The sequence below is a fragment of the Podarcis bocagei genome, assembly GCF_964188305.1.
Source record: "Podarcis bocagei genome assembly, chromosome: 5".
Lineage (NCBI taxonomy): Eukaryota > Metazoa > Chordata > Lepidosauria > Squamata > Lacertidae > Podarcis > Podarcis bocagei.
Genome location: NC_138129.1, coordinates 8,587,376 through 8,853,887, shown reverse-complemented (window position 1 = coordinate 8,853,887; position 266,512 = coordinate 8,587,376). Strand labels below are relative to the sequence as shown.

Below are 266,512 nucleotides of genomic sequence, written 5' to 3'. Positions count from 1 at the left end.
CTTTTTAATCAGTGTGTGAGTTCAGAGTTAGCTAGTGGGGAGCAAAGGTACAGTTGCCTCTTGGAATCATTCCTCCACCTTTCAAGGGTTCCACAAATTATAATCTTGCTTTTTCCAGACACGTATCAGTCTCTTAGAAACCGACAAACAGCCTTAACTCAATCCAGCAAACCAAGACTGCCAGGGGACCGGCTAATACGTTTGTCATTTGGTTCCAGAAATATAATCTCACCAGAGCAGCAGCTTGATGACTTTGTGGTTTGTTTTTGAAACAGGAAAAAAAAATCAATCAATTGGAAAGTTTTGGGAAGAATGAGAGGGGGGCGGTCTTGGAAGTGCAACATTCTAGTAACACGGGAAACTGATTTATAGTGAGTCAGAATATCACTCCACCTAGTTTAGTACTGTCTACAATTTTGGTTTTAGTTCATTGTGGCGGTTTTTAAAAAAATTGAGTGTTTTAAATGGCTTTTTAAAAACTACTTTACTGATAATGTTATTCTTTATTTTTTAAAAAAACAACAACACAGCCCTGGCAGCTTTTGTAATTTTGCATTTTACAAGAGAAAGACATTTTGATTCAGATCAGCCTGAAAGCTTGCTTATTTGGCAGAGTCTGAGTATAGCATTCTTTGGCTGAAAGATGCCTAGCATGCTGAGGGTTTTTAAAAACAAAAACAAAACATTCACAAACCAGAACACTTACTTCCGGGTTTGCGGCGTTCGGGAGTCAAAACGTTCGAGTCACAAGGCGATCGAGAACCAAGGTATATTCTTTAATGAAAAATGAAAAGTATAAAATTACAGGTGCACAGAGTAAAATAAGACACACACACACAAAAAGAAACCAGAAATAGTACGCATGCAGAGAACAAAACAGAACAACAACAAAAGATATTGTGTACATTACAAAGGGGGGGGGGGTATTGAAGTCAACCAGACTTTAACCTAATACAGTGGTACCTCAGGTTAAGAACTTAATTTGTTCTGGAGGTCCATTCTTAACCTGAAACTGTTCTTAACCTGAGGTACCACTTTAGCTAATGGGGCCTCCCACTGCCACTGCGCGATTTCTGTTCTCATCCTGAAGCAAAGTTCTTAACCTGAGGTACTATTTCTGGGTTAGTGGAGTCTGTAACCTGAAGCGTCTGTAACCTGAAGCGTCTTTAACCCGAGGTGCCGCTGTATGGTATTTACAAAAATGAATTCCAAATATAACTTAAGCAATGTGGACTAAATCCACTTCTGGGGCCTCTACAGGATATGGGGCTCTGAACCTTAAGCTTCATTAGTTTCATAATAGCTCCACTTCTGTGTTCGAATCCTGATTGCAGGTTTCCCACAGCATTTGGTTAGCCAGTGCGAGAACAAGATGCTGGACTTGATGGGCCATTGGCCTGATGCCATTGGCTATTCTTATGCTCTTACAAGCAACCCCAGAGCTCTGTGTTCCCCAGAATACAGCATGATCCTTCCCTTTGCCTTGAATTCCTGTCTCTCCCCCTGCCTTGTATCCTGCCTGAACCCCTTCCCACCTTGCCTTAGACCCCAGTGGGGCCTTATGCTGGTCAGCACTGAGCGAGAGTCCTTTTTCTCCCCCCACACAGAGACCCTGGACAGAGGAGAGAAAGATGTGGAAAGCCCTGGACCTCACCCCGAGCAGCCTGCTGGCACCAGCTCCCTTTTGCACCAGATTAAGTTGCGTGAGCAGCCGAAGCTTAGCAGTTAAATATAGCAGCTTTGCGGTCATGTAACTAACTTAATGCACTTCCAGAAACAAAGGCAGCTGTGACGTCAGCCAGTGGTCTCCTCAGAGTTCCCACTGCAGATGTTCCAGCAGAGCTGTTTTGATGCAAGCCTCTTTACTCAAAGGGACAGTTGATGCAATGCAGCCTGTTGTGGTGCGATCTTACTTTTTGCGGTGGTGGTTGTTACTGTTATCAAAAAAGCCACCGACCTCCAGTTTTTCATTATCATTATCATTTTTATTTATATATTGCCCTTTATCCAAAGATCCCAGGGCAGCGCGCAACATTAAGAACATAATTTACAGAGCATAATAATAAAAACGTAATACGGAGCATAAGAATAGACAGCAAAATAATAAAATAATCAGAATAACAATCCACTCCCACACCTTTAACACCTGGGCAGGGGAATCTTCAGCCATGTGCAAGGTATCCTGGACAGGGCCAAACTGTTCTTGCAGTTCCTTGCTCTTTTGCTGTAATAAAGGTAAAGGGTAAAGGGACCCCTGACCATTAGGTCCAGTCATGGCTGACTCTGGGGTTGCGGCGCTCATCTCGCTTTATTGGCCGAGGGAGCCGGTGTACAGCTTCTGAGTCATGTGGCCAGCATGACTAAGCCGCTTCTGGCAAACCAGAGCAGTGCACGGAAATGCCGTTTACCTTCCCACTAGAGCGGTACCTATTTATCTACTTGCACTGGCGTGCTTTCGAACTGCTGGGTTGGCAGGAGCAGGGACCGAGCAGGGATTTGAACTGCTGACCTTTTGATCAGCAAGTCCTGGGCTCTGTGGTTTAACCCACAGCGCCACCCACATCCCTATGCTGTAATAGATAGCGCCATAACATTGACTAGATTATTTGAGTTGTACCCATACCTGTGCCGGTAGGGCTTCTACCAACCCTCCAGAGCTCATTTTGAAGGTTCATGGGGGGTGTTAGAGAGCCAGGAGAGGGAGTTCTGTTGTACACACAGATGCCCCTTCCTCCAGTGGTGCTGCAACCTTAGTTGTGGCACTCTGTCTTCAAACTGACCATTAAAAAATGGTGCTTTTCACCTTACTAGCAAGGAATGCATTGAAAGAGACCTCATTGCTCAGCCTTTTTAGTTTTCTATTTACAAGTATATTTATCAACCAGCAACTCATTAAAAAAAATAATGGGAGTGTACAATAAAATCATTAAAACGTCATATGAGATCATAACATAAGCAATATATATTTATGAGAATTCCTAGTTTATTGGAAAGGACCATGGCTGCTCTCATTTCAAAATAATGATCTTCTACATATATATTGGGGCTGTCACTCAAATAAATTTTAGGCTCCGATCCTACCCACGTATGCTTGGCCGAATGTCCTATGGAGCTCAGTAAGGCTTACTTATGAGTAGAGCAGGCTGGCACAGAATTGCACTAAATAACTGATGGGCCAGTCAATAAAATCTCTTGCAATGAGCTAAAAGCCACAAAATGGCAAAGCACAACAAAGAGCAGGATTAATAGGGAATCTTAAAAAGCAGGAGAAAAGAACATCAAGGAGCTTGGCTGATGAGGTCGCGTGTCACTGCAGAGCCTTCTGCAGTGTCCTCTCATTTTCAATGGAATGGGAGATGCCATAACTGAAGAGATCCAGTATTGGATGGTGCCCATTGGAGCTGGTGGAGTCAACAGCAGGTGGCGCCACAGCCAACAACAGGCAGAGCCAGCTCTGTCTTGTTTTGGCCCCATCCTCCTCCCTGCTGAGTTCTAGAAAGGGAACACTGAGAGTAAGGAGGAGGAAAATGATAGGCAGTGCCCACCCCCAGGGGCGGAGTGGCGCTGGGTCGGGGCTAGCCAGCCCATGGGGCGGGGCTAACCAGCCTGCAGGGCAAGTGTCCCTAGCCGCCTGCACGGAGAGCGTCCCTAGCCGCCTGCACAGAGAGCATGGGTGGGCATCACTAGGCACCCAAGTGGTGAGTGTCCGTAGCCGCCTGCTGCCCACGCAAAGAGCGTGGGGGGGGGTGCCACTAGCCACCCGCAGCAACATTGTCCCTAGTGGCCCGCCACCCATGCAGCGAGCATCCAACTCTACAGTTCTATGGTTCTATCATTCATCCTTTGTGAATGTTTCAGTTGCAACTGTGTTTTCTGATTCACATAGAGAATCAGTTCAAGCTTGTGTGCATAAGAGGTCTTCTGCTGTGTCTTGGGGTGCCACAAGGTGGTAGATGGGAAACTGTTGATGGTTCCCAGTACCCTTTGACATTCCAGGTGACGCTTTTCATCTCAGTGATCCAATGGATCTCTCTCCTCCGTGTGATTCCTTCCCCCTTCTTTTGGCAACTGTACAGAAGGAGAATCGGGCAGGTCACAGGGAGATGTGTCAACCTCACCATGCAGGGTTGTGGCTGTAGGCAATTTGTGTAAGAATTCTCTCACACACTCTCTCTCAAGCTCTGCTGTGTGGCTGTCAAAGCACACACTTTCCGTGATTTGTCATGCATGCTCCTTCTGTCTCCCTGGGGATATCCATGGAGACCATCATGATACATCAGGGACAGGCATGAGAAGGGAAAAAAGAGTCTGTCTCCTGTCATTTAGGGTGTGACAAAGTGAGGCTGTTTCACATCAAAGCCTAGAAGTCGCACTGCATCTCAGTGCTGGAGGACAGTCAAAGATGATAATTTTTCACCAGCTGCCAGGTGATATCAGGGTTCCCCGCGGCTGAAATAATGACAGTCTATGATGCCGCACAGCTCTCTGCTCATTTAGCGGAGATCTCTGTAACAAACAGAAAACATGGGAGCCAACCTCAGAGAGCACTTGAGAAGATTACATTGTCGATTTGAAAGCACACTTCGAACTTTTTGCTATTCCTACTGCATCTCAAAAATAGCACACTGTTGGCCAGAGATATAGTCCCTTCTTTTCTCCTGAATGAAGATTAGTTTTTAATTTTTTATGGCAGAGCCAAACTCCCAAGAAAACTTAAAGCGTTGAATTGGGGGTTGGAGGGATCAGGGGCAAAATTGCCCCCATGGTTCCTTTCTGCCATGACCACCACCAGTCAGTCTTGCCTCTCATCCCCATTTTGCTTCCCCTCTCAGAGGGCAGTATCCAGTGTGCTCATGCCGTTAGAACTAGTATTTATGCTTGCACAACAGAACATTTCCCTGCAACCATGTGCACTTGTGCTCTCCCCAAATCTGTTCACTGGTGGTTTGGGGGGAAACCAGAAGAGATTTAGGAGGGTGCCAGAGGAAGAGACAGGATAAAGTTCCATTGTGCAAGAGTACCGGTACATTACGCTAGGGTAAATTGCTTGCAAAAATGTGTATATAATAATAATAATAATAATAATAATAATAATAATAATAATAATAATAATTTTTTATTATTTATACCCCGCCCATCTGGCTGGCCTCCCCAGCCACTCTGGGCGGCTTCCATAAAAACCAAAAATACAGTAAAATGTCACACGTTAAAAACTTCCCTGAACAGGGCTGCCTTAAGATGTCTCCTGAATGTCAGGTAGTTGTTTATCGCTTTGACATCTGCTGGAAGGGCGTTCCACAGGGCGGGCGCCACTACCGAGAAGGCCCTCTGCCTGGTTCCCTGTAGCTTTGCTTCTCGCAGTGAGGGAACCGCCAGAAGGCCCTCGGCGCTGGACCTCAGCGTCCGGGCAGACTGATGGGGGTGGAGACGCTCCTTCAGGTATACTGGACCGAGGCCGTTTAGGGCTTTAAAGGTCAGCACCAACACTTTGAATTGTGCTCGGAAACGTACTGGGAGCCAATGCAGGTCTTTCAAGACCGGTGTTATATGGTCTCGGCGGCCGCTCCCAGTCACCAGTCTAGCTGCCGCATTCTGGATTAGTTGTAGTTTCCGCGTCACCTTCAAAGGTAGCCCCACGTAGAGCGCATTGCAGTAGTCCAAGCGGGAGATAACCAGAGCATGCACCACTCTGGCGAGACAGTCCGCAGGCAGATAGGGTCTCAGCCTACGTACCAGATGGAGCTGGTAAACAGCTGCCCTGGACACAGATTTGACCTGTGCCTCCATGGACAGCTGTGAGTCCAAAATGACTCCCAGGCTGCGCACCTGGTCCTTCAGGGGCACAGTTACCCCATTCAGGACCAGGGAATCCCCCCACACCTGCCCGCCTCCTGTCCCCCAAAAACAGTACTTCTGTCTTGTCAGGATTCAACCTCAATCTGTTAGCCGCCATCCATCCTCCAACCGCCTCCAGACACTCACACAGGACCTTCACCGCCTTCACTGGTTCTGATTTAAAAGAGAGGTAGAGCTGGGTGTCATCCGCATACTGATGAACACCCAGCCCAAACCTCCTGATGATCTCTCCCAGCGGCTTCATATAGATGTTAAAAAGCATGGGGGAGAGGACAGAACCCTGAGGCACCCCACAAGTGAGGGCCCAAGGGTCTGAACACTCATCCCCCACCACCACTTTCTGAACACGGCCCAGGAGGAAGGAGCGGAACCACTGTATAACAGTGTCCCCAGCTCCCAGCCCCTCAAGACGGTCCAGAAGGATGCTATGGTCGATGGTATCAAACGCCGCTGAGAGATCCAGCAGAACTAGGAAACAGCTCTCACCTTTGTCCCTAGCCCGCTGGAGATCATCAACCAGTGCGACCAAGGCAGTTTCCCATGATGAGGCCTGAATCCCGACTGGAAGGGATCCAAATGGTCCGCTTCTTCCAGGCGTGCCTGGAGTTGTTCAGCAACCACTCGCTCAATCACCTTGCCCAGGAATGGAAGATTTGAGACTGGGCGATAGTTGGCCATCGTGGCCGCATCTAAAGATGGTTTTTTAAGAAGTGGTTTAATAACCGCCTCTTTCAGCGGGTCTGGGAAGGCTCCCTCACGGAGGGAAGCATTCACCACCCCACGAAGCCCATCACCCAGTCCTTCCCGGCTAGCTTTTATAAGCCAGGATGGGCAAGGATCCAGGAGACAGGTGGTTGGTTTCACTCGTCCAAGCAGCCTGTCCACATCCTCGGAGGTAACAGGTTGAAATTGATCCCACTCAACTTGACTAGACAGAACTCTAGCACTCTCCCGCCCCGGCCCTGCTCCCACGGTGGAGTCTACTTCTTCCCGAATCTGGGCGATTTTATCTGCAAAAAACTTTGCAAAATCATTGCAGGAGAACATGTGGCCCGTACTGGGCCCCGATGTTGCAGGTGGTTCCGCTAAATTGTGAACCACCTGAAAAAGTCTCCTGCTGCTGTTTTCTGCAGATGCAATAGAGGCGGTGAATAAATTCTTCTTCGCCGTCGCTATCGCCACTTGGTAGGCTCGACGTTGAGCTCTGACCTGTGTCCGGTCAGATTCGGAGTGAGTTATCCGCCACCGGCGCTCTAGCCGTCTCAACGATTGTTTCATTGCCCTCAGATCCGTGGAAAACCACGGGGCTGTCCGGGCTCCATGCAATCGGAGAGGGCGCTTCGGAGCCAAACAGTCAATAGCCCTGGTTAACTCCACATTCCAGCGGGCCACCAGGGAATCGGCTGAAAGGCCATCAACATGGGATAAAGCATCCCCTACCACTCTCTGGAAACCATTTGGATCCATTAAGTGGCGGGGGCGGACCATCCGAATTGGTCCCACCTCCCTGCAGAGGGGATGGGTCGCAGAGAAGTCCAGTTGCACCAGGAAGTGATCTGACCATGGCACTTCTTTCATTTCGCTTTTACTTAGTGTCAGATCACCAACATCCATAGAGGTAAACACCAGGTCCAAGGCATGTCCACGGCTATGGGTTGGGCCAGACTTATTCAGGGACAGCCCCATGGAGGCCATGCTTTCCACGAAGTCCCGAGCGGCCCCTTGTAAGGTCGTGTCGGCATGGATGTTAAAATCCCCTAGGACGACCAGGCTAGGTGTCTCCAGGAGAACATCCGCCACGACCTGAAGCAGCTCGGGCAGGGAATCCTTGGTGCAGCGGGGAGGTCGGTACACCAAAAGGAATCCTGTACTGCCCCTATTGCCCAACTTCCAGAACATGCACTCAGAAAACTGGGTCTTCCCAATAGGACGCCTGGTGCAAACTAATGACTTCCTAAAAATCACTGCAACCCCCCCTCCCCGCCCACGTGACCTGGGTTGCTGTGTGTAAGAGAAACCTGGTGGACAAGCAGCGGCAAGGACAGGCCCATCTGCTTCATCCAACCAAGTCTCTGTTACACATGCCAGGTCAGATCCTCCATCCATGATCAAGTCATGGATGGCAGTGGTCTTACGAATCATTGACCTGGCATTGCACAGCAGCACCTTCAGGTCATGTGGGTATCCCTTGCTGATTCTAGTATCCATCCAGACAGGACCAGACCCGGAGGCAGGGATAGTCCTCAGACAACGACTAAACCTGCCTCCTCTGTAATGACATGGTCTGGTCTTAGCGTAACTCCTCCTCCTACCCGTAATCACTGAGATCGGTTGTCCCAGTGCATCCCCCCCTGTGGAACATGCCCCAGCCATTTTGTGGGCTGAGGCCCACTCCCCGGCAGCCCTGAACCCTCCCCCTAAAAACAAAATAACACCTTAAACAAACAAACAAAACCAATAAAACAATACAAACAAAAAAATGTAAAAATTACAAAAACATCAAAATAAAAAAAAAAATAATTCCCCAAGCCCAACCAAACATCCATCCCACCCCCACCCCCCACATACAAAAAATCCAAAAAAAAAAAATTAAAAATCGAATCGAATAGAGAAATGTGTGTATTGGAAGAAACTCAGATTAAAATGCTGGTAAATGTTCATAAGGACTTTTTAAAATGCAAATGGCTGCAGAAATGTGGCAAACTGAACTGAAGATTGGAAAAAATGAGGAACTGATAGAATCCCTAATCTACAGATTTATCCATCTCTATGCAACTGATAGATCCTTCTATTCATGTCCATCAATTCGTTTTTTAAAGGCGTATGGATTTTGCACAGGGAACGCCAAAAGAAGCAGAAATCTTGCAGTTGTTTCCCTTTCCAAAGTGAAATGAAGCAGAATCCTGATCTATCACCCCCACTGGGGGCTACAAAGTATGACTGTAACCTTCCAAGACATTTTGGTCATAATAATTGCGCAGGTGATCAATTGCTGGGATAATAAAACTAGCCCTTGAACAACAGAGCTGCTCTTTATCAATAATATACTTCATTGATTTTAGTCCAGCCCTGCGTAACTTCTCAGAAGTAAATCCCACTTTGTTCAATGGGGCTTACTCCCAAAGGCTGAGGTTTAAATTTATGAATTTGAGTCAGCCTGCTGTTAAAAGAAACATGCAAATTGGCCTTTGAAAGAGCAAGAAAAGTTTAATCTGACTTAATTTTCAGTACCCGCCCTATTCCCACAAGGCTGTAGTTTGTTTGAAACTGCATTCAATTTTGAATATTAAATTGCTGCAATCTGCCCTGGGACCAGGCAGTGAGAGGTGGTAAATAATTGTACAAATCAAAATAATTCCCACCTGTGGGAACAGTCTGGGTGCAACTCAGCTTGCAGAAGAGAGGTTTGTGTGGGGATAGACAGATAGAGTAAGGGACTTTCAGATTCCCAGACTATCCCTAAACCTATGTCATCTTATTGACTTCTCCATCTCTTTAATGTTTAGACTATCCTCTGAGAATAAAGGCACAAGCATGGCTGCCTTGGTCTTTTTCAAGATTAGCTAGTTAGTTTAGAATTAGAAACTTTTCGATCCAGATTATGTACTTCCTAAAATAAACTACTTGGTTGCTTTCTTACTATGTATGTGTCTCTCTGTGTGTGACCGCAAACAGGTAAATTCTGCTCTCTCTCTTTTTCATAATTTTTATTAAATTTTCTGTTTCACATTTTAGAATATTCATTTAAACAACCTTAAAATATCAGTGATTTCCCTTCTTCTCTTTCCATGGTTCCCTTTGCATACCATAAATCCCTGCATATTTTATATAAACTAAACCATTCAGTATTACATCCATCTAAACTTATTTACACTGTTGAATTTATCTTAATGCTGCCCACATTTTCAAATATACACAATTCCCCCCATGTATTCAATAAACATTTCCCAATCTTCTTTAAATGTATTTTCTCCTTGGTCTCATATTCCATATGTTACGTCCGCAAGCTGCACATATTCCATCAGTTTAAATTGCCATTCTTCTTTCATTGGGACTTCGCTCGTTTTCCATTTGGGGGCTAACAAAACATGGCTGCTCTCTAAAAAGATTCACAAGCCATACGCTGGCACACTTGGCACCCCAAAGAGCTCCAATACAGGTTCTTTCCTGGAAAGAAAAGTTTCCTGTTGCATAAGATACAGTCCAGCTCTCACTGAACTGCAGAAATCAGCTACAGAGACAGGCAGCAGTCTGTCTTTCAGGAGGCAGCTTTCCTGTGCAAGATCCATTGCATGGCAGGAAAGGGTACAGCTGAAGGAAGTTTGCAAATGAAAGGCCAAGACAACAGTTTGCATTAAGGATGAGCAGCCCTGAATGGCAAAGAACACGGCTACATCTGTCTCTGTCGGGGTGGTGTGTTCAAATGTAGACAGAGCTGCTATTTCTGGCTTGCTGTTTTGCAAAGATAAAAGGTTGGTTGCTATTTTGGGAACCAGCCCCAAAAGCTCTTTAGACTTATTCTGACTCGGGACAGCAGGGGGGGGATAATCTCAGAGATACCTTGCAAAGCCGCAAAGGCGAGCAGGAAAATCACATGAGAGAGATGGGCAAATAGGTGTTTTGGGCAAGGCCCCTTTAAAGGCTGCCTGCTTTAGGATCCAAACAGCCCATCCATGATGCCTCTTCAGGACTCCTGGCACAGAGGAGGGACCAAACCTTCAAAAGGTGTTCCCTCCCCACTGTGTAGCTTTGCCCTGTAGCTGTTTTCATTACACAGTTTTAATTGGTGCTTGTTGTTTTAATAGCTCCATGTGAGCCACTTTGCGAGGTACACCTGTAAAGCTGGATATAAATATCACAGACAAACAAGCAAACAGCTGTTTGGCAAGCTGCAGGGTGGCAGCTCACATGGGCAATTCAGTGGCAGAGGGAATTTGGCAAGGGAGAGTTACCCACCTAGGCTTAGTGGAGTGCAACAGGACAGCTCCCTGCCCCAAGGTGCTTACAGTCGAAATTCAATGAAGGGGGAAAACAGCAGAGGAAGAAGAACAAAACGGAGGCTCGGTACACGGGGAAGCCAAATGTGGTTCTTTCAGTACTTGTCTTAGACTTGGGCTTCATAAACACGACATTTTGTTCTAGCATCGATGGAGATTTGAGTACTTGTTTTTCCTACATCATCTATGCACAGTCTAGATCTAGTGCATATCTTTAATTCCCTTGAAAAGTACTTCTTAACAAACTGGTTTCATTCCAAAACTAGAACCTCGTTGCAGATTGATTCTGTGGGTGGTTCCTTGCAATGGAATTTATATCCACAGCTGCCTAATGATGTTATGAGTGGGTGTGTACCAATATCACAGTTCCCACTTCCTTCTACATCCACCTGGGCATGGATAACTTAATCAGGGGGAGGGTTTTCAAATGCATATCAAGTAACCACACCCAGCCTTATAGGTGTCGAGAACTAAAATCAATCTAGGTCCAAAGTGTTAATGATTCTGGATTGAGATAAAACAGTGTTTTTCAACCACTGTTCCGCGGCACACTAGTGTGCCGCGAGATGTTGCCTGGTGTGCCGTGGGAAAAATTGAAAAATTCGAAAGATTAAAAAAAAAATGTCAAATTTTCGCCCACTAGGCGGGCGCCAGACTGTGTCCACCCTATTTTCCATCCGTCCTGGGTGGGGATCAGATCGGATGGGATCGGATGAGAGCGGACAGGCGGTCCGCTCTCATCCGATTCCCCATAGAGAGCAGCGGGGCTCTGACATCTCCCTCTCTGCACACAGTGGTAGTGTGCCTCGTGATTTTTTTCATGAAACAAGTGTGCCTTTGCCCAAAAAAGGTTGAAAAACACTGAGATAAAACATTTTTTTTTGCACTACAAACAGGTTAATATGTGCACAGCCTTAGCTGCAGCTTGGGTTACAGGAAGGCATAGAACCTTGAGGTTGCACCAAAGGTTGCAAAGACTACTGGCCACAATGGATGCATTCTGTCTGCTTTCCATGATGTCTCTGAACGCCGGTTGCCAGAAATCACGAGCGAGGTTGTTGCACTGAGGCCCTTCTTGTAGACTTGCCACGGACATCTGCTTGGCCACTGTCAGAATGGGTCTTTGGCCTGATGTATCAGGGCTCTCTTTACATGTTCGTAATGGAAACAGGGTTAAGGGAAGTGGCATCACAAAGATATTCTGGGAGGCTGTTCCAAGCACATGCGGCAGCACAGCAGAAATGGAGGGGCTATTTGACGAAGCTAGAGACCTGCAGAATTAAGGGAAGGGACATTGATCTGTGATAGAACATCTGCTTTGCACGCAAAAGGTCACAGGGTAAATCCCCAGCCTCTCCAACTGGGCTAGGCGAGACCTCTGCCTGAAACCCTGGAGAGCTGCTACTAGCCTGTTGTCAGGAGTCAAGGTTCCCAGCTTGATAACACAGTAAAGGGACCCCTGGCCATTAGGTTTAATCGTGACTGACTCTGGGGTTGTGGCGCTCATCTCGCTTTACTGGCCGAGGGAGCCAGCATACAGCTTCCGGGTCATGTGGCCAGCATGACTAAGCCGCTTCTGGTGAACCAGAGCAGTGCACGGAAACACCGTTTACCTTCCCGCCAGAGTGGTACCTATTTATCTACTTGCACTTTGACGTGCTTTCGAACTGCTAGGTTGGCAGGAGCCGGGACCAAGCAACGGGAGCTCAGCCCGTCGCGGGGATTCGAACCGCCGACCTTCTGATCGGCAAGTCCTAGGCTCTGTGGTTTAACCCACAGCGCCACCCGCGTCACTTTGATAACACAGTAAGCATAGGTAATTTAAAAGGAGGATTGCAAAAACAAACAGATAGCTCCAGATGGCTCTAACAAAGCCTCCAGCATCATTACTCAAGATGACCTTTCTGAAGACTCCTTCCAGTATCTACAGAAAATATTGAATTTTCGCACCCTACGTCTCTTGTTTTGCTTCCGGTCTAGCAGCCCTCCCATTCGTCAACTGTGTGGACTTATTGGCTCAGCTCCCACCTCTTCCTTTACAGAGAGGCTGTCTCTGAGTTTTTCCCGTGCCATTTTGTGCTTCCGGTGAGCTTTGGCTGTGTTCTAGTCTGCTTTCAGTCCTGCCTTATAGGCTTGCCCATCAAGGTCAGGAAGAGCCGAATTCTGCAGCTGCCGGTTCTCCCCTGTCTGACTCATGTCTAAGCCTCTCTGTTCTTGGCTGCTTTCTTTGCATGGAGCTGGCTTATTCCTGACACCTGTGTGGACAATGCTGAGCTGATATAATTGCCAGCTGCTCACAGGAACTGAGGAAACTGCCTTATACATGCAGACCTTTGGTACATCTAACTCCATATTGTCTATTCTGACTACCAACAGCTCTCTGCGATTTCAGGCAGGAGTTTTTCCCAACCCTACCTGGAGATGCCATCAGGGGTTGAACCAGGGACCTTCAGATGCTCTACCACTGAGCTATGGCCACCTCCTGTCTGTTGGGATGCATCCGGGGAGATGGGGGCATTTGGAAGCCCCCCCCCCAGCTGGCTCCAGCCACCAGCCGGCAGCCGGGTGAACTCTGGTTCTCGTAAAAGCATCAATCAGTGACTCAAGCCTCAGAAGCCTTTAGAAACTGAGCGTGCTCTTATCAGCAGAGTCAATAAATCTTCACAATGGAAGTGGCAGACAGAGACATGTGTAAGCATTATTTACAGGCGTTTATTCAGCATAGTTCAGGAACAAAGGAAAAAACATGTTTGCTTCCCTTCGTGTCCAAGCAAACAGCAGTATAGCAAAAGCAATATACAAACGGAAGTTCCCAGCAAGCTGTGCTGGAATATAAACAGGCATGTGACACACAACAGCCATGCCTGTTCCTTTTAAGGTGGAACAGAACTATATCCTAACACTGTCATGGGACACGTATCTAACTGGTAATTTTTGCAAGCATCTGAGAATTTGCAACCTCCCAACTTTGCAGCTAAAGCCGCATGCCTCTCCCAACTCCCTCTGTGAAGGGCTGTTTCAAGGCAGGAAAAAACAGGAGCTGTTTTTGAGGGAAACGGGTGCTTATGGTAAAGAGCATCTTCGCACCAAATGGCGGCTTGGCAGACATGTGTCCTTTGCATGTGGCTCTGACGCAAGTCGATCCTGCTGGCAGGAGGAGGCACATGTGAGCCCCTGCCTCCGGCTCCTGGTTGTCGCTTTTCCTTTTACAAAAAAAATTAAGAGCTGCAAAATAATAATAATAATAATTCAGAGCTGTATGGGGGGCCTGGCAGTAAAGGCGAAGTAAAATTTTGGAGAAAGGATCTGATAAAAGTTAACGTAATAATAAATAAACGATGGTTGAATGAATGATGCTATCAGTAGTGCTGGGATGTCTGCCCCTAAAATCTTTGCAAGCAGCAATGGTATTGAAAATCGGATCCTGCAGGATCAGCATGATAACATCATGAATGCAGAATACAAAGAGGAATCAAAGCCCAAGAAATAAAGAAGAAGAAGCCATATGTGTTTATTAAAGCTTTCTCATTTCAGCTTCTGAAAAAAAGCACAATACAAAGGATGTCTGGAGGGAAGATGAACTTTTTATTGTGCATTCACGGTTATTTGTGCTCATGATGGTATGGGAACAGTTATACACAATCCTGCTTTAATACTGTCAGTGCCTGCAAAAATTTCAGGGCAGACTTTCAGAAGCTTTGTTTCCAAATCAGTGCATGTCCTGTAAATTCCTGCTGAAAATCCTGTAACTTTTCACACTCCAACATGTTCCAGTTTATTTAGTCCCACTTTTGTCGTGCTACGATGCAAGTATCCCTGCCCAGACAGCAGTACAGTCGTACCTCGGAAATCAAACAGAATCCATTCCAGAAGTCCATTCAACTTCTGAAACGTTCGACCTCCAAAGCGCGGCTTCTGATTGGCTGCAGGAAGCGCCTGCAGCCAGTCGGAAGCCACAGAAGCCCCGTTGGACGCTCGGGTTCCAAAAGAACATTCAAAAAGCAGAACAATCACTTCTGGTTTTTGATCGTTCGGGAGCAAGCAATAAGGTGAAAAGCTGTGTGTACAGCCCTATATAAATGTACTATTCTTGCATCAATGACATGTTGTGGAATACACCTGCCAAAAGAAAAACGGTCTGGAAGGGGCAATAGAGAGAACAGAAGCAGAGCCTGATGGATCAGAACAATGGCCCATTTACAAGAGTATTGTTAGCCCAGAAATGGAAACAAGAAGAAATACCGATGAAAGAAGAATGACAGACAAAATTAATGTACTACACAGAATTGGCTAAAATGACAGGAAGGATTCGAAACCTGCAGGACCAGAGATTTACAGAAGATTGGAAGAAATATATGAATTATTTTAAGAGCAATTATAATCAACAAATTATTCTAGTGGGGCTACAAGAGGTTTTGTAAGGAGAAATATATGAAATATTGCAATGAAGAAAAAGAAGAGAGATGGTAGTTATGAAATGTAGTAGTGAAAGTAAGAAATGTAAATTAAGTGAAAAGATTGGAAAATTTTCAGAGGTGATTGACGGAAGTCATAAAAAACTTGTATAAGATATAAAAGTATGTTTAATTGTTGTTGAAAATGATATGTTAAAAAACTAATAATAAATACTATAAAAAAGAACAATGGCCCATTTAGTCTAGCATCCTGTTCTCACAATGGCCATCTAGATACCTGTGAGAACCCTGCATGTGAAACATCAGCACACAACAGCACTTGCCCCTCCTGTGGTTTCCAGCAACTTGCATTCAGATGCATATTGCTTGTGACAGCGGAGGCAAAACATAGCCATCCTGACTTGAGTCCCATTATCGAAAAAGGCGGGGTATAAATAAATATAAAACAGAATCATAGAGTTGGAAGAGGTCCAAGGGTCATCTAATCTGATCCCCTGTGATGTAGGAATCTCAGCTAAAGCATCCAGGACAGGTGGCCATCCAAGTTCTGCTTAACAACTTGCAAGGAAGGAGAGTCCACAACCTCCTGAGGTCGTCCGTTCCACTGTCAGAAATTTTTTTCTGAAGTTTAGTTGAAATCTCCTTTCTTGTAACTTGAAGCCACTGGTTCGAGTCCTACCCTCCAGAGCAGGAGAAATCAAGCTTATTCCCTCTTCTATGTGACAGCCCTTGAGATATTTAAAGATGGCTCTCCTTTCTCCTCTCAGTCTCCTCTTTTCCAGACTCCTTCGACCGTTCCTCATAAGGCTTGGTTTCCAGACCCTTGATCATCTTGGCTGCCCTCCTCTGCACATGTTCCAGCATGTCAACATCCTTCTTAAATTGTAGTGACCACTATCTATATCTATATCTATATCTAGCTAGCTATCTACACCAGTGTAGTGTAGTGGTTAAGAGCGGTAGACTCGTAATCTGGTGAACCGGGTTCAATTCCCCGCTCCACCACATGCAGCTGCTGGGTGACCTTGGGCTAGTCACACTTCTTTGAAGTCTCTCAGCCCCACTCACCTCAAAGAGTGTTTGTTGTGGGGGAGGAAGGGAAAGGAAAATGTTAGCCGCTACTCCTTCGGGTAGTGATAAAGCGGGATATCAAATCCAAACTCTTCTTCATCTATCTATCTATCTATCTATCTATCTATCATCTATCTATCTATCTATCTATCTATCTATCTATCTATATCTATCTGTCTATCTATCTATCTATCTATCTATCTATCTATCTATCTATCTATCTATAATTGACCATTGATAGCTTTATCCTCCATGAAAACAGGAGGAGCTGTGATTTTTGTCACTGCCATTTATCTAAACTTTTTAAGAAAACTGGTACCCTTGGAAAAGCTTGGGCCAAAAGCATTAATCTGTTAGGCCGGTACTGCCCTGAGGACATCATGCTATTTTAAGTCTTTCCCTTTGTGTTTATATTTGTAATTGCTAGTATTATGCTTATCAGGCAGTAATACAATCCCGACCGACAGGCTTTTAAATTTGATTGCCGCTGATAAAAGTCTTTCCCGCCTCCCCGAGTGTATTTGTTGTAACATGATTTCTCATAAAATGCAATATGGAAGTGGCAAATGTGGAGAAAATAAACTGTGGCCGCAGGGTAATAATCTTTCATAGGAAACAAGCTGGTGATTTTAAAGCCATCTGCAAATGTAGTGCAATTCAAATATTACACATATTATGGTGTAATTTAAAATATTTGTATACTGTGAATGGAAGAGAAGTAGACATGGTAGAAGACTGTTCCCATCTTCTGCCACCAATATGTATCCTATTAAATTGCTTTAATAATATCTTCCAATGCTATCTTTCTGATCGCAGAGGACTAGGCTATCAGTGGCTATTATCCTTGATAGCTGAGCTCTGCCTCCATGGTTAGTAATAGTAATATTTCTGAACACCAGTTACTGGAAACCATAGGAGGGGATAGTGCAGGTTCTGCTATAGGATTTTCTTTTTATATATATAATTTTTATTACATTTTCTGTTTTACAATTTAGAATATTCATTTAAACCACCTTAAAATATCAGTGACTTCCCTTCTTTTCTTTCCATGGTTCCTTTTGCATAGCATAAACCCCTACATATTTTATATCAACTAAACCATTCTGTATCCCATTATTACATCCATCTAAACTTATTTACACTGTTGAATCTATCTTAATTCTGCCAACGTTTTCAAGTGTACACAATTTCCCCCCATATATTCAATAAACGTTTTCCAATCTTCTTTTAACGTATGTTCTTCTTGTTCTCTTATTCTTTAAGTTAGATCTGCAAGCTGCGCATATTCCATCGGTTTAAGTTGCCGTTCTTCTTTGATTGGGACCTCACTCGTTTTCCATTTTTGGGCTAACAAAACACAGGCCGCAGTAGTGGCATACATAAATAACCTTTCTTGACACCTGGGAATTTCCATCCGAATTATGCCCTGCTTGAGGGTTTTCTAGAAGCATCTAGTTGGCCAGAACTCTGGAACAAGATGGGTCTAGATGGGTCATTGACCTGATCCAATTTTCCTATGATCTTATGTTCCTATGTTTTCATTTTGCTGCAAGAAAAAAAGGGGGGAATATTGTGACATCTCAAAGACTATGTATCTGATGAAAACATGTCATAATAAATCTGTGAAGGAGCTACCCAAATAAAGCTCAAAGTGTGAGCAGGCAGATTGCTGTGGTTTTCTGGTGTTACTGCACTCATCACACCTTGATCAGGCCCAATGCTGCCATCACGGGAATATATTATCTGAAATCTATTTTGCCCTCTGCATTTCTCATTCACCGATATCAAATCATTGTTCAAGGGATTATTATTTTTCAGATCTGCTTGCTCTGTGATCCAAAGGTTTGCAGTTTCATCCATGTGTCATGACCCAGGAATCAAGTCTCCCATAACCAGGAAAAGAGACTGGAGGATATTAGAGTAGAAGGGAAGGCTGAATGCAGGGATCACTCCCAGAAGACACGATTTAAACCTCTGTGAGAGAAAATACTGGAAGAACTTAACATGGACCCTTTAAAACATTGATAGCTTTCCCAGAGGGAGCCAAGCTAGAAAACCTGACCTGACTACAAGCTATTTAAATCTGCAGTTGGCACCAGGCCTTTGCTGGAGCAGCATCCAATCTGCTCATCTTGGGTGCTTGAATCCAGTCTGGATTTTTATTAGCTCCGTTTGGAGCTCTCATGGGCCAGGAGCCAGCTTCACCTGTTGAACAGCGGCCTGAAGCAGGAGAAGGTGGTGTGACTCCACCTGCTGCTGATCAGCCTTCAAGGACACAGAGAAGGTGATGAGAACCAGCAGCAGTCAGATGCTAGTAACAACGTTTGTAGTTTCTGGCCCCACTTTGCTGCTTCCTGCTCGTCTTGACTATTGACCATCACATTCCCTGACCCCTGGACTGTCTGACCGTGTGGATTGCTGTTCGCTCAACCCTAGGACTGGCCCTGACTCTGAATACTGACAAGTATACTTCAGAGACTCTGCTGGTTTTGGCTGGCCTCCCACTCCTCTGAGCTCTGCATGTTGTTGCTCAGCACGACTACAACAGGAGCTATCCATGGTCCTGCTTCTTTGCTTGAACTCTTCCTCAACTTTCTTCATTCTGCATGTGAGCTCTGTCTGAAACAGGATACCAGAGCAACTCATAAAGGTGGAAAAACAACATCATTTGAGCGATAAGGAGAAGCTATGGAAAATGGGGAACCCATGGCCTGCCAGTTGCTCCTAGACTCCAGCTTCCATCAGCTCCAGCCAGCAAGGTGGGCATTAATGATGGGAGTTGCAGGCAGTCCAAAAACAAAGGGAGGCCTACAGATTCCCTCCCCATTAAGAGATCCATGGCATGCCAATTTGTGGCAGGGTTTGGAAACCTGTGGCCCTCCTGATGTTGTTGGACTACAACTTCCATCATTCCTGACCTTGGGTTGGAACATCTGGAGGGCCACAGATGGCCCATCCCTGGCATAATGATTTCAGAACATGGGTGCTTCCGTACATTGCAGAGGGGGCAAGAGGAGAATTCAACATGGGGATGCCACCTTGGGCAAGAACTCCATGTTGTTTTGCATGTATGGTTCCACCACAATGTGGGGCACACATTGGGAACTGTTGGTTCAAAGGCTATATGTAGCCCATGGGACCTCTCCATTTGGCCTGCAGTCTCCCCTACTCACCTTTCCCTGCTACCACAGGGACATCATTTTAAGCTTATTCCAGTGTGCAGGGGTTGGGTTTCTGCAAGGGGTCACAGTTGAGAAAGGAAGGGTTAACTCCAATCTTACCATTATATTTTAAAAACAGAAATGGCATCTAATAGGTTCTGCTGCTCAGGCACACCGGCCCCATTGATTGTTCTGAATATTTCCCGTCCAAAATCAAAACACAGCTTCTTTATATTGGGAGAATCGATACATAGATTTTGGAGAAGGTATCTTGAGCACATGAGTTAATTGCAGAAATACGGGCAATCTGAGATATTCTGAGCTCTGATCAGAGGCACAGATCTGAAACCCTATAATGGGGCCAATGATTTGCATTCAAACCACACACTCCAAGAGAATCACATTTCAATGTACTAAAAATGTTGCTATAATTGCTGAGGATTATATACATATATATGTGCAATTTTGTTCCATCATCGTTCTTCAACATGTCCACTTAACCTTTTAACAAGGAATAGAAACTATTTTGGAAATGTCATTTTCCTTTGGGGGTGAAATTTCAGTTTCGGAGAAAATGCCACAAGCATTTCCACCACGACCTGTGTGATGCAGAACAAAATGGTATCAGAATCCCTGGTTGGCAGCCTTTAAGGTTTTCATTGCCAACTGAAAATGAATGCCTGATTCATTAATGAACAAACTTAGAAGAAGAAGAAACCACCTTTCCAGGAAGCAGCTTTGCATTAGTGCTAGAAGCTGGGTGTGGGCTTGATTCTGTATATAATAAGAAAAGAGTTGCTGTCTTCCTTTTGTTGTGGGCTTTTGCTTTCCTTCTCCAAATATACCTCCCAATCAAAATACTTTCAGTGCCAACTTCATTAAGTGCATCTTGGCCGAACTCCTAAGGGCACAAAAGTGGTTTTCTCCCAATGGGGAAATAACCAATTTGCTTTGACAATGAGATACACTAGACAGAAACACCCATCTCTGAACTTACTAATAAAAACTCTAGTGGGAACCAGCTTTAAATTCATGTTCAGCACTTGGGAAAAGAATCTTAAGGAGATAAGAGGGTCCTACTGGATCAGGCCAATGGCCCATTTAATCCAGCGGCCACCCATTTGTCTCATCAAGAGAAATAAGTCGCCAAGGGAAAGCAATATATGGGCTCACAATCAGGTGCACTCACTTGGTAAACTGGAATATTTGTGCCTACTTCATCCTGCTTGAAAGAGTCAGGCTTTCAAAGATACTTTGTGGTGGCACAGTAGGTGGTTGTTGGCGAATACAGTAAGTGAGGACTGAGAAGTAGAAAGGGAGAGTAGGAATGAGGGAGACATTTATTAGCATTTTAGTGAGGAACTACCTAATTCACACTTCTCGAAGCAATATGTGAACCAAAGCACAACTATTCTTCAAAATTTGCACCTCCATGAATTTTGCAGTGAAATTCTCCAACCAAACAATATGCACAGTAATTCAGAGTAAAGTCTGCATAAACACACCACATGTGTTTTTCAAAAATAACATACTGGGAGAAATTGCTTGCGAAAAATGTGTTAGTCACAACTGCATACAAAAATGTGCTTATTCAGAGAAATTTGCACTAAAATGCTTAGAAATTTCCACAAAGAGTTTTTGTATAAACACACACACACACACACACACACACACACACTGCTGCAGAAATGTGGGGAACTGAATTTAAGTTTTGGAAAAATGAGAAACAGAGATTGACTGATTCACCCATCCCTTTTGGAAAGAGTGTGTGCATACCTGAGATTGCCAACCTTTTTGGGCCCATGTGCAAATTTGCAAACCAGAGAGGGAGGGGGGAGGGAAAGGGCAGCCTATTCTATTGCCTAGAACAGAAATATTTCCTTTAAGTCTAATTTCAGTTAGACGACCTTGCAGTCCTTAGGGAAAGTCTCTGCAGGCACACATGTGGAGACCCCTGGTCTATATGGTTGCTGCAGGGAAGTAACAGCATAACTCTTACTATGCTCTTATCTTTAGTCTGCTGAGTGGGAGCCTTGACATTTGTCACCAAGTCCTGCCCTGAACTGCATCGCTGCCCAGGTCCAGAGTTTGGCCTTGCTAAGGCCTGACACTCCTGGCCTTCATTTCAGTCAACACCTGAATTTTCTCTTCCACCCCTCTCCCGTTTAAGCAAAATAAACCCACACGCTCAAACAAAGGCATGTGCCTCTGAAGCAAAAGAGCAGGAGTTTCAAGTTCTTCCTACAAAAGGACGGCATTGTGACCTTTTAGAAAATAACAAAACCTTTTGAGCAATCATGTTCGTGATGATAGAATCATTGGTATTTCTTGTGTGCTTTGGAGCTGGCACTCTGCAGTCCTTGGGGATTGCGACTAAAAACAGCAATAAGGGACCAAAGTCCATCAGTAAATAGTGTGGTGACCCAAAAAGGCATTGGGGGTGGAAATAGATGTTGGGGGGGGGGGAAATCAAATGAAGCTGAAGCTGGAGTGGAACCTAATTTTAATCTGGCTCAGAATTTGGATTGAAATGTGAGGTTCTGATAAAATAAATGTCACACTGTTGAGTTACAGATAGGAGATGGGCAGAGGGCAGAGGGACTTGTAAGATGTGGACATTAAAGGTGGGAGAGTGTTGCAAACCAGCCAGAGGCCTCAACGGCAAAAAATTATGACTGTTGGTTTTCATTTTATCTGTTTCCTCTTTCCCTCCACCACATTGAAAGTGACAGAAAGGGAAAACCAACAGTACAAACTTTGGTTTTAGGGCTATATGGCTGTCTTGGGGTATCCCCCATCCCCAGCACCTGGATCCTGGGGACTGTAGAAGGAAGAAGAAGGAGAGTTCGGACTTGATATCCTGCTTTATCACTACCCGAAGGAGTCTCAAAGCGGCTAACATTCTCCTTTCCCTTCCTCCCCCACAACAAACACTGTGTGGTGAGTGAGGCTGAGAGAAGTGTGAGTAGCCCAAGGTCACCCAGCAGCTGCATGTGCAGTTCCCCGGAAATAAAAATTGCACTTAAATAAGTTTAAAGATGCAAGCGTACTTACAACTAGGACCAAGTAGCAATAGAGCGTAACAGGATATAATAACAGCCATGATGGTTCTCATACATTTACATTTAAAGGGAGGAAGGATGTAGGCTGAGACCCTACCTGCCCGTGGACTGTCTCCCCAGAGTGGGGCATGCTCTAGTTATCTCCCGCTTGGACTACTGCAATGCGCTCTACTTGGGGCTACCTTTGAAGGTGACCTGGAAACTACAACTAATCCAGAATGCGGCAACTAGACTGGTGACTGGGGGCAGCCCCCGAGACCACATAACACTGGTCCTGAGAGATCTGCATTGGCTCCCAGTACTTTTCCGAGGACAATTCAAAGTGTTGGTGCTGACCTTTAAAGCCCTAAACGGCCTCGGTCCTGTATACCTGAAGGAGCGTCTCCGCCCCCATCGTTCAGCCCGGACACTGAGGTCCAACGCCAAGGGCCTTCTGGCAGTTCCCTCTCTGCGAGAAGTGAGGTTACAGGGAACCAGGCAGAGGGCCTTCTTGGTAGTGGCGCCCACCCTGTGGAACGCCCTCCCATCAGATGTCAAGGAAATAAGCAGCTATCTTATTTTTAAAAGACATCTGAAGGCAGCCCTGTTTAGGGAAGTTTTTAATATTTAATGCTGTCGAAGCTCGGCCAGATGGACGGGGTATAAATAATAAGTTGTTGTTGTTGTTGTTGTTGTTACTATTAAACTCTAATTCGGATCAAGGCAGTAGCACTGCAGGATGGACTTAACCTTTTCTCCTCTGAGCCGATTTCCCAATCTGAATTAACCACCCCACCCCACCAGAGCTGCTATTTGCACTGCAGATTTAACCCCTCTCCTTCCCCCAGCACCAACCCCCAGTTCAGACCAAGGGACCCTGTGGTTGTATTTATCTTTTTCATACGAGACCTATCTCTAGTTGCAACCTTAAACGCACACTTCCTGCAGAATACAAGCTCTGTTGAAACCAGGGGGACTTATTTGTAAATAGATCTCCACAGAACTGTTTGGCATGTTGGTAGTGTACATCCATCTCAGGCATTCCGAAAGCTGTGAGATGATCAGCCTGTTGCTTATTTTAGGACGTGATTGCCCCTGATACTCACAAGACATTGCAGCACCCACCAGAAAGAAGACGCCGTTCTTTCTAGAAATTACAATATTTTCCTGTGATAATTTAACATCTGAGTGAGTACAGAGGTCCCTCGTTGCTTCTGCAACAATGCAAAGAGCAATGCTAACGTACAAGCCCTGAAAATAAGGTTACCAGATTTTTTTCAATGAATCCGGGGACACAATCAATCAATCAATCAATCAATACTACACGTTCAGGACGTTGATGCTGCAGCGATGGTGGTGGTAGAGGGGCAGCCACTGCCTTGACCTCAACCGCCACGTTTCCCCTTCCTCCGATGCTTCTATCTCCTTTCTCCATGAGCCTGGGCAGCCCCTGAGTTGTTGGTTCTTCAGTGGTGGTGGTGGAGAAGCGGTGTGCAGTGGTTCAGGCATGGAAGGTGGAGGAGGACCGAGAGTGGCGGCAGTGGCAAGGCTTGGGCAGCACAATGCCTCCCTTCCCATCAAAGCAGCCCCAATCCCACTCCTATTTGCATGCAAGCAGGAGGGAGCAGGGATCCCTCAGCTGGGAAGCGAGGCTTCACACTGCCTTTCGGAGCAGCCCCATCCCAACTCCTACTTGCCTGCAAGCGGGAGGGGGCAGGGATCCCTCAGCAGCGAAGGGAGGTGTCCCGTTGCCTAACAGAGAGATCACTGCCCCCTCCTACTTGCATGCAAGCTCTGATAGGCAGTGTGAAGCCTCCATTCACAGCTGAGAGATCCCTGCCCTGCTCCTGCTTGCACACAAATAGGAGATGGGAGGCTGCTCCGATAGGCAGCGTGAAGCCTCCCTTCCCAGCTGAGTTGCTGGGGTCAGGGAAGGTGGAGGCAGCCTGGAAGCTGCATCTTAAAGTCCCTGCACCACCATCATACGGGGACTTCCGAGCAGCTCCTGAAGCCAGCCAGAGCCAACTGCTCCGGGCTGCTGAGACTGCCGCTGCTGCTTTTCCCAGGGACATTAGAAGAAATCCGGGGACATTCCGGGGATGGAATTTGTCCGGGGATTTATTCACAAATCCAGGGACTGTCCCTAGGAAACGGGGACGTCTGGTGACGCTACCTTAAAAGTCTGTGGGGGGAGGGGATCACTTTGGCAGTTTGCTTTTCCTTCTTTTCTTTTCCTTTTTTAAAATGAGATGGTGCAATCCCAATAACCAAGCTGCTCTATAAAGCCCAGTGATTTGGAAACAGTCTTTTATTCCAATTACTCCCCTGACATCCACAAAGCCTGCTGCGAGTGTGGGGAAAGCAAAGTTTCCTTGCCAGCCAAGGCAGAACTGGATGTGCAGGTGTTTGGCTCTGCAATGCTGACTCAGCAAGGTAATCAGCTTCCCATGACGACGGCTGATCATTATAGCGCTCTGCTTTGCCTTGCAGAAGACTTCGGAAATCAAATCCAGCGTGCTATTGCAGCGAGCTTATTGCCAAGTCAGCTAAATCTGATTGCACCTTGGAATTGTGTACAAAATGCCACATGCAGATATGTGTGTGTGTGTGTGTGTTTATATATATATCATGTGGATGTCCAGCCCATAATGGCACCTACGAATCAAAGCCTGCAACAATAAACAATAAACAGTAACCTCGCTAAATGGAATCCACATCCCAAAACATGCTGTAGTTGCAATGCCTATTAAAATCTCACTGGAACGACAGATCCTGAAGCTGAGGCTGCAATACTTTGGCCACCTCATGAAAAGTGAAGACTCCCTGGAAAAGACCCTGATGCTGGGAAAGATGGAGGACACAAGGAGAAGGGGACGACAGAGGACGAGGTGGTTGGATAGTGTTCTCGAAGCTACCAGCATGAGTTTGAACAAACTGCGGGAGACAGTGGAAGACAGGAGTGCCTGGCATGCTCTGGTCCAGGGGGTCACAAAGAGTCGGACACGACTAAACAACTAAACAACAACATCTATTATATAATTATCCAAAATCCATGTTACTTTACAAGTGTCATTGTATTCCTGCCAATGACTTCAGCTGTTATATTAAAAAGTTGTTCCAGTCTTTTAAGAATACTTGGTCTTCCTGATTTCTGATCTTTCCTGTCAGTCTTGCCATTTCTGCATCTTCCATCAGCTTGGCCTGCCACTCGTCTCTGGTCGGTACTTCTTCTTTCCATCTCTGGGTTAAGAGCATCCTTGTCGTTGCAAACATAAACTGTCTTTTCGGTAGTTACACACCTATAATACCTAACAAAAAAGCCTCTGGGTTTTTTTAACAAAAGTTATCTTAAACATTTTTTTCAACTCATCACATATTATTCCCCAGAAAGTTTTTCCACTTGCTCTTTTCCGTCTAGCTCCAAAATGGGGAAGGGAGGTGCATCAAGGTAGCTGACAATCAAAGAAAAGTCACATCATCAGCTAATAAAACTAAGGCAAATATGACTGTCAACAGGCTGATGGAGCCAAATAAAACACAACAGGCAGGCAGACAAGGCAGATGTAGCAGGGAGGCAGACAGATTCTGAAGATTAACAAAACACAGGTAAGATAGGGTAATGGACCTGAGGGCCAGACAGAGAGGTCTGGAGAGCTGGATTCAGTCCCTGGGCATAAGGTCTCTTCACCACCTTCTCTCCATAGAATCATAGAATTGCAGAGTTGGAAGGGACCACGAGGGTCATCAAGTCCAGCCCCCTGCAATGCAGGTGTGCTCGTCCCGGGGGTAAGGTACCGTGAGTGTAGCAGAGTCCACACGAAGCGGGGCGAGGTCCGATGCAGAGAGACGGGCGGGGAACAGGAACGCTGGAACGGAAGGCTGAGCAGGTAGCAGGAACACCGGATGGTCGGGAACAGGAGGCCGTGCAGGGAACAGGAGTACTGGAGAGTCAGGAACAGGAAGCCGAGCAGGGAACAGGAGTACCGGTTAGTCAGGAACAGGAGGCCAAGCAAGGATCAGGATCACAGGAAGGCCCGAAGCCAACAACGACGTTGCTCCCGCAACCTGGGGCCGGGATGAGTGGGCTTTTATCCTCTTCTAAGGTCAGGGGCGGTCCCGACCCCCAGGAGCCCGGCCTACTCTGGCCTTAAGGCGAGCACTCCTCCTGGGGGCAACTAGTTCCCTTCGCCTCTCTGCCCTAAGCCTCTGCAGATCAGGAGAGGCCGAAGGGTTACTGGGCCCTGGAGGAGGCTCACCTGTGGCCACTGAGTCATCAGGCCCCTCTGGGGCCAGGAGGACTTCACCTGGGGCCAGCTCCTGCTGCACTGCCACAGGTGCAGGCTCTTCAGCCTCTAGGCCTTGCCCCAGTTCAGCCGGCCCTGGAGGCGGGGACTCCTGTGCAGGCTGGGATTCCTCTGTTTCATCCTCCGAATCAGAATCCCAGGCCATCACACCATCCCCCCTCCCAGGCCCCCCCCTCAACCGAGGGTCCGGACCCGGCTTGCCGGGGTACGTCGCATGGAACTCTCAGAGGCAAGCAGGTGCGTGGACGTTGGCCACTGGTTCCCAGGAACGGTCCTCCGGTCCGTACCCCTTCCAGTCAATGAGATACTGTAGCTTTCCCCTGCGGTATCGGGAGTCCAGGATGCGTTCCACCTCGTACTCAGGCTCTCCCCGAACCAACACTGGCTGCGGTTGGGGACGGTTCGGGTGGAACTCGTCGGGTGGGGCCACAGGACTCAAAAGGGACCTGTGGAAGACCGGGTGAACCTTCAGGGTTGCGGGTAACCGGAGACGGAATGCCACAGGAGAGACTTGGTCCACGATAGGGAACGGGCCGGTGAAGCGGGCGTCCAACTTCCGCGAAGGTCGAGAGGGGTGGAGATGGCGAGTGGAGAGCCAAACCAGGTCACCGACGCGAAGTTCCGGCCCCACCTGGCGGTGGCGGTCGGCCTGGGCTTTGTACGCTTCCTTGGCCTGGTGCAGTTGCTCCACCAAAAGCTGTTGCTGGGACTGGAGCTCTTGAAGCCACTCCGTCACTGCCGGGACCGCGGATGCCGGCAGCACCTCTGGAAACAGCCGTGGATGATAACCATAGTTGGCCTGGAACGGGGTCTGCTGGGTGGATGCATTCACCGCGTTGTTATAGGCGAACTCCGCCAATGCCAGGTGGTCGACCCAGTCATCCAGCTGGTAGCTGCAGTAACACCGGAGGTACTGCTCTAGCACCGCGTTCGCCCGTTCCGTCTGGCCATCGGTCTGTGGGTGGTAGGCTGACGAGAGGCAGACCTCTGTCCCGAGGGTCTGGTGTAATGCTCGCCAGAACCGGGATGTGAACTGAACGCCCCGGTCGGACACCACGCGCTCAGGTAGTCCATGCAGGCGGAAGACATGCTGAAGGTACAGCTGCGCAGTTTCCTTGGCTGTGGGTACAGATGGACAGGGAGCGCAGTGTACCATCTTGGTGAAATGGTCGGAGAAAACCAGAAGGCAGGTACAGCCACGAGACGAGGGTAATTCCACTATAAAGTCCAATGAAACCGTGTGCCAAGGGCGCGGTGGAACTGGCAACGGCTGAAGTAGGCCGGGGGGTCGCCCGGTAGGACCCTTGGCGCGACGGCAGACATCACAACCAGCAACGTAGCAAGCCACGTCAGCCTTCAGGCGGGGCCACCAAAACTCCCAACTGACCAAATGGGTGGTCCGATACCGTCCAAAGTGCCCCGCTGCTGGGGCATCATGGGCCATCCGGAGAACCTCCAGCCGTAGTGGCCCTGGCGGGACGTACAGACGACCGTGGTGCAGCAGCAGGCCCTGATGCAGGACCAGCCCCGGATATTGTGGACTGGACCCTTCAGCCAGCTCCCGGAGACGATCCTGGGCCCAAGCGTCGACCCGCTGCTGTTCCCGCACCCGAACCTGCAGTGGCTGCGCCTCCTGGGTGGCCAGGAATGCAGCCGGAGGTAGAATCGTGGTGGGTCCTGCTTGCTGTACCGTGTCTGCGTTGTCTTCAGGTTTCCGGGACAGAGCATCCGCCTTCTGATTCTGAGAGCTAGGGATGTAGCGGATCCGAAACTGGAACCGGGAAAAGAACAACGCCCACCGGATCTGTCTTTGGTTCAGCTTGCGGGTGGTCTGGAGGTACTCCAGGTTCCGGTGGTCGGTTCTCACCTCCACTGGATGTCGTGCCCCCTCAAGATGGTGGCGCCAGACCTCGAAGGCTACCTTGATGGCCAGTAGTTCCCGCTCCCACACAGTATAGTTACGCTTCGCTGGGAGGAGCTGGCGGGAATAGAAGGCGCAGGGTAAAAGTGGCGCTTCCAGTCCGTGCTGCTGAGACAAGACGGCACCGAGAGCCGTACTGGAGGCGTCAGTCTCTACCACAAAGGGTCGAGAAGGATCCGGATGCTGCAAGATTGGCGCTCTCTGGAAACAGGCCTTCAACCCTTGAAACGCCTCCTCCGCCTCCTTGTCCCAGGAAAACGGCGTCTTGGGGCGCAGTAGTCGGGTCAACGGGGTGGTGCGGTGAGCATAGTCCGCAATGAAGGTTCGGTAATAGTTGGCGAACCCCAGGAAACGCTGTAGGTCCTTGCGGTTCGAGGTGCCGCCCATTCTCGAACCACTGCCACCTTCCCAGGATCCATCTGCACCCCACCTGGTGAGAGTCGGTGACCCAGGAAGTCCACTGACCGCTGATGGAACTCGCACTTGCTGAGCTTTGCATACAGACGATGCTCGCGCAAGCGCTGCAGCACGGTCCGGACATGGCCTTCGTGGCACGCCGGGTCACGGGAGTAAACCAGAATGTCATCCAAGTACACCACCACATACTTGTCTAGCAAGTCCTGGAACACGTGGTTGATGTACCGTTGGAACACAGCAGGCGCGTTGCACAAACCAAAGGGCATAACCAGGTATTCGAACTGTCCGTACCGGGTCCCAAATGCGGTCTTCCATTCATCCCCGGCGCGGATCCGAATCAAATTGTAGGCACCCCGGAGGTCTAGCTTGGTGAACACCTGCGCCCCTTGCACCCGCTCCAGTAACTCCGAAATAAGGGGCAAAGGGTACCGGTCCGGGATGGTGATTTTGTTCAGGGCCCGGTAATCATGGCAAAGGCGGAGCTCCCCACATTTCTTTTTAACAAAGAGCACTGGCACAGCAGTGGGTGAGGTAGAAGGCCTAATGAACCCACGCTCCAGGTTCTTGCGCAAGAAGTCCTGTAAAGCCTCGCGCTCTGGCTCGGTTAACGAGTATAAGCGACTCACCGGTAGAGGCGCTCCGGGCTGGAGGTCTATGCCACAGTCAAAGGACCGATGCGGCGGCAGCTGGTCTGCCCCCCGTTCCTCAAACACGTCGTGATAGTCCCGGTATTCAGCGGGGAGCGTTGCAGCAACCTCCTCAGTGGGCGCAGCTGCTAGCATCTCAGTCTCAGCCGGAGAACTGGGGTCTGGGAAGTGTACAGTCCGTTTGACCCAGTCAATCCACACATTGTGAGCCTCCAGCCAGTCCATCCCAAGCACCAGGGGGAACCGGGGCATGGAGGCAATATCCAGAGTTCGCATCTCTCGGTGCTGCTGGAGGCACAGGACCAGGGGCTGGGTCTCCTGAGTGACGGCACCCGAACGCAGGGGCCGTCCATCGATTGCCTCCACCTGCACCGGTTCTGGCTTGTTCCGCAGTGGCACCCGATGCTGGGCAGCAAAAGCAGCGTCCATATAAGAGCGGGTTGCGCCCGAATCCACCAGCGCATGGGTAAGAATCCATGGCCCTCCTGGAGGGTATAGATGTACCGGAACCATAAGGTGTTGTAATTCAATTGGTGCGGCCCCATTCTGTGCTGTTTGGGACCCCCGGTAGCCAGGGCCATCAGCTACTGGGGTTTGGTGGTTTCCCTGCAGCTGGCGTTTCTCAGGACAGAACCTTGCATAGTGTCCGCTTCCACCACAATAGAGACAAAGATTCCCCTCCCGACGCCACGACTTCTCTGCGGGGGAGAGGCGTGGCCGCACTGCCCCAAGCTGCATAGGTTCCTCCAATGACTTAGCTGGGCCCGTGGGGCTGCTGGTCGACACTGGGGCCAAGAACTGGAGGTGCCGGCGGTCCCGAGCCTGACGCCGGTCCTCTAGCCGATCGTCAATCTGTAGACTCCATTGGATAAGGGTGTCTAGCGTGGTGGGGCGTTCCATCGTGGCCAGCTGGTCCAGTATCTCATCTGAAAGCCCCTCGAGATACTGGTCCCGGAGAGCCGAGTCGTTCCAGGTCAAGTCCTATGCCAGCAGCCGGAATTCTGTGGTGTATGCGGCCACCGTGGACTTGCCCTGTCTCAACCGCCGAATCGCCCGGTTGGCTTGACTCCCTTTCTGGGGGTTGCCGAACGCGGCCTCCAAACGATTGCAAAACCCCGTATAGTCCGCCAGCAAGGGGGAGTCTTGCCTGAGTAGCGGCAACGCCCACTTGGCCGCCTGGTCCTTTAACAAACTAATCAAAAAGTGCACCTTGGTGCGGTCGTCAGGAAAGTTCCGGGCTCGCCCCTGAATATAGAGCTTGGCCTGGGCCAGGAACATAGGAAAGCTGGCCGGAGCTCCATCAAATTTCTCAGGCAAAGCCACTGGGTACTTGCCAGGAGTCGGGGCGTCGGCCCCAGGAGCCGGTAGGGCTTCTAAGCGTTGCTGAAGTGCCACGACCGCGTCATTGAGCTGCTGCACGGTGTGAGTTAAGGCCTGGTTCTCCTGGGCCAAAGTCACCAGTGCAGCCGCCTGGTCCTCCATGGCCTCTGGCTCCTCCCGAACGCACCCCTACAAAGGGGGAGTGCGGGTGTGTCGGGAGCAAACTGTGCTGGTCCCGGGGGTAAGGTACCGTGAGTGAAGCAGAGTCCACATGAAGCGGGGTGAGGTCCGATGCAGAGAGACGGGCGGGGAACAGGAACGCTGGAACGGAAGGCTGAGCAGGTAGCAGGAACACCGGATGGTCGGGAACAGGAGGCCGTGCAGGGAACAGGAGTACTGGAGAGTCAGGAACAGGAAGCCGAGCAGGGAACAGGAGTACCGGTTAGTCAGGAACAGGAGGCCGAGCAAGGATCAGGATCACAGGAAGGCCCGAAGCCAACAACGACGTTGCTCCCGCAACCTGGGGCCAGGATGAGTGGGCTTTTATCCTCTTCTAAGGTCAGGGGCGGTCCCGACCCCCAGGAGCCCCGCCTACTCTGGCCTTAAGGCGAGCACTCCTCCTGGGGGCAACTAGTTCCCTTCGCCTCTCTGCCCTAAGCCTCTGCAGATCAGGAGAGGCCGAAGGGTTACTGGGCCCTGGAGGAGGCTCACCTGTGGCCACTGAGTCATCAGGCCCCTCTGGGGCCAGGAGGACTTCACCTGGGGCCAGCTCCTGCTGCACTGCCACAGGTGCAGGCTCTTCAGCCTCTAGGCCTTGCCCCAGTTCAGCCGGCCCTGGAGGCGGGGACTCCTGTGCAGGCTGGGATTCCTCTGTTTCATCCTCCGAATCAGAATCCCAGGCCATCACAGCAGGAATCTTTTGCCCAACATGAGACTCAAACCCACAACCCATGCGTGCTCACTCTGAGAATCTTGCAAACATTCAGAATTTTGCAGATGGTTGGAGTGGGATGGAGACATTGCTATCATTGTTGTTGTTAGTCGTTTAGTCATGTCCGACTCTTCATGACCCCATGGACCAGAGCACGCCAGGCACTCCTGTCTTCCACTGCCTCCCGCAGTTTGGTCAAACTCATGCTGGTAGCTTTGAGAACACTGTCCAACCATCTCGTCCTCTGTCGTCCCCTTCTCCTTGTGCCCTCCATCTTTCCCAGCATCAGGGTCTTTTCCAGGGAGTCTTCTCTTCTCATGAGGTGGCCAAAGTCTTGGAGCCTCAGCTTCAGGATCTGTCCTTCCAGTGAGCACTCAGGGCTGATTTCCTTCAGAATGGAGAGGTTTGATCTTCTTGCAGTCCATGGGACTCTCAAGAGTCTCCTCCAGCACCAGAATTCAAAAGCATCAATTTTTCGGCGGTCAGCCTTCTTTATGGTCCAGCTTTCACTTCTATACATCACTACTGGGAAAACCATAGCTTTTACTATACGGACCTTTGTTGGCAAGGTGATGTCTCTACTTTTTAAGATGCTGTCTAGGTTTGTCATTGCTTTTCTCCCAAGAAGCAGGCGTCTTTTAATTTCGTGGCTGCTGTCACCATCTGCAGTGATCATGGAGCCCAAGAAAGTGAAATCTCTCACTGCCTCCATTTCTTCCCCTTCTTTTTGCCAGGAGGTGATGGGCCCAGTGGCCATGATCTTCGTTTTTTTGATGTTGAGCTTCAGACCATATTTTGCACTCTCCTCTTTCACCCTCAATAAAAGGTTCTTTAATTCCTCCTCACTTTCTGCCATCAAGGTTGGGTCATCTGCATATCTGAGGTTGTTGCTCTCATTATTCTTGTGTTATTTGACCCTCTTTGCATCAAATCACAACACAGCACCCTGTATGAGTTTTTTTTAAAAAAAGGTGAAGTTGTGGAATTGCACTGACATGAACAACTTCTCAGCCCTGCCTTGTTCAGGCCACGGCTCGGCACAGCGACTGCTCGAAAGGAGCTGCGGTCAACGGAGAGAGAAAAGGATACTCTCCAAAACAGCCTCCGAAAGCTTTATTTCCCCGATGTTTTGATTAAATAAAGATACCGCTTATCAGATTTACTATGTGCCGCGACTCTATTATCCTCCAGTCACTTGAGTCAGCAGCCAAATCAAAGTGCACAAAAGGAGACTGAGTTATTGGTCTGACTGCAGGCGAGTTGCTAAAGAGGAGAAGGGAGAAGAGGCTCAGCTGCATTCTCCATCTCTCCAGCTCCTGGCAGTGGGTGCCAAGCTTGAGGGGACACTCAGGATAATGCCCCTCCCCTGATGCAGCTCTCACCGGCCCTCGCAGTTGATGGTCAGTCCCCTGCTACCAGTCAGGCCACTGCAGGCAGCAGCACTCTTCTGATGGGAACTGAGAGGCCGCCAGTAAAAAAGTTCCACAATGCAATGCTACTCTAGCCTCCTTTGAAAGATCACCGCCACCCCAGGTAAGCTTGCCCCTGGATGAATCTACTGGCAGCAGGGGGGCTCCAGGATGCCAGTACTTTGGCAATAGCTCAGCTCATCTGCTTTGAATGTAGAAGGTCTCTGGTTTAATCCCCAGTGTCTCCAGGAACGCCTCTCTGTCTGAAATCTTGGAGACCCATTGCTACCAGTCAGTGTTGTGGGATGTAACATGTAGCAGTCAAGTACAACACTTCCTGTTTGCCCAGAGTGGACATACAGGGGGATGTGACTCCAGCCAGGAGGACTTCCTGTCATACCTGTCTGGAGCATCCTCCCCATTGTGTGTGACCAGGTAGATGGCTGTGGCCCTGGCAGACCCTACAAAAGGGCCAGTCACGCAGCCATCTTCCCGACTCTCCATTTTCCTGATGTTACTTTGCTGTTTGCTGGTTCTCAGTCAGCAGCACATGGGCTCAATCCCCAATATGGGATGAACCCAGCTCTTTTTTCTGGGGGGACGCAGGGGCGCGTAATAATAATAATAATAATAATAATAATAATAATAATAATAATAATTTATACCCCGCCTATCTGGCTGGGTTTCCCCAGCCACTCTGGGCGGCTTCCAACCGAATATTAAAAACAATACAGCATCTAACATTTAAAAACTTCCCTAAACAGGGCTGCCTTCAGTTGTCTTTTAAAAGTAAAATAGTTGTTTATTGCCTTGGCATCTGCTGGGAGGGCGGTCCACAGGGCAGGTGCCACTACCGAGAAGACCCTCTGCCTGGTTCCCTGTAACCTCACTTCTCGCAGCGAGGGAGGCCCTTGGCACTGGATCTCAGTGTCCAGGCTGAACGATGGGGTTGGAGACGCTCCTTCAGGTATACAGGACCGAGGCCATTTAGGGCTTTAAAGGTCAGCACCAACACTTTGAATTGTGCTCAGAAACATACTGGCATACCCCTAAATATTTTGTGAAACTAAGTTTGGCCTCATTGAGGGGCAGTATTTCAATATGAGTAGGAAAATGAGAGTACCCCTAAACATTTTTTTAGAAAGAAAGCACTGGATGGACCCACACTCCCTTCTGTAACCACCAGCTAAAGCCGGCCTTCAGGAACATACTGTGAACTGAATGTAAGTAAACTTCTTGTTACTTTAAGAGAAGACTGTTGTGTCTTTATTCTTTTTAAAGAGGGATTAAAGAGGAATTCACCAGGATCAATCCAATCTGGAGAAGCCAGACTGGATTGCTTAACTCAAGAGATTCAAACAAATCTACCAACTAGCTTCCTGCAATCTGCAGGGGAATGTACTCTGCTACTGACTAGCGTGAGTGAGGAAGGATAATATTTAATCAATATATCCTCTCCTACTATCCACAGCACTCCCACAAGTGTAGACAATACTGAACTACACAGCCCAGTGACATGAGGCAGCTCCCTATGTTAGAAAGGGTTTTGTGTTTTTGTGGTCCAGAGGGACTACTTTGCACAGCTCTTACTGTCAGAAAGTTATTCCTGATATTTAGTCAGAATCTCCTCTCTTGTAACTTGAAGCCGCTGGTTCGAGTCCTACCCTCCGGAGCAGAAGTAAACAAGCTTGTTCCCTCTTCCATGTGACAGCCCTTGAGATATTTGAAGATGGCTCTCATCGCTCCTCTCGGTCTCCTCTTTTTCAAGCTAAACCTACCTAGCTCCTTCAACCGTTCCTCATAAGGCTTGGTTTCCAGACCCTCGATCTCTCAGCAGGGGCAAACCAGAAGCAAAAGTAGGCAGAGCAACAAATGCCCTCCCCCCCCCCCCGCCGTTCAGTTTCTGCACACACTCTCGCACGCCTCCCTAACCTCCATCCACATGTGCCAGAGGCATTCTTGGAGTTTGAGGACCTATCCCAGCCAGGCAAGAACACGCAAGATGGGTGCAAAGCTAAACCAGTGAAGGGTGTGCCCTGAAAAGAATGGGTGTGGCGAGAGTCCCAAGGACCAGATGGAGAGGTATTGAGGGCCACATTTGGCCCCTGGACCTGAGATTCTCCTCCCCAGTCTTACTGTATAGTTGTTCTGTCATGGACACTTCAGCTGAGATTCCTGTATTGGGTCCCTTACAACGCTACAATTCTACGATTTGATGAAAAAGCTGTGAACTGTGATTCTTTCTTTCTTTCTTTTCTTTCTTTCTTTCTTTCTTTCTTTCTTTCTTTCTCTTTCAGATATCAAACACTGAAACAGATCTCTCTTCAAAAACGGGCCTGATCTTTGGGAGAGTTGTGGACGCTTCTCCTCTTTCCCCGACAGTGTTTGAAATGTAACTAGGCAGACCAGCCAGGGTTCAGAAGGAAGTTTTAAGTAATACAGCGTGCCTGATAAATAAATCATGGGATAAGAGCAAAGTGGTGTTTGCCTACTTCCTTTGCCCTTGATTTGAAGCGAAAGAGGTCAGGCAGGCTCCTCCTGGAGAGGTTAAACTGGAAACAAAGGCTACATGTGAGCAAAGGAAGGGTTCCTTTGATACCATTTCTGGGTGGTGGGGAGGCTGTGGTAGGACAGAGATTTTTTTAAAAAAATCAACATTTCTCCCTTTTATCTGCCCAGATCCATGTCAGCTGGGACCCATGCTCTTCTTTTTTCATTTTTTCACCCTAGTGATAGCAAAGGAAGGTGTGCCTCTGAGGATGTGCAAAGTGCTTTTTGCAACACACACGAAAAGGGGGTTTCCCCCCCTCCTCCAGCTTGCCCAGTGGGATGGAAGGATTTGGGTGCATTGTGGGAAATTTTTATGGCAGTGAGACTCTGGGGGTGGTGCTGCTCAGAGCTGTGCTGCCAATCATTATCTCAGCCTGCCAGGGTCTGAGGCCCTTTCAAACCAGGAGCCAGCCTGGTCTTCACAATTGCATCTTGCATTCCAGGACTTTGCTACCATCTTCATGCTGCAAGGCAGGGCTGAGAGCCTTCTGATGCTGGCTGAAATTAAACTTTCTGTGGTTTATGGAAATGCATACGGAGTTAGAGGTTTAGGTGTAATCACTTGCTTATGATCTCTTCATTATCTCTGCAGCGAGGAAATTCTTGCAGAACAGGCTATAGTGGAATTCCCCTTAGCATGCCCACGCCCTGAACTGAACACACTGGCAGCAGCTAATGGGCCCATGGAATCCATCCATTCCAGGAAGAAAAAGAAGAGGGGAAGAAAACTTGCATTCAGGTCCTTCATTTGCATTCAGTCAGCATTCCTCCTTGTCTTGAGCGATGTCTTATATTTACAGTATCAGCCGGCCTGAGGGAAAATCCGAGGGGCAAGATTGCATTCATCACCGACAAGCCGCTGGCTTGATTTGGTTGCTTGCATGAGATGCAAAAAAACAAAGACGCAAATAAAAGGCACGATGGGCGCAATTTTGTTTCATCAACCGTCTCTCTCGACGCCACTGGCTCCCCCCCCCCCCCGCAAATTACGGCAGAATGTACCTGTATCCTCCTGTAGCAGAAAGAGATTCCTCTGACGAATTATATAGTCCATTTCTCGTGAATCAACTCCGCCATCTAGAGGGCATTCTTGGGCACTGGTCCCTGCCATTGGAATTTGTTTTTTGATCCTGTTTCGAGATTGGAATTGGACTAAATGGGGAGGGGCAGTGCTATTTTCATTAAAAAAATGTTTAGGGGTACTCTCATTTACCTATTCATATTGAAATACTGCCCCCTCAATGAGGCCAAACTTAGATTCACAAAATGTTTAGGGGTATGTGTAGCCCTGCGTACCCCCACACAAAAAAAACACTGGGGAGGGGGGTTTCCTACATACACAAAAGAAAACCTGTGACTCCAGTTATATAAAGAGAGTGCTGAAACAGTCTGACCAGGTTCCTTTGTTAAGTCAACTTTGTAAAGTCCATAAAATATCTCTTTGTATTTGTATGTGTTGCCACATAAATCTTTCTCCCTACTTCCCTGCCTGGAGGCAATGTCATCAAGGTGTCTGCATGGGAAAGGGAACGAAAGAGACTGGCTGTGCTGGGCCCGGGGGTAACCCGTGAAACGCAGTCCAGGACCAGTCCAGAATCCAAAGGTTCTGCTAGGAGTCAGTCTGACAGGGCCAAGGCAGGACACAAGGCAGGAAACCAGGCAAGGATAGGTACAGGATCTCAGGCAGGATCTGGCATATAGCAACATTGCTCCCGCAACCTGGGGTGGGGTCCAACAGCCTTTTATCTTTGTCAGGGTGACGGCCGGTCCTGATCCCCCGGCGACTCACCTCCCTGTTTTGCCCGAAGGCGAGCACTCCTCCTGTGAGTACTCAGGTCTCTCCTTCTCTCAGACCTTAGTCTCTGCAGCTCGGGAGACATCGGTGGGTTACTAGACCCAGGGGCCGCCTCAGCCTCCCCTGACCCAACTGGTAGTGGAGTAGCTGTAAGTGATGGCCCAGCTGAAGGCAACAAGGTCATCCACGCATCTGGAGCCAGGGCAGGCTCCGGCCCCTGACTCAGCCCAGCTGGTGCTTGTTGCAGGGGAACCTGTGCAGACTGGGACTCTTCAGGATCAGGCCCCAGGCTTGGTTCAGATGATGTCTGCAGCAAAGGATCCGGTGCAGACTGAGTCTCCTCTGGTTCCGAGTCCGAGCCCCAGGCCATCACACTGGCCATCTTGAAATTGGGTCAGAAAGAGAAACAGAGGGTTGCATAGACTCCAAGAGTCCTGATTTCCCAGGAACGGTCCCAGAATTACAAAATCCATCTTGGCTTCAGATTTGATCCTGGAATATCCCTATTTCCCCTGCCAGCGCTGCCACCACCAAGTTCGGGGAAGAGGATGAGCTGGTCCATGTCCCAGGTGGCATGTGTTTTTCAAGGAGTGGTGGAAAATGTTAAGAATGGTGCTTTTCAATAGTGTGCAATGTTGGCTCAGCCCGACTGCAAATTCACCTAGATCAGAAATACCTCCAGAATATGTTGCAAACCTCATAGGCAGTAGCAATTACCTTAAAAGAGCGGAACAGTATGATCAAGATTTCCATTTCTTTGTACACGCATTTGGAATGCAGCTTCTTAGCTGTTCTCACTCTTTAGCAGCAAATAGCAAGGGGCTCGTTTCTTCTTCAATAGGAAACCGTCTTCCTATTTTCCTGCAATGATTTATCAAGGTCAGCGGAAGAGCAAGCTGATTTTGATGACTTCTGCATATGTCAGCACTGAAGTTGCTGCGTGATCTGAGTCACTGAATCTTTCGCTCTGCTCAAGCTGATATATCTCCTCATCCTCAGTCATCACACAGTGGTTTTCTCTCACTTTTATTCTGTGTTTTCCCAGTTAGCACTGGCTTGTTAACTATGTGGTATGAGATGGGGGAACTGAAGAATAAGGCTGCATCCTGGACACTATGCACCAGATTCTTCCTATAATGGGATATTAGTTTAGGGTTTTCCCAGTAGTGATGTATGGAAGTGAGAGCTGGACCATAAAGAAGGCTGATCACTGAAGAATTGATGCTTTTGAATTATGGTGTTGGAGGAGACTCTTGAGAGTCCCATGGACTGCAAGAAGATCAAACCTCTCCATTCTGAAGGAAATCAGCCCTGAGTGCTCACTGGGAGGACAGATCCTGAAGCTGAGGCTCCAAGACTGAGGCCACCTCATGAGAAGAGAAGACTCCCTGGAAAAGACCCTGATGTGGGGAAAGATGGAGGGCACAAGGAGAAGGGGATGACAGAGGACGAAATGGTTGGACAGTGTTCTCAAAGCTACCAGCATGAGTTTGAACAAACTGCAGGAGGCAGTGGAAGACAGGAGTGCCTGGCGTGCTCTGGTCCATGGGGTCACAAAGAGTTGGACACGACTAAACGACTAAACAACAACAACAAGTTTAGGGTTGCTTTAGAGCAGTGTTTCCCAAACGTTTTTGGGCAACGGCACACCTGTTTACTGAAAAAAAATCTCGCGGCACACCACCATTAAAGCCCCGCCCCGTGACGTCAGCGCGCAGCGTCACGCCGGGAGGGACGCACAAAAGTGAAAGTTTTTCCCCTCCCCCTTGCCGGGGAACCTCCAAGCTTTGGGCAGGCAGGCAGGCAGAGCTGGGAAGGGGGTTTCCAGGGGACACGGCAGCTCCTCGAAAGGCTTCTCTCAGCTGCGCTCAATCCTCCTCGGAGAGGATTTCCCCTCCGGTCCCATGCCTTCATTTGGGGCATCGCTCCGGCTGCTCCCTCTCCCGCCGCGCAGGAGCGATGCCTCTCTCTGGCTCTCCCTCCGCGCAGGCTGAGGGAGGGAGGGAGGTGCGCGTGTGACCCGTCTCTGCTGGGAGACCAAACCCAGCGAGGCAGAGTCGCGCGGAGGCGCCCAGGCAGCGCTGCCGGCTGCGAGGAGGAGCGCCAGGCAGCAGCAGGAGGCGCGGCCTCTCCTCGCCGCCGCCGCCCCGCCTCTCGCCGCCCGACTCGCCCGCCTCCCTCCAGGCATCTCGCGGCACACCAGCCGATGTCTCACGGCACACTCGTGTGCCGCGGAACACCGGTTGGGAAACACTGCTTTAGAGGTCAGAATTTTGTCATTTCACAAATTCAGACGTCGAGATCATTGCATGTGTTGTCCTGATTAAATAATGCTGGCAATTCTGTCCCAGTTTATAACATTCCTTTTTGCATTACATTGCAGGTAGTGTGGCTTTTTGATCGATTGACCACTATGTTGCACGAGGCATTCACACCAGTGGTGTTACGCGGCAACACCAAATGTTGCCACCCCTATCCTTCATGAGCATGTGTGCCTCTATTTCCCCCATGTTCCAGCTTGCAAGCCATTTCCCCGTGTGCATTTTTGCACATTATTTTCACAATTTTATGCATAATATATGCATTTTTGCACACAATGTTTGGTTGGAGAAGTGCACATTTCAAAGGATAACACTGGGCAACAATTTTTTACTTTTTGAATGTTGTCTAGATTTCTACAACTGATTTAGGGTATTTTTGCACTGCTGAATCAGGAAATGGCATCCGTTTCTCTCCATCAGGTCAGGTTTTTGTGTTGTGTTGATTTGAAAAAAATCAGATCTTGTGACAAAATCGATTACATTTTTGTGGCATTATCAGCTGATTTTTGTCAACACATATCATCCTAAATATGTTTTTAAGAGAGAAAAAATGTTTTTCCAACAACATATATTGATTACCTGATAGAAACATTGATTACTGTAAACTGAATGGTGGGCATTGATAAAGGTAAGTACACGTAAATTGCATGTTGCTTCACCATTTTTCAAACTTCAGGGCTTGAACTTCCGTTTCTTGGAACTCCTGGAATGCTCAGCGGCAGGGAGGTCTCTCTTCAGAGTCCAACAGTAGTCAGCCATCATGACTGCATCCCAGCGACCCTGATACCTGGTCTCCATCTCTTTCATGTCCTGATGGAATCTCTCCCCCTGCTCGTCACTCATTGAACCCAGGTTCTCAGGAAACCGGTCCATATGTGAAAATAGGTAGTGCATCTTGACACTCATGTTGGAGCCCAGGTTTCTGAAAGCAGTCAGTATGTTGTTGACAGGTTCTGCGTAGTTTCTAGCCTTATTGTTGCCAAGAAAGTTCTTCACTACCAGAACAAATGCCTTCCACGCTTCCAGTTCCACTTCGTTCATTGAGTTTCCGAACTCTGGATCTCTGATGAGCTGACGGATCTGAGGACCGTCAAAGATGCCAGCTTTCAACTTCTCCATGGTCAATCCTGGAAAAGCCTGGCACAAGTAAGTGAAACAGTCACCATCCTTGTCCAGAGCCTTGGTGAATTGCTTGATTAAGCCGAGCTTGATGTGCAGCGGTGGGAAGAGTATTCTGTCTCTGTCCACCAGAGGGTCGTTGATGACGTTCCTTTCTCTGCAAGGCACCAATTCCTCCCGCACAGGCCAGTCCTTCTTTGTGTAATGCTGAGCACGGTCCCTACTATCCCACATGCACAGAAAACATGGGTACTTGGTGAAGCCAGACTGTTGTCCCAACAAAAAGTTCGCCATCTTCAGGTCAACACAAATAAACCACTTATGCTGATCATAACCAATTTTTTCCAGCACATACTTCACCGCTTCATAGTTCTCCTTCAGTGTAGTCAAGTGAGCGAGGGGTATAGAGGCAAACTGGTTGCCGTTGTGTAGCAGAACACATTTCAGTGATCGCTTGCTGCTGTCAATGAACAGTCTCCAACCTTTGGGTTCGTACTGTGGCACTCCAAGCTTGAGCAGAAGCTGCGCAATATCTGCACAGTACACCAAGTCCTTCTCTTCCGAGAAAAAACGGAGGTACTCTTGATGCCTGTTGCAGAAGAAGCTGATGCGAGCACTGTAAGAGAGGAGGTTTTTTTCCTTCAATCTGGATACCAACAGTTCAGCAGAGTCCTTTGACAAGCTGAGGTCGTGAACTAGATCATTCAACTCCTTTTGGGAAAATGGATGTGGAGCATCATCTTCAAGAACCACTTCTTCTTCTTCATGTCCTTCAACACTGGAGGCATCTTCGTCACTAATGTCAGAAAGTTCTCCGAAGATAGGCACTGGAATTTCATCACAATGAGCTGCAGGACGACGTACTGATTGAAGATCAGGATACTTGATGCTGCTCCGGTTCTTTCTGTTGTTCCCAGTCACATCAACAGCGCAGAAGTAGCAGTCAGTGACATGGTTTGTTGGCTCCCTCCAAACCATGGGAATTTCAAAGTTCAGACTCCTCTTGCCATTGGTCCACCCACGTAGAGTCTCGGTGCATGCCTTGCACACCATGTGTGGCACCCAAGCTTTATCCTGGTCACCAAGTTTAATACCAAAATAACTTTATGCTTTGCCGCACCAATTTATGGAAATTGAGAAATTGAGAAATTTTATTGCGGCCATAGGCCCATACAGATAAAAACAAGACATAAATAACAGTTTTTGCACGTGGGGAAAAACAGCCGCTAAAACACCACTATAACAATAAAATACTGTAGTATGGAATGGAAGGAAGGAATGACATGCTGCGCCTTAATTTATGGAAGATTTCGAGGTTTTATGACTTCAAACTGATCCCTTTTCGACAGAATCACCCAGAACTATCGGACCTGAATGCTTCTTGTCATTAAAATAATAATTTCCAATCAAAACAATTATTCGACATGGCATTTTACCCCCACCAACTTCTTCTAAAATGCTCCACACAAGCGTACATGTGAACAAAAATGTAAAAAAAGACATGTGGCCATAACTCAAAAACTTGACCTGATTGAGCAAAACCAATGTGATTTTTGGATTCAGCGCATCAGATTCATCCTAAATCAACTGAAAAAAACACAGACAACAAATTTGTTGTTGACCAGTGTTATTTTCCCTTAGAAGTTAAACAAGCCCCGACGGGCTTATACTTGTGTAACATTCCCAAATTAGACTGCTTTATTGCTGCCGTTTTAAATTCATGTTGGTTTTTTATGTTTTAATAATGTCTCAAGATCCGTATTTTGTTTTATGTAATATTTCTGTGCTACTTTCTGTGCTGGCTTATTGTTTAGTTGTACTGCATTTTGCTTTTTTATATTTTGTTGTAAGTGGGTCTTGGTTTTTAATGGAGATTGTAAGCTGATTTGTGGAGGGAGGCGTAATAATAAATAAAGGGTGGTTGTTTGGTCCCAGTTAAAGTTGAGCTGCAACAGAAGTTAGTCTCCTAACAATCTAGAGTAGACTTTTAGGAATGGGTTTTGCTGCCCCCTGCTGTCAGGAATTTTATCTTGCTCCTTAGCAACAAAGAGACTATCAGAATCTGAGATACTATGAAGTGCATTCCAACACGGTCTTTCTTTACATCATTGTTGTTTCTGTAATTAAATTGTCCATTTAAACAGACCGCTCTGCTGCTGTCAAGCCTATAGCCTTCTCTCCAACCTTTAGATGAGGTTTTTTTGCCTACCACATTTTATTTTTGTCTGGTTTTATAAAACAGCCTACTGCTTTTATTTGAGGTGGTTGTTGCACTTCTTTTGTATTAATGACTGTTAAGCCAATACTGAAATCCAGAAAAAGTAAGAAAAATTCCAAAAAAAAAAATGTTTGTCCACATAATAAAAAATATCAAATAATCTATCTGCGACTGGACCTAATGGTCAGGGGTCCCTTTACCTTTACCTTTAATTATTAATAAACTAATTCATTTCAACTACTTTTACTGTTGAATTACTATAATCATCCTATAATCACAGACAACTGGGAAACACTGGCCTGCGAGCGCTCCAGTTAGAGAACAGCCTTTACCAAATGTGTCATAGGCTCTGAAGACGCTCAAACTCAGGATTGAAAGGGAGAAATGTGCTAAGAGGAAGGCATGCTTGGCAAACCCTCACTGTGATCAACTCCCACCAATGTCCCCACTGTGGAAGGACTTGTGGATCCATAATTGGCCTCCACAGTCACTTACAGACTCGGCCCAGTATACCTGAAGGAGCGTCTCCACCCCCATCGTTCTGCCCGGACACTGAGGTCCAGTTCTGAGGGCCTTCTGACGGGTCCCTCACTGCAAGAAGCAAAGTTAGAGGGAACCAGGCAGAGGGCCTTCTCGGTAGTGGCGCCCGCCCTGTGGAACGCCCTCCCACCAGATGTCAAAGAGAACAACTACCAGACTTTTAGAAGACATCTGAAGGCAGCCCTGTTCAGGGAAATTTTTAATGTTTGATGTATTAGACCATTTACTATTTTTTTTGGAAGCCGCCCAGAGTGGCTGGGGAAGCCCAGCCAGATGGGCGGGGTACAAATAATAAATTATTATTATTATTAGCTGAATCCAGCCCTTCGTTGCTATAAGACAGCTGGCAGTCCAAATACAGAACCATAATATATTTGAAAATATCCACTGGGTATTTCCCCCCCCCCAAAAAAAACTGATTTATTACATTTTTTTAAAAAAAAAATTATAGCGATTACAGAATTTGAGGAATTGTCTACAGCTGAACTTGAGCTATTGTAAAAGGGGAGGTTGTAGTGTTAAATTCAGAAAAATTCAGAGTGGCTTTCTATTGGGAGTGAATTTCCCAAAGGAGGTGCTGGGATGACTGATCAACAAGCAATCATGTGATGGGAGAAGGAATTATTCTCTATTGCTCTCCAAGCAGAGGTGGGCAACCCTTTTCTATGGAAGGCAGCGTTTCCTTAGGGTTTATATATTGGAGGTCACAGTGGGTAGTGCCAGAGCCCGTGATAGGCACAGCCTATCCAGAATAAAAATGTACCTCCTGCTTCAATTTTCCCCAAGGCTAACTCTAATTAGAATTCCCTGCGAAGGTCCACTCAGACCTAACCCCATTGAGTTTGACAGTTACATTCATAGCCTGCTTATGGGCTTCCTATTAGGCATCCGGTTGGCCACGGTTGGAACAGGAGGCTAGAGCAGATGGTCCCTTTGGTCTGATCCAGTACAGCTCTTCTTACATTCCTACAGCAGTAACTGCTTGACCTACTGTTCATGAATAAGTGCGGGCCAAGACCCTTTGGGATGATCCACGTCTCTTAAAACACTTAGCTGTCCGTGGTGCTGACTGGTTTACATTCTGTGGTTATAGAGAAGAGGTGTGAGACCTGCAGTTCTGGCCTCATTTTATGTACCCCCTGATGTCTCCTTAAGCTGCCCCGTTCTTCCACCCCATCAGAGATCCTTCCTGTTTGTTTGTTTGTTTGTTTGTTTGTTTGTTTCTTCCTTCTTTTTCCTGACTTTTAAACATGATTCTCCATCTTTCTACATAGTATTAGAACAGAGAGAGAGAGAGAGAGAGAGAGAGAGAGAGAGAGAGAGAGAGAGACCCCCCCTACTGTTTCACTCTCTTCTTGATTTGGTGAAAATAATGCTTGAGGCTCCACAAAGTGTACTAGTCTATAGGGTCTATAGGGTCTATAGAGTCTAAAAGGTGACCTCCATTCCACTCACTCAGGGTGTTGCAAATATCCTGGATTATCTGTTTCAACTAGACAGACTCATATTGCCTATGTATGTTTGGAAGCCAAGCCCTCTGTTCCAACTGTCTTGAAACACTACAGACTTATTAGGCCCAGTGCTCTTGGCCTCACAAAGAGAATTCTCTAGCCTTTATTGCCATTTTCTAACACAAACCTCTGGGAACTTAGCACGTTTCTCTGGCACACTGTCAGGACACATGTGAATATGGGATGCTGGAAGCTGAAAAGGAGTGACTGTCAGAACTTTTAAGCTCCAATTGCAGCACAGGGGGCTTATCCTCATGCCTACATGTGTGCATGTGTGTATGCGTCTACATAGATGCACATAAATGTTTGCATGTGTGTGTGTGAGAGAGAGAGAGTGGGTGACCTCATCTACACTCTTTGTTGCCTCCATCCATCACTGGCATGTGGCACTCAGAGGTTTAGCGATGAGGGAATGTGGGTCTTCAGCTGAAATAGTTTGTCTACCAATACTCTTGGCCAAGGATGATGAGCCTCAGGATGGGGACCAAATGCAGCTCTCCAGGCCTCTCTGTTTGGCCTTTCCATCACTGTTGCCCTTGTGGCTTTCTGGCAGGACCGGAGTTCAACAGCCCCCACTTGGTATTCAGAAGCATTCCTGCCTCAGCAGTGAAGGAAGAACATAGCCATCATCTAGTAGCCTCTGATAACCTTCTCCTCCATGAATGAACCCAATCTTCTTTCAAAGTCATCCAAGTTGGTGGCCATCACTACTTCTTGTGGGAGAAAATTCCACGCATTGTGGGAAGAAGTCGTTTCATTGGAAATCCATGTGTTCTAGTGTTAAGAGAGAGCGAAACTTTGCTCTGTCCACTTTTTTCACACCCAAGTGTAATTTGACACACCACTCTCACGTTCCCTCTCACTTGCCTTTTCTCTAAGCTAAAAGCAATTTTAAAATGTGTGGTTTGTATTCCTTTCCCCCATCTGAAGGAGGGAACTACAGGGTACTAGTATCTTGTCGCTTGTTCCCAGTCTTTGCCCTGATTAAATGAAAATGTCCCTACCTCTGGCAGTGAAAAAACCCCACACACCATTCTGCCTTCTTATGCTTGGAGAACGGGCATAGCTTAGTGGGTAGAACATCTGTTTTGCATACAGAAGGTCCCAGATTCAATCCCCAGCATCTCCCTGGATACCTGCTACCAGTCAGTGCAGACAACACTAAGTTAGATGGGCCCATGACTACGTATAAGTTTGCTTCCTTTATCCTTTGTTGTTTGGCCCCAAGAGTTTCTTGTTTAGGTTGACCTTAACGGTCAGGGTTAAACAAGTGAAAGTTGCATTTTAATTTGATAATGTTTTATTATTTCCCCCCCACTTGTTCTTGTTCTTGTTGGTGTTTACTTGCCTTTCAACCGAAAGCCCCAACATTATTGTACTCTGACTTGAGAAAGGATGGAATAAAATGGAAGGAAATAGTCCATACTTTTTTTCTTCTTCCTTTTTTTTTCTTTTGAAATTTACAGTAAAAGTTACACATTCAACAAAGGGAAAATAATAAAGTTTCCAATTGCTATATAATACAAGATAAAGTGTGTCCCATTCGATACAATACAAAAAATGTCTTAAAATTGTACGTCAGTACCAAAGGCATTATGAAATATTCTTTGGAGCAGGAACGAATGTGCAAGAAAGCCAAGGCAACAGAGCAAACGAAAGGAAGCAGATTAGCCGTCTTCGCTGTCAAAACGACGACTCCAGATTGGATGCTTGTTTGAGTGTGTGCGGTGAACAGCGTGCAATAGAAGAGGGCCGAGGGAACCCCCTTGGTGGGCAAACCTAATAGAACAGCAATTTTACTCTGCTCGGAAATCCATCACAATCCATAAAACATAGTCATTATATTACATCAACCACTGAGCCATCTCACCCGCATTGCCTAATCACGCAGAAGTAGTTGCCAATGTGTCAAATTCCTGATGTTGCTGGACTCCAACTCCCAGCCAACTTGGCCAATGGTCAAGGATGATGAGAGTTGTAGACCAGCAATATCTGGGGGTGCACCTTGTTGGATACCCCTGGTAGTAACGGATGGATGCCACCATGAAAAATGCACTCCAACAGCAATTAGTGTGTGGTACATCCTGTGCTCCACATGCAAAGGTTTCTGATCATAAGAGACTGGTGAAGAAGCTGTAAATGATGTTGCTATTCAGATAGCATAGGACCACTTGCCCTGGTCCAGCTACACTCGTCGGCAACCATGGATGTGTTAACAACTGCCGGCAGTATGTATACATACACAGCCCCATCCAATCAACAGATCAACAGACTCAACCGGCCAGTTCAATGCATTTTAATAACAGTGTAGATGCCCCCTGCCCTACCAGTGCATATTGGCACCTCATGTGAACAGCTGCATAGGCTGCTGTCTTGCTGTAGAAGGGTAATTTTCCCTAACGGTTTTAGGAGGACTAATATTCAAATGTCACCGTCAAGTGCTGAGAGTCGCCTCCAAATTCTCTAGAAACAAGGGTGGGTTTCAAAATATGTGTGAATGTTAGCACAGGAAGGGCAAGCAAACATCTCTTCCCCAAACAAATCAGCCCTGCAAAGCTTTTGCTGAATGGAAGTCTGTCCTAGGAAATAGGATAGGCGAGATCTCCTTGCTGTGTTCCCCTTGCAAGTTTCTTGAGGGCTCTTGGGTCCCCCCCCCCCCCGCTGCAACTCAGGTTTGTGACAGGCAATGGGCTTAGGCTGAGGGGAAGGGTTGTTAATCAGTAGTAGACCACATGCATGTAGAAGATCTAGGGTCAAACCCCTGGCATTTCCAGGAAGGGCTGGGAGAGTGTCTGGCCTGAAATCTTGGAGAGCTGCTGCCAGTCTTTGTCAACAGCACTGACCTAAGTAGACCTGTGGCCTGGCTTGGTATAAGGCTGGTCCCAATGCTTGCAGAACCTGTGGGCTTGACTTCCATCGGTGGAGTAATAAATGGGTTTCTCCTCCTCTCAGAATATGAGCTTCCACCTAAAGACTGAAGTGGCACATCCCAAACCACAGGTGTTACCACCTCAGTGACAACTCTGCCCATGTGTTTCTGCTGAGGTGTATATTAAGACTTACATACAGATGGTGGTACTGTATGCATAATTTGGCAGCTAATGCTGTATTGGCTTCAGACAGAAACCGCCAGGAAGTTATATGGCACAAACCCTCTGTTAAAGCTATCCAAGTTGGGGGTCATCTCTGCACCTCTTTATAGTCAGGGCAAAAAAATAATCCAAGGCTTCTCTCTCTCTTCCATTGGGGCTCACCCTTCGGCCAGAATGTGTGGGGAGACGGGGTATTTCTCATAAGAACATTTCAAGGGGGCTTTTGTAGGAATTGTCCATGGCCCTCTCCCCACACAGAGCTGTGAGCACATTCGCAAAGTTGTGCCTAGAGATTTCCATGAGCAGGAAAGCAAGCTGCCTCTCTTCCTAGAGTCTACACTTGTGGGCAATGCCTGTTCTGATTTCTCTTATGGCTTGTGTCCCTCCCTCTTCTCTTGCAGAACACCAGAGGGGAAATGCAGACAGATTCTTTCTCATACAATAATTCACAGCCTTGATGAGAAGCAAATGGTGCGTTCACAGAGACACATTATCGACAAGCAGGCTTCTTAACAGTCACTATTCCGCTTTCCTATCTATTTTCCTATACATTTCCCCCCCTTTAAACAGTCCCATTTTTGGCTTCCTGTTAAAAATATTGTTCCATAGGTAAATATAAGCATTCAGGTGCAGCATTCCTCATAACAACAAAGGGAGATATTTCTCTTTCTGTCCAGCTATGTGGCTGAGACACGCAACTGGCAAGTTATGTTTTAATACTGTATACATTATCTGATGGTATCTATGAAATAATTTAATCGCAGGCTTATGACATGTAACGGAGCACACTGGAGAAGATGCAATCTCTTTTGGAGAAAGACAACCTCTGATTCTGTTCCTAGAATCATTAAATCAGGAGGTACCTCAAAGATTGCCAGTGCAGGCAACACACTATATAGAATAGCAAAGTTAGAATAATTCCTTTACTAATTTAAATTCTTTTATTAACCCCCAGATCAATGCCTTGTTACTCTTTGCTGATCAGATCAGATATGTCTGCCTTCATTTAAGGTGCTGAACAATGTTATTGGCAATTGGGGCAGGTTTTGCAAGAGCTCAGTAGCCAGATTTCAAGGAAACGAGCTGAATTTTTACATAAGAATGAAATAAATCTGCTGCATCAGACAATCTAGTCCACTGTTCGCAACACTGGGCACCTGGATGGTTCTGGAAAGCCAACAAGCCAAGCATGAAGACAATAGCCCCTCTCTCTGTTCTGTTCTCCCCACCCAAAAAAACTTGGTATTCAGAGATGCTAAATGGAGCTTCAATTTAGCTATCCAGGGCCAACAAAACAGAGTTTGCATAATCTGTTTTAAATTCATCACCCCATCTTGTGGCATTTCCACGAGTTAAATATGCACCGTGGAAAGAAATACTCTCTTATGTCTCTCTCCTGAATCTACTGCTTCTCAACTTTATTGCTTGACTCTGGTTATAAGAGAGGGTGAAATATTTCTAAAAATAAGTAGGGGCATTGGTCAGCATCTACAAGAGAAAGAGGCCCTAAGCACAACACACAAATGAGTCAACAGAGGTCCTTATGCTCTCTAGTCACATGTCAATGAGGTGGCAACGTGTGATTTGTGAATGTTCATTGGAATGCGGGTTCTCATTGGAATGACATCTAAAAGTGGATCACATTCAAAACAACGGGGCTGCAGTCCAGAACAGCCCATGTTGCTTGTGCAAGAGAAACCATCTTTATGGCACCTCCCAGTGCTGAATGACAACCATTAAAAAAAAAAAAACATGGAGTTGAAATAGGGATAAATCAAAGGTACCTTACAGGATTCTTGTAAGGCTAACCACGGTAATCTATGCAAAGCACTTTGACCATTCCAAAGTGCTACATGCATGCTAACTACTACTACTACCATTTAGATATTAGATGTCTCAACTTATCCAACGGAGATTTATATTTAGACATTTTCTTTCACAATAAAAAATATGATGTGCTGCCATCACAGATGGTCAGTATATCAATATCGCCTGCCAAGCCTACTGAGATGGTGGATTTGCTTGCTAGCATTTGCATGTGAATATTATGTTGTGCAATCTTCTCTTGGCAAAATTTTGGGAGCGCGGAGCTATACACAAGGCATTGTTTCCTATGTGTCTTGCTTGGCATGCCTTTGTGGGCCAAAGCTGAATGCTAGCCTGAGAAGCACACACTCATATAAAATGAGTTTTCTAGGGTATTTCAGCAGTGGGGAGAGGCTATGAGTGGCATTATTTCAGAACTAAAAATATAAGCTTGGTTAATAAGCTATCAAAAGATTGTGTTTGTCTCCCTTTAGACTTACTATAAGGCACATAATATTGTGCCTATGGAGGGTCAACAACTAGACTGCAATGAATAAATACAGCGTATTTATATTCAGTATTAACTCTGCCCAAAAAACATCCTCCCAGAAACTCAGTTATCACAACCAGAAGATTCTAGGATGAAGGAGAAGACTTCTTATTTGACCCTCCTAACATTCTCATAATGAATATGTCTCAGGTTGGATTTCAACTGGAATGCCACCAACACCATCACCTTGCACTGTGCCTTTAATGCCATTATTCCTTATGTCAAAAATCCTTGGCAGTTGTAAATTTGCTTCCTCTCTTTCTCCTTTAAGGAAAGTTAACAAACAAACATTGATATTAAAAAAAAGTGGCTCAGGGAACGGGAACACTTGGGATGTGTTTGCACAGACAGGTTTTAGGTTCAGTTCACCATTAGAGGACCGAATAAAAATCTAGGCACCTGTTCCTGCAACCTGATGCATGCCATCACTTGCTATCAGAAGCGCCCCTGTACAGTTTGCATGAGACAAACAAGACTGTCCCTGTGCAAGGCAGATCAATGAGCACAAATCTGATAGGGCAGCATAGACAAATCAGTGGAAGGGGGGCATTTCCATTTCCGTATCATACTTTCCATTACAGATCACTGTAAACAAGCAAAGGGAGTTTAATAGGCAGCTAGAATGCGAGGCTGCTGTACTGGAAGCCTGAATCACAACTCTCATAACATCTTATGGCTGATGTCAATCTACTTGAACCCCAGTTCAACCTATGGTTTCATTGTGACTGAAAGGTATTTCTTTCAGTCGGTTGACTCATGTATACTTTCAATATGTGTTTATTCTTACAGTTTCCAAAACATTTTGTTCTCTCAATCATATTAGTTGCTGGCTTGTCTGTGTATATATGTATACACATTCCATACTGGTGCAATTTTTAAATAGTGATTACATTTCAATGCCTTAAACGAATAAATATTAGGGTAATGTTTGGGTTTGTGCTGATTTTTTCTTGCTTTATCTTGTGTATGGTTTGTGTTTATGCACAGTGCTTGGAAATGCTAATCAACAAATATTTAAAAGCCCCCCCCAGCGCATCAAGGGAGGTTTTTATAAGTAGAAAAATGTCTTCTTTTAAGGAAAATTACAAATTCTTTCGCTGACAGGTTATTTCTCCTTCTGTCTCACCAAAGAGTAACTACTGCTTCTTCTGAGATGGTGATTACTCGTGCATTATTTGATAGAGTTTTTATTCTTCAGAACTTCTGTTTTTTTTATTTGCGTGCACATTTATGCAGATTAAAGCTATGATTAATTGGCTAAGATTTCTCTAACTGAATGTAATTTTGCCTCCCAAAACACATGCCACAATAAATCTATTAATCTTTAAAATGTTCTAAGAGTCTCTTGGCTTTGTTGCAGCAGATTAACATAACTCTTTATCTGGGCTGTTCTCATTTGTACATTCACTACATCACTTCCTGTTTAGGGCGATCTCATGAAAATCCGCATCATAGGAAATATTAAAAAGCAGAACAAGGGCCTGCTTTCTCCTGGCTTTTTATGTTGTGAACCTTCTGGGCTACTAAACTGACTTTACTTGCTGGGTGGCAAGATCTGAAAATGTCTATGCTGACCAAGAGAGTATCAGAGCCGTCTTCACATATCACAGTTGGAAACTGCCAAACTCATCCGTGTTGCGATTTCATACTGTCATCTGAATCATGTATATTTGAGAGTGAAGGCTAGCAAAGAAAATGGGAACTGGGGTATCCCCCCACTGTTTCCCATAAAGTGGATTTTGAAATAGCTCAGACCATGCTGAATCTCTGGAAGACAAGTCTTGGGAGAAGCCCGCAATGTGAATCTGCTGTCAGCAGAAAGACAGCGCCCTTCTCTGAACAACACCAAACATTTTGATAAGGCCCCTGGAAATTCTCCCTCCTAGCTTTGCACATCTATTCTCCCTCCTAGCCTTTCCCTATTTGAACATTTCCAACTTTTAATATAATGGGTGGGAGTGGGGGGATTGCAGGAAATTTCAAGTGGCAACGGTCAAAAATGGATCTGGGTTGGAAGCTGAAAGGAAGTCCGTCAGGCAAAATCGAGGCAAGCAGCTCTGGACTTGGGACAAGGTTAGCAAAAGAGAGACATCCATCTGCGAGTGGATAGGCTAAAGAGAAGCAGATTTCGTCACAAGAAGTGGGGTGAATGCTAAAGCTTCCCTGCTGATTGCAAAGTGCAGAAGTCACAAACTTCTTTCAGCTATGGAGCCCAGCAGCCCTAGCTCAGTTTTAACCTCCCCCATAAAGTGAAGCCCCTCTCACAACTGGAGTCTTCTTGCTTTCGCAACTCCTGTGGGACTTCTGATCTCGGGAGTTGCCGCCACACCTTCTTATGAAATTTCACAGTGCTCCTTATCTGCACTGTGTTGGAGGGGTTGCAAGGCGTTATCTTCATGTTGTCCTGAAGTCTGCTTCTGCGAGGAAGACTTGCCTCTTTCCTTTTTTGAGCTCACAAACAGAGCCACTATGTCACCTAACATGAGGAGCAGCCACGCTAAACTTGAACAAGAGACCCTAGAAATGTGGCTATGAAATGTGCATGAGCTGGTGGGCGCATCATTATGGCCCTGTTCTTGCAAACTGACCTAGGACCTTTCTCGGCTTCAAAAACCCTTTCTCTACCACAGCACACGGACTGTCCTTCCAAGGAGGTGTGACCTCTCCTGCGTTAGAAAACAGTATTCCAAAGAGTGCAAAAACATCTAAACCTCTGAGCATGCAGATCAATAACTGTTTTGATGCTATCCTGCAGATGTAATTGTTGTTGTTTTAAAAAAAGGAAAGGATGAAAGCATCTCATGTGAAAGCAGTCTCACATCCCACACAGACTGCTGTCCTTTAAGCTCAAGCACTGAAGCTGTGGTCCTCTCTCCAATCCAATACCACAAGACAATTTTGTCACTGAAAATTTGTGTTTCTGCCATTTGGACACCAATAGTTCAATGTACGGCTCTTCCCAGCTAATTTCTCTGCAATCATAATTAAACCACCTTTCGTCAATGTACATTACAGCTCTGTTTCTCCCTCCCCCCAAGGCATAATTAGTGACACATTTCTTTTGTAACACTAGCATGTTTTTTGTGTGTGACCTGATAGCTCAGTGCCATTGCCTACTCTTAGTCAAAAAAAGAAGAAATTGTCTCACCAATTGCTCAACCACTGTCTTAGTGATGCGTGTGCCCTCTTAGCTTAAAAGATTACCAAGAGTCACGGCTACCTACCCTGGAGTAAGATCACAGTTTCACCTATCTAGTTTAGAAAGATGGTATGAAAGAAATCCAGACATTTCAAGATTATTCACTACAATGCCCCCTCTCGTTTTTTGGAGAGAGCAGGCGTAGCTTCTTCTCCCACCACCCCCGGACCAAGCTGTGGCAAAACACCCACAATTTCTGGGTTGCAGAACATTAGCTCCCAGTCTCCTGAAGATGTCCGGTATGTGGACAGCATCATTGCCCCATGCTCTTGAAGTTGTGTTCAGGTGGCTTTCTTTTCCTTCACTGCCTAGGAGCTGACCAGCCCATGTCACTGAAAGGTCCCTCGCCGGTTGCTGACCTCGGCGGAGGCCCACAGGGTGTGCAGAGGTCAGAATCCGTATCTGACTCCCCTTCTGCTATGTAAGGTCTGATTTTGGCCACAGCGGTGTAGCAACCGTTGTTAAGGACGTCCAAATTTTCTTTGGACTGTGAGATACTGAACCCACTGAAGGAACGCTCCAGTTCCTCGTGGTCCACTGATGGGATAGAAATAGAGGTGTCGCTGTCCCTCAGAGCACTCTCTGGGTGCTTAGCTGTAATGTCTTCGTTCTTTGCGTACTCAGCGCTGGCCCTGTTCCCACCACCGTAGGCAGAGAAGGAGCGCTCGTGAGAAGGTGGAGGTGGGATTCTCACCAAAGAACCAGCATCGCCAACCGGGGAGGTCCCGTGGCTTTGCCGTTGATATGTCTGCCAAGAAGTGGAAGGGGGGCATGAGTTGTTTGGCACCGTTGTGGCAGGAGGTGCAGAGAAATTTTTCTGTCCCATCGAACTCGTGGAGCGAATGATCTTGATGATGCAACCGTTTTTGTCGATGTGCTCCCTGCTGTCTTCTGGGCTGTGGTAGGGCGGTGCTGGGTCAGGTTCCTTCGGCCCAAAGTAGGCTTCTGTTTCGTTTGGTGGGATCCCCATCCGTTGCATGTAGATGTTGACCAGGAAGTCCAGCTTCTTCTCCATGGACTGGACCTGGAAAATGCCACACAGGACCCAATGCATGGGCACCCACAACATTTTAGACCCAAGCAACTTTGGATTCACTCCAAACTTCATCTTTAAAATGTTATTTTGCAGGCAAGTCATCCCCTGATCCATGAAAAAAAACACACCAAATTCTCTTACAAATGTATAGCCAACTGCACCCCAAGGAGACAATAAATTCTGCAACCAAACCAATGCCAAGACCACAAATATGTATACCAGGTGGGGGGAACATTTGACCATCCAGATGTTGCTGGGCTGAAACTCTAGTCATGCTCAGCCACTGACCATGCTTGATGAGGCAGGTGGGAGTTGTAGATCAGCAACATCTTGACAGCTAAAGGTTTCCCACACTCAATGTATATGCTTCCTTATCGTGCCTCTTTGGCTTAAGCCTTCCATCTGCATCTTGGCTCATACATGGTAACAGCATTTGCTTAGATTCACCCTTGGGTAATAAGTTTTTTATCTTTTTTCTTCCTTTGATGGGCATTCATCATGACATATATACCAAAGGAAGAGGGAGGTGAGAACCAGATGGAGAAATAAGACAGAGAGGCTCCCTCTCTATTAGATCAATTGCCATTTAGCTCCTCCCTTCCCAGAGCTGCCTTCATCAGAGGCCAGTCTACTCGGCTTCTTCAGAGGGAGAGGTGACACAGTGAGGCTTGCTTGCTTGCTTGCTTCCTCCACCCCCTCCACCCTTTCTCCACAAATTCACATTAATGAATTTTTTAAATATTATTTACAAATTTTCAACATACCTGTTTTTCCACCTTTCCAAGTCTGCCCATCATACTTGGATCTTCAGGAGGCTCCCCTTCACCTGGGCCTTTGGTTCGGTCCTTATCTGTCATTGACGGACCTCTCCCAACAATCTGGTCAACTCTACCAGGAGCACAAACCCCACCCCCAGAAAAAGCCATGAAGTTAGTAAGCTACAATCAAGGATCTAGAACTCTGCTCTATTCTGACTCCTCTGTAGGGCAAAGGAAATGCATTCCCCTTAACTGATAAGTATCACACAACTGTTTGCCTAAATAGAGGGATATAAATATAAACTTGGACACAAAAACATATCTCTATTTCTGTACGTGACATATATATTGGTTCAAAACATGTGGCTCCACTTCTAATCCGGCATATTATGCATAGTAAACTTGCCCTTTGAGATGAATTTGGTGTCAAGCCTGTTAATTACCAAATAAATTAGGATGTTTTGGGGCAGTTGCTTGTGGATAGATTTTGCCTACATATTTAATCTGAACATTATTTCTGTTCTTCTCTGCCTAAAAATTTCTGAAGAGTCCTGCAGCACTTATTCATGTTAAAAGGTATCGGTTTGAAGGTTCAAATTTTACAAAATTTTACAAAGTTTACAAAATTACAGGTTTCCAAAAATTGTCACCGACATAATAAATTAAGGTTTCCAGTTTGCAAGATCTGAACTCTCCATTGCACCATAATTTGGTTCTGGATTTCATGAGACTTTTTGAGTTTCAAAATCTCTGAATCCAGATTACATTCTCAAAAGCTGATACTTGTTTCAGCTGTCCTTGAGATGTGGGCAGCTGCCTATGCCCAAATTGTAATTTTTTTGTTTGTTTGCTTGTTTCCGGATTGAGTAAATAATAATAATAATAATGATTTCCTGACCTCAGAGGTGAACTTTGCAGACAATGGACTTGTTGTCTTGGATAGTAGCCATTAACTTTCTCAAACCCAAGAGTTCTCTAACATTAATCTACAACATGGAGCTCATTTTTAATTGCCCCATATCCATATCTCTTCCTGAGCAATAGCTGTGGTGGCTGGGGCTGATGGAAGTTGTAGTCCAACAACCAAAACAACGGACCATATATTTCTAATTCTTGGCATTGATCAAATGGAAGCATGGCTTAACGCAGACAGCTCTGTTTCCTAATATATTTTAAAATACAGCAGTTCTGAGTAAAGATTGTGTCAGCCCCACCTAATATAGTAGGTCACAGACTTCATTCTACCCCAGAATATGGTCATTTACATTAAGCAGGCATTGCATTGCTTTTTATATTTAATAAAAAGCCTATCCATACATGTGGTTTTATTATGTACATTTGTGTTTTTAAAATGTGATATATATATAAGAGACATTTATTATGTCTACTGTTTTCACTCTGTTTTTCCTGCTATTTTTAAATTAGTGTCTCATGCTATTTTGCATAAACTGTTTAGAGTTTTTATTATTATCATTATCATTATTATGTGGTGTGTATATTTTGCTGAATAAATAAAGCATGAACCATTAATTAATCCTGGCCAACTTTACCCTTGCATAATATGCCAGAAGTGTGCAGGTGACAGAGAGAAGAAAACAAGAGCAGAAAAACAGGTACGTTAAATTTGTCTGGAACCAAGTTGGTTTTCAGAAAAGGAACTAAAACAAGGCTTCTTATGCAGTTCTGCAGTGTGGGCAACAGTTCCATGCACAAAGAGATGAATGAGAGTTATGAGTTCAAATGCAGACAGGGGAAGGGGAAGGGGGGGTTAAGAAGAAAAAGATAGTAAAGCACTTTGCAAAATTAAAAGGTGCTCTCTCGGTTACACGTCATGAAAACCAAGGAAAGGGGCAAAACACAAGGCCATTTTCAACCATACAGCCAACCAAGATGCTAGAGAAAGGGTTAGAGTTGTATTTGTACCTGTTTTAGGGTGTTTAGAATGTGAAGACTGGAAACCAGGAATGAGGAACCTTTGTGGCCTGGTGGGCCAGATCTCCCCACACTCCACGGGCCAACTGTGACAAGTGGATGGACTGCTTACCTGTCAATCATCTGACATCACAATGACATCAGGCGGCTGATAGGTAGGTGGCCCTGCCCACCTGTCGGCTGACCCACAGGGCTGAGGGGACAGAGATGCTTCACCAAGGAATGCACTCATGAAGCAGCCCCCAGCAGGGTTCAATCCTGCTCCCTGCAGGGGTCTGCACCACCAGGGAACACCCTGGTGAAGCAGGATTGAACCCCACCCATCGGTTAATGTCACTCAGTGTGTGATGTCAGCTGATTGAGTGGCATGTTCCCCAGAGTGGCTGGGGAAACCCAGACAGATGGGTGGGGTATAAAGAATAAATTTATTATTTATGATTATTGACAGATGGGAGCCATTTGGGGAAATGGTCTCATGGGCCCAAGTAGACCCCATGACGAGCCAAAATTGGCCCATGGGCCAAATGTTCCCCACCTGTTAGGAGTCCAGGTTCCAGGCTTGATAACACAGTAAGCGTAGGTAATTAAAAAGGAGGATTTATTGCAAAAACAGCTCCAGACAGCTCTAACAAAGCTTCTGGCATCATTACTCAAGATGACCCTTCTGAAGATTCCTTCCGGTGTCTATAGAATATATTAAACTTTCACACCTTACGTCTCTTGTTTTGCTTCCTGTCTAGCAGCCCTCCCATTCGCCGACTCCTCGGACTTATTGGATCATCTCCATCCTCCTCCTTTTCCGAGAGACTCTCTCTGTGTCTGTTTGCTCCTGTCTGAGCTCCCTGAGAGCTTTGGCTGTGTTCCTGCCTGCTCTCAACTACTGCCTTATCAGCCGGCCCATCAAGGTCAGGAAGAGCCAAAGTCTGAGGCTGCTAGCTCTCCCCTGCCTAACATCTAAGCCTCTCTGTTCCTGGCTGCTTTCTGCTGTTGGCTGCAAACCTTTGCTTGGAGCTGGCTCATTCCTGACACCACCCCTGCTGTAAATAATCACAAGGGAATTCACCAGTTTGCACAACTCACTGGGCTTCTGTGTTTTTTTCAGAGCTGTGTGCCTCCCCACCCTTCCCCATGCATATGAGTTGGGTGCTCAGTGCTGACACACAAAAGCTCTTTTCTTTTTTTGAGTGAGAGGAATGACACAAGTGGAGCCTCTGCGCAATCAACCATCAAAATGAGGAGCACAACATAGTGTAATGGGCAGGGCATCGTCTTCCACCAAAAGGAAGTTGAATGGATTTGGGCACTGAAAATTCTTCATATATACAGTGGGTGTTGCGAATTATAAAGCAACACATAAGTGAATGCTGACAAGACCAATGTAAGAGCGCGTTCCATTTTTTTTGATGTTCACCACACAGGCGTTGTGCACATTCCCTTGTAAAAGTCAATAGTTGCTACATTTTGTGGGTCAACAGGAACATATCCTTTCAAAAAAGTTCTGGTCAGCAGGTCATGAGTTATGTTCTTTTGTAAGAAACCATACATCTAGCATTCTTTCGCCGATAAAGCAGGAAAACCCAATAAATGCATCTAAGAGGTAGGAAGATGAAGATCATGAGTGTGGAGTCTAAATGGAACACCCCTATCTAATGGCATTTATTTAGATACAAACACAGCATGAACAGAACCATAAATCAATTATGAATTGTGATTTATTCGCATCAAAGCCAATGTGTGATCTTGTGCCTATATACATTGACCTTTCAGTATGTGATCAGGTATCCCCACATCAATGAAGTGGATTATTTTGGGTGGTGGGATTAAGAATGCATCTCTGTTACTCAAAGAACAGAAATGGAGAGTGACCACCTTCTCTGCTCCCCTCTGGAAGCTGCACAATTGGTTCAAAGCAAGAGCTTCAAGCTCCAGTCTAAGGGAACATTCACACATTACAGTGGTACCTTGGTTCTCAAACGCCTTGGTACTTAAACAACTTGGAACCCAAACACTGCAAACCCGGAAGTAAGTGTTCTGGTTTGTGAACTTTTTTTGGAAGCCGAACGTGCTCCAATTTTAGTGTTACGTTTCTGATTTGAGTGCCACACTTCCGTTTTGGGTGTTACTCCGAGGTCTGTCGGTTTTTGCTATTTATCTTGCGGTTTTGTTTATGCTGCTCTTTTTGTTTTGTTTTCCTGACTGTGTGGAACCCAGTTCAGCTACTGATTGATTGATTGATTGATTGATTGTGTGACTGCAGTACTTCGTTTATTGCTTTCATGTTATGGATCAATGGTCTCATTAGATAGTAAAAGTCATGTTAAATTGCTGTTTTAGGGGTTGTTTTTAAAAGTCTGGAACAAATTAATCCATTTTGCATTACTTTCTATGGGAAAGCAAGCCTTGGTTTTGGAACGCTTTGGTTTTGGAACGGACTTCCGGAACGGATTAAGTTTGAGAACCAAGGTACCATTGTATAGTACTCTTCCAACAAAAATGTCTCATGAGCACACCTAAAAACAGAATGTGTGAATGCAACGAACATATATTTGCAAACGTGTAAAGACGAGGACCCTCATCAGGGAGCCAGGATTAATGGTAAGCTCCCTGCTGAACTGCACTAGATAGAATACTGGGTTTGTCACTGTGTCTTGATGGTGAAATGTCCCTAAGAAAAGTGTAGAGCCTTGCTCCCAAGCGTGATATCAAAATGAATGGAAGGAGACGCCATCTGCACAACAGGAGTTATAAACTGCTGCTCTGTCCCAGCTTCTGCCAACCTAGCAGTTCGAAAGCACACCAGTGCAAGTAGATAAATAGGTACTGCTGCGTCAGGAAGGTAAATGGCAATTCCATGCGCTCTGGCTTCCGTCACCGTGTTCCATTGCGCCAGAAATATGCGCCACACCCCATAGTCACCTTTGACTGGACTTAACTGTCCAGGGGTCATTTTTTACCTTTATAAACTCTACCAATACTCTATGGATGTTACAATTTCTACTTGTGTATATGAGGTGAAAAGAACTCTTCTAGATCAGACTAATGGCCCATCTAACCAAGAATTCTGTCCTCCAAAGTGGCCAACCAGGTGGTTGTGGGATGATCACAAGCAAAGCATGGAAACAGCAGCCCCCTTTCCCACTGATGCTCCCAGCAGCTGGTACCCAGAGGTATATTACTTTTAAACCTGAAGTCTGAGTGATGTCCCCCTCTGAGATGGGGTGAAAAGACCAGTACAGTGGTACCTTGGGTTAAGTACCGTATTTTTCGCCCTATAGGATGCACTTTTCCCCCTCCAAAAATGAAGGGGAAATGTGTGTGCGTCCTATGGGGCGAATGCAGGCTTTTGCTGAAGCCTGGAGAGCGAGAGGGGTCAGTGCAGAGACCTGCCTGCATCCCGAAGCCTGGGGCGTGCTGTGCAGCGTGCCCCGGGCTTCGGGCAGCTCTCTGCAAGCCTGGGGAGACCGGCGAGACTTCCTGCCGGGCTCCCTAGGCTTGCGGATAGCAGCCTGTTCTGGGGGCTGGGGTCGGGGGAAGCTCGGGCTTCCCCCGCCCCTGCCCCGCGCCTGGGGGGGGGGGAATAAAAAAAATTCTTTATTCCCCCCCTAAAAAAAACACTAGGTGCGCCCTATGGGCCGGTGCGCCCTATGGGACGAAAAATACGGTACTTAATTCATTCCGGAGGTCCGTACTTAACCTGAAACTGTTCTTAACCTGAAGCACCACTTTAGCTTAATGGGGCCTCCCGCTGCGCCGCTGCTGCACGGTTTCTGTTCTTATCCTGAAGCAAAGTTCTTAACCTGAAGCACTATTTCTAGGTTAGCGGAGTGTGTAACCTGAAGCGTATGTAACCCGAGGTACCACTGTAGTTTCGGTCCAAAGAATATCAGCACCTTCAGTTGGTGCTAAACCTGCGTTCTGTTAATTAAAGTTTTTGATTTCTGCACACCTTAGCTGCACCTATCCAAATAGTGATATAGATTGAAAGATCGATCAATATGTGTTACTTCTAAAGAGCCACTTGCAACTCAGAGACAATACGGAGAAAGGTATCTCATTGCACACTGCTAACTTGGGATGGAAAAATACTTCACTCCATGTTAATCGTTTGCAACAGTGACTCTCCTTCTTTGAAACGATGCGGAATGAAATAATATATATATATGTATATATAAATTCTCGGCTCAGCCAGGGTGCAGGTTTCTCTCATGCTTCATTTTGTTCCATGCTTATGGAAACATGCAAATAGACGGGTTCGTAGGTTCATCCTCTGGCCAAAAGCAGATAGCGCAAAGGTCAAGGCTACTCAAATGAGGCACAAAAAGAGAAAGAGAGAGAGAGAAAAAGAGATGAATTTTTAGAATGAAGGTATATTTTTTTAAAAAAATTGCCTTCTGAGCACAATCCAGGCACTGGAGCCAACCCTTTTCATCCATGTCACATGACTGGCTACTTACCCTCAGACTGGTTTGAAATATTTGTTAGGTTATCCGTGGCAACATGATTGTTTGTAATGGGACAAATCCCCATGTTGCATGAAAAACCACCAGTCCGGACACACCTTAATAACTGAACTACACATTCAGAAATACCATGCATGTGGTTATGCCCGCCTGGAACGGTTACTTCTTTTCTTTTCTTTTTTTTTGCCAGAGTTGCGCATACTCTAGTTACCTCCCGCTTGGACTACTGCAATGCGCTCTACGTGGGGCTACCTTTGAAGGTGACCCGGAAGCTGCAACTAATCCAGAATGTGGCAGCTAGACTGGTGACTGGGAGTGGCCACCGAGAACATATACTGTAGCACCAGTCCTGAAAGATCTTCATTGGCTCCTAGTACGTTTCCGAGCACAATTCAAAGTGTTGGTGCTGTCCTTTAAAGCCCTAAACGGCCTCGGTCCTGTGTACCTGAAGGAGCGTCTCCACTCCCATCATCCAGCCCGGACACTGAGATCCAGTGCCAAGGGCCTCCCTCGCTGCGAGAAGTGAGGTTACAGGGAACCAGGCAGAGGGCCTTCTCAGTAGTGGCACCCGCCCTGTGGAACGCCCTCCCAACAGATGTCAAGGCAATAAACAACTATTTTACTTTTCAAAGACAACTGAAGGTGGCCCTGTTTAGGGATGTTTTTAATGTCTGATGCTGTATTGTTTTTAATATTCACTTGGAAGCTGCCCAGAGTGGCTGGGGAAACCCAGCCAGATGGGCGAGGTATAAATAATAAATTATTATAAGTATTAATTTATTATTTCAGAATGGGGGAGGCTGTGCTGATAGCCCCTCATAAAATAAAATCCCTGCATGGGGAATGCTTGCACATTACGAAGAGGGATACACTGGAACTATTCTTCATAGTCTCTGTTTATCAGCAGACTTATTCCACACAACCACAGTTTTATGCTCACAACAAATAGATGGACAAATTGAGGGAGAGTGACCGTCTCAGTGTTGCCCAGTGAGCTAGGTGGGAATTTGAACTCAGGTCTCCTCAATCCTAGTCCAGTGCTCTGCTAGCTTTCCCTGGTAAACAAATAATTAAGCACCAAATTATGTGATTCTCTTCTAAAGCCTGAAGTAGTACTGCGCCAGGAGGACTGTGCCATGTGACTTTTCTGAAAGTGAAGTTCAACTCTCCAGTTCTCTTAATCCCTCTTGGTCCAAAGACCAGCGGCATACCTTTCTGAATTTTAGTGACAATAAATGAGATCATGAAATGTGGTTCTTCCTTCTGAACCCTAGAATTAGCATGCACTGTCAAAATAAATTTGACCTGTTTCGTGATCCGTAGTAGGCAGCTCAAATATATATAGCGCCACTTTCCTTCTTCACATTTTTAAAATGATGGTTTGGTGCACATACACCTTTCTAGTTCTAAGTAAAAAATGTCCCTGTCTTCAAACAACAACCAATAGATTCTTGAGGGACGCCTTTATTACAATAGGATTTCTCCAAGTAGGAACTGGATTGTGGCCAGTATTACCACCAGATTGCAAATCTGTCTAACCTACTCACATTCTAATCCTTCAAAGGATTTATTTAGGGGCACATGACAGCTCATGTGACCCCACTAGGATCTTTGTTTTTGCTACTTAGAATGGGAGGCCTCAGACAGTCACCCATCACTTGGGTATCCAAATTCGATTTTCAGACCACCCTCCCATTTCAAAAAGAACTTGGTATGTGGCCAGGGAAAGCGAGTGCGGTGCTTGTTTTGAGAAACACAAATCCAAGCTCCCTTGGCCAAATATAACATAATTCCTTGGATGCTGGACAATGGCAGCAAGCCAGAGAGATAAACAATGGGAGTGTGTCCAACTGGGTGTGAATGAATACCTTGTAATCCATTTTCTTTTCAACAGCAGCCTACAGAGGACACAAATGAGCCTTGGAAGCCATGACTTGGCTACCAACAATTTACAAATTGACATGGAATGCAATCTCTTCTCCAAAAACCTAGCAGAGTTAAGCTAACTGTAGTCACTCAGGACTTTGGATTCACTATTTTAAACTAATCAGTTAACCAAGTGACAAACAGGTTGGCTAGTGAAAGAATCTCTTAAGGCCTGGTATACACAAACAGTATATACCACAGAGCGGATCACTCATATGCCCTAACTCACTGCATGGGCCCAGTGGATTTCATACTGCAGCACCACAAGCATACAGTGGTACCTCTAGATACGAACGGGATCCGTTCCGGAGCCCCGTTCACATCTAGAAGCAAATGTAACTAGCGATGGCACATCTGCGCACGTCGCTTTTTGTCGCTTCTGCGCATGCGTGTGACGTCATTTTGAGCGTCTGCGCATGCGCAAGTGACAAAACCCAGAAGTAGCGCGCTCCATTACTTCCGGGTTGCCGCGGAGCACAACTCGAACACGCTCAACTCGAAGCGTATTCAACCCAAGGTATGACTGTATTTTGTTGTTGGCACGCCATGGTAAACAACTGGCCGGAAACTTGTGTTCATGTATGTTGTTTTACACTGGTGGGACCTGCTTAGCCTCTGAAACGATCCTGTTTCACAATGGAGTTCTCTCACTGAGCTCAGATGCTGAGTTAACATATCATCTCAGGTAAGTGGTACCTGATAGCAAATGTCATGGGATGTGAATTCAGCTGGTGTGGGGGCCTGGATTGTATCACTCTTCAAAAATCCCATAGTACTATCTACAGTTTAGGGATGCTGAGTTTAGGAATGCTGGTATACTACTGATGGGGTCAGTGATCTGGCTCCTCCTGGCACTGTGACATTCAATCCCTAACCGTTTTGGATCTCTCTGGTACGGAGCCAAGCTAAAGCCATGGCTGTGAGATACAAGATGCTCCTTGGTATTAGAAGTCCATTCTACCATAACTCAGAGCAGGGGTTTTAGTGTGGCTGCCCATTCTATGAAGCAGCATTCGTGTGTCGACAAGCAACTGAAGACATTTTTGTTCCAAGCTGAACAGGTCTCTACAATGGGAGTCTACTCTGTATTTCAAATTCATCTGCTGCTGTTTTGGTGTGTTATTCTCAACTGTTTTTAGCGCATTCTGCACATCACCTTGAGACGTGTATGGAAGGTGATTGAACGATTAACTAATTCATAATGAAACAGCAGTCTACATTGATGTAATTACAGTTTACAAGTTCTTGGTTGCACTAGATATAATTACTGTGTTTAAGGCTCTTGAAGCCTTCTTTAAGCCGCAGTTAAATGTTATTAACTAGAAATAAGTGAGAATAAACCAGGGGGTAATTGTAGCCTCTCTCTAGTACGATGCATTTAAGATTTTTTATATATATTCAGGGAACCTTTTCCATATTGACTTGACTGCCCACATACCCCTGTGTGTCTGCCATGAGAATGTTGGGTTATGTTGCATGGGCCAGCATCATTAGAACCACTGTTATTACTCCATGCGCGATGAAACCCCATTCAACACTCCCCCTGCAATTCCAGATGAATGCATGCTGTGAGCAAGCTCTCGTTCAGGGAAGCTTCTCTGCCATTAATAACCTTTTCAGGGTAAAACCTCAGATAAGCTTCTAGAGTTTATTGGGAAAGCAATGTTCTACCATATTGTGCAGGAAGAATGTTGCAATCCAAAGAAACGTTGTGATTGGCATTATCCACAGGGCAATGCGCAACGTGGTTTCTCATCTCATCTATCGTAGAAGACACTTTGGGGCACATGGGAATTATTGAGTTTTCCCCTGTTCACCGAAGAGGATGGGTCCAATATGGAGATCTGGATCTCAGCCTGTGCATAAGACTTGAGCCACTAGTTAAAAACCTTCTACAAGTATTTTGGCATCATTGCAAGCCTATCTGGGCAATTTCTCTCCATTAGAAGTTAACGGCTCTCCTTGTTCTAAAGGAAACTGAAATTGCTGCAACACAAATGCCATGGCTTTTACCATCCCAAGCCTAAAAGCTGAGGGAGCCTCGAATGGTTCCATCAAAGGAAAATGATGGAAAATGATGATGATCAGAGAAGTGTCCTTTGGCCATTTCCGGGTTTGCACTGCTGTGAAGGCCCACCTTTGGTGTCTCTAAAAGTAAAAGTAAATTAAGCACATCCAGGAGAGCAAGCCATTCGGTGCAATATGCGTCAGCAGCACGTGACAAATGCCGTCATTTAACGTGGCAGGAAAAGGGGTTGACAGGAAGCAAATGAATCAGGAAAAAGAGGCATTTTGGCAAGTCCTAACCTAGGCGAGTATTGGGGTGATCCTTTGGTTGAATACTTCTTATGCCGGGGAGTTGAAGGGGGCGGGGGACCCACAATCATATCTATCCTGGCGAAAATAAATGAGAAGAAAAAAGACACCAGCAAAACGCATAATGAAGCAACATGTCGGAGGAAAACTTGGTTGGAAAAGTTGCAGAGACAGGAAGAACAACTTAAAAGGAAATCAAAGGGAAAGAGAAGAAAGTTGAAAAAATTATAATCTGCTCAGAACAGAAGGCAGTAATCATACAACTTGATCGTCTGGGAGCACACCAAATTCCGACATTTAATTGAAAGACTTGCAGAATTTCCAGCAACAATGGAATAGCCCTTCTTGTGTCGGAAAAGGGAAGCTGCTCCGCAATGGAAAGGCAGCACATGCTACACAAGCTTGGAACGATTATGACAATATTCCATTGGAAATGTAGACTTCTCACCTGTCACATTACATGGAACACATTCTCAGCTGGTTTGAGAAAACAAGCTTTGAAGGAGGCAAACACACACCCACGGATGGGATGGGGCGAGAGACAGAAACAAGGCGTAGGGAAAATAATAATGTTACAACTTATGGCACACACCTCACAAGAGCAACAACAAGTATCATGAGTGGTGAAGGAGGAAGTTGATAGGAGCAAAAACCCTCCCACCCCACCCCCATCCCAAAAAAAACACCCGCCAAAAAGACTGGGACAGTGCCCTTTGACAGATGAAATGTTCGTTTTAAGACAATTCTAAACACCTCAAGTTCAAATGACACTTTACATGGAGTACAGAGTTTCTCTCTATCACATATATTAAAATTCAGAATCGGGTAGGGGCAAGTTGCGAACCTGAGCCGAAGAAGCACAGAAAGAAGGTGCTGGACCCTTCCAGGAATTTTTCAGCTCAAAATTGCTTTCCATACAATGCTTTTATTTATTTATTTTTTAAAAAAAGATTAAAAAATTATTTAATAACATTTTGAAAAATGAGCAATTAGGGTTTGTTTGTTTGCTTGCTTGCTTGTTTGTTTGTTTAAAAAAAATTAAAAATCACCCATGGGGGGAAAAGATAAAGGACCCCCAGTTCTTTTCCCTGTGGGTAAAAAAGCAGGTGATGTTAAGCTTATAAAAAACAAAATGAAGAAGGGTGAAGTATTTCCTACAGCCTTTCTCCAGTCAGGATGACAACCCACCTGGGTTCATGTTGGTTTCAAAATGAAACAAAAAAACAGGCCAAACTGTAAAGTACCGTTTGACACTCTGCTAAACTTTAACCTCAGCTACATCGAGAGGAAACAGATAACCGTTTCTCCAGGGGACAACTTACCACAATTGAATATCATCCTGCCAAGATGGAAGGGGAATTTTGCCCCCTCTCCTGCTTCCCCCCGTATTTCAGAAATGTAGCAAATGTCCTCCCTGTTGACCGGGACGAAACAAACAACTGGTCTCCCAGCTTGTTTGCCTGGTAAACCATGGCGGTTCACATGGTATGTTGGGTTTGTTTAAACGCTGGTCCTCTAGCTCCTATTGGACTCCAACTCCCATCAGCCCCAGCCATCATGGTCAAGAGTCAGGGATGATAAGAGCTGTAGTTCAGGAACATAGTTGTATTTGCACAATGAACAATGCGTTTCTCTAGTTCTTTTGGGTTCGGTTTTAGAGTCAGATGAAGAGGCACAGCCAACAAAGCCAGCAGCAAGAAGTGTGAGTCCTCTTTGGAGCCATCAGTCTTCACAGACTGCTCTCCTCTGGCCCATAGATTCAAGCTATGCCACTAAGACACATCTGTAAGGGGTTCTTAGATCCATCCTGGGAAAGGAAGGCTGAAACATTTTATCCATGCACTGATGCAACCAAGAGAGCAAACCTTTCAGATCAGCAGAATCCTAACTTGTTGGGTGGAGCATCTACTGAGCTACAGTGTCCACAGAAATAGTCCTAACACGTATCAATTCAGCGAAGGAACTCTTGTTACAGTTCCGATCTGTTTGCAATAACCTTGCAAATGTCTGACGGTTAAGTTAAAACCTTTCCAAGAACAGCTTATTAGACTACTGGGAGACAATCTTTGTCTGCAAATAGGGAAAAGGATAAAGGTATGACTACACTCAGATATGCAAGATAGAAAAAGGAAGACCTGTAGAGTTGTAAAGCCTCATGCTACTGAGGACAGGTGAATCCCTATGTTGTTCCATCTCTAAGTTAACAGTGTGTTTTGAATCAGTAGCCATATATTTATATATATTTGAAAAATCCTCAATTTCCATTGGCTTTTCTTTGCTTCACTAGTCCTTTCTACAAAAATAATTTCGCAGTTGCATGGCAGAGATACATTCAAAATTTCTCTTTCCCCAGTCCCTTTGCTGCACACAGGACGTACGGACATTTTCAGATTCCTTAAATTTCAATCTGGACTTCCCAGTGAAAATAATATTTACAGTACTCTTGGGAACCTTAATGCAGACCAGATTATGCAGTCCCTACCCATTCCGGCATGGCTGCCATTCTGAAAATACTTGAGCATATTGGGATGGATCTGGGCAGGATCCATCCCTCCTTTTGCAATCTTCACAGAACTTTAGCCTAATGGTTGCCATCAATTTGATTTGAATTAATTTTATAATGAAATGATTTTAGAATGTTGTACTATTTTATTGTTGTTAGCCGCCCTGAGCCTGGCTTCGGCTGGGGAGGGCGGGATATAAATAAAATTTATTATTATTATTTATTATTAGGGACACTCACTGCTTGTCATACCCACTGAGACTCTGAAGAGCCAATCTGAGCCTCATGCTTTATACAGTGGTACCATGGTTCTCAAACTTAATCCGTTCTGGGAGTCCATTCGACTTCCGAAACTGTTCAAAAACCAAGGCGTGGCTTCCAATTGGCTGCAAGAGCTCCTGCACTCAAGCGGAAGCCGGTCAGACATTCGGCTTCCGAAAAACATTCGCAAACCGGAACACTTTGCGGCATTCGGGAGCCAATTTGTTTGGCAACTAAGCCATTCGGGAACCAAGGTTTGACTGTACTACAAATCCAGTCCCTGCAATCCAGATATAAGCAGCCCTTACTCAGACACAAAAAAAACCTGTGGCTTTTTTCCTGGAGGAAAAGAAAGAAAACGTTAGGTGGGCGACGGTCAAAAAAGTCACCCTTCCACCATGAGAACACTTGCCCAATGGAGAGCAGGAAGCAGGAGGTTGAAAGAGGGGAGGACTCTTGCCTGGACTGCAGGTTTTTGATCCTGGAAAGCATATCCAAATGTCCCGCTGAGTACTGCTCAATGACGTCCATGACATCGTAGGGCCTCAGGCTCTCCTTGAACTTCCGCTTGGAAACCAGAAATCTCATGACACTAGAAGGAAGAGAGTGACAACGGGAGGCCTGCAGCCAAGTGGGTGTCCCACCTGTTACCCTCCCTCTGTCTCCTTCCCCAGCTCCAACCCCAAAAATGCATTCGTTTCTGCCCCATGCAAATCTATACCCGCCCCACTCTCTGTGCTTGTCACACCTGGAGAGCTCTCCCATCTTCCCCTAGTGTGAAGGAAGATGCTGGGATTTCAAGGAGCTGCATGCATGCTGCAAAGACCAAGGACCAACCATGGCAGGGAATCACAGAATTGTAGAGCTGGAAGGTACCCAGCGGTCATCTAGTCCAACCGCCTGCAATGCAGGAATCTCAACTAAAGCATCCGGGACAGAGGGCCACCCAACCTCTGCTTGAAATTCTCCAATGAAAGAGTCTCCCATGAAGAAACTGTACAGGCACTATTGCTATAAACCTTGAAGAGGTCAGCATTTACTGTGGTTGGGTCTTCTTAGGTATTAATTAAGGGCACTGATTTAGTTCAGTTGGTAGAACATGAGACCCTTAATCTCTTTTTTTTCCCTCCAAATTTTTTTATAAAAGGTAAACTGGACCATTAGGTCCAGTTGTGACCGACTCTGGGGTTGCGGTGCTCATCTCGCTTTATTGGCCGAGGGAGCTGGTGTGCAGCTTCATGTGGCCAGCACGACTAAGCCGCTTCTGGCAAACCAGAGCAGCGCACGGAAACGGCGTTTACCTTCCCGCCAGAGTGGTACCTATTTATCTACTTGCACTTTGACCTGCTTTCGAACTGCTAGGTTGGCAGGAGCAGGGACCGAGCAACGGGAGCTCATCCCGTCATGGGAATTTGAACCGCCGACCTTCTGATCGGCAAGCCTTAGGCTCTGTGGTTTAACCCACAGCGCCACCTGCGTCCCATAAAATTTTTTATAGCACAACTAAATAACACAAACAGAAAAACAAACAATACAAACAAATTCTTTCTAAACATTGTTAGGTGAGCTTCCCCAAGTCCCCCTTATCTAATTTTCATTTTACCTCATGTTTAGCAGTTCACATATATCATAATTTCTAGCCATTTTTTTTAACCACACTTACCATAAAAATCTTCACATTTTATCACTTACAAATAACACTATTTTAAAAATACACAATCTTCTACTTCTAACCCTACATCCTATGAGACCCTTAATCTCAGGGCTGTGGGTTCGAGTCTCACACTGGGTAAAAGATCCCTGCATTGCAGGGGGTTGGACTAGATGACCCTGTGATTCCTTTCCAACTCTACAGTCTTATGATTCTATGACTTGGGCTCTTGGTATTCAAGAGGGGGGCTGGTCATTATGTTGTCATGGCTGGAAGGGACTATATTTCTTAGCATTAAGCCGAAACCATCATAGGACCTTGATCTACAGATATCTGTTTAACTGCTGAGTGTCGTCTCCCCGTTTTACTCCTTCCCATGCCAAACTGAAGTCTTCTCTCACCAGAAGGGGTGAGAGTTGGTGCTTTCAATTCAAAGTGTTGGTGCTGACCTTTAAAGCCCTAAACAGCCTCGGTCCAGTATACCTGAAGGAGCGTCTCCACCTCCATCGTTCAGCCCGGACACTGAGGTCCAGCACCGAGGGCCTTCTGGAGGTTCCCTCACTGCGAGAAGCCAAGTTACAGGGAACCAGGCAGAGGGCCTTCTCGGTAGTGGCGCCCTCCCTGTGGAATGCCCTCCCACCAGATGTCAAAGAGAACAACTACCAGCCTTTTAGAAGACATCTGAAGGCAGCCCTGTTGAGGGAAGCTTTTAATGTTTGATGTATCACAGTATTTTAATATTCTTTTGGAAGCCGCCCAGAGTGGCTGGGGAAACCCAGCCAGATGGGCGGGGTATAAATAATAAATTATTATTATTATTATTATTATTATTATTATTATTATTATTATTAGGGGCTCATCGGGTGGGCCACTTCCTGGCAGGTGGGTTACAGGGAGGAAGTGTGGGGTGGGGTGGTTGGCATGGTGCAAGCACACCAGCGGAGCCTTCTGGCTTTTCTGCCAGTGCATTTGCACTGCGTCGACCTCCCTAAATGCCTCTCTCTCCCAGTAAGCAACAGAGACCCAACTGCCAGGAAGCGAACATGGCAGGTCCAACTCCAGCTGCTTCTTCGTCCAGCTGTATTTTATGTGCGATGCAAAGCCATGCAGAATCCTGCCTGTAGCAACTGAGCCCCTGACATTGTTCAGCACTGCTTGGCATTCTCATGGTCACACTTCCGCCCACAAGCACACTGCCCCCTTGTTTGCATGCACATCTCCCTCCCTTACCACACTGCCCTGATGCTGACTTTAAGGCCCGGTGTCAGATCCTCGGTCACAAATTCGCAGTTGCAGCTTTTGTTGTCGGCATCAGGCATGTCTTCTCCGGGGAGGCAGGCATCTAGATTGAGGAAGGATAAATGCATAATAAGCTATTGCTGCAGAGAGTGACAGATTCCTGGCAAAACGTGCAGGGAATATACAAAAGGCAAGTGTGATTGCAGCTTATGACAACCTTTTCCCTTTCTCTTTAAGCTAGGTTTAGATAGCAGCTTTGGATAACTGAAATGTATGCTCCCCCATCAGCGGCTCCCAAAATCTGCAGGCTGTGAAAAATATCTTCATGTATGCGACAACGGCTGCAAGAGTTTTAATAGCACAAGGTTGGAAGAACGAAGAAATCCCAACTAAAGAATCATGGCAAGAGAAATTGATGGATCATGCAGAACTGACACATAAGCTACGGGACAAGGACAACTGTGATTTCAAAGATGAATGGGAACCCTTTACAAAGTACTAGATGATGCAAGAAAGTGAATTGGACTCCTTGGCAGGTTTTGAATAAACACTCACAAACTCTTTATTGACAATAATCAGTTAGACAATTTAAGGCATTATACAATTTGGTAACATGCAGATAACAGTATTCACAGAGAAACCAAAGATTGGAACTGAGGGGAGACCGGGGGGGGGGCCTTTATGGGAGGGTGGGGGGAGGGAGGAAAATGGGGAAAATTAAGGATGTGATATTTTTTGATAATACGTTTTGTTTAAGTTTCTAATAATAATTTATTTTTAAAAATCTGCAGGTTGGCTTACAACATTAAAAAAAAATACATCCCTTCCAATTAAATCACATTTCAAAACAAGTGTTGCCTCAGGAATAATTGGTCAGGGGCTGCATGCTGGCAGGAATCAGTACTCACTGCCTTGCAGGATATCTTCAGGAGAAGAAAGGGTTAAGGAGTAAACTCTACAAAAATCTGAAGAGGAGTTCCTAAAACAATTGGATAGGGCCTTGTATGCCTCCTTCCAGCATCTCCTGCAGCTAGCTGGTGCCAAACTGTTATGTACTGAAGTTCTCACCCTGGGCCAGCAGGGGGATACTGTAGATAGTTATGCAAATAAGGGATCGAAAGTGACGTTCAGTGATTGGATAGTTTTAGAAAGTTGTTACAATTATGTGTACTGGAGCTCTATATAAGCAGGCTGACTTGAACCCTTCAGCTCAGTTCTGTTCTGGCCTCTGAATAAACAAGAGCTGTTTGAAGAATCATTGTGTCGTCTGATATGTTCACCCACAGCTTAACACAAACGTCTTGCTCTGCTTTCCTTTGGAACACATCAGAGAGGCCGAGAGTGTTAGTAATTTCATTCTCTCATTGCTTTTGGATCTCGTGATCCACTGTTTACATTCCATAGTGACAGGAGTGTGAGAACGGAACTCGGACACTGTACTTCCGTTCTGTGTGCTTTTGTACTTTCTCTCTTTGTTCTCTGCTTTCGGACGGAGAGGACATGTGTGAAGCTGCTGCTCACACTCAGCCATGTTTTTGTTTTGATAGATAAAGTAACTTTCGCAATGCCAAATACCTACAGCCTCGCTTCTTGCGGATACTCTGCTAATGGTAATAGCGTGCCCACAGCTCCACTGGATATGGGTTGCTGGACACCTGCGTACGCGGAAGGGATGTACACACAGAGAGAGGGGTCTTGTTGTCTGGGCAGCCCTGAACCTCCACACACACTGCCCAGGCTTGTGCCACAGAGATGTCACCGGTCACTGCCTCTCAGCCTAACCTACCTCACAACAGGCATGCCAACTCCTAGGTCTGGGAATGTTCAGGGATGCAGGAGAAGATATATTGTTTGATTATAGCCTTTCCAACTTGCGTTAAGAAGTTCACAATTTAGCAGAGTAACATTCCCCTTTTTAAACTCACAGCAGATGCGTTTGCTCAGACTTGCTAAAGCCTCTATAATAACTGTTCTGCTAATTTCCCCTTATTCCCTCATAAAAGAAAAGACACGACACAGTCTTTTATAAAAATGTAAAAAGAGTTTACTCACTCACATTCTGTTCACAATCGGATCCCAGAAGGCAGACTTAGCTTAGAAAAGTAACATACACCTGGAAACTATCTCATAAGGAGACAGTCCCTTTGTCCTCTCTTGGCTGGAAGCATCTTTGGCTAAGCAGATGTTGCTTCTTCGATGCATGTAGTCAAAGAGAGAGAGATGGCTGCCCTGCTCTGTGCTTTTGTCATTACCTGCACAGGTGAGGCCACGCCCACCTCTAGTCACATGCAGAGGAAGTCTATCCCAGCCCAGAAGGAAACAGGAAGTTTTCTTGCTGGCTGGACAAACATCCCTCCCCCTCTGTAAACATGTTCACTCTAGGAATGTTGTACTTGACTGCTAGGGGTAGGTCTTCAGGTGCCTCAAGATCGGCTGGCACAAAGCCAGGCCCCCTCAGTGTTGAGGGGGCGGAGGAGGCCGATCACCAATCCAAGCATGGCATGGTTCAGGAGCTAGCTCCTCCTGAGCATGAGAGAAGTCGTGCCATGCTGGGCTCCATGCTCGGCCTCCTCCCAACAATGTGATGTTGCATGTGTTACGTCACATGCTGAAACCACACATCGGGGGGGCCCAATCTTGGGTACAAGATGGCACCTCTGCCGCACAGGGTTGTGGGGATTAAATGAAGTGGCAGAGAACCACTGACACTGCCTTGAGCTCCTGGGTGGGGCAGGCAGGGTAGAAGCGGAGGAGGACTCTCAGAGGAAGACTGCCTGCTGAGGGCCTGAAGGGCTCTGCACTTGCCTCTTTCCACCTGGCCTAGGGTGGGGCCGGACAGGCTTCACAAGGACGGTGGCTGCTGCTAAGCAGAGAGGGCTCCTCTTTTCGATTGTTTATCATTCTTATCTGTCGTTCTAAATAAGACCATCTTGCCTGTGAGATCTGAAAGACCTGCATCCTGCCTTGCTGGCCTTTTCCCATCTGGCCTGGGAGAGTGGAGTGTGGACTGACTCCAACTACAAAAGCTGAGTCTGTTGAACAGATTCTTGGACTGGAGCATTGTTTACGGGGGGGGGTTGAGAGAGCTTGTTGCTGTTATTGTTATTATTGTATCTTTAGTGTTAGATCTTATGATTTATGTGGAAATTGTTTGGTTGTGTACTTTTTGATGTGTTTTATTTATTGCTTAGGGACGCGAGTGGCGCTGTGGGTTAAACCACAGAACCTAGGACTTGCCAATCAGAGGGTTGGTGGTTCGAATCCCCACAACGGGGTCAGCTCCCATTGCTTGGTCCCAGTTCCTGCCAACCTAGCAGTTCGAAAGCACATCAAAGTGCAAGTAGATAAATAGGTACCACTCCAGCAGGAAGGTAAATGGCGTTTCTGTGCGCTGCTCTGGTTCGCCAGAAGAGGCTTAGTCATGCTGGCCACATGACCCGGAAGTTGTACGCTGGCTCCCTCGGCCAATAAGGTGAGATGAGCTCTGCAACCCCAGAGTCGGCCACGACTGGACCTAATGGTCAGGGGTCCCTTTACCTTTACCTTTATTTATTGCTTATGACATTTGTTATGTTTGTAATTATCTAGATCTTGTCATGTTGTAAGCCATTTTGAAGCAGGGTTTCAACTATGGAAAGGCAGCATACAAATAAAATGATGATGATGATGATGATGATGAAGCATGGCTTATAAATGCAAAGAATGAACTCATGATAAAACACAGCACCCTGAGCTGCCTCACCTTCTGAATTTTGACGGGACGCAGCTCCCTTCATGCGGAAAGCCTGCCTGGTTCGGCTCCTGTCTCCGAAGCTCCAGCTCTTCGGCACTTTGCTGGGACTGTCTTCGATGCTCTGGTCCGCACTAGGGGACCTCCGTATCCCCTGGGCCTGAGGAGAACCTTTACCTTTTGTGGCCGCACCTCGAGGGCTGGAGAAGACACGATCTTTCAAGCTGACCTTTTGACTGCGCACAGAGACAAACCAAGACAAGAGACCAAAAAAAGAAAAAAGGGGAGGGGGGGAGACAAGCAAGGGGAAGTCACTCCAAAAACACCACGGCGGCTCCCCTTCAGCCATTCAAAATCGATTTGTCTTTCAAAGCAGCGGCGGCTGAAGCGGCGGCAGTGAGATGTGGCTTTTAAAACACTAGACCGGTTCGGAAAAAGGAATTTCGGGGAAGGTTTCCATGGCGATGGATGGAGATGAAGTAGGGGGTCGTTAATCGAGGAGCGTTGATGAGGAATGGACAAGTAAACAGAAAGTGGTGTTGGGATGTGAGGGTCTGTCAGGGGCAAATGGAAAGGCGAGGGGCACAGAACGGTGGGGTACGGTAGCTGTTGTACACAGGGGAACGGGGGTAAGGTTCAACTATTCAAAATCTGGACCTTTATCCTTGTCTGAGGGGGATAGTGAAGAAAGACTCTTCCGAGATGTACCTGACAGAAACAACTTCTGCCAATATCAAAGTCTAGAGAGCCTGGATCGAACAACCGGGCTAACACAATGTGGATGCAAGACTCGAAACCTTCCTGATTTTCTCACTTGCTTTGTGAAGTGGGAAAAGAAGACCTTAGAAAGTGGGCAACTGGCCTCATTACCCATCATGCAAAGTTCTGTGTCGCGGCCAAGAAGGAGGCAGCCATCTTGCATAGCATTTTACGCATGCATTCTGTCGGATGGCTTTGCCCTACCTAGTTCAAAGGTATTTAAGGGCATTTTGTAAGCTTGATATTTTAGGATGGTTATTGTATTTTATAGATTTATATACTGCCCTTCATCGTGAGATCTCAGGGCAGCTCACAGAATAAAATACAAGATGAAAACATGAAAACAAGTGAAGCAAAACAGCAAAACGATAACCGCCACCCTTCCCACAGACACATTTAAAAGGCTGTAGAATATTAGTCAGCCAAAGGCCCAAAGAGGAACATTTTCGCCTGGTGCCTAGGATATCCAAATCTTCCTGTACGCCAACTTTTCTACTTTTTCTTCCTGTTCCCTCACCTCCACCAATGTCCGCTAGACTATTTTACGTTGAGAACATCTGCTTTCCTGCATATAAAAAGTAGGCTACCTGCTCACAATCACATCATTGAGGGTTTCTGGGTCAGATTTCCCACGTTACATTACTGAACATTGAATCCCAGAGTTATGTGCATCTGAGAATTCAGCTCTGCTTTTATTTAACCTCCCACCACCACCACATTAAGTGCTAAACAGTTCACCAGCATGAAAGCCTTTCCTGGAAAGACAAAATGAATTCACACAGGATGTTTCCTGGTGGTTACTAGCCATGATACTTAGAAGTACCGCATCTCTGCCCAGAGGCTTGAAGATGCTAGAGGTGAACAAGGGTGTACAGGTGGTGCTGTCACACTCTCTTTGTCGGGGGCCAGGCTAGAGCCAAAATTTAGAAATCGAAGCTCTCACGTTTCATCGCTGCTGCTTCATTGCTGACCGGACAAGAGACAAGGCTTTCATTATATACTGATCAGGCTCCTTCCTCGATTTCACCTAGCAAGACCCGCTTCCATAAGGCTGCTGAAGAGGAAGAGGTGAGACCACAGGAGCTCTCCATCAGCTCAGGTGATTGACCAGCAACTCCTCCTGTCCTTTGTTACGGAAATTACCGGGGGGGGGGGACACACATCTTTAAAGTTAAATATTACAAATATTATGCCTGAACGTATCCTTTCAACTTGACAGCTCAGGGAAGTTACCTAGCTTTACAAATTATATAAAATCATCTCCTTTCCCAGTTTCCTCCATTTCAAAGCTATTTTCCCCTTGAAAAAGGACTCCAGGAAGTTCCCAGAGGTGACAATTGCTGGGCTCATTGTTAGCCAAGGGAAGCCAAATCTCATCACCTGACTCACCTCAGGCTCCAGACATGCAAAGGAAGTTCTATTGTACTTTTGGGTGGTGGGTACTTAAGACATATTTGTCTATGCTAATCTTATATCTGAGTCTTGCCCTGCCATGTCTGCTTATACTAATCTTGTACCAAGGACTTGTCTGGACATGTTTGCCAAGGTTAACCCCTCCCCTTTCGTGATATGTCAGTGATGTAGCAATGATGTAGCAATGATGTTGTACGAACTGTATGCTGGGATATGGTGGGAAAGTTTTAAAAGTCTTTGTCACCTCATCCTCGGGGTTCAAATTTGCTCTTTGAACCTATTGCGCAATAAACTTTGGTCTACAGCTATTTGCTCCGGTTGGTAGCTGGACTTCTTCCTTTATCCCGCAGGGACCCGCAGGCTCTGCCCGACGAGCTGGGTGACTGAGCAGCCTCACACCTAGATTTTTCCGTAACATCTGAACTTTCTGTCAGGAAAAAGCAGCAATGCAAAAGCCAGCTGCAGGTGGCTGGAATGCAAAACAGGATGTTGTTGTCTGGAACTGTACTGTTGGGGAAAAGGGGCAGTCCATTCTCTGTACTGAGCACCGGATGTTAGCTCAGAGTTGTCATCTGACCTGTACTGGAAGTACAGGGGTGGAGTTGTGACTCTACTGCTGGAGTCTGGAGAATGCAGTAACGTTTCTCTGTACTGCTGAAATGACAGGAATAAAAGACATGTAAATAGACTCCTGTCTGTCTCTTTCCCCTCCCTGGGGAATGCAGGGAGGAGGGAGGATGGTGTGTTCTTCTCACGTCTGAGGAGGATCGCCGATTTATGACCTTGCCTGCCGGGAGACGCAGGTCGGAAGGTCAACAAGTATCTCAGTTGGTTGCCCGGGGAGGCCAGTTACCTCTGACTGCGAGCTGAGATACTGACACTTTCCTTTTCAGCTGATCGCTCCAAGAACCCTATATAGCAAAGACCTAAGCCCAGAGTTTGCTTTGTTCCTCCACCCTCCTCCTCCCCTTTTCTTTTTGTGTCGCCTGAAGGCAGGGACGGTCTTTTTTTATTGATATCTGCAAGCTGCTCTGTAAGCCTCCCCCCCCCCTTCAAGAGTGGGGGAAATAAATAAATAAATAAATAAACATTTTTTTGATAAACGCTTTTCAAAAAATAAATAAAATATTAAATAAATAAATAAAAATAAAACCAAGGTCTTTCCCGAAGCGACTGTAATGGAGGCTTTTATTTCTGCAGCTGCCCGCCTTTCCCTTCAGGAATTGTTTAGTAACCTCTCACTGTGCTTGGTTATGCTTTTAAAATAAAATCTTACATTAATTATGGGGAACTGCTAATGCACTGAAACGCAGTCCCTGAAAGCCCATTACTCATAATGAAAAGGAACTTTCCCCCACACACACACACACAAACCTCCTGGTGTAATGGAAAACAAACAAGTCTCTAAGGACAGAGGCAGGCCCACCCACCCCCCACCCCACCCCTGCTGTGTTAAGGTTTTCCTTCAACCAGGGACCTGTTTTCCAAATCAAGAGGCTGCAACATGCAGGGAAATTTCTACAGGGGAACAAGTGCAGTTCGGAACTGGAAAGGAGGTGGGGCAATGGCAGGCATTTGCAGCTGATTCAGGAGCATGGCTCCATCTATACAAAGTCACAGAATCCTAGAACTGGAAGGGACCGCAAGGGTCATCTAGTCCAACCCCCTGAATTGCAGAAATCTTTTACCCAATGTGTGGCTCAAGCCCACTATGGGTGTAGCCTGGGAGGCAGGGAGCAGCTGCCCCCCCCCCAAAAAATCAAGTCAATAAATAAAAATATCTAAAAGCAGAAATAATCAGAATATTTGAAATGCTCGCTGACGTCACTTGGGCGATGTTGTGTCTCATTCTAGCGACGCAACTGGCAATCTGGCTGAGTGACAGGCAGTGACGGATTTACGTACGAGCTAAACAAGCTATAGCTTAGGGGCCCACTCTCTTGGGGGGCCCGGAAAAAAACCTGGATGTACATCCAATATAAGATAAAAAAACAAATAAAATAAAACCTACATACAGCAACAGTGTTTTGTGTTGTGTAGGCTCCTATAATGTAAGTCATGGGCTCTGCCTGCTAGCCTGCTCCCTAAAAGATCACTGGATTGCTCCTTTCTATATATAGGGTGCCTACATTCTCCATGTGCAAATGGCTTCAGATACCTATTAGGTCCATAAATTACCATATAGCATATATTCAACACAAAAAAACAGTGACAATTTGTTGTTGACAAAAGACAGATAGACATATAAAGGGCCCCATTATCTTCAGTAGCTTAGGGCCTCATCAAACTTAATTCTGGTCCTGCATAACTCCATACCCTCCAACATTTCTCCAATGAAAATAGGGATGTCCTAAGGAAAAGTGGGACATTCTGGTATCAAATCAGAAACCAGGATGACTTCTGTAAATCCAGGAATGTCCCTGGAAAATAGGGTCACTTGGAGGGTCTGCAAAAAGGGTTTGCAGAAACTAACCTACCATGCAAAGGTTACATTTACATTGGCCCGTCCTCTTTTGCCCGTGGCCCCAACTTACTGTCATGCGGTCCTCAGAAGGTTTCATAGAAGAGTATGAAGCCCTTAAGCTGAAAAAGTCTCCCCATCCCTGACATAAGGAAAGGGAGAGGGGATCTATGCTTTAGTGTGCTTTAGTGTGTTGCTACCGGGTGGCACTGTGGGTTAATCCACAGAGCCTAGGACTTGCCAATCGGAAGGTCGGTGGTTCGAATCCCTGCAACGGGGTGAGCTCCTGTTGCTCGGTCCCTGCTCCTGCCCACCTAGCAGTTCGAAAGCATGTCGAAGTGCAAGTAGATAAATAGGGACCGCTCCGGCGGGAAGGTAAACAGCATTTCCGTGCGCTGCTCTGGTCCGCCAGAAGCAGCTTAGTCATGCTGGCCACATGACCCAGAAGCTGTACAAAGGCTCCCTTGGCCAGTAAAGCGAGATGAGCACAGCAACCCCAGAGTCGGTCACGACTGGACATAATGGTCAGGGGTCCCTTTACCTTTACCCTAAACGGTGTATTTAAAAGATGAACAATTAAGTGCAAAAGCTTCTGGCACCTTCCGGTATCCTGCTCCAGCCAATATTAGGGCGAAACAACATTTTGCCAAACAAATTTCAGGATGTTGCCATATTGCATGTTTCCTTCTACACATCACTGGCTGGCTGTCATTTAAGGGTGTGTGTGTGTGTGTGTGTGTGTGTGTGTGTGTGTGTAGGAAAACGCACAATATGACAACACCTCAAGGATTAAGTGAAGCTGAGAGAAAAGATGCAACATGGATGGCATTGCTCCTGCTAGGTTTATATATACATATATAAATCATGCCTTCGAGATCTGCTCAAAGTGCACAGCAAATGAATTTTGCTCTTGGCTCTGAGATGCTTTACATAATACAAAATGTTGGCTGCTTTTGGTTTCACTTTCTTGCAAAATCTCTCTCATAGGGCTGCATCTCTCTGCACAACATCTCTGGGAACATTTTAGTTCTCTCTCTACCATCACTCTACTAAGGATTCCCCTGAATTTTACTTGCATTTTGGAGCAGCGGAGAAACACACTATCTGACTTTTCTTTTTGCTCTTGCCAACTCCTAGTATTGTCAGTTCCCTTCAGGAGGACTAATTCCAAAGTACCAGCACATTACCGTAGTACCAGCACATTACCATCATATTGCGTGCAAAGTAACCCTAAGCATCATACAACCCAAGTTGTGAACCCAAGCTTATCTTCCTAATGCAGGTTGCAATTCAATACCTATTTACTTGGGAGTAAGTCCAATGTATTCAATACATAGGATTGTGGTGGTAGCCTCTTGCCTCTGAATGGTGGGATACTTAACAGAGCTCTGGCATCTTAGAAACGAAAGACTGATGGTTTTAGGAGCTGGATTGGATTCCAAAAACGGACAAACAGATCACATTTTGCAATTGACAAACATCAACTACATTTCGCAAGCATCCTGTGGCATTCTAAATCAGCCTTGCACTGGCCAAGTCCACACTTAAGTGCAAAAAATAAAAGATGAGTCCACTGTCCAAAGCATGCAGAGGGAAGAATTAGTAGTTTAATAGCCCTAAGAGAAGACACATGGCCGCAAAGTCTTTCAAGCTGATTTAACTGTCGCAGAGACAGACGGATAAGAGATGCTGCAGGAACTGGAATCTGGGATTCAGTCATCTGAGTTCCCACTCTCCATCAATGCCCAAATCTTGCTCAGTGGTACTTGCAGTTAGGCAGTTAGGGGTCTTGTAGCTACAATGTGTGGAAGATTAGTGGTCTGTGGCTGCATAGTAGAAGTGCTGGAAAAGCCATGTTATGTTTTTAAATGCCACTAATCCAGAGCTATGAAGGAGAAGCCCATTCACATGTATTCAGCCCAGTGGGTTTATGATACAATCAATATACGTACTTCCAAATTCAAATTATTTAATAATAAACTGGGAGACCCCAAGTTGTGAGGGATGTCGTTTTTCAGGGTTTGTTTTATTTTCCCGGGTAGTGTTTTCCCCGAATACCCGGTCTCTTTTGTCACTATTAACCTTATTAGCTTGCTAAGAAAGACTCTGACTAAGGCAAGATTACACCTTGCGGTTTCCGCACTTGGTCTCATTGGGGAAACACAGAAGCAGGCGATGTCGGCTGGCCATCAGAGGACATTCTGGAGGGCCTCCCTTTGCACCTCTATTAAGCAGATGAGTGGTCAGAACAGAAGGCAGCAGGGGAAAGAAAGAGACAGAAAAGAGAGAAGATGAGCCGTGCAGCTTTGGATTAGTTCAGTGCAAAGCGATTCCCGTGGTACCTAGAGTTTCCTGAGCAGCATCCACAAAGTGACTTTCTGGACGGATTGCTTTTACTGGAAATGAGGGGAGAGTAGAGAAATTAGACCAGAGGGCTCATGCCAAACAGGAAACTTTGATCAACTGCAGAAAGTGATGTGGAAGGGACACATTCATCGGGGATATTATGGAGCCAGGATGGGGGGGGGGGTGTTTCGTTTTCCGTCAAAAGCAAAGCGCAATAAAAGTGTGGCTTGGGGACAGCTTTGCAATAAAAAAAATAACTCTACAAACAGTCCCTTCTGCATCAGAAATGTCTTCCTTGGCCGCAGAATCTCTAATGGAACACGGAGCCCTTGAAAATGTTTCTCAAATCAATTAGAAAATTTTCATTGTGATTTCCCGCCTCCCAAATATTAATCCTGCCATTTTCCATGCTTGCTAAAAACTGGCACTTTCCACCTCCCAACGCATTGGAGGAAGAAGAAGATACTTTCCCTTTTCTTTAAATCTATATCGTCAAGATTTACTCTCAAGTTACTCTGAATTCTGCAGTTTCTCCCAGATATTAATTATCACCATTTCCCACTCCTTGCAAAGATCTACTTATTCGGCTAGCAAAACTTAACGGAGATAGCTTCCCAATGAATTCAACTGAATTATGTATTCCATCTCTGCTCTTATTTTGCTATTTTTATTTGTCCCTTCTAAGTATTACCGGTAGTTATTAGTGTTTTTTGTTGGCATTTGGCGTCTTTTCTCCAATGTTTTAAACCAAGAGAAAAGCACTAAGCCTAAAAGGTGTGAATTTCACCCACAGAAAAGAACAAGGCAGAGGTGCTCATTGCGCTATCAATCAAATGAGCAGGTGCATTTATGCATGAGCCACTATACATGACCCAGAGCTGCCACAGCTCTGCCACTATTGCCCCTTCTTTTTGTGGAAACGTGTGATTCTCTGTCTCTTACAACATCTGCTTTGGCCCAACGATCCACCTTCTTTTCTCTTCTTTTCCACCCCAAATGAGCTGTTTTAATAAGTCAAGAGGGCACACCCTGAGAGCCGGCTCAGTACCATTAGCAACCTCTCGGCCACATTTAAAATGCAGAAGGGGGTAGCCTCTTTGGCTTGCGCTGGGGAGGGGGCAGGGAGGAAGGGTGACTTGAACTTGGCAGCGCAACGCTTCCGTTCCAGTACCAGAAGGGATGCTGAGCATCGCTCCTTCTGCTCAGCAACCTCCGCTGCAAGCTCAAACGGAATCCGCCCTCTCTTTCTCGAAAACACCCGGCTCCGTTTTCCTGGCAAAGCACCATAGGTGTCTCTTCTTGAAAGAACAAGACCACTCGTCAAATACAGTAGGCTAGGGGTTTTCTGGCACAGGGCCAGACTAACAGACACAGATTCCGCGAGTCTCCTGCAGGCATCCCCAATAGGACGAGGGGTTTAAAAACAAACGGAAGGGCTGCCTCTGTCAGTTGACATTTTCATCAACAGCCCGACCACAAGTCCATCCGCAGCTCCTTCTGCCCCCAATCTCTGGAGGGAATGGTTAAAACCTTAATCTACAGCATCCCCTGCCAGGAACCCGAATTCTCTCACAACCCCACGTATTCCTATTAATTTTCCTATGCTGATGAGACTGCCATTTGAAATAATTCTAGAACTTTTTCAGCAAACCCAAACTACCTCAGATTATCACCAATTTGGCGGGGGCAGGGTCAGTTGCCCTGTGGTGTTTCATCTCCCCCACACACAATTTTTAATTATTATTAATTTAAATTGCATTTGATTTACTAGGTGGGGTTAGCTGACATAGCGTACTTCTAGAAGCTGTTGGACTACAACTCCCATCATCCCTGACTACCAACCATGCCAGCTGGGGATGATGGGAGTTGTAGTCCACTAACATCTGGACAGCACCATGTTGGCAACCCCTGCGCTGAAAGCAATCTGCCCCTATTGAAATGGATGGGGAAAAGGAAACTAACATACACTGAAGAATAGCCAGCCCGAGCCATTTAGGCACCTGAGGCAAACTGCAAAATGGCACCCCTCTCACCACCAAGGAAGAAAGGGTGAGTGAAGATCTACATCGGGAAGATGGGAGGGAAAAAAGATCTATATGGGGATCTGCTGCATCTGTGGATCCTGCCGCCTAAGGCGGCTGCCTCATCTCGCCTCACAGGAGGGCTGGCCCTGCACTGAAAGATAAGTGGAGTCCATTCTGCCCCCAGCAATTTCTCAAAATAGGGCAAGGGAAATCTTAGCATTCTGCCTATATCATGAATTCAATTTATATGTGATCATATCACTTCAGGAGCACAGAAGTAGAACTTTCTATTTGGAGTGGGTGAGTGCTAAGATTCTGTACATTCTCTACCTGTCTTGAGTTAGTCAAGTCCATTGACTTCAATGGGTCTACTCCAAGTAAACTACAATGCACTGTTTTTGGAATATGGTACTAATGTGATTAGGACGTGGGTGGCACTGTGGGTTAAACCACAGAGCCTAGGACTTGCTGATCAGAAGGTCAGCGGTTCGAATCCCCGCAACAGGGTGAGCTCCCATTGCTCAGTCCCTGCTCCTGCCAACCTAGCAGTTCGAAAGCACATCAAAGTGCAAGTAGATAAATAGGTACCACTCTGGCAGGAAGGTAGACGGCGTTTCCGTGCGCTGCTCTGGTTCGCCAGAAGCAGCTTAGTCCTGCTGGCCACATGACCCAGAAGCTGTACGCCGGCTCCCTCGGCAAATAAAGCGAGATGAGCACCGCAACCCCAGAGCCGGTCACAACTGGACCTAATGATCAGGGGTCCCTTTATCTTTACCTTTACAATAATAATAATAATAATAATAATAATAATAATAATAATAATAATAATAATAATAATAATAATTTATTATTTATATCCCGCCCATCTGGCTGAGTTTCCCCAGCCACTCTGGGCGGCTCCCAATCAGTGTTAAAAACCGTACAGCGTTACATATTAAAAACTTCCCTGAACAGGGCTGCCTTAAGATGTCTTCTGAATGTCAGGTAATTATTTATCTTTTTGACATCTGAAGGGAGGGCGTTCCACAGGGCGGGCGCCACTACCGAGAAGGCCCTCTGTCTGGTTCCCTGTAGCCTCACTTCTCGCAATGAGGGAACCGCCAGAAGGCCCTCGGCACTGGATCTCAGTGTCCGGGCTGAACGATGGGGGTGGAGACGCTCCTTCAGGTATACAGGACCGAGGCCGTTTAGGGCTTTAAAGGTCAGCACCAACACTTTGAATCGTGCTCGGAAACGTACTGGGAGCCAATGCAGATCTCTCAGAACCGGTGTTATGTGGTCCCGGCGGCCATTCCCAGTCACCAGTCTAGCTGCCGCATTCTGGATTAATTGCAGTTTCCGGGTCACCTTCAAAGGTAGCCCCACGTAGAGCGCATTGCAGTAGTCCAAGCGTGAGATAACTAGAGCATGCACCACTCTGGCGAGACAGTTCGCGGGCAGGTAGGGTCTTAGCCTGCGTACCAGGTGGAGCTGGTAGACAGCTGCCCTGGACACAGAGTTAACCTGCGCCTCCATGGACAGCTGTGAGTCCAAAATGACTCCCAGGCTGCGCACCTGGTCCTTCAGGGGCACAGTTACCCCATATCATACTAATGTGATTAAGGTCAAAGACCAATGAAGAAATGCTAACCTGAACTAAATCCATTTTCGAACATACAGTGCAATCACACCTTGTATGCATTTAACATGTGCGATTTCAACTTTATGCATTTGAAGGTCAGCCAGTTGAAATCACACAAATAAAAGGCATGGAAGGTGGAGAGCTTAAAAGCTCTTTCTTCTTCTTTTGCACAGGGTTTTCCCAGCATGGAAAGAGCTTTTAAGCTGTCAGATTTGCTTACTGGGATCTGGGAGGCTCTCGCAAGATTTCACACAGGCACCATAATGGTGGTGAGACCAGAAGAAACAACGAAGCCCGTGTGTTTCTTCAGGAAATGATAGAAAAAGGAGAGGAGAGCAGCAGTAGATGGTGCTGCTTGGGGCCAGGAGGAGCAGTGCAACTCTGCGGGGGGCGGGGAGACAGGAGCGTCACAGCAGCATCCAAGCAACTTTGGGACCACACAGAAAGAGCTTGGGGGCTGCTTAAAGCCCCCAGTCTGCGGGTTGGGACCCCTGCTGTAAACAAAAACCACCTGGGTGGACATTTTCAAGCACTCCTAGAGTGACAAGCTCCCTGTGCATGAAGTAATCAAATGGCAAGGTTAATAATAATAATAATAATAATAATAATAATAATAATAATTTATTTACACCCCATAAGTAAAAATAAACAGAGACTACAAAGAATAGCTCCAGTGCATCCCTCTTTGTAATGTGCAAGCATTCCCCATGCAGGGATTTTATTTTATGAGGGGCCATCAGTACAGCCTTCCCCAGTCTGAAATAATAATTTAATAATAATAATAATAATTTATTATTTATACCCCGCCCATCTGGCTAGGTTTCCCCAGCCACTCTGGGTGGCTTCCAACTGAATATTAAAAACAATACAGCATCAAACATTAAAAACTTCCCTAAACAGGGCCACCTTCAGTTGTCTTTTAAAAGTAAAATAGTTGTTTATTGCCTTGACATCTGCTGGGAGGGCGTTCCACAGGGCGGGTGCCACTACTGAGAAGGCCCTCTGCCTGGTTCCCTGTAACTTGGCTTCTCGCAGTGAGGGAACCACCAGAAGGCCCTCGGCGCTGGACCTCAGTGGATGGGGGTGGAGACGCTCCTTCAGGTATACAGGACTGAGGCCCTTTAGGGCTTTAAAGGTCAGCACCAACACTTTGAATTGTGCCCGGAATGAAGAAGCAAAGCCCTTTGTCACCTGTTATCATACCCATTTGGATATGAAGAAAGGCAAGGACACGCCTGTTGTTTGCTTTCTGGCTTTTAGCAGTACATCAGGGCAGTGGCATAGCGTGGGTTGTCAGCACCCGGGGCAAGGCAAGTAATTTGCGCCCCCTAACCCGGGGTAAGGCAAGTAATTTGCGCCCCCTAACCCCTAACCTGCCGCCGCTGCCAGCTTCTTCTTGCTGCTGCCTGGTCTGGTCTGGTGTGGTTCTCTCCCGCGCTCAGCGCTGCGCTGGGCGGCCGCTGCACTGTCCCTCCCCCAGATAGTCCCTCGCTCTCTCTCCGCACCGCACGCCTGGCACCCACCCCCTCCACAGTGGGCGGCGACCCAGCGGCTCGGATCGGATTCGCACAGCCAGCACTGCAGTGAGAGAGAGTGAGCCAGGTAGGGGCAGAGAGCTGCGAGTGCGAGCGCGCGCCCCCCAGATGTTGCCCCCGGTGCGGCCGGCCCCCCCCTGCACCCCCCACGCTACGCCACTGCATCAGGGGTCGGCAACCTAAGGCTCATGAGCCACAAGCGGCCCATGGGGGTTGTTTAACCAGACCATGGACCCCCACTGCCCGCTCAGTCAGCTCCCGTGTGCCGCGCTAAACTGGCACGGAGCAGAGTGGGGACCACCTTCCGCGACGCTGGCCGGCTTCCCATTGGCTGAAGGAAGCTCCTGCAGCCAATAGGAAGCAGAGCACACCTCCTCCGTGCCAGAAATAGCATTTGCGCATGTGTTTGCGCATGTGCGCGCACTCCGGCCCACCGTGGCGTCTGTGGGACCGTGAACCGGCCCAAGCCACAAAAACTTTGCCGCCCCCTGCACTATATGGTGAGCGCAGGGGGTTGAGAGTGTGTGTGTGAGCTAATGGACAGAATGCCACACGTCAGTTTGCAATTTTTTTTGGTACAGAAAGTACTGGCTTAAAATGTAGAGATCTTTCCTATTCTATTCAATTCAAGAGGGTTCTGGGAGCTTCTCTGTGTGATACAAGCTGGTGCAAGCTGGAAGTTTCTAGCTAACAACAAGCTTCTGTTCCGCCTAGAAACAAGCAGAAGGTTCCTGATGTTTTGGTTATTCCTTCAGAGAAGCTGAGTACAGCTGGTTTAAACTGGTTCTGTTATTGCTTTCACTCAAGCTTATGCTGACTATAATAATAGGAAGCAAAGATCCCCTGTGTTGTGAACAGGAAAATCTGCCAACCTTAAAGCAACACTTCACGCTAATAATTTGGTTACAACACTTTACTAAATTGTAAATTGATTACTAAATTGTATCTTCATTCAAAGTCATAGAATCATAGAATCATAGAGTTGGAAGAGACCACAAGGGCCATCGAGTCCAACCCCCTGCCAAGCAGGAAACACCATCAGAGCACTCCTGACATATGGTTGTCAAGCCTCTGCTTAAAGACCTCCAAAGTAGGAGACTCCACCACACTCCTTGGCAGCAAATTCCACTGTCAAACAGCTCTTACTGTCAGGAAGTTCTTCCTAATGTTTAGATGGAATCTTCTTTCTTGTAGTTTGGATCCATTGCTCCGTGTCCGCTTCTCTGGAGCAGCAGAAAACAACCTTTCTCCCTCCTCTATGTGACATCCTTTTATATATTTGAACATGGCTATCCTATCACCCCTTAACCTCCTCTTCTCCAGGCTAAACATGCCCAGCTCCCTTAGTCAAGTGGCATACAATTTATACAAGGTAACACCAACTAATGTAACTTAAGCAAATTTCCCATTTTTGGATGGTGTATCAAACGGAGAATAATTCAAGTTCAACATGCCTTCCAAATTAAGTATAAAGTCCCAACCACAGCACAGATGCACCTGGTTATATACATGACTTATTCACTGAATCAGTGAAAGCTGGACCATTTGCAACTTATGTACCTTCTCAGACCTCTTATTTGCTGAGGAACAAAGTTTGAAACAGTCAGTTATCCAGGAAAGAATGTGCTGCTACTGCCTCTGGAGCACCAACTTCTTTCAGCATGTTCACAGCTAAATATTTGAATAAAATACAATTTAGTAGCTATATAAAGTGTTGTAATCAAATTATTAGCCTGGCGTGTTGCTTTTAGGTTGCTAGACTATAATAATAGGCCAGAAGGAGCCTGGATTTCACTTTCTGTCTCTCTTTCCTTCTGGTGTGGGGTTCTGTACATAGTATGCTTAGTGTTAAGGTTTTAGTCTTATTGTAAGTTTAAGTTAGGAACGTGGGTGGCGCTGTGGGTTAAACCACAGAGCCTAGGACTTGCCAATCAGAAGGTCGGCGGTTCAAATCCCCGCGATGGGGTGAGCTCCCATTGCTCATTCCCTGCTCCTGCCAACCTAGCAGTTCGAAAGCACCTCAAAGTGCAAGTAGATAAATAGGTACCGCTCCGGTGGGAAGGTAAACAGCATTTCCGTGCGCTGCTCTGGTTCGCCAGAAGCGGCTTAGTCATGCTGGCCACATGACCTGGAAGCTGTACGCCGGCTCCCTCGGCCAGTAAAATGAGATGAGCACCGCAACCCCAGAGTCGGCCACAAATGGACCTAACGGTCAGGGGTCCCTTTACCTTTTTTAAGTTTAAGTTAAGTCTGTTGCAACTGGATTTCTTATGGACTCTGCCGATCCTGAAGATCTAATGGATTTGTGACCATTATGCTCATTTGCCTTTAGTAGTAGTAAATTCTGCTGGATGAAGAACTGATTGCCTCTGGTCTATTTTTTTGTTTTGTTTTGGTTTTTTGGAATCCTGCAACCTTTTTATGTTTTTAATCTGCTAACTACACATTGGGGTCTCCTTCAGATCAATATGAGCGGAATTCATGACAACACTTGGATGGAGTAAACCTGGGTACAAAAGTCTAGTGAGTCATGATGAAGCTCACTGGATGGCCCTGGGCTGGTTTAATTTCTCTTGGCTTGGCCTCTATCACAGGGTTCATGTGAGGACAACAGAGGAAAGAGGAGAGGAGAGGAGGAAGCTAGACATCTTGGAGGAAAGGTGAGATAAATCCACAGTCAATAAATAAAGCACAAAAACTACCAGACTGGAAAAAAGTAGGTCAGGGAATAGCACTACTACCCCTAGGAGCTGTTTGAAGCTCATCCACCCACATGCTCAGTCTGGCACATTGACAACAGCGGTTTTCTATGCTTAACTTCCCCCAGGTTGCTAACTCACTGGAGAATCCCACTTGTGCAAAAAAGGCGAGTGGGATGTCCACAACCCCACCACCAGGGCAGAAAGGGAGCAGTTAAGAAGCCTGAATTGGGTCCATTGTTGTCACACGAGGGCTGGATTTTCTGGATCGTGTGCTGGCGCAGTCCCTCATCCCCCAGATCAGGGTGTTTCTGTTGGCTAGTGCCAACAGGAATGTCCCTGGTGGTAGCTTCCACCCAACATTTCAGCGAGCACATTGCATGCTTCTTGTTAGAAGAGCTTCTCCACCAATGGGGGAGTTTTTCCAACAGTGGAGGCCAGCAGAGCTGGGCAAGGCTAGGGCAGAAGGACATCACCCAAGCTTCCTCCAGCACAGCAGATCCTGAACTTGGATTGTTCTGCCAATTTTGAGATGAGCAACTGAATCTTGTTAGTATAAAGGGGTTGGGGAGGAAGATGCATGAACTCCTCGGAGGAATTGCCAGATATACAGCTAATAAATGAATGAACGTGTCACCATGCTAGGCTTGTAGCTGGAACATACAGGCATCTGTTGCAAACTGTTGCTTGAAATTATTAAATCACCTGCAAATATTGAATGTCTGGGTTAGAAAGCCAAACTAGACATTAACGCAGACAGCATTTCCCTCGTAATGTCCGGGGGGGGCATGGTGTCATATTGTCAGGCTCAGTTCTCCCACCCCAAAATGAAACCAATGAATCAGAGCAGGAAAGGGAAAACCATGAACCCAGTGCAACAATACCTTGCATTTCTTTTAACTAAGCATTGCTGGAGAAACACAGGTTGATACACTCACACAACATCTAGTAAGGCCCACAGATTTTTCTGAAACTGTTCTCTCCTAACAGTTGTACAAATACCGTATTTTTCGCCCTATAGGACGCACTTTTTCCCCTCCAAAAATGAAGGGGAAATGTGTGTGCATCCTATGGGGTGAATGCAGGCTTCAGGAAGCTCTGCACAACCCTCGGGAGACCGGCTCCAAGGGTTGCGCAGAGCTGCCTGCAGTCCCAGGGTCAGTGCAGCTCTGCGCGGCCACTGGGAGCGGGGTGCAAAGTCCCGCCCAGCTCCGGATGGCCGCGCAGAGCTGCCTGCAGTCCCCGGCTCTACGCAGCTCTGCACGGCCACCGAGAGCCGGGCGCGAAGTCCCGCCCCGCTCCCAGTGGCCGCGCAGAGCTGCCTGCAGTCCCGGGATCAGCGCACTTCTCCCCATAGCCAGCCCCACAAGCTCAGGGGACAGCGTGGAGGCAGAGCGTGCCTTCCCGCTGTTCCCCGACCTGGTTCTTCCAGCCCCGCACCTGGGGGGGAAAATAAAAAAATTTTTCTTTATTTCCCCCCCCCCCAAAAAAAAATCTAGGTGCGTCCTATGGGCCGGAACGTCCTATGGGGCGCAAAATACGGTATTTAGTATTCTCAGAGATTCTAAACCCAGGTGAATAACCAACTGATTAGCTGGGTTTTGCTGCAGTTTTATCTGTGTTCCAAAATCCTACATCATAACTGAACAAAATCTCTAACCAGAGTCAGTAGCTAAGAGCGATATTTAACTAAGCTTTCCTCAAAGTAGACCCATTGAAATTAATGACTGAGTTAGGTCCATGAATTTCAGGGGGTCTAAGAAAAAATTAGTTGAATGCCACCCAAAATATTCAGGATTATAATCTGTACCAGCACCATATGAACCCAGAACTACACAGTTACTGCAAGACTAACTTTTTAGGAGCTATTGCAACATTTGCAAAGTAAAGAAATGGAGTTCAGTGCTAACATCTCATGTGGGTACAATGTTAGGTCTCAAAGCTCAACATATACCCATCAGATGAACCTACAAAATGGACTTTCCTCTTCAACATCATGCCAGCTGCTATTGTGCACCGAGCTGTCTTAAAACTAAAGCACACTTTCAGCCTGTAGATATCTGCCTGGCAGAACACTAGCTTTCTTGATTGACAATCAAATCTGAAAACATTGTAAATAAGCGACAATGTGGTTTCCAGACTGCAACTCCCATCAGCCCCTGCCAGCACAGTCACGGTTCAAGCATGATGGGAACTGAACCCCTTATGGAGGCCACCATGTTGCCTACTCTACTATCTATGGACTTTGGTGATTTGACAGATCTAACACTCACAGAACCTATAAATCACCATTGGTTGCAATCCCAGCAACTAAAGTGCCCTTCTGCAAGCCTGACAAGTAGAAAACTCCTCTACCTGACTTTGCTATGGAGACGATGGCACCACCTCTGCTTGGTCCCTAACCCAAAAGGTTACTAGCAGGTAGGCAATCCATGCTTCCTCCATCCTCCATCAGTGCTGCAGAAGCAGCAGCAGTTAAGCATCAGTTATCCTTACCAGCACAGCTGCACCAGGAGATGCTCAGGTGCCAGGTGTGAGTGAAGCCAACAGAGGAGCAGCATCATGCCTGACCCTCGGCAACGCAGTGAGCCCCAGCTTCCACAATCAGAATGTAAATGTGGAAATCCCAAGGCGTGTATTTTTAAGCGCTATGGGGAATGTACATTGTTTTTTATTGACCTGTACTAGCCAGTTGTCTCTACAAAAGGGGCTGGTACATTTTCCTCTTTCTCTCTCTGCCACGGTGGGGATCTACTTGCTGTAAAACAATGATGTGCGACAAATGTTGGCGGGTACATGAATATCCTTTCTTTAATTGCTGCCGTGACCAAAAGAAAGGCAGAAATACAGGTGAAGGGAAAAGGGAACGTGGAGAATGACCACCACCTCTTTATCACACAATTCGGGAAAGGCAAGTTGAAAGGGGCTGTGTTAAGACTGCGTCTGCCCCTTTCGTTTTCCACATGGGGATAACAGCTCTTTCCCAGGTTTTTCAATCCATTTCTGATGGATCTACATGCCACATCTCAGCCTTGGTTCTGATGCTGCCGCAGCAAACCCACTCCAGAGACTCCGCTCGGTCAAATGGCGTGTTGCCATTGGAAAGAAGGAAACATAATCAAGGGGCCATCTTTACGGGTATTTACAAGGCATGCGGACATCATCGGTCTCATCATTGCAAGCACGTTGGAGGTTTACAATGTTTATTTGAATGGCTCTCAGCTCCTTGTCGCCACAAGCATCAACAGGCATGACACAGAGGAACAGAAACTCGGAGAAAGGGGGAGAGAGAGTAGTGAGAATGCATGGGGATGGACTCTCTGAAAACATACAGACCTTGGAGACGGCTCAGGCTGCTGCTCTTTCCTTAAAACAGAAGCAAAAGTACATTAGCAGTGGAGTCAGGCGGAAGAGGGAGAATGGTATTCACAGTTGAAGACAAGGAGGACAGGATCAGACAGAAGGTGGAGACAAGGCAGGGGGAGGAAAACTATGGGGCACACAGAGATACTCAACATAGAAGCAGCTCATCAGGTGTGGCAGAGTGGTTTTGCTAGCTTTCCGGCAGGTGTGTTACTCTTGCTTACCGTGAGGGAGAGAAGGAGGAGCGAGGCAGCAGGAAAGCTGGTGCGGTGCAAATGCAACGGCAGGTGCACCAGAATTGGCTCTGCTCCTGCGTTTGCACCACACCAACTTCCCCACCACTTTGCCCTTCCTCTTCTCTCCCCCACCCCCAAGTAGGCAACAGGTAGCCATCTGCCTGGAAATTGGTATTGTGGCTCCACTCCACCCAGCGAGCCCCTACGTACGCACAAAACAAGGCTGAAACAAAAAGATTGAAGCACATTTCAGAATCGGGCTCTTTGAACCATGGGGTTGGATCAAGGTGACTGTTTTTTTAAAAAACGGAGTCATGCTCCTTCTCAGTATACCAGTCTCGAAACATCACACAGGGAGCTGTTCCCTCTAACTTTCACGCTTTCATGTAACCTGTTTCCACAGCTTGAAAATAGCTCCGTTTAAGACTGATCCACATTTCTGTGTGATGTACTTGCAACATAGAAACTTCGCTCTCACAACAAAGTCACACAGAAAAAGAGGGTAATCCATCAATTTATGGACCAGACAGGCAGAGCAACACTTAGCATGTTAGAGGTGACCTCGTCTGCATTACACAGTCTTGTGGACTAAATCGAGAAGACATCGTCAAGGCCACAGTCACTTCATGGTGATCTCTGCTTCCGCCCCTCTTAAAAAGAGGATAGAATTTGTAAAGTCTTAGAATAAAACTTTCAAGAAATCTTTGGTGAAAGAGGGCAGGTGACATATGTGCTATAAACACCCGAAAATCGCCCTGCACAAAAACAGAAATTGCTTCAAGCAATGAAGGAAGGCCAAAGGAGAGAATAGTCAAAAACTGATTTCAAACAGAGAATGTATTATAAAAAATAAAAATTCTCAATGCATATTGCCAATGTATTTTCTTCAATAGCGATAGTTCTATATAGTTTCCTGTTTCAACCAAGAGCTGCCAAGAGTTCTGGTTTTCAAGTGGAATGCCTCTCAAGGAATGCCAGGAGACTCACAGAGCTAGGCTGCCCTTGGTGGGAAAAACACATTGGGGGAAAACACATTATTTCAACTAATTATTAATTTGGCACCTGCTGAAGTTTGTTTCTAGTCTTAAAAAAACCAAAAAACAATTATACTCTCCTTTCTTCTTTTTATTTTCCTAGTTGAGGCAACTCTCTTAGCAATATTGTAGTAGACATTGACAGGAAAATAAAACTTTTCCATAATGCATTATTATTTCGGCTTCCTGAACTTTCCTGAAGAACCAGCTTAATAAACTGTACCTCATAACTGAAGTCTTTGTTGCTACAATCTCGTGGAAGTATATTAATATTAAAACATGAGTTATATCCACGCTTCTTCTTTTTTAAGAAGCCGGCTGACCTTTACCCCTTGCAATCTGTTTTTACCTAAGCTATATTTGTGTCAAGTCAGTGTTTTGAAGCCACAAGCAAGGTCAGCCATGCACTTGCGGCACATTTGCAAACTCAGGAAAAGTAACATATGGTTCACATATGGAGGTCAAGAGAAAGAAACTCAGTCATGGCCTAAAAGTCATAGGATTTATTTTGAAATTCTTCAGAAGCTGGGAAATGCATATTATTTCCAGGTCATGGCTGGGGAATTTTTGTAAAGTCAATAGTCCATGGTTTAAAGTGTATTCATTTTAGGTCTTTTCTTTGTTGGAATCATATGGAGGGAATGTAGATAGCAGCTAAGTTCTTCCACCAGAACCTCCCTGGCTCTTCACTCAGAATGAAAACACATTTCAACCTCTCCTCTTTGGGACAGCTCAGAAAGATCATGGGGGCGTGAGATTATTTTAAATTAAGAAATGCATGTTCCCTAGACTCCCTTAGGAAACACTTGAAATGTTTTTACTGGTGTTTTTGTATAGGTCTGACACAGTGCTTTGCTTCCAGCAGGTGGATGGCTGCCCTGGGCACAAAAATTCCTCGGGGGGCCGGGCGGGGGAATTACGTGTAAAACAATTTCATGTTTTACAGGAACTTCATTAAAATCTTGACATATAGTTATTACATGATGTGTGATGATTAAAAATACATTAAAATGTCACACATTAAAAACTTCCCTGAACAGGGCTGCCTTCAGATGTCTTCTAAATGTCAGGTAGTTGTTGTTCTCTTTGACATCTGGTGGGAGGGCATTCCACAGGGCGGGTGCCACTACCGAGAAGGCCCTCTGCCTGGTTCCCTGTAGCTTTGCTTCTCGCAATGAGGGAGCCGCCAGAAGGCCCTCAGCACTGGACCTCAGCGTCCGGGCAGAACGATGAGGGTGGAGACGCTCCTTCAGGTAGCGTCACAGACACATTGTGATTTGTGATACGTCGCCATGTCAAATATTATGAAACCGTTAGCACGATGTGGACTTCAAACCAATTTTGGATGAACGTATCAATACATTACTCAGTCCTAACTAACACACACACACACATTGCACGTTCACATAACACATATAAAGGGTGCCTGTGGAAGGAGTCTAGTGTTGTCTGTGACATTTTCTTTGGGGGAGTGGGCTGGATCCATGGCCATCTAACTCACCTGAAAGTCAGTCCAGATTTGCTCTTCAGGTTCCTCAGGAGCTCCAGCTGGTTCAAAGGCGGGATGAGCCTAAAACGGAAGAAGGAGAAATGAGAGGAGGAAAACTCAGACTGAGACAAGAAGCCAACCGTTTCAACTTCTTGTTATGGAAACCGCTTCCCTCCCCTGCAATTCTGCCTTGCAAATACAGAAGGAGAGGAACGGCTTTTAATAGCTTAGACACCCCGAAAGAAGGCGGGGATGAGATAAAAATAGCAAAATGTGGTTGGGGAAGGCTGAGGAGGACCGCAAGGATTAGTTAAACCTGAACACAGCAGTCAGCGGTGTGTCACACTGCTGTTTCTCAGGAGGCAAGGCTGACAGCAAAGCTTTTCCACCCTGTCCTCAGTTTTCAGAGCCTTCCCATTACATGATGGTCACCTCAGAGGTCCATCTTGCCTCTGGAGCTTCCTTCCACATAAGCCTCATAAGCTCTTCCTTGGCCATCAAGTCTGACAGCAAAGCTTATCTAGGATAAAGACCCAGGAATCTAAGGAAAATCTTTAGTGTAAAGAGAATGCCATAAAAAGCAGTGATGTATGGGGAGTTTGGCAAAGTATCACAACAAGGTTTTAATCCTGGTGTTGTCCATGGGATTGAATGGGATGAAGAAAAGAGTCTGCAAGTGTTGAGGGAGGAACCCACAGAATCCTCAAATCATATTTTTATGAGATCTGGCTTCTACATTAAAATAGGGCTTCCATCCATCAGGGCTAGGTATCAGCTGTAGTTTTCCCTGCACTCTTCTTCAGAGCTCTGAGGGCCGAACTACATATTACACTTAACACGTGGTTTTTTACTAAACACTATCCCCATGTGTTATGTGGGTGGGGTGAGGGGAAGCATTTTCTTCCTGATCTTAGCTGGGGAGGGAGAGATTAAGCCTCACCTCTTCCCATGCTGCAGTCAGAATAACAATTGGGGCTTCCTTCACCCCAAATCAAGGGGAAACAGAAGACACAGCTGAATTCCCCTGTGAAGAAAGGCTACAAGACTGGGGCTTCAGGGTTTGAGCAGGGAAATGAAAATAAAGGGAGACATGATTAAGGGGAATTATGCATTGTGTGGAAAAAGAGGGTAGATATTTTTTCTACTTATCTCACAACACTAGATATAGTAAAGGTATAGGTAAAGGGACCCCTGACCATTAGGTCCAGTCGTGACCGACTCTGGGGTTGCGGCGCTCAGCTCGCTTTCTTGGCGGAGGGAGCCAGTGTACAGCTTCTGGGTCATGTGGCCAGCATGACTAAGCCGCTTCTGGCGAACCAGAGCAGCGCACAGAAATGCCGTTCACCTTCCTGCCAGAGGATAACCTAATTATCTACTTGCACTTTGATGCGCTTTTGAACTGCTAGGTTGGCAGGAGCATGGACTGAGCAACGGGAGCTCACCCCATCGCGGGGATTCAAACCACTGACCTTCTGATTGGCAAGTCCTAGGCTCTGTGGTTTAACCCACAGCGCCACCGGCAAATCAGATTGTTCTAAAGGGGGGTTAGACCAATGCATTTTATAAGGCTATCAAAGGCTAGAAGTCATGATGTCTCTATGCTGCCTCGACAATCTCACAGTTGCTATAGGGTAATTGCAGGAGGGGACTGTGTTGTATTCATATCCTGCTTGTGGGCTTTGCGGAGGCATAAGCAGCATATCCAAAGACAAAACATTGGACTAGATACTCTAACCACTACACAACACTGCCTTCCTAGAGTACTTCTGCCATGGGGCAGCTCTGTAAATTAAGTTGGTAAATAAATGTGGGGAAAGCAGAATGCCCCTTAGAGAAGGATCTGAAATATTTTCCTGGAAGCTTGAATTTGTTTTATTCTGGGTGGTTTTATGGGATGTTTCAATGTGTTGTCAACCGCTTTGAGATTTTTTTTTACAATCTAAAGCAGTATAGAAATGAAATTAATAATAATGATGATGATGATGATGATGATGATGATGATGATAATAGTGATACTGTAATGTCTTTGGCCCAGTCCAGCAGCCCTCTTCTTATATTTTTACAGGTGCTTAATCTGTAGTTTGACTCTCAATGTAATGAACAGAAACTCTGCCTTGAAACTAGAAAATATGGGCTGTAGTGGTCTTGGCAACTGGTGTTTGCCAAGCAACAGAGCCGAGGCTTTCCTTCTTACTGGCAGCACTGGATCTTTACTGGTGGTTGCTGGGCTACATAGTTGGACTGAAGTCCTGTCTCCCCACTTCTGCTTGTTGCTAATAAAACTAATTCTGGCCATAATCAGGGCAAAACAGGTTCTAGAAACATGGATATATGACCACAGGTGTATACTGGAATCCAGTATTAGTAATACAGTATACCCAGTGCTACATTTTTCTAGAAAAAGAGGTGCCGGAACTCACTGTGAACACCTCCATCATTCTCTTAGAATAGCAATGGTGCTCAAACTGAGTTCCTGTGAGTTCCGGCTGAAAAAAAAGCCCTGAGTATACATTACTTTCAGGCAGAAATTAATTGGGAAGGGTTTGAAGGGCAGTTCTCAAGCAGATTTTTTTTTGCTTCAGTTCCCTTGCAAAAATGCTCATGTTCACCATTCCCAATATTGATTTTATTGTGCAGACCAAAACATTGAAAGTACCAAATTTGCCAAGTTGGACGTTATTGCCTTATATAACTCAAGGCTTTGATGCATCCCTCAAAAATTAATGCGGGAAGAGAGACAACATGCCTAAGAACTCTCTTGTTTTTAATTTAGCCTGGACAGCTCTGTTGTTGCATGCTTGGACTCAGTGATATTTTAATATCCTCTCTTTTAATATCCTTGTTGGAAAGGAGCATGCTTCACTTAAAAAGCTTGGCGCAGAGATTTAAACCATCAGGATGAAAACACAGCGCATGCAGCCCAACACAATCAAGTCTTCGGATTCCTGCCTGGTTCATTGACTTCATTACGCGCATCACTCATGGGAAGCTAAAAGTCGTCATTAAGATGGACAATCTGCTCTTCTGCTGCAGTAGCGTGTAAAATAGGAGGATACCAGTTGCTCACTGCCCATAGCAAAAGGGAAACACAGGTGGCTAATTACTGAGAAGCACACACATCATCAAGGCAAGGTCAGTAACGCTGGGCCATGCCTCGAAGCGGTCAGCTAACGATACCGGACACAAAAACACAAGAATGGGCTGAACGAAACAATACACAACTCCCACAAAATGCACGCGTGCACACACCACGAAGGGTTAATTTTATTTGTTACACATGAAGCAGTTCCAAGGGCAGGGGAGCAGGGGGAAAGAGAGAGGGGGCTGGGTGGAGGAGATCAGCTCAAGGAAACAGTTCAGAGTGGAGACAGGTTGAGTGAAGGGATGGAAGTCAGAGCCAGGCGGAAGTATTTTGAAGACCGTTTGTACAATGTCAGTAGGAAGCTGCCTTCTACTCCAGCGCATATATTTTGTGGGATGAGCACAGCTACTTACCCATTTTACAGCAGGGAAAACAATGCAGAGAGAGGAACAAGGCTGCTCCTGGCAGATGAAAGTGGTTAAAATGGTGCAATGCTCATCAACTGTTGCGGCACAACCTACGAACGGGTTGTGGCCTTACCTAAAGTGAGTTGCACCAATGAAACCACTAACATCTACCAGAGGGAAAGACGAGGATAAAGACCGATGTGATATGCGGTAGCTTTGCAAAAACAAAAAAGTGGTGTTTTTTTAAACAAGCGACAGGATGGACATAGAAACAAGTGGGTGTACATTTGCTTCTTAAAAGGGAAAAAGAAGATCCTAGACAGCCCTGATCCAGCATTTAACTTGCTGGAATGTATGTACATCTACTATGTTCTTTGCAAAGCATGGTTTAAAGCCCTATACAGCCTAGGACCCTCGTATCTACGGGACCGCCTCTCCTGGTATGTCCCACAGAGGAACTTACGGTCTTCAAACAAAAACATCTTGAAGGTCCCAGGCCACAGAGAGGTTAGGCTGGCCTCAACTAGAGCCAGGGCTTTTCGGCTGCGGCTCCAATCTGGTGGAACGCTCTGTCACAAGAGACTAGGGCCCTGCGGGACTTGACATCTTTCCGCAGGGCCTGCAAGACAGAGCTGTTCCACCAGGCCTTTGGCCAGGGCACAGCCTGACTCCCTCCCTCGGCAATCTTCACAGAACTCTAGCCCAATGGTTGCCATCAATTTGATTTGAATTAATTTTATAATGAAATGATTTTAGAATGTTGTATTATTTTATTGTTGTTAGCTGCCCTGAGCCCGGCTTCGGCTGGGGTGGGCGGGATATAAATAAAAATTTATTATTATTATTATTATTATTATTATTATTATTATTATTTGGTGAGGATCACCCATCGGGTCTTAAATTACAAATTTTACGTCTGTCTTCATTCAAACAGAAAAGGATTAAGAAAAGAAAAGTGAAAGAGTGAGTGAAATATGAAAAGAGAGAAAAGGAGAACGGTAGGTACACTGGAAGGCAGTTTTTCTTAAAAATTGTCCCATGTTGCCTGAAGTTGCTGGCTGCCTGTATCACTCATCCTTCCTTCATGACCATTGGGCTTAGCTCTTGCAAAAGCAAGGGTGTGGATCCAATACAGACATTACCAAGGTGCCAAGGAAGCAAACAAAATTCCACTTCCCACTATGCAGTTCTACATCACCTCAATGGCAATGAACTTCTTACGTGGGGTTGTGCCGATTACAGCATTCCCCAGCCCCCAAAATACCACTGATATCCAGTTTTGTGGGACGGAACAAAATAAATGAGCGGCATTCAACTTTTACTCAGAGTAGGCCTGTTGAGATTAATGAACATGACTCAGTTGGGTCCATTAATTTAAATAGGTCAATGGTGAGTAAAAGCTGAATACCACCCAATCTAGATAACCGCCCTCACAATCAAGTCTTTATACATTATGCCAGCTGCACAGAACCTAAAAATAAGGAAGTGAATTTCTAGAAATGAGGACCAGTTTTAATGGAGGCCCATATGTTGGCTATTTTATACATTCCACTTGACATGACTTTGCTTTTTTATTTAATCCTCCGCCCCAGGGCATGGTAAATAGAGACAGAAAGGCAAAAACTCTCTTTGACGCCAGTAGGAGTTTTGAAATTATTGCTATTAGAGTTGTCAGACCTCCGCGCTGGTCTGAAGTCACCAGGTTTGCCTGTTCCCCTCCAAGTGGCAGGGGGAGGGTTTGAATAACCAGGTAACAGAGAGAATGCCTTAAAAAATGTATATATTAAGCAGACTATGTGTGCAGTTCCAAGCTTCAGACTGGCAGGAGCTGGCTGCAAATTATTGTGTGTCTTGGGGAGCTGTTGTGACCTCCACCACTCCCTCCTTCCCTCTCCCAATTAACCTCCATCTCCAGGGAACACAGAGGAAGAATGGCCCATGACATCACCAGGGTCCGCCTCCTGTGACAGCCCCTGGGGCCACCCCTAGGTCTCAGTTTGGGGCCCTGAAATCTCAAGGTGTGAGATGCTCCTGACCTATCAACCCTTAATTGCTATGTAATATTTATGGGTGGGGGAAAGAATGATTCTTTTCAAATTGTGGCAGAGAGCATTAAAACATCACTGCCACCCTGCGTGGATTGTGGCCCAACCCAGATCCCCATGCAGTTGGTTTTAATTTTTAGAACCTTGACATTACATCACATGACACATTTGGAGTAACATGTAAGGTAAAGGTAAAGGGACCCCTGACCATTAGGTCCAGTCGTGGCCGACTGTGGGGTTGCGGCGCTCATCTCGCTTTATTGGCTGAGGGAGCTGGTGTACAGCTTCCAGGTCATGTGGCCAGCATGACTAAGCCGCTTCTGGCGAACCAGAGCAGCGCACGGAAACGCCGTTTACCTTCCCGCCAGAGCAGTACCTATTTATCTACTTGCACTTTGACATGCTTTCGAACTGCTAGGTTGGCAGGAGCAGGGACCGAGCAAAGGGAGCTCACCCCATCGTGGGGATTCGAACTGCCGACCTTCTGATCGGCAAGTCCTAGGCTCTGTGGTTTAACGCACAGCACCACCCGCGTCCCTAGAGTAACATGTAGTTAGGCCCTAAAAGACACAGTAAGAAGGTCCAATGCCCGGCAACTCTCATTAAAAGGAATCTCAGGCAGCAGGTTTTTCCAGCATGCCGGACACCTGCTGCCAGCTAGAGTAGACAGTATTGGGTTCTATGGACCAATGGCATGACTTGCTATAGGGTGGTTTCCTGCATTCAGTAGCTGCATAGAGGACAGAAATTAGAGGATGTGAAGATTTTGGTGGAGGCAGGAAGGAAGTTAGTAGATAAAGGGAATGAAGAGGAGGGAGGAGGGATCAGCAGGAGTGCTATAGAAAGCCATCAATTGACAAAAATATAAAACACACTTAAAAGGACTGGTGCGAAGCACTGTGCCCAGTTATAAAGCAAGATTGCCCTCATAGCAGTGTCTGTTTATTCATACAGCCACAGGCCAGGTTAATGGTGAAGATCCAGTTCTCTCCTAGAGTTTAGGGAAACCCAGTCACCCTTTGTAGATGTATAAACACAGGGTGCTTAAAATGTTTGCTGGGAAAAGACAAACTCATCCGGCCCTCCGTACTCACCAGTTTTCTTCTTAATTTGAAAGAGCCATTTCTCGACCCCATATTGCAAAGCAATATCTGATACGTTTTGCAGAGAAGGTGCACGGAATCGTAATATTGTGTAGGTGTCGGTGCCTGGCTATGTGGCTTTTGTCGCCTGCGTTGTGTAGAGGGTCTCTCTTTTCATGTGTCAAAAACAAGCTTAGCAGGGTTCATTCCCAACAAAACAAAACAAAACGACCACAACATGACACACGAACTTCAATCCACATGCATCTCCATACCTGGAAGCCCCATAGGTTTGCGTTTGTGAGCTTTAGGTTTCGAGTGTTTTCAAAAAAGGGGGGAGGGAAGGTGGGGTAAGAAAAAAAGAGGACGGGAGAAACCAAAAGGGGAGAAAGCATAGTTTTTTTAAAAAAAAGGAAGGTGGGAAGAAAAGAAACAGAACGAAGAAAATTAGCACATGAGCTATGAGAGTTCCATCGAGCAGGTAAACTCTGAAAGGGCTCAGCAGTCAGTCCACTTTAGAGGCCTAGATTCAGCATAATATTTTAAACACATAAATCTATCGGTCAAAACTAGTTTCTGGATTGTGAGCAATTGGGGTGGGTGTGGTGGGTGCCAAGGAAAAACCAGGAGTGCATTTTATGCTCCTGCGCAGCCAAGACTTTGCCCGCTCCACACCTGACATCGCCTAGGGCATCAGGTAGCTAGCTACAGGTTGGGTAAAAGAGCCTCACAGGCCAATTTAGGACCACTATTGGGTCGTATTGGGTCTGCAGACCATAGGTTTCCCCACTGTTGATGTAGAACAAACCACAGTAAGGTTACAGCCGAGGAAAGGATTCCTGTAAGTGAGCCGATCAACAAACTGTTGCCCGAGGCCAAATAAACGTCACCCTCCAAAATGATGATGAAGAAGAAGAGTTTGGATTTGATATCCCGATTTATCACTACCCTAAGGAGTCTCAAAGCGGCTAACATTCTCCTTTCCCTTTGTCCCCCACAACAAACACTCTGTGAGGTGAGTGGGGCTGAGAGACTTCAAAGAAGTGTGACTGGCCCAAGGTCACCCAGCAGCTGCATGTGGAGGAGCGGAGACACGAACCCGGTTCCCCAGATTACGAGACTACCGCTCTTAACCACTACACCACACTGATCTCCTTTATTACATCTCTCTGCTGTTCCAACATCAATAAAGACCGTAAGAATGAGCAAAACCTGTCCACTTACAGTAGATTTGGTGCATGAAGCCAATGTTAAGATTCCCCAAAGGAGTATTCTTCCTCTCAACCACCATCAAGGTGCCACCATGACCACATCTACGCAGCATCAGCTACCACCTGACATCAGCTTCCTACAAATTCTGATCTTCCAAAGGATCGTCAGAGCTGTAGTTTGGAGGGGAAGGCTGTGGATTCCATTTTAGTGATTCCTAACCCACGAACGCATGCCCTCAACAGAGCTAGTCCCTTGGTGAGGAAGATATTGTTGTTAAACTGGTTTGAGCAGGGTAGGTGTGCCCTAAATAGCTGTGAGGAGGTGGAAACCCCATTCACTGTCCCAATAGATAGGCTATTAAAATTCAAAAGACTCTGGTGCCACAGCTCAATGATAAAGCATATGCGTTGCACGGGAAAGGTCCCAACTTCAATCCCAGCATCTCAACATATTATATACACTTAACGGGGACCAAAGATGGGCATGTCCGCGATTGCAAGTTTCTCCCCACTTGTCTACTGCGCACCGTTTACAAGGGTCACTCGGAACATCTCAGGCATGCGTTTAATGGCCTGAAGGAAGAGGGCAGAACAGGGCGGAATGAAAGCGGTTATCTCTATAAAGGATGGAAGCTTCAGCCAGAATGGAGCACCAAAAGACTTCAATTAACTGGAAATCATAACCGCAAATTGTGAAAATTGGAAAGCTGTCTTGGACAAACTCGCCAGAAATTCTGCACACCACACATTACGAAATTCAAACATTGCCTACAATGGCAGGTGTAATTTTAAAAAAATCTGATTTGAGACCACCCAGAACTTTGCAAAATTGCATTTAAGCTGATGCACATCAACTCTGCACACCCTGAACAAGATTTGAGTAGAGCAAGCATTTGTCTTCAATTCAAATCCTTATATCTTCAATCCCGCCTCTTCCCAGTGTTCTCCCCAATTTTCAGCTGGCTCATAAAATCAATGCAGATGCCTGAAAGAATTTGAGCTACTTTGCATATATATATATTTAACTGCAGCTTATTTTGCTCCACACATCATTGTTCTGGTTTGGAAAGCTTTCGCCATCTTTTCTTATATATTTAGCAACAGCAGAAACGATAAAATGTTGAGCTAGATGCTCTCTCTGAAGAGATAAACGAGAGACAGGCTTCTACCATGCTGCAGGTGGGGGCTCCAGCAATAAGATGTTTTTCAAGACATAAAAATCCCCGCAAACAGAAGATAAGCATGTCAGGAAGAAAGCCAGGCTGAATCCTGATGGGAAAAGAAGTGCTCCTACCTTCCTTCTGAGGCAGGATAAGCTGAGAAGAGCTTGCTCCTTAAGGAAGCAACAGCGTCCCTAAAGTTAGACATCCTAGATCTGTGCACAAGGAAATCCAGACCTGCAGGGTAGGATTAAACCAAGGGTTCATCTGGATTTCCTTTAGTGCTGCACTTCTAGGCCCAGGTCCACTCTTTACTGCAGAATTGGAGCAAACAGCAATCTGCAGAAACCCCTAGAATCATAGAATCATAGAGTTGGAATAGACCACAAGGGCCATCGAATCCAACCCCCTGCCAAGCAGGAAACACCATCAGAGCACTCCTGACATATGGTTGTCAAGCCTCTGCTTAAAGACCTCCAAAGAAGGAGACTCCACCACACTCCTTGGCAGCAAATTCCACTGTCGAACAGCTCTTACTGTCAGGAAGTTCTTCCTAATGCTTAGGTGGAATCTTCTTTCTTGTGGTTTGGATCCATTGCTCCGTGTCCACTTCTCTGGAGCAGCAGAAAACAACCTTTCTCCCTCCTCTATGTGACATCCTTTTATATATTTGAACATGGCTATCATATCACCCCTTAACCTCCTCTTCTCCAGGCTAAACAGGCTAACCTCCTCTTCTCCCTAATTGCTGTTTGTTCTGATTCAGCATTAAAGAGTGAGTTTTCACAGGGAAAGGACCACACTGGGAGGGGAAACTGTGCCTAGAAAACGCGGGGGGAAAGGTAAGTGTGAATCATAGAATTGTAGAGTTTGAAGGGGCCACATCTAGTCCAACCCGCTGCAATAAGGGGCTTTTGCCCAATGTGGGGCTTGAACTCACAACCCTGAAATTAAGAGTGGGCCCTAAGTTGTTGTGGAACATGTGTGCTAAATCTGCGCAGAAGGGGAACCCCCAGGCCAGTCCTGTTGCCCAAGCAGACTTTGTTCTGCACATGCATTCCCCACTTAAGGCTACATTGAATTTGCAGGGAGGAAGGACAGACCTTAGGAAAATACTTTTAATTCTCCAGGTAGCATAAGCAACAGAGCTCTTCTTGTCATTATATACTCTAGATAATACACTTCTGCCCAACTCAGGAAGACAAATTCTGCCATTCTGCGGTGGCTGAGTTATAGCCTGCTATAGCACTTTTTAAGATTTAACCAGAGTAGCTTTCCTGCAGATGAAATCGCTGCCTATAATAATAAAGAGGCTCTCTGGTGACTTACAAGAATTAATTAATCCTCTTCATTTGAAAGGCAAGTGTTATTAATCCTAATTACAAAGAAGAGAGTTAAATCTCCACCGTGTGTGACCTTCTCAGCATCACCTTAAAGATCAGTCTGATGCAGAGAGGACAGTGAGAAAAATCTAGATGTGTAATTCACATAAAAATGCAGGATTTCTCCATCTGGAGTATATTTAAAAGTGGCATTTTGTAAATCATAGCATCTAAAATTAAATTCTTCGATCACTTTGGAAACGTCTATGCAATATCCATTGGGAATCGGAGCAGTGCATGGACTGGAACTCTAATATGATGGACAGATCCTCTCTCTTTGCAACGCTCTGTTGCTTGTCTCCTTTCCTCCTCCACTGATGATGAAATTCTCCTTAAGAACATCTGTGCCTTTCTTCCCCTCTATTCGCAGTCTCCGATTTTTCTAACTGATAATTTCAAAATGGAGTTGCCTTTTTGCAATTAATAAAGGGGATGGGGGTTGCTTGTGAGCAGACGAACATGGGATGACTGGCATGTGCTGAGCTTGTTCTTTATTTCCATGAAGTTCTGCACCGTCCTACCTCATTGATGGAAACTGAGCAGAATGTTTCAAGGTTTTTTCTGAATGACTTTTGTACATGCATGCATTTAACCCTAATAATGATGATGATGATGATGTTATTTGTACCCCACCTATCTGACTGGGTTGCGCCATCCACTCTGGGTGGCTGCCGATAAATATAAAAGCATAATAAAACATTGTACATTAAAAAGCTTCCCTATACAGGGCTGCCTTCAGATGCCTTCTAAAGGTTACATAGTTACTCATCTCCTTGACATCTGATCGGAGGGTGTTTCACAAGGTGGGTGCCACTACAGAGAAGGCCCTTTGCCTGGTTCCCTGTACCTTCACTTCTCACAGTGAGGGAACTGCCAGAAGGCTCTCAGAGCTGGACCTCAGTGTCCGGGCTGAACGATGGGGGTGGAGACGCTCCTTCAGGTATACTGGACCGAGGCCGTTTAGGGCTTTAAGGGTCAGCACCAACACTTAGAATTCTGCTCAGAAATGTACTGGGAGCCAATGTGGGCCTTTCAGGACCAGTGTTATATGGTCCTGGCAGCTTCTCCAAGTCACCAGTCTAGCTGACACATTCTGGATTAGTTGTAGTTTCCGAGTCACCTTCAAATGTAGCCCCAAAGGTAGATCACATTGTAATAGTACAAGCGGGAGATAACCAGGCAGGTACCAGAAGGTCAGTCTGCGAGCAAGTAGAGTCTCAGCCGGCGTACCAGATGGAGCTGGTAAACAACTGCCCTGAATACATAAAGTGGGGGAGAGTTGGCTTCCCACAATTGCACAGGGCTGGGTTCAACTCATAAGTCCTGCTTGCAGAAGCCAGTGCAAAGTCTTCCACGAATGTAACATTCCCTCCACTCTCCTCCATAACCCACATGCCCCCCCCCAAAAAAAAATAGTCAGGGGACCCTCAGAACAGCACATGAGGTGAGGAGCAGAGGGATCATTCCTTCTGAAATACCCTGAGCTGATGGAATAATTTATTTAGTGTTACACTGAATTCCTCCCCCGGATACCAAATCCTGGAGGAAAAAAATCAACAACGAACCTAAATAGACTGGAAAGAGAAGCTGCTGAATTGCAACTCATTACCAAACTCAAAACCATGGAGAGACCTGGTTTGAACAAAGACATTGGATTCTTATCTCATTATACATGACTAAGCCATTTTTCACCTTCTCACCCCTTGCCTTTTCCTGGAAGACCTATTGCAGTCGTTAAGAGTCGTCAACAGGCTCATCTCAGCTATCTGCCAATCTCCCATTCCCACCACCCTTCTGAGTAATACCCCTCCCCACCTTCTCACTATATAGAAGGATCTGGCAACTTCTGTTTCAGTGTATCTGAAGAAGTGTGCATGCACACGAAAGCTCATACCAAGAACTAACTTAGTTGGTCTTTAAGGTGCTACTGGAAGGAATTTTTTTATTTTGAACCTAAATTATGTAATCCCTGTGAAAAGCTACAGAGAAACTGATAAAACTTTGTCCCCAACTCCAGCTCTGCAAGCCTGAAGATGCGTCTTCAGAGGTGAAATGAACAAGGTGTTTAGAAGCTCTTGTCGGCTTTATATCACAGTCTGCTGTGAAGGCACTTCTGTGAACTCACGGGACATTCCTTCCTGTTCGCTTTTGGGACTAAACCCTTGTGCGCAACCTTGCTTAAACTCCAGAACTGTGTGCATTGCAGCAAATAATTGATGGGGGAATGGAATTGATAAAGGATTGTCTGCACTGTGGAGGTGAAATGAGCAAGAGTTCCCCCACCCCCATGCCAGGAAGACACTTTTCCCACTTCAGAAACAAGTGGGAGAAGGTATCAGTTTTATGACAGCTCTTTTTCACCTTGGGACTTACTTAAATCTCCTGTCAGCCCCAACCACCTGAAGTGTGTTGTACTCCAAAATATCTGGAGAGCATCACGTTGGGGGAAGACTGACCTATCCACAGCAGTATCCTGACTCTCTCCCTACCATATTGTGACCAGCTCTATGCAATCACCCCCCGGGACCCGGGAGTGATCCGCGAGAGAGCCTGCTGAGAAGACATAAAGAGTTTGACAGCTGTCAAATTAGCTGTCAAAGTTGGAAAAGGAAAAAAAAATTGGTTTCTGCTATCTTTGCTGGTTATTTTTGTTACAATCTGACTTTAAACTGTTGAAAATAAAGAAGAATAGAAACAAATTAACTTGAATGTTGGACTGGAGTTGGAAGGAATATTAAGTAACTAGAATCCCTCCAGAGGGGGTTCTGAGACATTACAATGGCTGCAGGTGGAAAATACAGGCTGAGCTGGACAGAATGTTTTTTCTCTTGGGAAAGTTACAAGGTCAGAGTGAAGCTTTGGCTACAAATGCTACAACTTTGAATTTAAAAGTAAACAAACTTGCTGAATGTGTCAAGGGCTTGACTCAAGAAACCTATGCAGCTGAACAAGAAGAGATATGTGCTGTTTCAGAGGAGTGGGAAGGAGGAGCTGAAATGCCGCAGACGACAAAGGAGAGCCAGAGGCCTGCTAAGATAGATGCTAAGAAAAACAAGACCTGGATGATGAAAGCTTGGTTTGAATTGGAGAATGAAGAATGGAGGGATCTCCCTACGGGGAGGATCTGAAGACCTATGGATTCTATGGATCTGATCAAGGCGAAAGTTGGAGCTTTTGGGACATTTGGGATATTTGGACTTAAAAGCAACAAGAAACAAGATTTGGGCTCCACCAAAAAAACCGGCAGAGAGGGACTGAGAGAGATTTGAGGGCCTTGGACGTGAGATCTCCAGGCTGATAGTTGATGGACTGATGGACATTTTTTGGGGATCGAAACCGGGAAAGGGGGGGTGAGAGTTTTGGAATCCAAAGGGTGTATAATTATATGTTGTATTTCTGTTATTTTGTTTTGCAATTAATATAAAAATTGGGAAATTCGTGGAAGGGAATTTGGGTCGACCTTAGAAAAGGGTGTAAAGAATGAGTATTGTTGTTTAAATTGAGGTCTATAAGTTAAAATTGGTTAATTAAGATGAATTAAGTATAATAATAATAAGGTAAAAGCTGGGGACAAGAACTTGCTGAGCTAACTACTGGAATTGGAATACAAGAAGGGGAGGTGTGGGGAAGTCAGGGAAAGATGTTAAGAAAATAAGGATCTGAAACTATACTTGTTATTTGTGTTGTGTTTTTGTGTTTGTTTAAAATTTGTGAAACTTTAATAAAAATGTATATAAAAGAAGAAGAAGAAGAAGAGGAGGAGGAGGAGGAGGAAGAGGAGGAGGAGCAACAGGATATTTTGCTTTTTGTTAAAAAGACGGGGCAGGGGAGCGGCCAGGATCCAAAGATCTCCTTTGATCCGTATTTGAAATACTTATGTGATCCTTCCGTGCTCTAAAAATAAAGAAGCAAAGCAGTTCACAAAACGGCACGTCTACAAAAGGACGACGTTAAACTAGAGGCTGAGGCCAGGAGTCACCCATAAAATCCTGTTTTAAAAAAGCACACATGCCAAGAAAACAGCAGCAGATAAAACAGCACACCAAAAAACTAGTGCCAGGCCAAAAATTATCCATTTAAAAGCTTTTTCTAAACCACTTAATGGTTTTTTAAAGAAAACCAAGTGCTGTTGTACACTGTGTGGGATATAGAAACAATGGGTATTGAAACAAGGATGCAACTGAAAACAAATAAAATGGCATAAAAACGTAGAAAAGCAAATAAAAATCAAATTAAACAGAGGTTAATTGGATCCCTGTATCAAGGTCCAGTCAAATGGGAATCCTGAGCAAAAGATACATCTTTACAAGATGTTGGAAGCATCTGATGGGTAATGTTTGCTGTATGGTAGAGGGAAGAATGGAATTCAATAGGATTCGGGCAACAACAGACAATGCCCTCCATAAAGAATTTTCAGCTTGAATTTTTTGGGGGGTGAAACTAGAGAACTAACCCCCCCCCCCGAAATTGGAGAGGATGAAGACAGAACTCATTGCCCTTCACTAGAGTTTCTGTGTCGTTCTCAAAGATCACCAGCTGCCATTTTTCCTCCCAAAAGCCCCCAGCAGAGTGTTGCGTCATCTTGTAACCTGGTTCCCAGTGGAGCTGGGTTTATCCACCAGGAGAAAACCCCAGCAGAGGGCAGTAGATGTTGCTCCCCATTAGCACCAGTTTTAGGGTGGCGTGGGAAGTTCCCCTAAACAGGGCATTGAGGGAGCACGAAATTGAGAAAATCCATAAACTCAGAAGAGGGTACAAACCCCACTTGGAATGACCGTGTTGTAAGATCTGGACTCCTCCCATGCAGACTGATGGTGCAAACAGGTGAATAAACCATCTTTCTTACAGCTACGATAGTCTCCACTGTGTCTCAATTCTCCAAAGAAACTCTGGGTGAGTGAGTGGCTGGAACTCCATGGGCTCTTGCCACCACTTGGCAGAGAGAGCAGGAGGCACCCAATTTTTGCAACTCTATTTTAAAAACCCGCCCCATGCAATGGAGAGGCACGAGGGATATTCAGCATCTCCTAGAATACCACCTCTGGTATCGGTCCCCTCAGTTTAACCTTTGAGGCCAGCCGGCCGCATCCAGCCGGCAAGGAAAGGCAGCCATGACTCAATGGATTCATACTATTTTTCGCAGGGCATCTCACGCAGTTTGCCAAATAAGCACATTAAGGATGAAAGAGAGCCTGCACATTGTTGGCCCGGGGATGAATTGCATGCTGTGAAAACCAGGGATGTGGAAAGCGACATGGTCTGCTGTGTTTAGCATCCAGGAAAATACCCCCACCCTGGCTCAGCGCAAGTCAGGATTGCCATATTGTGTCATCTGCCCGCAGTGAAATGACGCAGGCTGCTTCTCAGCTAGGGAGACTTCTGGAAAGGATCCTTCATTCTGGGAGTTTCTTCTCCCCAAGCGTCATCACGGGGATTCCCTGCGATTTTCATCTAGGCAGCCTGTGCAAGAATATTCCACTGGCCAAGGAACTAGGGCTCTTGAGAGTCCTTTGATGCTAAACTGCTGTCAGTAGAAACCATCCCATTTAAAATTCAAAAATGAAGGGTGCCTTTAAGGTGGTTAGGAATATTGAAGATTTGTTTCAGCGCTGGCCAGCTAACAGCACGACCCTGTTTTCTTGGAATAAGACCCACCCTGGTCCATGGGGCTGGTGCCAAGGTGCAGGATTCCAAGCTAAGGTCTGTTTGCCCCTTTGTTTACGAAGCATGGGCCACAATTATGAACTCTGAACTGCAGCCGCCACAGGGGGGATAACAGCACAGGGAGGAAAGAAGAGGTTTCATACAGTTCTGGAAAGGAGCAGTGATGGATTGAACTCTGTGCATGTTTGGAATTCATGCCCTCAGGGCATCTAACAATCAAATACAGTAATTAAAAGAGAGAACTGGATGAGGATGCTGAGGCTGGTGATTGAGAGCCCACAGCAAAGCCTACCTCACAGAGCTGTTGTTAAATGGGGGGGGGGACAAGAAACATGTATGCTACCCTGAGCTCCTCAGAGAAAAAAGGTGGAGACAGGAAATGTAATGTTGTTGTTGTTTAGTCATTTAGTCGTGTCCAACTCTTCATGACCCCATGGACCAGAGCACACCAGGCACTCCTGTCTTCCACTGCCTCCCGCAGTTTGGTCAAACTCATGCTGGTAGCTTCAAGAGCACTGTCCAACCATCTCATCCTCTGTCGTCCCCTTCTCCTTGTGCCCTCCATCTTTCCCAGCATCAGGGTCTTTTCCAGAGAGTCTTCTCTTCTCATGAGGTGGCCAAAGTTTTGGAGCCTCAGCTTCAGGATCTGTCCTTCCAGTGAGCACTCAGGGCTGATTTCCTTCAGAATGGAGAGGTTTGATCTTCTTGCAGTCCATGGGACTCTCAAGAGTCTCCTCCAGCACCAGAATTCAAAAGCATCAATTCTTCGGCAATCAGCCTTCTTTATGGTCCAGCTCTCACTTCCATACATCACTACTATACGGACCTTTGTTGGCAAGGTGATGTCTCTGCTTTTTAAGATGCTGTCTAGGTTTGTCATTGCTTTTCTCCCAAGAAGTAGGCGTCTTTTAATTTCGTGACTGCTGTCACCATCTGCAGTGATCATGGAGCCCAAGAAAGTAAAATCTCTCACTGCCTCCATTTCTTCCAGGAAATGTAATACATAAGCGATTAAAATCTAAATGTATGTCAGTCAGCATATTTGTTCTTACACAAGGAAGGGATCTGGTACTGGAGAGTCCTGCACAAAGGGGAGTGGGGGATTTTTGACTGAGAGTCACATTTCCTTGTACAGTGGTACCTCGGGTTACAAACACCTTGGGTTACAAACACTTCGGGTTACAGACTCCGCTAACCCGGAAGCAGTACCTCGGGTTAAGAACTTTACCTCAGGATGAGAACAGAAATCGCACGCCGGCGGCACAGCAGCAGCGGGAGGCCCCATTAGCTAAAGTGGTACCTCAGGTTAAGAACGGTTTCGGTTTAAGAACGGACCTCCGGAACGAATTAAGTTTGTAACCAGAGGTACCACTGTAGATAATCTCTTAGGAATAGTGGAAGGAACTAGCTGGCGGGCCACCAAGGGTGGTTCAGAGCTCAGGGAGTGGTGGTGGGGCATTGATGGGAGGGTCCCAGGGAAAATCTTTAGTCTCAGCAACTGTTCCATGGAGGCAAGACCTCAGTTGCTGTGCCCACTAGGCCTGACACTCCCATGCAGCTCCTGTTTGGTTAATAAAGAGTTAACTCCAGCTTGCTCAGTGTGATTTACTGCTGCCTCGTTCCTGTCACATGCCGACAGTGAACAAGACTAGAGCTAGTGGTCTCTCTATCTGAAACCTCCCTTTGCCCCATTTTTTCATCCCCTTGGCAGCCACATGAAATGAGGTTGAGAGCCCATAACCCAGGCAATGCGAATGAGTATTCCTGGTCCATTCAGCGTGTCTGGCTGTTTATTCCCTTCTTGCCCTGCCAGCCAGCTGCTTCTGCCCCTGTGACGATTCTCTGATGCCCTACCCAGCCCTGCCTTGATGGACCTCGTGCCCTGCAAAGACCTTGGCATGAGTGCACGTTAGAAAACGGTGTCACTGCATCAAGATTACAGTATACTGTATTTTTCGCTCTATAAGACGCACCTAGTTTTTGGAGGAGGAAAACAAGAAAAAAATATTCTGAATTTCAGAAGCCAGAATAGCAAGAGGAATCACTGTGCAGTGAAAGCAGCAATCCCTCTTGCTGCTCTGGCTTCTGGGATAGCTGCACAGCCTGCATTCACTCCATAAGACACACACACATTTCCCCTTACTTTTTAGGAGGGAAAAAGTGAGCCTTACAGAGCAAAAAATACAGTAAATACAGTCATACCTCGGGTTACAAACGCTTCGGGTTGCGCGTTTTCGGGTTGCGCACCGCGCCGAACCCGGAAGTACCAGAACAGATTATTTCCAGGTTTGGGCAACTGCACATGTGCAGAAGCACTAAATTGCGCTTTGCGCATGCGCAGAAGCGCCGAATCGCAACCCGTGCATGTGCAGACGCAACACTGCGGGTTGCGAACGTGCCTCCTGCATGGATCACGTTCGCAACCCAAGCATCCACTGTATTGCAAACAGTCCCATTGTGTGACCACTTGCATTTCACACGGCCCCTGATAGCGGACAACGTCCATGGTCAAAAACACACTCAGAATGCCTGCTTGGATATGCCACGCATCAGGAATCAGACTGAACGCAGCTCAGTTTTTTATTTCTAGCAGACGTCTCGCTCTGGCCGATAGCAACCCAGCTGCCACTCAACTGGACAAAATCCAATTTATCTCTTACGTTCTTTTAGCCTGGCATTCAGCCGCCCAAGGATAAATGAGGAGGAGGTGCTGGACAATGTAACATGACCGTTTGCTTTACGGTATGGAAAAGCTTTAATTATACTGATTAGGATTGTTTTTAGAAAGGATAGACATGCACACTTTTCTGTTAGGCATTATATGCAAGCATCTTCATTCTGTGTGAGAGAGTTATACCTCCATCCTCCTTTATGCTCTGTGTACGTGCGTCCGTGCAAATGAAGGCAAAGCTGCAATCCTAGATATACTTCCCTGTGAGTAAGCGCCACTTGGACAGAATTGCACTGTAAACATACGGCCTCACTGCAGACACTCTTGAAACTTGCAAATTTAAGAAACACGACTAACCACAGAGACTTTGTGTCTCTGGAGATGAAGTGGTTGAGGCTCTCCCACGCTTTCTGCTCTGCAGTCCTAGATGCTAAGCTGTTAGAACAAAGTATTCAAGCCAGATTTTGAATAGAGTCAGCTCTGCACATCCACAGCTGAAAATAGCCACATTTACCTGCCGGTGTTAATAGAGGTGCAATGCTCAAAGGGTCTGTTTTCTTATGCTGATGGTGCTGTTAGAGCCAGATTTCATCAGACGTTTTTAAGATGTTAATATGGCAGGGTATGAAAACATCAGGGCTGAAATGGTTTACTGTATTACCCACATGCAGCTCCCCAGACCTTGAAATCTGTGGAACTCCCTACCTATTGATATCACAGTACTCCTTTCAGAGCCTGCCAAAAGCAGCTTTGCTTAGACAAGCCTACCGGAGGTGCTTAGAAAGCTGATGATCTGTCTATTATTTGAAAGTTTTAAATTATTGCTGTCATTTTTTTCTTAGTGGTAATTTTTTTGTTTTTATCTTTTTTGAAATCGCGTTGAGGTTTTTGGGGTTTGTTTGTTTTTTTACAATCACAATTAAGCAGTGTATAACTATTAGAAAATAAATAAATAAATAATAAACAGCTGGCTGCCCACAGAATAGTGGCATCCGTCTCCTAGGACACTGGTTATCGTAGTCTGAGCTTGCCTCTCCTGGTCACTCATCCAGATGATAAACTCACCAGGTAATCTTAGGAAAGTCATTCACACTCAGCCTCGACATTCACCACCTGCAAAACTGAAGCAATCCTGGATTCCCTATCAGGCTCTTATTGCTTTTATTGATATTGGCCAATAGCCATTGCAACTTTGCAGAGAATAAATTTCAGAAATGCAAACTCCCAAAAATTCAGTGCCCGGGAATTTTTTAACTTTTTTTTTAAAAAAAAAAAAACCACACACCTAAAACCTGAAAATTAAAACTTCGAAACACAACAAACAGCGCAACAGCAAAATAGGTCAATGGGTCTGTCAGATTAAGACATTGACACAGCTACTAACTATGGAGTTTAAAATAGCTCTTGCAGGATTCTCAAGGCTGCCAAGGCAATAGAAGGAAGCTCTGTGAGTTGCAAAAACATTGCAATCAAACAGAAGGCAAATCCTATTTCCCCAACTGTGCTAAAATGGCACCAAGAAATTCAGAAAGTTGTTTGGAGCACAAAGAGCAGAACAGAAGGCAGCAATCCTTGCAATCCATGTGCAATCCATGCACACAGAGACAGGAAGAGCTACAAAGAGCTTCCTGTTTGGGCTGGGACTTTGCCTTCCTTGCTCTGCTGTCCGCCTGCCGTGCACCTCCATATGACTCTACCCCAACTTCTGGTACACAACAAACCATTGTTTGTGAGCATGTCCAAATGTGGCAAACCGTGGTTTGCACAAAGCGCAGCTTGCCCTCAAACTGCAGATAACAGAGCACGGTGAACCCTCTCGAAATGAGTTGTTGCTGCTGCACAGGAAGGGGGCTACAACACAGTTTGTCTCACACAGCCTCCAGGCCATGGGTTGCATTGGCCCTATCGGGAACCAAGCTGCAGAGATATTTCACGAGTTACAAATGTCAAACCTGAGGCACCAGCCACTTCAGCAGCCAACTAGCTCTCTGTTGGCACCATCCAAGCCAGATTCCCCAAGCTGGGCTTAACTTTCTAGCTGAAAGTCTCTTACTAGAAGGTGAGCTCAATTGCCTGGTCATCCCCAACGCTTCCTGCTCTCAAACTCTTGCGTGTTGAAAGGCAAAGGAACTGCAGTCACAAGAGGCTATTCCAGGTTGTTTGAAAAAGCCAGACTCACCAGAAAATCCCCCGTTACACTGACATACCAGAGCAACTCAAATTGCCAGGGGAAATCAAGAAGAGGGTGTCTGTTTTTTAGAGTGGGGTTTGAGTGGGGTTTTTTATTTTTTACCTTTTGGGGGAAGCCCTTCAGGAGGTCTTCTGGCATTTGGCGTGGCCACGGTCACAGAACAACACCAACAACGAGTGCAGAAAAATAAAGATGAAAACCAACACAAAACGTACACACGGACACACATATACAAGAAAAGAACAGAAATTAATACCATGGGCATGGAAACAACGGGGAGATAAATCTGCAACGACTGAAAATAAAACTAAACTTGCGGAAATGCCAGCGGCTGCTCCCGGCAAGCTTTTAAAAGAACGGTGAAAGCAGAATGGTTTGCTTCAACGTAACGAAACAGAAGCATGCTAAGATGGAGGTGGGCACCCACAGAAGAAAAACAGAGTGTAATAAGGAAATACTGACCTGTACATGGGGACGGTCACGGTTCGCTCGTAGTAATTCCAAGTCGAATGCAAATCGGTTCGAGTGAGGTTTGTGGCATAGAACCTCCACGCAGCCTGCGAAGGGAAGAATTATTATTATTATTATTATTATTATTATTATTATTATTATTATTATTTGAATATATATACTGCCCTATACCTGGGAGTCTCAGGGCGGTTCACAGAATAAAATCAAGATATAAAACCACAAAATACCTAATAAAAACAGCAACTCAATTCCCCCGGCCCCCAAAAAAACACATTTTAAAAGGGCATAGGATGTAAATCAGATCAACCAAAGGCCTGGTTAAAGAGGAACATTTTTGCCTGGCACCTAAAGGTGTACAATGAAGGCACCAGGTGAACTTCCCTGGGGAGAGCATTCCACAGATGGGGAGCCACTGCAGAGAAGGCCCCGTTCTCGTGTTGCTGCCCTCCAGACCTCTTGAGGAGGAGGAACACGAAGGAGGGCCTCAAAATATTATCTCAGGGCCCAGGTAGGTTCATATGGAAACAGGCGGTCCTTGAGGATGCAGGTGTAATGTAAAGAGGGGTGTGGAAGCAAGGAGAGAGATCTGGTTGCTGCAATCTATCATTTACACCAGGCCTGGGGAGCCGGGGAGTCTTTGGGTGCTTTTGGACTACAATTCCCATCTGCCCCAGCCAGCAAGGTCGGTGTTAAGGAATAGTTGAACAGCACCTGGAAGGCCACAGAATCCCCATCCTTAAAGAGGACAGGAAGACCATCTTAGGTGTTTCTTCAGCGTATCAGTTATCTTGAAGCTCAGCAAGGGGGAGAGTTAGTATCATTCCCCCTGTGGGTGAAAAACCATATGGAGAGGGGGAGAGATTCTGATCAGAAAAACAGCCTATGGAGGAACTGATTAGGCAAGCACACACATATTCTCTCTCTCTCTCTCCACACACACACCTCAGATGTGATGCTCCTCACAGCTTGAGGTGTTTACTTCGTGCAGCATTTACTTTGGCCTCAAATGCCCTGCATAGATCCATATTCTTCCTCTCTCACACTCTGAAGAGCTGTGCCAGGGAATAAGGAACAGTTCCCCACCAGTGCCACTGGGTGATTTATGCAGCAATTTCCAGTCCCTCTCCCTCCCTCTCCCCACACCAAGATTTCAGTTCTCCTTATGAAGGGGGATGGGGAGAATGTGATCTTAAGTTGGATTTTTTTAAAAAGAGAAGACGAAAATGTACTCTTGTCTGCATGCACACAGGAATCTGTTTTGGGAACAGCAGCAAAAACCTGCACCCGATTTCCAGCGCCAAAGCTGTGGGAATTCAGGCCACAGGAAAGATGAGTTTGCCCATGTAATTAATTAAGCTTGCCTGCTAAGTCCTTCTTCTCTCCCCACTGTTGCCCAGCTTAAGACTAGCTGACAAAGCTAGCTTCCTTCTGGTGGGGGGTCATGCTCAAGTGATGCTCAGCTGAAGATGACAAGCATCAACAGAACTATAGCGTCCAGATCAAGGGCAGTAATAGTACTGCCTTAGTCAGACCACACCTGGAATACTATGTCCAGCTCTGGGCACCACAATTTAAGAAGAATATTGACAAGCTGGGATGTGTGCAGGGGAGGGAGGCTGAGATGATCAAGGGTCTGGAAACCAAGCCTTATGAGGAATGGTCAAAGGAGTTGAGCATGTTTAGCCTGGAAAAGAGGAGACTGAGAGAAGACATGATAGCCATCTTCAAATATCTCAAGGGCTGTCACATGGAAGATGGAGCAAGCTCGTTTCCTTCTGCTCCAGAAAGTAGGACCCAAACCAATAGCTTCAAGTTACATGAAAGGAGATTTTGACTAAACATAGGAAGAACTTGACAAACCTAGACAGCATCTTAAACAGCAGAGACATCACCTTGCCGACAAAGGTCCATATAGTTAAAGCTATGGTTTTCCCATACAGCATCAAAACAAGCAAATTTATAGAAAACCGGCAAGATGGATTGAGGAAAATTTGGCTGTGGACTTGAGACCTCCAGGCCGACAACATATAGACTGATGGACATGGGGAATCTAAACCGGGGAAGGGAGGGGGAATTCTAGAATCCAAAGGCTATGTAACCAACTTTTTGAATCTTCTTCTATCTTTTATCTTTTATCTTTCTATATAACTTTGATATTTTGATTTAACATGTTTTGAAAAAAATGGGGAATTCGTGGAAGGAAACGGGGTAGATCTTGGGGGAAAATTTTTATTATTATTATTTTGTTAAAGATGAGGAGTGATGTTAAGATTGTAATTTAAATTGGCTAATAGGCACAACATATTAGGTTTAAATTGGGAATGAGAACTTGTGGAACCAACGTAGGGAAAGGGGAATACAGTCGGGAGGGGAAGGAGGGAGTCCCAGAAAGAAGGTTATGAAAATAAGGGTTTAAAATTGGTCTTTCTGCTTCTTTCTTTTCTTTATCTTTTCTATTTTTTCTATTCTGTTATTTTTGGAAATTTTAATAAATATGATTAAAAAAAAAAGCTATGGTTTTCCCAGTAGTGATGTATGGAAGTGAGAGCTGGACCATAAAGAAGGCTGATGGCCAAAGAATGGATGCTTTTGAATTATGCTGCTGGAGGAGACTCTTGAGAGTCCCATGGACTGCAAGAAGATCAAACCTCTCCATTCTGAAGGAAATCAGCCCTGAGTGCTCACTGGAAGGACAGATCCCGAAGCTGAGACTCCAATACTTTGGCCACCTCATGAGAAGAGAAAACTCCCTGGAAAAGACCCTGATGTTGGGAAAGATGGAGGGCACAAGGAGAAGGGGACGACAGAGGACGAGATGGTTGGACAGTGTTCTCGAAGCTACCAGCATGAGTTTGACCAAACTGCAGAAGGCAGTGGAAGACAGGAGTGCCTGGCGTGCTCTGGTCCATGGGGTCACGAAGAGTCGGACACAACTGAACGACTAAACAACAACAACAGGAAGAACTTACTGACAGTGGAACGGTCTCCCTTGGGAGGTGGGGGACTCTCCTTCCGTGGATGTTTTTAAGCATAGGCTGGGTGGCTAGCTGAGATTCCTGCATTGCGGGGGGTTAAACCAGATATCTCTTGAGGTCCCTTCTAGCTCTAGAATTCTCTTAACCTTGGCAGTGCACATCTTTCCAAATGATCTGTTTCCACCATGATGGGCTGTTCCAAAAATGTTATCCTTCCCAAGCTCCTTCGGTGATTCTTAGGAGCACAAGCTGCTGCCACAGACTGAGTCACACAATTACTCCTTCAACTTTTGTCTTTTCTCCAGTGACTATCAGTGGCTCTGCAGTTCTCTCCCAGCCCCACCTGGAGGCGCCAGGAATTAAACCCAGAACCTTTTGCCCCTGAGATTATGGCCTTTCCCCCGACACTGTTTGATTGACATAGCTTTTCTCCTCCTACCTAAGCACTGCACCCAGGGGCAGCTGATGCCCACGAGGACCAATAGGATAGAAAGCAGAGAGGCCAATGGTAGGCAGAGCCAGACAGAGCCAACAACAGGCAGAGATGACTAATTCTAGAAGTTACATCAGTAATGATACGCTGGGTAAGAGATTTTGGTTATAATATACAGTTTTCTTCATGGGAAAAGTTATGAAAAGAAGAAGAAGTACCGACTAGAGACAAGTGGCAGACCAAGCTAATGGAAGATGCAGAAATGGCAAGACTGACGGGAAAGATCAGAAATCAGGAAGACCAAGTATTTTTTAAAAGACTGGAATAGCTTTCTAACATAGTTGAGAGATCACTGTAAACAGCTGAAATCATTGGCAGGAATACAATGACACTTGTAAAGGAGAATGGATTTTGGATACTATGATTATATAACAGATAAAGGTAAAGGTAAAGGGACCCTTGACCATTAGGACCAGTTGTGGCTGACTCTGGGGTTGTGGCGCTCATCTCACCTTACTGGCCGAGGGAGCCGGTGTACAGCTTCCGGGTCATGTGGCCAGCATGACTAAGCCGCTTCTGGCGAACCAGAGCAGCACACGGAAACACCGTTTACCTTCCCGCCGGAGCAGTACCTATTTATCTACTTGCACTTTGATGTGCTTTCGAACTGCTAGGTTGGAAGGAGCAGGGACCGAGCAACGGGAGCTCACCCCGTCGCAGGGATTCGAACCGCCGACCTTCTGATCGGCAAGTCCTAGGCTCTGTGGTATTACCCACAGCGCTACCCACATCCCTTATATAACAGATAAATTACAGTAAAAGATGCAGGAATAAAATCTTACAATAGAAACCCATGGAGGGAAGGAAGGAGCTCTCAAGGTTCGAAATGTGTGAAAATGTTTTGTTTATGGTGTATAACTTTTATGCAAAACTAATACACACACACATATAAAAGATGATTAATTCTAGTTTTGCCTCCATCCTCTTCCCTACCGAGATCTGCAAGGGTAAAACTGAGACTAAGGAGGGGGCTGACAGCCATGAGCTGATTGCACAATAGGAAGGCAAGCAGGTAGAGGCTGGCATTACCCCATTTGCCACAACAGACCAGCCACTACGGCTTGCACCCATTCCTCAGCTTGCAAGGCTCAAAGACTACGTTCCAAGCAAAAGGTTCACCCTGATCAACTCTTTTTAAAGGCTAAATCTTTGCAAGAGAGATGCAGAGTGGCATAGCAGCAAGAGTTTTGGAGCTTAGCTGCCCTTGAATGTCCCCCTCTCCCCCACCTAGCTGCCTCTTCCGCCTCGCAGGGTCAGCGCCAGGAGGCAAGGGGCAGCCCCATGGGAGTCGCCCCGAACTCGGAGAAAGGGTGGCATCTAAATGCAGTAATGAGTCCTGAGTGCCGAGAGGCCTGCAATTTCGCCTGATTGCAGATTCAGCATTTCCCTGGCACAGCCTTTGATATGTGTTGCTGCGGCATATAAATAGAAGTTGGATTTATTTATTTTTAAACCCTGGAGTCCTGCACACAGCAGTCAGGGGGAAATTATTAGCTGGCGTGCTGCGCTTAAGAAAAACAGATGGAACTCTGGGTTCTGGCTCAGAGTCTGGTGGGAATTGGTCCACCGGGGAGGAGCAAGTGTCTTGTGGCTATAGAGGAAGGAAGGAAGGAAAATAGTCCAACGCTGTAATTTTAGTCTCAAGAGGAAAGCCAGAGCAGAGGCAGGTGGAGCTAAGATACTATTGTTTTTCTTGTCCTTAGCTAAGCATCTGATGATGCCTGAAGTCCCCTCATTAGTAGAAAACTATGAAAGCAATGGGACGCGGGTGGCGCTGTGGGTTAAACCACAGAGCCTAGGATTTGCCGATCAGAAGGTCAGCAGTTCGAATCCCCGCGACGGGGTGAGCTCCCGTTGCTCGGTCCCTGCTTCTTCCAACCTAGCAGTTCAAAAGCAAGTCTAAGTACAAGTAGATAAACAGGTACCACTCCAGCAGGAAGGTAAATGGCATTTCCGTGTGCTGCTCTGGTTCGCCAGAAGCGGCTTAGTCATGCTGGCCACATGACCCGGAAGCTGTACACCGGCTCCCTCGGCCAATAAAGCGAGATGAGCGCCGCAACCCCAGAGTCGGCCACGACTGGACCTAATGGTCAGGGGTCCCTTTACCTTTACCTTTACCTTTACCTTTACCTTTATGAAGGCAATGTAACATGTGTAAAGATGCCCAGCACTCTTGGCTCTGTTGCATCAGAGTAATCTTGGCAAACTGGCATTTAGCAAGGTAAAGGTAAAAGGACAGTTAAGTCCATGCGAAATCGACTATGGGGTTGCGGCGCTAATCTCTGCTTTCAGGCCGAGGGAACTGGCATTGTCCACAGACAGCTTTTCTGGGTCATGTGGCCAGCATGACTAAACCACTACTGGCACAACAAAACACCGTGACAGAAACCAGAGTGCATGGAAATGCTGTTTACCTTCCTGCCGCAGTGGTACCTATTTATCTACTCACACTGGCGTGCTTTCGGACTGTGAGGTTGGCAGGAGCTAGGACAAAGCAACAGGAGCTCACGCCGTTGAACGGATTCGAACCTCTGACCTTCAGCAAGCCCAAGAGGCTTGGTGGTTTAGACCACAGCGCCACCCGCATCCCCTCATTTTGCAAGACGCACACCCGAGTGTTCCCCCACAGAGAGCTGCCCTTGACAACTCGCCCAGCTCAGAAAGTCTGCAAAGACCTGCTCATGGGACTTCATTGATTTGAAAATTTATATCCCACCCTTCTGTTGCTTATGTTCCACTCGGGGCAGCTGTCAATTAAAACCAACCGTAAAATACCATTTAATTGTTTTGTTTAGCGTCCGCTTGAGGCTCACTTCTCCCTCTCTCTCTCTCTCTCTCTCTCTCTCTCTCTCTCTTTCCTCTCCACCCCCTCCCTGCTTTTTGCCCCCCATGGGCACAGATTGCAGACCCTGATCTTCCTGTTCCGGCCCCCTCCAAGCACCCACATTCCAGTCTTCTCACCTGGATCAGGCCCGCTGCAGGGTTCCTCCTCTTCTCAAAGTGCTTTTGACGGTGCTGCTCTTGAACCTTCAGCGCAAATCCAGAACCTAGAATACCCTGGGAATAAAGAATAGCGCTATTTCCAGTTAACATGGTCAATGGACTCATTCGTCTGCACCTTATACCAGATTCCATTGAGGGGGAAATCATGCCCCTTTAAGAATCACTAGTAGAAGGGACACATTATCTTCAAGTATCTAGAGAATAAGTGAAAAACACACAGAGGAGGACCTGAATCTATAGAGGCATCTAGGCCAGCAACAGATCATGTGATCGGGCAGCGGCAGTCAGGTCACTTGACCTGCCAACACCTGCGTTGCTGCTGCTTACTTGAAATGGGGGAGGTGGCAGTGGTGTGGGGAGGTTGATGCAGTGCAAGTACATCAGCCCTTGGGTTGAGCATCAGTTACTCAGTTTGGGGGGCAGCACAGAAAGCGGGGTTTGTGGTCCCAAATGGCCCCAAACCAGCACGCCACTCTGCAACTGGTTTGGAGTCAATCGGACAAGGCTGGGTTGTTGGCCCTTCACTTGCAACCCCAGTTTGAGTGTCTATTGCTCAGTCTTAGCGGAGGCGGCTGCACAATAATAATAATAATAATAATAATAATAATAATAATAATAATAATAATAATAATAATTTATTATTATTTGTACCTCGCCCATCTGGCTGGGTTTCCCCAGCCACTCTGGGCGGCTTCCACAGAAACCAAAAAACACTAAAATATCATACATTAAAAGCTTCCCTGAATAGGGCCGCCTTAAGATGTCTTCTGAATGTCAGGTAGTTGTCCATCACCTTGACATCCGATGGGAGGGCATTCCACAGGGCAGGCGCCACCACCGAAAAGGCCCTCTGCCTGGTTCCCTGTAGCTTCGCTTCTCGCAATGAGGGAACCGCCAGAAGGCCCTCGGCGCTGGACCTCAGTGTCCGGGCAGAACGATGGGGGTGGAGACGCTCCTTCAGGTATACTGGAGCACCACAAAACGTGGGGATTGCAGCACAAAACTTGGACATCAGTTTGGCGGGGGCAGAGATCTGGAATTTTGGAGTCCCGCGTTAATGAAGCTGGCCAATCTTGAAATCCTTTCCTTGCCTCTTTGGTGCTGCGAGAAATGCAGCCCTGAAGGATCTCGCCTCCACTGTAACGTGATAAGGCTGCATTCTCAGATGAGACCTCCCCACGGGAATCAATGGCAGGCTTGTGGCAATCAGAAACAGTAGCACCAGATTGGCTCTGCCAGCACATCTGCGCTGTGTCAACTTCTGAACCACTTCACCTGTCAGGAGGTCAGGTGCAACAGCACTTCCCCAATACGTTGCCTACTACTGATCCAGACTCCCTTCTCTCTTACCCTGGGAATAGGTGTACCTGTGATCTACAAAAAGTGATTTGAATTAAAAAACTAAATCCATGGCTGTATGACCTTCCATGTGGAAGTGTGGTGGAGCTGGGACCATGCACCAGCGACATGGGCAGGGCAAGATCAGACTTCAGAAATATCGTCTGAACTGGACCCAACTGCTGATGATTCAGGAGACCAGCCCCAAACTCACCATCTCTGCAGCAACCTCAGGGGTATCTGTCCTTGTGAAACAGGGTGAAGAACCTCTTTGGCTCCACCAGGCTTGGTTAGGATTGGCCTCGCTGGCCAAAGGTGACATTGTTAGGACACCGCATGATTGGCAGGCAGGTTGTCCCGCCCACCTGTCAAAATCCATTGAATCAGTAGAACTGCTGAGCCGAGTATGGCTTAACTCCCACTCATCAGCTGATGATCAGGGACTAAATCGCTGGCTTGGTTCTCCACTCTTGATGTAGAACAATGAATCATACAGAGTGATGAAGGGGTAAAAAAAAAGTCATTTCCCGCAACATCATGCCAATGCTACTTTCATCACTGAGCTTAATAAAAAAATGCCTAGTGCCTACTTACAGCTGGAAGAGCGAAAAAGGAAACGCCAATCAGGGTGAAAGTTGCAGCAAGGAGGCGTCCATTCCAGGTTTGCGGATATTTGTCCCCATAGCCAATGGTAGTCAGTGTAATCTGAGGAAAGGCAGATATCATCAATAGCGGCTCTTCAAGGGTAGTGTTGGTTCGGTGTCTAATAGACTGCACACTTTTTCAAAAGAATAAAATATTTCCATATGAAATTTCACTCCCAATAATTCTTTCCTAAGAGAAATTAATATTGTATCGTCTGACTTTTTTAAAAATAATATCTTTATTTGCTTTTCTGTTATATCTTGCCATCAATACTCTGTTACATTCATGCTTAAAACAAAAATAAAGGTTTCTTTCTGTTTTTTTCTTTTTCTTTTTTCTTTTTTCTGTAATTCTAAAATTCTTAATAAATATCATTTAAAAAAAATAAAAATAAAACAAAAATAAAGGTGATAACCTAAATATAAAACATGAGCATATAATAATAATGGTAACATATCTACATTCCTCCAAATTGTTTAATTCCTGTATGTCTTTACTTTTACCTCCCTTCCACTCTTTCCATGATTTCCTTTATAACTGCATTTTCTCATTCTTCTACATTATTCTCATTACCTTAGATACTGTAATATAGGCTTCTTTCCATGTTTCTGGGATTTTATCTGTTTTTAAAAATCTCATTCATCACATCTTTCCATGGGTTTACCAATTGTTCACTTAATATATTTATATCTTCTGGCTTTTTTAAAACTAAGAACCTAATGCTAAATTTGTGCTAGTCTACATCCATAAGCATTCATTCATAAGTGGGAACGCTGTTTGGACAAAAAAAAAATAATATTGGGGCAAACACAGGATTTTTGGCAAAATAATCTGAATTGGGAAAATGGTGTCCTCCGATTTATTTCGCTATGTTCATCACCGGTCGGCAAGGGGAGAATGAAACTATCACCAAACGAGAAAAATACCATCAGTTACAAAAAATAACCTGTTGCATCTGGACTAAAACCTTTCTCCCTAGTGATACACTTGTTTTGTGTGTTGTTGTGGTTGCTTATCTTCAAAAATATTCCAACAAATGAAGGTTCCTAATCCCCACCACATGTTGCAAGCTGAAATGGTACAGCCCAGGTAAATCCACTGCATGACTAATCCAATTATCTGTTTCGGCAACTGAGCATTTTAACCACTTGTTTAACTCTCTCTTTTTCCTTCCTGCAATTCTTCCAGGTGGTCATTTTCCTCTGTATCGAGGGGAAAGAGGAAAGAGCAGAATGCATAATCTGGGGGTGGGGAGGGGCTGAACTTTTGTCCATGGCGACCTTTCCTCATCCTTATCTGCCCCTCACCTCACTTCTATTTTAGACTGTAACCCCCCCCCCCCCCCGAGGGCAGGAACCCATCTATTTTTGCCTATGCAGTAGAGATTTGAACCCTGGTCTCCCAGGTCCTAGTTTGGCACCCGATTCGCTGCACCACACTTGCTCTCAGTTGCACTGATTATCACACACACACACACACAAAAGAAACCTGAGAAGGCCATGTGGGATGTGAAACACAAGCAGTCAAGTACAACATCACTAGAGTGAACATGTTTACACATGGAGAGGAATCTTTGTCCAGCCAGCAGGTAAACTTCCTGTTTCTTTCTGGAATGGAACAGACTTCCTCTGCATGTGACTAGAGGTGGGCGTGGCCTCACCTATGCAGGTAACGACAAAAGCACAGGGCAGGGCAGCCATCTCTCTCTCTTAGACTACATGCATCGAAGAAGCAACATCTGCTTAGCCAAAGATGCTCTCTTGGCTTCCAGGCAAGAGAGGACAAAGGGACTGTTTCCTTATGAGATAGTTTCCAGGTGTATGTTACTTTTCTAAGCTAAATCTGCCTTCTGGGATCCGATTGTGAAGAGAATGTGAGTGAGTAAACTCTTTTTACACTTTTATAAAAGACTGTGTTGTGCCTTATCTTTTATGAGAGAATAAGGGGAAAATACAATAACAGTTATTATAGAGGCTTTAGCGAGCCTGAGCAAATGCATCCGCTGTGAGTTTAAAAAGGGGGGTGTTACTCTGCTAAATTGTGAACTTATTAACACAAGTTGGAAAGGCTATAATCAAACAATATATCCTCTCCTGCATCCCTGAATATTCCCTCTTGATACCTGGAGAGGAAGTGGGCATGGTTTATAGCTAGTGAAGATGAGGATGTGGGTTTGAAAAATCATAGAATCGTAGAGTTGGAAAGGACCCTGAGGATCATCAGGTCTGTTGCAAGGTCTCAAATATAGAGTAAATATTCATAAATGCGCACATATCTAAATATATGAACCATGTGTCTGAAATAGTATGGGAGAGCAATCCTGGAGCCATTTTGACTCTCCCAATGACCTCAAATATTCCTCTGCAGTAAGGGAGGCAAATGGGGAAAGCTTTCCCATTGTCCTTTTGCTTGCAAATCGTGTCCTAAGGGTGTATTTGTGTATGAATTGGGTGACCTGGATTCAGGAATTAAAGTATTTATCATCACAGAAGAACGGCCAGACCACCCGGGTAAAGCAATCAGTGACCATTATCAGGTATCCTAGCAGACAGGATTTCTGCTGCAGACCGCCTCCTTGTGATGTATGTATGATGTTTAGGGGGGTGGTCTTGGGCTAATTTCAAAAGTCTATATAAGGGCTTGTGCACCATTGTTCAGGGTTCTCCTCCCTCCTGCATGTGTTGAGTGGGGACCCTGTTGCAACAGTTTATTTCCTTTAATAAAGATCAGGCTTAATTAGCCGCTTTGCTTCTCAATATACTCTGGTTGGCCTCTGTTATTTCCTCCAACTGATACGGAACCCTCAAGGACTCTATGCGGGCTCCGGAATACCCCATAAGGGAAAGGGAGCAGTTTTTTTCTTACAACAAGTCCAACTCTCTGCAATGCAGGAATTTGCAGCTGTCCCGTACAGAGATCGGACCTGCAATCTTGGTGTTGTCAGCACTGTGCTCTAACCAAGTGAGCTACCCAGTGCAAAGGAAAGGAGATTCAAGAATGGCTGAAAGTTAATCAGGAATCCTTTCACCCCACCAAACGTTATCCGACCGCCATGCACTCCAAGTCTATCCAGCGTGAATCTCTCCCAACAACTCCTGCTGACCTGCTTCCCATTTTAAACAGCTCATTAGCCAGAAGGAACAAATTAATGGCTGCTTCACACCCCCTCATTAAAAGCTCAGATTTTCTCCCTTTTTTCCAGTATTGTAGTCCTAAAATAGGAGCTAGGGGAAGTGGGGAGAGAATTCAGGGATACGACTAGGGAGGTTGGGCGTTTACTGCAAGGCCAATATTGCCAAAGCGCCTACCGTTCTCGCAAGGCAATTAGCATTTTGCTAATCAATGCAGATCAGCTCTTTTCCAAGCTGACAAAGGACTCCCAGGCTTGGGGCAAATGGCTTTGTTTTTTCTAGACAGCCATAGTTTGAAAAAAAAATCGGCATGCATGTTTTATTATTGACTCAGTAAATCACATATTTCTTTACTGACAATTGTGACAACTAATCTATTATCATCATCATCATCATCATCATCATCATTATTAACCCTAGTTTTTCTTTCATTTCTTTTTGCGTAAGCCTACCTGTTGTTATTAAAACTCAGTTTTGTAAAATGGGCAGGGGGGAAGAGCAGCAAACAGGTGGAGCTGAGTAGGGAATCATTGCTCACCTGGCTTCCCAATATGGAGATTGCTGCCGGTAACCGAAAAGGTGAAGGGGTGAAGAGGTCACTACAGTACGGGCACAGCAGCAGGAGCGTCAAAGTGGGTCTGCCACCGTGCCCACACCGAGCCAACCTCCCCACTTCCTCTTCATCTTGGTTACCAGGAACGGCCTCTACAACAGGAAGCCAGTTCACCAACACTGGCTCAGCCAATGCAAAGCATCTAACATCAAAGAAAACAACAACAACAACAACAACAACAACAACAACAACAACAACAACAACAACAACAACAACAGTTTACTTATACCCCACCCATTTTGCCGGATCTCCCCAGCCACTCTGGGCAGCTTCCAACAGGATACTGAAAACATACTTAATAATAATAACAACAACAACAACAACAACAACAGCAGCAACAAAAATTTATTTATACCCCACCCATCTGGCTGAGTTTCCCCAGCCACTCTGGGCAGCTTCCAATCGAGTGTTAAAAACAATACAGCATTAAGTATTAAAAACTTCCCTAAACAGGGCTGCCTTCAGATGTCTTTTAAAGATAAGATAGCTGCTTATTTCCTTCACATCTGAAGGGCGGGCGCCACTACCGAGAAGGCCCTCTGTCTGGTTCCCTGTAACCTCACTTCTCGCAATGAGGGAACCGCCAGAAGGCCCTCGGCGCTGAATCTCAGTGTCTGGGCTGAACGATGGGGGTTCCGCAGGGCGGGTGCCACCACCAAGAAGACCCTCTGCCTGGTTCCCTATAAATTTACTTCTGGCAGTGAGGGAACCTCCAGAAGGCCTTTGGTGCTGGACCTCAGAAATACTTCTCTTGCAGCAACAACACATTTTCCCAACACTCAAAATGCAGCATTTTGGGAATGGGAAATGTCAGCACCATGTGGTTGCGTTTCTTTTTTTTCTCCCACGTCACGCTTCAGTTGTAGAAATGCGTAGACTATAGGTACATTGTTGGCACCTACCAGATGGTGCCCATCACATCCCTGGCGATGAGTAATGCAAATCTCCTCCTACAACATCCATGCCATTTTTAATACTATTTTTAACTTATTATAGGCCTGAGCCGTCTCCACACTGTGATGTTATAATACGAAATATAATACCCTTTCTAAAAGTCACAGGCAGCAGCATGACTACCCCACAACACACACACACACACACACACACACACAGAAAACATCCTTGCGAAAGACCTTTGGGATTTTCATTAAAGTCTACAGACTCCACTCCCCCTTGTTGCTTTGCATTCCGCTTGCAAATCTTGGAGAGCAGGCTGCTTTTTCCACCCCCTACGGCTCACTCCGTTGATGTAACAGACTAACTGATTCATTTTTCTTTCCAAACTTGGGAGCCATTGGAATTTGATTCGTTCCTCCATCTGTGGCTTCCACGCACTTTGCAATGAAGGCCCAAACTCCTCACCTGAACGAGATCGAGAAAAACAGGGAAAACAAAAGGGCAACTGCATCTGCCAGAGAACCTCGCTAATTGCCACTTTGTTATTCTCTTAATCCGATAATCTGCGCACAGGAAGACAAAGGCAGAACAAAAGCACCATCTCGCCTTGCTTCTGTACAAAGCTCACAAGTATTCACGCTCTTCTAGCAGAGAGTCTTCGTTAATTTTACAAAGCACACTCACGACTTCCGGGTTTGCAGTGTTTAGGTTCCAAGTTGTTTGAGTACTAAGGCATTTGAGAACCAAAGTACCACTGTATCTGTTGGGATATTTCCGTTCCACCTTAAAAGGGAGCAGGATGTTTGTTTCACAGCCTGCGTATTTCCTGTTCACAGGATGTTTATGTTTGCTATTGCTTTCGTTTCTCTCTCTGTCTGAGACACTGTCGCAGGCAGTCATGTCTTTCTCTGTTCTGATCAACGCTAAATAAAAGCTTGTAAATAATGCTCTCCTGAGTGCGACTTCTGGCTGTGCATTATCTGCTGATAAGAGTGTGCATGAGCCCTGGAATGTGGCAAGGTATTTTCAGGAAACTCGTGTCGCTAATCGCTCATACTGCGTGGCTACAGGAGATCGATGGACGTCCGGCAGACGGCTTGGGGCCATAATGGACTTTATCTCCCTGGCAGTATCCCAACAACAGGTTACGGGCCCAGGACGCTTCCGCTGCGCTAGGGTGCTTTGGTAGAAAGCCTGATTCTTCCAAAACATCATCAACAAAACAGTATCGGCTATTGGCAAGCAGCCTGAAGGAGATGCACAGTTCACACCATTATCTCACACCAAGTTTGGCCCTCAAAAGAGTCTGAAAGTGCAAGCTGAAATCACAAGAGAAGGAGGAACAGGAGCAGATATCCACATCATGGCAAGAAATTGACCTCAAGGGGATACTTACCAAGCCCCACCAGAGAGCATCTGCATAAGTGTCAAAGTGATCGTTTTCTCCCTTCTCAGCCAAGTACACCAGGAAGGAGGCTAGAATGAGGCAAAGGAAACCAATATACCAGGCAGTGATCAGCTCCTGCAACACAATGAAGAAGAAAGAATGGAACAGCACGTCTCAAATGCAACGGTTTTTCCGTAATGCACAGAGCAGCCTTTGCAAAACAGGTGCCTTCCAGATCTCTGGGACTGCCGCTCCCATGAGTCCTATTTGCAGCAGCAGAAATGTTTGCTCATTTTTTTAATGCTCTCGTGCCGATCGTCAGCCACGGTTGATGGGAAAGCGGCACGCAACTTATTAAATTGAATCAGGCTATATAGCAAGGGCTGCTTGCCCAGGTCTCTGCTGCTCACCTTGCTGTGGGCATACACCACCGACCCGAGAAGCTTCCAAGTGCCTCCTCGGCGGTCCATTCGGATCATGCGCAGGATCTGCAGAAACCTCAAACTTCTGAGCGCAGAGGTGGCAAAGACATTCCCCTGGGACCCAGCAGCCAGCACAGCGATGGAAGCAATTAACACCATGATGTCTGTGTATGGATAAGCAAGGATGGAATAATAATAATAATTTAATATAATAATTTATTATTTATACCCCGCCCATCTGGCTGAGTTTCCCCAGCCACTCTGGGCGGCTTCCAATCAAGTGTTAAAAACAATACAGCATTAAATATTAAAAACTTCCCTAAACAGGGCTGCCTTCAGATGTCTTTTTAAGATAAGATAGCTGCTTATTTCCTTCACATCTGAAGGGAGGGCGTTCCACAGGGCAGGCACCACTACCGAGAAGGCCCTCTGCCTGGTTCCCTGTAACCTCACTTCTCGCAATGAGGGAACCGCCAGAAGGCCCTCGGCACTGGACCTCAGTGTCCGGGCTGAACGATGGGAGTGGAGACACTCCTTCAGGTATCCTGGACCGAGGCTGTTTAGGGCTTTAAAGGTCAGCACCAACACTCTGAATTGTGCTCGGAAACGTACAGGGAGCCAGTGCAGATCTCTCAGGACCGGTGTTATGTGGTCCCAGCGGCCACTCCCAGTCACCAGTCTAGCTGCCGCATTCTGGATTAATTGCAGTTTCCGGGTCACCTTCAAAGATTGCCCCACGTAGAGCGCATTGCAGTAGTCCAAGCGGGAGATAACTAGAGCATGCACCACTCTGGCAAGACAGTCCACAGGCAGGTAGCGTCTCAGCCTGCATACCAGGTGGAAAGAGAAGAAAGGTTGTTTTTATTATTTGTATTTATATTTGTACAGTGGAACCTTGGTTCTTGAACTTAATCCACTCTGAAAGTCCGTTTGACTCCCAAAACGTTTGAAAACCAAGGCACAGCTTCCAATTGACACAGGTGCCCCAGAAACAATAGCCGACAGCCATTTCAAACATTCGAAAACTGGAACACTTACTTCCAGGTTTTCGGTATTTGGGAGCCGATTTGTTCATCAATTAAGCCGTTCTAGAACCAAGGTTCCGCTGTATTTGTGTACCTTCTCTTTGTAGAGTACAGTGGTACCCCGCAAGACGAATGCCTCGCAAGACGGAAAACCCGCAAGACGAAAGGGTTTTCTGTTTTGGAGGCGCTTCGCAAGACGAATTTCCCTATGGGCTTGCATCGCAAGACGAAAGCCCATAGGGAAATGCTGGCGGTCGGGAGCAAAGACTTTCGCCCACAGCCGGCCTTCAGAAGAGGACCTCTTCTGAAGGCCGGCGGGGGGCAAAAGTCTTTGCTCCCCCCCGCCTGCCTTCCCCCCGCCTGCCCCGGCGATCTTAAAATGCTGGCGGGCGGGAGCGAAGCGTTCGCTGCCGACCCCCAGCATTTTAAAATCTCCCCGTGTCCCGGGGAGATCTTAAAATGCTGGGGGTCGGGAGCGAAGCGCTGCCGACCCCCAGCATTTTAAAATCTCCCCCTGTCCCGCTGTTCCGAAGTGGGGAGGGGGGGCGGGAACAGCTGCCCCATCCGCCCCACTTCGGAAAGCTGTTCCGAAGTGGGGAGGGGGGGCGGGGACACCTGGCCCAGCCGCCCCACTTCGGAAAGCTGTTCCGAAGTGGGGCGGGGGGGCGGGGACACCTGGCCCAGCCGCCCCACTTCGGAAAGCTGTTCCGAAGTGGGGCGGGGGGCGGGAACACCTTCTGAAGGCGGGCAGGGGGCGAAAGTCTTTGTCCCCCCTGCCTGCCTTCCCAGGGGCTTTTAAATCGCCCCGGACAGCGGAGAAGTCCTCCGCTGTCCGGGGCGATTTTAAAATGCCGCCCGCCAGCATTTTAAGATCACCCCGGACAGCAGAGAAGTCCTCCGCTGTCCCAGGGTTTTTTAAAATGCTGGGGGTGGGAAGAAAAGCCCTTGTCCCCCCCCCCAGCCTTCAGAAGAGGTCCGGGGACAGACTGTCCCCGGACCTGGTCTGAAGGCGGTTTCCCTAGGAACGCATTAATTGATTTTCAATGCATTCCTATGGGAAACCGTGCATCGCAAGACGAAAAAACCGCAAGACGAAGAGACTTGCGGAACGAATTAATTTCGTCTTGCGAGGCACCACTGTATAACATTTTCATTTAATCCAACTTTTTCTGCGCTTCCGTGTCATTTTAAGCTTCCAGATGCATGTTATGGGCCAAACAACGTTACATTAAATGCTTCTTCCACATTTGGGGGTGTTTGGCCTCGTCTAGATGTATCACTAGACTACAGTTTAGTGTGTACATGTTTAGCCTCCTCCTGATGGGGAAATCTGTCATACAGTCAATTCATACAGTCAGGCTGGTGGGCATGGTTTGGTGGGAAACAGCCTCACTGGCCAAACTGGGACCCACGCTGGGCGAAATCTGGCCTGCAGAGCAGCGGTTCTCCACCCCTGCTCTATCCAGACAAGGAAGAAGCATTATCAGAATTCAAGGACCCATTTCAGGCAAGAAAAATCCATTTAGGGGGCAAAGCACTGTCAGTGAGAGGCGCAGCAATTCATCTCTGTGCATTGTTTTCCACGAGAACAAGTACTGAGGCTCTGCAATTATTACAACCTTCTGCAATTTTTTAAGCCTTCAAGTTGGCTAAGCCATGGGTAGGCAAACTAAGGCCCAAGGGCCAGATCTAATCCAATCGCCTTCTAAATCCAGCCCATGGACGGTCCGGGGAAACAGCGTGTTTTTACATGAGTAGTATGTGTCCTTGTATTTAAAATGCATCTCTGGGTCATTTGTGGGGCACAGGAATTCATTCATAATTTTTTCCAAAAATATAGTCCAGCCCCCCACAAGGTCTGAGGGGCAGTGGACTGGCCCCCTGCTGAAAAAGTTTGCTGACCCCTGGGCTAGGCATTAGGCAAGCTGCTGTGGGCACCGACAGAAAGGATCCACAAGGCTTTCACAATCTATTACTCTTCAGATCAGAACTTTACAAACTGTGTGTCATGACACGACAGTGTGTCAGCTGCATTCTGTAGGTGTGTCACGCGAAAGCACTTATAAAGGGGTTGTTTAACCTATGGTTTGCTAGTAAAACTGAATTACGGTGTCACAAAATGATGCACATCTAAAAAGTGTGTCGCCAACATGAAAAGTTTGGAAAGCTCTGCTTTAGAGACTCTTCTCCCAGCAGGCAGATCGAACAATTATTTGTGTTAAGTTGTGGGTGAACATATCAGACGACACAGCGATTCTTCAAAACAGCTCTTGTTTATTCACAGGCCAGAACAGAACTGAACTGATGGGTTCAGCCAACCTGCTTATATAGAGCTCCACTACAAAGCTACAGTAGCAACTTTCTGTAACTAGCCAATCACTGAACGTCACTTTCAATCCCCTATTTGCATATGTGGACCTGAGTGAAAACTATCTACAGTATCCCCCTGCTGGCCCAGGGTGAGAACTTCAGTACATAACAATTTGCAACCAGAAGCTGCCAACTCAGCCAAAAAGCCCTTCTTACCGATGACACAGAAGGGTTTTCGGGCGAACTTCAACCTTCCTCTCCAGCCACGGTATCGGCAGCAGCAGCCGGCAGCCCAGATCCTTACAAAATACTCCACACCGAAGACCACAATGGTGACTATTTCCTGCAGGAAAAAAGGACGATAAATCCAGCACGGCAAGACAAGAAAGGCAATCTTTTAGGATCAGGGTGTTCCCAGAAAGGGACTTCATTTGCAAATGCATCGCAAAGATATTGCAAATGGGTTGCAAGCAACAGGTTTTTGTTGTTATTATTTATGGTTGCTGCTGTTGTTTATTGCTGGTGGGTTGTTGTTGTTGTTTTGTGTTTTTTTTGCTTACTGTATTTCCCCCAGAAAATCTGTCTCAAATGGGATGGGAATACGATGCCAACATCATTGCATGGCACTGGAGGGAAAACATGCATGCATTAGAAGCAACAAGCCCACAATAAACTTTCATCTGGAAGAACCCTCGGTTTTGCTTGTGCACTTTTCTTCCCCCAGAGGTCAATTCCAGAAAGAAATAGATATTTTTTGGACTAATCCACAGCCAGGGTGTTTTCTACCTCCATGTCTTAAAAACCCCATTTGGAGAATATATGTTAGCGTTATTTATTTATCCATAATCAAATGCAATTCAGGACACGGGTGGCGCTGTGGGTTAAACCACAGAGCCTAGGACTCGCCGATCAGAAGGTCGGCGGTTTGAATCCCCGCGACGGAGTGAGCTCCCGTTGCTCAGTCCCTGCTCCTGCCAACCTAGCAGTTCGAAAGCACATCAAAGTGCAAGTTGATAAATAGGTACCGCTCTGGCGGGAAGGTAAATGGCGTTTCCGTGCACTGCTCTGGTTCACCAGAAGTGGCTTAGTTATGCTGGCCACATGACCCGGAAGCTGTACACCGGCTCCCTCGGCCAATAAAGCGAGATGAGCGCCGCAACCCGAGAGTCTGTCATGACTGGACCTAATGGTCAGGCGTCCTTTTACCTTTACCTTTACAAATGCAATTCCTTCACTTAAAAAAATAAATAAATCTACAGGTAGTATTTTTTTTTAGTGGATTACCTTTACGAGGTGTCATTAGGGGACACGGTCAGGGAGCCAGTATCCTTTCCTAGATCCCCAAGAACCCAGGAGCTCACCCCATGATAATTTGCTATCTCTTTGTTGGTGAATGGGTGTAATTCTCCAGTATCTGATAGAATGTCCCATTACCAAAGCTGGCTATTGCTTTCATGGAAATCTTGTCATTCCCTTTCTCCCGTGGCCACAGAGGTGAGATTGTCAGAAATACTGAGCTTTCCTCCCCATATTTCCTCTCTGCCGCGCATTGCAGTTCTTCTGATGAAGATCTTAATGTTATTAGCAGGAAGCATCAGGAGCCACAAAGCATTCTGGGAAGCCTGCAAAGTGTCTGCGTCAGCAAGAATCCTCCTAGCTATCACTCAACCTGCCTACAGCAGCCTAGGAAGCAGTGCAGAGGAAAGTCAAGCTGTTAAGATGCAAAACTGGTCAACTTTGTGTCAGATCATATGAGCACCACGGCACACGTCATGGAGGAAGAGAGCACTGCTTTGATTCTATGAATTCTGCAGTTGTCCCTACCCAATCATCACACAGCGATGAAAGTGGGAAATTTAGAAACTATGAGAAGCCAACAGATGCAAATTCAGACATTTGTGACTGCAGCTGCAATGTCCATTTCAGAGATTTCTAGATACCCAAAGCAAAGATTGAGGCTAAACTCACTTCTTAAAGGATATAGCAAATATAAAATTCAGCTTCAAATAGTTGATTTGCTTTCCCCAACAGTTCCGTATGATCTTTAAGCTTAAAAGACCAAGAGTCTTTCAGTTTAAAGACCAAGAGCAGTGCTTTCCACAGTGGGTAGTGCCAAGAGGCAAGGGGCACTGCAGGTGTCAATCACTATCGGGCTTTGAAATGCTGGTATCACTGGATCAAGTTCATCCATCTTATGGAATTAACTGAACTCAATAGTTTTCAGTGGATTTTTAATAAATGCGCAATTCATTGTTACTGTTTTGAATTTCATTGTGGTATTTTCTTCCTTAGTGAGTCCTGCATATCACCATTCTGAATAATGTTTTTATAGGGTAGGGGGCACTGGGGGGTGAGTTTGTGGAACCAAGGGGGCACTCCCCCCCCAAAAAAAATAGAAGTTTGTCCAAGAAACACTTGTCTAAAAAGTCAGAAACACATGTAAAAGAATGCGCTTGGAGATGGACTAGAAAGCCTGCCAATTCTTCCCCAAAATAAACTTGATTCATGTTTGGTTCACCCGGCAACTATGGGAACTTCTTCAGGGCGTGGGTTCAGGGATATCCGAACTGATTCAGTGAACTTTGTCAAGCTGAACTCGTTCAACCCAAGCAATGACCATTTCAGAAAGCCACTTTTGCCCTCCAAAAGGAGGTTGGGTTACGGGCTTCACGTTCTCAGCCTCTGCGCGATTGAGGGAATCCCCGTCTGCGTCACCCCCTGGACAGCCAATCGGTTGGCTCAGGGGGCGTGGTCTGTCCTATTTATCACTGGCGCAGCCGGGGATCTCCCTCTTTTGCTGCCTGCAGCTACTCCAGTTTCCCACCCTCCCGATTTTCGTCCTTGACCTTGCTATGGACCTCGGTTGGTCGCCATTGAGGGGCCTGGTAGGAATTTTTTCCACTTGGCAAATTGGCACCAGCCACTTGGTTTTTCACCTACCTCATAGCAAACCATCACAACTTTATTGGTATTGGCGGTTAGGCATTGGTATTTTTATGTACATGGAAGGGGGAAGGAAGCGCCATGACATATTGAAGGTAGTCCGATAAATGATTCCGGGGGGGTGAGGCCCTGTCCGAAGCCTATGGAGGTGAGGGCCTAAGGCACTCCCCCAAGCGGTGACCCTGGGGAGTTCCTAGTTGATGTGCATCAGCAGGACCCCCCCTACTGGTGGTTAACCCTTCCCGGACTTCAAGCGGACAGGCTGAAGCTGGATATAGTCAGTTAGGACCAATGCCTAAGCCAGTACCGCTCATCACCTGTAACCAATAAAGTTGTCGTCTTATTCAGCCCATTAACCTTAATAACTGTGTCATGTGTCTTTATTTCCACTGGGAGGGGGGGGCGGGAACTCGCCATGCAACTTCAGCCCTGAGTTCTGTGCTTTGCGTTTACTCACCAGAATGTAAAGGGCACCTTCAGAACTGTCCTCATATTCCTCAATGGTTGAAAAGACAGAGAGCACCAAGCAGGAGAAAACGAGTAGAAAACTGAATAGGATTGGGCGGGGGGAGGAGAGAGAGAAAAAGAAATGGTATTAATGTTGCAGCTGACATTGCTTCCCGTCCTGCTTTTAACCAGTGTTGTCTAACCATTGTCTAACGCTGTCCACCCAGGGTGAGGATCAAGAAGTGGTGTTGCTTCAGGTCAAAAGCCTATATGCGTGTTTTCTTTTGCCCAGTTCACTGCAGTGGAGCCTCCCCAAATAGTAAAGTTGGGCGCTAAGCATTTTAAATGCTGGTTAACTGAGAAGGCTTTGGAGGCGCAGGAGCCCATTCGGGAAAGAAATGTGGCAACTTTGGCCCAGGATGAAGTTTGCCTTTAGTCCCCCTTTTTCAACTCCAAGAATACTCAGAAGAGTAGGCCTACTCAGCTCAGTTATGGAAACCAGTGCAACAGCCTGCAAAATATTCCCTGGGTGTAGATTGGAAGAAATTTAAAGATTATCTACAGAAATATTGTAAAATTAATGAATGTTAGAATGATGTTGGATAGAAATTAAGTGGTTTCTAGCTGTAATGCTTTAAGAGAATAGGAAAAAAGGCTTATAAATGGGTAAAAGCTTAATGGCAAGGATTTGCTGAACTAATAAATCTAAGTGGAATACAAAAAAAGGAGGTATGAGGAGGTCCGGGGAAATAAGCTTAAGGAAAATAAGAAACAGAAAATTAATGTGTTTTTAACTGTTTTTATTTTGTATTTTTCTTTTTCTTTTTCCATTTTTACTGTAATATGTTAAAAAATCTCAATAAATATCTTATAAAAAAAACCAAAATATTCCCTGGGTGTGTGTCGTCAGATGAGTTCAGAACAACATTTTAAAAACTACTCATAAATCTGACACGGTGAAGATGGAGATGAAAGTCAACTTTCAGCTGTATTACTGTCACTTTCAAGGAAAGTTGGGTCACCACGGCCAGGCCCATCTTACCCATAGAGGTTAGTGGCGCGGGGCGCCAGGCAAGAGTCCGGGGAACACCGAATGAACGCGCTGAGTGAATGAGAGTGCGCGCGCTGCTCCCGCAGAGCATCGGTTTGGTTTTATTTCCCTTTTAGCCTGCAGGTGCCAAATTCTGCGGGGCGCCAGAAGGCTAAAAGGGAAAAAACTGAGCCAACGTTCTGTGGGAGCAGCGCACGTGCCCTCACTCACTCGCTGGAAGCCCTCTCACTCAGTTTGCTGCCTGCCATGGACACCGTGGCACGTAGCGGCCAGCTGAGCCAGAAGGCACCACGTCCAGCCTCCGCCTCTTCCCCGCCGATGGAGCCGCCCTCCAGCTGCTGCTGCCCACCTCCTCTAGCCCTAAGGTCGACAACTCTGGGAAAGCGGGGGCGCCAGAAGGGTGCTTTGCACCACTGCGTCGGATATGCTTAAGACAGCCCTGACCACAGCTCTCCTTTTTTTTTTCTCAGCCCATTTTTTGAACTGTGAGAAGCCCATTTCCATACATGTGGGTTATTATAAGAATCTTGCGGCAAGAATTTTGTGTCTGAATTCCCTTGTTTTCCTCTTCCCTCCCCATCAGTGCTTCCTCTTGTGCTATGTCTTTTCATATTCTAAGCCTGAAGGCAGGGACTTCCCTATTTCTGTTTATTTATAAACCATTCTGGACGTTTTTCTGGGTGAACAGTAGAGCATAAATACTTTGAAAGAAAGTCTAATACCATCTTCTGACACATGGAGATCTCAAACAATTTGCCTGCTGTGCTGAGACGAAATCCATCCAGAGTTTGCTGAAACTGACCTGACAAGCAGGTCGAAAAAATCAACAGACAGGAAGGACAGCAGGTCAAACAAGCAAGCTGGCCTAAATTAATTTACTAAAGATGGAAGCACAGCCCTGAGAAAGCAAGCCTGCTTAGTAACAAATGGAAAAACCTCACATTTTGTAACAAGCATTAAATAATTCATCCCTCTGGCTTCAACCATGCGCTGCCGCAATTTCAATTTTGAATATTTATAAGGCTCTGTATATCTGGCTGGTGTCATGACATTTTCTACGAGAAAATGGTTAGGTTTCTTTCTATGAAAAGGGGGGAGAATTGGATGAAGGATAATGACAGCTGCCTTTCCCTACAGAAAAGGCCATCAGCAGGGCAACAGGTAGCCATCAGTGCAAACACAGAGAACATTATTTTAACTCTGATAGGACTTGAAAAGTTTGCAAGCCTCCTGGAAGTGTGCAGACAGAAGACGACCACTGAATGTTCTTTTTAAAAGCAAAGGCACACCTCCTGTCGTGTTTTCTTCTTTTTTCCAACATTCTGGATAGAATGTCAGGTTTCTTACATTCTGGGGCACATGGGGCGTTAGGGATGGGGTAGTACCTCTGGCAGGGGACACGTCATGCACCTCCTGGGGTTGTTTGTCCACCTTTGGTCCTCACCCTGCACTCAGCTCTCGCCTGTGGCTCCTAGAAGCATGCGACAGCAAACACACCCCAGGAAACGGCTTCAACTGGCCAGCTAAATCAGGTGAGGGTAGCCGATGGCTCAGTGAGTTGGAGAGTTCCCCTGCATGCGAAGATAGGCTCCTGCAGATTGAGTGTGCTGGGCCCGGGGGTAACCTGTGAAACACGGTTGAGGACCGGACCGGAACCCAAAGGTTCTTCTAGGAGTCAGTCCAACAGGGCCAAGGCAGGACACAAGGCAGGAAACCAGGCAAGGACAGGTGCAGGATCTGGCATACAGCAATGTTGCTCCCGCAACCTGGGGCAGGGTCCGACAGCCTTTTATCTTTGTCGGGGTAATGGCCGGTCCTGATCCCCTGGCGACTCACCTCCCTGTTTCTCCCGAAGGTGAGCACTCCTCCTGCGAGTACTCAGGTCTCTCCTTCTCTCAGACTTTAGTCTCTGCAGCTCAGGAGACGTTGGTGGGTTACTAGACCCAGGGGCCGCCTCAGCCTCCCCTGACCCAACTGGTAGTGGACCAAGAAACCAGCATGACCGAGTATTCCAAACAGGGCCATCTTAAGCATATCCGGCGCCGTGGTGCAAAGCTCCCTCCAGTGCCCGCCCCCCGCCACCATTTCCCAGAGTTTTTTAGGGAGGACGCCGCTGCCAGTGGGGCTGGAGGCGGCGAGGAAGAGGCAGAGACTGGACGCAGCACCTCCTGGCTCAGCTGGCTATTTTGTGCCACGGTGGCCATGGCAGACGGAGGCTCTGGGTTGTGCTTCGGTGCGGCATGGCAGAGGTGGACGAGGGCGGCGAGCCAATGCCGGGAGGCGCCGCGTCCAGCCTCCGCCTCTTCAATGGCGCCCTCCAAACTTGGGGCCCTGGTGCCCCACACCACTAGCCTCTATGGGTAAGACGCCCCTGATTCCAAAAGGACTGGAGTAAATGTATACAATATTTGAAAGATTTTTGTAAGCAATTAACATCACTAGCAGGTTTGTCTAAAGACTTGTGATGAGAAATTTTCTACCTTTCTATATTTACAGTGGTACCTCAGATTACAGACGCTTCAGGTTACAGACTCCGCTAACCCAGAAATAGTACCTCGGGTTAAGAACTTTGTTTCAGGATGAGAACAGAAATTGTGCAGCGGCGGCGCAGTGGCAGCAGGAGGCCCCATTAGCTAAAGGAGAGCCAGTGTGGTGTAGTGGTTAAGAGCAGTGGACTCGTAATCTGGTGAACCGGGTTCACGTCCCCGCTCCTCCACATGAAGCTGCTGGGTGACCTTGGGCTAGTCACACTTCTCTGAAGTCTCTCAGCCCCACTCACCTCACAGAGTGTTTGTTGTGGGGGAGGAAGGGAAAGGAGAATGTTAGCCGCTTTGAGACTCCTTAGGGTAGTGATAAAGCGGGATATCAAATCCAAACTCTTCTTCTTCTTCAGGTTAAGGACAGTTTCAGGTTAAGTACGGACCTATGGAACGAATTAAGTTCTTAACCCGAGGTACCACTGTATTTAAATTTTGAGCCATTTTGTAATGTGTGTAATTAGAATTGGAAAGCATACAAACTGCAATGACATAAAGGTTAATTTTGAAAGCCATGAGGTGGGAGGAAAGGAAGTTGATAGGCACTAAAGAGCCAGGGCAGTAAAGTAGACAATGATGTGAAATGGAAGGTCAAGAAGGTCAATGAAATAGTCAAGGAGGCAGTTTCTGCCCCTGCTGTAGAGGGACGTGAGGGGTAGATGGGGCTCAACAACCTGGGAAGGGAGCCCATCTGGGAGAAGGAAAACTGCTCCTAAACCTCCTCTGCCTTGTGAAATATCTTCGGGAGAAGAAAAGGCTAAGGACTAAAGCCTGCAGAAATCCGGAATGGAGTCCCTAAGATGGTTGAATGGTGCCTTGTATGCCTCCTTCCAGCAACTCCTGCAGCCAAGCTGGTGACAAATGCATTGCTCTGCTTTCCTTTGCACCACATCAGCAAGGCTGAGAGGGGGTCTTGTCATCTGGGCAGCCCAGGACCTTTAAACTAGGGTTACCAGACGTCCCCGGATTCACCAATCTGTCCCCGGACAAAATCTGTCCCCGGATTTTAATTAATGTCCCCTGATTTATGCCTGGGGACTTCCGGTGAAGCAACATGGTGGGTGCCATGGCAGCAAACAGCACCAGAGGTCCTGACCACGTCAAAGTTTCAGCCAGCCAACCCGCTGGCTGTGGTGGGTGGGTGGCTATTTAAACCGAGGCATGAGCCAGAGAGCTTCTTTCTGGCTCACCTCCTCGATCAACGCTCGCCCCGAAATTGTGAAGAGCCGCCAGCACTCTTCTGCTGCGGTCTCTGCGCACCCAAGTTGGTGGGGGCGAGCAAGGCGCTGAAGAAGAGGAGAAGCCTAGAAAAGAGCTTTGCTGCGTTGCGAGACAGAGAGAGAGAGACGGAGCCTTGTGTTTGTGTGTTAATGCGTGTTTTCCCAAGACCAGCGAGACCTTTACTCGATCTCTGCCCCCCCCACACAACCTCTTTTTTGGAGGGTGTTTGTGTATTTGTAGATGGGCTTCTTCACCTGCCTTGTGTCAAGGTGCACGCCTGACAACTTTGGGGTTCCCCCCCCCAAAAAGGTCAAAAACTCTGGGCAACCCTTTCCTAAAATAATAAGGCATGAATTTTTTTAAAAAAGTATTCCCAGATTCCTTGAAAAAAATCTGGTAACCATACTTTAGATACACTGTCAAGGCTTGCACCCCAGGGAGGTCACTTTGGTGCTACTAACACCGGTTTTACTTGCACCTACCCCTCCGTTTGACTCCTCCCCCCCCGGCACACTCCATTGTCTCTCAAGACAGACAGGTGCCAAGAACTGGGATCACTGCAAATGAATTAAAGGACCATTAACTGTGCAATCCAACTCCCTTGTGTGCCAGGTTTGGAGGATGGGAGTGGATTAGGCAGAGGTGTCTCTGGAAAGAGGAGCACCACCACCCAGGCACTCATGCAAGGAGGAGACATAAATTTGGGTCACCCAGCCCTTCCTGACCTAGATATCCATGCAAGCAATTATTTGGGATTGAGAAACGCACTCAGCAGCCGAAGAAAAAAACCGGAGCAGAAAGCAAGGGGGAAAGAACACACAGAAGATGGGAAAGGGGAGGGAAAAGGAAATGAACGAAAGGCTACAAGACTCGACAGCATTTTAAATAATTGCAATACTCCTGTCCTCTAAGGAGTTCAGAACAGCTTAAAAAGGATTCTCAAGAAGTTGTTCATCCAAGCAACATAGCATCTGCCTTAGAACTATTTCAGGGCTTGCGGATTGGAAGGTTGGCGGTTCGAATCCCCGTGACGGGGTGAGCTCCCGTTGCTCTGTCCCAGCTCCTGCCCACCTAGCAGTTCGAAAGCACACCAATGCAAGTAGATAAATAGGTAACGCTGCGGCGGGAAGGTAAACGATGTTTTCGAGCGCTCTGGTTTCTTTCATGGTGTTCCGTTGCGCCAGAAGCAGTTTAGTCATGCTAGCCACATGACCCGGAATGCTGTCTGTGGACAAACCCCAGCTCCCTCGGCCTGAAAGCAAGATGAGTGCCGCAGCCCAATAGTCACCATTGACTGGACTTAACCATCCAGGGGTTCCTTTACCTTTCTTTGCCTTATCACAAGGGGACATCCTATCAACTCGGCAAAATCCAGAATTTGCACTGTCACCTGAACCTGTCCACGAGAACTGGCACAAAATGGGGTGCCCAAATCAAATCATACGCCTCCAATCATATCAACGAGGGGAAATATAATTTCAGATGGAGAAAGGAAAAGTATTTAGAACCAAAGCAGGAAGCCTGGCTTAAGCTACTTTAATTGACAGCAGAGCAAAAAGAAGGAGAGACAATAACGAACAGCCCAGGAAACAGAGTATACCAGCAAAGGGCATAAAGGATGTTATTAAGAAAAGTAATGCACCAGGCAGTGTATCTAAACAAGGCACATATTTCAGTATGCAGCCCTCTGGTTTATATTAATAGACAATAAATAGATCAGATATACTATAACATCTATAGAAAGCAGTATAATTAAAAGAGCCGGTTCCATTTGTATTTCTCATTCTCCAAAGAGGAAGAAGCTCTCAAAGATTAGCAATGCATTTCCTAGCAAACCACAGAGCAGGGTAAGATCTTTAAGCCGATGGCATTTGGCAGCATTTATTTGGGGGCAAGGGAGTTTTACACTGAAGTCGCTACCACCTTTCTGCATTACAGTGGTACCTCTAGTTATGAAATTAATTCGTTCCGGAGGTACGTTCTTAACCTGAAACTGTTCTTAACCAGAGGCGTGCTTTCGCTAATGGGGCCTTTTGCTGCCACTGCGCCGCTGGCGCACGATTTCCGTTCTCATCCTAGGGCAAAGTTCTCAACTCGAGGTAACTCTTCCAGGTTAGTGGAGTTTGTAACCTGAAGCGTTTGTAACCTGAGGCTACACTGGAGCAAGCTTATAAAACGCCACTCGCCTATGGCGAGTAAATATATTCCCAAGGTGACCAGGCAGAACAGCTTTTGTACATTGGAATATATAAGCACTCGTTTCTTCTTTTAATAATAATAATAATAATTTATTATTTATACCCCGCCCATCTGGCTGGGCTTCCCCAGCCACTCTGGGCGGCTTCCAAAAGAATATTAAAATACTATAATACATCAAACATTAAAAGCTTCCCGAAACAGGGCTGCCTTCAGATGTCTTCTAAAAGCCTGGTAGTTGTTGTTCTCTTTGACATCTGGTGGGAGGGTGTTCCACAGGGAAGGCGCCACTACCGAGAAGGCCCTCTGCCTGGTTCCCTGTAACTTGGCTTCTCACAGTGAGGGAACTGCCAGAAGGCCCTCGGTGCTGGACCTCAGTGTCCGGGTAGAACGATGGGGGTGGAGACGCTCCTTTTCAGGATATGGCTCTGCAGATGGGCCAGACTACTGTTTCCGCAGGTCTTCTTCTTCTTTCTTTTTTGCAAGGCAGCACCAGGAACAATTTAATGTCAACGTATTTTATAGCTAACGTACAAGTTACGTATAGATGGGCCTATATTTGTATGCAATGCTATGCCGAGTTGTGGAGGCCTTGTTGCTAGATTGCAAAAAGAAAAGAAAAAAGCCACGGTTGCAGGTTCGATCCCCATACAGGACAGCTGCGCCTTCCTGCATTGCAGGGGTTGGACTAGATGACCCCTCGGGGTCCCTTCCAACTCTACAATTCTATGATTCTATGATCTAACGAAAGCAATGCCTTAGAGGCTATTATACCCACCTCTATACATAGGCTTATTTATTTATTACATTAATATAGCACCTTCATCTTCGAAAGAGCTCAAGGACATGGCCCTCCCACTTCACCTTCACAACAGCCCTGTGAGGTAGGTTAGGCTAAGAGATGGCGACTGGCCCAAGGTCACCCAGGGAGCTTCATGCCTGAGCGGGGATTCAAACCCTGCTCTCCCGGGTCCTAGTCCAACACTGCAACCATTACACCACTCTCATGTCCCCCATGTTTCCTGAATGGGAGGGTCGATGGCTCAGCAAGTCCATGCCCTTGACTTCTCTGGTGTTGCTATGGTAACCCAGTGCCCCTGGTACCCTTCTCTCAGAACATCCAGGCATGCTCCAAGCACAGTATAATTTAACCCAATATAATTTAACACAGCAATTTTTTTAGTTGGTCGAGTACACGGAATTAGCAAAACTGACACATAGGATTCGCAGTCAGGAGGAAACAAAGTACCAAAAAGAACGGAGTAAATTTATGGCCTATATAAGTGAGAACTGTAGAAATTTGAAGACGTTAGCAGGACTGAGATAATTCTTATGTCATGGTTTAGTCTTTTATTAATGGATCTGTGAATTAAGGAGTGGAATAAGAAAGCCTGCGGAAGGGAAGGAGGGAAGTCAACAGCTCTATGGAGCATAAAGTAAGATAGATGTAAAAAGACTTGATATATTTGTTTGTTGGTGTATTTAAAATGAAAACTTAATAAAAAGCATATTTTTTATTTTAAAAAAACCACGGTAATTTAATTTAACACAGTATAATTTACACCAACACAAATCACTACAAGGTTAGTGCTCAAAGACAAAAGTGTGTTTATTACTGTTATGTGGCCTGTGTTTTGGATGAGTTTTGAGTCTGGGCTAAGGATTCTGAGCCCCTGTGTTCTGAACCGATACATGATATCCAATCACAGAACGTTTCTGGATTTGGGCCTCTGCCATTGGCCCTTGAACTCTAAGTCACGATTCGCAGCTTGGAAGTTTAGACAGCCAATCACGTTGGGAGTGGGAGTGGCCCAGGCCTTCAGAAATGTATATAAGCAGTTGCTTTGCCCGTGTTGTCCGGCTCTGTTAGTTCAATAAAGGTTCTTACTGTTATCACTGTGTCTTGCCTCGTGGGAACCCACCTACAATTACCACCCCAGGTTCCCAAAGCAGCATTGCCTATTTGCTCCTGAATGCACTGGTTTGAGAAACAAAATAAAAAAAATCCTTCCAGTAGCACCTTTGAGACCAACTTAGTTTGGTATTGGTATGAGCTTTCGTGAGCTTTCGCACACTTCTTCAGACTGGTTTGAGAAAATGCACTCTCATCTCCCAGACCATTGTCTGTGGGGGAAAGTGGTCCCTGAGAATAAGAATTCCGCCATCTCTGCCTATTAGGCTGTCTGTCATTATGCTATGTTATTATGTTTTTATCACTGATGCTCTGTAATTTGTTCTTAATGTTGTACACCACACTGGGATCTTCTGAGAAAGCGTGGGATATACCGTATTTTTCGCTCTATAGGATGCACCGGACCATAGGAGGGGGAGAACAGGGAAATAATTTCTCCCCCTCTCTGCTCAGCGCCCCTTCAGCGAAGCGGCAGGAGAAACGGAGCCCCTTCCATTTCTCCTCCCGCTTTGCTGAAGGGGCGCTGCGCAGAGAGAGAAAACTGTGCAGCGCCTCTCCAGCGAAGCGAAGCCTGGAGAGCAAGAGGGATCGGTGTGTACCGACCCCTCTTGCTCTCCAGGCTTCAGACGGCCATCCGCAAGCCTTCGGAGCGTGGTGGGAACTCCTGCTGCGCTCCAAAGGCTTGCGGATAGCTGCCTGAAGCCCCCAGAGCGCAGTGGGAGTTCCCTGCACTCCGGGAGCTTCAGGTGGCTTCAGCAAAAGCAACGCAAAGTCTCCGGAGCGCGGGGGGAGCTCTCCCTCTGCGCTTCGGAGGCTTTGCGTTGCTATCGCTGAAGCCAAGGAGCCTGCATTCACTCCATAGGACGCACAGACATTTCCCCTTCATTTTTGGAGGGGGGAAAGTGCGTCCTATAAAGCGAAATATACGGTAAACTGGAGGAGGAGGAGGAAGAGGAGAAGGAGAAGAGAAACTTCAAGTTTGTATGGAAGGCAGTGCACATTAAAAACATAGGAAGCTGTCTCAAACCGAGTTGGATCATTGGTCTATCAAGCTCAGTATGTCCTACACTGACTGGCAGCAGCTCTCCAGGATTTTATGCAGGGTGTCACTCCCAGGCCTACCTGGAGATGGCAGGGATTGAACTCTGGTGATCTGCCACTGAGCTATGGCCTTTCTATCTGCAAACATTCCACAACAGAAACACCAGAGGGAGACATGAAAGTCCCAAGGCATAGAATAAGAACATGTGTTAGTAATTATTATGGATTTGAATGTTAATAAAAGAGAAGAGGTTAGTAAATGAAAGAAGTTAATATTATTAGAAATATGAATTTGGAGAACTGTTAAACTGGGGATATGATGAAATTCAGTCAGAGGGGATTTGAGGAAGTCAGTTATTAATGTAATGAAATTAGGAATTTGAAGTAATATTTTTTTCTTTGCGTTGTTTTTTTGTTGTGTGTTTTGTAATGTTTTTCTTTTTTCAGTTTTTTATGTGATAAATGTGAAAATCAATAAAAACAATGGGGGGGGGAGAAAGTCCCAAGGCATGTGTTCCCTGCAGGATGGGCCACCATCTCGCCCCAAAGCTGTCCTGTCAATAGGAAAACGATTCCTGTCATATTCAAACCAACTGGACTGCCGGCTACTTGCACACTGCAGAAATTCAAGCATGGATTTTTTGGCCCAGAGAATGCAATTCAGAGCAGGCAATAAAGAAGGTGAAGCTGACATTTACAAGGTGCTTGCAAAACTCCAGCTTAATTCTCCCAAACCGGCATTATCAGCACTTTGGACGTTTATAGGCAGGGTAGAATAATCAATACCTCGTTAAAAAATCCTTTGCATAGATTATAAGTCCAGAAATTGGGTGCATTTTTAATTTATTTATTTGTGTGCCGGGTCTACATCCAGGAGCCAAACTGGAACTCTGCCTTGCATTTCACAGAACCATAATGTTGTGGGGATTAAGAGATTGTCCAAACTTGGAGTATCGACATCCTGAAGAGAGAGATCGCTGCCTCTCCTATTGCCCATCATGCACATTCAGACACACCTAAAGCAAAGGCTTAGAATGATGAGTTCCTGGTGATCACTGCACAACCACAGTCAAGAGACTCCACAAAACTTGGAACGTCTGAAGCTCTGGGATAGCTCAGTTGGTAGAGCAGGAGACACTTGATCTCAGGGTTGTGGGTTTGAGCCCCACGTTGGGCAAAGGATTTCTGCATTGCAGGGGGGTGAACTGGATGACCCTCATGGTCCCTTCCAAGTATAGAATTCTATTATCTTTCTGAAGAGCCCCTTGTTTGCACTTTGAGAGGGACTATTTGGTCCCTATGTGACTGCCCTTGAGATATTTGAAGATGGCTCTCGCATCTCCTCTCAGTCTCCTCTTTTCCAGGCTAAACACACCCAGCTCCTTCAACCATTCCTCATAAGGCTTGGTTTCCAGACCCTTGATCATACACATACACACACACACACACACACACACACACACACACATATATAAGTTCCAACAATTATTTAACATAACTTCTTATCTTATACAATATTTTAGACTTCCGTCAACAACCTCTGAAGATTGTCCGTCCTTTATCGCTTGTTCTGCATTTCTTAATTTCTCTGTTACTTTTAATTGTCCTTGACTAATAATCCTTGCAATATTTCACAAAGTCCTCCATACAGAACTTCTTGCAGTCCTACTAGCGTAATCTCTTTATTACAATTGCTTTTCAAATAATTCAAATGTTTACTCCAGTCCTCTAACCACAGATCTCTGATCAGAGAACCTTGATCATCTTGGTTGCCCCCCTCTGCACACGTTCCAGCTTTTCAACCTTCTTAAATTGTGGAGGCCAGAACGGGACACAGTATTCCAGGTGGGGTCTGCCCAAGTCAGAATAGTCTACTTCCCTTGAGCGGGACACTATACTTCTCTTGATGCAGCCTAGAATGCTGGGCTAGATGTAGCAGCCTGATGTAGCAGCCACTTTTCTTACCTTTTCCAGAAACCCCCTAGTGACAGCACCCATGGTGTACTGTAAATAAGGCCACATTTGCACAATGGGTTGTGTTCAACATTGCTGGAATCACAAGACAGAGAAACCAGTAGGAGAACACTTCAATCTCCCAGGACATTCAATACAAGATCTCAAAGCCAGCTGTCTTATTACGAAAGAATTTCAGAAATAGACTTGAAAGAGAAGTTGCTGAATTACAACATATTACTAAACTGAAAACTATGGAGAGACCTGGTCTGAATAGAGATATTGGATCCTTGTCTCATTACACATGCTAAAGCTAATTTTGGTCATCTGCATGCCATCCCTTGCTATTTCCTGTAGGACTAATTGCAGTCGTTAAGAGTAGTCAACAGGTTTACCATACCCATTGAGCCAATCACCCATCTCCTACTACCCTTCTGAGAAAGACTCCACCCTCCCACTATATATAAGGGTCTGGGGACTTCTGCTTCAGTGTATCTGAAGAAGTGTGCATGCACATGAAAGCTCATACCCAGAACAAACTTACCGTATTTTTCGCCCCATAAGACGCACTTTTTCCCCTCCAAAAATGAAGGGGAAATCGGGGTGCGTCTTATGGGGCGAATGCCTGCAAGCCTCGCGCGCCCGGCAGGAGGTCCGACCGGGTGCGCGAGGCTTGGGGCGGCAGCCTGTCGCCCGAAGCACGGGGAGCCCTCTGGAGGGCTCCCCCTGCTTCGGGCGAGTGTCTGCAAGCCTCGCGCACCCGGCAGGAGGTCCCACCGGGTGCGCGAGGCTTGGGGCGGCAGCGGACTGCTTGCGCGCACCGAGAAGCTTGGGGCCAGCTGAGCTCAGCCCGCCCCAAGCTTCTCGGTGCGCGCAAGCAGTCCGCTGCCGCCCCAAGCCTCGCGCACCCGGCGGGACCTCCTGCCGGGTGCGGGAGGCTTGGGGCGGCAGCGGACTGCTTGCCGGCATGCAGAAGCTTGGGGCGTGCTGAGCTCAGCACGCCCCAAGCTTCTAGGTGCGCGCAAGCAGTCCGCTGCCGCCCCAAGCCTTGCGCACCCAGCGGGACCTCCTGCCGGGTGCGGGAGGCTTGGGGCGGCAGCGGACTGCTTGCCGGCACGCAGAAGCTTGGGGCGCGCTGACCTCAGCTTGCCCCAAGCTTCTGGATTAGCGCAGCGCACCTGGGGGGGAAATAAATTTTTTTTCCTTTATTTCCCCCCCTAAAATCTAGGTGCGTCTTATGGGCCGGTGCGTCTTATGGGGCGAAAAATACGGTAGTTGGTCTCTAAGGTGCTACTAAGGGATGTGGGTGGTGCTGTGGGTTAAACCACTGAGCCTAGGGCTTGCCAACCAGAAGGTCAGTGGTTCGAATCCCCACAATGGGGTGAGATCCCGTTGCTCGGTCCCTGCTCCTGCCAACCTAGCAGTTCGAAAGCACGTCAAAGTGCAAGTAGATAAATAGGTACCGCTCCGGCGGGAAGGTAAACGGTGTTTCCGTGCGCTGCTCTGGTTCGCTAGAAGCGGCTTAGTCATGCTGGCCAGATGACTTGGAAGCTGTACACCGGCTCCCTCGGCCAATAAAGTGAGATAAGCGCCGCAACCCCAGAGTCGGCCACGACTGGACCTAATGGTCAGGGGTCCCTTTACCTTTACCTTAAGGTGCTACTGGACAATTTTTAAATTTTTTTGGTTGCTGGTTCCATTAGCATCATGATTTTTCTTTGTGCAATGGAATGCTCTTTCCCTCTCTTCCCCTTAAAGCTGCTCAAGGGGATTTCCCAGATTTCCATGCACCGTGGATTTTTAAGGAGATATTTATTGAGACCATTTCAGGGCACAATACGAGGTCTTGGCAGCCACAGATTCTGCCCTGGCAAAGCCTGGCATTTAATATGATGAAACCAGAAACCAATTTCCAATGTTGTTGCTTTTTATTGACACATTCTGAGTCCTCGCTGCCGTCTTCGGTACCTTGAACACTTGAAAGGTGTTCGCTATATGGTTATTATTCGAAAAGATTTTTCTGCCTATCAAACAAAGTGTGTTATGAAGTGGATCAACATAAAGAGAACTAGGCGCCTGGCAAAAAGCAGGCAGCATCTGGTTTCGGCTTCAACCTCCAGGCTCCGACGCTGCATAGGGTTTGAGAACAAGCACGTACGTACAGCTCTGGGAGTATTCGTGGGGGGAAGCTGACAAGCGGAAGCCAACACAGGCTTATGGTGCGCATTAAGCAAGGGTCAAATCCAGAGCTCAGAGGAGGGAGAGAGCACAAAGCAGCAAGACTCCTGGGGGAAATAAAAGGCTCAGTCCCTAGCTCCCAATGCCAGCTGGATCTACAGAGTCATATTTTCATCACACCTCTGGACATGAAGTTAGCAGGATTCTCCTAGCTAGCAAGATTACACAGATGAACAAGATATCAATGGCTGCCCACCATCTACCAGACTAAATTCAAAGGGCTGGTCTCGTAGCTGAACCGAGACTCCCCCGAACGAAAGACGCGCTGTGCTCCATCTCAAAGCAACAGAGGTGGATGCAACGAAGCCATACGAATGCTGCCATATGTTGGGAAAACGCCCTGGGAAGGCTGCAAACTTCCCCAAGTCTCTGGAGTGTTTCCTGGTGGCCCTCTCTGGCTGTAAATCTTCTTCAGTCCAGAGTGGCTGGTAATAAGCGACTCTTCTCTCCTGAAAAGAGCACGCCAGTCTTCTGGCATATCATAGCAGAAGAAAGACTCAATCATAGTTCTAAAACTACTTTATTTACAGTCTTATATACAGAGACACCATCAGTACGTCTGTGCTCTCTGAACACGGGTGGGACGCAGGTGGTGCTGTGGGTTAAACAACAGAGCCTAGGACTTGCTGATCAGAAGGTCAGCGGTTCGAATCCCTGCGACAGGGTGAGCTCCCGTTGCTCGGTCCCAACTCCTGCCAACCTAGCAGTTTGAAAGCACGTCAAAGTGCAAGTAGATAAATAGGTACCGCTCTGGCGGGAAGGTAAATGGTGTTTCCATGCACTGCTCTGGTTCGCCAGAAGCAGCTTAGTCATGCTGGCCACATGACCCAGAAGCTGTACGCCGGCTCTCTTGGCCAATAAAGCGAGATGAGCGCTGCAACCCCAGAGTCGGCCACGACTGGACCTAACGGTCAGAGGTCCCTTTACCTTTATACAGAGACTGCATCAGTATGTCTGTGCTCTCTGAACACCAGTACAGAACTGTGACACACACAGAAGTGAAACTAACTTCCAATAGTACTCCGAGGGAAGAGATAACACAGACTTCCTTTCTCACACTCTCTCAGACCCTCACATGATGTATACAAATCATAGTACCACTCGTTGGAGCAGCTCGGATAGATAAAAATCCTAACAGTTAGCAGAATTCTCCTTGCTAGCAAGTTTACACAGATGAACAAGATATCAATGGCTGCCCACCATCTACCAGATTTAATTCAAAGTACTGGTTTTGGTGCATCAAGTTCCATATCAGGATACATAGATTATCTCACCCCTTATATACCCAACTGATCATTGTGCTCTGCACATGAGGGCCTCCTGCAGATACCAACTTACCAGGAGGTCCATTCCACACAATGGGAGTTGGAATCAATGAATCATAGGGTCGTAGAGCTGGAAAGGACCACAACAAAGGTCATCTATGCAGGAATTGCAGTTCTGGCGGTTCCCTCCCTGAGAGAAATGAGGTTGCAGGGAACCAGGCAGAGCGCCTTCTCGGTGGTGGCACCTGCCCTGTGGAACACCCTCCCATCAGATGTCAAGGAAATAAACAACTATCTAACATTTAAATGACATCTGAAGACAACCCTGTTTAAGAAAGTTGACGTTTAAAAGACATCTGAAGACAACCCTGTTTAAGAAAGTTTTGAATGTTTGATGTTCTATTGTGCTTTTAATTCTGTTGGGAGCCGCCCATAGTGGCTGGGGAAACCCAGTCAGATGGGTTTCCCCAGCCACTGGGGACTCCCTGGAAAAGACCCTGGAAAAGATTGAGGGCACAAGGAGAAGGGGACGACAGAGGACGAGATGGTTGGGCAGTGTTCTCAAAGCTAACAGCATGAATTTGACCAAACTGCGGGAGGCAGTGGAAGACAGGAGTGCCTGGCGTGCTCTGGTCCATGGGGTCACGAAGAGTCAGACATGACTAAATGACAACAACAGGGAGACACTTGTGCCTCTTCATCAGCCTGACTCATCTCTGCCTCTTGGCCTCCCTCCACTCCTGTTTCAGCTTCTGCCTCCGATTCTGGGCTTCTCTCTGCCACAGACTCTCCCAGCTCACTACGCCCTGTTCCCTCTTCAGCTTCCAGCACCTCCTTCTTCCCAGTCTTCTCCCTCTCATCGTTGTCCCCACCACTCCCTGGGCTCTGAACCTTCTTCCCTTGGTGATTCCCCAGCTGGTTCCTCCCACCATCCCTTTGCGTCCAACCAGCCCATGATACTTCTTTCTGGATATGAATTTGTCATGGTGAGGAAGGGACGTCTCAATGGATGCTTATGAAAGGTTTGCCTGACTCTACAGATGACTCATGCTGAATATCTCCCTTAGCAATTTAATAGCAATTTTTGGGGGGAAGAGAGGTGTTTGGAATGCAAGTCGAGCTGCGAGATCGATGTGCTTCTTTCCTGACCCCTCCGAAAAGGATCTCTTTCAAGAGTCCTCGATCTCCAGCTGACCAAGCTGGTCATCAGAGCGGAGGGTGATGACTGCGGAATAACAATGCGACGCCTCCTTTTTGTGGATCAAAACCATCTGCACGATTAGATCATTCCCAAACAGCTTCAAAACAAACAGCACTGATCAGGACTCCACGCGGGGTTAACGCCTGCAGAATTTCCCCTTCTGAGGACCAGTTTTCATGTATCGCAGAATAAAGCGGTACGGCTCTCCCAGGGCTCTACCACTTCAGGATGAAGGTGGAGGGGTAGAGTTTGCATGTGCAAATGCCCTCCCAAAAATAAAAAATAAATGATACTCCTCCCTGTTTATAGGAAAAACAGTGTGTCGTGTACAGAACGGTGCCCTGATTTGGGTGCTGCAAGTTAAGAAGGATATAGACCAGAAATAGGGGACTCCAGTGAGCCACAAATCTCTATGTTACCACTTTGAACAGTAATGGATTCCGCCAGAGCATCCTGGGATTTGTAGTTTGTGAAGGGTGTTGAGAGTTGTTTGGTGACCCCTATTCTCCTCCCAGACCTACAATTCCCAGAGCACCCTAGGGAGAGGGACTGATTGTTAAACCACTCTGGGAATTGTAGCTCTGGGAAGGGAATAGGGGGTCTTAACAGCGCCCTTAAGAAACTACACTTCCCAGAATTCTCTGATGGTTCAATATGACTGTTCAAAGTGGTACCATAGTGCTTTGCACACCAGTGTGGTGTAGTGGTCAGAGTTTCAGACAAGGACCTGGGAGACCTCGGTTCAAATCCCTGCTCAGCCACGAAGATCACCTTTGGGCCAGTCACTGCTTTTCAGCTTAACCTACCTCACAGGGTTGTCGTGAGGATTAAATGAGGAGCAGGAAGAAACCTGTACACCACCTTGAGCTGCCTGGAAAGACAAAGGTGGGATATAAAGATAAAGGGACCCCTGACCATTAGGTCCAGTCGTGGCCGACTCTGGGGTTGCGGCGCTCATCTCGCTTTATTGGCAGAGGCAGCCGGCCAGAAGACTAAGAGCAGCGCACAGAAATTCCGTTTACCTTCCCGCCAGAGCGGTACCTATTTATCTACTTGCACTTTGACGTGCTTTCGAACTGCTAGGTTGGCAGGAGCAGGGACCGAGCAACGGGAGCTCACCCCGTCGCAGGGATTCGAACTGCCAACCTTCTGATCAGCAAGTCCTAGGCTCTGTGGTTTAACCCACAGCGCCACCCATGTCCCTAAGGTGGCATATATAATCCAACAAATAAAGAAATAAAGTATGGTATGGCCAAACTTGGGATATTTATTTGCCACCTGAAATGGTACAGCCTCAAAAAGGCTTTTAACCACTTGACGTTGCAGAATGCATAATTTGGCTGCAATTTATATATTTATTTATTGTTGCATTTATACCCTGCCATTCCTCCCAGAAGCTCAAGGCGACATTTCCTCATTTCCACTGTGTGTCATCCTCACAACGATCCTGCGAAGTAGGGCTAGGCAGAACAAGAGAGGAAAGGCAGATTTATCAAAGCTCCTTGCAAGACATTTTTGAACCTTGAGGCAGTCAGTTCCTTAATACTGAAACGTCACAGCTTGTACTTAAGCTTCATCCTAGATGGGAGGAGGGTTCCTTGGTTTTTATTTGCCTGAATGACGACAGAAACTAATGAAATGGTGTCATTGATTACTCAAAGGCTAATAAACTGCGGGGCAAAAAAAGCTTCTGCAATAGGACAGGAAGAAGCGAAAGCCGTTGAAAGCTGCAATTAATCACATTTGCTCATCATCCAATTTATTTAATTCACTGAGTTCAAGAGAAAGGGTTTTTGGTTTTTGAAAAAAGACTCAGGCCTTTAGCGTATCGCACAGTCAGTAACTCCAGCGTCTGTTTAATTGTATTTTGCTCCCCTCTCACTTTGTCTGTCAGTGAAACCATCTCAGCCCCAGCAGCAACGCTATTAATTGATAATACGTTCATTATACACCCATCAGAAACTACTTCTGCAAGAGGAGCCACAGAGTATGTAATGAATGATGGGCTGCAACAGAGCGAGCCAACCATGGCCAGCGTGGTATAGTGGTCAGAGTGTTGGACTAGGACCTGGGAGATCAGGGTTCGAATCCCCGCTGAGTGAGCTTGGGCTAGCGACTGCTATGAAGCCCAGCCTACCTCACAGGGCTGTTGTGTCAATTGCACGAGGAGGGTGAACCATTAATGCCACCTGTGGAAGTGAGTTCCATAGTTCCATAACAATGTGCTGCTTGAAGAAATACCATACTTTTCTGTGTATAAGATGCCCCCATGTATAAGACGGCACCTATTTGGGGGGACTCACGTTTAAGAAAATGGGGGTGATGGCACAGAGTATTTTTGGGGGGGGATTGCCCAGAGTTTTTCAGCTTTTTTGCGGAGGATTGCCCAGACTTGTTGAGCTTTTGGGGGGGTCACCCAGGGTTGTTGAGGTTTTTTAGGTGGGATTGCCAAAAATCGCTCACCCGTCATCTGTCCCCTCGCCAACAGAAGCTGCCAATCGCCTGCCCAATTGCCGCAGCATCAGCCAATCAACAACACCCATTGACGCAGCAAAAATTAACATGTACAATAGCTGCGGCAGCAACCAACCAAAAGTCCACCCTACACACCATGATGTGTACACTTATTTGTTGTTGTTGTTGTTTAGTCATTTAGTCGTGTCCGACTCTCCGTGACCCCATGGACCAGAGCACGCCAGGCACTCCTGTCTTCCAGTGCCTCCCACAGTTTCGTCAAACTCATGCTGGTAGCTTCGAGAACACTGTCCCACCATCTCGTCCTCTGTCGTCCCCTTCTCCTTGTGCCCTCCATCTTTCCCAACATCAAGGTCTTTTCCAGGGAGTCTTCTCTTCTCATGAGGTGGCCAAAGTCTTGGAGCCTCAGCTTCAGGATCTGTCCTTCCAGTGAGCACTCAGGGCTGATTTCCTTCAGAACGGAGGGGTTTGATCTTCTTGCAGTCCATGGGACTCTCAAGAGTCTCCTCCAGCACCAGAATTCAAAAGCATCAATTCTTCGGCAGTCAGCCTTTTTTGTGGTCCAGCTCTCACTTCCATACATCACTACTGGGAAAACCATAGCTTTAACTATACAGACCTTTGTTGGCAACTTTACACACCATGTATAAGACGACCCCCATTTTTCAGCATGATTTTTAAAGGAAAAAACCATCGCCTTATACACGGAAAAGTACGGTACAGTGGTGCCTCGCAATACGAAATTAACTCGTTCCGCGAGTTTTTTAGTCTTGCGATTTTTTCGTCTTGCGAAGCACGGTGTCGGAAAAGTTTTGGAAAAGCTTCAAAAATCACCAAAGTCTTCAAAAACCTCAAAAAAGGCTACCACACCGCGTGCTATGAGTTGCTCCTCGAAGTCAAGTCGCAACTGTATTAACGGTTTTAAGAAAAAGGAAACAAACTTGCAAGACGTTTCCGTCTTGCGAAGCAAGCCCATAGGGAAAATCATCTTGCGAAGCAACTCAAAAAACCAAAAACCCTTTCGTCTTGCGAGTTTTCCGTCTTGCGAGGCATTCGTCTTGTGAGGTACCACTGTACTTCCTTTCATCTGTCCCTGGAAATCCACAAGTTCTAGCCGTGTCATGAGAGAAAAAGGAAAACATTTTTCCACTTTCTCCATGCATACAAGGTTCTCAAGGAAGCCATAAATTTGAGGCTTTGCCTCTCATTGTTGCGACAGGGAAAGAGAAAGTAAATAAAATGCTTGCTCATCAAATTAAAAGTGGTTTGTAAGCTGGCTACTAGACTGATAGGCAATTTAGTACGAAGGGGGAACCCTAAAAATTAATGGTTGTAATTTATCTTCTCTGTTATTGTTCTCGTAGAGGTGTTCCACCTCCCGCTTCCTCATCTCATCATCCTCCATCTTGAACGCACGCCCAAAGTGATCTTGGCTCCCCACCAAAAATCTACTGATAGTGCAAACTGAAATTCCTTTAACCTGTGGGATGTTTAATGGCAGCTCTGAGAAGTGACTTAGCTGGTGGTAGTGAATAACTCTTCTATTTCTTTCTCTCTTTTTTCTTCTTTTCCCTCAAATATGCTATGCAAAAGAACAAGGAATAAACAAGAACGAAGTAATCTCTGTGCATTATAAACGTACCATGAACACAAAACAAAGTACCGTATTTTTTGCTCTATAAGACTCACTTTTTCCCTCCTAAAAAGTAAGGGGAAATGTGTGTGCATCTTACGGAGTGAATGCAGGCTGCGCAGCTATCCCAGAAGTCAGAACAGCAAGAGGGATTGCTGCTTTCGCTGCGCAGCAATCCCTCTTGTTGTTATGGCTTCTGAAATTCAGAATATTTTTTTTCTTGTTTTCCTCCTCCAAAAACTAGGTGCGTCTTATGGTCTTATAGAGCGAAAAATACGGTGCATACAAACATACTCGCGGTCTCTCTCAAGCCGTTGGGAAGGATCTAAACTTATTTATACCTTGACTGAACCACCGCTTCCAGAAATTAATAAAAGGCAGCCAGCTTGATAAAAAGCTTTCTCCGTTTCTTTCTACTTTCTCTTACAACCACAAATTCGGAGTTTTAGGGCGTTTCTGCATGTTTCCGAACTTTGTGTGCTTCTTTAATGAAGGAAATAAACTCTTCAGCTGTTAAAAGATTTCAGGGGACATTCGAACTACTTTTATTTATTCAACTACCTATAGAGCAGGGGTCACCAACCTAAGACCCATGGGCGGGAAGCAGCCCGCGGAGGTTGTTTGACCGGCCGATGAGCCACTCCCAAACCAAGCCGCCCGTTTGCACGCTGCGCTAAACCAGTGCAGGGACTTGCTTCCGCGGCACCAGAAATCATGCTCAGATGGTGGAAATGGCAGGCACAATCCAGCCCACGGAGGGGTCTCCACGGGACCGATCTGGCCCAGGCAAGATAAGCCTTGCCGTCCCCTGCTATAGAGGCTTTTTTTATATATACAGTGGTACCTCAGGTTACATACGCTTCAGGTTACATACACTTCAGGTTACAGACTGCGCTAACCCAGAAATAGTACCTCAGGTTAAGAACTTTGCTTCAGGATGAGAACAGAAATTGCAGGCCAGTGGCGCGGCGGCAGCAGGAGGCCCCATTAGCTAAAGTGGTGCTTCAGGTTAAGAACAGTTTCAGGTTAAGAACAGACCTCCGGCACGAATTAAGTACTTAACCTGAGGTACCACTGTGTTGTTGTTGTTTAGTCGTTTAGTCGTGTCCGACTCTTCGTGACCCCATGGACCAGAGCACGCCAGGCACTCCTGTCTTCCACTGCCTCCCGCAGTTTCGTCAAACTCATGCTGGTAGCTTCGAGAACATAGTCCAACCATCTCACCCTCTGTCCTCCCCTTCTCCTTGGCCCCTCAATCTTTCCCAACATCAGGGTCTTTCCCAGGGAGTCTTCTCTTCTCATGAGGTGGCCAAAGTCTTGGAGCCTCAGCTTCAGGATCTGTCCTTCCAGTGAGCACTCAGGGCTGATTTCCTTCAGAATGGAGAGGTTTGATCTTCTTGCAGTCCACGGGACTCTCAAGAGTCTCCTCCAGCACCAGAATTCAAAAGCATCAATTCTTCAGCCATCAGCCTTCTTTATGGTCCAGCTCTCACTTCCATACATCACTACTGGGGAAACCATAGCTTTTACTATATGGACCTTATATATAAAAAACAGAGCAGCATTTCTGTGGCATGTCGAGAACAACACAATCCAGCATCAAAAAATGAGGGGGCGGCATTCAGTGTATGATAAAAGGTATTCTTCTCGTCAGTCTTTGCTAAATTCATGAGGGGAAGGGACCCAGTTTTGGCTGCTGACAAAAATGCACAGCCAATTATGAAGCTGTCATGGTCCAAGAATCAGATCCCCTATTACCCAAGGAGGGGGAGACGGTCTTGAGTCAGAGGATGGGAGCACAGGAATCTGTCTTATACCGAGTCGGACAATTTGGTGCACCCAGCTCAGTCCTGTCTTAACCTCCTGCCATCAGCCCTCTCTCCCTGCCCTGCCTGGAGATGCCAGGGACCGAAGCAAAGATTGTCTGCATATCCCCTGCAGGTGTACCTAAGGCCTGGGCAAGAAGGCATACTCTTAGGGCAGGATGTAGCTCAGAGGCAAAACATTTGCCTTGCAAGCAGAAGGTCCCAAGTTCAAGCCCCCACCATCTCCATATAGGGCTGGGAGAAACCTCTACCTGAAACCCTGGAGGGCTGCTGCCAGTCAGTGTAGGCGATATGGAGCTCAACGGAGCAATGGCCAGACTCAATACAGTGGTACCTCAGGTTACATACGCTTCAGGTTATAGACGCTTCGGGTTACAGACTCCGCTAACCCAGAAATATTACCTCGGGTTAAGAACTTTGCTTCAGGATGAGAACAGAAATGGTGCTCCGGAGGCCCCATTAGCTAAAGTGGTCTTCAGGTTAAGAACAGTTTCAGGTTAAGAATGGACCTCCACAACAAATTAAGTTCTTAACCCGAGGTACCACTGTATAAGGCAACTTCTTGTGCACTTGCATTCCTGTGTTCTCAAACCCTCCAAGTCTTTCTATTTTCCAGGGACAGTCCTAGATTTATGGAAGCCATCCCGGTTTCTGATTTGATCCTGGAAAGTCCTGCTTTTCCTTAAAGGTAAAGGTAAAGGGACCCCTGACCATTAGGTCCAGCTGCGGATGACTCTGGGGTTGCGGCACTCATCTCGCTTTATTGGCCGAAGGAGCCGGCGTACAGCTTCCGAGTCATGTGGCCAGCATGATTAAGCTGCTTCTGGCGAACCACAGCAATGCATGGAAATGCCGTTTACCTTCCCACCGGAGTGGTACCTATTTATCTACTTGCACTTTGACGTGCTTTCGAACTGCTAGGTGGGCAGGAGCAGGGACCGAGCAACGGGAGCGAACAGCTGATCTTCTAATCGGCAAGCCCTAGGCTCAGTGGTTTAGACCACAGCGCCACCCGTGTCCCTCCTTGATTTTCCTTAAAGGTAAAGGGTAAAGGGACCTCTGACCATTAGGTCCAATCCTGACCAACTCTGGGTTGCGGCGCTCATCTCGCTTTATTGGCCGAGGGAACCGGCATACAACTTCCAGGCCATGTAGCCAGCATGACTAAGCCGCTTCTGGCGAACCAGAGCAGCACACAGAGACGCCGTTTACCTTTCCGCCATAGCGGTACCTATTTATCTACTTGCACTTTGAAGTGCTTTTGAACTGCTAGGTTGGCAGGAGCAGGGACCGAGCAACGGGACCTCACCCCGTCACAGGGATTTGAACCGCCGACCTTCTGATCAGCAAGTCCTAGGCTCTGTTGTTTAACCCACAGTGCCACCCTATTTTCATCAGAGAATTGTTGGAGGGCATGGATGATGCGTCAGTTCCAGAGCCTCCTTTTCCACCAGCAACAACCGACTAACCAGTCACCCTTTAACAAAGCCAGTCTCCCCTCTCACAGCCTTCCTTGCCAAGGGAAAAGGCCAATGTTTCCAAAATTGCACCTGTGCCCAATGAACAGAGTCAGGCATGCAACTCGTGCCGCAGCAACCTCCATCGCAGAGCACCACAAATTAGTCCCCGGAGTCAGCAGGAGATTAATCACTTGTATTATCTCTTAACTCCTTTTCTGGCATAACTTAAACACAGCAAAAACAGAGGGAGGGCAGATCCACTCTGCATCTGACATCATCCAAGCCTGGCTTAGGGTGGCGACTGCGCTTTCCAGCAACTGGGGTGCAAGATCAAGCTGAAAATCAAATTGGGGCTGCAAGTCCCAAGATCTCCAGTGGGAAATGGTGTTCTTTCTGCCAGTTTCCACTAGGAAGAAGCAAAGGTAGGCACCCAATGTTTCTGAATCGAGTTGACAGAAACCTACTTGCAAGGAATTATTTTCTCCCAATTTCTGTTCTCCTGTGAAATCCCCCAGCGCAACACACAATCTAAAACACAAAATCCTTCCCCTACACCAGCACCCCTAATTCCCCTCGAATGCACCCAAAAGTAGGCCTTTGGATCCTGCCAAATGATGCCAAAATCTCCAGTGCCATTTTGCTCCGCCGCTTAAAATTGGAAATTGCATTCCCTAGTTGCAGAAAAATATATATGTACCCACAGCAGTCGAGAAGGCTAGCTCTGCTACAGAAAACCAAGATAGCCATTTCTCTATACTCTGTAGGGAACAGAGGCCTGATTCTGATAATGCAGAAGGCATTTTTTCCAAATGACACTCCATGCCGCTAACTCCCATCCCCAGTGGTGGAGAGTAATAAATAGAACAACTTATATCTACCTCCATGCAACTGTACACCCAAAATTTGCCTTAGGCAGGATGGTTTAGCCTGTCTAATGGTAGGACCGGGCCCGACTAGGTTAATTTTCAGTGGATTATGCTGCTAATTCCCATACATAAAAACAAGGCATGGATACCTAGCTATATTCCTGCACGTCTCCAGTGCCAGGAGGGTCTCTGTAAACCCGGCATCTGGGAATTTACCTCGTCAAATACTCCTACAGCCTAATTATGATAACCAATTCCAGTCCGCAATGTTTCACACAGCTCGGTTGTCAAGGAGACTTTTCTTCCCAAGCTACAAGTTCTCCTTCTCGCTCTCAACAGAAGCAAAGAGACTTAGACAGGATATGAAATTCTTGCTGAATCCTCTGCAAGAGAATAAAGGCATTTGCAGCCATCGTCTTGGACCAGTAGGAAAAGCCCAAGGTTGTAATTTAATCTGGTCCACAGTCATTTATATGCATTAGGAGTCATAAATGAATTCTAGGATGGCACCAGCAATGCACTAATGTCGTTGCAATGGTGGGGTTTTTTTTTAAGGCTATAAATATTTCACATAGGTAGGCAGTGCTGATAAAACAGATATTTTTTCTTCCAGAGGTTAAAAACACAAACACCAGAATATAGCAGCAGATTTGCCCCTGTCCTTTGCAGACCAACCCAGGTCACATAACCCCAAAAGAAAACTAAAAGATAGATGGGGATGCCCTGCAGAAAGCAGTGGTTTTTTTTAATCTATAGATTTGTTTATGTATGTATATATAAATATTCCTGGCCCATTTTTCATTGCACAGCAATTTCAGAGCAGGTTACAACCAAAACAGTTTCAAATTCACAATATGATGACTTAAAAACAAGGCAGGTGAGTTACATGCAGCCAACGAAAAACATCAATACTGGCATCAGATTTCTCTAAAAAGTCTGGGGAAATAAAAGAAAAAAGCCCTGCTGGATGCAGCCAAAGAGTCATGTGGTCACAACCATCCTGTTCTCACAGCTGTCACCCAGATGCCCCCAATGGAAAGCCCTCAAAGAGGACCCAGAGCAGGACAGAATTCTGCCCATCGTCAACTCCCAGCTAGTGGCTTAGCATGGGTTGCCAGTGCCCAGGGCCACGTGGTGGAGGGGGCAGAATACACATGCACATTCAACGGCCTAACAGCAACCATGTCACCCAGGGGGTCACAGCCATAGAGAAAAGAGGTGTTCTGTTGTCTGGAGAGCTCACTTCCTGGTTCGCATGGAGAAGCTGTTTTCAACGGAACACGGAAACAGAAAGCGTGCAGCTGTTATTGAGGCAGCACCACCGGGTGTTGGAATTTTGAGCCCCTAACAATTTTGTGCCCAGGGCAACCACCCCTGTCTGTCCCTCCCTTCCCACACTACGTCACTGCTCCCACCAAATGGTAGCGAGAGGCACAGTGCCCAGGGCTGCCAATACGTCCAGGATTTCCCAGAAATATCTGGGATTCGTCCGTCGGAAATAACATCTGGGCAGGATTTCTGAAAAGCCTGGGGCGTATGACAACCCATTTTGGAAGTGTTGATTTTTTTATATATAATAATAATATTTATACCCTGCCCATCTGGCTGGTTTGCCCCAGCCACTCTGAGTGGCTTCCAACAAAATATTAAAATACAATAGTCTATTAAACATTAAAAGCTTCCCTAAACAGCGCTGCCTTCAGATGTCTTCTAAAAGTCTGGTAATTGTTTTTCTCTTTGACATCTGATGGGAGGGTGTTCCACAGGGCGGGTGCCACAACCGAGAAGGCCCTCTGCCTGGTTCCCTGTAATTTGACTTCTCACAGTGAGGGAACCGCCTGAAGGCCCTCCCAGATGCGCTGGGAAACCTCCTCTGAGAGCAGGTGGTTCTTGCTGCCATCTCTGAACCAGCATGGGTGGAACACTCCCCTCACAGCCAATGCAGTAATGGAGCAAAATAACCTGTCCATAGCAGAGCCTAACTGGAAGGAAACAAGGCCAGAGAAGCAAATCATGCTGGGGCACAGAAGGCAAACTCTTCTCTAGGCAGGTACTATGAGAACAGAAAGGCTGAGGGAGAGCAACGTTGTGGTTAAAGGGCAGGACTGGTGACATCATAGATGTGGAATACTATGATTATTTTGGTGCTAGCCTGATCACCGTGGAAGAGCATCACAATATAAACATAAATGTAATTATCTATGTAATTACGGTGTTGCCAGGATACAGCTCCAGCTGACAACGTCTTCTCCAGCTCACAACTGCCATCACTGAAGCCACCAGAGGAAGAGGAAGCAGCATTCTGTTGTGCTTTGATCCAGCTACGTGCTCTTTTTAATTACTAAGAACTACTGCCGGCGTTTGTGTTTTTTCCACCTCATCTGTCTCCTGAGAAATCTCTATGTGGGACAAGAAGCTACAGTTAGAACTGGATATGGAACAACTGATTGGTTCCAAATTGGGAAAGGAGTACGGCAAGGCTGTATATTGTCTCCCTGCTTATTTAACTTATATGCAGAATTCATCATGCGAAAGGCTGGGCTGGATGAATCCCAAACCGGAATTAAGATTGCCAGAAGAAATATCAACAACCTCAGATATGCAGATGACACAACCTTAATGGCAGAAAGTGAGGAGGAATTAAACAACCTTTTAATGAGGGTGAAAGAGGAGAGTGCAAAATATGGTCTGAAGCTCAACATCAAAAAAGCGAAGATCATGGCCACTGGTCCCATCACCTCCCGGCAAATAGAAGGGGAAGAAATGGAGGCAGTGAGAGATTTTACTTTCTTGGGCTCCATGATCACTGCAGATGGTGACAGCAGCCTCAAAATTAAAAGACGCCTGCTTCTTGGGAGAAAAGCAATGACAAACCTAGACAGCATCTTAAAAAGCAGACACATCACCTTGCCAACAAAGGTCCATACAGTTAAAGCTATGGTTTTCCCAGTAGTGATGTGTGGAAGTGAGAGCTGGACCATAAAGAAGGCTGATCGCCGAAGAATTGATGCTTTTGAATTGTAGTGCTGGAGGAGACTCTTGAGAGTCCCATGGACTGCAAGAAGATCAGACCTCTCCATTCTGAAGGAAATCAGCCCTGAGTGCTCACTGGAAGGACAGATCCTGAAGCTGAGGCTCCTAGACTTTGGCCACCTCATGAGAAGAGAAGACTCCCTGGAAAAGACCCTGATGCTGAGAAAGATGGAGGGCACAAGGAGAAGGGGACGACAGAGGACAAGATGGTTGGACAGTGTTCTCGAATCTACCAGCATGAGTTTGACGAAACTGCGGGAGGCAGTGGAAGACAAGAGTGCCTGGCGTGCTCTGGTCCATGGGGTCACGAAGAGTCGGACACGACTAAACGACTAAAAAACAACCCCTCTCTCTTCCTTTCGTGCCATGACCTTTTAGAGTCTGAGCAAGGAGGGTTATCTCTTATTCCCAATCTCTGCAAGCCTTTTTCCAACTGTACAGTGGGACAGAAATGCTTTTAGGCAATCACTTAATTCATTCGGCACCACAAAAAGATTAAGGGTGTCCTTTTTGCAAGCCAGTTGGTGAGCTTATTCCCTTATTCCCTAACTTCTGCATCTGCCCTTTGCTCTGCAACTCATTCATTCATCCTTGCATCACTATCTTCGGCCACAGCATGCTTCTCAACAGGGACGCTGATGCTCTTCCGCATTCCCAGGAGCCACAAATTCTACTTCTCGAGCACTAAATCGGAAGACTCGTTTCTGCTGTGCTGAGTTAATTTAATCCTTCTCCCCAAGCAAGAGGAGAGGCAAGGAAAATTCATCTTCAATTAAAACTCCATTTAATTTGTTGCAAGGAAGTCAGAAAATGAAAAGAAATGAAGCTGCCCCAACAAGCTGATATTAGCACATCCCTGGCCGGGCCAGACTTCTGCTGGCTACTGCAAAGTGACAAAACGTGAAAGAGCTTGGATGGGGTTTTGGTGCCCTCTGGACTCCAGCTCCCATCATCCTTTGGGCCACACCGGCTGCGGGGGCTGATGGGAGTTGGAGTTCCACAAGATACAGAGGGCACTAGGTCGGGGAAAGTTGGCCTAAGCCTAAGATATATTGAAAAAGGAAAGAAAAAGATGCCCCAAGACTGTAATTTGGCTATAATATTTATGCCCTTGCCATTTACAGTGGACGCTCGGGTTGCGAATGTGATGCGTGCAGGATGCACGTTCGCAACCCGCAGCAGCGCTTCTGCGCATGCACGGTTTGCGATTCAGCACTTTTATGCATGCACAAAACACGATTTAGCGCTTCTGTGCATGCACGACCCCCAAAGCCCAGAAGTAACCTGTTCCGGTACTGCTATACAACAGAGGCATATGGTATACAACAGAGGAATGGTATGCAACAGAGGCATAGCATGTCCCGGGTTCATACAAAACGATCTCCCATCCAAAGGAAGAAAAATCATTCCTGGTGGAAGCTCACGTTTAAATTGCTGCGCTTACATACCCCGCCACACGGTCACATTAAATAAGTTGGTTTTCCAGCAAACGTGAAGCCAATCCCTCATTCCCAGATGCCCCAGCTCTACCAATCTGGCAGCAAAACAGCAATTCAGTCTTAAGACATAATGAGACAGCATTCCTGCAGTTGCAAAATCAAAAGCCTAATTGCCTGTGAACTCAGTTCCAGAATGAACATTCACAGATGCTCACTGACTATTGGAAAGGGCATAGCTAGTTTGCAAACTTTGGGAGATATCTGCAGGGACACAGGTCTGCAATTCCTTGCAAATAATAATAATAATTTATTTTTAAAGTAGTAGATAGGTAGCCGTGTTGGGCTGCCATAGTCAAAAAATAAAAAAATTCCTTCCAGTAGCACCTTAAAGACCAACTAAGTTAGTTCTTGGTATGAGCTTTCGTGTGCATGCACACTGTGTATCTGAAGAAGTGTGCATGCACACGAAAGCTCATACCAAGAACTAACTTAGTTGGTCTTTAAGGTGCTACTGGAAGGAATTTTTTTATTTTTAAAGATTAAACAAATAGATAATAATATTTATTCACACCACTGGTAAAAGTGAGTGGTGATAACAGTGGTATTTTGGGCTTGCCAATCGGAAAGTTGGAGGTTCGAATCCCCATGATGGAGTGAGCTCCCATTGCTGTGTCCCAGCTCCTGCCAACCTAGCAGTTCGAAAGCACATCAAAGTGCAAGTAGATACAGTGGTACCTCGCAAGACGAACGCCTCGCAAGACGGAAAACCCGCTAGACGAAAGGGTTTTCCGTTTTGGAGGCGCTTCGCAAAACAAATTTCCCTATGGGCTTCCTTCGCAAGACGAAAGCCCATAGGGAAATCTACGGGACAGCGGGGAAGCGCAGCGCTTCTTCCCCACTGTCCTCAGACCTCCTCCGAAGGCTGGCGGTTGGGCGGAAAGCCCTTCTCCCCGCGCCAGCCTTCGGAAGGCTCCTCCGAAGGCTGGCGGTGGGGCGGAAAGCCCTTCTCCCCGCGCCAGCCTTCGGAAGGCTCCTCCGAAGGCTGGCGGTGGGGAGAAAAGCCCTTCTCCCCGCGCCAGCCTTCGGAAGGCTGCTCCGAAGGCTGGCGGTGGGGCGGAAAGCCCTTCTCCCCGCGCCAGCCTTCGGAAGGCTCCTCCGAAGGCTGGCGGTGGGGAGAAAAGCCCTTCTCCCCGCGCCAGCCTTCGGAAGGCTGCTCCGAAGGCTGGCGGTGGGGCGGAAAGCCCTTCTCCCCACGCCAGCCTTCGGATGGCTGTCCTAAAGACTTGCGGTGGGAGGAGGGTTTTCCTTCCCACCGCCAACATTCAGAATGCTGTTCTGAATGTTGGCGGTGGGGAGGAAAAACCCTCCTCCCACCGCAAGCCCCGGGAACAGAGGAGAAGCGCTGCGCCCCTTCCCCTCTGTTCCCGTACCTGTCCTGAAGGCTTGCGGTGGGGAGAAAAGCCCTTCTCCGCACCGCCAGCCTGGCAAGCGGTTTCCATAGGATCGCATTAATTGATTTTCAATGCATTCCTATGGGAAACCGTGCTTCGCAAGACGAAAAACTCGCAAGAAGAAAAAACTTGCGGAACGAATTAATTTCGTCTTGCGAGGCACCACTGTAAATAGGTACCGCTGCAGCGGGAAGGTAAATGGTGTTTCCATGCACTCTGGCTTCCATCACAGTGCTCTGTTGCACCAGAAGTGGTTTAGTAGTCATGCTGGCTACATGACCAGGAAAGCTGTCTGTGGACAAACGCCAGCTCCCTCGGCCTGAAAGCGAGATGAGCGCCGCACACCCATAGTCGCCTTTGACTGGACTTAACCGTGTGGGGTCCTTTACCTTTTACCTTACCAGTTCCTTGAGACAGCTGATTTGACCCCAGTAAATCTGTTTGGATTACTGCAACACACTCTATGCAGGGGCTGCCTTTGACAAGTGCTCAGAAACTTCCACAGGTTCAAAGAGCTGCAGCCAGATTGCTGAGCGGGGCAGTTTATTGGAAGAGCAGACGACTGCCTTGTCATGACACTTCCACTGGCTATCGGTCTGTTTGCAGGCACAATTCAAAGCACTGGTTAGGATCTATAAAGTGCTACATGGCTTAGGTCCAAATTCTCTGAAAGACCACATTCTCTCATATGAACCTGCCCGGATTTTATGATACAGTGGTGCCCCGCAAGACGAATGCCTCGCAAGACGGAAAACTCGCTAGACGAAAGAGTTTTCCGTTTTGGAGGTGCTTCGCAAAACGAATTTCCTATGGGCTTGCTTCGCAAGGCCACAATGTCTTGCGAGTTCCTGCTGGGTTTTTTTCCTCCCCCCCCCCTTTTTCTAAGCCGCTAAGCCGCTTATCAGCTGATCCGATCAGCAGATAAGCCGCTAAAAGCCACTAATAGCGCTAATAGCGCTAATCCGCTAATCCGTCAATGGGCTTGCTTCGCAAGACTAAAAAACCGCTAGACGAAGAGAATCACAGAACGGATTCTTTTCGTCTTGTGAGGCACCACTGTATTCAGGGAAGGCCCTTCTCTCAGTCCCGACACCCTCACAGGTACTCTTGGTGAGGATGTAGGAGAAGGGCCTTCTTGGTGGCTGCTCCCAGACTTTGGAACTTCCTCCTTAGAGAATGTAGAATGGCTCTCTCCTTGTCCTTCTGCCATCAGATGAAAACCTCATTCCAACAGGCTTTGGGGAACTGAATGAAAGGACTGGTGCCGTACTGTTTTTATTGTAAATATTTACAGGTTTTAAAAGAGATTTTATATATGTATATAATTTTAATTCTATTAATGTCTAATTGTTTTTAATGAATGTTTTTTCCTATGTTTTCTTGTTTTTATCTGTAAGCCTCCTTGAGTCCCATCAGGGGAAAATGCAGAGTATAAATCATCAACAACAACAGTTTCTTGCACTCATATTTCAAACAAGCAAGTAGAAGGTATAAAGAGAAACCGGCAATAACCTTCTCAAACCTTTCCCCACTTGCCCCCACACTAACTTGTTTATTATGCAAATTGATCATTATTATTCAAAACCAAGTAGCTGAAACTTGCCTCTCCAGATTTGCCCAAGGGAATCACAAGACCTTGTTGGGGGAAAAACTGAAGCAATTCCTAAACTACATTACAATCTGTGCAAACAATTTTTTGGCAAAGGCTTTTCGCACTGCACTGAAATGCATCTGCTCACCGGATCAATCGCATTAGTCTGGATTCTTCCTTATTCCCAAAAGGAATGGAGAAACTGATCAGCACTCTAAGCGAGCAAGTTGAAGGGGAGGGGCATTTGACCCTGAACCGCCTGCAAACCCCCCTCCAAAGTACTAAATCAGGCATCCCCAAACTCACCCCTCCAGATGTTTTGGGACTACAACTCCCATCATCCCTAGCTAAAAGGACCAGTGGTCAGGCATGATGGGAATTGTAGTCCCAAAACATCTGGAGGGCCGAGTTTGGGGATGCCTGTACTAAAGTAAAAATGCGCACTTTTTTCATACCAACTGGGCAAGGATTTCCTTGTATGTAAGCACGCAGACTCACTCAGGGGGCTATTTCCACAAGGTCCAGGTTCATGCCAACATAGAAATATTGCAAGATTTCCTCCAGAAACAGCAGCAGCAGCAGCACACACAATTCCACACTGAACTGTCATTCCCAAAACAGCAATTCAAAATGTGCGACCGCAACGTTGTGAGATCCAGTCCAGAAGTAAAACAGAACATTCACAAAACGGTACACCCTGAAAGTAAAATTCTAGGCGGCAGATTTCCATGGGAAGAGAGCAAGCTACAAGACGGGCTATCTCACACCACATCGCTCAAGATTAACGAGGTAGAATTTCTCCTTTGCTGCCAAGATGCATGCATTTTTGGAGGGGAGGGGGAGGGGGAGGGTCAGCCAAATTTGTGTCTTGGCATTCAGACAGACGTCAACCTAAGCAACATTCTGCTGGCCATCACGCATTGTAAGTCCACACCACAAAGCGATCGCCCACGCCACATGGCAGACTAGTGGGCAACAATGGCTTGCCACACTGATTCAGCCAGCAGGGGCAGCCACTACCGCAAAACTCAGCAATTTCCAGTGGCCTCATTCAGTCCACATCTTCGGAGGCAAGTTCTCGAGTGCCGGGAAATCAAGGGATTGGCTTCCATGTGGGAAAACAGCCCTGTCTCTGATCTCCTTCCTGTAGAGATGCTCGCATCACTTTTGAGAGTCCAAGATGATGGGCGCCCATCAATCACATTAAGCTGCCTTGAAGGCAACGTGAACGCTGTACAGTAACAGACTGTACTCTGCAATTCCCTGCGTGAAGCTGCAGGCACATGGCATCAATCCGCACTCCTGCTTTCTTCCTTACGGGCTGCCAGCATGCTGAGCTTGCGGCAATTCCTACAGGCCAACGTTTTCATTAGACCAGCGGCTCTCCGATGTAAGGGATAGGCATTAAGAACCCGCCTGCACATTACACGACTCCCGTGGCAATCTGCCCAGCTCTGCTTGTAAAGGAAGCTGATCTTCAGATAAGGAGGGATGGAGAGGTTTGCAAGGGCTGCCTTAAATCCTTGCTGTCCTGGGATGGTGGAAGCCATTACAGGTTTGGACTCACCGCAGCGGTTTCTTGCTAGAAGCAGGCGAGGGAAGAGAGTTATCAGCTGCCCAGACAATCTCCTTCCTGTTATCTCTGGCAGGTGATCTTCCCAACTCTGAACCATGGGGTAAAGCAACTGCACAATATAACAACAGGAAAGGCGGTAGGACTGGTTGGACACAGAGGAATGGTGGGGGAAACTAGGTGTAAACTGTTTAAATTCTTATTTGCTGATATTTAATTTTATTGTTTACTATTAGAGTCTAATGGATTGTTGAATATTGCTTTATTTAAGTTGCTTATTCTAAAGTTATGGCTTTTTTGCATTGGATCAGAATGTTATTAGGTGTGTGATCTTTGCTGTCCATGTAATAATAATAATAATAATAATAATAATAATAATAATAATAATAATAATAATAATAATAATAAAATAATAATAATACTTTATTTCTACCCCGCCCATCTGGCAGGGTTTCCCCAGCCACTCTGGGCGGTTTCCAGCAAAAGATTAAAAATACATTCAAACATCAGTCATTAAAAACTTCCCTAAAGAGGGCTGCCTTCAGATGTCTTCTAAATGTCAGATTTTGTTGTTTCTTCAGCTTGTGTCAGGCCTCAATGAATCCGATCCCCCTCCCTCACAGCTGGCAGCCAGAAATGGAAAAACAAGAAGTTTTTACCAAGGTTTTTATTTCAATATTCACAGAGAGAGAGAGACGTATGATGCTGCCTCTTAGATAATGGCGTTGCTCCGAGTTAAGTCCCACCCCCTCAGTTCCTCCTATTCTAGGTCATCCCTGTCCTTTCTGCCTCTGAGCTTTTGTTCTCCTACTCTCAAGGCATGCCTGGTCCTGGAAGGGGGGGTCAGGAATGCTTTCTAGAGATTCTGAGTCTGTCAGCTATCTCTCCCCCGTGCTTCCTCTTCCTCCTGCTCCTCTCCCAATATTTCCCAGCTTCTCCCCTCTGCAGCCTCTGAACTATGACTTTCTGCAAACCACTGTTCTAAATCTATATCATCTCCCTCTTCTCTGGGAAGTGCAGCAGAAGGAGGGGGGCAGTCTCCACCATTCCTCCTAAGTCCAGTCTCTGACAGCTTGCAAACCGCCTTGTGTATAGTAACATAGAAAGGCAGTATACAAATTAAAAGTGAAATGAAATGAAAGTGAAACGAAATCTCTGGCTCAGCGCTGTCTTTAGCATATGCACTGCCGGGGTGCAAAGATCCGCCCAGCACCCCCAAAATTAGTTTGGCCCCCAAATTAACTTTTATTATGCTTATGTCAGACACCACGCTTATGCCTTATCTCTTGTTTACATCCTGACAAGCGCCATCGTTGTGAACGGCTGGCGCGGCGCGTCTTTGGAAAATGAGCGCACAAAGTCAAAAGTCCTTAGTGAAACAGTAGGTATACATTTCGTTAATAGCTAGGTATATATGTATTTTGTTTTTCTAGCTTGATCAAAATTATTTATTGTTTCATAACAGGTAGATAGTTAAGAGCTTAGGCGGTTTCAGCGGCAAGTGCTCGGCACTCCCCAGAATTTGGCACCTAGGTGCCCCACACCCCTTGCACCCCCAGGTAAAGATGGCCCTGCTCTGATTTATTCCTTCCCTGGTCCAGCCCTCCTCCCAAGTAGACAGGTTTTGCAGGAACAGCCCAATGCAAAGACAGGGGTTTGCGACGCACATCCTTTCTAAACATGGCCATATTGTCAAACACACACACACACACCAGATGAGTTAATATCCTTGGAACAGGAAAGTTTGGATAAGAAATCAGGAAAACGCAAAGCACTCAAAGACAGGAAGCTTGAAGGATGGGTAGATGTCAGCCAGATGGAGCCAGCAGGTTTCTCCCCGAAGTGCTGCCAGCCTCATTCCTAGAAGATGCAGCCCTTGGGTGCTTTTGGGGGCTCAGCCTTTGTCAGAGGAGAAGAATGGAAATCTAATGAGACCTGACATTTTGCTGAGAACCACACGCCTTAAGAGCACAGCAGGGTGAACCAGCTCTGTCCAAAGGAGCTAGCCAAGTTTACCGAAATGCAGCATCAGCAACTCTCCAAAAACAGCATCTTTGAGCGGCGGCAAAGAAGGCAAGGAAATGCAATTAGAATAGGGGTTGTTTTTCCCCCCGATGAGTGATAGATGAGAGAGACCTTCTCGAAATTATGCAGTGTGCAAAAGCAGCTCTTTTTTCATGGTTTGGTTATCTATTTCAACGGCTTCCTCTCTAGGAAGTGGGGTCACCTTACCTGCCAAATAGCAACTGAGGACGGCGGCGCAATTTTATTTGGGGTGCAGCATAGCCCCCGCTCACACATTGTAGGCCTATTCCTAACCCCACCAGCAATTAAATTATTTTTAACATAGCTTCTAGCCCAGGCTTTCTCAACCTCGGCCCTCCAGATGTTTTGAGACTACAGTTCCCATCATCCCTGACCACTGGTCCTGTTAGCTAGGGATCATGGGAGTTGTAGGTCAAAAACATCTGGAGGGCCGAGGTTGAGGAAGCCTTATCTAGCCCCATCTGGACTATACAGTTCAAGCAGTAGCGTGGCACTTTAGACAGTCATGCCTACTCTCCAAGAATCCTGGGAATCCTATTTATTATTATATTTTTATAGCGCCCCTTGTCTGAGGATCACAGGGGGCTTTACAATAAGAAAAACCCCAAAATACATAACATGGTAACAAACAAAACTACATCCCCAAATGAGTTCCGGCTGAAAACAACAACCCTGCATTGGGTCCAGGGGCGTCTCGCCCATAGAGGCAAGTTCCGGAGGGCGCCAGGGAAGAGGCGTAGACTGGACGCAGCACCTTCCAGCATCAGCTTGCTGCCCTCACCCGGCTCACTAAAGCGGCACCGCGCCCGGAGCCTCGCCTCTTCCCTGCCAGAGGAGCTGCCCCCCAGCCGCTGCCCACCTCCTCCAGTCCCGGAAAGCTGCCAGCAGCACCGTAAAAAGGTCAGCAACTGGGAAATGGGGGGGACGCACCGGAGGGATCTTTGCACCACGGCACCAGATATACCGTATTTTTCGCTCCATAAGACGCACCTGGCCATAAGATAGTTTTTAGAGGAGGAAAACAAGAAAAAAAATATTCTGAACAAAACAGTGGATGTATGATTTTTGTGGTTCATGCTGTGGCCACAGACATGTGATCTGATGGTGAATTTGGGGTGACCCAATGTAAAAATCCTGAGGATCCATGGGCTTTTACCTCCCCCCTCCCAGGCAGCCTCCGCTAGTGTCCCCTATCTCTCTTCCGATTCCACCAATCAGCTGTTTCCTTTCAACACTCCCTTCCCTCTTGTTCGCCTTAGTGTCTTTTCCTTAGCTGGAGCAGTTTTTTGCTCCTCCTTTTCTTCTAATTTCTCTCCTTATTGCTTTAGTCTTCCTGTTTCCCCCCTTTGCAAGTTTACCGTCTTTCCCTCCCCCCTCCCAGACAGCCTCCTTTATCTCTAGCGTCCCTTATCTCTCTCCCCGATCGGCAAACAATCAGCGACTTTGTTTCAACACCCACTTCCCTCTTTCAAAAAAGAAAGAAAGCATGATCTGCTTTTTGCCCCTGGGCAATTCGGCTCCAGGGAACACGCGTTCACTCTATAAGACGCACAGACATTTCCCCTTACTTTTTAGGAAGAAAAAAGTGCATCTTATGGAGCAAAAAATACGGGATTCTACAGTGCCACCTCTTAGTTGCCCTTTCTCCAAATTAAAAGTCCAAAACACTGCAGCCTTTAACTGACTCCAATAAGCAGTATCATACAGCTGCCCATAGGCAACCTGAGATGCCCTTTGCTTTGGCGATACAGGCAGAAGGCCACTTATATATGCAGCTTCCTGTGGGCACAGGTGAAGATGAAGGCTTCTCTTAACGCATCCTAAAGTGGCACCAGACTTTTGTATTGTACCTACATACATGATCTGCTTTTTGCCCCTGGGCAATTCGGCTCCAGGGACCACACATTCGCTCCATAAGACGCACAGACATTTCCCCTTACTTTTTAGGAAGAAAAAAGTGTGTCTTATGGAGTAAAAAAATACGGTACTTAAGACGGCCCTGAGTGGGTCTACCCTTGAGCAAAACCTAGTTGACTACCACCCTACATTTCCAAGAAACACAGTTTGATAAAATTGGGTAAGTGAGTAGAGATTGCCGTTTTAAATTTTTGGCTTGCTAAGCAGCGGAAAACCAAAAAGTCTCTCCCTCTCTTGAAATACAAGACTGGGAGCTTGTGGTTTGTTATCCAAGTCACCTTATACGCCACTTTATTTATGATAGTAATTTACTCCAAACAGGCAAAGGAGGGGGGGAAACTTCCAGGAGAGACAGTTATCAGCAAAATCTTTTTTCCGGTCTCATGTCCCAGGGTAATTATTTATTGCAGTTGCCAAACACAGTGCTTGAATTGCGCTTCCTCAGCTGTACAGTTATGATTTTGTCACTTTTCTGTTCTGGGCAAAGTTATAATGCCAAAGTACGGGGAGGGTAGGAAGCAGCAAACAATAAAAAGTGGAGCACGAATCGTAAGAGATGCTGGTCTTCGGCCTCCAGAAAAGAGACTGGCCAATTCACATCAGAAAGCTGGAATGGCATAGTGGTTAGCGTGTTGGACTAGGACCTGGGAGACCAGGGTTCGAATCCCCATTCGGCCATGAAACTCACTGGGTGACTTGAGAGACAATCACTGCCTCTCAACCCAACCTAACTCACAGGGTTGTTGTGCGGATTAAATGAGGAAGGAGAAACCTATGTATACCACCTTGAGCTACTTGGAAGAAGGGACATGGGTGGCGCTGTGGTCTAAACCACTGAGCCTCTTGGGCTTGCCGATCAGAAGGTCGGTGGTTCGAATCCCCGTGATGGGGTGAGCTCCCATTGCTCTGTCCCAGCTCCTGACAACCTAGCAGTTCAAAAGCATGCCAGTGCAAGAAGGTAAATAGGTACCGCTTTGGTGGGAAGGTAAATGGCATTTCTGTGCACTCTGGTTTCCGTCACAGTGTTCCATTGTGCCAGAAGCGGTTTAGTCATGCTGGCCACATGACCCGGAAAGCTGTCTGTGGACAAACACCAGCTCCCTCGGCCTGAAAGCGAGATGAGTGCCGCAACCCCATAGTCGCCTTTGACTGGACTTAACCCTCCAGGGGTCCTTTACCTTTACCTTACTTGGAAGAAAAGGTGGGATATTAATGCAATGAATAATAGTAGTAATAATACTATTATTAGAGCATTCACACATGGGACCGCCTCTCCTGGTATGCCCCACAAAGGACCTTAAGGTCCACAAATCACAACACTTTGGAGGTCCCAAGCCTCAAGGAGGTTAGATTGGTCTCAACTAGGGCCAGGGCCTTATCAGTACTGGCCCCGACTTGGTGGAAGGTTCTGTCACAAGAGACTAGGGCCCTGCGGGACTTGAAATCTTTCCATAGGGCCTGCAAGACAGAGCTGTTCCGCCTGGCCTTTGGTTTGGACTCAGTCTGACCCTTCTGTTTCCCTCCCCTTATGGTTTTGATCTATGGGCTACTTTTAAAATGTGGCTGCATCTTAAATTGCATTTTAACCTGTATATTAAATTGTGGCTTTTCTTTTCTTATTATTTTTTTACTGTAATTTTACTGGTGTTAGCTGCCCTGAGCCCGGCTCTGGCTGGGGAGGGTGGAGTATAAATAAAAAAAATTTTATTATTATTACTATTATTATTATTATTATTATTATTATTATTATTATTATTATTATTATGTGATTGTTGCAACATCACACACCAAAGCATAGCTAAACAATGGAACTTGTTCCAATGAGAGACAGTGATGGCTGCGAACTCGGATGGCTTTAAATAGTGTTATGTTCTGCATTCACTGCTGGGGCCAGCATGCCTCTGTATACAATGTTAGAAACTCTGATATATAAGCTAGCTTGAGCACGTCACCATCAAGAAATCGAGGTAGGAATAAGCCAACATATGTGCAGACTGTCCCTGGATCAAGTGACTTTTCTTCTTGAAGCTCTCAAAGTTCTTAAACCAGCTCAAGGTTGTCTTCTGAACCAACCAGGTGTTTATTTTATTTATTTTAATTTACTGAAGATTTTATTAGACAAACAGATTCTTAAAATACATGCAATACCAACAAAATAACATTCGCCATGTTATAAAGATTATAAAGAATATAAATATAAAAAGAAGAGAATGGAAAAGAACAGAAGAAAGAAAAAACAAAGAGAAAGAAGAAGAATGAAAGTGTGAATAAAGGCAAAGGCATAATGTTATCCACTGTTTGAATGAGCAAAGAATGAAACTTCTGACTATACCCATTGTACTAATTTACAATTAAACTATTATTTACACAGTTGCATGAAGTTATTTTTCGTTAACTTAATTTAACTCTATCTAACAAATACAGTGTTACCTCAGGTTAAGTACTTAATTCATTCCGGAGGTCCGTTCTTAACCTGAAACTGTTCTTAACCTGAAGTACCACTTTAGCTAATGGGGCCTCCTGCTGCCGCTGCGCTGCCGGAGCACGATTTCTGTTCTCACCCTGAAGCAAAGTTCTTTACCCGAGGTACTATTTCTGGGTTAGCGGAGTCTGTAACCTGAGGCATATGTGACCTGAAGCGTATGTAACCCGAGGTACCACTGTACTTTATATTGCATGGCTCATTCAATGCTAGCCAGATGTTTAACTGAGAATCAATCACAGTCAGTTCATTCTTTGAAAAATTGGACTTTAGAGCTGTGTTGCCCACAAAATGGCAACTAGACATTCCATTTTGGTGACTGTAACCGTGGTTAAAGGAGCCATGTGGCATCTAACTTATAAAGCTGAGTTTCTAAAACTGCTATGGGCATCTGATTGGTCACTGTCAGAACAAAATACTGGATTAAATGGGCCTTTGGCTTGACCCAGCAAGGCTTTTCTTGTGTTCTTATACAGCTAAATAATAAATATCAAAGTGAACAGCATACTTAGTTCTTAAGAAGTATAACTCTCTCCAAATCAGGCAACAGACCTACTTCCTCCTTAACCAAGTCCCCTATCAACATCTCCACCTTATCCTAACTGAGCATCATTTCACTTGTCCTAACGCAGCCCACCATCGATACCTTCTCCATCCAGAAAAGCGTTGCTCAAAGTTCTCCCGAAAAGTTGTGATCACCAACAATCCCGTCTTCCAAAAATAAAAAGGAAAACGCATCCTTGAACCCGCGACATTCCCCTTCAGAACTGCCAATGCTGACACAAAGGTCCCCCCAAAAATAGCAGATTCATCAGGACTAGCGACTTAACTCCTGGCACCATCTCCAGCTGCGTAATTCCATTAAAGCCAATAGATGCTCCAGGGCCAAATGTCAGCTCCGCTTCTTGTTGTTGCTCAAAAAAAAAAAAAAAGATACAATATAAATAAATAAATAAAAAGCACAATGTTTGCCTACTGAAGGAGCGTCTCTCTTCCCCCCCCCCCCCCATCGTTCTGCCCGGACACTGAGGTCCAGCACCGAGGGCCTTCTGGCAGTTCCCTCACTGTGAGAAGCCAAGTTACAGGGAACCAGGCAGAGGGCCTTCTCGGTAGTGGCGCCTTCCCTGTGGAACACCCTCCCACCAGATGTCAAAGAGAACAACAACTACCAGGCTTTTAGAAGACATCTGAAGGCAGCCCTGTTTCGGGAAGCTTTTAATGTTTGATGTATTATAGTATTTTAATATTCTTTTGGAAGCCGCCCAGAGTGGCTGGGGAAGCCCAGCCAGATGGGCGGGATATAAATAAATTATTATTATTATTATTATTATTATTATTATTATTATTATTATTATTATTATTATTACTGAACGCTCTCTATCTAACAGCATCAATGCATCTTTGCAAAAGGTATGTATTACATCTCATGTCAGGATGAGCCCAGATCTGCTAGCGGAGAGACGGCCAAAGCTTTCCGCCATTCCGATAGTCCCCTGCCAAAATATTTGCATCGTTGCTGGAGATCTTAGCGTGATCCAGAGGATATCAAGAAGGCAGGAAGGAAGGTTCTTTGTCACTGTCATCTGAAAATTCCCTAACCTTACACACAGGTCATATAATTGTACAGTGGTACCTCGGGTTACAGACTCTTCAGGTTACAGACGCTTCAGGTTACAGACTCCTCTAACCCAGAAATAGTACCTCGGGTTAAGAACTTTGCTTCAGGATGAGAACAGAAATCGTGCGGCAGCAGTGGGAGGCCCCATTAGCTAAAGTGGTACCTCAGGTTGAGAACAGTCTTAAGAACGGACCTCTAGAATGAATTACGGTAAGTTCTTAACCCGAGGTACCACTGTAAATCCTAGAACTAACAGAGTTAACAGAAATGGCTGTTTTTTCTAGGGCTATACATTGGTACCTCGGGTTACAGGCGCTTCAGGTTACAGATGCTTCAGGTTACAGACTCCGCTAACCCAGAAATAGTACCTCGGGTTAAGAACTTTGTTTCAGGATGAGAACAGAAATCACGCAGTGGCGCAGTGGCAGCGGGAGGCCCCATTAGACAAAGTGGTGCTTCAGGTCCAGAACAGTTTCAGGTTAAGAACGGACCTCCAGAACGAATTAAGTTCTTAACCAGATGTACCACTGTACCAATTATTTGTCCATTATTTGTCCCGGTTTACAAGGATGTTCATGCTTTTTCACATCTCTTCTCCACAAATTTTCCCAATCCGACTTGCACTTTTAATGCAAGTTCTCCTCCCCACCGCCATACACACACAATGTGTTCACAGCTTCTTTCTACTTCAAAAAGCGATTCCAGCCAACCAGGAGTCACATAGTGAACAAGATGTCATCCCAACACTAAGAGAACCAATCATATCTGACCATGTGCTGACATCATCAATGGCAAACAACGCTTCCTGAACTGACCACATGCCAATCAGGAACGTGCAAGCAATTGAGGGTTACATTTTTGTCCTTTTCACAGCAATCACTGAAAAATCACCAAAGGGAGGGGCTTTCAAATACGATATCTTTATTGTCATTGTCCCATACAGAACAATGAAATTGAAAAATCTACGTAAGACATTCAAAAACCCCTAAAAACTCTGAAACCCCATTTTAAAATACAATATACTACTATAGAGACTCCTTATACTGCGTTTAAAAGCAGAATTGCATTTGGGTAGAAACTGTTTCTCAGGCGGCTGGTCCTGAGATGATGAAATACTGATGAAAATGTTAGTAAATCCCCCCCTTTGTTTGTTTGTTGCAATTGTATCCCACCTTTTCCTCCAAATAGCTCAAGGTAGCATCCTTGGTTCTCCCCATCCTCATTTTATCATCACAACAACCCTGTGAGGTGGGCTAAGCTGAGAGTGAGTGACTGTGAGCTTCATGGCCAAGTGGGGATTATGAACCCTGGTCTCCCAGGTCTTAGTCCAACACTCTAACCATTGCACCACACTGTCTCTCCCTTCCCCCTCCATAGTGAGTATGACAACCATTATCTCTCCCATCAGGGATGATGGTTAAGTGGATCTTCACAGTGAGTCTTTGAACAGATGCGAGGGACTGCTGTGAAATGTGATTTTACAAGGGGTCTCCACGCAGTTGTCATAACTCATCAACTAGCCCAGGGTGAGGTCGTGGGATTAAAGTTTGCCCATGATAATTACAGACCAAGCGTCCTTTTTACTACTGGTCTATGTCAGGTTGCTATCATGAATCAGTGATCTAGGTCACTGTCTCTCATCACACGCAGCAATTTCAAAAAGCAGTCCATCGCCTGCTGATTACTTGGCGAAGTTCAAATGCTGTCCAATATTTCAGCAAAACACATCTTTCTTGATTTAAGCAGGATGTCAGCAGGAATCAGAATTCTTCCCTCTTCTCTGCTGGAGTCTGTGTTTTCTTATCCTCTCCTTAGTTTTGACACCCATTCAAATAACTGAATCTGCAGGTGCTTCATGAGGATTAAGGCCTATTTAGAATTACAGGTCCATCATTTTAATATAGGGCAAAGAGGTGTGGATCTGTTCAAGTTTGAAGGTTTGTTGGTTGGCATCAAAGGGTTCTTTCTGAGGGTGGTAGCCAAGTTTTACTCAAAGTAAGCCAGTGTTAGAAACTCAGATATATAAGCTACAGTAGGTGCCAACCCTTAAACCAGGCTTACAGTCGCCAAAATGAAACACCTAGCTGCCATTTTTGGGCCAGATGGTCTTATTTTTCAATATGACTTTTTGGTGGCCGACAGCCAGGTGCAAAATGCGCCTGGCAAATTTTGAACACTGGAATCAACCCACAAAAAAATTAAAGAACCCAAGCTAGTAATTTTCAATGACTAAGTAGGAGTAGCACTGGATCCTAATACAATCTGCAAGAGCTCTGCTGAAATCACAGGAAGGTATCTTGCACCTTCATGCCAGAAATATCTACTCCAGTCTTCCCAAACCTGATGACCTCCATATGTTTCAGACGAAAACTCCTATCAGCTCCAGCCAGCATGCTTGGCTAGTCAACTCTGACTCGCAGCATCTCATGAAGCCTTTCCAAACATGAGTATTAACAACATTGCCTGAGGCCACTGTAGAAACAGACGGCAGGTGGCCAGCCAGGAGCAGAATGTTGACTACCTCGCAGGGGTGTAAGCACTGGGAAAACAGGAGCAGGCTGAAAGGCAGCTTTCGTGACCCAAGTCTTTTGCTAGCCCTGCAATACAGACAGGAATTATTCCAAGAGCATCGACCAGAGTCTGGCAACCTGCAGCCCTCAAAAAGCACCTTAGGCCACTGGCAAGTGGAAGCTGTCCCTCCCTCAAAAACAACCTAGCAGGGAGGAAAAAAGAGACAGAGAGAAGTTGGTGGCCCCCAAGAGATTACTCTCCAAGGGAATGTGGCCCTCGACAGAAGCAGGAAAAGGCTGCTGGCCCCTTAATAAATGTAATGTGCAACACTACTACATTGAAGCTGTTAAGTGCAAAGTTTTGCAATGCGAGGCCGCATTACTCAATTCCAGTCAAGAGAGGTTTGCAAGACAGAGCCATATTTGACTCACAACAATCCAACAGAGCCAACAAAATTCTCAGAAACATGAGCAAACCCACCACTATGGGATGAGTGAATTATTCCTTCAAAGCCAACAGCTTTGATGTCACCACTCCTCTTCCTTGCGTCCAAGTTCGACTGAATAAAGGAATGTGCTGCTGACCAGATGTCTGCTGCCTGGAGTCGATGACACCAGCACTCAATGATCTGCATAGAATAGACTTTGTCTGGAGCCCCTTTTCTCCTTCCCCTATGGTGAGCCGTGATCTCATCTAGGTGAACAAGCAGTGGATTTTTTTTCTTTAAAAATGAAGTTAGTTGTTATTGTTTTCCCTCTAGGTCCACGGTTCTCAATGTGAGACACACGCCCCACAAGGGTGCAATGTGATTTTTAAGGGGGGCAATTCGAGAATGAGTTATTAACAGTGAATGGCCTTTTAGGCTTCCTCCATGTGAATAGGAGTTCACTTTTTGAATAATAAGAATAATATGTCAAGGTGGGTGCATCAGGGTTTTAGAGATACAGTGGTACCTCCGGTTACATACGCTTCAGGTTACAGAAGCTTCAGGTCTGTACAGACTCCGCTAACCCAGAAATAGTACCTCGGGTTAAGAACTTTGCTTCAGGATGAGAACAAAAATTGTGCTCCGGTGGCACGGTGGCAGCGGGAGGCCACATTAGCTAAAGTGGTGCTTCAGGTTAAGAACAGTTTCAGGTTAAGAACAGACCTCCAGAATGAATTAGGTTCTTAAACCGAGGTACCACTGTACTTAGGTGGGGCATGGGTAAAAAAAAAGTTGGGAACCACTGCTCTAAGGCTATTGATGTTCCATTATTATTATTATTATTATTATTATTATTATTATTATTATTATTTTATTGTTTATACGCCACCCACCTGACTGGGTTGCACCAGTCTGGGCGGCTCCCAACAAAATATTAAAAACACAGTAAAACATCAACCAATACAATAGTTTTATCTGTTTGACATCTGATGGGAGAGCGTTCCACGGGGAGGATACCCCTGCTGGGAAGGCCCTCTGCCTTGTTCCCTGTAACCTCACTTCTCACAGTGAGGGAACCACCAGAAGGCCCTCGAGGTGGACCGCAGCATCCGGGCTGAGCGATGGGGGTGGAGACGCTCCATCAGGTATACAAAGCCAAAGCCATTAAGGGCTTTAAAGGTCAGCACCAACACTTTGAATTGTGCTCGGAAACATACCAGGAGCCAGTGCAGATCCTTTTGGACCGGGGTTATATGGTCCTGGCGGCTGCTCCCAGCTGCCGCATTCTGTATTAGCTGTAGTTTCCGAGTCACCTTCAAAGGTAGCCCCAAAGGTAGAGTGCATTGCAGTAGTCCAAGTGGGAGATAACCAGAGCATGCACCACCCTGGCAAGGCAGTCCGTGGGCAGGTAGGGTTTCAGTTGGTGTACCAGATGGAGCTGGTAGACAACCACCCCAGAAACAGAATTAACCTGAGCCTCCATGGACATGTTCATTGGTTTCATCACAACTCTTCTTGGTGTCTAAGTTCAATTTAATAAAGTAATGTGCCACCAGATGAAATGTGCTCCCATGACCTACAAAGTTTAGGGATCCCTGAACCAGATACTGTGATCTGCCCCCTTTTGCCATTGGTTCAAGATCCTAGTTACGACCTACCACGGCCCAGGTGCAACAGACCTGAGAAACCATCTCCACGCCTAACGTTCCACCATTGCAGCCTTTAAGTTTCAGGGTGGTATTCCTGCTGCTTTCACCATCTATGCACCAAGTTAGGACTGCAGAGAAGTTTGTTTGATGGTGGCTGGGCCTCTCAGCATTGCGACCTTCTTCCCGCAGCGACTCCCCAAAGCCCAAATGTGACAACAAAGGCAAGTGTGCAAAAATGAAGTAACCGCGTGGAATATTCTTTCCAGGACTGTCCCACTTTGGACGGCAGGTTGGGGAACTAGAACCACAGAATTGTAGAGTTGGAAGGGACTGCAAGGGTCATCTAGTCCAACTCCCTGCAATGCAGGAATTTCAGCTAAAGCATCCATGACAGATGTCCATCCAACCACTGCTTAAAAACCTCCAAGGAAGGAGAGTCCACAACCTTGTGAAGGAGACTGTCCCACTGTCAAACAGCTCTTACCATCAGAAAGTTTTCCCTGATGTTTAGTTGGAATCTCCTTTCTTGTAACTTGAAGCCATTGGCCTCCAGAGCAGGAGAAAACTGAGATCTTCGGATGAAGGGCAGTATACACATTTAATAAAGAAATAACCTGGAAGGGCCCTTTTCCCAGGTTGGGAACCCAAACCTGAGCCTGGACTCACAGCCCTTCCAAAGCCCTTTCTCAGCAACATGAATATTCCAGTTACCTCAAGAGTGGGGAACCTATGACCCTCCCGATGTTGCTGAACTACAACTCCCATCAGCCCCTGCAAGCATGTCCAATGGGCAGGAGTGATGGGGGTTACGATACGATATGAGACGATGATACAGTAATCTTTATTGTCATTGTCCCATACAGAACAACGAAATTGAAAAAATCTACATCAGACATTCAAAAACCAACAAGCCTGCTATCCCAGCCTGGTTAGCCCCCTAAAAACTCTGATACCCCATAATTAAATACAATATACTCCCATAGAGACTACCTTATCTTGTAGTTTAGCGACACCTGGAGAGTCAAAGGTCCCCCACTCCTGATCTGGAAGAACCACAGGTTCTTAATTTTTGCTCTTTCTGGTTCTTAGGTGGCATAAAATCACAAAGGCCCTGAAAATGTATATACAATGCCCCCTCTTTTTTCATAGTTTAAAACTTGAATATATGCAAGTTTTGAACATAGATGCATATAGAACATACTCTTGTTCTGAATTTCTCCACTGCCACCAAGACTTTTCCCCCACCAACCGTTGAAAGCAAAAGCACCACCTAAAAATTCATAAATAGTACCTACAACTCTCCCCAAGATCAGCGATATTTCGGAGCGGGGGGGGGGGGAATGCTCAAAGCCTTTGTGAGTAATTCCATTTCAGCAGATTTTCAATGCCATTTAAATAAAAAGATCCCCCCCCCCAAGTAACCACACACCGACAGAACACATCTCGTATTATCTCCAGGTTTTAAGAACAGGCCAGAAAAGAGTTCCATGGGTCCGTGGGAATGATAAATGAAAGCAGCTCTGGCCAAAATCCATAAAAAAACCCTTTCCATTTCAGCAAGCCTTCTAATTGCAGTGCTATGCATGTTGCCTTTAAGTCCAATGAACATAAAGGGGCTCGTTTCTGTGTAACCATGCATAGGACTGAATTGTTAGCCATTTTCACCTGTCCCCATACAAGACACCCATTGATGTTGATTCATACCCGACAAAGTACAAATCTTACTTATACCTGTCAATATAGCTAGAATGGAACGGCTGTGCTGCACGTAAATGAGGGACAATTTTACTAAGTGCATCGCAAAAGCAACCTATGCTTGATTAATCATCACATTTTCATTTGTATCCCCTGCCTGTCTTTTCTACAATTTGGTGGGGTTTTTTTAAAAAAGAAACACACACATGCTTCTTGCAGCTGAGCAATTATATCCATGCAGCCATCCCTTGAAGGACTGGTGTGTCAACATCTGCCTTTTGTCCCTGAATTTCCCCTCTCTGCTCCTGATGAGAAAGCTCCCAGCTCCAATTTGCATCCCTTTCTAGAGCCATCTCTCCAGTATCTCCAACGTCAACAGTGCAAGGAGGGGAAGCAGGCAACCAAGACGTCTTAGCTGTGCAGCCTTGCACTTTGAGCATCAGATAGAGGAGCTGGATCTACAGAGGCACTTCTAATCTAAAAGCAGGCAGGGGAGTAGGAGAAATGAAGGGGATGATGAGAGAGAAAGCCATGGAGGGGTGAGATATAGTTGGGTCTGTGTACCATTCAGCCCGAGATAGTGCTACGGTGAGACTACGCCAAGGCAGGAGCAAAGCAGTGAGCAATTCTGCTCCACAGATTTGAGCCAAAAGGGAATCGCATCTGCTGTGCATACAGACATTCAACATACAAGTCCTTGCTCCTTTGCACATGGGACAAAAGGATGGAGCATTTGCTCCACACTAAAATTGGGAAGAAAAAGACACTGTGTTCCAGCAGGCATAATCTTGGGCAAAAATGGGACTGGGGTTCCATCCCTGCAGCTACCTAGGCCCAACCGGTTGTATACAAGCTCCCCATCAGAAGAGAAACAGTTTCCCCATCTGTACATTGGGACCAGTGGCGAGGATGATAATAGAGCCTGGCAGAGGCTGGGCAGCATCATCATAAGAATCCGAAAATGCTGTCTCAACAGTAACTTTGATTTACTGCATGAAGCCCTTGGGGAGACGGTACACGGCAAGTCATCCCCCCCCCCACTTGCAATTATTCCTCCAATTGTTTGCAAAGAAAGTAACATGACTGATAGCAGGTAGCTGTCATTTGGCTGGAAGCAGCGGGGAGGGGAGATGAAGACACAAGCAAACAGGCTCTGAAATGAAATGAACATTTATCCACTAGAGCAGGCCAGCCACCCTGCCAGAGGCAGGTAGACGTGTGTACAAAAACAGGGAAAGTTGGTGATGCCCAATTCTGGGATCTTGCCTTTGAGATGATGGAGCTGAATAACCCAAAGTCCTGAATCACCCAAAAACTAACAGCAATCCAATCTTGCGCTCCCCTGAGCCTACCGATGCGAGCGGTCTGCCATCGCAACATACAGAAGCAGTGAGTTCCACAGGTAACTGATGCATGGTACAAAGCACTATTCCCTTTCGTTTTGTTTCTTTAGATATACAGCTTACCACTTTCAATGGATGGCTCCCTCGTTTGTTTGGGTTTTCTTTGTTTTGTTTTGTTTTTAGATTAGCGAGAGGGTGAGTCATTTTTTCTACCCTTCTGTCTCTTCCTCCTCACCCCCCTTCCCGGTTGTTGCTACATCTCTCACCTTTTTCTGTTTTTACCCAATGATGGATCGATGGCTAAGCAAAGCTTAATGGACACGTGTCTCCCCAACCCCCACCCCTGCAAGCAAAGCAGCCTGCCGCCAGAATCGAGGCCCAAAACTAACTGGTTATGGCAGGGTTTTTTTGGTTTTGTGTTGTTGTTTTTAAGAGTAGCAAACTGGCGAGTAACCCTACCGCGCAAACAGCAGGGGAAACTGGCACAAATCGGTGCACGGGAAGGGATGGGAAATAGGTAGCAGTGCCTTGCCTATTCCTCTCTTTGCAGCTTGCAGATACAGCTTGCAGATAGCACTTCCGTCCAGATACAGCCAAGAAAAATAGGTAGGATGGGGGAGAGAGAGGGGGGGCTATGGTGGGCGATCTCCAAGGATGGACGGCAGAAGGGTAGGTGGCTAGACAGATATTTACAACGGGAGATCTCCCGACTAGGTGCCTAGGTGGACTGAACGATAGATGGAAGGAATGGCACAGCGACGGATGGAGGAGAGGAAGAGGGAGGGATGCTGCTGTAGAAAAAGGTTGGGAATGCTGCAAGGAGAATAAATGGAGGTGGATGGAGAAGGGGGAATTGGCTGGGAGGAAGGAATCCTAGATGGAGGGGCCCGTGGCTGGAGGGGGCAGGATTGGAAGGAGGGTTTTCAAAGGGTTATCGATTAAAGGGGTGCGGGCGCCTTTCGGCTTGCCAGAAGAGATGTGGAGGCAGCGGAGATGGAATGGAGAGGTGGTCCTACGCGGCTGGAGCGGTGGTGGGTCTTAAGGCGGCCGCCCCCACCCCAGTTGAGACCACTACCACCACCTCCCGCCCGTCCGCCGGCTCCCTTTACTCACACGTAAGCGTGGTAAATGAACGCCCAGCCTCGGGGCCTCTCGAGCACGTTGTAGAGGAAATTCTGGAGCTTGCGGTAGAAGGCGTTCCTCTTGGGCGGCTTGCCGGAGACGGCCGAGCGGGGCTTGCTGAGGATGGAGCCGCGCTTGCTGCCGCCCTCGGGGCCGGCGATGAGCAGCGCGCCGTCGCGGGTGGAGTCCGGCGCGCCGGGATCGAGACCCACGAAGCCCACCTTGAGCTTCTTCTCGCCCGACGCGCTCGGGTACACGCCTCCGTTGCGCGATTTCTGCACCATCCTGCTTTGGTGGGGGTGGGGGTTTGCGATGGGGCGGCGATGGGGGGGGAGGAGGGGGAGGGGGGTCTCAGAGGGGCTGCGAGGGGGGAGCAGGAGGAGGGTGAGGAGGGCGGAGGGGCTGCCCCGGTCCGGATGGGGGCCGTGGCATGGCGGGGGTTGCGGGGCGCGGGGAGCGGTCGGCGAGGAAGAGGCGCGGAGGAGGGAGGAGGAAGAAGAGCGGGCGCTGCGGCGGAGGATGCCGCAGCTTCCCCGCGCTGGCGAAGGAGCCGGAGGAGCGGAGGGGAGGGAGGCGGCGGCGGGTGGCCGGGAGGGGGAGCGGCGTGGAGGGATAGCGAGAAGGAGCTTCTGCAATCTGGGCAGCCCACTCTCCGCCTGCTTTTGGCGCAGCTCCGCCCCGACGCCGGCGGTGCCTCCCCGCGCCCCCTCCCTTAACCCTTCCTGCGCCTCTCTCGGGCTGCCGGCAGCCTTGGCAACGGCGCAGGCGGGGGGGGGCGGGGGAATCACACCATCAAAATATTCTATTCAAATATACCGTCGATATTTGAATGAAATATTGGGGGGCCCAGGTAAGGCTCTCCCCACATGATCGATCAGGCGTCCATGCACACCATCTAAATGGCAATGCCAATCAACTTGGGGGGGCCTAGCCCCTTCAAATATTTTATTTTGGGGTGGCAAAGGAACCGTTGCGCATCATCCAACTGCTAGGGGTCGAGGTCTCTTGCCCCAGTCCAATAAAGTCCCCCCCCCCACTCCGTTGATGGGCAAATGATATGGGTACACCACGTCACCACGTCATGTGATCAGTTATTCAGGGCTGAGCTTACCTGGTTTCCCCTCCCCCAATATTTGATTCAAGTTGGCACCCCTGGACCTCGGCCCCTAAGTGTAGGTTCCTATGCACAGAATAATAGAATTGTAGTGTTGGAAGGGACCCTAGGGTCATCTAGTCCAACCCCTTGCAATTCAGGAATCTTTTGCCCAGCGTAGGACTCGAACCCACATCCCTGAGATTAAGAGCCTCATGCTCTACCAACTGAGATCCCGGTGGTCCCTTCCGACTCTACAATTTTGTGAACACAAAGCACAATCCTCCAACGACCTTATTGAAAGAAACCAGAACCTGGGTTCTGCAGAACTGACACTCGAACTCAGGTTGCAAGGGAGAAATGTGCTAAGAAGAAGAAGAGTTTAGATTTGATATCCCGCTTTATCACTACCCTAAGGAGTCTCAAAGCGGCTAACATTCTCTTTTCCCTTCCTCCCCCACAACAAACACTCTGTGAGGTGAGTGGGGCTAAGAGACTTCAGAGAAGTGTGACTGGCCCAAGGTCACCCAGCAGCTACATGTGGAGGAGCGGAGACACGAACCCGGTTTCCCAGATTACGTGACTACCGCTCTTAACCACTACACCACACTGGAAGGCATGCTTGGCAAATCCACACTGTGATCAACTCCCACCCGAAAAACAATGTCCCCGCTGTGGAAGGACGCGTGGATCCAGAATTGGCCTCCACAGTCACTTACGGACTCATTGTTAAATCTGAGTTTATGGAAGACAATCTTACTCAGCTATGAGTGATCGCCAAAGAAGAAGAATAAATTATAATAAATTTTTATTTATACCCCGCCCTTCCCGGTGAAGAAGCAGCAGCATGCAGAACTGGGCTGTTATTAAGCATACTTATGCACAAAGCTGCAAAAGACAGAAGAACAAACCCATATATTGTGCCGAAAAGATATTTTTAAGACAAAACCTGCTGTACAGTGGTATCTTGGGTTAAGTACTTAATTCGTTCTGGAGGTCCATTCTTAACCTGAAACTGTTCTTAACCTGAAGCACCACTATAGCTAATGGGGCCTCCTGCTGTTGCTGCACCACCAGAGCACGATTTCTGTTCTTATCCTGAAGCAAAGTTCTTAACCTGAAGCACTATTTCTGGGTTAGCGGTGTCTGTAACCTGAATCGTATGTAACCTGAAGCGTATGTAACCTGAGGTACCACTGTATTCAAAATAATCCTGAGGAAGTCCCTGCATTGGTAGAATATAACTGCAAGCTTTGAGTTGCAAGGTGTTTCCTCAAAGCTACAGCAGATAAAACATAAAGCCGGTGCAATTGTGAATCGATGGCTTTTTAAAAAATGCAAAAGGGGCCCAGCAGTTTGTTCTCTTGGCCCAGCTGAGTTGACAAAGGTAACAAGCAAGCTTTCCAGCAGCACAAAACTTTGGTTCAGAGCGCCACAACTGGCAAAGCTGGCATCAGGAAGCAACAAGTGAAATAACAAACCATAAAGAGCTTTCAATAGACAAATAAAACATCAAACCATTATGGGCTTTCAGTAAACCCCAAATTTCATGTGGCATTGCCTTCCTGAAATAACATATTACTTAACCTTATGCCAGTGGCAAAATTAACCGTTGCAAAGCGTCGGAGGACTCTGATTGCAGAGCTGTTCTTGGACTGGCACCAACAGATATGTAGTCTAGCGCTAATGGAAAAATTAATATCTCAGTGATGGGCACGCTGCAAGAATCCAAACACAGACAACTTCTCTGCTGTTTGGTTCTCCTTTATTAGTCATGATAAAAAGAAATATGGATTCTGGACTCCTTGTCCCCAAGGACAATTGTGGGACAATAAGGTGATGTGAAAGGGGATGGTTTGATGTGCCTTCTCTACCTGTAATCATCCTCAGTTGCTTTCTGTTTCTTGTGTTATCTTGTATTTGACAGTTCTAGCCTTAATAAGCCTTCCTACCGATATTCTGGGGGCAGAAAACATACTGTACTTTGTGTACAGTACTCTGGTTAGGAGGCCAGGTTTGGAGATAAGCTTCACATTTAAAAAACAATAAATATCAAGAATTTAATACCTGAGTTCTTTAAGAACTCTCTGGTGAATGTCAATTTGGCCCCAGCATCTTGTCAATTTTCAATTAATCAATTTGTATCAATCTCTGAAAGGTGTATTTGTTTTATTTATTTTTTGCTTTAGCATCAATAAATACTTGTCCTGGAATATGCAAGAGAAAGCTTCATCTTTTGTCATCTTTGTTGTACAAAGGGCTCATCTACACTTGTCCCGTGTCTAGAAAGCACGAGTCTGAACTGTTTTCCACTCGTCCCACACTTTCTAAGCATAAGCCCAAGAGATTTTGCCTTTCCCCACTGCTTTCCTCCAGAAAAGCCACTCTTTGGTGCTAAATTGGAACAAATGGCAATCCACAGAACAATCAATTCCCATTTGTTCTGATTCAGCACTAAAGAATGGGCTTCCCCTGGGAAAGGCAGCAGGGCAAATAGAGGTGTGGATAAGCCCATTGTTTTTCACTCCCTCCCCCCCAAAAAAAAATGTTGCAAAGGTGGGAGATATCTCTCCGATAGTGTCCACTGGAAAGACTGAGCCAGGTATTTCATTCACTTCTCAATGATTTGCTGCTCCTTCTATAGCACTTACTTTCTCTCTTTTCCATCTAAAAGTCCTCTTTTTCTTTTTTTCTATATAATAATAATAATAATAATAATAATAATAATAATAATAATAATAATTATTTATTATTTATACCCCGCCCATCTGGCTGGGTTTCCCCAGCCACTCTGGACGGCTTCCAAAAGAATATTAAAATACTGTGATACATCAAACATTAAAAGCTTCCCTAAACAGGGCTGCCTTCAGATGTCTTCTAAAAGTCTGGTAGTTGTTGTTCTCTTTGACATCTGGTGGGAGGCCGTTCCACAGGGAGGGCACCACTACCGAGAAGGCCCTCTGCCTGGTTCCCTGTAACTTGGCTTCTCGCAGTGAGGGAACCGCCAGAAGGCCCTCGGCGCTGGACCTCAGCGTCCGGGTAGAACGATGGAGGTGGAGGCGCTCCTTCAGGTATACTGGACCGAGGCCGTTTAGGGCTTTAAAGGTCAGCACCAACACTTTGAATTGTGCTCGGAAACGTACTGGGAGCCAATGTAGGTCTTTCAAGACCGGTGTTATATGGTCTCGGCGGCCGCTCCCAGTCACCAGTCTGGCTGCCGCATTCTAGATAGGTTGTAGTTTCCGGGTCACCTTCAAAGGTAGCCCCACGTAGAGCGCATTGCAGTAGTCCAAGCGGGAGATAACCAGAGCATGCACCACTCTGGCGAGGCAGTCCGCGGGCAGATAGGGTCTCAGCCTACGTACCAGATGGAGCTGGTACACAGCTGCCCTGGACACGGATTTAACCTATGCCTCCATGGACAGCTGTGAGTCCAAAATGACTCCCAGGCTGCGCACCTGGTCCTTCAGGGGCACAGTTACCCCATTCAGGACCAGGGAATCCTCCACACCTGCCCGCCTCCTGTCCCCCAAAAACAGTACTTCTGTCTTGTCAGGATTCAATCTCAATCTGTTTGCCGCCATCCATCCAATAATTATTATTATTATTATTATCACTACATGTTTCTTAAGTTAAGCATCTAATATAATATAAGCCCTCTTTATGTTCGAGCAAGTATCCACACAGATTTGACATCTATATGATGCAGGTATGAATGTAGGCAAGGCAGTGAGCTCCTCAAACCAATTGTGCAATATACGGTAGGTGTTTCTTTTTCCAAGCTCCAGGTATAAGTTTCTTAGCAACCATAAAGGCTCATGAAATCCATCTATCAGCGCTTCTGCTTATCAGACCTACTGCCAGCTGGGGCAAGCCCAGAACTGGATGAGGCCTCTGAGGAGGACCTCTAAGCAGCCCTGTCACCTACCAAGTCCAAGCTGTATTACTGTGATGGCCTGGGACTCGGGCTCAGCTTCGAAACCAGAGGAGTCTCAGTCTGCACTGGATCCTTTGCCTCAGGCATCATCCAAACCAAGTCTGGGGCCTGATCCTGAGGAGTCCCAGTCTGCACAGGTTCCCCTGCAACAAACACCAGCTGGGCCGAGTCAGGGGCCTGAGCCTGCCCTGGTTCCAGATGTGGGGATTACCTTGTTGCCTTCAGCTGGGCCATCACTTACAGCTGCTTCATTACTGGTTTGGTCAGGGGAGGCTGAGGCAGCCCCTGGGTCTAGTAAGAGAGAAGGAGAGACCTGAGTACTCGCAGGAGGAGTGCTCGCCTTCGGGTGAAACAGGGAGGTGAGTTGCTGGGGGATCAGGACCGGCCATTACCCCAACAAAGATAAAAGGCTGTCTGACACTGCCCCAGGTTGCGGGAGCAACATTGCTGTATGCCAGATCCTGCCTGAAATCCTGTACCTGTCCTTGCCTGGTTTCCTGCCTTGGCCCTGTTGGACTGACTCCTAGCGGAACCTTCAGATTCTGGTCTGGTCCTGGACCGTGTTTCACATTACCTTGTGATATGACCACCCAGATCTGCTTGGTGTGGCTGCAGATTAAAGGTCCTGACACACCTGGGTGGTCTCGCCTTGCAGTGCTGTATCTCTCCAAGCCTCAACCCAAACTTGAAAACAGAGGAGGACATGAGTGGGGAGGCAAGGACTTCTGGAAGGAACACAGTTCACCCACTCTGGATCCCAAGACAGTCCCTGCCATCCCCACACACAGCTGCAGGACACAGCAGTAGCCCTTGAGGGCAGAAACAACTTCTCAGAGGCGGTGGAGCGAACAGGTGGGCTGGGCTAGTCCATCTTCAGAAGGCCTTTGCACCTTGGAAATCTCCCCGGCCATTGCTGAGAGTACTGCAGCCAGCTTTCTCACAGGGCTCTGTCCAAGGTGCTGACCACTTCTGCCTCCTCTGTACCTGCATTTCCCTGCCTTTCCTGGACTTGGCCCGGCCTTCTGAGTAAGTCCTGTTATGATAGCCCATTTCCCCAGTGAGTTTGGCAGAGGGTCAGAACAGGATCCCAAGACCCTTCGAGACCATCCCCAGGACCCCATGAACAGGGAAATTTTTTCAATTTATCAATTTGCAAAAGGTAAAAAAAGGTAAAGGACCCCTGGACGATTAAGTCCAGTCAAAGGTGACGATGAGGTTACAGCGCTCATCTCACTTTCAGACCAAGGGAGCCGGCGTTTGTCCACAGACAGCTTTTCCGGGTTATGTGGCCAGCATGACGAAACCGCTTCTGGCGCAACAAACACTGATGGAAACCAGAGCAGCGCACGGAAATGCCGTTTACCTTCCTGCCGCAGCGGTACCTATTTATCTACTTGCACTGGTGTGCTTTCGAACTGCTAGGTTGGCAGGAGCTGGGACAGAGCAATGGGAGCTCACTCCGTTGCGGGGATTCAAACCGCCAACCTTCTGATCGGCAAGCCCAAGAGGTTCAGTGGTTTAGACCACAGCACCACCAGCACCAGCCTCTAAAAGCTGTATTATTTTTTGCTTTAGTGTAGATAAAGACTTGTCCTGGAATATGCAATTTAAAGACAAAGTGCTCGTGAACAGAGGAAGTGATGGATCAAAGTGGAAAACCCAGAACAGAAGAGACTTTAAAAGACAATTAGACAAATTCATGGAGGGGGAGAGGGATCTCAATGGCTACTAACCACAATGGCTATGTTCTACCTCCACAGCTGGAGGGAGCAGTGCTTTTGAATACCTAATGCTGGAAACCACAGGAGGGAAGAGGGCTCTTGTTCTCAAATCCTGCTTGCGGGTTTCCCACACACATCTGGTTGGCTACTGTGAGACCAGGATACTGGATGGGCCATTGGTCTTATCCAGCAGACTTGTACAGTGGTGCCCCGCAAGACGAATGCCTCGCAAGACGGAAAACTCGCTAGACGAAAGAGTTTTCCGTTTTGGAGGTGCTTCGCAAAACGAATCTCCTATGGGCTTGCTTCGCAAGACGAAAATGTCTTGCGAGTTCCTGCGGGTTTTTTTTTCCTCCCCCCCTTTTTCTAAGCCGCTAAGCTGCTTATCAGCCGCTAAGCTGCTAAAAGCCGCTAATAGCGCTAATCCGCTAATCTGTCAATGGGCTTGCTTCGCAAGACGAAAAAAACCGCTAGACGAAGAGAATCACAGAACGGATTATTTTCATCTTGCGAGGCACCACTGTATTATGTTCTAAAGTCAGTGCCCACCTGACAGCACAAGGCCTCCCATCCCTGGGCCCTACACAGGTGGAAGAACCCAAATCCAAACATTAGCCTGCTCACCTTCCAGGACAAGATCTAAAACCGTTCCACTGGTACACAGCAGCTGCTGATGCAACATGCTTCAACAATTTGGGCTCCTGACCTACTGGACAGCTCTTGCTGGCAATGCAGGACTCTGGTCCCAAAGCAGCAATAATAATAATAATAATAATAATAATAACAATAATAATAATAATAATAATAATAATAATAATAATAATAATAATAATAATAATACCCCGCCCATCTGCCTGGGTTTCCCCAGCCACTCTGGGCGGCTTCCAACAGAACACTAAAATAAAATAAACTATTAAACATTAAAAGCTTCCCAGAACAGGGCTGCCTTCAGATGTCTTCTAAAAGTCTGGTAGTTGTTCTTCTCTTTGACATCTGGTGGGAGGGCGTGCCACAGGGCGGGCGCCACTACCAAGAAGGCCCTCTGCCTGGTTCCCTGTAACTTGGCTTCTCGCAATGAGGGAACCGCCACAAGGCCCTCAGCGCTGGACCTCAGTGTCCGGGCAGAACGATGGAGGTGGAGACACTCCTTTTTATATTATTATTATTATTATTATTATTATTATTATTATTATTATTATTATTTTGCAAATAATAGGTTCCCTGTAACTTGGCTTCTTGCAGTGAGGGAACCGCCAGAAGGCCCTCGGAGCTGGACCTCAGTGTCTGGGTAGGACGATGGGGGTGGAGACGCTTCTTCAGGTATACAGGACCGAGGCCGTTTAGGGCTTTAAAGGTCAGCACCAACACTTTGAATTGTATTCAAATGGCAATTAAAAGAGTTTTCAGGAAAACTACATTTCCCTTGGTCTCCTGAGCCTGTGCATACTCTGACTGCATGTGCCAAGACAATGGAGAGGAAGGAGGAAAGATTCCCTCCTCTCACTGAACACCAACTTGCTGCTACCACCAACAATGAAAAGGAAGCAGGGAATGTGATTGTGGCAAAAATCTTTTGTCTATAGGGAAAGGATGTTGGAGACTGAAGGACAGGGCCAGCCCACCCATGAGACAAGATGAAGCGGCTGCCTCAGGCGGCAAGAACCACTGAGGCAGCAGATCGAAATGTAAGTCATTCTTCCCCTCCATGTTCATGATGTATGTAGGTCTTCACTCACCCCTTCTTCCCTCGCAGAGAGGGGGAAGCACCATTTTGGGGTCTGCCTCAGGTGGCAAAATGTCTTGGGCAGGCCCTACGGGAGGATAACTGAGTGCTTAGAGAAATTGCCCACATTCTTCCCATCTTTCTTGGAGAAACTTATACTATTTCCCAACTAAGGAGCGCTTAGGAGAGCATGGCCATGTCTCTACCGAATAATAATAATAATAATAATAATTTATTATTTATACCCCGCCCATCTGTCTGGGCTTCCCCAGCCACTCTGGGCAGCTTCCAACCAAATATTAAAATACAGTAATACATCAAACATTAAAAGCTTCCCTAAACAGGGCTACGTTCAGACGTCTTCTAAAAGTTTGGTAGTTGTTGTTCTCTTTGACATCTGGTTAGCTTGTTTTTGATATACTTTTTATTGATTTTTTTTCACAACAAAGAAGCAAAGCGTGTTCCAGTAAAAGGTATAAAAAGGAAAAGATAATTCTCCTTCGTTCCACAATCATCTTAAGTTTCATATTACATTCACAGCAACAATTACAAGTTAATCGATATTTGCTGCTCTGTGATTGCGTAGTGAATAAGAAAGAGAATAGCAAACACAGTCCCTGGTTATCTTTCATCATTGTTAGTAAAATACTGAAATGAAAACCATTGAAATTTGGGAAAGGCATGAAATACAATATACATTTTATAAGAATGTTAGCATCACAAATTCCAAAGTCTTGCATAGCGAGATGGGAGAGGGAATGTTGCTTTCTTGTTTATTACACATGCGTAATAAAATCATATCATTCTCCAACAAAGTGATTTTTTTTTCACTTTTCCACACGTGACGCTTATTTTACATGTAAGTTCTTCTGCAAAGGTGAGTTGTCCCACCTTATAGACTGATAACCCACTGTAGAGTTCTTTAGATGCTTCCAATGGTCTGAGCAACGGCCAATCAAGTGATTTCTGGTTTGTGACAGCTTTTTGGAAAATGGGTTGTTGTTTTTCTTGGGGCTGATTTGAGATAGAAAGATGACCTTTTATATAAAGATAGATATAGATACAGATACAGATGATACAGATATATATATAGATGATATAGATATAGAAGGAGTGATTTGAGATAGAAAGATGACCTTTTATATAAAGATAGATATAGATACAGATACAGATGATGCAGATATAGATATAGATGATATAGATATAGAAGGAGTTTTGCTAGGGCACCTCCACCCATTCCCAGATCAAATAGCCCTTGAATATCCACCTCTGTACAAGATGAATAAACTCTCAAGGGACTCTCAAGTTAACTCTTCCCCCTTTAATCTCCAAAACAAACTTTTCCTTCTTTACCTTCCAGCCACTGCTCCTTGTCTACCCTTCCTCTGGGACCACAGACAATTCGCTCCCTTCATTTATATTGCTACCTTGAAGATATTTTTAGATTGTGACCATGTTGCCTGAGTCTTCCTTTCCCCAGACTATATAAATTTAGCTCCCTTAGTCACTCTTGACTGACAAACATCTCGGTCGACCTTTCAGCGGGCATCTGTCTTCTATCCTCTGCCTTCTGCTTTGGTTCCCATAATCTGACAGGCCATGCCCCTGAAAAAATTAGCATTGCTTATTGCACATATGAATCTTATTTTGTAGATAAGACCACCCATGTACAAAGTGTTTTACATTACTATCTTCATTAAAATCACCTCTACAACAACCTGGTAGAGCGGGCCATTGCTGTTCTAATTTTTGCACACAAGGAAATTGAGTCTCAGGGCATATTGCTCCACAGACCTATTTCCTGGTTTGGATCCAGATTTATTTTTTTTAATATAATTTTGTATTAGTTTTTTTAACATATCATTTTCAACAGTAATTAAACATACCTTTACATCTTATTCAAATTTTTGACTTCCATCAATCCTGTCTGAAAATTTCCCAATCTAATCTCTCAGTATGCATTTCTTATCATCCCTATTACATTTCAAACTCATAACCAATATCTCTATCTTTTTCTACTTTGTAACACTTCGTATATTTCTCCTTGCAAAACGTCTTGTAGTCCTACTAGCGTAATTTGTTGATTACAGTTGCTCTTCAAAGAATTCATATACTTCTTCCAATCTTCTGTAAATCTCTGGTCCCGCAGGTTTCAAATCCTTCCTGTCATTTTGTCCAATTCTGCATAGTCCATTAATTTCGTCTGCCATTCTTCTTTCGTCGGAATTTCTTCTTGTTTCCATTTCTGGGCTAATAATACTCTTGCCGGAATTGTTGCATATAAAAACAATTTAACATCTTGCCTATTAATGTCCTGACCTATAATACCAAGTGAAAATGCTTCTGGTTTTTTTAAGAATGTGTATGTGGATCCAGATATTCTAGACCTAAGCCTAGCAAGCTAACTGCAGACTCTCTAGTCTTTACATGTGTTCAAAGCTTCTTCCACATTTTTCTATTTTACTACTGTAAAAAAAAAAAGAAGACATATATTTATGCATTTATCTATGCATCAGATCTAACCATGGTTTTTTCCCTGTTAAAATGCTTAAGGAGCTGTGCAAGAGGAGGAAGGAACCTGGAAATCGGCTACACACAGAAACAGAAACACAGCAAAATGCTGCAAAAAAAATGTATTTTAAAAAACTTGAAGAGGATGGGTATCTTAGTGCCTCACAACACCTGTGTAATAAGAGAATGTCAAATGCTTTTTCAAAATAATAAGCCACTTCAGAATTGGACAGGATCAGCCCAACATTCATAGCTGTCACAGCCTCTGGAAATTCTCCCCAAGAACTGCAGCTTCCAGAATCCCAAAGATGTCCTGCAACAGGGCATAAAACCTTAGCAGATGAATCCAGCTAGATTAGAAAATGCAAATGGTTTGAAGCTTTTATATGAATTTTCCCCTGCTTAACCTTGTGGAAGGTCTTCCTCGCCTTTCTTCTGGGCTCGATGAGACCAGCTCTCTGGTCAGAAGAATCGCAATGTAATTGACATATCCCTGCTTTGTCTGTTCTGAGAAGCATTCAGATTTGCCATGTTAATATTGCATGCACACAGCAATCGCTTTCCATCGCTGCTCCAACTCATTTCCAATTTTTACATACAAGCACAAAGGGCACCTGCTGGTATGCTAAAAATACAACGGAAATGTCAATAATTGCTCTGGACACCTAGTTGTGCTTTGGCAATAGCGAGGCTCGCTCTTATCAGGAAGCAAGCCTTCCCCAACAATTTGCTGAGCTGCTATGGGATGTTCATGAATATTCCAAGTGCTGGAGTTGCTGGCAATGATGCTGCTCAGAGTTTGGAGAAGGAATAGAATGAAAATTGTTGGCATCCATCTGTCTCAAGAGACAACGGAAGAGTGTGCCATTGGGAATAAAGTCACACCATTGGAGAAACAAAATAAAAAAATTCCTTCCAGTAGCACCTTAGAGACCAACTAAGTTTGTTATGGTAGTGATGTATGGAAGTGAGAGCTGGACCATAAAGAAGGCTGATCACTGAAGAATTGATGCTTTTGAAGGAGGAGGAGACTCTTGAGAGTCCCATGGACTGCAAGAAGATCAAACCAATCCATTCTTAAGGAAATCAGCCCTGAGTGCTCACTGGAAGGACAGATCCTGAAGCTGAGGCTCCAATATTTCGGCCACATCATGAGAAGAGAAGACTCCCTGGAAAAGAGCCTGATGTTGGGGGAAATGGAGGACACAAGGAGAAGGGGACGACAGAGGACGAGATGGTTGGACAGTGTTGTTGAAGCTACGAATATGAGTTTGACCAAGCTGCAGGAGGCAGTGGAAGACAGGAGTGCCTGGCGAGCTCTGGTCCATGGGGTCATGAAGAGTTGGACACAACTAAATGACTAAACAACAACAAGAGGTTTGTTATTGGTATGAGCTTTCGTGTGCATGCACGCTTCTTCAGACACACTGAAACAGAATACCAGACCTTTATATTTAATGAGAGGGTGGGGAGGGGTATTACTCAGAAGGTTGGTGGGAATGGGTGATTGGCTATGATTCTATGATTCTATGATAGGTGTGGTAAACCAGTTGACGACTGTTAACGACTGCAATTGTTCTTACAGGAAAAAGCAAGGGGTGAGATGGCAAAAAATACGGTAGCTTTATCATGTATAATGAGAATAAGGTTGTTAATAACTTATTACCAAACTTAAAACCATGGAGACACCTGGTCTAAATAGAGACATTGGATTCTTATCTCATTATACATGATAAAGCTACCATTGTTGCAGAAGATGATGGGCGTTAATATGCTCTCTGTACAGGTGTGTATGTCAAAGAATGACGATAAGTCAGCCTACATCCTCAGTGAGGCTGTAACACCACTGACATGAGATGTAATAAAATGCTTGATGCCACAATTCCTACACAATCTTGCTTCTGCTGACTCTGCTAATACGTTGTATAGTGTGCACATGTCTTTCGGATGTGTGCCGAAGCTTTATACAGGACTCCACCAAGGGACCGTCCTGTCAAACTTCCCCTCCTTTGCCTGTTGTTGTTACTGTTGATGACAATAATTTTGTTATCCGTATATTTGTTGACGGCTGGTGGTTTAAGAAGAAGCCCCTTGGGCTATGCACCAGATCCAGCCAGATCCCAGATCCTGAACCAAATAGAGCTGATTCAAATTTCCCTGGAATTTGGCCAGAGCAGAAAGGATCGGTCCAGAGAGATCTGGTACTGTCTCCTTGGAAGGCATCACAGTTTGGATCTTCAGTTCCTGGATGAAGAACATGTGTGGGGATGTCAAAAGGAGCAGGAAGCTTCTGATTTGGGGCAGTTGAGAGGAACTGGCTTTGCCAACCCTGCCATTGGGGCTCTAGGCCTTGAGAACATGAAGATCTTTTACAGATTGTTCTCTTTTGAAAGAAAACTACATGAAAATGATGTATAGATAGTATGTAACACCAGTACAGATAAAAAAATGTATAAAAGTGGGTTAAACATATAATAATAATAATAATAATAATAATAATAATAATAATAATAATAATAATAATAATAATAAATTATTTGTACCCCGCCCATCTGGCTGGGTTTCCCCAGCCACTGGGCGGCTTCCAACAAAGATGAAAAATACACTAAAATGTCACATATTAAAAACTTCCCTGAACAGGGCTGCCTTCAGATGTCTTCTGAATGTCAGGTAGTTGTTTATCGCTTTGACATCTGGTGGGAGGGTGTTCCACAGGGAAGGCGCCACTACCGAGAAGGCCCTCTGCCTGGTTCCCTGTAACTTGGCCTCTCGCTGTGAGGGAACCGCCAGAAGGCCCTCAGAGCTGGACCTCAGTGTCCGGGCAGAACGATGGGGGTGGAGACTCTCCTTCAGATATACTGGACCGAGGCCGTTTAGGGCTTTAAAGGTCAGCACCAACACTTTGAATTGTGCTCAGAAACGTGCTGGGAGCCAATGTAGGTCTTTCAAGACCGGTGTTATATGGTCTTGGCGGCCGCTCCCAGCCACCAGTCTAGCTGCTGCATTCTGGATTAGTTGTAGTTTCCAGGTCACCTTCAAAGGTAGCCCCACGTAGAGTGGATTGCAGTAGTCCAAGCGGGAGATAACCAGAGCATGCACCACTCTGGCGAGACAGTCTGCAGGCAGATAGGGTCTCAGCCTACGTACCAGATGGAGCTGGTAAACAGCTGCCCTGGATACAGATTTGGCCTGTGCCTCCATGGACAGCTGTGAGTCCAAAATGACTCCCAGGCTGCGCACCTGGTCCTTCAGGGGCACAGTTACCCCATTCAGGACCAGGGAATCCTCCACACCTGCCCGCCTCCTGTCCCCCAAAAACAGTACTTCTGTCTTGTCAGGATTCAACCTCAATCTGTTAGCCGCCATCCATCCTCCAACCGCCTCCAGACACTCACACAGGACCTTCACCGCCTTCACTGGTTCTGATTTAAAAGAGAGGTAGAGCTGGGTATCATCTGCATACTGATGAACACCCAGCCCAAACCTCCTGATGATCTCTCCCAGTGGCTGAATGTAAATGTTGAAAAGCATGGGGAAGAGGACAGAACCCTGAGGCACCCCACAAGTGAGAGCCCAGGGGTCTGAACACTCATCCCCCACCACCACTTTCTGAACACGGCCCAGGAGGAAGGAGCGGAACCACTGTATGACAGTGCCCCCAGCTCCCAGCCCCTCTAGACGGTCCAGAAGGATGTTATGGTCGATGGTATCAAACGCCGCTGAGAGATCCAGCAGAACTAGGAAACAGCTCTCACCTTTGTCCCTAGCCCGCTGGAGATCATCAAGCAGTGCGACCAAGGCAGTTTCAGTCCCGTGATGAGGCCTGAATCCCGACTGGAACGGATCCAAATGGTCCGCTTCTTCCAGGCGTGCCTGGAGTTGTTCAGCAACCACTCGCTCAATCACCTTGCCCAAGAATGGAAGATTTGAGACTAGGCGATAATTGGCCATCGTGGCCGCATCTAAAGATGGTTTTTTAAGAAGCAGTTTAATAACCGCCTCTTTCAGTGGGTCTGGGAAGGCTCCCTCACGGAGGGAAGCATTCACCACCCCACGAAGCCCATCGCCCAGTCCTTCCCAGCTAGCCACGATGGGCAAGGATCCAGGAGACAGGTGGTTGGCTTCACTCGTCCAAGCAGCCTGTCCACATCCTCGGAGGTAACAGGTTGGAATTGATCCCACGCAACCTGACTAGACAGGACTCTAGCACTCTCCCACCCCGGCCCTGCTCCCACGGTGGAGTCTACTTCTTCCCGAATCTGGGCGATTTTATCTGCAAAAAACTTTGCAAAATCATTGCAGGAGATCATGTGGTCCGTACTGGGCCCAGATGTCGCAGGTGGTTCCGCTAAATTGTGAACCACCTGAAAAAGTCTCCTGCTGCTGTTTTCTGCAGATGCAATAGAGGCGGCTATCGCCACTTGGTAGGCTCGACGTTGAGCTCTAACCTGTGTCCGATCAGATTCGGAATGAGTTATCCGCCACCGGCGCTCTAGCCGTCTCAACGATTGTTTCATTGCCCTCAGATCCGTGGAAAACCACGGGGCTGTCCGGGCTCCATGCAATCGGAGAGGGCGCTTCGGAGCCAAACAGTCAATAGCCCTGGTTAACTCCACATTCCAGTGGGCCACCAGGGAATCGGCTGAAAGGCCATCAACATGGGATAAAGCATCCCCTACCACTCTCTGGAAACCATTTGGATCCATTAAGTGGCGGGGGCGAACCATCCGAATTGGTCCCACCTCCCTGCATATGTTGGAAATGTAGAGAAAAGGAAGGTACCTTTTACCATATATGGTGGGAATGCAGAGAAATTTAAATAAAAGGGAAATGATATATAATGAGTTGAAGAAAATGTTTAAAATGACATTTGTAAAAAAAAACCAGAAGCATTTTTGTTAGGGAAAACAAAGAACTTATTTATGTATGCTACAACAGCGGCAAGAGTCTTAATAGCACAAGGATGGAAGAATGAGGAAACCCCGACAAAATAACAGTGGCAAGGGAAATTGATGAACTGTGCAGAACTGATGAAATTGACATACAAATTGCAAGATAAGGACAACTGTGACTTTAAAGAAGAATGGGAACTTTTTACAAATTGCTTAAAAAGACAACAAAATGAACTGAACTCCTCGGCAGGTTTTGAATAAACATACACAAATTTTGTGAGGGTTAAGATAGTAGATAGATAATACAAAGATGTATACAATTTTACAATATGCAGAGAACAACATGAGTTGAGAAATCTCAGAGAGGAGCTTAGGGAAGTCTTGGGGGGGAGGGAGGGTTTGTTGGGGAGGTGGGAGGGGGGAAGGGGGGAATAATGAAGATGATTTGTTTTGATAATTTGTTATGTTGAAATTGTCAATAAAAAAATTACAAAAAAAGAGAGAGAACATGAAGGATGACTGGATCAACATTCATGAACTCTATCAAAGAAGGTTGGCAGGCCAATGGAGTTTTGGAAAAACAAGGAAGCACACCGCTAAAGATACTGCTTATTTATTTTCCTCTAGAGAACCCTAGAACTTGCAAAGCTGAAGTCGCGTCCCCATGCACTGCTTGGAATGAATGGCAGATGAACAACACCTTGCATGGTGTTTTTTCTTTATTTCTGACTATTTAAACTATCCCTCTATGCATTTTCCTTGGCACCACGTGCAGGAAGGTCCCTTCTAAAGGAATTTCAGCAGTCTGCTAAAGCCACTCCACCTGGCCTGGGCATTTTATTTTATTTTATTTTATTTTATTTTATTTTATTTTATTTTATTTTATTTTATTTTATTTTATTGGCACTGCCGGAGCAACCCGCCTTTGCCAATGGAAGGGCAGCGGGTGGATCAAATTGCCCCGACTCAGCACTGGCAGCAAACAGCCTCCCACTTCCAAACGCCTTATGAATTTTTTAGAGAAGGACCAAAGTGCCTTGCTGACTCAGCCAATCAGAGGCAGCGGATTAGCGAGAGACGGATCTTAAATTATTAAGCAAGCACAGCTAGATGGGAGGTCGAGAGGGAGAGAGGGAGTTGCTCCTTTCGCTGAACGGAAAGGCAGAAACACGGCCTGAGAGCCAGGAGGATGCAATAATTTTAGCGACTGGGCAGGCCAGAGACAAAATGTGTGGGAGGGAATCCGTTTCCCCTCCAGGTCATAAATTTTTATTGATTTTCACGATTTTTACAGATTTGCTTAAATTTCAATATATGCTTTTCTTGAAATTTTGACTTAACCACCCTCACTTCCATGAAATTTTTATCCCCACCTTTTACCTACAGCTTTGTAGAACACGCTTTTATCTAATATAATTATTGTATTTATCTAATACAATACAATTATCTAGTACAATTTCACTTATAATAATAATAATAATAATATAATAATTTATTATTTATACCCCGCCCATCTGGCTGGGCTTCCCCAGCCACTCTGGGCGGCTTGCAAAAGAATATTAAAATACTATAATACATCAAACATTAAAAGCTTCCCGAAACAGGGCTGCCTTCAGATGTCTTCTAAAAGCCTGGTAGTTGTTGTTCCCTTTGACATCTGGTGGGAGGGCGTTCCACAGGGAGGGCGCCACTACCAAGAAGGCCCTCTGCCTGGTTCCCTGTAACTTGGCTTCTCGCAGTGAGGGAACTTCCAGAAGGCCCTCGGAGCTGGACCTCAGTGTCCGGGTAGAACGATGGGGGTGGAGACGCTCCTTCAACAACTTATCATTGTTTTCATTCCACTGCTCATAATTTGAACCCTGCCCACGTTTTCATTTGACTATAACAGTTCTTTAAACAGTCCAGAAAGGGTCTCCACTCTTCCATGCCCATTTCATCTCTCTTCTCTCTTATTTGTGCTGTCAATTTTGCCGTTTCTGAATAGCTCATTCACTTCTGAAGCCATTCCTCCTTGGTTAGTCCTTCTCTTCCTTTCCATTTCTGCATGTACAGGATACCGGCTGCTGTTGCAGCATGCATAAATAGTTTAACCATCTTTTCCGGGACCTCCATCCCTATTATCCTTGGGGCTCCCTTTGCTTTTGCTCTTCGGAAGTCCAGTTCAATAACTGATATAAGAATCAAGGCTACAACCTTTGATTGGCAGGTCAACTAAATCAGGGTAGGGAACCATCTGCAGCTCAAAGGCCACATTCTCCTCTTGCAATTTTCTGGGGGACCACATGCTCACGGTGGGCTTTCAGGCCAAGGGAGCCAGCATTTGTCTGCAGACAACTTTCCAGGTCATGTGGTGGCCAGCAGGACTAAACCGCTTCTGGTGTAACGGGACACTGTAATGGAAACCAGAGTGAACAGAAACGCCGTTTACCTTCCTGATGCAGCAGTACCTATTTATCTACTTTCACTGGCCTGCTTTCGAACTGCTAGGTTGGCAGAAGCTGGGACCGAGCAACGGGAGCTCACCCCGTCGCGGGGATTCGAACCACTGACCTTCCGATTGGCAAGCCCAAAAGGCTCAATGGTTTAGACCACAGCGCCACCCAATTCCCACTACCAGAATGCATAAACACATCCCCTACCCTATACCAAGCATTATTCGGAATAGCGGTTTGTACGACCCTCTGAAATTCAAAATAGCAACCATTAATTGCACTTTTTAAAAAATGCAATGTAAACTATTTTGTTTAATTAATTCAATGAAATTGGTGAAGTTCATCCAGTGATGCCAGCTTTTCAAAGTCTGGTTGTCAATTTCACCTCCAATTTCCCCCTGCCACCTCCTTGCCTCTTTTTGCCCTGCCCCCAGGTAATTTAACCCCCTCACATGGGGCATTACCACCCATTGTGTGATGGCCTGGGATTCAGACTCGGATGCTGAACCTGAGGGATCCCAGGCCTCAGGTGCAGGCACCAGCTGAGTCTGCTCTGGCTCCGGAGGTGATAGAGGACCCATTGCCTGCAGGTGCTCCACTCTCAGCCCCGTCAGGGGAAGCTGAGGTTGCCTCTGTGTCTGGTAACCCTCCAGCCTCTCCTGAGCTACAGAAGCTCAGGGCAGAGAGGCAGAGGGAACTAAGTTCCCGCAGGAGGAGTGCTCACCTCCAGGCCAGGAGAGGCGAGTCACCAGAGGATCGGGGCCGCCCTATGCCTCGGGGCACATAAAAGCCAGCCAGCCCCAGTCCCAAGTTGCCGGAGGAACATTGTTGGTTGCTAGTTCCTGCCTGAACCCTGTCCTGCTTTTCTGCCTGAGCTCCTGACCCGCCCTGGCTCCCTGCTTGCATGCCTGTTCCTGGCTTCACCCGACTCCCTGCCCTGCACCCAGCTTCAGCTACTACAGACTGCCTCCACATTGCACCTTCGACCATGGACCGGACTTGGACCTCTCCTCTCAGGTAACCCATGGGACTAGCACACATTGCCCCTAGACCATGGATCCGGCCCAATTGCCTTCTAAATCCGGCCCACGAATGGTCTGGGAATCAGCTTGTTTTTACATGAGTAGAATGTGTCCTTTTATTGAAAATGCATCTCTGGGTTATTTGTGGGGCATAGGAATTCATTCATTTCCCTCCAAAAAATATAGTCCGGTCCCCCACAAGATCTGAGGGCCCCCTGCTGGAAACGTTTGCTGACCCCTGCCCTAGACTCTGTGTTCAGGCCCTGGTAGCATGTCTTCTTTAACACCACACCTGGGATTTCTGCATCCAGTGTCTGTACACCTACTGACTCCAGATCGGTCCCATCATTAAGGGGCATTTCCAAGTCCAGGAAGGAAAAGAGGACCAGGGTGACAGCAGTGTTGACATCAGCAGTTCTCAGAGGGCACTGGGCATTGTTCATTAATGGTGGCAATGTCACTCCCTGCTAAATGTCCCCAATAGAAGGTACCATTGACACTGGAGATGCAAAACAGTTTGGTGCAAAGAGCACCACGTAAGCCCTGCTCCCCCAGGAAAAGAATGACTTACAAGGTGATGCAGTAAATCCAAGGTTAATTAGGATGACAACCTTCACTGCTCAGTGATTTGATTCAAAGCAGGACACCCATAACCCTGTCTCCTGCAAGTGCAGTGATCTTGGAGCACAGTTGCCTTAGCCCTGGTCGATGCCCACCCTGCTGAAGAAGGAGAGTTAGGGTTTGATATCCCACTTTATCACTACCCAAAGGAGTCTCAAAGAATCTAACAACCTCATTTCCCTTCCTCCCCCACAACAAACACTCTGTGAGGTGAGTGGGGCTGAGAGACTTCAGAGAAGTGTGACTAGCCCAAGGTCACCCAGCAGCTGCATGTGGAGGAGCGGGGAAGCGAACTCGGTTCAACAGATTACGAGTCTATCGCTCTTAACCACTACACCACACTGGCTCTCTGCTGAAGGAAGGCAGGGGGCTTGGAAAACCAGGATTGCATCCAGTGTTGCATGAGCAGAATTTCCCTTGGGCAACGGGACTTCCTATTCCTCTCCCTGCACGTTCCCCCCAAATCCACTTACCCTACGGAGAAGTTTTTGAGGGTGCACAGCGTGGGTTGCCTTCAGAGGATGGGCGATTCTGTTGACAAGCAGAATAGCAGCAATGGATACAACTCTTGGGTGTTAAAATGCTCCACCGTGAGGATTGCAAGCAAAAACAACCTACAGGTTTTCCCCCGTCATCAATGTATTTGTGGGGGAAAGCCAGAAATTTGGTTGGTTGATAGATTTACCAATGCTGGGGGTTTTGTGTTTTGTTTTAGTAAAAGTAAGCAGCATAATTAAGGGACGCGGGTGGCGCTGTGGGTTAAACCACAGAACCTAGGACTTGCCGATCAGAAGGTCGGTGGTTCGAATCCCCATGATGGGGTGAGCTCCCGTTGCTCAGTCCCTGCTCCTGCCAACCTAGCAGTTCGAAAGCACGTCAAATTGCAAGTAGATAAATAGGTACCGCTTCGGCGGGAAGGTAAACGGTGTTTCCGTGCGCTGCTCTGGTTCACCAGAAGCGGCTTAGTCATGCTGGCCACATGACCCAGAAGCTGTACGCCGGCTCCCTCAGCCAATAAAGCGAGATGAGTGCCACAACCCCAGAGTCGGCCACAAATGGACCTAATGGTCAGGGGTCCCTTTACCTTTACATTTAAGCAGCATAATTAAGATCCAGGATGCTGAGCTCAGCCTCCCAAATCCTCTCCGGCTCGTGTTGCTCACTTCCCGTTCACTGCCATTTCCCCCTGCAACTTTTGCATCCTTGCAGAGTTTTGCCCTGCCCGCCATGCTGTTTAGCATCTATCTGAAACCACTAGGATCTGTCAACAGGAGATTTAGAGTGAGCTGTCGCCACTGTGAATAACGCCCAGCTTTATCTCTCAGCTCCGTCTGAATCAGGAGAGGCAATTGAGGTGTTGACTGGTGCTTGAAGGCAATGATGGAATGGATGCCAGCCAATGAATTGAACTTGAATCCTGAAAAGACATGTTGCAAGTTCTCAAGCCTGAGAGATGGAGAGGCACACTGTTCAGGACAGAGCTGTGGGGTGTGATCCATGAGAAGCCATTAAATACAACATTCCTTGTAATGCTAGAGAAGACATGTGGAGGAATGTTTGGTCCAGTCAGTCAAAACTTCTTGTTCCTCCTAGCTGGAGCATCCTTCCTTTGCATATGACTAAAGGTGGGTGTGACCTTACCTGTCCAGGTAACAAAAGGACAAGTCACGCAGCACTCTCTCTCTTTTTGACTTCGTCATTTGACCAGCTTTTAGCTAGGAATGCTCTGCTAGCTTCTCAGCTAGCAGAAGCACTGGGATTATTCCCCCATATGGGGCAGATCCACATGTACATATTTGTAACTAAGTCTGCCTTCAGGAATCCAACTGTGAACTGATGTGAGTAAACTTTTTTATCATCTTTGAATAAGATTGTGGCGTATTTATTCTTTTTAAGAGGGATTCGAGGGAACTTACCAGGAATGTACAATTCAATCTGAGACAGATTGAATTGTTTAATAGTGAGAGGCTCACACGAGCCTGCAACCAGCTATCTGCTGCGCGTGAAAAGAGGAATGTAAACTCTGCTAAGTAAAGGAACTTGCTAGCGCACGTTAGGAAGGATATTAATAAACAATATATCCTCTTCTGCCACGCTGAACATTCCCACAAGAGCTGCACTCTGTCCAGTTTGGGGGATGCTGCTAGATCCAAAACTGTTACTGGGGACTCTGGCATCCAGGAATATCTATTTCCTAGCTACAGCCCTCAACAACAGAAGTCACATAGAAGTTCTGGGCAGCTCCTCTTAAGAGAGAGGCTCACTGGCAAAACGGTAGGCTAGATGTGAAATCTGAACATGAGAAAGACTTTCCTGCACCATGTTTTCTCGTGATTCATCTGCTGTCATGGGGAAGGACCAGCTGTCTCTTCTTGGGGGAAAGCTTCCAACCAAGCCGAGAGCAGCTCCCGTCAGGCTTGCAAGTTCCCCTACGGATGTGTGTTAAAATCTGTACAGTGGTACCTCGGGTTAAGAATTTAATTCATTCTGGAGGTCAGTTCTTAACCTGAAACTGTTTTTAACCTGAAGCACCACTTTAGCTAATGGTGCCTCTCGCTGCCACCGCACCGCCACTGCGCGATTTCTGTTCTCATCCTGAAGCAAAGTTCTTAACCCGAGGTACTATTTCTGGGTTGCAGAGTCTGTAACCTGAAGCGTATGTAACCTGAAGCGTATGTAACCCGAGGTACCACTCTACTGGGAAAACCATAGCTTTAACTATACGGACCTTTGTGGGCAAGGTGATGTCTCCTTTTATGCTGCACTGGGGACATTGAAAGTGGCCTTCTGCTGAGTCAGCCCATTGGTCTACCTACTTTGGCTGGCAGCAGCACTCCATTGTTTCAGGCAGGGTTCTCTCCCAGTCCTCCCTGGAGGTGCCTTCTGCATGAAAAACTGGTGCTCTACCACTGAGATACCGCTGAGCCTGAACGCAGCAAGCTATTCTGCACAACAGCTTCTGAGAAGGAGCAGCCCATTCGGGTGGCGAGAGATTGGGTTTTTAGAAAGACGCTTGGTTGTTTCCTTATTTTAGCAGTTCCTGTGCGGCTCAAGGTGGCCTCCAATGATAAAGCGAGCTGAATTCATTTTGAACACACTGGACTATAATGAACTGGTTTGTGGGGAGCAGATTGGAAGCCTAGGCAGGTGTAACCTGAAGTGTCTGTAACTCGAGGTACCACTGTACAAGGAAGAGGGCAGACTAGGGATGCCTTAATGGTCAAGGGCCTGACTGATCTCCGTTAAATGGTGCTCTTGCTCCAAGCAGGTCGAGCTGTAACCTGATGCCTCCATAGCAGTGGAATTTCTGCTTCTCCAAATGGTCTAGATGCAGACTCATGGTGTCTCCATCAGCCAAGTTCCCCTTACTCCTTGTTCTGCTACTGCTTGCTTTCTTTGTCATCTGTTCCAGGAATGGGAAACCTCCAAATCAGGGGTTCAGTGTGGCCCTCCAGACATCGCTTATCTCTCCCCCTGAATGCTCCCTGAGTCACATCCCTCACTAGCCCTCCTTCACCCACCCCTCATTTTTTTGCCATTCTTACTTGCCTGGACAGAGAACAGATAGGGGAGCGTGTAGAAGAAAACTAGCCTGCCTTGTTGGCCTGTGGCCCTCAGAAAGGAACCTGGCCCCCAGGCTAAAAAAAGTTCCCCATCCCTTATCTAGTCGGATGAAGAGTTCTGGTTAGCTTAAGTGTTATCCAGTTGTTGATATTGTTGCTAATGTTGTTGATATTGTTTTATAGATTATAACTGCTGTACTGATTTCTTAATCACAGAATATTACTTTTGCTTTCATTGTGATGTTTATTTTTTAGTTGTTTCATTAAGAGTGTTCTATAGATTGTAATTGTTTCACTTATTATTTGTTAATTATTCCATACGATTTATGCTGTATTCGCAGTGTTCTATTATGTTCTATTTTGTTGTTATTATTCGTTGGTTGTTATTATTATTTCATTTATTATTTCTTAATTATTCCATACGATTTATGCTGTATTCGCAGTGTTCTATTATGTTCTATTGTGTTGTTATTATTCGTTGGTTGTAAGCCGCTCCAGGATTCGTTTGAATGAAAATCGGTACTTCAAAAGCATGCACACTATTTTGCAAAATTTTATCTGGCCTCTTCTTCTTGTTGCTGCTGTTATCACTGTTCTTTTCTTTACCACTTTCTACATGAATGTCTCAAGGCAATGTTCCAGAGAAGTAGCAAAAAAGAAAAGTTTAAGACACACACACAAAACACCAGATATATTTACAAAACAACACAAAATAGACCCTGATGGCAGAGACCCGTTCATTCACCTGGGAGAGACTGTCTGAAAAATTGCCTTCAATTGTTTCTGGAAAGTACAGATATTGAGCGCCTGTCATATCTTGACAACTGAGCTGTTCAAAAGAAGATTATCAGCCACACTGAAAGCCTGGGCTTCTGAAAGCTTTGGAACTTGCAGGAGAATAATAATAATAATAATAATAATAATAATAATAATAATAATAATAATAATAATAATAATGGTGGTGGTGGTATTGCCCTAATATGGTTTTTGAGCTGGAACAGTGAGTTTTCCTTTTTGTGTAATCTGTGTTGTGTGATCCTGAGTATATGACCCCTTCCTTGAAGGATCAGAGCGAAATTCACCCAGGTTCATTCTTTGCAATAATCTCAACAGGTGCTAATGAGGTGCCCCCCCCCCAAAACTGCCCCAAGGATTTGCCAGAGTCCAACATCTTCTCACTCCTGTGAGCAATCTTTTCCCTAGTGCAGTTTTTGTTAGCCTGGTGACCTCTCAATGTTTTGGACTACGACTCCCATGAGCACCAGCTGGCACAGCTGGAGGGTGCCGGGTTGATGACGGTGATGTGTTGGCAGTTCTCAAGTTCCTATTTATACCCACAAGGTGGCACGACGAGTCTTACGACAGCCAACAACAGCTACAAGGGCACCGAGGTGGGGGGAAGCACATCTGTGTACTGACATTGCACAGCGCAGAGCAGATCAACACGTTCTGCCAGCCTGTGTAGACACAATCATACTCGTCTCCTGCTCACTTCATCATAAGAACACAACAGCATTCAAAGTGTGCGTCGTCACCTTTAAAACCCGGAACATCAAGACTCAGTTATTGCAATGCACGCACCCAAGAATGGCAGAAGAAGCCAAGAGATGTGTTTTTCAACAGCCTGGAGACGGCCAAATTAGGCAGCACCTCATCCCACTCGCATGAGCGCATGGCTGGCTTGCCACAAGGAATAGCCCCCGTGTGGCTGAAATTTCAGAGGAGACACTTTTGTGCAGAATTTATCGTGCTCTTCTATTCCCAGGATTATGGGAGGTGCATTCTGGTCCAGGGGCTTGGGATTATCTTAAATGCCCCCTCTACACTTCCCAGGATTCCTTGGGAAGGAAACCACAACCGCAATGCCCTTTTCCTCAACACAGTTTAAGAGAAATGCTTTGGTTTCTGCCCCTTGAGATTCATCCTCTCTCTCCTTTGCTCTGAAAACACATCGTTAATTACTGCAGATATTGATTCCTACAGCTCATCTGTGACTTGAAAGCCTTGCGGGCACATAAAAGGATGGCTTGGTTATCCTTTCATATTTTTAGTATAAAAACTGTTAAAAATTACGCCGGGAGGGGGTTTAATTTTCTGATTCGCTTGAGCGTTAATTACAAAAGGATGGCCAAATGAAGCTAACAGATCAGAGCTAGGCTCTTGTGTAAGATAGAAAGTGGGTTGTTGTTGTTTAGTCGTTTAGTTGTGCCCGACTCTTCGTGACCCCATGGACCAGAGCACGCCAGGCACTTCTGTCCTCCACTGCCTCCTGCAGTTTGGTCAAACTCATGTTCGTAGCTTCGAGAACACTGTCCAACCATCTCATCCTCTGTTGTCCCCTTCTCCTTGTGCCCTCAATCTTTCCCAACATCAGGGTCTTTTCCAGGGAGTCTTCTCTTCTCATGAGGTGGCCAAAGTATTAGCCTCAGCTTCAGGATCTGTCCTTCCAGTGAGCACTCAGGACTGATTTCCTTAAGAATGGATAGGTTTGATCTTCTTATAGTCAGAATGGAATTTTGGCGAATATCTCTGTTAGAATTCCTGCTCCATGATTGCAGTCATAGGATAGTTGTCTGTCACATGATGGTGTATGTTTTGACTCCAGAGTGGGAAGTGACGGAGACAGGATGTTTGTGTTCCTGTGTTCTGTGAAGTGGGACTATTGTTCTTTGTTCTTTCTCTTTGCTATCTGATGCTAGAGAGAGAGGGAGCCATGTTGCAGTGCTCTGTGTGTGTTTATATGTAAATAAAGTAGCCAAAATGCTGAGTTGCTGAGGTCTGTCACGCACATGATGCGCAAACTCTGCGGATCCCTAAGTGTGCCGGTGTCGGTTGGCATTGGTAGCTGTGATGTTCGGGCTGAAGAAAACTTATGAAGCTCCCGAACAATCGACCAGGAGGGAGGGAACATGCCAGTCGGGCATGTGTCTATGCCAGGGTCCTACTCGAGTGTAGGCTGAACTCCTGACAATCTCATCTAAACCATTGCTTGATGCAAGATCTGCAATTATAAGATGCAGCCACAGCATCTCGGACAGAGAGCTAGTCAGCCTCTGTTTCAATGCCTCCAACCTGAAGTGATTGCTGGGTGACGCAGAAACGCCACACCATCTTCACCACTGCATACCAGCAGAACCAATTTTGGGTTCCCGTCAGCGCACTGGTTTGCACCATGGCGACTCCCTTCGGGTAAGCAAGTGGCCCACTTTCCAGGAGACTAACACAGCAGTTCTGCCCCCACCCAAGGACCTACTTCTGTGTCCATCAAACATCCCGATCCCAAGGCAGTCTGTCCTCCTACCATCAGAAAGTTCCTCTTCATGTTTGACCCAAATCTGCTTCTGTTAACACTTCCCCCTGCCCCGCTCTTTTCCCTCTAACCCGGTGTTTCTCAACCTTGGGTCTCCAGCTGTTTTCGGACTACAATTCCCATCATCCATGATCACTGGCCTCGGTAAGCTAAGGATGATGGGAGTTGTAGTCCAAAAACAGCTGGAGACCCAAGGGAGGAAAACACTGCTCTAACCAAACATGGTGCCCACAGGGTCCCCATCCATCCATCCTTCCCCCCGGCCTTCCAATATTAGGCTGGAAAGAACAAGGGCCTTTTTTTTTCACCTGGAACTCACCAGAACTCAGTTCCAGCACCTCTTTTTTCTAGAAAAATAGCACTGGAAAGAGCAACTGTATTGCAGCCAAAAGAACTGGTGTGTGTGTGGGAAAGAGGGGGAGAGGGAGAGACCTGCAGACCCGTAAAGGTCACAGTCCTTTGTTTTAACCTATAGCTCAGCTACTAGCATGCTAAAATTGATTGATTGATTGATTGATTGACTGATTACAGTGGTACCTAGGGTTAAGTACCGTATTTTTTGCTCTATAAGACTCACTTTTTCCTTCCTAAAAGGGGGAAATGTGTGTGCGCCTTATGGAGCGAATGCAGGCTGCGCAGCTATCACTGAAGCCAGAACAGCAAGAGGGATTGCTGCTTTCGCTACGCAGCAATCCCTCTTGCTGTTCTGGCTTCTGAGATTCCGAATAGTGTAATGCTTAGAGAACCGCGCTAGAACCTGTGAGAAACCAGGGTTCAAATCCCCACTCGGCCATTAAGCTCAGTGGGTGACCTTGGGCCAGACACTGCCTCTCAGACTAGCTAACCCACAGAGCTCCTTGGAAACAAAAGTGAGATGCAAATTATTATTTTTCATAAAAAAATAATTTTGTAAGTTGTGTGCCCTTGTTTCTCCATTTGATCCTTTTACGCGGTTTTGAATGCTTTGAGTTGTTTTATGAATTGCAACTGGCCCTTATCTTTATTATAGTTTAGTAAAAAAAAATTGTTAAGTGCAAACTGCTTATTATTTCCTGGAATTTAATTTTACCGTTTACTGCTATATTCTAATGGATTGTTGAAGATTGCTTTATTTGATACAAGTTGTCTATTTTAAAGTTAGGTTTTTATTACGACTTTTTGTATTGGATCAGATTGCTCTTAAGCGTGTGATCGTTGCTGTCTGTATTGTTTCTTCAGCTTGTAAATCGCCTTGTTTCTGGTAATATAGGAAGGTGGTGTACAAATTAAGTGAAATGAAATAAATAATAAATTATTTGGGGCAGCCTAAAATTGCTGTAGTAAGACACGCTTTTAAAAATTCCTTTTTAAAATGGTATTTTTAGCCTTCAAATTATTAGTTTGCTGTCATTACCACTGCTATTTATGTTACGCTCTCATCACACAAAACACATTCGCCTGATCATATAAAAGTTAAACAGGCTTTTAAGCATCTTATTTCCAACATATTTTAAGACCCAGGTGGCAATTTTTCCTGCAGGAGATGCTTGGCAAGTTGCCTAGCAACTGTACATGATCCCCCTCCCTCTCAAAACATCCCTCATGTAAATATTTTTGGGCCTTGTTGGTCAAACCCAGCTGTAAAATTAGGGCATCAGCTGCTACTACAGCCTGAGGCCAATGTAGCAAAATACACAAAAAAACAACAGGGTACCTCCAGGTACCCTTCGGGGTTTGGGGTGGGTGCCTGTGTCTCTCATTCTGATGTTCAATTTTTTTTGGGGGGGGGACCTGGATGGAATTGCAGAACCTTGAATTGGAAGGGACCCCAAGAATCATTGAGTCCAACCACCTGCAATGCAGAAAATACGCAGGAGTCCCAGATGGGGATCGAACCCGCAACCTTGGCGTTATCAACACCATGGTCTAGCCACAGATGTACCCCTTGGCCTCTCGTAGCCAACCATGGCTCTAGCTAGCCATGTTGTTTAAGAGCCGTTGCGCACCGAATGCTTTTAGTGACGCTTTTGCTGTGAGCTTTCAGGAGAGGTGTAAAGATGAAACGAACCAGAAAGGACCATTTGCAACACAGTGGACGCTCGGGTTGCGAACGTGATCCATGCGGGATGTATGTTCGCAACCCGCAACGGCGCGTCTGTGCATGCACGGTTTGCGATTCTGTGCTTCTGCACATGCGCAAAGCACAATTTAGTGTTTTTGCGCATGCGCGACCGCTGAAACTCGGAAGCTCCGGTACTTCCGGGTTTCGGCGGGTGAGTAACCCGAAAAAACACAACCTGAAGTGGCTGTAACCCGAGGTATAACTGTAATATTGTTGTTGTTTAGTCGTGTCCGACTCTTCGTGACCCCCTGGACCAGAGCACGCCAGGCACTCCTGTCTTCCACTGCCTCCCGCAGTTTGGTCACTCATGTTTGTAGCTTCGAGAACACTGTCCAACCATCTCATCCTCTGTCATCCCCTTCTCCTTGTGCCCTCCATCTTTCCCAACATCAGGGTCTTTTCCAGGGAGTAATATTATAGTTATGTATTAAAACATGGGTAGGCAAACTAAGGTCCGGGGGCCAGATCCGGCCCAATCGCCTTCTCAATCCAGCCCACAGACAGTCCAGGAATCAGCGTGTTTTTACATGAGTAGAACATGTCCTTTTATTTAAAATGCATCTCTGGGATATTTGTGGGGCCTGCCTGGTGTTTTTACATGAGTAGAATGTGTGTTTTTATTTAAAACGCATCTCTGGGTTATTTGTGGGGCATAGGAATTCGTTCATTTTTTTAAAAAAAATACAGTCCGGTCCCCCTCAAGGTCTGAGGGACGGTGGACCACCCCACCCCCACTGAAAAAGTTTGCTGACCCCTGTATTAGAATCTTAGCAGTAGAGCTGGAAGGGGCCTAACCCCCTGCAATACAAGAGTCTTCCTGACCAGCGTGGAATTCGAACCCACGACCCCAAGTCTCACGCTCTACCAACTGCTCTTAATAATACTGCCAGCACGAAGAGGCGAAAACGACTCACGGGCAGACTGGCCCAACGGCACAAACGACACCCCCACGTTTTCGCTGTGGATGTTGTATACCAGTTTTATTGGTAAAATTTGAACACAAAGCCTCACGGACGCCGGGATATGCTTTTCCTTTTAAAGAATTTCCACTGGACTTTAATGGTGAGCATCCAGTCGTTGACATACAGACTCTTACAAGCGGATGTGCACGCATGCCCCTCGGGGAGAAGGTGGCGGCATCCCGGCTGCGGGGATGGTTTCTGCGCGAGGCACTGGGCACCTACGATTCATTTGCCAGCCTTCTGGGCCTTCTGGGCCGATTTGGTGACCTTGCCGGCCCCGCCGCTCTTCTTCTCCACGTTCTTGATGACGCCCACAGCCACGGTCTGCCGCATGTCGCGCACGGCAAAGCGCCCTGCATGGGGCACACGAAGGGTTAAGAGTGAGAGGCTGGGCGGAGGACGAGGGCACTTCCTGCTAATGCCACAGAGCCTACGGCACTCTACTGCCCTCTAGTGGCAAAAAGCGGCAGTGCAGATCTCGTTATTATTACTATTATTGTTGTTGCTGCCGCCGTTATATATTTATTTACCCCGTAGCAGAGTCTCAAGGTGGGTGTACAGATAAAAATAAGAACAGCTAAAAACATAGGGGGTAAACAATGGTTAAAAAAAGATTAAGCATTGATAGAATCAAAACTATCGAAAAGGGAAATAGAAAGAAAATAAGGATAAAATGCTAAAAAGTTTTCTTGAAATGTATGTAATATTGAGCAGCAAATAAGCGTGGGTAGTGAGACATCAGGACAGTGAGGTGGGAATTCAACTTTTAAATTTGTATGAAATTTGAATTCATTTGATGTTAAATTTGCTAAAAAATGGAAAGCCATAAAAATTGGCAAAAATGTAAGAATCAAAACGATCTATCTATTTAAATACATTAAAACCATGCCAATCATAGAATCGCGGAGTGGTTATCTTTTGAAGTTATATTTTGCCCAGTGTAGGGCTTGAACCCTCGACCCTGCGATTAAGTATCTCATGCTCTAACCAACTGAGCTATCTCTGTATTTTGTATATTTGTATTTTGATGTTTTGAATGTTTGCTCTAAGCCTGCCTTTCTCAACCAGTGGGTCCCCAGATGTTGTCGAACTACAACTCCCATCACCCCTAGCTAGCAAGTCCAGAGCTCAGGGATGATGGGAGTTGTAGTCCGACAACATCTGGGGACCCACAGGTTGAGAACCGCTGCTTCTGGGACCAGCTCATTGTGGAAAAGTGGCAGCTAAGTAAACTCCATCCATCCATCATAGCTCTGATACAGAGAGAATGCAAGTGGCAGAACACATAAGCAGAGAGCAGAAAGCATAGCTCCCTCTTTAGGTCTAATAGCCTGGCTAAAATATATGCCTTCTTCAATGGAGTGGGTGAGTCAATTCTGCTCAAAAGGTGTCTGCAGTATCCATTGGAGAATTCCAAGTTTTCTTCCCAAAAAAGGGAACTTGCTGTGATTAAGAAAAAGAAACACCTTTCCCAAATTGCCCTAAGCTGCTCTTTAAAGCCTCCCACCTTCAGAGATTAAAAAGGCAGCATGGATACACTTCCAAAGGACTTTCGAACAACCCAATGCTGCGCTTTGAAGCCCCAATAATCGGGGCTTCTAAGCGCAGCATTGCCCAACGTCACAGTGCCATTAGGTGATTGGCAGGTGGGCGAGCCATTCAGCCATCAAATCTGCCCCACTAGAGGTAGGGCAATTAAGATATGGGCCATAGAAGGTTCCCTCCCGCTCCTAGGTCTATCTTACATCAGAGTTTCTGGGCATCTAGCCGTTTAGCTTGAAATAGCCCCCCGTCACCCAACTTGGTAGGCATCTGAGGGAAAGATGAAGTTCTCACCCAGGGGTGGGTACTGGGAGAAGCTCTCCACACACATGGGCTTCCCCGGGATCATCTCCACAATCGCGGCGTCCCCCGATTTCAAGGATTTCGGGTTGTCCTCCAGCTTCTTGCCGGAACGCCGGTCAATCTTCTCCTTCAGCTCGGCGAATTTGCAAGCGATGTGGGCAGTGTGGCAGTCAATGACGGGGGAATATCCAGCGCTGATCTGGCCGGGGTGGTTCAAGATGATCACCTAAGCCGTGCAACAGAAGGAGAGAAGGACTCAGGCCGGAACAAATTCGGGAAGGGCATGGGATGACCACGGCAACTTTCTGGCTTTCCTAGCTGGGCAACGCTGCTCCCTTGTGGAAGGCTGCTGAAAAGGCAGCCGCTTCTAGCTACTGCATTCTGGAAAATGGGCTCCTGCAGACTGGCAGTATTTTGCAGGAGGGATTCAAGTACACTTTCAGAAACTAAAGGTGCATCTATATTCCCGTTTATTCCATGATTTCTGAGAGGGCCCCCCCCCTGGAAAAACAGCAGTTTACTTCTGAATCGGAACAAATGCCAGTCTGCAGGAAACCCAGTTGCTGTTTGTTCCAGTTCATTAGCAAACAGCAGGTTTTCTGGACAAAAGCGGTGGGTCAAAAAAAACCCCTTGAACCTGTGACTTGAAATCACAAGACAAACAAAAGTGTGGATGGGAGAAGCCGTACTTTTGCACAATTAAAGCGGATGACATCGCTCTGTCACCCTACTGGGAAAAATCCACCCTGAAAGAGAAATGAACTTCTTGCTGTTAGGAAAGTGACAGGGAGATGCACTTGAACAAACGACTGGAAAACATAAAAATACCCTGAAATACTCTCCTGTTTGGCTAATACAAGAAACTAGGGCAGGAGTAATCAGCGTGGTGCTTTCCAAAAGTTGCTGAACTACAACTCCCATCATTCTTGAGCACTGGGCATGCTAGCTAAGGCTAATGGAACAGGCAGTCCACAACAGCGGGAAGGCACTGGCCTTCCTCTCCACTTGGAGGGTCTTACCTTTGCATTATCACTTTCCTTTTAGTCTGAATCTGGCTTTCAAGTGATTAAAATGGCTAAGCCAAATAAATCTAAATAGCTACGTGCCTTGCAAAACATTCCACAAAGGGGCATATTGAAGGGAGAATTTACTTTTCCGTGGCATAGGTTATAAATTTAATGAGCAACAGCCTGGCATTCTTTGTGAGGAGGAAAACTGGCCTTTAACAAGGGTGCTCCGCGACCCTTCCATCAAAAGTCACTGAATGAGAGACTACTGATTCGTCGTCAGTCCTACAGACTAATCAGGAGACAAATTAAAACCTAGCCCCGGAGCTAAACAACTACAGTGGTACCTCTGGTTGCGAACGGGATCAGTTCCGGAGGCCCGTTTGCAACATGAAAAGAGCACAACCCGCAGCGGCACGTCTGCGCACATGCGGGTTGCGATTCGTCGCTTCTGCGCATGGCGTCATTTTGCGCTTCTACGCATGCGGTGAAACCCAGAAGTAACCCTTTCCGGTACTTCCAGGTCGCCGCGGGACGTAACCTGAAAGAACGTAACATGAAGCGGACGTAACATGAGGTATGACTGTACGTCTTAGGCTTTCACTGGGCTTCACTCCTAGCCCAGCTAAGTGGGTGTAGGATTGCGCCTTTAGCAGTTTAACCACACCAAGCAAACGATTAAAAGCTGGCGTCCCGCAACGCGACTTCTGCAGAGTAAAATCTCAGGGCTCTTGGTTAATGCTGCGTCTTCCTCAAGCGTCACCAGCAGGACAGAAGTCTGCATCACGCAAATGGCCGCAGAAGCTGTGATACGACGGCAAAGGCTTTCAAAATGGCTGCCGCCTCGCTTTCTGCTGACCTGAGAAGTGAACTGGGCCGCCTCCTGAGGCGGGTCGGATTTGCTGTCGCCGCAGACGTTGCCGCGGCGGATGTCCTTGACGGATACGTTCTTGACGTTGAAGCCAACGTTGTCCCCTGGCAGCGCCTCGCTCAGGGCCTCGTGGTGCATCTCAACCGACTTCACCTCTGTGGTGATGTTGACGGGAGCGAAAGTGACCACCATGCCGGGTCTCAGGATCCCCGTCTCCACACGGCCCACGGGGACGGTCCCGATTCCTGCGGAGGGGAAAAGAGGGCAGCGGGAAACATGCAATGAAACGCAATCCTCGAAATGCAATCCTCAGCAGCCAAGCCACTCTGGGTGGCTTCCAACAGAACACTAAAATACAATAACCTATTAAACATTAAAAGCTTCCCTCAACAAACTGCCTTCAGATGTCTTCTAAAAGTCTGGTAGTTGTTTTCCTCTTTGACATCTGGTGAGAGGGTGTTCCACAGGGCGGGCACCACTACCAAGAAGGCCCTCTGCCTGGTTCCCTATAACTTGGCATCTTGCAGCGAGGGAACCGCCAGAAGGCCCTCAGCACTGGACCTCAGTGTCTGGGCAGAACAATGGGGGTGGAGACGCTCCTTCAGATATACTGGACCGAGGCCGTTTAGGGCTTTAAAGGTCAGCACCAACACTTTGAATTGTGCTCGGAAACGTACTGGGAGCCAGTGTAGGTCTTTCAAGACTGATGTTATGTGGTCTCAGAGGCCACTCCCAGTCACCAGTCCAGCTGCCACATTCTAGATTAGTTTCCGGGTCACCTTCAAAGGTAGCCCCACGTAGAGCGCATTGCAGTAGTCCAAGCGAGAGATAACTATGACGCCACTTCACATCGCTATGGCTTCCCCCCAAGAGATTCTGGGAGCTGTCGTTTGTTCCGGGTGCCGAGAGTTCTCAGGAAACCCCCTGGCGCCCTCACAAAGCTACGGTTATGAGGGTGCTCTGAAAACTGTAGTTCTGAAAGGGGAGCAGGGCGTCTCCTAACAACTGTCAACATCCTCAACATACTACCGTTCCCAGAATCCTTTGGGGAAAGTGGTGACTGTTGAAAGTGTTATCATAGCAGTTTAAATGAATGGTGTGGACATGGCTGAAGAGGAACTGCAAGAGTTTAGCACTGGATATGAGGAGGAATTAAAAAACCTATTAATGAGGGTGAAAGAGGAGAGTGCAAAATATGGTCTGAAGCTCAACATCAAAAAAGCGAAGATCATGGCCACTGGGCCCATCACCTCCTGGCAAATAGAAGGGGAAGAAATGGAGGCAGTGAGAGATTTACTTTCTTGGGCTCCATGATCACTGCAGATGGTGACAGCAGTCACGAAATAAAAAGACGCCTGCTTCTTGGGAGAAAGGCAATGGCAACCTAGACAGCATCTTAAAAAGCAGAGACATCACCTTGCCAACAAAGGTCCGTATAGTTAAAGCTATGGTTTCCCCAGTAGTGATGTATGGAAGTGAGAGCTGGACCATAAAGAAGGCTGACCGCCAAAGAATTGATGCTTTTGAATTGTAGTGCTGGAGGAGACTCTTGAGAGTCCCATGGACTGCAAGAAGATCAAATCTATCCATTCTGAAGGAAATCAGCCCTGAGTGCTCACTGGAAGGACAGATCCTGAAGCTGAGGCTCCAATACTTTGGCCACCTCATGAGAAGAGAAGACTCCCTGGAAAAGACCCTGATGTTGGGAAAGATGGAGGCACAAGGAGAAGGGGACGACAGAGGACGAGATGATTGGACAGTGTTCTCGAAGCGACCAGCATGAGTTTGATCAAACTGCGGGAGGCAGTGGAAGACAGGAGTGCCTGGTGTGCTTTCGTCCATGGGGTCACAAAGAGTCAGACATGACTAAACGGCTAAACAACAACAACAGCACTGGATATAACATCGGACAACTTAAAAACACACACCTATTGGGAAAGCATAGGAAACTGCAGGCCCGGAGACAATTCTGTCAATTTCAGCTGCATATAACTGCAGCCCCTTTCATGGAAAGCGTGGAGATGTTTTATATTCTGGTCTGTATTTTGGTGATTTCACGGTTGTTAAAGAACCGTTCCACCTGCTGCCGCAGTTTAATGCTGCAAACTGCTTTTTTGAATGGCTGTTTTTAAATTTTGTCTTTTTTATGTTGTAGTTTATGTTATAAGCCACTTTGGGGGAGGGGAGAGAATATATGGTATACCTTCCTAAGGTGGGCTACAACCAACCAATCAATGCACTCCAGCGTTAAATGACATTTAATACAGCAGTAAAATGGGTGTACTCTGCACCCTAAAAATAATTTAAGCCGCACATAAATGTCTTAAATAAATTAAAAAGAATCGAACACCGCAGCAACTCTACCAATGCTAGGAGGTTTTGCAAGCGACAGGTTTTTCAAAGAGGCTGCAATATTATTATTTGTGAAATGTATCTTGAAGTGTGAAATCATCTGAAGGAGCTTGTGAGTGACCTTTGGCAAATGAACTTAGAAATGCAAAGCGTTGAGACAAGGACAACAGAGACTTTTAAAAAGACTGGGAACCGTTTATGATGTATCTACAGAAATATTGTAAAGAAGTGGACTCACTAGCAGGGTTTGAGTAAACACAATTAAGAAATCAAGTATCAAGATGTAATAACTAGAAAATAACGAAGTGCAAGATGTAATTGGAAAAAAATATGAGATAAAAAAATAGGAACATCAGAAGATTTAAGTTAAAGATTACAAAATTAAGGTAGAATAATAATAAAAAAGCAGGAAAAGTAAACATTTAAAGAACCAGAAGAGGAGGTTGAGGGAAGTTGGGGGGGGGAGAGAGAGAGAGATTGGGATTTATATTTCTTTGTGATAATGGTGACTGTGTTGAATATAAAATTGTAAAACTTAATAAAATATATATATATAAAAAGAAATGAGAAGTGTTGGACAGTAGAATAGAGAAGTGTCTTTTTCATGTCTCTCGTTTCCCATCTTTTAGCATGTTCATCGCTGCCATTTCAAACCTGCTTCCGCAATTATGAGGATGAGAAACTGACTTCTTGCCAAAACCGAACGGTCAGGGCAGCTTCAGGCGACAGGCGCAATTGCTACATACCTTACCATCTACAATGCACACAGGTAAATGCCGGTGTCGGCAATCAAATCCTCTTCTCTTCCTGTCGCTTAAGACTACAAAAGCGGATTAATGCCTGGAAATCCGCCTAGCTGAGCGAGGGCACCTGTCTACCTGCCAGGAAAGCCCTGGACTCACCTCCGATCTTGTAGACATCTTGAAGGGGCAGGCGCAGAGGCTTATCTGTGGGGCGGGTGGGGGGCAGGATGGTATCCAGAGCTTCCAGCAGCGACACTCCACTGGCGTTCCCTTCCTTGCGCTCCACTTTCCAGCCTTTGAACCAAGGCATCTGGAAAACAAAATGGCGGGAGTGTGGATCCTGTGGGCTGTGAGGAAGGAACTGTTGGCACATGAGAACACCTTCGCCCAGCCGTATGAATCTCTCCCTCATCACAAGGGCAGGAACTGAAGGATACAATCCTTCCTTTGCTTCCCAGAGCAATTTGAGATTATTTTATTTTTATTTATTTACACACACACAAACACACACACATTCCCCAGCCCATCTGGCTGGGTTTCACCAGCCACTCTGGGCACCTCCCAAAAGAATGTGAATAAATATTAATAAAAAAGCAATAAAACATTAAACATTAAAAACTTCCCAAAGCAGTTAAATAAACCTTGTGGATGGAGGAGTGTTAACATATATAAAATTGTACATATGGTTGATTTGAATATGTTATTTTTATGTATACTCAATGTATACACAGCGCGGGTGGCGCTGTAGGTAAAACCTCAGCGCCTTGGGCTTGCCGATTGCATGGTCGGCGGTTCGAATCCCCACGGCGGGGTGAGCTCCCGTCTTTCGGTCCCAGCTCCTGCCCACCTAGCAGTTCGAAAGCACCCCTAAGTGCAAGTAGAGAAATAGGTACCGCTTTATAGCGGGAAGGTAAACGGCGTTTCCGTGTGCTGCGCTGGCTCGCCAGAGCAGCTTCGTCACGCTGGCCACGTGACCCGGAAGTGTCTCCGGACAGCGCTGGCTCCCGGCCTATAGAGTGAGATGAGCGCACAACCCTAGAGTCAGACACGACTGGCCCGTACGGGCAGGGGTACCTTTACCTTTATACTCAATGTATCAGCCGCCTGGGGGATTTCACTGTTTGTGTTTTGGTTGTTGGTAAAAAATAAAAAATAAAAACTTCCCTAAACAGGACTGCCTTCAGATGTCTTCTAAAAGTCAGGTAGTGGTATATTTCCTTGACATCTGATGGGAGGGTGTTCCACAGGGCAGGCGCCACCACCGAGAAGGCCCTGTGCCTGGTTCCCTGTAACCTCACTTCTCGCAGGGAGGGAACCACCAGAAGGCCCTCGGAGCTGGACCTCAGTGTCTGGGATGGACAATGAGGGTGGAGACGCGCCTTCAGGTTTTATCAGAGATTAGCAGTCTGCCTCCATCTGTAGATAAGTTGGGGGGGCGGTTTCCAAGAAGGGGGTGTATCACCCATAACACCAGGCCAGGAGTGTGAACCCTAGCAGTTCACTCCAAAATCAGCTTCTCCAATAATCTCAGGTCAATTGTGCTTGCTAATGTCAGTTTCCCAAAGGCAAGTCTCCCATTCCCCAGACTCAGGCCACAAATGCCCAGTCAAACTTCGTTGGCTCAGTAGGTAAAGTACGAAACTCTTATTAATCTCAGGGCCATGGGTTCAAGCCTCGCCTTGGGCAAAAGATTTCTGCATTGCACGGGGTTGGGCTAGATGACCCCTGTGGTCCCGCGGGATCACATTCATCCAGCGCTTTACCAACTGCACTGGCTCCCGGTGGAGTACAGGGTCAGGTTTAAGGTGCTGGCTTTGACCCCTTGTAATCTCCCACGTTTCTGGTATATAATTTAGAATTAAATTCAATTCCCCTGAATAGCAATTTCTTTTTATTACTCTTGCTATATATATCTTCACCTCGCACCAAAATGGTCTTATCATCCGGCAGTTAATCATCATATGTATTAAGTTCGCATTTTTACTTCCACATCTCCAGCAGTTGTCTGCATTTGTTATTTTCCTCTCGTAAAGTTTTGCTGGAGTCCAGTGGACTCTGAATATTATTTTCTGCTGAATGCAGCTGTTATGGACAGACCAGTCTTCAAGAAAGGTAAAGGTAAAAGAACCCTGACAGTTACGTCCAGTGGCAAACGACTCTGGGGTCGCGGCGCTCATCTCGCTTTACTGGCCGAGGGAGCCGGCATACAGCTTCCGAGTCATGTGGCCAGCATGACTAAGCCACTTCTGGCGAACCAGAGCAGCGCACGGAAATGCCATTTACCTTCCCGCTGGAGCGGTATCTATTTATCTACTTGCACTTTGACGTGCTTTCGAACTGCTAGGTTGGCAGGAGCAGGGACCGAGCAATGGGAGCTCACCCCATCGCAGGGATTCGAACCGCCGAACTTCGCTCAGTGGTTTAACCCACAGCACCACCCGCATCCCTGGAGGTTCCGTTTACCTACCCTGAAATTTAAATGTACATCGTTTTATCAAATCTCCTAACCAATTTAGCAATTGCAAGTGTGAGAGAGAGAGAGTAGTTAGCAGCCACCCACTCAGTGATTTTCTACATCTTTAAAGGTGACTTCATTTTGAAACTTCTGTGGACATCCCCTCCCGCATTTTCCTAGCCACCAATACTGTCTGTCTTGCATCCAAGCCATGTCCTGTATTCCCTGAAGGAGGTCACGAAGCATTAGCCCAGCTGTGCAGGACCGTCAAGAGGATTCACAGAAACTAATCTCCGCCAACACACCAATGCTGACTTGCTGAATTTCAAGGTGGTCACATGACAGGCTCAGAGGGGTCACCTGACTAGCTTCTGCATTAAGGAAGAAGCCCCAGCCCAGCCAGGAGAAGGGAAGCCTCTGCTTAAAGACCTCCAAAGGAGGAGACTCCACCACACTCCTTGGCAGCAAATTCCACTGTCAAACAGCTCTTACTGTCAGTAAGTTCTTCCTAATGTTTAGGTGGAATCTTCTTTCTTGTAGTTTGGATCCATTGCTCCGTGTCCGCTTCTCTGGAGCAGCAGAAAACAACCTTTCTCCCTCCTCTATGTGACATCCTTTTATATATTTGAACATGGCTATCATATCACCCCTTAACCTCCTCTTCTCCAGGCTAAACATGCCCAGCTCCCTTAGCCGTTCCTCATAAGGCATCATTTCCAGGCCTTTGAGCTTATCCCTGCGGTCCTAAGGGCTAAGAGGTTGCATTTCCGAAAGGAGATGTACTCAAGCCACTGGATTTTACATCTAACGCCAAATTCTCCATTTGTTCATGGGACTGCAGAATCGCAGGAAACATACCCTCTTCGACCAGTGATGGCCAAACTTGGCCCTCCAGCTGTTTTGGGGACTACAATTCCCATCAGCCCTGACCACTGGTCCTGTTAGCTGGGGATGGTGGGAGTTGTAGTCCAAAAACAGCTGGAGGGCCATGTCTGGCCATCACTGCTCTTAGACCAATTCTACAGCCTGCTTTTGAAGTGAGGGGAACGCTCTCAGATGCAACACAAAACACCCCGAGGAACAGATTTTCATTGACAATGCAAGGAATCATCCTTATTTGCTTCTGCGGACTAAGCCTAATGACCACTGCGAGCTGGCAAGGCCCTGGTTCAAATCTCTTTTGAACTCATTAAGCAGCAAGACACTAACTTCTTTAATCTCAGCCCTGCCTCTAGTCTGTATTAATGCACCTGTTATAGCGGTCTGACTTACAAGGTTGTTGTTGAAAGCGGCTGAGATGATGTATGTGAACTGCTTTGAGCACACAGGAAAAGTTCTATAGAGCACTAAGCATAATAATCTCTTACAGAAATTTAACCAAGCAATTCTCTATTTATTTGCTCTTACAACCTACCTTTCCTCAAAAGAGTTGAACATAGACGACATGCGCCGCTGCCGCCCCCAATTTTTACCCTCAACACCCCTGGAAGTTTAGTTAGGCTGAGATACCGTGGGTGGCCCAAGGTCAGCCAGTAAACTTCATGGCTGGCTAAGGATTTGAACCCAGATCTGCCCAGTCCTAGGCCACAGTCACACCATACATACATAATTTTGTTTGTATGCCGCCTTTCCAGAGTTCAAACCACGCTCAAGGCAGCTTACAACACAAAAAAAAACCACATAAACACAACGTAACGAAAGCAGCCATAGGCAATAAATAAAACATCAAAAAAATGCACAAAGGAACTGAAAAATTTACATGTAAATCGTAAGATCTAAAACAAAGATACAAAAAGTTAGTATCGATAACAACAACAACCCCATCAACAAAAATCCCTAAACGATACCCCAGAACCAAACATTTACAGCGTCATTCTATTCTAAAGTCCTGGCTTGCTCCCCAAAGAATTATGGGGAATGTAGTTTGTCCAGGGTGATGAGTGATGTAAGCAGACACCTATTCCCCTTTTCCCACAAAGGCTCTCTAGCTAGTTAGCGCAATTATCTGAAAGACATCCTCCTTCCTTTTAAAGACGCGTGAAATATACTCGGAGTCGAGAGTGGATTTCATGCTCTTTATTCAGCTCATAGTGGTGAGGAGGAATGGAAGTTCTCCCATAATGTCTGCTTTATATACATTATTTACACAATGGGCCCCATGTGATTGGCTAATTCCAGAATTCTCCTGTAGGCCAATCAGGTTGCGGATTCACTTCCACCTGGAGCTGGATTGGGTGGCTCCTGTGGACCAATCAGACTGCTGCATTCTGGGTCCTATTGTTCTAGGACCAATCAGACTGCTGCATTTTGGATCCTATTCAACTCAGTACATAACAATGCGTGTGAAAATCAGTGAAGGGGAAACTCTTGGTACTGCCACTGCCTTCTGATGTTTTTGGGGAGGTGACAGTCCAGCAGAGGTCACACTCTCAGGACCGCAATCCCCCAAGGACCACCTCTCCCCATATGAACCAACCCAGACCCCGATATTATCATCTGAGGCCCTTCTTCATGTGCCCCCTCCACAAGAGGTCTGAAGGGTGGCAACACAAGAACAGGGCCTCATCTGTGGTGGCTCCCCGTATCTGGAATGCTCTCCCCAAGGAGGCTCGCCTGGCGCCTTCATTACATATCTTTAGGCACCAGGTGAAAACTTCCCTCTCTAGGCCTTAGGCCTTTAACTATCTGTGTGGCCTTTTAGAAATACGCAGGATGCTTTCAATGTATTCGTTTTTCCTCTCGGTTTCATGTAACTATTTGGGGGGGGGCGGGTTGACTGTTTGGTTATGCACTTTAGGCCCCACCCTATTCTCCTGAATGTGATCTGTTTTGACTTGACATATTTTTAAGTTGCTGGGACCCTCACAGAAAAGGGCAAGTAAAAAAATGTAATTATTAAATTTCGGCAAGCCCAGACACTCACAAACGTTGGAGGAACTGAAAACTGTGAGAAGCTGTGGAGTTACAAACTGATGCAGAGAATAAAATAGCTTACTAGGGAAATGCTGAAGTCGCCCTTTGGGGTGCCTCAGGGTCAATTTTTTATGGTAGCCCAAATCTCAGTTGTACGGGTGTATGTATATATCTCAATTTTAACTCATGAGCTATTGCTGCTATCTGCTCCAATTGTATACAGTGGTACCTCAGGTTACAGACACTTCAGGTTACAGACTCTGCTAATCCAGAAATAGTGCTTCAGGTTAAGAACTTTGATTCAGGATAAGAACAGAAATCGTGCTCTGGCGGCGCGGTGGCAGCAGGAGGCCCCATTAGCTAAAGTGGTGCTTCAGGCTAAGAACAGTTTCAGGTTAAGAATGGACCTCCGAAACGAATTAAGTACTTAACCCGAGGTACCACTGTATTTTGTCTTTATGAACGCTGTTTTTATTGTGTTATGTGAGCTGGTCTTTGACTGCAATAAATGATCTAGCATCTAGCAAACTGATGCAGGAACAAGAGCAGGACAGACTGATCACTCTGTTGGCCAGACAAAGCCCCAGTTCATACTTTTCAAAATCCCCCCACCCCCAAAAAATGTGGAACATCTCATCACTATATCCACATGATGCCCCAGTCCTCCAGAAGACCTTCACATGCCTGTTCTTTCCCTCAAAAGGGAGGAAAGGAATTCCTTCCCAGGAATTGGACATCGATGCGGATGCCGCAGCACAATACAGTGGTACCTCGGTTTTCGAGCGTCTCGGAAGCCAAACATCTCAGAACCCCAAATACTTCCGTTTTTGAACGCACCGCAGAAGTCAAACAGTTTCTGCTGCATCCCCCCCCCCCCCATTTTCTCCATTGACTTTGTAAACCACCCTCTGCGCCTCAGTTGTCAAAGGTTTTGGAAGTCGGATGGTCTTCCGGAACGGATTGCGTTCAACAACTGAGGTACCCCATGCAACTGCAGTGATGGGTCAACATTATCTATCTATCCATTTTGGTTTCTCTCAAATTCCCACTCTGATTTTGAGCTCCCCACATTTCTGCATGGCTGTCAACATTTTTAAGGGAAATTCCCTTATTCAGAATAGGATTCCTTGCAAGAAATGGGAAAAGTTGACAGCTACGCATTTCTGCATCCTCGCAAAATATCTGTCAGGTTTTTGTGAGCATTCCTCCTCCTAACATAGGTGGTTCTGCTGCATCTAAAAGTTCTGGGAACCAGATTGTAGGGATTCTCAGCTTTCAACCACAAGCCCAGCAATGCCCCACTAGACACAGATTTGAAACAACGTACTGCTGCCCTGTCTCGCTTGACCTCCATATTTAGGAAGTATAAATTCCAAAATGACGTCACCCTGTTTTCCCCAAACCTATTTTCAATTAGATTGTTCAGTGTCATCTCTCCAGCACTGGCAGCTGCCGACATTCAGCTGTCTGGGCTTTGGGTACGCTGATCAAAATAATTGGCTAAAAAAGCTTTTAACAGGCAGTGGCAAACGATTACTTGTTTGGTTTGCAGAGTGCTACATGACCGGCGCTGGGCCTGCCCTCACAATAACTCTGAACTCAGCCACCATTATTCCCATTTTACAGACATTGCAACTGAGGCCGAGGGGAGCAGCCGGACAGCAGCTTCTTCCGCTCCCAGATACAACCCAGAATAAAGGCTGTGTGGTCATCAGAATAATCATCTTTCACATCATAGTATTTAAGTAGCTATTTAAGCCTCCTTTAGTGGAGAAAGGGGCTCTCTCTGATGCTCGGATTAATGCACTAGTTTTACTGGTATGCAAACTGCTCTGGGAACCTTTTCCAGCTGAATAGCAAGCTTTTTCGGCTGTGGCTCCGATCTGGTGGAACGCTCTGTCACAAGAGACTAGGGCCCTGCGGGACTTGACATCTTTCTGCAGGGCCTGCAAGACAGAGCTGTTCCACCAGGCCTTTGGCCAAGGAACAGCCTGACCCCCTCCTTTGGCAATCCTCACAGAGCCCAATGGTTGCCCTTAATCTGATTTGAACTGATTTTAGAATGAAATGATTTTAGAATGTTGTATCATTTTACCGTTGTCAGCCGCTTTGAGCCCGGCTTCGGCTGGGGAGGGCGGGATATAAATAAAATTTGATTTATTTATTTATTATTATTATTATTAATGCTTTGAATCAATAAACAAAAAACTTAAGTAGTAGTAGTACAGGCCAGGCCAGAAACCCTTTATCTTGTTAAAAACTAGGCCTTAGGTAAAGGTAAAGGGACCCCTGACCATTAGGTCCAGTCGTGGCTGACTCTGGGGTTGCGGCGCTCATCTCGCTTTATTGGCCGAGGGAGCCGGCGTACAGCTTCCGGGTCATGTGGCCAGCATGACTAAGCCGCTTCTGGTGAACCAGAGCAGCACACGGAAACGCCATTTACCTTCCCGCTACCTATTTATCTACTTGCACTTGAAAGTACTTTTGAACTGCTAGGTTCGCAGGAGCAGGGGCTGAACAATGGGAGCTCACCTCGTCGCGGGGATTCGAACCGCCAGCCTTCTGATTGGCAAGTCCTAGGCTTTGTGGTTTAACCCACAGCGCCACCCGCATCCTTATTCATCCCAAAAAGAAATTATACAGCTCACAACTCCAGCACTGACGGCAAGTGGTGCCCCAATGTAACGTATTCCAAACTTCTTAGCCTCAGGGAACCCTATGTGCATTGATTGGTCCAATAAAGAGCAATTGAAAGATGGCGGCAGATTCTCAAGGATTACAGGACATCCTTGATTCACGCTCATATTGAGTAACGACTAGGTTTTCTGGGTTTGGTTGTCACCCTGCATAAACGGAGGGCTCATCCACTTTCACTGGGCCCATATTTTGATTGTACTGTGGACAAATTAATTCCCACGAGCCCAAGAGTTCTGTGGCTCTGCTTTGCAAAAATCCGATCTTACCCACTCGATTGAAACTCAGCTATGCAAAATCTGCCTTTCAATCTTTTCCGGGCAATTGTTGAGATCCGATTCAGCCAGGAATGTCAGGTTTTCGCAAGGCACAGCCCCGCAGACTGGACAGTCTCTCCACATAGCCTCGGAGTTTTAAATTCACCAGGCGCATTTTGCACCTGGCTATCGGCCACTTGCGACCAAGTGAGGATGCCCAGGGGCCAGGATGACATCTGACATCTCCAGCATCTGGAGGTGAATGCCTGGGGGTCCCTGGATGTTGATTCGTTTCACAGAAACACATCCTGTAGAATTCTACCTGTTATGTTTTATCTGCCCAAGGAGAATGAATTTCAGGAACCAAAAAGTTGTATTGAAAAACAAGACTTTAGATCTGGCCCAAAAATGGCAACTAGGCGGTTTCGTTTTGGCGACTGTAACCCTGGTTTAAGGAGCCATTTGGCACCTACTGCAGCTTATATATATCAGAAACTCAGAGATATATATAAGCTACAGTAGGTGCCAAATGTCTCCTTAAACCAGGGTTACAGTCGCCAAAACGAAACACCTAGTTTACTCTGGTTTACTCTGAGTGAAACTTAATTGGCTACCACCCTCAGAAAGAAACCTTTCGATGTCAGCAGGTAGTGTCAACCATTGGCTCCCAGTACGTTTCCAAGCACAATGCAAAGTGTTGGTGCTGACCTTTAAAGCCCTAAATGGCCTCGGTCCAGTATACCTGAAGGAGCGTCTCCACCCCCATCGTTCAGCCCGGAAACTGAGATTCAGAACCAAGGGCCTTCTGGCAGTTCCATCATTGCAAGAAGCAAAGCTACAGGGAAACAGGCAGAGGGCCTTCTCGGTAGTGGCGCCCGCCCTGTGGAACGCCCTCCCGTCAGATGTCAAAGAGATAAAAAAACTACCTGACATTTAGAAGACACCTGAAGTTTTTAACGTGTGACATTTTAATGTATTTTTAATCTTTGTTGGAAGCTGCCCAGAGTGGCTGGGGAGACCCAGCCAGATGGGTGGGGTACAAATAAATTATTATTATTATTATTATTATTATTATTATTATTATTATTATTATTATTATTATTATACTAGCAAGCCATCCTGTAGAATTCTATCCGCAATATTTTATCTGCCCAAGGAGAACAAATTTCAGGAAGCAGAAAGTCGTGTTGAAAATACAACTTTCATATATATATGAATATACGCAAAAGAGAAATGGGCCCCAAAAATGATTTTTAAAGATGAACAAGGGAGATACTTGGCAGTGGAGATACAAGTACAAGGAGAAAAACTTTTGATTGTTGGAATCTATGCACCAAATGAAGGCAAATCTGACTTCTTCAAGAGACTTCATGAAACTCTGATGGACTATTTGGATTACAATATGATAATTATGGGAGACATGAACGGTGTGGTCTCTACTAACATGGACAAGGCACAAAGACTAACAGTTACTAAGGAAGGGAGACTTCCTAAGACCTTTTTTGAAATGACGGAAAACATGGACTTGATTGATATATGGAGAACAAGGAACCCTCTGGAGAGAGAGGGAACCTTTTTCTCCCAAGCAATGATGACCTGGACCAGAATTGACCAAATTTGGATTACTAGTGGTATGGCTCCAAAGATTAAGAAGGTAGAAATCTGCCCAAAAACTTGCTCCGACCATAACGCTGTGAAGATGGAGATGAAACTTACAACAACTGGTCAATTTAGATGGAGAATGAATGACACCCTCTTTCGAGATAAGGAGAGCCTTATGAAGGCCCAAAAAACTTTAAAGGACTATTTTGAAATAAATTTGAGGGCTGATGTGGAAAAAAGAGTGATCTGGGACGCAAGCAAAGCTGTGATGCGAGGTTTTTTGATTCAACAAAACTCAATAAAGAGGAAAAAGCAAAATGAGAAAAAAGAAAAGATTTTGGAAAAGATAAAGGAAGGAGAGAAAAAATTAAGAGTAAAACCAAAGTCCCAGGAGATTTTAAGAGAGATTAAGTTATATCAAACACAATACATGGAATTGATGAACCAAGAGATTGAATGGAAGATAAAGCAAATGAAACAAAAGACATTCGAATCGGCAAATAAATGTGGTAAACTTTTGGCATGGCAACTGAAGAAAAGGCAGAAACTAAATACAGTTACAAGCCTAGAAGTGGATGGAAAGAGTATATCTAAACCTAATGAAATTAGAAATTGCTTCTTGAGTTATTTTAAAAAACTTTACACTCAAGGCCCGCAAAATGAAGAAGATATAGATAAATTCCTTGATAAATATGGACTACAAAAAATCTCTCATCAAAGTAAGATGGATCTGAACCAGAGAATAACAGAACAAGAGATAGAGGCTGCCATTCAGAATATGCAACTGGGCAAATCTCCAGGACCAGATGGACTGACTTCTAGATACTACAAATCGCTGAAGGAATGGTTGATTCAACCATTAAAAGAAGTCTGTAATGAGATTCTAGAGGGGAAGAAGGCACCTGAATCGTGGAAAGAAGCATTTATTTCACTCATACCAAAGACAGAGACTGAAAAGACTCAACTGAAGAACTACCGCCCAATATCACTACTTAATGTGGATTACAAAATTTTTGCAGACATTCTGGCAAAAAGATTTAAAAAAGTGCTGATGGAGAAGATTCATAAGGACCAAGCAGGCTTTCTCCCAAAAAGACACCTAGCAGACAATGTAAGGAATATAATAGATATTTTGGAAAAGCTAGAGGTGAATATAAACACTAAAGCAGTATTGATTTTTGTGGACGCGGAGAAAGCCTTTGACAATATTTCTTGGAGCTTTATGATAAAGAATCTTCATGGGATGGGGGTAGGCCAAGGTTTTGAGAATGGTATGGCGGCAATATACTCTGAACAAAAAGCTAAGTTGATTGTAAATAATGTAATAACTGAGGAACTTAAGATAGAAAAAGGAACACGACAGGGGTGCCCAATTTCCCCACTGCTTTTTATTTCAGTTCTGGAGGTGTTGCTGAATATGATTAGGAATGACCAGCAGGTTAAAGGAGTGCAGGTCGGAGCTAAACATTACAAGTTAAGAGCATTTGCAGATGACCTAGTATTGACTTTGCAAGAGCCAAACACTAGTACGAAAAAGGTGCTAGAAATAATCCAACAGTTTGGCCAGGTAGCCGGATTTAAGTTGAATAAACAAAAAACTAAAGTTTTAGGAAAAAATCTAACAGATACGGAAAAGGAGAAATTCCAAGAGGAGACAGGGCTGACGGTGGTCAAGAAGGTGAAATACCTAGGGGTTTATCTGACATCTAAAAATGTGAATCTGTATAAGGATAATTATGAAAAATGTTGGTCAGAAATCAAAAAAGATCTAGAAATATGGTCAAATCTGAAATTGTCAATGTTAGGCCGAATTGCAGTGATTAAAATGAATGTATTGCCTAGAATGTTATTCTTGTTTCAGACCTTGCAGATTCTTGACAAGATGGAATGTTTTAAGAGGTGGCAGAAAGATATCTCGAAATTTGTCTGGCAGGGCAAAAAGCCCAGAATCAAATTTAAAATATTGACAGATGCTAAAGAAAGAGGGGGTTTTGCCCTGCCGGACTTAAAATTGTACTATGAGGCAGCAGCGTTTTGCTGGCTGAAAGAATGGATGCTCCTCGAGAACACAGACATTTTGGATCTGGAAGGTTTTAATAATGCTTTCGGTTGGCATGCATATCTATGGTATGATAAAATCAAGCTGCATAGTGCCTTTAAAAATCACATTGTTAGAAAAGCATTGTTTAATGTTTGGATAAGATATAAAGATCTGTTGGAAAACAAAACCCCTAGATGGGTGTCACCAGTGGAGGCTAAGGCAGTGAAGAAACTCAATATGGAGGTCGGATGGCCGAAGTATTGGGAAATCTTGGAACAGGAGGGAGATAAATGGAAATTACAAAGTTATGAGAAAATGAAGCATAAAATACAATATTGGCTCCAATATCATCAAATAATGGAGTGTTTTAAACAGGACAGGAAAATTGGCTTTCAGGTGGAAAAATCAAAACTAGAGACTGAACTGTTAGAACCCAATACTAAGAATTTATCAAGAATGTATAACTTGCTGCTGAAATGGAATACACAGGACGAAACAGTTAAATCGGTTATGATTAAGTGGGCACAGGATGTTGGACACAACATTATGTCAGCTGATTGGGAATGGTTATGGAACACCGGTATTAAATTCACGGCATGTAATGCCTTAAAGGAAAACATTATGAAAATGGTCTATAGGTGGTACATGACCCCAGTCAAGCTGGCAAAAATTTATCATTTGCCCGATAACAAATGTTGGAAATGTAAAGAGACTGAAGGTACCTTCTATCACCTTTGGTGGACATGCCCGAAGATTAAGGCTTTCTGGGAAATGATCTATAATGAAATGAAAAAGGTACTTAAATGTACTTTTCTTAAAAAACCAGAAGCCTTTCTCTTGGGCATTGTCGGCCAATTGGTGTCAAAGAGGGATAGAACTTTTTTTATGTACGCTACAACAGCAGCAAGAATACTCATCGCAAAGTATTGGAAGACACAAGATCTACCCACTCTGGAAGAATGGCAGATGAAAGTGATGGACTATATGACACTGGCCGAGATGACAGGCAGAATCCGTGACCAAGGAAAAGAGACGGCGGAAGAAGAATGGAGAAAATTTAAAAGTTATCTTAAGGACTATTATAAACTTGATGAATGTTAGAGTGTTGTGGTTTTTAGGAACAAAGGGATACAGTGATATAAGGTCAGAATACAGAGATGACTAAGATGACAGAGGTTGGAAAGCAACAATTGGGAGTTGCTATAAAATTATGGACACTGGGATGCAGAAAGGGGGGGGTAAGGGGAAGTCCCAGAAAAGAGGTTTATGAAAATATGTTATGAAATTATACGTGTATGTATGTCTTTTTAAGTGTTTGTTTGTCCTTTAAAATTTTGTAAAACCAATAAAAATTTTATAAAAAAAATAAAAAATGAAAATACAACTTTCAAGCAGCCAAAATGGCTCCCAAAATGGCAGCTAAGCATCCCTAACCCTGGTTTAAGGAGCCATTCGGCACCTAGCTTATATATTCGAGTTTCTAACACTGCCTAGGCTCCACCTGGCCTGCCTTAACACTCCCTCTTCAAGCCAACCTTTCTCGTATTCGCAAGTCGACTTCCCTGTCCCTGGGAGATGACGACGGAAGAGCTTCTCCAGCATTGATTGGACCCAACTGGAGCTGCAAACCTCATGTGAACATAGCCTAGCACCGCCCACCAGAGACTTACGTTGGGAGATGGCTCCAGCATGTTATCTCCGTGCCAGCCAGAGATGGGCACGAAGGGAACGGTCGCTGGGTTGTAGCCGATCTTCTTGATGTAGGCGCTGACCTCCTTGACGATCTCATCGTAGCGCTTCTCGCTGTATGGCGGCTCCGTGGAGTCCATCTTGTTAATGCCCACGATGAGCTGCTTGACACCCAGGGTGTACGCCAGGAGGGCGTGTTCACGGGTCTGGCCATTTTTGGAGATGCCGGCTTCGAACTCGCCTACCCCAGCAGCCACAATCAAGACGGCGCAGTCGGCCTGCAGGGAAACAAGGCACAGACGCGCTTAGGAGTGTGGCGGTTTTCGCATGACGATTTGCAAAACGTCACAGGAGGATTTCCCCGTTTCATTTTCTCTCCATTTCTCGTTTCTTTCCCCCAATGTTAAGTTCCACGTTTCCACATTGGCTCGCAATTTTTTAAAGAAGTCCTCGTGAAACTTTTATCAGTGTTTAGTAAAATAAAATTTAAAAATAGCATCTAGCATTTTAGTGCAAATGTCTCCCAATACGCACATTTTTTGGCCAAGCAATATACAGCGGTACCTCGGTTTTCGAACGTCTACGTTGATGAACATTTTGGTTTCTGAACGCCGTAAACCCGGAAGTAAATGCTTTGGTTTTCGAACTCGTCTCAGAAGTCGAAAAGGCCACGCAGCTTCCGTATTGAGTTTTCCGTATTTATTGAGGCTTCCATACTGAGTTTTCGAACGTTTTGGAACTCGAACGGTCTTCCAGAACAGATTACGTTTGAAAACCGAGGTAACCACTGTGTTGCATTTTTAAGTACATTTCCCATTTCTAAGCACTGTACAGGCAGTGACCGATTTGCACCGATTTGTATGCAACTGACGCACAACCGGTGCTCGGGCCCCTTTTAGAAAAAAGCAGAGCTGGGCCAGGATGAGGTGGGTTTTTTGCACTCTGCCGACACACACGGGCGCCAGGAACAGAACCCTTGCGCAAAAGGGTCGCCACCTGTACATAAAAACAATCCATAGAAAATGGGAAAATAAAACAATAAAAATCCATCACGAAACCAAACTAAAGGCCTTAAGGCGCCTGCTGGAATAAGGACGTCTTTGTCTTTTGCTGGAAGTTCAACAAGGAGGGGGTCTGCCTAATCTCAGGTGGGAGGGAGTTCCACAGGCCGAGGCTCACTATACTGAATGCACAGCCCATTTCAGCACACATTGTTTGGCTTGCGGACCTGCATTACAAATTTGGAGGGGTGCGAGTTTCAAAAGATGACTGTGTTTCGGTCCATGTACTGTTTTAGAAAGCAGATGGCAGAAGGGGGAGCCACTTGGAGGAAAAGGTAGAATATAACCACAATAAGTAAATAAACTACGTGTCTTGGGATACAGCACCCCCCCCCCGAGATTTCCCAAACAAAACAGGTACATATTGGGCTCCTAATATCCCATCTTCCCTTCCAATATTGTAACTCAACAAGTTCTACGAACTGTTGGCTCGATACCTGAAAACTGATAGTGCCATCTGCTCCTATAAATAGTTGATGGCTCCTTTAGGGAGTTCGTCCTTTTTTACTCCCAGGAAAGCAGGGAGGGGAGAGCACGCTCCAAATGCATTTCTAAGAATTTCTACGGCCCCTTTCCAACGCACAAAGCATGCTAGCTTCGCCATTTGGCCAGCCAAAGCTAGACAGGGTTCCTAGGACTTCCATTTTTAAGAGAATCCAGGTCACACAGTTCTGCTGGCAGGGACCCACGCAGGGAAAAAGGATGTTGGCAATGTGCTGGCGCTCAGGGAACGACCCAAAGGTGCCCCCTGCCCTGAGACAAACAGCCTCCCCTTTCTCACCTGTGAAGTCCCCGTGATCATGTTCTTGATGAAATCCCGGTGCCCGGGGGCGTCAATGATGGTGATGTAGTACTTGGTGGTCTCGAACTTCCAGAGAGAGATGTCGATGGTGATCCCTCGCTCACGCTCAGCCTTCAGCTTGTCCAGCACCCAGGCGTACTTGAAGGAGCCTTTCCCCATCTAACAGGTTGGAGAAAGAGGGGAGAAGTTTTCGTAAGGGCTTTAGCTCAGCTAGTTAGAACACGGTGCTGATGATGCCAAGGTTGCAGGTTCAATCCCCATATGGGACAACTGCATTTTCCATAGATAGATAGATAGATAGATAGATATAATATTTATTCAAAGTTTAAGATTTCAAAAAGAGAAAAGAACAATACAAAATATAAAAAGAATACAACAGTAGCAGAAAAAAAGAAAAAGAAGGTATAAAAATACATTCAATTAAAAAAAAAAATTATAAAAAAGAACAGATTAAACCCTTACATAGCTTTCTTCCTTTACTTATTTCCTTGACCTCCTCACACCTCCCAATTTTGTATTCTAATTCGAATCGTTTTTTCAGCAAATCCTTCCAACCTTATTTTCATTTAAGTAATTTAATTTAAAATAATATAGTTTAACGTCCTCTCTTTCATCACTTTCATCAACTCATTTTTACTTAATCCTTTATCTCATATCTACCAAAACTACCTAATTTTCTTTTTCCAACACCTTTCTAACAGTCCTTAATTTTACAATATTTTTGAAGATATACTTTAATTTTTTTCCAATCTTCTTCTACCGACTCTTCTCCTTGGTCCCGGATTCTGCCAGGGACAACTGCATTTTCCTGCATTGCAGGGGGTTGAACTAGGTGATGCTCAGCTCCCTTCCAACTCTAAAATTTCTATGAAAAATCCAAGTGCAATTAATATTATTATTATTAATATACCCTGCCCATCTGACTGGGCTGCCCCAACCACTCTGGGTAGCTTCCAATATATATATATAAACATAATAAAACATTACACATTAAAAGGCTTTCCTCTACAGAGAATGCTGTTGATGTTGTGATTTATGGGGCAGAGGGGAGGGAACAGTCTGCATCATCATCATCATCATCAATTTTATTTATACCCCGCCCTCCCCGGCCAGAGCCGGGCTCAGGGTGGCTAACACCAATAAAATCACAGTAAAAAAAAAGTGATGGGGGGAAAAAACCCCAATTTAAAATACAGGTTAAAATGCAATTTAAAATGCAGCCTCATTTTAAAATAGCTGCTAGATCAAGACCAGAAGGGGAAGGAAACATAAGGGTCAGACTGAGTCCAAACCAAAGGCCAGGCAGAACAGCTCTGTCTTGCAGGCCCTGCAGAAAGATGTCAAGTCCCACAGGGCCCTAGTCTCTTGTGACAAAGCATTCCACCAAGTCGGGGCCAGTACTGAAAAGGCCCTAGCCCTAGTTGAGACCAATCTAACCACCTTGCAGCTTGGGACCTCCAAAGTGTTGTCATTTGTGGACCTTAAGGTCCTTTGTGGGGCATACCGGGAGAGGCGGTCCCGTAGGTACAAGGGTCCTAGGCCGCATAGGGCTTTAAAGGTCAAAAGGTAAGGTACCCCTGCCCGTACGGGCCAGTCGTGTCCGACTCTAGGGTTGTGCACTCATCTCACTTAAGAGGCCGGGGGCCAGCGCTGTCTGGAGACACTTCCGGGTCACGTGGCCAGCGTGACGAAGCTGCTCTGGCGAGCCAGCACCAGCGCAGCACACGGAAACGCCGTTTACCTTCCCGCTATAAAGCGGTACCTATTTATCTACTTGCACTTAAGGGTGCTTTCGAACTGCTAGGTGGGCAGGAGCTGGGACCGAAAGATGGGAGCTCACCCCGCCGCGGGGATTCGAACCGCCGACCATACGATCGGCAAGTCCTAGGCGCTGAGGTTTTACCCACAGCGCCACCCGCGTCCTTTAAAGGTCAAAACCAGCACCTTAAACCTGACCCTGTACTCCACCGGGAGACAGTGCAGTTGGTAAAGCACTGGATCCCACGGCAAGGACCCCGTAAGGAACCTCGCCGTGGCATTCTGCACCCGCTGGAGTTTCTGGGTCAGCTTCAAGGGCAGCCCCACGTAGAGCGAATTACAGTAGTCAAGCCTGGAGGTGACCATCGCATGGATCACTGTGCCCAGGTCGGGGCGGGAAAGGTAAGGGACCAACTGCTTAATACAGCCACCTTTGCTGTGGCTGCAACCTGAGCCATGGAAAGGGAGGTGTCGAAGGTTACACCCAAGCTCTTGGCAGAATGTGCTGGCACTAATTGAGCGCCCACAAGAGATGGGCATTGATTCCCCCAACCCCTTCCAATTCTTAGGCTCCTGTATCTGTACCTCGGTTCCCGAACACCTCCATTTTGGAACGTTTTGGCTCCCAAACGCTGAAAACCCGGAAGTACCGTATTTTTCGCTCCATAAGACGCACTTTTTCCCTCCTAAAAAGTAAGGGGAAGTGTGTGTGCGTCTTATGGAGCGAGTGCAGGGGGGAGGCAGGCAGGAAAAGCCCCTAAGAGCCGCACACAATCTCCGCAAAGCTCTTGTGGGCTTTTCCCCAGGAGGGAGAAGGGACTGACGCGGCCGGTCAGTCCCTTCTTCCTCCTCGTAGAAAAGCCCACAGGAGCCATGCGCTCCTTAAAGGGTGCGCGGCTCCTGTGGGCTTTTCTGGGAGGTGGGGGAATTGCCATAGACCTGCGCAAACCTAGGGAAGCCGGAGGGGCTTTAGCTGAGTGCAGCCCCTCCGGCCGGGAGAGGCTGCACGAGGCTAAAGAGGAAGCCAAGACAGGGAGCGGGATGGATCCCGCTCGCTGTCTTGGCTTCTTTGCTCTTTGGGGCTGGGGGGGGGGGGGGAGACCCGGGCTTCCCCAGCAGCCCCGAGAAGCTCTGGGAGAAGCGGACAATCAAAAACATATTTTTTTTTCTTTATTTCCCCCTCTAAAAACTAGGTGCGCCTTATGGTCCAGTGCGCCTTATGGAGCAAAAAATACGGTAACTGCTCCGGTTTTGGAATCTTCCAAGCTGTGCCCCCCCCATGACTTTGCAGCCAGCCCATTGGTCCTTGGAACGGATTAAGTTTGAAAACCGAGAGAGAGCAAGCTTCCCAAATTGGTCCCTGGGCCTAGGCAGCGGTTATGGCGGGTTTTTTCAAGCCCCACAATTAGGGAGGGACAGGGAACGCATTTTGAGCACCTTTGCGCCACTGCCATTCTAGGATAGCAAGGGAGGCGTTCATGAAGAGTTCCCATTTTTCTAGAAATAACAGCAGTGCTTAAGAGCTTAAGAAAAGATGGAGGGACCTAGTCTATCACCCTCTTCTGGCAGTGGCCAACCAGAAGCCCGTGTGGTGCCTACAGGACATTTCCTGTAATGCTTTTCTGATCTCTGGCTGCTAAGCTGTTGAAACCTCTTCCGACCTTTGAACCAACAACCTGGGAATGTTGTCAAGTGCTTTCGCCAGCAGGATCAGTTCATGATGAGAGACAACCTACAGGGTCCCCAGCAGTAACCGCCCAGGGTCAAAGGCCGGGTTAGGGTTCCCATGTGCCCTGCATTGCAGAGGACAGCCCTCTATCTCATGGGCAGGCAAACTAAATTTTCTGTTTTACAGTCTAAAATACTCATTTAAACTTCCTTAAAATATCAAGGACTTCCCTTCTCTTTCCATGGTTCATTTTGTTTATCATAAATCCCTGCATATTTTACAAAAACTAAACCATTCATTATTCCATTACTGCATCCAGCAAAACTTATTCACACTGCTGAATTTATCTTAATATTGCCAACGTTTTCAGGTGTACACTGTTTTCCCCCATATATTCAATAAACGTTTTCCAATCTTCTCTAAACGTATGTTCTTCTTGTTCTCTAATTCTATATGTTAAGTCTACAAGCTGTGCATATTCTGTCAGCTTAAGTTGCCATTCTTTTTTTGGTTGGGACCTCGCTCATTTTCCATTTTTGAGCTAACGAAACACAGGCCGCAGTAGTAGAATACATAAATAAACTTTTATGACACCTGGGAATTTCCGTCTGAATTATCCCCAACAAAAAAGGACTCTGTTTCTTTTGGGAAAGGAGTTTTGAACATTTTGAACATTTTTTTTCAATAAACAGCCTCGGTCCAGTGTACCTGAAGGAGCGTCTCCACCCCCATCGTTCTGCCCGGACACTGAGGTCCAGCGCCGAGGGCCTTCTGGTGGTTCCCTCCCTGGCAGAAGTGAGGTTACAGGGAACCAGGCAGAGGGCCTTCTCGGTAGTGGCACCCGTCCTATGGAATGCCCTCCCACCAGATGTCAAAGAGAAAAACAACTACCAGACTTTTAGAAGACATCTGAAGGCAGCCCTATTTAGGGAAGCTTTTAATGTTTAATAGACTATTGTATTTTAATATTCTGTTGGAAGCCGCCTAGAGTGGCTGGGGAAACCCAGCCAGATGGGCGGGGTATATATAATAAATATTATTATTATTATTATTATTATTATTATTATTAATTAGGTATCATTTCCCAATACTCTTTTACCCTTTTACAAATCCAACACTTGTGAAAGTACCTTCCCTCAACTTCTTTGCATCTCCAGTACTTATCTGACTCAGTCTTATACATCTCAGCAAGCCTTAAGTCTTAAATCCTTGATAAATATACTGCAACACAAAATGTTAAGTAGAGGTCTCACACTACCTCTGAGGCTGTCCCCAGGGAGCATAATGTGCCTGTTAGGAGCTATAGAATCATAGAATTGTAGAGTTGGGACCCCCAAAGGTCCTGTAGTCCAACCCCCTTCAAATGCAGGAAACTCCGCTAAAGCATCCATGACAGATGGTCATCTAACCTCTGCTTCAAAACCTCCAGTGGAGGAAAGAAGCTGGAGGTGGAGTTATTCTGTAGCCGTGATAGGAGTCCCTGCGACAGGCATCACACCATACCCGATTAATTAATAAAACTTGCGTTGTTCTCCTAAATCGGATGCCTGTCACCTTTGAGGAATAACCTGCCCAGTTTTCCTGCTGCAGTTAGGCCAGAAAGCTGCATAACGCCACGTTTCCTTCCATTCTCCCCACCAAAACGTCCCTATATTCCAACTCTCTATATGTTCTGTAGCGTTTCATTTCTACAGTGCTTGGAGAGCAATTTGATCCTGCAGTTTATATATCTTCTAAATATTCTGCGCCCCAAGCAGTGCTCAGGAACCAGGATGAACCATATGCACTGAAAATGATTTGCACACATTTGCATATTTTCCATATATCATTATTTTCAGCCCTCTGCAGCACAACACACAACTCTACACCTGTTTAACTATCTGGACCAGAATGCCACAAAGTGGACTTCAGTATCACAAGGTCATTAATAATTTTATTACATAAACAACAACGACAACAACCCCAATTGCCAGAGCAATTAACTGAACCTTGAGGAATCAAACCAGAATAAACCAACATTATTGGGCTGGGAGTGCAACCTTGATTCTGAATACATAGCACCCGTAATAAATAAATAAATAAATAAATAAATAAATAAATAAATACTTTTGCTCAGGGAGTTGCTGGAATTTGTTCCTTGCATTTAGCAGACCCAGTGTGACAGGTGGGTAGAGAAGGACAGATCCTGACCTGCAATTAACAAGGGTTTCCCTTCCAGAGAAGCACCATGACCCTCATCCCACCCTGTACAACCCAATGACGACGACGATTTATCAGGTTGACTAATCAGCCCATCCGGCTCCCGCAGCCGTCAAAATTGGTACATTCCGGCTGAAAAAAATGGACTGCGCCGAAACTTGCTGCATCATGTTACGAGTGTGCGACAAGCCTCTATTTAGCAAAATGCCTTTGCTCCTCTTTTCATCTGCCTATATTCGATTACCCGCAGAGATCGTGGGCCAAAAGAGGAAGAAAAAGGGGGTATTTTCTAGCCTAGCACAGTAACGGCTCTGTTGCAGAACTCGATACATCTCGAATTGGCTGGGCAGAAGGAAAAGTCATATTGTTTAAGGCCACAAAGGATGGGTTTCATTTTTTCAAGAGAAAGCCTTCTGAACTGCTACTATCTTCTGTTCCATAAGCCAAAGGACCCTCTTCCATTACGTTAGCTCTCTAAAACAAAACAAAACCCCAGTTTTAAGCAGCACCTTTGAAAAATCTTACTAGAGCCAGACTCCATTTCCTACCAAAGCAATCGCATGGAAAGGAATACCCTCGCCACACACTGCCTTGCATCAGAAAATGGAGGCTGACAGCACAGAGTCAATTGGCTATTAATAGCAGTTTCACGTCCCTCTGCATATTTCTGCCGTGCCAGCGAAGGTGCCACAAGCCTTGCCTGGCTGATTCAAAGAAACGGCAGCTTATTTTAGAAGATACCAGACCTCGCTGCATCTCGGCAGCTGGTACAGATCTCTTGCAGAGCTGCAGGGTCTAAGTAGAGCTGTTTGCTCAGATATCGATGGGGGGCAGACGACTGTTTGCAGCAATGGCGCGGCGACCACATCTAATGTGTTTTCAAAGCTCCGGCTTCCATTTTTGTATTTTTAAGTATCTAGACCTCATGATGGCACGTTTAAACCTCGTGGCAAAAAGGAAGTCAGAGACATCTACTCGGTGCAAAATCATCTTGTCTGCCCGTGAAGATATTCTCATAGTTTATCTGTTCTATTAATTAAAACATAAATCCTGACCTCTCTTTACAGTGGTGCCTCGCAAGACGAAAATAATTCGTTCAGCGAGTCTTTTCGTCTTGCGATGTTTTTCGTCTTGCGAAGCACGGTCCGTCGCAACTGCGCCTCTTCAAGCGGCTTTAAGAAAAAAGCGCAAGACGTTTTCATTTTGCGAAGCAAGCCCATAGGGAAATTCGTCTAGCGAAGCAACGCAAAACCGAAAAACCCTTTCGTCTAGCGAGTTTTTCGTCTTGCGAGGCATTCGTCTTGCGGGGCACCACTGTATTTGGACAACTAACATTTCATGTGAGACAAATCCCGTTCGTTGTATCAGCTGGCAAAAAAACTGAATTGAAACCTTCGCCCCTCAAATAGTTTAACTGGGGTAAAGGTAAAGGGATCCCTGACCATTAGGTCCAGTTGTGGCCGACTCTGGGATTGCGGCGCTCATCTCGCTTTACTGGCCGAGGGAGCCGGCGTACAGCTTCCAGATCATGTGGCCAGCATGACAAAGCCACTTCTGGCGAACCAGAGCAGCGCACTTCCCGCCAGAGTGGCACCTATTTATCTACTTGTACTTTGAGGTGCTTTCGAACTGCTAGGTTGGCAGAAGAAGAAGAGTTTGGATTTGATATCCCGCTTTATCACTACCCGAAGGAGTCTCAAAGCGGCTAACATTCTCCTTCCCTTCCTCCCCCACAACAAACACCCTGTGAGGTGAGTGGGGCTGAGAGACTTCAAAGAAGTGCGACTAGCCCAAGGTCACCCAGCAGCTGCATGTGGAGGAGCGGAGATGCAAACCTGGGTCACCAGATTATGAGTCTACCGCTCTTAACCACTACACCACACTGGCAGGAGCTGGGACCGAATAATGAGAGCTCACCTCGTTGCGGGGATTCGAACCGCCGACCTTCTGATCAGCAAGTCCTAGGCTCTGTGGTTTAACCCACAGCGCCACCCACATCCCTGGCGTGGGAGCCAATAAAACCAGCCCAAATGGGAACTCTTAAAATGTTTCCAAAAGATGCTCAAATCTACTTTGAAGCATCTCCAAAAGAAGAATGTGCCATAGGTGAGAGGATATCCACACACACCCATACACGGAAAGGCTTGAGATAATCATGAACCAATTGTCCCTGCCCTTATTAGGTTGCCAGACATATCAGAACCCCACAGGTATGATAAAGGGATTATATCGAATAAGCATGAAAGCACCGTACGAAAAAGTTGGAATAGTTAAACAGAGAGGGAGCTTGACGTGGATGTAAACAACCAAGGAGGGTGCACTGAGAATGCAGCAATGGGATGGGTGATGAAATAAACACACACAAAATGGAACAATAGCTTAGGATACTATTCTCAGTGCTTGGGAAGGTGAAAGTGAGTCAGGAAAGCCGCAGTGCTGTTTGACACTTGTGCATTTTGTTCCATGTTAAGCCCTTTGGTCCCAATGGTTCAGGGACCAAAGGCAATTTGCAAATGATCTATGGGCCCATCGACATTAAGGAATCTGCCCTTGGAAATAATATTCCCAGTATATTTGAGGGAACAGTCAAGAAGGTGTCATTAAAAGAGAATTCACTGTGATCCCGCTCTTGGTTCTTATATAAGGAGTCAGGATATGCGGCTGTGGGCAGTAACAGGCGTCGTCGTGAAATGGCGTCGCTCTTTCCTAAAGAGGAATTTTTTTGGGCCTCTTTGGTGCAAAACTAGCCATTGCAAAAGCAGCAAGAAAAGAAACAAGGCCTGTTCATAAATATGTTGTCATCCCGCTTCCAAAATACATGGATAATTAAATAACCATGCACCAACAGGGGAAAGTATTCTATGATCCACTTAAAATATGCAGAGTGCTGGACTTTCCACACGCTGGCCTATTCTGCATAATTTATTCTGCTTCTAGGAAGGAACGGGGACATTGGTCCCTGAGCTCTAAAAGATGTCTCAATCCACTCCCTCAAACCGCTAAGATCTTTGCAGTGCATAGATTATTTCAATGCCTGTCTTAAGGGCTGAAAACTTGCTAAGTTGTTGTAACAAAGAAGAGAAAACACAGCTGAATTTTGTTGAATTTACAGCCCACCATCAAGCTCCGTTCTCGCACGGTGCAATCAGAGATTAATGATCTGCTTTGTTTTGATGGTCGCCTCCCTATTTGTTACCTGCAAAGGTAGGAAATAGATGGGAAGGGGGTGTCTGGGAGGAACAGGGAATGAGCTTCCTGCAGTACCCTCACCACCCAGGTGAGAATCAGGGCAAAAAGTGCCCTCTTTTCCACCAGTCCCTGCCCCACAGACAAACACCTTGCAAATCCCTTTGGGGATCCCGATCTCTTGCCCATACAGCTCAGGTAACCCAGCAGGCAATTTATAGTTCTAACTCTGACTGGCCTTACGATAACCTTGCAAAGTAGGCCAACTGAGCCTCGCACGGTTTACATTTTTTGCTAGAAGCCCCCACGATCTACCAAAGAACTGTAAATTTATAGCACAGGAGTGCATAGTCAGGAACTCATGAGGCAGCCATGCGGATATCGTTGGGACCACAGCTCCCATTACACCTTGCTGCCTGGGGCTTCTGGGAGTTGTAGTCCCAACAACATCTAAAGTGGTGATGCCAAACTTGGCCCTCCAGCTGTTTTGGGACTACAACTCCCATCATCCCTAGCTAACAGGACCAGTGGTCAGGGATGATGGGAATTGTAGTCCCAAAACAGCTGGAGGGCCAAGTTTGGCTATCACTGATCTAAAGGGTTGCAAGTTCCCCAACCAGGCACTGCCATTTTCACTGCATCCTCTTGCTCTAAGAGCCCAAGGAGGGGGCCTTGCAAGATGGTCCAATGAGGGAAACGTTTATCTATTTTTTTGCCAGAACTTTGGCAACCAGCAAGCAATAGGAATTTGGCCAGGACAGTGTCCCTGATAGCCCATGCACTGCGCCCCCCCCAGCCCAAACCTGAAATTCACCTGAGTTATTCATTATGATTATTTACATAGCACTATGAACAGGCATGTCATTCTACCAAGTATGAGGACAGAGGTATTAGCAGGGCAAGAAGCTGTGTTATCCTGAGTCACAGAATAACAGAAATGTAGAGTTGGAAGGGACGTGGGTGGCGCTGTGGGTTAAACCACAGAGCCTAGGACTTGCCGATCAGAAGGTCAGCGGTTCGAATCCCCGTGACGGGGTGAGCTCCCGTTGCTCGGTCCCTGCTCCTGCCAACCTAGCAGTTCCAAAGCACCTCAAAGTGCAAGTAGATAAATAGGTACGGCTCTGGCGGGAAGGTAAATGGTGTTTCCGTGCACTGCTCTGGTTCGCCAGAAGCGGCTTAGTCATGCTGGCCACATGACCTGGAAACTGTACGCCGGCTCCCTTGGCCAGTAAAGCGAGATGAGCGCCGCAACCCCAGAGTCAGCCACGACTGAACCTAATGGTCAGGGGTCCCTTTACCTTTACGAACAGGCATGGCATTCTACCAAGTATGAGGACAGAGGTATTAGCAGTGCAAGAAGCTGCATTATGCTGAGTCACAGAATAACAGAAATGTAGAGTTGGAAGGGAACCCAAGGGTCATCTAGTCCACCCCCCAGCAATGCAGGAATCTCAGCTAAAGCATCCAGGACAGATGTCCATTCAACCTCTGCTTAAAAACCTCCAAGGAGCGTCCACAGCCTCCCGAGGGAGACCGTTCTACTGTTGAACAGCTCTTACTGTCAGAAAGCTCTTCCTGATGTTTAGTCGGAGTCAGACCCCTAATCCATCTATCTCAGTACTGTCTACCCTGGCAGGCAGCATCTCTCCAGAGTTTCAGATCGGGAGCCTTTTCCCGCATTTATCTGGAGAGGCCAAGGACTGAACCTCTGTTCCTTCTGCATGCCGAGCAGACGCTCTACCGCTGAGCTAGCCCCCTTCCTAAGAAGCTGCCTTATATTGACTCAAACCAAAGACCCACCGGACTCAATATTGTCTACACGGGCTGGCAGCAGCTCCAATTTCAACTTGACACTGGGAAAGGCAACAGAAGAGTGGTGAAAGGGACGGAGGAACAGGTAAACAGAGTAAGAATATGCGTTTGTTCCAGGTGCATGAGCTGGCAGAGGGTGGGGAGAATTAAGAGAAGCAGGCATCCATCTTTCCTGGTTTAAGCCCATAAATAGGACACACAAGCAGCTTGGATGCACTCGTGCGGTCTGTCTTACTATAGGGATACGGAAGGACAGGGCAGAGGGGGGTTCCCTCTCACTGACCCCCTCCTCCTGGAGAAGGGAGAGGGAGACTGTAGGTAGAGAAGGTTCAGAAGGGGATTTCCTTCTTCCTTCATTTCATTTCATCTCTCCTCCCCTATAACCCCTCACCTGACGCTCCCATTTTAAAGATGCATCACTGAGGCTAAAATGACACGCCCCGGGCATCACAATTTATCCGTGGGCTCAGATCAAACGCTGACTCCCTTCCTTCCCGCTACAGAACATCGCCAATGGATAAAGGATACTACTTTTGGCAACAGAAAACGAAAGGAGTCCTGTGATAAAGGAATCAGCGAAACTCAAACATATCCACATAACCTGTTTCTTGAGCATCGGTCCTCAACGATTTGCACTTAAGTCAGCAGGGAGGTTTTACGATGCTGGCTGTTTACTGAGTATCCATTCTGAATTGGGAACTCAATTCCCAGCCTCTTCAGGCGGGGCTGCAAAAACAGAATTCTGACTCAAAACCTGTCAGTCAGTGTGTAGACAATCCTGATCTAGGTAGACCAATGGGCTGACTCAGCAAAAAGCACCCTAAACATACCATCTACTAGAGAATTATCACGCAACCATGTTGGTCCATTGGGAAGGGAACTCAAAACTTGGGAGAGAGCAATTTGTGATTCCTTTATGAAGGCCAAGTTGGGAGTCCCGATGTTCTAGACAAGCTTTTTTCCGGAGCCGTTTTTTAAGACTGGATGTTAAGCGAAGCAAAATAAAGAGGGTCAGGGGAGAGAAGAAGGTGGGTGCAATGGAACGAGTCAAGGAGGATGCTTTGTTTATAAGAAGCGGCCATCTCTCCATCTGAGGGTTGTGCAACAGAGGTTTCTGGTGGCCTAGGGTCATTGTCCTGGGTCCAAGGTATGCTTTTTAGGAAAGCAGGGGAAAGAGTGCAGTGGATACCAGTCTGGCCAAGCAACTAGACAGCTAAGACCCCCAATTCTTGGGTATTAGAAAACAGCCAGTGTAGTGAAATGGTTCAGAATGTTGCACCCTGGGAGACCAGGGTTCAACTCTGCTCTCAGTCATGAACTTCACTGGGTGATCTCGAGACAGCCTAGCCTACCTCAAAGGGGTGTTATGAAGACAAAGGTGGATTGAGGGACGATCATATAAGCTGGGTTGAGCAAATTGGGCGGCAGGAAGACGGATATTAAGGTAATAACTAATAACAAACTACAGATTCAGTCAACAAGAAGAACTAGAGCTGGTTCTGACGTTATGTTGTGAAAGGTTCCCCACCATTCTGCCCCCTCCCCCCCGGAAGTATCTCAAGTGGGGACCATTAGAAAATGAGTTTAGGAAGGAAACACATCCACTCACTTAAGTTAAGATAGCCCTCTGGAGTGACCAGTTGTCTTGCAGGACTTAGGCAAAGTAAACTGCCCCACTTTTTGAGGGTCTGCTACAGAATTTTCAGCACAGCTCGTGTCCTCTGGCTCTTCTGGCTTAAGTCTGAAGTGTAGCTATGCCCTAATTCAGACTATACAGGCCTATATTTATTTGGCGCAGCTACCAAAGACTGTAACGGGCTCTGCCTCCTCTTGCCCTCAAAGGACAGCTGAGCCTAAGACAAAGATGGGGACCAGATATTTCCAGGAATTGCTGTAGCTCAGTGGAACAGCACTGGCTTCTCACGCAGAAGGCCCCTGATTCAAATCCTGCCAGAGCGGGGAAAGAACCCCTGCCTCAAGCCCTAGATAATACTGATCTAAACAGACAAGGTATTTATTCGGCACGATTTGTCCCTAAGTTGCTTGACCACATCCACAACATCCTTTAACAGCCATGGCTTCCCTCAAGGAATCCTGGGAAATGTAGCCTGCACACGGCGCTGGGAACTATAGCTCTGTGGAGGATCTCCTAACCACCCTCAGCAATCGTAACAGGCAATACCAGGAACGTGCAAAACAGCAACTCTGGGCATGTGCAGAATGCATTCCCACCCCTCCAATGAGCAACTATAGTTCACTCTCTCTAAAGTAACGGCAGCCAGAATTTCCAGGTCAGGGAGCGCGACAGCAGACACAGGTCACTGCCCCAGAACTGAGTTGGAGATCTGCTTATTGTTAAGGGTGCTGGGAATTGTAGTTTTCTATATCGGTAAACTACAGTTCCCAAGATTCTTGTGGAGGGAGGTGTCCACAGATGAGCGTTTTGTTCAAGAGCAGGGTCTGACTGGTCACCTAAAGGAAAGGGGGGAATTATATTGGAAAGCAATCTCGCAGGCTTCTCCCTGGCTCTCAGTAGTAGTAGAGGCCTTGTGCATCGCAGCTATTTCATCCTTTTAACTGGTGATACCGGAGATTGAAATTAGGGGATTCTGAACCCAAAGCACACGGTCTATACTACTGAGCACCGAGCTGACGCACTGTGCTGTGTTATTGGGCAAGTTAATCAGGGCGTAGGTGGAGAGCAGTGATTGGAAGATTCTGCATTTCAACAGACCTAAACTTAAACCTTCTGGCCTTTGATTGGGCTGACACTGGGTGCAGAATTTCATGGCTTCATTTGCAAAAAAAAAAAAAAAGCCCTACTCTGTATAGGTGCAAAAAATAAGTTTGAAAGTTGGGGCGGGGACCTGATTTGAAACTGATCTTTAGAGTCCTACACAGCTCTTTTCCTGATACCCCTCCCTCAAACAGAATGAATAATAAAAAAGTAAAGAAATGTACATTAAACTATGCAAAATAATTTTGCAATTCGGCACAATTCACAATTTTGCTGCTTTTGGTGCAAAGTTGAGGTTTCCTAGGCAAAGTTTTCCCCTTCGTTATTATTATTATTTAAGAGTTGAGGTTTATTACTATTATTATTATATATTCAGGGGTGGCAGTTTTGCCAAAAGAGCACATTATCACAAGCATTAGCCTCAGAAGAAAACAAACAAACATGGTTTCCAACCAACATTGCTCACGCAGAGAAAAGGGAACCTGGGACCACAAACTGAAATGCCACCAGCACAAATGCGCTACATGTTCAGGTGTGGCCAGGTAGCAACGCCAAAGGAAGATGGGAGGGGAAGCGGTTTACTGTTGCGGGGGCTTTCCATTGTCACCCCCTTCCCTGTTTGGGCCTATCTTGTTCGGATAACGAATCGGAAAGTTGCGAGGGGAGGCAGGCCAGGGAAATATATTGTGGTATCGTGGTGGAAGTCAGAAAAGGAACCTATGAAAAAGCACGGGAGAAAATACATAGCAAATATTCTTCTAGACGTGGGAAGCGGCAGGCGACGACTGCTCCTATTCCATCTCGTACTCTAGTTCCAGAGAGAGAGAAAAGGAAGGGCAAACTTGAAGGTCAAATTGTACGCATGTGTGCCTTTTGAGCCTTACCTCCGCGGCTTCCTTCTCAAATTTCTCAATGGTCCTTTTGTCGATGCCCCCACATTTGTAGATGAGGTGGCCGGTGGTGGTGGATTTCCCGGAGTCCACATGTCCTATGACAACAATGTTGATATGGGTCTTCTCCTTCCCCATCTTTCCTCTCCTCGGGATCTGTGATCAGCAGGCCTGCGCTTGCGGAGGGATGGAGAGCTCAGCAGCGGCTGTGACCGGGCGAGGCGGCTGCTGCAAAGAACAGTGCGAGAGAGGAGGAGATCAGGAGTGTCGCCAGGAGCAACAGGAGCACAACACAACAGCCAGACACGCAACTGCCACAGAGCCTTTTCCAGCCCCAGGGTGTGTGTGTGTGTGTGTGTTTGCGTCTTTGTCTGGGGTTTCCTGTCGCAAAGTTAAGCCTGTGCTTTAGCCCATCAGATCTTTCGCTGGATAAACAGCAGGCAGAATGTAGGCCAGACAGGAGGAGGATTTTCTGTCTGCCATGGGAGAAATCCCACCCCGACTCTAGCTGGGAAAAGGAACCCGTTTTTTGTTTTGTTTGTGTTTTTTCCTTCTGGGTCCACCCCACTGACACCAACAGCAACCCCGTTGTGCTGCAAGCCAGAGATGCCTGTGCAATCTCCTCCTCGCCCCAAAATTGCCTTTTTTTAGAACTGGTAGCCTCTCCTAAAAACCGCTTTCCCAAATAAGCGATGTTTGGTTCCGCCACTCTTGCGCACAAAGTGTGCTTTCATTCCCACGCACCCCAGGTATATAATAATTGCAAGAACTCCTTCATTGCACCTAATCCCGTGGACTACGCTTTCCTAAGCGACGTAAATTATCTCTTTCAGCTTCTGCCTTCTGGAAGAAGGTATAGGGTTATAAAGACCAGGACTAGCCGCCTGAGAAACAGCTTCTAATGCAACCCAAATGCAATTTTAAACGCAGTATAAGGAGTCTCTATAATATATTGTATTTTAAAATGGGGTTTCGGAATTTTTAGCGGTTTTTGAATGTCTTATGTTGATTTTTCAATTTCATTGTTCTGTATGGGACAACGACAATAAAGATATCGTATCGAATGCAGAGAGGTTTTCCTCCGTACGGGCATTCAGATCCACCTCAGGAAATTTCCCAGTAAGCTCATCTTCGGAAAGGACAATATGGTGCCCACAAATGGAAAGAGCCAGAAATAGCTGTTTAGTGTGCTTCCCTAGAGCGGCTAAACTGGAATCTGGCTGTGCGTGGAAGGATCAAGCGGTAAAGGGGGGGGGTGGGAAGGGGGGAGGGAGAGCTCAGCTTTCCCCCATAACACCAAGAGGTAGCAGAGGCAGATCTGGAAATCTTAGGTCAATAGAAGCCAAGAAGCCTGCGTTTTCCGCTTTCGAAACCTTTACACAAAGCTGCGCTCCATCCTTCCAAAATAAAAGATAAAATAAAAGCCTGATTTTCAGACACTCTTGCTCCTGTGCTGGGGGGGGGGGGTGAAATCCACCTGCCTCTCTCGCTGTATCAAAATGTACCCCAAATGCACAGGGAGGAGGAGGGGCTATAATTTGGGAATATGGACTCTTTTTGCAAGCAGGCTCTGCAAATCGCACAGCCTCGGCTCGCCCAAGTTGCAAAATGTATCTCCGTGCATAAGCCACCATATCTGGTTCTAGAAGCCTCTATGTTCATGCAACATAAAACCCCCAGCCATTTTCTGCTGCTCATTTCTGTCAAGCGGAGCACGGATCATTCTATAGATCTCCAGCTTTTGGGTTGCGATGGGGAGGGATGGGGGGGGAAGGGGGTGTATCTGAAGGTTGTCCCTGCCACTCTTTTGTCACACGCCACCCACATGAGGGATTGGATCAGCTAGGAAGGCATGCCAGCTCTCAGCCACATCATCCCCCCCCCACCCGCCTTTTGCAAGGGGTTATTTTTAAAACCGAATGACCCAACCTATCTCAGATCCCCTGCGGAGCTAAAAACGCCGCGCAAATCCCTGCAGAGCTGAAACGAAATAAATTCTGAGAAAACGCAATGCAAACCTGCTGCAACCCCCCCTCTCTCTCTCTTTCCTTTCGCTGATTCCCGCCCCCCCCACCAAAACACCCCCCCCACCTAATTTTCAAAAAAATCTAGGGTAATTATTATCATGACTATTTGCAAATCGTATAATCTGGCCAGGGATATGGTGGCAAGGTCAACCGGTGCGACGCAGGGAGGGCTTTTGCTCCGCTCTCTCCAAGCCCCCACCTCTAAAAAAGGGGGGTTCGATTTCTAAATGCGAAGAAGGCCTTAAGTGTGTAGGAGGGAGGGGGCGTCGACACAAGACAATAAAACCGGGCGGGGGGGCGCGGGTTGGAATGACTGTGCAAGTTAGAGACCTGATTGGAAACAAGAGAAAACAGGATCCGGACCCCAGCAAAGCGATTCCCCCCCCCGCCCAGGAGTCCGATCCACAGGCCGGTTCTGCCGGAACGCCCGCTTGGGTCGCGGATGCTCCTGGCCGGCTTAACTGCCTTAGGGGTCGCGCGCCCTGGAACCCGCGCGCGCGCTCTCCCGGACCCGCTTCCACAATATCACCTGCGCAACTTGAAGGGGTGGAAATGGGTTTTTTCCGGGGGGGGGGGGGAATTACAGATAAGAGACGATTCCAGACGGGAGATTGCAACAGGGAAGGGTTGGGTGGGAAAGCGCAATTTTGCAAAAAGCCATCGCCGCCTCGCCAAACAAATAAAACGCCCGTTATTATTGCTCTTCCTTTGCAAAAAAAAAATAAGCCTTCCCCCCCTTTTTTTTGCAAAACGTTCAAAGCACCAACATTCCCCCCCCCCAGCTTCAGTATTATTATTTTTCAAGGCTGCAGCCCACACTTTCCTCGCTGCACCTGTTCCAGCCCCCTCCCCATTTTTGCAAAGGTATCCCCCCCCCAAAAAAAGAAATAAATAAAAATGGAAGGAGGGGGGTTGGAAATAATGGTGCGCTGTCCTTCGGCAGCAAAGCAAGCTTTCAAGACGCTCTTACCGGCAGCTGTGGTCTCAGACAGCAGAGGCTGCCAGCTTCGGCTCGGGCGGCTTTATTTCCCCGGGAGGGGGTCCACCTATTGACGGCGACGGCGCAATGCAGTCACCCCCCCTCCTCCTCCTCCTCCGGCGGCTGCTGCTGCTCTTCCCCCCTCCCCTCCGCACTACAGCATTGCGGTACAGAGAGCCGGAGAAGGGAGAGGGCGGAGGGTGATGGATGGAGGAAAAAGGAGGAGGAGGGACGAGAGGGAAGAGGCTGCGGGGGAGGGAGGAGGGGATGAAGCAGGTGGAAGGATGGATGGATAGATGGAGAAAGGAAAAGGTGGAGGGAGAAGGAGAAAGAGGGATGGAGAGGAATAAATGCGGGAACAGGGCGTGATATGGAGCAGCGTTAGGACGCGCCTCCAGTTTGTTATGATTCATCCCCGTTACCATTGCTCCTTCTGATCTGGTGACGTTTTTTTCCTCATCTTCCACTTAGGGATCGCTCCCCACGAAGCGATTTCACGGTGACAAAGCCATTCCATACAACATATATAAAATAAGCACAATCCCACACGCAGAATGATTTCATACAGGGAAAGCTATGAAAACAAACGCAATCCACGTGTAGCAAGAATTCAAAATGATAGGAAAAGCTGAAAGCACACGCAAGTACAGTGGTACCTCGGGTTACATACGCTTCAGGTTACAGATGCTTCAGGTTACAGACTCCGCTGACCCAGAAATAGTACCTCGGGTTAAGAACTTTGCTTCAGGATGAGAACAGAAATGGTGCTCTGGCGGCACGGCAGCAGCAGGAGGCCTCATTAGCTAAAGTGGTGCTTCAGGTTAAGAACAGTTTCAGGTTAAGAACAAACCTCCGGAACGAATTAAGCACTTACCCCGAGGTACCACTGTATATATGTAAAGGTAAAGGGACCCCTGACCATTAGGCCCAGTCATGACTGACTCTGGGGTTGCGGTGCTCATCTCGCTTTATTGGCCGAGGGAGCCGGCACACAGCTTCCGGGTCATGTGGCCAGCATGACTAAGCCACTTCTGGCGAACCAGAGCAGTGCATGGAAACGCCGTTTACCTTCCCGCCGGAGCGGTACCTATTTATCTACTTGCACTTTGACGTGCTTTCGAACTGCTAGGTTGGCAGGAGCAATGGGAGCTCACCCCGTCGTGGGGATTCGAACCTCCGACCTTCTGATCAGCAAGTCCTAGGCTCTGTGATTTAACCCACAGCGCCACATGCGTCCCAAGTATATATGTAGCGAGAGTTTAAAACGATTTCATACACAAAAACTGAAAACAATCACAATTCCATGTCTGGCAAGAATTTGAAATGATTTCGCGTAGGAAAACAATGCAAAACACACACGTTGACATAAACAATTAGAATCAGTGCCATTCATACAAACAATTCAAAACCATTTCATGTGTAAAAACATGTTCAATAAAAATACAGGCTGGAACAGAGGTTATAGTAGTACCATCCCACAAAGGTGAATGTTGGATCTTTCAGGAGAGACAAAATAAAGAGCAAAAAGTGAACAGCTCAGTCCATAGAGCAGGAGGCCCATAATCTCAGGGCTGTGAGTTCGAGCCTCACGTTGGGCAAAAAGATTCCTGCACTGCAGGGGGTTGGACTAGATGACCCTCGGGGACCCCTTCCATCTTGACAATTCTGTGATTCTAAGTCCTTTTTCCTCCGTGAAGCATGTAGAATTCACTCTCCGTGATGGCGACCAACTCAGATGGCTTTTAAAGAGAGGATGAGATCAATTCACGGAGGAGGAAGGTATGAACCACAACGGCTGTGCGTTCTTCTTCCTTCACTGCTGCAGGCCTGGTATGCCTCTGAACAGCGGTTGCTTTGAACCCAGGGCCTTCCTTCTGCATGCAGGACAGATGCACCTCCACTGAGCTATGGCCCTCTCCCAACACATTCAGTTTCTCCAACCTTTCCTTATAGGGCTAGTTCCCCACAGAACCTGACTGCCTTCATTGCCCTCCCCTGAACTCATTCCAACTTTTCTATAGTCTTCTCGGACAGCAGGACTTTGATTAGGTTGGAGTAATCTGACCGTAAACTTTGGTTCTATTCATTCAGCCTAAAATTGCATTAACCTTTTATTTTTATTTTTTGCAGTTCCATCACCCCGATGACTCACGTTCCGCTTCTAATCAGCAGAACCACATATGGAAGACTAAGGGTAGAGATCTTTCCAGATTATTTTTCACATAAGGAACAGGTGACATGCACATATCAAGAATTTAAATCGAAGTGGTCAACATGGCACAGTCAAAATAGATCACAACTCCCGTAATCCTGGACCATTTGCTATACTGGCTTGGTCCGACGAGAGTTTCCGCCCAGCAATGTCTGAAGGACTCCATAAGGAATATCCCTGACTCAGATAAATTTACAGTGGTACCTCGGGTTACATACGCTTCAGGTTACATCCGCTTCAGGTTACACACTCCACTAACCCAGAAATAGTGCTTCAGGTTAAGAACTTTGCTTCAGGATAAGAACAGAAATCGGGCTCTGGTGGCGCGGCGGCAGCAGGAGGCCCCATTAGCTAAAGTGCTGCTTCAGGTTAAGAACAGTTTCAGGCTAAGAACGGACCTCCAGAACGAATTAAGTACTGTAATGGCATGTGGAATTCATTTTTACAGTGTTTGGGTTTGTAATTACGGTCATACATAACATTTATCATCCCCCAAAAATCTGGATTTCACTGAAATCCATATCATATTATATGTCCATCTTATATGTACTAAGAGTGAACTCATTTTTAATCAAACAGCAACAGCTCAGTCAGTAGTGTGTGAGACTTTTCATCTCAGATCGTGGGTTCGAGTTCCATGTTGGGCAAGAGATTCCTGCGGCGGGTTGGACTAGATGACCCCTAAGGTCCCTTCCAACTCTACAGTTCTAGGATTCTACGCAATTGTGGTGAGCTAACAGCAGGCTGTGCAGGGGATCTCAAAGTCTGCAGATGCACAAAAAAGGGTGAGGGAATAATGAATTTAAAATTAAACACAGAGAGAGAGAGAGCAAAGCATGTTTACTGACCACAGTTTCCAAAATGGTTTAGCAATCGAGCCCTCTTCCCAGGGAACTCCGGGAATTGTAGCTCTATGAGGGGAATAGGGCACCTCCTAAGAGAGTGTCTGCGGTCAGCGCTGGCTCCCGGCCTATAGAGTGAGATGAGCGCACAACCCTAGAGTCTGGCAAGACCGGCCCATACGGGCAGGGGTACCTTTACCTTTACCTTTACGAGCTTTCAGCACCCTGAAGAAACTACACTTCCCAGAATGCTTTGGGGGAGCCATGCCTGCTTAAAGTCATATGACATTGATCTATGTCTAGATTCAGCCCATTAAATCATTTACATAGTGCCATCATTGTAGCTGGTGCTTTAAAGAACAGCATAAATAAAAAAGATGATGAAAGAAAGAAAGAAAGAAAGAAAGAAAGAAAGAAAGAAAGAAAGAAAGAAAGAAAGAAGGGGCTGGACTGGGGTTCACCCTCTTTGAGCTCACAATTTAAATAGAACTGGAACAAAAGTGTTTCTCAAATTGAAAATCCAACATCATTTCCTAATTTGGCCTTAAAGCCAAAGACCATGTTTTTTGGATTGTGTTTTTGAACTCCACCTTTGAGTGAAAACATTTAATATCTTAAGTGCTGAATTGTACAGAACTTACAGAACTCATGCACATTTTTTTTTAAAAAATGAGCTAGTTGTACTCAGACCAAACTCACTGAAGTTAGTGGACATGACTAACCTAGGTGCACTCATTTCAGTGGGGCTACTCTGAGTACAACAACACCTCCAAAAATCCAGTATTATCTATAACCAGGAATGTTGACATTTTCATTCAGATTTGGAGAACATAAAAAAAAACCCTACATCTTAGTGAGTATCGTTGCTTTCTGCCTCTGAATATAGATGCAAACGCACCTGTTAAATGTACGTACAAAAGAGCCCAAGGGAAAACATTGCACTGCCAAGAAGAAGTTTAAACACGTGCGTTGTCCAAGATCGCTAGCAGGACTGAATCAGACCCACACAGCCCTTCCTCTTGTTTTAACAATGAAACACTGCCTGACAGCCTTGACAGTGCTATAAATAGCAGAGAACACAGTTAAAATGCAGCCCTCAGACCAGATTAATCTGGACCGGTTGGAGCTGTGTGATACTCTTTCCTTTTTAATCAAATGTTTCTGGATCATTCATGCAAGTGCTGGCCACCCCAACCCCGTGTCGAGACAGTCTTGAATGTTATTTTTAGCATACCCTCATCTCTGCCCTTCTCTGTCTGGTGCTGGGCAGTTCCACGGGGCAGCTGCTGCAGAGAGCACTGGAGTCTTGTCGTTTTTTATGTTGCTACAGAAATACACAGTGTGAGATTGCCAGAGAGAAGGAAAGGACCGACTTCTTATTCTCTTCATTCCTGCTCATCCTGACTGGTGAAAGCCAGCCAGGAGGGGTTGGTCAGAAGGGTCCAGGCCGTAGGGGTCAGCAAACTTTTTCAGCAGGGGGCCGGTCCATTGTCCCTTGGACCTTGTGGGGGGTCGGACTATATTGGGGGGGTGAACGAATTCCTTTGCCCCACAAATAACCCAGAGGTGCATTTTAAATAAAGGCACACATTCTACTCATGTAAAAACACCCGGCAGGCCCCACAAATAACCCAGAGAGGCATTTTAAATACAGTGGTACCTCTGGTTGCAAACAGGATCCGTTTCGGAGGCCCATTGGCAACATGAAAAGAACGCAACCCACAGCGGTGCATCTGCGCAGACACAACTTGCGATTCGCCGCTTCTGCACATGCGCGTGGTGTCATTGTGCGTGTCTGCGCATGCGCAAGCGGCGAAACCCGGAAGTAACCCTTTCTGGTACTTCCGGGTCGTAACCTGAAAGAATGTAACATGAAGTGGATGTAACATGAGGTATGAGAGTAAAGGACACTGTTATGTACTGAGTTGAATAGGATCCAAATGCAGCAGTCTGATTGGTCCGCAGGAGCCACCCAATCCAGCTCCAGGTGGAAGTGAATCTGCAACCTGATTGGCCTACAGGAGAATCCCCGAATTAGCCAATCATGTGGGGCCCATTGTGTAAATAATGTACGTATATAAAGCAGACATTCTGGGGGAACTTCCATTCCTCCTCACCACTATGAGCTGAATAAAGAGCATGAAATCCACTCTCGACTCCGAGTTATATTTCAGACACATTCTACTCATGTAAAAACACGCTGATTCCCGGACCGTCCGTAGGCCAGATTTAGAAGGCGATTGGGCCAGATCTGGCCCCCGGGCCTTAGTTTGCCTACCCATGGTCTACTCTAGGGCATGATGAATGCATCTTCCTGTGGGTGGGGGGGTTGGACTTGATGACCCTTGGGGTCACAACTCTACAATTCTATGATTCCTGTACTGGCTGCCCTTAAACAGGCAGTAGTGTGCTCACTCCCGAAGAGAGCCACCTCAAATCCTCTGGTTTATAACAATTACCACCTGGTCGCAAATTTCCCTTTATTCGGTAAGGTGGCGAAGAGGGCAGTGACTGAGCAATTCCAGGAGTTCCTGAAGGGTATATGAGAAAATTACGTGGGCTCATTTCTACCATATTGGCTTGAATATAAGCCTCACTCCCCCCCCCCCCAAATTCCGACCGTCAAAAGTTAAAGTGCGGCTTAAATTCGCAAAAAATACAAAAACGAGCTTTGACAATACCGCTGCTGAAACAGACATGCTGTAAAACGGAACGCACAAAAAAAGTTTTGTTGCCGATTTGCCAGCTTAGGACTGTTCATTTGCCATTTGCGAGCTGGTGTGCCTGCGGAATTGTAGCAACTGAAGAGCGGTTTGCGATTTTAGCAATTGTATAGTAAGTTTTGCGGGCTTCCAAGATCAAAGACTTAAATTGGCTCGGAGTTACAATTCTACCAACCATAGCGATTTTCAGCCTGTAACCCAATTTTAAGGGAGCAGCTTATATTCAGGTATTGTCTTTTTTCCCCCCTTGAATTTTAAAGGTGCAGCTTATTTGCAGGTACAGCTTATATTCGGGTCAATATGGCACATTGGACTCCAGAAATCTAGGGGTGGAGTTCATTGTCCACAAGTGCTATGGGAGGGGAAGAAGAGAGGGGAATTCTGGAATATTTGGAGTGGCTGAAATCTCTGTGCTTTGCTGATGCCCTCAAACTGGAGTCAGGGATTTAAAAATAAACCCTGATGTGCAAGGGACAGCCAGGAAAACTCGAGGCAGCTGGGTGCTATA

General features: G+C 46.4%; 2 protein-coding genes across 6 annotated transcripts; both read right to left on the bottom strand.

Moving 5' to 3' along the window:
• Positions 1-50,378: 50,378 nt before the first annotated feature.
• On the bottom strand, positions 50,379-191,404 carry KCNQ2 (potassium voltage-gated channel subfamily Q member 2). 5 transcript variants are annotated; one of them, XM_081196198.1, is made up of 18 exons: positions 190,742-191,397; positions 139,989-140,079; positions 136,805-136,931; positions 133,242-133,417; positions 132,841-132,966; positions 126,753-126,863; positions 124,779-124,874; positions 118,341-118,435; positions 103,875-103,904; positions 96,996-97,064; positions 94,198-94,227; positions 82,979-83,032; positions 76,016-76,239; positions 72,265-72,376; positions 69,844-69,975; positions 66,611-66,697; positions 55,992-56,115; positions 50,379-55,215 (listed from the first exon to the last, which is right to left on the bottom strand). In XM_081196198.1, exons 1-18 carry the CDS (start codon positions 191,032-191,034, stop codon positions 54,493-54,495), a joined length of 2,700 nt encoding a protein of 899 aa, XP_081052324.1. In that variant the 5' UTR covers positions 191,035-191,397; the 3' UTR covers positions 50,379-54,492. The 5 variants fall into 5 exon arrangements, with proteins under 5 accessions (XP_081052324.1, XP_081052325.1, XP_081052326.1 ...); XM_081196199.1 differs by lacking the exon at positions 82,979-83,032 and having other exon boundaries at positions 190,742-191,396; XM_081196200.1 differs by lacking the exons at positions 66,611-66,697; positions 103,875-103,904 and having other exon boundaries at positions 190,742-191,396.
• Positions 191,405-220,628: 29,224 nt separating this feature from the next.
• On the bottom strand, positions 220,629-260,380 carry EEF1A2 (eukaryotic translation elongation factor 1 alpha 2). The gene is made up of 8 exons (XM_081196437.1): positions 260,219-260,380; positions 257,216-257,449; positions 242,950-243,129; positions 241,089-241,385; positions 227,616-227,766; positions 224,350-224,606; positions 222,475-222,709; positions 220,629-220,991 (listed from the first exon to the last, which is right to left on the bottom strand). Exons 2-8 carry the CDS (start codon positions 257,357-257,359, stop codon positions 220,864-220,866), a joined length of 1,392 nt encoding a protein of 463 aa, XP_081052563.1. The 5' UTR covers positions 257,360-257,449; positions 260,219-260,380; the 3' UTR covers positions 220,629-220,863.
• Positions 260,381-266,512: the final 6,132 nt, after the last annotated feature.

What these genes read in the sequence shown, in the direction of transcription:
- KCNQ2 (XM_081196198.1), bottom strand. Translation starts at nt 191,034, where the DNA reads ATGGTGCAGAAATCGCGCAACGGAGGCGTGTACCCGAGCGCGTCGGGC. An exon ending in AAGGTGCCCTTTACATTCTG is followed by an intron (nt 136,932 to 139,988) that starts GTGAGTAAACGC and finishes TTTTTCCTGCAG; the next exon opens with GAAATAGTCACCATTGTGGT. An exon ending in GTCCCGTCAAAATTCAGAAG is followed by an intron (nt 72,377 to 76,015) that starts GTGAGGCAGCTC and finishes TCCTCAATCTAG; the next exon opens with ATGCCTGCCTCCCCGGAGAA.
- EEF1A2 (XM_081196437.1), bottom strand. Translation starts at nt 257,359, where the DNA reads ATGGGGAAGGAGAAGACCCATATCAACATTGTTGTCATAGGACATGTG. An exon ending in CGGCCCAGTTCACTTCTCAG is followed by an intron (nt 222,710 to 224,349) that starts GTCAGCAGAAAG and finishes TGCACGGCTTAG; the next exon opens with GTGATCATCTTGAACCACCC. An exon ending in CTCCCAGTACCCACCCCTGG is followed by an intron (nt 220,992 to 222,474) that starts GTGAGAACTTCA and finishes TGCCCCATGCAG; the next exon opens with GGCGCTTTGCCGTGCGCGAC.